We start from the raw sequence: 265289 nt of genomic DNA on the forward strand, positions 1-265289 counted from the left end.
GAACAAATGACATTTTAAAAGTACAAAAAAATAATTATTTTACATTGTTTATTAAGTTATTGTTTATTTGTTTATCGTGTTTTTATGTGATAGTTTAAACCGCACTGTACTAATCCCCCAAATTATATATTGATTACGTGTATACATTCCGAGGCACAAAACTGATTACAATATATACAGAAGCTCTTCACTTTTTCCACATTTTTTTAGGTTACAGCCTTATTCCAAAATGGATTAAATTGATTTATTTTGTCAAACTTCTACATGCAATACCCCATAATTATAATGTGAAAAATACTTTTTTATAAATTTTTGCAAATGATTAAAAATAAAAAACCTGAAAAATCACGTGCATAAGTATTCTGTGAAGCTTTAAATTGAGCTATGGTATATTCTGTTTCCACTGATCATTCTTGAGATGTTCCAGCAGCTTAATTGGAGTTCACCTGTGGTAAATTGATTGAAAATTATTTGCAAAGGCATACACCTGTCTATATAATGTCCAAGAGGTTGACAGTGCATGTGAAAGTACAAACCAAGCATGAAGACAAAGGAATTGTCTGTAGACCTCAGAGACAGGTTAGTTTCGAGGCACAAGGCTGAGGAAAGTTACAGAAAAATTTCTGCTGCTCTGAAAGTTCCACTGAGCACAGTGGCCTCTATCATCTGTAAGTGGAAAATGTGTGGAACCACTGGGACTCTTTCTAGAGCTGGCCGGCCATCTCAATAACCCAATGGTCACTCTGTCTGAGCTCCAGCTTTCTTTTGTGGAGAGAGGAGAACCTTACAGAAGCACAACCATGTGTGCAGCAATCCACCAATCAGGCCTGTATGGTAGAGAAGCCACGGAAGCCACTCCCTGCCTAGAATTTGCCAAAAGGCAAGGCAATTGAGCTCTTTTGAGTGGAGTGAATGCCAGGCGTTACGTCTGGAGAAAATCAGGCACCGCTCATCGCCAGGAAAATGCCATCCCTACAGTGAAGCATGGTGGTGGCAGCATCATACTGTGGGATGTTTTTATCCTAAATGAAAACCTGCTTCAGAGTGCTCTTGACCTCAGACTTGGGCGATGGTTCATCTTTCAGCAGGTCAATGACCCACAGCACACCACCAAAATATTAATGGAGTGGCTTCACAACAGCTCAGTGAATATCCTTGAGTGGCCCAGCCAGAGTCCAGACCTAAATCATATTGAACATCTCTGAAGAGATCTGAAAATGGCTGTACACCGTCACTTCCCATCCAACCTGATAGGGCTTGAGAGGTACTGCAAAGAGGAAGGGGCAAAAATTCCCAAAGACAGGAGTGCCAAGTTTGTGGCATCATATTCAAAAAGACATCAGGCTGTATTTGCTGCCAAAGGTGCATCAACAAAGTATTGGGCAAAGGCTGTGAATACTTATGTGCATGTGATTTTTCAGGTTTTTATTTTTAATAAGTATGCAACAATTTCATTTTCTTCACATTGTCATTATGGTCCATTGTGTGTAGAATATTGAGGAAAAAATTTGTTTAATCCGTTTTGGAATAAGCCTTTAACATAAAAAATGTGAAAAAAGTGAAGGGCTATGAATACTTTCCGGATGCACTGTATATAAACCAAACATAATAAGTAAATTAACTAATTAAAATGTCATTTTAGTCAAGTGGGTGCTCTGGGAAAGACTTCATGAAGACTTCTATAACATTAATATGTGGAATATGACATTATCTACCAATACATTCTTAATATACTAATTACATTGACTCAGTGTTTTGGCGGTGCACATTCTTTCTTTTTTGCATTTTCTTTTCCTTTACCCTCCTCATGTTTATTTAAATAAATAAATAATATTTTAATACATAAAAGAAGCTTAAAAGGGATGCAGAATGAACAGTTTTTCTAACCGAGACCTTATTCCTCACACTGAAGTTAGACAGACACTTCAAATCATCTCCTTTATTTCATCTCTTTCTGTGATTTTTTTTTTAATGCATGCCATTACTTGCCGCTAACTCGCGTTAGAAGCCGCTCCAAACAGAGTTTTGATGTTTACAAAAGGGCGAGAGATTAATGCAGACAAACATCATCTGACTCACTTTAAAACTCAGAAAGAACAAAGAGCAAGAGAGGACTGAGAAGTAATATTAAGATGAAACCCTAGGAAATTTGCAGAAAGCGGACATGGATTGTAGTAGTATGACCCCAGGGATAATAACACCAAATATGATAAATGCAGCAAAACATACATAATGTGTTTTCATAGAGACTTGTCTGACAGGCTGAATGAAAAGGTGAGGGAGTGTTTATCCTCTCAAGCTTTAACACCTCAGTGTCTGACAGGAACATTTACAGTTCTTAAAGGTGCAGTTCACCCATGATTTCACTGTTGTTGTCAATGTGCTCTTTCTCAGGCCATTCAAGATGTACAGTAGGTGATTTCATTAGTAGAACACACTGTAAACGAATATTTTTAACATAAAAATTGTGTTTGGTGGATCATAATATTCAAGGTAACATCTTTTAGCACTTTCCTATGCAGCTAACAGGAAACTTTTTGAGAACATGAACGTCCCTAACCTTAAGTAGTGCAAATGTTAGAATGCAGCATTATGAAAAGAAATGTTTCTGGAACATTCTTGTAATTCTGATTGAAAAAAACATTTACATAATGTGGATGTTCTAAGAGCCTTTAAATAACATTCTGAGAACATTAATATAGCACAAGGCTAACCGAATATATATCACGGGATAAAAAATAAAAATTACAGGCAAAACCAAATGAATACATGTGGCTCGTCATGCTACAAATGCGGACTTATGAAGCAAAACCATTGGCCTAAGCAAGAAACTGAACATTATTTACAAAGTGGCTACCGTTATTCACAGCCACAACAAACATCCTGGAGTGAGTCCAACAGTCTGGAGCATGAGCTTCTTATCGCAAATTAAACATTGGGAACACTTACAAACTCCGCACACAAACACAATATTTTATGGTTGTTCTATTCAGAATAAGCACATGTACATTTTTAAATACAACACACGTCTACCCTCTCCACTGTTAATTTGCTTCAGTATATAAGATCAATCGATTGCCGCCACTCATGCATTATTACACACACCAAATCGACCATTTGACCATTATTTTTGCAGTAAACTCCAAAATCCGTGTCTGAGCAAAGGTTGTTCTCGATGAGTTTTAGCCCTGTCATCCTGGTGCTCAAATCTAAAACAAATGTAAACAAATTTTCAGATTACTTCTATTTTAATAAATAAAAAAAACACATTGGAAGTCTAAACCACATTCTCATATAAAAACTCCTAAAACTACATTCCATGGCACAAATGCACTAGTATTTGAAGATTTCTTGCTCGCAGTAATGATAGTAATGATACTTGTGGTGAGGTATGCTTAAGTTAGAGTGATAAAAAATGTGAAGTAGTTCCTGTGGTGATAATGGTAGAATATCACATGGATACAAAGACTTCTTAGCCAGACAGATTCAAGAACCAAAACAAAATGTTGTGTTATATGACAGGAAGCTGTTTGCTAAAGGCTGATTTATACTTCTGTGTCAAGTACACGTGTATGGTCTGGCGCAGCCTTCGTATGGTTGCATAGCCCTCACCTCGGCTGATGTTGACGTTTGCGCACACCTCTTAAAAATGTAACTACACATCACAACATCGTGTAGCGCAAGCTCTTTGATTGTTCGGCTTAGTAGCGGTGACGAGCACAGGCGGTGCTGAGAACTGCGAGGCCAATGGAGCGAGTGTGGAGTCCCATGAAGGAGCTCCAAACGGAAATATTAGTTTTATGTTTACCTTAGATTAAAGGTGTTGCACATCCACCAGCTCCCACCTCTGAATGAGCGAGTTTTAACTACTTGTATATTAAGGGAGCGTTCAGAAAAAACAAAACACCTGCGAAGAAACACGACACAGAGGAACATGAAGACCTACTGCCAGCTAGCATTACATCGAAAGTGTTATTGCAGAGCAACACAAAAAGCACACAAAAGTATAAATGCACAGCTACATGCAAGGCAGGTGCCGTAGATCACGGTGATCACTCGACGCAGAAGTATAAATCAGCCTTAAGGCTGTTTGTTAAAATTACTAAGTGTATAATGTTTGAACTCTTGCACAGTCTGATAATTTCACCTCATAACTCTTCAATATTTCATAAGTAGTCACAAGTATTTTTTTACTTGCCTCCTATGAATCGCCAAAAAGTAAAACAAAATGGACAGATAGACAGATGTACACTACCTGACAAAAGACTTGTCATCGATCCCAGTTGTAAAAGCACCAAATAATAACTTAACTTACCTGAACATTTGGAAAAGTTTCATAAGGTAGATTTTACAGATGAATCATCTGTTGAACTGCATTCCAATCATCCCAAATACTGCAGAGGACCTAATGAAACCCACATGAACCCAAGATTATCACGGAAATCAGTCAAGTTCGGTGAAGAAAACCCCATGGTTTGGGGTTACATTCAGTATGGGGGTGTGTGAGAGATCTGCAGAGTTAATAGTATCATCAACAGCCTGAGGTATCAAGACATTTGTGCTGCCCATTACATTGCAAACCACAGGAGAGGGCAAATTCTTCAGCAGGATAGCTCTCCTTCTCATACTTCAGCCTCCACATCAAAGTTCCTGAAAGCAGTTTAGGTCAAGGTGCTCCGGGATTGGCCAGCCCAGTCACCAGACATGAACATTATTGAGCATATCTGGAGTAAGATGGAGGAGGCATTGAAGATGAATCCAAAGAATCTTGATGAACTCAGGGAGTCCCACAAGAATGCTTTCTTTTCCATTCCAGATGACTTTATTAATTAATTATTTGAGTCATTGCAGAGATGTATGGATGCAGTCCTCCAAGCTCATGGGAGTCATACACAACATTAAATCTTTTTCCATTGCACCAAGACTTTATATTCTATACTGTACATTATTTCTGTTACGTGACATGACTTTAGTGCCCTAATTAAATAACCAAAAATTAAGCCATGATTATATTTTATTTTGGTAAAATAGAGGCATTTGCCTTTTATGTAAGCCACTTGTGATAACAAATAATCAACTAGAAGTCAAGCTATTATTTGTTGTTCCTAAAACTTGGACAGGCAACAAGACTTATGTCGTAGTGTTAGTGGTGGTAGTGTATTTTAACGACACATTATATTTACATTTTTGGCTAAATTATTCCATAACCGACTTGCAAACCCAATCAAACACGCCAGTTGAATATGTTTTGATATGTGACACTGTAACACTTGCTTTGTAGGTGTTGACCTTTGGACAGGGAAAACATGAGGAGGAGGAATCAGCACAAAATGTAATATTTAATTATAAATAAATAAATGTCAAATGCATATTGCAAAAAGTGAGTCATGCAGAAAAAGAAGTACAAAAATGAAAGGGCACAGATTCTACATGCAGCACGCAAGTCATCATTATTTATTTTTGAGTTGGGAAAGGTGACATGGTTTGAGCTACTTGTTAAAAGCAAGACCAGCTTGTGCCTCAGGTTCTTGTTCCGCAGTGGTTACAACCCCGAGTTTAAAAACGCAGCTATACGTACGATTCTTGAAAGTTAAAGGGGGGAAATGGTAAAAGCAATAGTGGTGTGTTTTGAACTTACCTGTGACAGCAGTGAGTTTTGCAAAGAAAGTTGACGATACGCCTTATTTCTGTCGGAATAAATTTTCCTCCTGGATCCGCACACACACAACTCTCTAAGTAAAACGTCAAAGTGCATCTTTTATACTCTACTACTGATGTTCCTCACATCTCCGAGACTATCAGCAGAGGCTCACGAGAACTACACCGCATATGGCAAGAATGAAACACACACTCACACATAAATGGATGATTGTCTTTTATCGGTCTATTGATTGATAGGTTCTGATAAAAGTTTCTTTTTTTTGCATCATTTTCCTGTGAATGTGAACAGTAACCCAGCAAGCATGAGTTCTTCCATGACTTTGTTCCTATTTAAAACCTCTGAGCCGAGAACAGCAAAATAAAAGGCAGTATGGCATTTGAAATATTGAAGAAGACGACGAAAAAAAAAGTGGTGTTGTCAATAATTCATCAGCTTGATACAAAGGGACTTTGTGTTGGAGAGATTTATGGGCTATGACTAAGGAAAGTACAGATGTATGAAGGCCTTCAGCGTGCTTTACTTGGTATTTCTCACATTATCTGTACAATACACAGCAAGATGTTTCAAAATAATTGGAGCGTCTGAGTAATTTTTATATAGCAGCGGTAGACTAAGTCATTTGCGTTCATGCAGAGTTTACCCCATGTCGACGCTGCAGTTTCATATAGTCCTACATTGCGCTGAAAAGGTCAAGCCGTGAGTCACTGTCCACCAGAAATCCCACATCTAAAACAATGTGCTGTGTATTTTGGTTTTATGTATACAAACATTTCACATGTCGCCCACAACGAACAGCTAATCTCATGCACTGCAGCTCTCAGTCCAGTACTGCGGAGGGAAAGTAACAAAATACACCTACCTAGGGAAAGTTTGAGTGCTTGTGTACACTGATTACCTACATTACTGTGATATAGTGTGTGTGGGGGTGGGGGGGGTATACTTAAATAAACATCTATTTATCTGTCTGTCTGTCTGTCTGTCTGTCTGTCTGTCTGTCTGTTTGTCCGTCTGTCTGTCCAACTGTCAGTCCGTCCATCGGTCCGTCCGTCTGTCTGTCTGTCTGCCTATCCCTCCCTTCCACCCTCGCTCCCTCCCTTGCTCCGTCCATCCATCCATCCAACCATCTATCCATCCATTTTACGTATTGCTACAATTAGTATTTTTTTAAATATCTGTCTGTCCGTCCATCTGTCCGTCTGACTGTCCATTCATCCATCCATCTAGCTAGCTAGCTACCTGTCTGTCTGTTTGCTGTTTATTTTTATGTGTATCAACAAAAAGTATATATCTGAATAAACATCTGTCTGTCTATCTGTCCATCCATCCATCCATCCATCCATCCATCTATCCATCTATCCATCCATCCATCCATCTTTGTCTGTCTCTCTGTGTGTCTGCCTGTTTGTCTCTCTGTGCGTCTGTCTGTCTACTGTTTATATCTATTATATGTAGGTACAGTAAGTATATACTTGATTAAACATCTATCTATCTTTCTATCTATCTATCTATCTATCTATCTATCTATCTATCTATCTATCTATCTATCTATCTATCTATCTATCTATCTATCTATCTATCTATCATCTATCTGTCTGTCTGTCTGTCTGTCTGTCTGTTTACTTTGTATATCTATTATGTGTAGCTACAATAAGTATATACTTGATTAAAATAGGATACTAAACATCCATCTGTCCCTTCGTCCCTTCATCCGTCCGTCTGTTTGACTACTGTGCATATCTTTTCTTCATATTATATATGTATATTTATCTAATATATATGTATACTATCTATTATGTGTAGCTACAGTAAGTATACACCTTCCATCCACCCACCTGTTCGTCAATCTATTATGTGAAGCAAATATATACTTGTATTTACTAGTATATACTAAACATCCATCGATCTGTTTGTCTGTTTACTTTGTATACCAATTTTTGTATCTACAATAAGCATATACTTCATTATACTAGTATACTAAACATTCATCCGACCCTTCATCCGTCTGATAGGACCTAAAGCAGCACATCTATCTATCTATCTATCTATCTATCTATCTATCTATCTATCTATCTATCTATCTATCTATCTATCTATCTATCTATCTATCTATCTATCTATCTATCTATCTATCTATCTATCTATCTATCTATCTATCTATCTATCTATCCAACATTCTGTCTGTCAGTTGATTACTCAGTCGTTGGTTTGGTCAGTGGTGTCAGCATCAAGGTTGTGCAAACATTAGTGTTTTGAACTGCACTAGAGATTACGAGGAACACTCAGATGGTGATTGGTAGCTCTCAAGCACAGCATCTCTGCTAATAGCCACAGAGTGTTTTTATGAGGTTATATAAATTGGATGCTTTTAATGACTTATTTTCCCCTCTCTGTGATCTATTAAATTACTCATTCAAGCCTATTTCTGTCCTCGCCTTAATTGTAACACAATATAAAATTTCTACAATGTCATTTCTGCCCCAGGGGCTTGGTAACAAGCTGTGAAAATAATCATGACTTGTGTAGTTTAAGCTGAAGTGGGGATTGTGTCGGGCAGGCTGGATGTTGGTGACAAAGTCTCATGCTGGGTGAGACTTTCCTCTCTGGTCTTGAGTCTGTTTTTTTTTCTTACCTCTAAACTAAGGGCTTTGTCCTTATTTTTGACTTTTTTATGTGATAGTTAGAGTTTCTGGCAAAAATGATGGTTCCAGACTTGTGTCTATGCATTTAGGCATTGTATTAGTAGTCACTCCACCTGTCCTGCTTAAATTGAGGGGAAAGTGTCTTGTGTTGGTGTTAGTAGAAAGAGCACCCCCTATTGGTAAGAAGGCCATTTTCATATGTTGTATACAAATCTGCCCTTTTACAGATTTTCTCAATTGCTTTGGCTCAATTTTTTATTAAAATTTGTATTTTTTTAAAACAATAACTTTAGATTTTTGAACAATAAGCATTTTGTTCACTTCAGATTGGCATTTCTTATTGATTACAGTTTTTCACAATTGCTTTAGTTCAACTCTCAATTGAAATTCGAATTTTTCAAAACATTAAGTTTAGATATCTGAACAATTAGATTACTTTTCACTTCAGATTGGCAAAACTAAATGCATATGGCTTATTGATCAAAACTGATGAGTTGATTCTCATTTAAACTGTCAAACTCTTCACAACTTCTCAATCATTTTTCATGATGCAAGCCATCACACTCAAAACCATTTATTTAAATATCAATTTGTATGCAGACATTTACACCATAAATTTCTGATATTGACATTGTTTATGATGTATGCTAACCTAGTAAATGGTCTCTATTTGCGATACAATTTGAATAAAAAATGTAACAAATGAATTCTGTAAGCATATACAGTAGTTGTCAATGTTTGGTGGATCCAAACGTTTTACCAAAGACATCCAAAATTATTCAGCAACACCCATTCTTGTCTTACAGTAGGACAACTTTGACTCACTTCATTACTGTATATGTAGACACAATCACAATCACTACCTTTTTTTCTGAACTACAGCATCATGCTTGTGAAAGAGCAGTTGGAAGACTTGTAATCACTGGCAAAGCCAACAAGAGCGACAGGATGTTCAACAATAGTTATTTTTTCATGGATCTTTATTTTGTAGTATTTTTGTGTATTTGTGGTAAGATAATGTGGTGAAAAATTTTGTGTAATTTTTACTAAAACATTGATTTTTATAAAACTTCTCTTTCTTACTAGAAACATCATATGCTAAGAAACATATGCCTTCCTAAAGATGATACAAAAACATAAATATTACAAGAAGGGTCATTCAGAAGGTGGTCATCTGCTTTTAAACATATGCATTCAATACGTGTAAATCCTGGCTGTAAAATCCAATCCTCTGAAGTGGACTGGGTGTCAACTGTGACAAAGTGGGCCTTGAAGCGGGGGAAAGAAGATAAAAACTGGTATCTCTCTAGCCTGTGGGTCGCACTCTGCAGCAACTGGTGTTCCTGTATGACTGTTGGATCTGCTCTTTTGGAAGAATAAAAACTTTTTGGAAGTAAACCGCCTGAGACTTTGTCTCTTGATCAGTAAGAGTCTCATTATTTGAAACTGCAACAACAATTTGGTGTCAGAAGTGAAATGTTTTGATGTGCTTTTCTGGACCAAAGAGTGGAGAGTGACTGTACACCCTAGGCTTAGCAGTCAGCTCTACCTTAACTAGATTGAGGGAGGAGGGACTGACCGCTGGGCCCAGAGAGGAACATCACTGGCATCTACAAAAAAATGAACTGAAGTGGCAACAGGACCCCCTAGTATATAATCTTAATAAATTTTTTTTTTATTTTAATAGGAAAAAAAGTTTAATTTATCATTACAAATTTTGAGAACAAATTTTTAATTTGAAGTAAGGTGGAACCATATTGGCAGATCCATTTTTGTGGGATAGCACTGATTACAGATCTGGGTTGGATATTTGTTGTGGGCACAATTTCCAAGGAAGGAAAGGGAAACGTGGGAGGCCAGGAGGTCACACTTGTCCACAGCTAGAAGATAGACTGAAATCATTGGCTAGCTAATAGGGTAGAGAGGGTTTTACTGGTGGTTTGAACTTTTCAGAATCACAAAGCAGACGTTAAGTGCACTTTGCGTGTAATACGTTCATGATTCATACAAAAATAGACATACTGTATAAACATAAATGTTCATATTTTGTTTACAAATTAAACATATATCATATTTTTAAACCTTAGATTTCACACTTGACTGTCTTAGTAAAAAAAAAAAAACTAATCATTTTGACCAGTGTGGCTCACACGATGACAAATACACTTTATGTTTTGGTGGTCTTAGCCAAATTACTGACACCCTAACTAGTTTCAGAAGCTTGAATTAAAAGTTTTAGATGAGTAACTAGATCTTGCAATGCAATGAAGTTCTGAGTAAACCAGTTTACTGAGAAGTCCCAGTAAACTGCTCTGACATTTGCACTCACAGTTTAGAAAATGTTAAGACTGTTTCGAAAAATGTGCCAAAGCCATCGAGATAAACTGTAAAGTGACTGCTAATTCCCATTTAATATGTACTGTAATGCTGCCTACTGTAAATGTGTTGCTACAAATCCATAACTGAATGTATTTCGCAAAGAAAATGAAGAGAGCATATCAGCCAGATGACCAAAGCAACAAAGCATATCTGCTCAAAAAGCTATTCTTATTTTTATTGAAGCAGGTGCTGAACAGGAAAACCCATATATGGAGTTTTGATTGATCATGTTTAGGGTGGGTGTGCTAATTGTGAGAGACCTCAAGATGGACCCCAGATGTATGTTTAATATGAAATAACGTGGGTCTCCATGTGTTACTTGTGCTCACAGATGTTACTGACAACACCTGTAGGTGCTAAATGAAGCATAACATGTGGCAGCTTCCCCATGCCATTGAACAACATTTCAAGCTTCAGTAATATGTTTAAATGGGATATAAAAAGGCTTATAAAATCCTATATAAAGTGTTCAGTGCTTTGTAACACAGCAGTCTAATTGTGCTAAAATAGTAATGACTCAAAACACCTGTTGTTTTATTACTGTGCAGCTACCCACAGAGGCAGATGTTATTAAAAAATCATGCCAATAATATTGTAATTATTTTTTTTAAACATTATGTTTATTGGCTTATTCCAAGTTAAACACAAAGTACAACAAAGTACAGAATAATCGAAATAGATCTTCCATTCTCACATGTATTGCCCTATTCATGCCCCAAACCTCCAACCCGTAGTGCAACAAATAAACCATGAATAAAATAAAATAAAAAACATGAATAAAACATAAGTCTTGTTCTAAGTATTCTGTCCTGTTATACCCAAGTAAGAAATGAAGCTGCCCCACAACCAAAAAGATAAGTTTTGCCTGTTCAAACTACTTATTTAAAATGTGCTGAAACAACACATTCCTTGAGATTTCACTGGGACAACTTATTTTTTTATGTTTAATCCACATAAATTTGTTAAAAGTGTTAGATTAACTTAATCATTTTGTGTTGGGACAACATGATTGAGTTGTGTGAAACCCTGCATTTTTTGAATATTTAATAATTTGAATATTTGACAAACAAATCTTGTCACTTTTTCAAATGTAACACTTTTTTTTTCCAAAGGCACATACGATGACACTTCTTTAATCCACATGGAAGTAGAAGGTGGATTAGAATATGTCCATCTCGAAGTTATACATTTTATGGCTGCTAGTAGGGCTAGTCTGACTAATTTCAGATTAATGCTTTGTTGATCAAGTGTAGTATCTCCTAAGAGGGCAAGTCTAGGCTCTCTAGGCACATTAGTACCTACAACTATGGCAATAATCTCTTTCCAATATTCCTCTAATTCAGGGCAAGACCACAGCATATGTAGGAGAGTCCCTCTATCTGCTATAGGATAACGCTCTGGGTAGGAACTTTTAAAAGAGTGCAATCTGAGTATAGCAAACTCTTTGTATCACATTAAATTGTATGAGTTTATGATGACTATCGATAGAAAGTCTGAGCTGTGTCACATATTGTTTCCGATTCGTCATCTGTGAATGAGCACTCCAAGTCTTTTTCCCACTTAGATTTTACGTCAAAAATATTACCAGCCATCAGCTGTAACAACTTGACATAAATAAAAAAGACAAGACCCTTAAGACCTTTTTTCTCTGACAAAATAGCCTCAAGAGGTGAAAGAGATTAGATAAACGTCCCCCTTTTTACTTTATTTATGATTTTCACAGTTTGTCTGATGATTTTTTTTTCTTCTGGAGAAAGTCTTGTTTTATTTTGGCTTGAATAGAAGCATTTTTTAAATTATTTTAAAACCATTTAAAGGTCAATGTTATTAGCCTCTTCAAGTTGTATTTCCCCACCAATAAGCTAACAAATTGTCGTTATACAGTAACTTGCCTAATCACCCTAACCTGCCAAGTTAATCTAATTAACCTAGTTACGCCTTTAAATGTCACTTTAAGCTGTAAAGAAGTGTCTTAAAAAATATATAATTTTTTTTACGTTCACTCATTAATGACGCATTGCTGATCATAGTATGATTTAGGTCAAACATGACCTAATTATGTGTAAAATTATGTTTTTTTTTTTACATCCAAACAAAAACTATAAACTCTTAGAAAAAATGTACATGGTGGTACAAATAATGTTCCATATGCAACAGTTTTGTACCTTTTCTAAAAGTTGTACCTTCTACAGTACAGAAAATTGTTACGGTTAAAAAAAATAGTGTTCGACAACTCCTTTATTACAATATCTATGAAAATACATATGACTGGAAAGGCAAAGTGGTTTATGAATAGTTTCCATATAAAAACATGAACCATCATTCAAAAGTACGTTTAAAGAAACTTATAAACATTAGTTAAGTTCTATAATACAAAACAATTGGTAAAACAAAACTATAAGCATTGTACACTAAACATTTAAGGAATTTTTACTAAACATTAGGTAAGCATTTTCTGATAAACTAATCAAACATTGTGCATATCTTGTCTAACAATACTTTTGCACAATTCTATTTCTATTTTAAGATTAAGTAAATGAAATGAACTTTTAAGTGATTACAAAGGTAATGTGTGCAAATTGGAGGGAAAAAACGTTTTATATTGTTCATGGAAGAAGGTATTTCTGTAACATTTATGTGGAAAGTGTTGTGAAATATTTAGCAAAACTAGATATTTTGATTCATGTAAAGTATTTTTTTTATTCTTTATTGTAAATTTAAAATGTGTATTTACACAAAATAAACTTTTTTTTTGTAAACTGAAACATTGTTTAATAAATATTTTTGATGTTTTACTGAAAATTAATTGACATATTTGGGATACAGCAAAATGCCTTTAAATAGTTCTTGAAGGAACACATTTGACACTGTTCAGGTACAAAGTGTCTTGTCACTGTAGTGGTACCTTTATAGATCAGATTTGTACCTTTGATAAAGATACAATACTGTATCTACAGGTTTTAAAAACCAAAGGTACATTTTGGTTTCCCATGGTACAAATCATGTCCTTAACGGTACAAACTGCAATGGTACAATTTTGTTTCTTTGTCTTAAGGTACAATTTTGTTCCATAAAAATGTACTGTGTACAAAAATGTACCCAATGACAAGGGTTTGTACCTTCCTTGGTACAGCATTGTACAATTTTTTTTTTGAGAGTGTACAGTAAACTGTAAACCATTTATTTATACAGAGAAATATAATAGCAGTGCCAGTTTTTATTCAGACATTGAAAAATAATCACAAAAATCCAAGCTCATTGAATGCTACTTTTTTTTTTTCTTATAAAACGCAACACAAATATCTTTCAAATTAATATATGCATTTCAGTGCTGTTTAGCAGCAGATACAGTGCTTTGAGTTATGTACGCTACCGCTCAAAAGTTTGGGGTCAGTAGGATTTTTAAATGTTTTAAAATAAGCTTATACTGTTCATCGAGGCTGCGCTCATTTCATCAAAAATACAGTACAAATTGTAAAATTGTTAAATGTTATTGCACTATAAAATAACTGTTCAAAAGTAGTTTAGAATTAAATTTAATCATTTATTCCAGTGATTTTAAAGATGATTTATCAGCTTCATTACTCCAGTCTTCAGTCACATGATCCTTACAATCCCTACAATATTTTTATTATTATTATTAATTTTAATAATGGTAATAGTAATAAAAGCATTAATGACTGGAGTAATAATTTCATTTGAAACTACATACAATACGTAATAAATAAATAATTGATAAACAAATATTATAACAATTTAACATTTTTTACATTTAATAAATCAGTCTTGTTGAACAGACTGAACAGAACTAACCCCAAACTTTTGACTGGTAGTGTACACATTCAACATGTAACATCATCTGATTACAGTTGTCTGTTTCTAGCATAAACCAGGAGCTTTCAATCACATCTAAACCCATCTCTACCACCTCCATCACCCTGCTGTGTCCTCATATATTCTGATAGTTTAATTAGTAAAGAATGGTATCTCAGTTAGCACTGGGCCAGTGACTGGGGTTAATGTTTATCTTAGCTCACGGCTCCTCTTCTTCCCAGTCACGTTAATGATGCTCTGTACTGATATGATCCAAAGGATAACCCAATTACGCTCGGACCTCTGGGGCAGAGGCCTCTCCAGAAAAATAACCATAACTTCCTCACTAGGAACATAAAAACATCTACAAATTAATTATGTTGTTTGTTCAAAATTTGCCGAAAAGCCTTTATTCTTTGGCATCTCTGAGTTTCAAACATCAAGTCTTTTATCATAACCAATGTTTTTTTTTTGTTACTTCATAAAAGTAATCAATGACTAAGTACTATCATTAAAATTGTACTTAAATTACTTTTATAATTACTTTGTCTAACTTTAATAATAATAATAATTTTAAGAAAATATCAAATATCAAAATACTGGGACTCAAACAGACTGCAGGTTGAACACCCCCTGCTACCTACCTCTCTCATGTGGTCTCCCATCCAACTTTGTAATTTATATATATATAATATAATAAGTTGACTTGAATACTAAAAATCCACATAAATCTCAACGCATAGACGATATAAATGAAATTATAAAATCTCTGAATTATAGTAAAGCAGTAAGGTGACTTTACTTTAAATGGTGAGTAAATTCATTATAACTTGAAACATAATTAATGTATTTCAAAATTTTAAGACAATGGGTTTACTTACTTTACTAGTTTCAAGAGTTCACACATAGCTGATTATTGAGAACATAGCGTGTTGAGAAAGAGCCCTGAGCTCTGAAGATCCTTGAGCCCAGGGCTCCCTCTCTTTTCATTGGGAGAGAGGGGAATCTGAGCTCAGGTAGGTCTCGAGAGCTCCCCTGAATTCATTTTTTGATTATTAGAGGTTTCCATAGTGGAATGAACTGCCAGCTGTACCAGAATATGTTGAAAGCCTAGTACTAGATGCTCATATATTGCGCCAATTTGGTTTATTTAATTCATTTATAGCACATGTCTTTGGACTGTGGGCGGAAACCGGATTACCCTGGGGAAACCCACACTAGCATGTGGAGAACATGTAAACTCCTCACAGAAACGGCAATTGGCCCAGCCGGGACTTGAAACAGAGACATTTTTGCTATGAGGCAACAGTGCTAACTTTTGTCATCCGACTGGTAAATCACGTGGTAGCTAATGTGGGACCAGCCGTGGTCAATCATAAGCAAGTGATCCTCCCAAAATTAGTATATTAATACACTTCACAAAGTCTACAAATCACTATACAAAAGCAATGGGTTTACTCACTTTTTTAAGGGCGTACTCACACTATGTACAGTTGCCTTGAACCAGGCCGAAGCATGCTGGTCCCTCTCCTATCTCCCCCGACAGCCCGCACTCACATTGCATTAGAGCCCGAGCACACTAACGTCATCGATGATGCGCTGTTCAGTTTAGGAAGCGCTCTCGCACAGCACAGTGGAGATTTCTTTAGTTATATTGTTTTAGTCGTTTAGGATGTAGTGACATGCAGCCAAATATTTCATGATCAGATCAGACATTTTTGACGCTCATAAACAATCATAAAGTCCTTGTGCTGCAGGTATTAGGCGGTTTGTTAAAGGTGTGGCTATCATGCAGTGAGGGGTTTGCATCTTTAATAATCTACGACAGTTCACGTTCATTGAACAGTAAGAATAAGTAATAAATCCATCTGAACAGTCTCTTAAAAGTCACGTCTCGCCTTCAGGTTTACTATCTTTTTAAGTGGAGTCAACTCTCTCTAAAAGAAATGAGTTTACTCATTTTTAAGTAAAGTCAACTAGTTACTATTAAATAAATGGCTTTACTCACTTTTTTAAAGTCAACTAATCACAATGAAAGAACTGGGTTTTACTCACTTTTTAGGTCAACTAATTATTATAAAAGTAATAGGTTTACTCCCTTTTTAAGTTAATTCAAAAAAATAGGTTTACTTACTTATTTAAGTACTGTTTACTTTAGTTTAAAAACACTTATGCACATGTAATAATAATAATAATAATAATTCCTTACATTTATATAGCGCTTTTCTGGGCACTCAAAGCGCTTTACACAATGGGGGGATCTCCTCATCCACCACCAGTGTGCAGCATCCACCTGGATGATGCGACGGCAGCCATTTTGCCCCAGACCGCACACCACACACCAGCTGATTGGTGGAGAGGAGACAGTGATGAAGCCAATTGAATAAGGGGATGGTTAAGAGGCCATGATGGACAGAGGCCAGTGGGCAGATTTGGCCAGGATGCCCATGTATAAAAACACAAAATATTTCAAATTAATTTCATGCACACTGGATGATGACATGAACTTATAAAACATTTTATTGTTAATAGGCATCTGCGTTTGTCATATAATTAAAACCTTTAGTAGAAATATGAAATTATTATGCTAAATATATAATTACAAAAAAAAAAAAACATCTAGAATTACTCTTCTCTGCTTTTATATTGTCATGAACTAGTTAGTCAGTTATTTCTTCTTAAGCATATGCAATTGTATTAATAAATTACATGAATTGTCTCTATAGTTAAAAAATAGAACTACTTTGTTTCTCTGAACTGATTTATACAGAGCTGTTGAATTTATGTACGGTATTTAAGGCAAGAATATTGATTAATTGTGTCTAAATTGCCTTAAAATTCTAAGCATTCTCTTATTTACTTTTTAATTGAAAAGTAATTTAATTACAGAACAATCTAACTAATTACACCCAACACTGTTAGTGACATGATTTGAGTTTAAAGCACAGAGCTAACTTTATCCTTGATCAAGAAACGGTTTTCAAAATTGCATTCTGACACCTGCATCTCTACATCCCTTGACAGCTTGAATGGAAAGCAGTCCAGGTGGAATGAAGACATTTCTTGTGTGAACCTTTTGTCCGCAGGGAGCGACTCACTAAAGCCCGTCTCATCTCCCTGTCCTTTGCGCTTAGTTGCTGTGGAAACCCAGAGGTAACTACTCGAAGGCTCGGAAACAGGAGCGCGATATTGACTTGGTGTCAGAATGCTCCACACAAGATCATCAGTCACATCACATTCCTCCAAACACAAACTCAATGGGCTCCATTATTCTTTTGCTCTTCAGAGCGCACAGCTTGCTTGCAAGAAGAAAGGAAAAAAAAGTCACCAACTGGTATTTTCACGTAAAAAGCTCTGGTTTGTGGATCCACAATGTTTAGCGTGACTGAAGGAAAATGGAAACACTGAATGTTCGTCTTTATTCTGTAGAGCTCGAGGGTGGGGAGACGTACATGTTTTATTGATTTAACACAAAAACACACTGAGACTTGTCTTCTATGATGGCAGTGTTTACGAGGCGTCCAGAATCTCTGTCGGTTCCGCTTCAGCGGTGCAGGCGAGGGCAGCTGAACTACTGTAATCGCTGCATCAATTACATGCATCTGCGGAGAGCGCTTGTTACTCAATATGTATGAGATTAGAGGCCCGAGTTCAATTGCCTTATTCATGTTTGTGAGGGAACAATGTCAGGAGAAATTACAGAGTGCACCACTTTTTTTTTCTCCCACTACTTTTGTTCTCCTGCTCGTGTCTGGTTTATACGGACACAATTAGACTTTCTTTTCACCTGCTGGAAATGCTGCACTGAAATGGGCTGTTGTGCTGTTAAATGTTGCTTCATTATGTTGCATGTGCTCATTTGTCATGCAGGGTATTATGCTGATGCCTGCTTTAAGCTTTAAAATATGCATGTGTCTTTGACGTGTATTAATTATGGCATCTTACATTATGTACTCTAGTTCCATATCTGCATATGATATGTCTACTGTTGTCTGCATTCTTTGAGCTTGATCAATAAAAGATAGGATTTTTTGAGTCTTTCTTTACATGGAAGATGTAAAAAATGGTCATGATTTGGCAACAAGGAAAAAAAACAGTAATCTGATTTAGTGTGTTTCCTTAATACAGTTGAAGTCAGAATTATTCGCCTCCTGTAAAGTTTTGTTTTCAAATATTTAAAATATATTTAATATATATTTCCCAAATTATCCCAGCAGGCACACAACATCATAAGACATTAATATTACGTTAGATTTAGGTCATGTCGTCAGGTGACCAAAATTCAATGGCTAGCCAGCATCTAAGGACAACGTTATTTCAACGTCCAATAGGGAAGTCAAATTTCGTTGATATTTGGTTGATTTTAGGTTGTGTTGGAAAGTTACCAAAATCCAACGTCTGATAGATGTCATAATAGTAACGTCCACACAACGTTAAGATGTAACATGATTAGACGTTAATATTTGGTTGATTTTAGTTTGGACGTTAGACATTAGCCCTTTTCACACATACAAATCTTTCTGGAAAAATACCGGCAATTTTTCTGGAAAGGTCTGAATGTGTGAACAAGCCCTTTTTGAAAATACCAGTAAAATTGTTCCGGTAATTTGCCAGAATGCTGCGCTGTGTAAACGTAGAAGGAAGATTGCCGGAAAGAGCGCATGCACGTCTAGAACGTGCTGATGAGAGACATCTACTTTAGCCAATCAGTACAGTCAGACGCATTCACATCTGCACGGTTTTTAAAAATAAAAGCCTTTGAATATTTTTCCTGACACATTTAGCTGCTAGATGTTAGTCAGACAATGTTTATATGTTCCTTTACTTTGTAAATAATTATCGATAAGATGCTTATGATAAGCCGTTCAGGTGCTTGCCGTGTCACATGTGCCCATGAAGGAGTAAGCAGCAGCACACACACATATTATGTACATCTCGACATGCGAAAGTGTTTCTCTATATGTTTTCATTGAAGTTGCTCATAATACTTATCCATCCACAGAGTTTGTAATGTAGTCAAATGTTTACAAATACATGCACAGCCGTTTAGAGCTCATTTCTGGTTGATGATGTTAGAATTTACCGGTATTTTGGAATGTATGCGTGAATGGTCTTTTCCAGAAACATTCAGTAACATCCTCGCCTGTGTAAACAGTGCTTTTTTTTATTTACCAGTAAAGTCATTCCGGAAATTTTTCGCATATTTAGTAGTATAACTAAAAGGGGCTATTGACGTCGGCCTGACGTTAGGTTTTGACCTCAACCCGATTTTCATTTCCAAACTAAATCCAACGTCCCAATGATGTTGGAGTACAATGTTAGTATGACATCATGTTGACATCCTGTGCCTGCAGAGATGTTTAACAGAGCAATACATTTTTCACAGTATTTCCTGTAATATTTTTTCTTCTGGAGAAAGTCTTATTTGTTTTATTGAGGCTAGAATAAAAGCGTTTTTTAATTTTTTAAACAATTTTAAGCTCAATATTATTACCCCCCCTTAAGCAATATTTTTATTTTTCAATTGTCTACAGAACAAATCTCTGTTTATGACTCACCCAATCACTTGCCAATACTTCAATTAGTTGACCTAAGCCTTTAAATTGCACTTGAAGCTGAATACTATAGTATCCTAAAAATATCTAGTAAAACAAAATTCCTTGGACATTTTTGTTGTATATTTGATCTTCATGTTGAATCCAAGTTTGATAAATAGTGTTTATTGTATTACTTTAATTTTATATGTGTTACCATGATGGTGTTTAGTATTTGTGTGAATGACACTGAGCATATTTTATATATTAGTGTGTTTCTTTGATTGTGGGTGAGCATTGGTTAATATTATCCATTTCTACATGCGTAGGGTTGATTTTTTTTGTCTCTGTAACAAAGCTAAGATAATAGAACATTAAAAAAAAATAATGTACAACTCTTAATTTAAGAAAAATGGTGGTAAACTGTAATATTAAGAAATTTTGTTTATGGTTACTACTGTATTTTAACTCTAAAAATCTGGCAACCACACTTGCCTTTTTTATTTAAATTTCATATTAGTGAAAATTGTAGTGGATCAAATAAAAGAGATGTGTTTAGAATTATGTTTACACCTATTAATGTTTTAGTTGGTTGTATGTGGGAAAATTTTACTAGTTTTACTTCACCTGTTTTGTCCACTACTTCTGATTTCTTTGAGGACAGGGTCTATGGGCATGTGTACAGTATGTACAAACATTTGCTGATCTGTCTGTCTTATTCTGCAAAATAAACTTGCAAAATGTACAGGTTTAAGCAAAATGAGATGGAGATGAAGATACAGAGAGCCGGAAAACTTTGTTGTATGCAGGACAGTAAAGAGAACCAAACTTATTGCAACTGTTTTTGTATCCATCGACTAGGAATCAAACCTTTGATTGTCATTGCAAGCACAGGTCTCTACAATTTCAACACAATAAACAATCTTCTATTATATATTTATGTATAACAACATATTCAATAATGCATAAAGAATTGTTCCTATTTATTTATTGAAAATATTTTAAACTTATGTAATGTAAATGTCAATTTCATAAATACAAATTCGAAAAAAAAATGGTACTACCCACATAGCAAAATTTCTCTGGCCCAGCTCTGGCCCACACAATCAGGTTTTGCTTGGCCCACATGCCGCAGTGAATTACGGTACATGACTGGACCAAATCTGGCTTCTAGACAAGGGCCAAACACAGACCATATCTGGGCCAAGTCTCAGCCAAGTTAATAACTCATAACTGGGCCTGAACTGGGCCAGTAAGGTTGGTGTGTCACGATTGCAATGAAATTGATAAACCCATAAAGCATTGCGCTTTAGGCACACTATGGGCCTTGTTTTTTCTCAGTGACCTGATTGGTAGAATTGATTTATTTGATCAAAAAATTATTTTAATGTATTTTAAATTTGGGTCAAGACTGGCCAAACTCACGTGGCCCACAATCAATTTTTTAAATCTGGGCCAAATACTACGTTTTACATCTGGCCCAAATCTTGTGTGCCACATTATAGACGGTGCCACCTCTGCCAAACCCAGGCCATGGTTGGCCCACATGCTGTATGCCAGTGCCGGATGAATGTCTGCTGTCCCAGCTTAATGCCAAATTTGGGCCAGAATTCTTTGCTACTAGGGTATATATTTCTTTGTTAAAATTTAAAACATGCATGAAAATTTACTGTACACTACCTGACAAAAGTCTTGTCATCGATCCCAGTTGTAAGAGCAACAAATAATAACTTGACTTCGAGTTAGTTGTTTGGAAAAGTGACAGAAGGTAGATTTATCAGATGAATTATCTGTTGAACTGCAATCCAATCATCCCAAATACTGCAGAGGATCTATTGGAACCCGCATGGACCCAAGATTCTCTTACAAATCAGTCAAGTTTGTTAAAGAAAAAATCATGGTTTGGGGTTACATTCAGTATTAGGGTATGCGAGAGATCTGCAGAGTGGATGGCAACATCAACAGCCTGAGGTATCAAGACATTTGTGCTGCCCATTACATTACAAACCACAGAAGAAGGCAAAGCCTTCAGCATGATAGCCTTCCTTGTTATATTTCAGCTTCCACATCAAATTTTCTGAAAGCAAAACAAAGGTCAAGGTGCTTTAAGATTGGCCAGTCCAGTCACCAGACATGAACATTACTGAGCGTGTCTGAGATAAGATGAAGGAGGGGGTATTGACGATGAATCCAACAAATCTTGATGAACTCTGGGAGTCCTGCAAGAAGGTTTTCTTTGTCATTTTAGATGACTTTATTATTAAATTATATGATTAATTGCAGAGATGTATGGATGCAGTCTTCCAAACTCATGGGAGTCATACACCATATTAATTTTTTTTCCACTGCACCATGACTCTGTTAAGTGACAAGACGTTTGTCTAAGCAAAGTCAGACCTTACTGCTGTAACAAGATAATTAAAAATCAAGGCATGATCATATTTTATTTTGGTAAAATGAACATAATCTAGAGACCTTGGCCTTTCATATTAGAAACTTCTGATACTAAATGATCTACTAGAAGTCATTATTTGTTGTTCCTAAAACTTATATAGGTGACAAGACTTTTGTCAGGTATTGTACAGCTTTAGGGAAAAAAAAAATCTAAGATCCATTTAAAAAATAACCTGTTTCTCTGGATTTACTGGATTTCTTCCAAATATCAAATATCTTTTTTGGAACATGGGATTTGTTCAGCAAAAAAAAAAAAAAAAAAATTGTGATTTAAAATCATAGATTGAATACAAATACATACTTTTGTAATAAAAATGTGTCTAAAACGGAATAGAAATATATGTCTGAAAACATAACATTATATATATACTGTTTATCTGTTTAGTTGTTTAATGTTTAGTTGGTGGTGCATAAAAAGTTATTGATGGTATTTAAATCATTTTTAGATGAGCTTTATAATTTATGTATTCTTAAAAATCACCATAATTTCAATTAATTTCCATAAAACTGCCGTTCCCCCCCCCCCCCCCCTCTAATTTCTTTTTCTAATTCAAATATCATCGCCAGCTTACAGCTGTCAAAAAGGAACAATATCCAGAGCCCATGTTTCACCTCTTTTACCCCCATCTTCCCCATCTTCTTTAGCAGAACGTCTTCGCTCTTGTTTCTGTTTCAGCAAGCTTTACCTCTTGAGCTGCACATTTTGCGCTTGTTGTCAGGTTGCTGGTTGCACATGGACTCACGGGAGATGCCAGTGAGTGATCTGAGGTGACAGCCCAGCACGGCGGCAAGTGAGCGAGAATTTATGCCCCCCTCCACATATACACACTTTGCTGCGACAGGGCCCTGCCAGTGTCCCATGGGCCTCCAGTCACCGGAGTCATGGGAGATGGTGAGACCCCAGGGTTCATAATTTAATTACGTGAAAGAGAGAAAGAGAGAGCGAGGGTCTGATAGCACAAGACACATTACTTAAAACCAAACACGCAGTCTTGCCCTCATCCCATCACTCACACTTATAAACACACACACATAAATGCGGATAAACACACAGAGCTGTCCATGGAGAGGATTGGTGGAAGGAATTACATTAACATGGCTCTGAGCTGAGGGGGGTTTGATACTCATGCAACCTGATTGCGGCAGGAGGAGCATGAGGGATGGGAATGAGCGCCGGCACTGCTGTCCTCTACCCCGCGGAGATGTTTATCCAAATGAGAGTGGAGAGAACGGCAGCGTGCTCATACTGAGACCGAGACATGCCTTCCTCAGCCGCTGCATCCATTTAGCCTGCTGGGGGAAATCTTTTCTGTCTTTATGCTTTTTAACAATTCTTTTTCACAAGTTTCTACGTTGACTCTGGTTTTCTTGCTGTGTGAGCCATGGCAGTGATGATGAAGATGTTAAAAATGAAGTTGGCGATGGCAGGGAGGATGATAACAGTGAAATCAGTGGTGAGATTTGATTATGTTGATGAATAAAGAATGGGAATCTACGTCATGGCAAGTTGCGTTCCGCCATGTTTTCCATTGCAAACCGATGATAATCACCACAAAAAGCTGATTGTTTTATGGCAATACCTTTTGAAAACCTTCTTACAAACAATCAAATTAAAAAGGGAAGCTGAAAATATGCATGCCTTCATATTGTGTCTTAACCTTTAAAAGGTAATTCGAGAAACCAAGCACGGATGCGGAGAAGCAAATCAAAGACATGAATGAGCTAATGCGTATAAGTGACGCTATTAATAAGTTGCCATCAGAAAACATTTCAGCGCTTACAGTTTATTTGCAAATATGACACAATGAACTAATAGACATCAATAGAAGTCAGGTTCCCATGTCCTAAATTTCCTGAATACATTGCGACATTTTTCCATTCTTTATATGGAGATCATGATAATACAGCCTCAGTCACACTACCAGTTACTTTGTAGTGGCCTTTCACCCTGGGTGATGATTAAATTGCAAATGGGCATTCCTTAAGCACCTTCATCTCCATTTCTAGAGATGGCGAAATACATCCTTAAAAATAAATACTTTTTTTTTGTAGTTTTTGTCGTTACGAATCCACCAGAAGCCGCTGTGTATTCTTTTTCAGATCTCAAATTTTTCTCATGAGTGTCATTCACACCTTTCTGTTCCATTCGCACCTTGCATAAATCCACCAGAGGCAGCTGTCGACTGACTCACTGACCGACCAATTAACCCACCCAACCCCTTCCCCAATCCCAACTGATAGTGTTTTTCAAAAGCATCGATTCACCCAATCGCCTCCTTCCCTAAACACAACCAACAGTAAAGTTTTCAAAAGCAATACAGAAAAAGAAAAGCCCCAGTGCAAACTGGTAACAGCAGACTGGATGACCAACAGGTTAAAGACTGGATGATCAACAATTTTCTCCTCCTAAACTCAGACAAAACAGAATTATTACTTATTGGACCTAAATCCTGTACATAGCAGATCTCACAATCTGAGGGATAAGAGATAAGAGGGATACAAAGTTAGCGTTAGCTCTACTATAAAATATCTGGGTATCATATTAGACAGCAATTTTACTTATAAAAATCACATATCCCATGACACAAAGACTGCCTTCTTTCATTTGAGAAATATCGCTAAGTTACAAAGTATGCTATCCATCTCAGATGCAGAAAAGCTAGTCTATGCTTTTATGACTTCAAGACTGGATTACTGTAATACTCTGTTTGCTGGCTGCCCATCATCCTCTATTAATAAACTTCAGCTAGTACAAAATGCAGCTGCCAGAGATCTTACCAGATCTAGAAAATATGATTAGATTACCACAATACAACAAAAAACTGGCTGCCTCTTAAGTTTCGTATTAAATTTAAAGTATTGATTCTTACCTATAAAGCTTTAAATAATCTAGCTCCTGTTTATCTAACCAACCTTCTGTCTCGCTACAATCCAACCCGCTCTTTAAGATCTCAAAACTCAGGGCTTCTGGTAGTACCTAGAATAGCCAAGTCAAGGAGGTCGAACCTTCTCATTTATGGCTCCTAAACTGTAGCCTTCCTGATAACGTCCGAGGCTCTTGCAATTCAAAACTAGATTAAAGATAAAAATATATTTTTAGTAAAGCATATTAGTGCATCACTGGGGGAACACAGTGCATCACTGGAATTGGGGCGGGGGGGCGGGAGCATTACAAGACATTCCCAGGCCAGCCAAGAGACATTGTCCCTCCAGCATGTCCTGGGTCTTTCCTGAGGCCTCCTCCCGGTAAGACATGCCTGGAACACCTCCCTAGGTTGCCATCAAGGAGGCATCTAAAACAGATGGCTGATGGAAACAGCCACCTCAGCTGACTTGTCTTGATGTGGAGTAGCAGTGGCTCTACTCTGAGCTTCTCCTCGGTTACAGAGCCCCTCACCCTATCTATAAGGGTGTGCCCTGCCACCCTGCAAAGGAAACTTGTTTTAGCTGTTTGTTTCCGAGCTTTTGACCTTTTAGTCATGACCATAGGTGAGAGTAGGTACTTATATTGAACAATAAATCAAGGGCTTTGCCTCTTGGCTCAGTTCCTTCTTTACCTCAACGGACCGGTACACTGACCGCATTACTGCTTCCGTTGCACCGATCCGCCTGTCAATCTCATGTTCCATCCCTCCCTTACTCGTGAACAAAACCTCAAGATACTTGAACTCCTCCACCTGGTGTAATTGATATTGGTGACGATAATGCTGATGACGGTGGTAATGGTTATAGTCGTAGTGAATATGATGGAGATAATGCTGATTATAGGGGTTATAGTGGTAGTGAATAAGATGGCGATAGTTGTTTTTTATAAGTGAAATGTTGGTAACGATGGTGACAGTAATGATGATGTTGGTGATAATGCTATTAACAGTATAACAGTGGTCATGTTGGTGGTGTTAACATTTTGGGAAGTTATGATAATAACATTTTTATTAATGATCAGTAGGGATGTAACGGTATCAGAATTTCACAGTACGGTAATACCTCGGTATGAATGTCATGGTATTTATTGAATAATTTACAGGAAAAACAAAACTACAAAAAATACTCTAAAAAATACTCCAAAAAAGTGCCAAAAGTGTCAATGACATACAAATTAGCCATCTATCTGTAAGCTTTGAAACAGTAACTTCAATTTTAATAACAAAAAATTATTAAACCATGTAAAAAAATAAAGTTTCAATTTAGTATTGTTGAAAACTCATCACATTCAACATTTAATCACTCACTCACTCACTCACTCACTCACCAGAGATGGGTTTTAAGGAAAAGTATCATATAACTATAATCTGGTAAAAGCTGGTATCTCTGGGTATTTACAATGTCCCCTGCAACAGGAAAAACCCTCTCATTTGGGACTGAGGTTTCTGGGACAGAGATATGACTTGGCCCAGGTTGACAGCAGTGGGTAACGTTGTGCATTGTCTTTCCCCCACTTGAGAGGACAAGCCATGAGTGAGATAGAGGTCTCTTTGCGGTACAAGTCAATGTCTGCATCAATCTGAACAGTGTGCTGTGTTTCTGCAGTCCCCATGACTGTTATTAGTCGTATTCCCCAACCTGCAGGCACGTGCACACATAGGGCTCAACCTGTGCAGTGCACATGCCCTTTTTAGTTTTGGATAGAAAATGCCCTTCCAAAATGATCAAAAGTGCCCCCGCGACGCGACACACCCTCCGTCCCGCCCTTCAGTAGGCACGCGACAACACTGCTCTTGAGTATGCGCGCTCAACCCCCCCTCCCCGCTTTACAGTACGCGTGTGACAACACAGCTGATCAAAACGCGCGCGGCGACAACACCCGCTTTAGGTTCGATCATTTCCAGGTCTTTTTCATCCCCGCTACTAGGAGCACACTCCATTTCCGCATTACTGGATCTGTAGCCACAACAGACCGCAAAGGATGATGGCCACGCATGGGCTGATGGGAATTGTAGTTTCCGCTACCTCCCGTTCGCTTCATTCGCCTGAGCAAATTTTCTCATAAGACCTATAGTTTTATCGAGTCATGCGACTACGGTAATATTGAAAAAAAATTCTATTGCGGTATGACGGTATTTACAATACCGTTACATCCCTAATGATCAGGTTGTTATTATATGATTATATGATAGTGTATGATGAGAATGTTAATGATAATGTGGTGATCATGGTTTTGACATTAGCATTGTGATTATTATCGTGAATACGATGTCTGTGATTATAATGTTGACAATGTGATGTTGGTGATTATGATGGTTATAATATTGTTAAACGTTTTTGTGTGAACACATTTTCATTTTTGTCGTATTGAACTTAAATTTGCACAACTATGCTATTTGCACAAGACAGCTGAAGAAAATCAGTCTAGATCCACAAATAAAGCTTAGCTATCACTGGCCATAAGGTGAGAATCGACTGTTCTGCTACAACTGGTTTCACACTACTGAAACTCACATCACCATATCTGTCGCTACAGCCACTTGCTGTGGTTCATTATACATTACACTGCTGTATAATTTATTCCACACAACACATACTGAGTTGTCCATATTAAACATCTTAACAAGGCTTGAAAAAACAGAGATGGCATAATTACCCAGTGCTCATCCAGACACAGAACAATTTTAGGGCTGCATTTCAATAGCCCCATCCACATCTCATCATGTGAAGCCTTGAAAAACCAGACAGCGAAAACTCTCTAACACATCGAACAGTGTCTATTTCTCGAGGACAGCTGGCTGCCTTCAGTCTGTGAAAGTGCTGGACATCTACAGTACAGACAGCAGACCAAGCTGGTACGACGGAGAAACGATATTCCAGCAGCTAATTTTAGTGAAGACATCTCGTCTATGGTTTCAACTAAGCAACAATCTCAAAACTTAGATTTTTGCTACCTATGTTTGTTGTAATTTATAATATAAATATAATGTAGCAGAAATCACAATGTGGAAAGAGAAAATATTAGAGTAAAGCTCAAATGTAGAAATATAGAAAAGGAGAGCCAGAGAGAAGAGAGAAAGAGTGGGAATCTGACATCAAAGAGAGGATACTTTCACTTTCCCAAGGCAAGCCTCCAGCTTAACCTGCTGCTTTTCCTCACTGAGAGAGTTCATTCCTGGTGCAGTGTAAAGAGGAGCGGGAGGGAAGAGAAAGAGAGAAACCAGAGAGGAGAGGCAACATCACAACATATTAAAAGAAAGAGTGAAAGCCTTCGTTGGCACTGCAGAGTTCAGTGTTTATTGTTCAGTGTGATATTGAGAGGAAAAATGAAATGAAAAGCACACATTTAAGATCAGGGTTGCAAGAATAGCCTATAGATGTCAGTTCACAGTGAATGTCAATGCTTATTTGGAGAATGTGAGTTTAGATTTGTCATGGTACAATTTTAATACTAATAGACAATAGTGACAATTAAGGCAAAAAGGATAATAGTGGTGACCTACATAGTTGGGATAGGCACAAAACTATATAAATCATTCAATAGCAATTTATAATAACTGCACACTATGAATAGTTTATTAAGCAGTAGCAATTAGTTAAATGTTTTTTTTTAACCATTAACTTTAAAGGGCACCTATTTTACCCCTTTTTAAGATTTGAGATGTCTTTTGTGTCTCCAGAATGTGTCTGTACACCTATCAGATTATTTATTATACCTTTCAGAATGTTTGGATTTTCTGCTCTGAACACAATGTAGCTGTTTTTGTTACCTGTGGCTGTAATGCTAGCTCCCCCTTTCTCTCCACCTCTGCTGCGTCAGATAAACAGCACAGTGACAGACATGAAGGAAGCAGGGCTTACGTAACGATTATAAGAAATACAACAGTAAGAACTTTACCAATGATTATTTGATGTATTTGTTGTGGAGTTAAAAGGAGTTCAAGCCTTTTTGCAATGATGAGTCACACACAATGTTGTTACAAAGTTCACACGCGCACACACAGCGGACACACACACACACAGCTTGCGCGTTTAACTTTGCACTGTTTTTGCACTGTAAATGTGACAGGATACACTCTAATATCCACTGCTGTCTGGATATCCAATATGTTGATGTACAAATAAACCTGATTTAACGTCCACAAACTGGGATTGTAGCTGTTTTTTTATCTCTTCTCTATAATTGTACTGACACACGGCTCTGGTGAAAAAGACTGTAAAATCGCTGTAATTCATTACAAACATGCACTGTTTTAAAAACCTTTAAACTTGTAAAACTCATTCTTGACCACATTTTATGATGATTGATGATCACAGAGAGCTGAACAGATCTTTTAATCCCAGTTGCTTTGTGCACGTCCTGTCTTGTTATTATGATTATAAGTGTTATTATGGAGACATGTTAATATGCAACTGTCAGTCAAACCGGTGAATGGTAAAACCACAGTCCATGTCACGTTGTGGTAGGCATCAAAATGGCAGAGATTTGGATCCTAATTTTAATGTCAGGAAATTTTAAAAAGTGACTTATTGTCTTTATATCTATTATAATATATTTTAGGTTACCTTAGACATTAGTAAAGCAGCTTATAAATACAGCTGCATTCTTGATTTATAAGCACATGTATAATGTGCTTAATGATTTGTTTCATATAACTTTTGTAGTTTGATACTCCTGTTATTTAGCAATGTTTAAACTGTACAGCAATTTTATTTTTAGATGCAAGGATTTATTTTTCATTCGATACTGAGACTTTACCTGTTAGGTATAAATGTAAGGCATGCATAGTCAAAGCATAAATAGCATACATTTAAAAAATAAATTTACAAAATAAACAAAGCAAAGCATGAATAGTCCTCACTTTAGATTAGGTTGCAGGTTTTTAGTAATCCTTTATGATTGTAGCATGTCAAACTGTACCAACATAATGCCCATGTCACACTGTAAGATCTCAGTTGTCATGATGTCAAACTGATCGACAATAAAGACACGCAAAACACAAACTAACAAAAGACTAATTTTCAGCTTGATGTCATCAATTCATGACATGCTCAGTAACCCACATTCTGAAATAATACCTCACAGCAAACAAAAACAATCTGTAGCCTATTCCTATGGTGGTTTGTAGTTCTCGCGCTGATTGCATCATTAGGTTCAGCTCTCCAATTGATTCTTTGTTTGATGCTTGTTGTAAGAGAGTTAAATCACATTTCAAGAATGTGTCTAAAATCTTTTGACACTGACAGAATTTCATTGCCGAGAACATTTAATCATAACAGCCATCAATTGGTTGTTGGTAAACGTCAAATCAATTATCAAAGACCACAAATTCTACTGTTAGATTATAAGAATTTTTTGGGATTTCCAAATTTTGTCTCAGATGCTCCTGTTGGTAAAAGAATTTTATCCGTTATACTCATGAGTTATGTCATGGACTATGACCAGAAATACAACCCAAACCTGTTCTATTTTATTCACCAACCATTCCTGTTGGCTTTACATCTATTTAATAAAACAGGCTGTTTTATGCTGTAGAGGCTGTAGAGTGACACTACACAAACACAAAATACAAGTAATTTAAAAATATATAATCAGGGACATCTACCTTACATGTCCAATCCACTACCTTAGACTTAAGGTATTTAGCTAGTCCACCATAATGAATGCCTAGCCCCATCGTAGCATAAAAAAGGCATGTTAAAGAAGCCCCTCAACTAGCAACAAAAAGGCATTATATTTAAAAAGGGTGGCTTGTCTTTTTTGTAATTGCTGTGTTGTTCTAGCCTACAATACCATTCAGTGAGGATCCTACAATGTCAAAAAATGCGTAATTTTACAGTCTATTTCCAGCAGCTGGGAAACAACCCGTGAAATAACGTCTGTTAAACTACGGAAATTTACTGTAAAATAACAGAGGTTGAATAACAGAAGTTTACCAGAAATTTAAATTTAAGGAAATTCCTGTAATTTAATGTCTGTTATTTTACAGTACATTTCTCCAGTTTAATGGCCGTTATTTTATGTTTTTTTTTTTCCAGCATCCCAGCTGCCATAAATAAACTGTAAAATTATAGATTTTTTTTACAGTGTACTTTATCTTAAGGCAGTTTCCACTAAACACCAAAACACCTAGTTTTGTTTTATTTTTACTTCTTTTTTTCAGATCACAAGCAGTGCCCTGGATTTAAAATGATGTCACACACTTTATTACTATTCAGCAGTCATATTAAGCCATGTGTATTATAATAACATATTTATTAGCATATAGTATGTTGTATTATTATAATAATAAAATGGCACATTTAAGTATTAATAAATAGTCTCTCAAAATATTGAATTACAAATGACATCATTACACTTCATTGCATACATTTTTGATGCAACAATATACTCCAAAGAAATTAAATATGTACTTTTAATTCAATGTACACTCTGCTGCTGATTCTGATAGTCAACTAAATGTGTTTGATGATGATTACCACACTGGTGGTTATTGTATTGACTGCAGTGGTTATTATGATAACGACCCAGCTAGAAAACTTCATGTGGCTCAAATCCAGCCCACACCAGACACTTACATCCGATTCACCTACCGCATGGTCGGATTGATGGCAATCCACTCCTGTTTGCCAGATCTTGGCCACAATTAAGCCAAAGCAATATCACATATCAGCCAGAATTCAACCAGTAAACCAGAACTGACCCTGTTCTGGGCCACAGTTTACTTTTAATGTGAGCCAGATCTGGCCTTACACTTGCTGGGTGTGGCAAAGCACAAAAATCCCAGCGTGCATTGCAGTATGAATACATTTTAAAGCTTACTGATGCTGCAGTTTTCATTATTTCCTGTTGATTCTGCTGTTTATATTGACGTTGTTGATTTTATAACTTTTAGTCTCCTGTTTGTGATGTTTGTCAGTTTTGATCATTTTATTCATTGTCACCATTGTTGAGGTTCATACACTGATTCTGTGGCATGTGCAAGCATGTTATTACTGTACTTTTAATAATGGATTAAACATTGGTTAACTTCAGTGAATTGTATTATTTCATCACAGGATGTGCCCCACTTAATTTTAATATTTTTTACTTGGGTTGTTTGCTGTAATGGATAAACTTTTTGAGCAAAGTTTTAAAAAGTTACAACAGCCCAAAATAACATTTTTATTAAGAGGTTCAGGGCTAAGAGCCCAACTAAAGCAAACACTTTTCTCCATGATGGGGACTTTAGTCTTTGTGGTCCACATATTTTTTAAGGTAACTGGGCTACATTTGCCATATCTTCTGTGGGCCGCTAACTGTGCCAAATATTTCCAAAAGTGGCTCGAATTTGTTTTAGGATAACTGGGCCACATTTGCCATATCTTCTCTTGGCCACCATAGGACCAAATCCACAGTATCCATAGCTTATTGTGCTAAATATTTGCCAAAAGTGGCACACAAACGTCTTAAGATAACTGGACCACATTTGCACTTACACGTGTGAGCCACTTTAGGTTATTTTATCAGTCACTCATATGTGTGGCCATAAGGATAATCAGATGTAATCACAAGCATGTAAATGCATGGTAATCTATGACTAAATATGTTGTTCAGCTTAATTATGCTGTCTAAATCATGAAAAAAAACCTGTGGACGCTGCTAAATCATATAGAGAATGCCTTGGTAAGCAGGAAAACATGAAATATTTTGACAAACTGGCTATAAAAGGCTTCATTCTGCTCGATTAGTTATACATTTTGGCTTGAGTCTTCAGTACAAAAAAGTTTTTTTTCAGTCCTACCAAGCAGTTCATGCGACAATAAAGGATCATTTTCAGCAACCGTAATCAGCTCTTTCATTTAATTACGTGTCTTTGCTTATATTCTTTCCCAACATGGCCGACTGATGACATGTTATGAAAACACTCTATAAAGATTTTTAACATGACCCTGATTATTATGGTAATGACTTCATGACAGATGATGATGATGATGATGATGATAAGAGTTTCGAGAGTGACAATAAAGTGAGAATCATGGTCATGATACAAAAATAATGTGACCATGCTTGTGATTAAAGTGCTATGATTATGATACTCGATGAAATAGTTTGTATTTTTCAACTCACACAATTACACACAATAAAGGATCATTAGCATTAATGGCTCCATGGAGTACCTTTAAATTCCACAATTTGTTTAAAAATGTTTATCAAAATGTTTATTAAATAATTAAAACGTTATGTTTTTTTTATTATTGATTGCTTGATTTGTTTGATTTATTGATTGATTAAAAGGGCCCCACTTTATATTAAGCGGCTATTACTAATATGTACTTCTATAGAAACTAATAGTTTGTTACAATGTACATATTGTGTAAATACATGTATTTACTGTGTACTTATGCTTGATTAAATACATGTATGTAATTACATCTGTAATTAACTTTTGTAATTACATTTGTAAATACACTGTTGACCATCCCTTACACCTTAACCCACCCTTAAACCTACCCATAACACCAAACCTGTCCATAACCCAACCTCTATCTCAACTCAAAAGCACCACACGTGTTCTCAAATACATTATAAACACAGTAAGTACATTGTATTTATTCTTTATTTTTTGATGTAAGTACATAGTAGTTAAGGAAACTTATGATAAAGTGGGACCATTAAAAGAATCTAAAAAAAGCTTTTCTGTGGCAGCTCTCCATAAACGCTGTACTCAAATAGTAACAAAAATAAGTCAAAAATAAATACAACAGAGCATAAAGGGAGCCTTAATGTAATAAATTGTAAGTTATCTTAATCATAATTTGATACAATTTTGTGTTCTCTGTCTCACCAATTAAAACATTAATAAAACACACTATTATAATAAGACATTTATTTTAGTTGCTTACCTTCATGTCTTAATACTTTGAGGTCAATCTAACTTGATACTTCTATAAAAAAATTGACAAAAACTTCCAATAATTTTATGAAACTGGCTTAATTTGAATCTTTCTCTCCTCTGGCTTGTGCAGTACAGTATATGTGAGTTTGCGGTAGGCATTTCCTCTGCAGTGTAGTGTGAGCTTTACCTGATACACACCATTACTGACACTCAAAGGCAATTACTGTGTGTCCAGCCTGCCTGTGCTACTGTGGGATCTTTCTCTTTTCCACTTCCCCCAGTCTAAACCTGTTGTTTCTTGTGTTGGACCTTGTCTAACAGTTTCCACTCTCCCCACTGACAGGCCTGAAGCATTGAGAGTTTGCAGTTTATGTATAGATGTTTGCATATGTGTTTGCCTGCATGTGTGAGTTTGAGCATGGACGGGGAATGTGGTCCACTGCCGATATATAGGCATCTACTTTTCAAACTGTCAAAGAGTGTTGAATGTTGTATATAAGCAGCAAATTCATGCAACAATTGCATTGGAGATGCACTTTTTTTAGCCAATAATATAAAATAAACAAAAAAAAAAACAAAAAAAAAACTTCTACTATTACTACTAGTACTATTATCCCACTACTACTACTACTACTACTACTAGTACTATTATCCTACTACTACTACTACTACTACTAATAATAATAATAATAATAATAAAAAATCATAATAATAAAATATATCAAGGAAATAAATGAATAAATAAATAAAGGAAAAATATGTAAATAAAATTTAAAAAGGAAATATATTCAATATTTCAAACTAAATTAAAATGTATATAATGTATATATTAAAATGTATGTACTGTGGGGCAATTAGGTAGTCAACACCACTATTTTTCAACATATTTCTCAATGTGCTTTTGACCATAAAATCATGATCAACAATTGGCTGACGGTACAGTAGCGTAATAACATCATCTGATTAATATTCAATTAGCCATGTGAGCTAAATTACATAAAATTCAAGCGGTTTGTTAAATATGATACATATTTAACAAATTTAACAATAACTTTTCAGCTTTGTTGTGAGCTGCATGCTCTCCACTTTCATCTGTCAAAAGTATTTAGCAATTTATTTAGTTTTGCAATTAGAGCAAATTTTCTTTATCCAAGATTCCAGTAGTATTATATTTGGCCGATTTCCTAATCAGTCTAAAGAATAAGTGGATGTTTAAATAATTTTGCATCACAAAAGCATTTTTATATTGGTAAAGGTGTCTGCAACTTTTTTGAAGCATTAAATCACCATCTTATTAGCTGTCAAAACATGTTCATGACTGCATAAATGTTTTATTGCTTTAAAAAAAAAGTTGCATATTGCATGGCATTTGCATGTATTTTAACTTAATTTGAAGGATGATACATATGATACATGAGTATATTTGTATGGAGTGTATCATGTGTATATGTATAAAATGTATCATGTATGTATAGGTTGTATTTGTATAGACTGTATCATGTATGTATAAAGTGTATATGTATAGAATGTATCATGAGTATATATGTGTGTATCATGTGTGGGTATGTGTATAGACTATATCATGCATGTAAAGAATGTATCATGAGTATATATGTATAGACTATACCATGTATGTATATGTATAGGATGTATATGTATCGAGTGTATCGTGTATATGTATAAAATGTATCATGTATATGTTGTATTTATATAGACTGTATCATGTATTGAATGTATCATGAGTATATTTGTATATAGTGTATCATGTGTGGGCACATGGATAGACTGTATCATGTATGTATATGTATAGAATGTATCATGAGTATATATGTATGGAGTGTATCATGTGTGGGCAAATGTATAGACTATATCATTTATATATATGTATCAAGTGTATCATGTATAGATTGTGTGGGCATATGTTTAGAGTGTATAGAATGTGTATCGATTGCCTTTTGGTATTTGGAACCATAACCTTTCAGTAGCTCACCTTTCATGCCAGAGACCCAGGTTCAATCACAGACACTGACAGGAGTGTATTTCTTATGTATATGTATAGACTGTATCGTGTATATGTATAAAATGTATCATGTCTGTATAAGTTGTATTTGTATAGACTGTATCATGTAGGCCCTATGTATAAAGTGTATATGTATAGAATGTATCATGAGTATATATGTGTGTATCATGTGTCGGTATATGTATAGACTATAGCATGTATGTTTATGTATCGAGTGTATCATGTATAGATTGTGTGGGCATATGTATAGAATGTGTATAGATTGCCTTTTGTTGTTCGGAACCATTACCTTCCAGTAGCTCAGTGGATAAATGACTCACCTTTCATGCCAGAGACCCAGGTTCTATCCCAGACCCTGACAGGACTGTATCGTGTATATGTATAAAAATGTATTTATAGAGTGTAAATGTGCCTTCCAGTAGCTCAGTGGGTAAGTGACTCACCTTTCATGCCAGAGACCCAGGTTCTATCCCAGACACTGACAGGAGTATATTTCGTATGTATATGTTTAAAATTTATCATGTATCTTTAGGTTTTATTTGTATAGACTATATCATGTATGTGTATGTATATCTATGTAATGAATCATGAGTATGTTTGTATGGAGTGTATCATGTTTGGGCAAATGTATAGACTACATCATATATGTATAGGATGTATATGTATCAAGTGTATCATGTATAGATTGTGTTGGCATATGTATAGAATGTGTATAGATTGCCTTTTTATTTGGAACTATTACCGTCCAGTAGCTCTGTGGGTAAGTGACTCACCTTTCATGCCAGAGATCCAAGTTCTATCCCAGACCCTGACAGCAGTGTATTTCGTGTGTATATGTATAAAATGTATCATGTATTTATAGAGTGTATATTTATATAATGTATCATGAGTATATGTGTTTATCATGTGTGGGTGTGTATATATATATATATATATATATATATATATATATATATATATGGACTATATCATGTATGTATAGAATGTATCATGAGTATATATGTAATGAGTGTATATGTATAGAATGTATCATGAGTATATATGTATGGAGTGTATCATGTGTGGGCAAATGTATAGACTATATCATGTTTGTATACATATAGGATGTATATGTATCAAGTGTATCATGTATAGATTGTATGGGCATATGTATACTGTGTATATGTATATGCTGTTTGGTACCATTACCTTCCAGTAGCTCAGTGGGTAAGTGACTCACCTTTCATGCCAGAGACCCAGCTTCTATCCCAGACCCTGACAGTAATGTTTTTCGTGTAATATATATGTATAAAATGTATCATGTATGTATAAAGTATATATATATATATATATGACTGTATCATGTGTGGGTATATGTATAAACTATATCATGTATGTATATGGTGTATATGTATAGACTGTATCATTAGTATGTAAGTATGGAGTGTCTCATGTGTGGGCAAATGTTTAGACTATATCATATATGTATCAAGTGTATCATGTATAAAGTGTGTAATCATATGTATAGAGTGTATGTGTATAGAACTTGTAGATTGCCCTTTGTTGTTTGGAACCATTCTCTTTCAGTAGCTCAGTGGGTAAGTGACTCACCTTTCATGCCAGAGACCTAGGTTCTATCCTAGACCTGAACAAGAGTTTTTTTGTGTGTATATGTATAGACTGTATCATGAGTATATACTTATAGACTATAACATGTATGCATATGTATAGGGTGTATTTGTATGTAGTATATCATGTATAGTTTGTGTGGGCATATGTATAGAATGTGTATAGATTGCCTTTTGTTGTTCAGAACCATTACCTGTCCAGTAGCTCAGTGGGTAAGCAACTCACCTTTCATGCCAGAGACCCAGGTTCTATTCCAGACCCTGACAGGAGTGAATTTCGTGTGTGTGTGTTTGTATATGTATTATGTATGTATAGGTTGTATTTGTATAGAATTATTATGTATAGAATGTATCATTCATTCATTTTCTTGTCGGCTTAGTCCCTTTATTAATCCGGGGTCGCCACAGCGGAATGAACCGCCAACTTATCTAACAAGTTTTTACACAGCGGATGCCCTTCCAGCCCCAACCCATCTCTGGAAACATCCACACACACACACACACAACGGACAATTCAGCCTACCCAATTCACCAGAACTGCATGTCTTTGGACTGTGGGGGAAACCAGAGCACCTGGAGGAAACCCACGCGAAGGCAGGGAGAACATGCAAACTCCACACAGAAACACCAACTGAGCCAAGGTTCGAACCAGCGACCCAGCGACCTTCTTGGTGTGGGGCGACAGCACTACCTACTGCTCCACTGCCTTGCCTAATAATATGAATAATAATAATTATTAACGTTAAGAATAATATTAATAATATTAATGATGAAAATTATTATTATTAAGTAGGATATAGATTTTTCTTTTTTCTTTTTTTGAAAAGTCTTTTAAATTTGACACAATCAAACCACTGCAGAAATGTTCTAACCAACAGGCCCATGTCATATACAGTACAGATACTTCATAAATAACCTATAAATTAAAGACATTAAGGTATGCTGAGTTTTTTTTTTTTTTTGTTTTTACAAGCTTTGGAGAAGTAAGGTAAAATCTGCTTTTAAATGTTAGGTCACCTATAGCTTTCGTAATGAAGCTGTGTTCCAAAGGACATTAATGTTTTGAAAGTGCACTACGAAGGGAGCTTCATGTAAACATGAAGATCACTAAAACTGAACTGTAAAAATAGTTTGAAAGCAAATTACTCCTAAGAGAGATGGCTTCAATGCCTTTTTATTTTAAATCATCCCAAATTGAAAAAAAAAAAAAAAAAAATGGGGCATAGGGGAAATAAGTGGATATGGAACACAGCCAGGAACTATGTTTTTTACAGCTCTAGAGGTGTAGTTGCAAGTGCACAAATTTGTGATACAGTTTGTTGAAACGTTCGTTGAAACGATGGTTTTGGGAAATGGCAAATCAATGACTCTGCCGCCATTCCTAACGCTGCCATAGAGGTACCTTCGTATGCCAGCAACTTTTGGCCGCTGAGAAGTGCTTTAACCATAGATTTTTCAGCTTTGCCTTTTCACAATAGGACAGTAATGTGTACTGTAGCCTGCCTTATGTCATGTAATGTGTTCAATTAAAATATAATTTATAATAATATCATGAGTGGTGATAGGAGATATTGCTGTCGCCTCACAGCAAGAAGGTCACTGGTTCGAGTTCAGTTGGCGTTTCTGTGTGGAGTTGGAATTGGAGTGCATGTTCTTTCTGCGTTTGCATGGGTTTCCTACGGGTCCTCCAGTTTCCCCCACAGTCCAAAGACATGTGGTACAGGTAAATTGGGTAGGCTAAATTGTCCGTAGTGTATGAGTGTCAATGAGTGTGTATGGATGTTTCTCAGAGATGGGTTGAGGCTGGAAGGGCATCTGCTGCATAAAACATGTGCTGGACAAGTGGGTGGTTCATTCCGCTGTGGCGACCCCGGATTAATAAAGGGACTAAGCTGAAAGTATATATATATATATATATATATATATATATATAGTTTAAATATATATATATATATATATATATATATATATATATATATATATATATATATATATATATATATATATATATATATATATATAATTTAAATATTGTAGTAAAAAAAACTTAATTTTATTAAATTCCAACTGTTAAAACATTCTCTATTCCTGAAACTTGATGAATACCGAACCATGAATGCAGGCTTTTTAATACACTGACCTTACGCCTCTTTTTTTAACGCCATTCTCCACGTGGCCTTGTCCTCCTTCAAAAGTTCAAGAATGAGAGCAGTTTAACAAACACCTTTCAAAAGAGTCTACATCAGCGCTTTAAATATGTGCACGCTATCTATAAATTCATCCCCTGCCAATTAACTAAACAATATAATTTTAATTACAAATTTGAATGAGCACAAACAGCAAGAGCCAGTGAGTAAGAACTAGCATCGCTTGCAAGATCTTAATTAGGAGCGTGTTTTGATGAATCTATTTCGGGCTAAAGCATTGATCAGACACTAAAATGAAAGAAAAATCCTGATATTCATACATGAAGGATGACGGTTTGTCATTATTTATGCTTCATAGGTTTTAAAGTCAGTTGTTTTAGTGGTTTTTGTGGCAGTTGTGAGGGTACGACGAACAAGTTGCTAAAGCAAACATCACTGTATTATTGCTAATACATACATTAGCTACTGTAATAAACATAATTGCTCTCTGTTACATAATACATGCTCCATTTTTGAGAACTTTCATTAAGAAAAGGGAAAACCTGACATTGAATGAACGATTTTAAAGTTCATCCAATTTCACCCTACTACTCACTATTTACTCACACTCACGTTGTTATAAACCTTTGAGCTTCTTTATTTTGTTTAACACAAAAGAATATATTTTGAAGAAAGCTGAAAACTGACATCCATACTAAAAAAAACCAAATACTTTGGAAGTCAATGGTTACATTTCCAGCTCTCTTCAAAACATCAACTTTTTGTGTTCAACAGAAGAAAGAAACTCACAGATTTGAAACAAGTATAGTGAGAATAAATGATGACAGTCTTTTCTGTTATGCCTGAACTGTCTCTTTAATGTCTGATGTTAAACAAAAATGTGTATTAAATAAATAAATTTGCCATTCCTTCTTATTTATTTTTTGTTTCATGATATTTCCTGAATACTAATAGATTTTTTTAAAATATGTACAATTTTAATGTTTAAAAAGATCAGTGGTGGAAAGAGTAATGAAAAATTAAGTAAAAATACCATTACTTGCCTAGAATGTAGTGCAAATAGAGTAAAAGTATCTTTTGTAAATATCACTCAAAGAATGAGTAAAGAGTAGCCATTTCAAAAGTACTCAAGAGTAGTAAGTAGTGAGTATTACACTTTTAAAACCTGATGCGTCTATATGTAATTTGTGGATGTGTGTGTAAACGTAACATTCTGTAGTGCATCGAGTTATTGCCGAACAGGCACACAACATCATAAGACATTAACATAAGGTTAGATTGTCTAGCCAGCGTCTAAGGACAACGTTATTTGTTCAATAACATCCTCAAATGACGTTGATATTTGGTTGACTTTAGGTTGTGTTGGAAAGTGACCAAAATCCAATGTCGAGCAAATATCCAACGTCATTTTGGCATCACATGCTGACACTTCTATGATTTTCATGGAAAAACAAAATGCAACATCTCCTTGACACTGGAGTAAAACTTCATTCTAACATCATGTTGACATCTTGTGCCTGCTGGATGTTTAAGGCCATTTCGATCATCATACAGTAAACATCTGTCATCTTCTCATTAGTGACATGCATCTTAACAGTCTCTGGGTCAATGCATGTAAAGATTTTGGACATCTTGTACACATTTAATGCTTCCAAACAGTTTGCTGCAATTATAAAGCGCACATGTTTTAAGGTAGGGTTGGGTATGGTTTGGGGTTATTTCAATACCGATGCTAAATCGATATTTTTTAAAACGGTACTGGAGCCAAAACAGTGCCTGAACCGATACTTTTTAGCCACAAAAATATATATTTTAATCATTATAATTGATCAATATAATTATATATTTATAATAAGTTTAAAGTAAACATCAATATAAATAAATATATATATATATATATATATATATATATATATATATATATATATATATATATATATATATATATTAAATTTGAATTGCATGAATATATTTCTTTTGATCAACTCTATTTTGAGGTAGTTCATTATGAGGCGATATACCTTCTATGTGAGATTTGATTGGACAGGAATCATAGGACTGATTTTTCTAATTCCCATAGACAAGAAAAAATAAAGTAGTGACTGCAGGCTGAAGATAAGTAGTAGAGTAAAAGTACAGATTACTGCACTAAAAATGTACTCAAAGGAAAGTAAAAGTTTGTAATTAGTTGCTTTACACCACTAAAAAAGATGCATACATATAAAACACACACATTTTTTATTTCTATATTAATTTATTTATTTATTGAGAACATTAGCCATAAAACTATTGCTAGAATCCCTCACAATAAATGTAATTTTCAGGTTCATAAAGGAAAATGGCAATAAGGGCATGAAATCGTTGCAAAACAATATCAAATTGTGATCTTATATTATCACAGTAACATTACCGCAACTATATTATCAGCAGATTATCATCAGAGTCATGCCCGCATACAATCAAATTCATATAAACGAACGTGCATAATATCACAATAACACAAAGAGTAGCAATCAGCGGCAGGATTTAATCAGGCGAGATAATGGAGCGATCTATTTCTGATTGCTATAGTTTTCCCTTCACAGCAAGAGCTTAGCATTACGCTAAAATTCCCCTACGTCACCGTATTCCCTAGTCATCTGCACAGACCCAGAAATAGAGCGAGGGTTAACTGTGCCATCTGGGAGTAATTAATACTTAATTAGTGTGTGAGGTGTTGAATACTCGTTAGGGGGACATTTGGGAGCACCTTTCGTCTCCTAAAAATATCCTGCGTTCTGGCAAAACCCTCCACAGGCAAACAGACTCTGAGCCGTTTGCTGACATTGAAACACGTGTCCACTAGAACACTGAATCATGAGATGGTAGTTGCAGCAAACAAACATTATTATTATTACAAAGCTGTTTTGTGTGTGTTTGAAGCATCTTCTCAATGTTAATTATTCATTGGCTAAGTAGCTTGGTGCACAATTTTACACACGCCAAGCAGCCGATGAGTCAAAATACTGATTACACACTGTAAAAAATGCAAAGTTCCACACAATTTATTTCTGTTGGGACAACATGAAGAAATTAGGTTAACTTAAAAATGTTTTACAAATTTAAGTGGATTGAAAATAAAACATTTAAGTTGTCGCACAAAATCTCAAGAATTGTGTTCATTTAAAATCATTTTAAATAAGTAGTTTGAACAAATAAGAAACATCATTTTTAAACATAAGCTGCATCCCAAATCGCATACTTATGCACTATTCTACGCCATTTTGTAGTATAAATAGTGTAAGTAGTTAAGTAGTTATGTAGTTCACACTGAAAACTTTAAAAATAATAAGTGCATTTTAATTACCCGGATGATGAACTCATTCAGCCGCTAAAATGAAGTGTGGAATGATGGACACTACACGCACTCAACGACCGCAGGTTTGCTTAAGTAGCAGAAGGGGCGGAGCTATCGGACGCACATGTTGGACAACTTTATTTAATTTGGATGGCGAAAGCAAAATTCTCCTACAAGAGTGATCATAGCGCCTCTTGATGGTGAATGCGGCAATGCTCACGGCAGGTATTATTTGATAATTCCGTCGTTTATTTCACTGATTTGGCAACCGTCAAACATCATTAGGGAAACGGTTTGAATTTCCGCTTAGTAAAAAAAACATTAGTGTGCCATTTGGGATGCCACTATATACATATACTATCCTGTTGAGTGTGTACGTGCATAAGTACTTAGTGCATGAGTGCATAGTGTATAGTGTGCCATTTGGGACACAGGTATAGGCTTATTCTGAAAACATAACCCTATATTTTCTGGATTGCTTTTTAAAACAAAGCCATGCAGTATATAACTAGATTTGCCAATGTGTATGAGTGTGTATTGATGTTTCTCAGTAGTGGGTTGCAGCTGGAAGGGCATCCGCTGTCTTAAACATCAATGCGACCCCTGATGAATAAAGGGACTAAGTCAAAGAAAAATGAAGGAAAACGATATATTGCATAAAAAATAATGTATTTAAAAAATAAATCAGTAAAATAAGCAAAAAAAAGGGGAGGTACCTAGAGGCTATAAAAATGTTTGACTTATACTATAGGGCTAATACTAAACTTATAGAAGTATTCCACTGTATTGCAAAAACAGGTATAACATATTTGAGTACTGAACGAGCCAAATAGTCCTTCAGGTCTTTCTGATCTCACACACACTCTCACACATTGATTTACTGTACAAACACACAATTTTACTGTTTGCATTTCTACATTGAAGTACAAATTCTTTCAATACTCGAGTACATTTTTTCTTTACTTACTAAAAAAAATCTGACCAATGACAAAATGACATAAAAATAAATTGAAAAAGGAACTCTTACTCCAAGTCTAATTCACATATTTTATGATCTGCGTCATTTGCAACATCATTTTAATACAAAACAACATTTGATGTTTCTATCTCTGTCAATCAATTTGATATGGAGATAATATGCAGAGATATGCAGTGTTTCTGTCACTGTCTTTAATCACGTCTGTGCATGACTATAGTTAATGTCGCATGCACTGTAATATGGCTTAATTGTATTTAAAGTTAAATTTTAAAATTAAAACTGTGAATTAGCTAAACCAAAGCACAATAAAATTGACCAGCACATCATCTGATTTTTATACTATTTACAAAATCAACTTAGACACTATATACATATATGTCATGTCCACTACCTGACAAAAATATTGTCGCCTATCCAAGCTTTAGGAACATTAAACAATAACTTGACTTCTAGTTGATCATTTGGTATCAGAAGTGGATTATATGAAAGGCAAAGACCTCTAGATTAGGCCTATTTACCAAAATAAAATATGATCATGCTTTGATTTTTAATTATTTAATTAAGACAGTGATGTCTGACTTTGCTTGGACAAAATCTTGTCACTTAACAAAAATGATTTACAGTATAGAATATAAAGTCATGCTGCAGGGGAAAAAGAATTATTATAGTGCATGACTCCCATGAGCCTGGAGGACTGCATCCATACATCTCTGCAATGACTTAAACAACTTATTAATAAAGTCATCTGAAATGACAAAGAAAGCAGTCTTGCAGGACTCCCAGAGTTCATCAAGATTCATCTTCAATGCCTCCTCCTTCATTCTATCCTAGATATGCTCAATAATGTTCATGTCTGGTCACTGGGCTGGCCAATTCTGGATTGCCTTGACCTTCTTTGCTATCAGGAACTTTGATGTGCGGCTGAAGTATGAGGTAACTCAAAAAACCATTGATCCATTTAGGCAGAAGTGACAAAGCTTCAAAGCTACAAAGCTGTTTTTAGCACATTAGCTTATCCTTGAGACTAGCATACTGTTATTAACATTTAAAAAAACGATATTATGATTTCTATGGGGGTAAAAAATAAATAAATACAAATCCTTAACCCCTAACACACTTCTTACTTGATATTAAAGTTCCTACTTCTGACAGCACAATAACTCAGCAGACTAAAAGGCAGGTCACGCAGTAAACACCATCAACTACACATGCAATTGATGCTTAAATCACTTCATCGGGAAGGCAAAGACTCTGCGTTTCCATCAGTGTCTCAAACCCCAGCATAAGCTCCTCAGATCATCTCGCAGTTCAAAGAGGAGGGGGGAAAAAAAGCAAACGGCTCAAGACAGCTTTTAGCCTCTCCGTTTCAACAGCTGTGTGCCTTTGCATCTGTTTCAGGGTTTTCACACCGCTCTTCTGCTTTGCCTTTCTTTCCCTGCCAAGAGTCAAAATCCCTTTCATAAGAGCCGCAGGCGAGCAACTACCTCCACTGGTGAGAGACACTTAGTAAAACAATACAAGACAACCTTTTATTATCACGGTACCTCATTACTTTTTAACGAGTATAATCCTAACATGCTACTGCTGATGAATAATTTAAGGAGGAGCGCTCAGGCTGGAGTGACAGGAGAACAGGAGGGAAACTTACAAAGAGCGAGTCTGTGCACTTATAATTAAGATCGCTTCATGAAAAGTAGCTTTTAATTGCACCATCATTGATCCGCGCAAAAGGTGAGCCAAAAGCCTTTGATAACTAGTTAATAACACAGTGACATGAACACTGGTATCGTCAGCCGCGGCTCGTGCCCTTTATAGTGCTCTTTGAATCTGCTGTGAAATGGAAATGCACACTGATAACTCTCTCTTTTAGTCGTCTGTCATAAGAGATGGTTACAGTGCACAGAGGTGCCTGGGTTCACCTCACACTCATTAAAATCCAATACAAAACAATTACTGTTTCACCGACTAGATTTGGCTGTAAATTACATTGTAAATGGATGAGATTATGAAGGTGCAGGTCTGGAGGGGAAAATGTTGGTTTATCGACTGCGTTGTCGTCTTGAAAGGAATATGAGGCTTGAAAGTGATTTTGGGATGATTTTAGGGCATTGCGAGACCTTAAATATGGAAGATTTTGTTTTCATAAATCACTTGGAGGCCTGAAAGCACTGAGTCACAAGGTGAGCCGAGATACTGCGGTGAATGTGTTAAAAGAGGACTTGAGGATGAAAAGAAACATTATAGTGTAGTGTTAAGCCTCAGGCTTCATGGATGCTGTGTTTCCAAGAACTGCTTCCCGCTGCTGGTTTGGACACATTTACTGGCGTTCCTGCAGCATCTGAGAACTCTTGCTTTTATTTCTAAAGCTGTCTGCACGCTGAAAAAGAGGCATGGAAGCTGTGTGTGAGAAGTTCTACTTTGTAAAAAAATGTATGTATATATATATATATATATATATATATATATATATATATATATATATATATATATATATATATATATATATATATAGGGGTGGTTAAAATTCTATTTAATGTATTGGCAAAACAGCAGTCATAATAGAACACATGTAACTTGTTATTCTTATGATTAATCTTTTAGATATAAACAGAAATTTAAACAACACATTTCATCCTAAATCTTCTAAATTGTTTTGTTTTACCCTGAATTCAGCCAAGTATCATTGTTTACATAATGCTTTGCATCTGTAAGTACTATGTTTTGAATGATGCTGAAACAAACATTTTGGAGTTACTGAAACCTTTAAAGTATTCAAGAACCAGAAGTTGCTGAGACTTTCAATTCAGTATGTTGATACACTTTAAACTGACAAAATATGAGTAGTAGGGAGGGGGTTTTATTATTGTGCATTCTTCCCTAATAGCAAACTAACGGTAAGAGGGCTGAAAAAATAAAACTGAAGTCAGAGAAGTTCCGCTACACCAAATGAGGAAGCTAATTGTCAGACTTTAATTGAAGATTACCAAAACAATTATTTTTTTCAGTGCACAGAGCCATTGTTCACCTAAAGAATAAAATATTTTTGCTAGCAAAATAAACTGTAAATTTTGATTTCAATTGGACTGAAAACTTGGCTTTCTGATTAATTGATCAATGAAAATTTACGTTGATCAATAATAAAACTAAATATATTCTCTTTTGTTATTCAGATAATTAAAATTACACAACAACCTACACTTTTATAACTTTTGACGTCACTTATTAGTGCTATTCCAAGTTATTATAACAGCAGTAACATGTTATTTGATCAGTTCTAAATAATCTCTATTTAAATTAGAGCATCCTCATATCCTCCATCAGCATATATTGGTAATTTCCCTAATGATTTGACAAATGCTATTTAATAACGCTATTTAGCAAAGCTTTTTAACAGGAGTTTGAACTTTTCAGGTTTCATTGATGTGAAAGATGATGGTGAGTCATTTAAAGTAAAACCCCCTGACAGCAGGTTGTCCAGATGAGGGCCAAATGAATGATTATTTCAACCATAGCAAAATAAGCTGGTCGTCCCAAATTTGTGATTTGTACAATGTATGTTTTTACAATGCCACTTAGTCATTTAAGTTCCTCAAAAAGGCTGGTCATTCATGAACAGGGACACATATTCAACTTCCAACTGAAATGGAATGTTAAGTCAAGGGCTAGGCTTTCTTCATAAGCATTATTCTCTCATAGCAAACTAGAGAGATATGGTTAAGAATATTGTGGCTAAAGCCATCAAATATTAAGTCAATATTAAGTCAAAACAAAACAATTTTTTTTCTCCTGTCTGGAAACTGCTTCTTGATTTAAGAGTTTTTAGGTTTTTGGACTAGAAAAAAAACAAAAACTCTAAGAAAAGCAAGTTTGCAGTGTATGACTTAGCACACTTGCTGCTTGTTAATAGTTATTAAGATAGTAGGTTTGGATATTGGGTCGGATTAGTCATGTAGAATAAGTTCATGCAAAACATGTATTTCTACACTGTAAAACCAAAGAGTCAGCTTTATCAAATGAAATGAGTGTAGTTAACTCTAAATTGGCTGAAAGTTAATTCTACTCATTTGAAAAGAGTTTTAAACTCAGTGTTAAAGGTAATAGGTTAATTAAATACTTCATTACTTCTGCTTAAATTGAGTAAGTTCACAGTACTCATATAGACTAAGTTTTTAACTCAAATGGTGTGTAGCAATCGGTTTCCTCAAACGGTTTAAGTTGCTTTAACTTATTGGGTTTTACAGTATTCAGTTGGTTTGAGTTCTCCTCATTTATTGGGTTTTACTGTGCTCAAATTGCTTCATTTACTCAAATGGATTAAGTTCAAAGTACTCAGTACGATTAGATTTTTGACTTAAATGGTTTGTTGCAATCGGTTTCCTCAAACAGTGAGTTACCTTAACTTTTAGAGTTTTACTGTGTACAACTACTAATAAACAGCCAATATCAGGTTATAAGCCACTAGTGAAATAATGAAATTTAGCACTCAAACTAAAGTGTTCCCATTTTAATATATGCACATTTTAAATCTGCTTCATTTTCTTGTATTTTTACTAATTTAATTATTTTTTGCACATATGGTCTTTGTTTTTTGTTCATAATTAACTAATTGACTTCGAATCATTTGCTGACAAATTGGTCCCCCGGTTTAAAACCCCATCTACAACACTGTACATGAAAGTGGCTGTCGGTAACAGTGTCTCAACATTTAAGAGAATTTGGACTGTGACCAAACCTCTCATCAGCAAAAAGAATCAAATGTCTAGACTAACATTTACTGAGGAGCCTGTTATGTGGACAGAGAACTGATCCAAAGTTAACTTTAGTGATGAAAGGAAGGTTAATTTATTTGGGGTCTGAAGGGAAACATTGTCACCAATCTGGAAAAAAATGAACCCAAAGTGTGTGTAGAAGTCAGTGAAAAGTGAAGGATGAAGTGTTGTGATTCAGAGAAGAAGCTGGGCTTAGATAAATGTCAATGCAATCATACCGGGTAATAAGCCCCAGTCACAGCAAAACTGGTAAAGCGGATCCTTGAAGATGAAAATACACACAAAAATGGCAAAATTAGCAGACACTATGGGTAAACAATGGTCAATTTGTTAAAGTGAAACGTGTTAGTTATTTGAAACAGATTCATTCTCTCACAGCCTCATAACCTCTCTTCAGACTAAATCACACAAGGCAAACTCCTTCTGATTTCATCATTAGTCATGCATTCCCAAATTAGTTTAACTTTTTATTTAGCTCTTATTTAATAAGATGGCATAGGGTCAGGGTAACTGGACAAATTATTGTTTTTATTTTGCCATTGTTACAGTCTGAGGTTATGAAATTAACAGCACCAACTGCCTAATAAGGATAAATTAATTCTCAATTCCAAAGTATACCACAATTGAATGGTTTGGTCACATTTGTTATACACATTTATTTTTCCATAACATTTTGATTTTCCAAAATGCCACTCATACTATCAACTAAGAAGAAGTAGAAGAAGGAAGATGCTTCCTATTAATTATTTTTAAATAATCTATTTTTGTAGATTTTTTGTGTGTGTTTTTATCATTTTCATGCTTGTCAGTAGGCTGAAGATAAATGTGCAATGTTTTAATTATTCAAAATATAATACAATTAAATAGGATTGCTTATTCAATATTTTAATAAATACAGAATAATGTATGCATTTCACAAAAAATCTTTCTGTTATGCTGAATGACAACAGAACATAATTTCACCAATATTTGTCGTTTTTGCAAAGGTTATTTCCATTTTATTAGGTACACCTGTCCAGCTGCTCGTTAACGCAAATTTCTAATCAGCCAATCACATGGCAGCAACTCAATGCATTTAGGCATGTAGACATGGTCAAGGCGATCTGCTGCAGTCCAAACCGAGCATCAGATTGGGGAAGAAAGGTGATTTAAGTGACTTTGAACGTGGAATGGTTGTTGGTGCCAGACGGGCTGGTTTGAGTATTTCAGAAACTCCTAAGCTACCGGGATTTTCACACACATCCATCTCTAGGGTTTGCAGACAATGAAAAAAAGAAAATATCCAGTGAGCAGCAGTTCTGTGGGCGCAAATGCCTTGTTGATGCCAGAGGTCAGAGGAGAATGGCTCAATGGTTTGGGCTGATAGAAAGGCAACAGTAACTCAAATAACCACTTGCTACAACCAAGTTATGCAGAAGAGCATCTCTGAATGCACAACACCTCCAACCTTAAGGCGGATGGGCTACAGCAGTAAATAGACCACACCGGCTGCCTCTCCTGTTGGTTAAGAACAGGAAACAGGATACAATTCGCACAGGCTCACCAAAATTGGACAATAGAAGATTGAAAAAAAGTTGTTTTGTCTGATAAGTCTTGATTTCTGCTGTTATATTCGGTTGGTAGGGTTAGAACAACATGAAAGCATGGATTCATCCTCCCATGTATCAATGGTTCAGGCTGGTGGTGGTGGTGTAATGATGTGGGGGATATATTCTTGGCACACTGTGGGCCCATTAGTACTAATTGAGCAATCATGTCAGCGCCACAGCCTACCTGACTATTGTTACTGACCATCTTCTGATGGCTACTTCCAGCAGGATAACGCACCATGTCATTAAGAGTGAATCATCTCAGACTGGTTTCTTGAACATGACAATGGGTTCACTGTACTCAAATGGCCTCCACAGTCACCAGATCTCAAGAGCACCATTGGGATGTGGTTGAACGGAAGATTCACATCATATATGTGCAGCCGACAAATCTTCAGCAACTGTGTGATGCTATCATATCTTCGCCAAAATCTCTAAGGAATATTTCCAGTACTTTGTTGAATCTGTGCACAAGGGATTAAGGCAGTTCTGAAGGCAAAAGTGGGTCCAACCAAGAACTAGTAAAGTGTACCTAATAAAGTGGCCGGTAAGTGTATTTAAAATCACTTATCAATTTAATTTGATTCAGACACCAAAAAAATGTCTTTGACCCCATAAGTTTTAATAATTTGGGGGCAGTGGCATAGCTGAAAAAAAAAAGTCATTTTTGTTTCAATTAAAGTTTTGCTTATTTTATTACAATTTTAATTTAAAGCTTTAGTTTTAGTTAACTCTAATAACCCTGGTCCATGTATATTATAAACTTAATTGTTTTCCATCTGCTCCAACTCACCCTTCAAATGTCTCAAAACATTAACAAGAAAATCATAGGCATTACTTATATTCGTCTAAACTAATTTTAAAGAATAAGCTTTTTAACAACGTGACAGACACAAATTCATACAACACAAGAAGTTTCCACCCCTTTGGCTCTTCACTTATAAGAAACTGTTAAACAGCTTTGCAAGATGACAAAGTGTTCTCATGCCAATATATTAAATTAACTTAAATGTGTTATTATAAGACACTTTAGGATGGGGTACAATAAGGCGACGTCCACAGAGAGCCACTCATCACCATCCAGAACACAACTATCTCTGGCCTGATAAAACATTTGAGCGACTCATTGGAGCATGACTTTCCCTCGGGGCACCGAGAGTCCCCAGCGTGGAATGAGATCATTAAAATAATCAAATTATGGCCACTACGAAAAAAATCACCAATGCCTAAAGTTGTTTAAGAGTATTATAAATAACGGCACTAATGCAGCAGAGAATGGGAGCGATTTGGAGAGCTTAAACAGACCTTGAGCACTGCATTCTTCATAATAATAGGCACGATTCAGTAGCTATGATATGTAACGTTATATTTCGGCACATGTAGAAAGTCATATTACAAAATTGTACTTGCCAATTTTGTTCACCCCTCTGTTCATGAAGTATATTTAGGATTCTTCAAACATTGTGAACTCCTTGCCTATGCTTTATTAAAACCATTTTGTTCTTCTCTTAAATTTGGTAATGTACCTTCTAACCGCTTATCTAAAACTTTACTTATTTTTGTGTCTGAATTTAACAAACTATTTGGCCGCATATTTTTACATTTTGTGTTTGTTTTCCCTTGTTTCGGTAATAATGTAATTACAGATAATGTAATTAAATAATGTAATTTCTCTCACTAATGCAGGCAAAAGCTCTTAATGATAAACCTCTATTATCATTTCTATAGTAGGAGTTGGCAACGTTTCTTTAAACATCTTAAAAATGTCTATAGGAAGCCTTTTCCTGATTTCATAGACTCAATTGCTTCTTCATTTTCTTGTAAAGTGAAGTCTTCATCTAGTTTGTTGTTTAATTTATATCTGAAGTATATTTACATGTGGACTATCTTAAAATCACACCTGGATATCTAGATTTAGTGAGCACTCTGAACTATACAGCTTTTCATAATAAGTTCTAAATGTTTTATTGATCTCCCCTGGGTAAACTATATTTCCAATTAAACTCTCAATTGTTGTAATTGTACGTTCTGTTTGTTGCTGTCACATTTGCCAAGCTAATAACCGTCCTGTTTTATCTCCATATTCATAGACATTTTTCAACCTTAAAACCTTTGAAACTGCCCTACCTGATAATACTTCATTATATTGGGACCTGAGTAATAAAAGTTTTTCTTTTGCTTCTGCTGTATCTATGGTTTTGTGTAAAGTTTTTTTTTCTAGTTTTTAAATTTAATCTTGAATTTTTTTTGTTTCCAAGTTTCTTTTTTTTATGCTACTGCCTTATTAGGTAAATGTCCTTGAGTGGCCCAGCCAGAGGCCAGAGCTCAGAGCTAAATCCTATTGATCATCTCCCTACACCGTCGCTTCCCATCCAACCTGATAGAGCCTGAGAGGTAATGCAAAGAGGATGGGGCAAAACTTCCCAAAGATAGGTGTACCAAGCTTATAGCATCATATTCAAAAAGACTTGAGGCTGTAATTGCTACCAAAGGTGCATCAACAAGATATTGAGCATTTAAAAAATGCACATGAAAAAATTTGCAACAATTAAAAAAAAAAAAATACATTGTCATTATGGGGTATTTTGTGTCGAATTTTGAGAAAATAAATGTGTTCAATTCATTTTGGAATAAGGCTGTAACATGTGAAGCACTGTGAAAACTTTCCGGATGCATTGTATGTATGATATACAACTGGAATATGACACTGTTGTAGGATTAAGATCTCCAAACATCTAGTAAATTTAGATCTTTCATAAATTCCTGTATCACCTTCCAAGCTTTAGTTTATGTTTTATCAATCCCTGTTGAATAATCTTAATTAGAATTTAGTACACAATGCCTATCCCCTGCAATAAGATTAAAAGTTTATTAACAAAATCGTTAAAAATGTAGGATTGTCATCAGTTGGACCATAAATGTATATTAAATTAGTCTTTTCTGAAATAAATGTACATTGTAAGACAATATATCCTCCTAGTTTATGCTTAATTACTTTCTGAACATGAGTTCGAATTGATTAACAAATTAAAGTCTTTTGCATATGCATTTTTCAATGAACAATGCAAGTTCTTGAAGAAATACAATGTGTGCCTGTAAATATTTGTTCCTATCCATTACCTCCCCCCCCCATGATTTGTTACATTTCTTATTCATGGATACTTGCCAATTTTAACATTCAACATTGATTGCTGATTTAAAAGCATGCCTTTCCGGCCAACGAAATAAATATCAAGCAAATTATAAAGGCAAAGTTTTGTTCATCAAAAATAAACATCTTAAGCCTAATTACGAATCATTTAATTTCCCTTTCCTTCCGTGCCTATAAAAAAAAATCTCCTTTGAGGCGGTGTGTTATGAAAATGCCGTTTAATTTAAAGGAGAATTAAAACAGCAGTAATTACTTTATCCTCTCATCTGATGATCTTTATTGTTGTCTAAAAAAAACAATATTTCATTTCCCAAAGGAGTCTGAAAATAAGAGTGTATTTCCCCTGCCTCCTCATCAACTTTACGGCAGCTTCGTGAAGACGAGCAGAAATTGTTCTCATTTGAACCAATAATCTCCTTGTCAATGGCACTTATCAAAAAGCTTCCAAATTAATTATGGCAAACGCAGTAAGTTTTGCATTGGATCTGTGAAACTGCAAGCGTGCCATCAGTTAGGGATGGCTCTGCAGTGATTACAGTTGATTTTATTTTCTTTAATGAATCTAATGTTGCCTCTTTTTTTCTTCCATCCTTTCGGTTAATTGGATTATAATGTCTGTCTGCTTTAATGTTTGGCAAGAATAAAAAAAACGCAAAGAAGTCTGCACGCTCATATCTATAAAGAAAGTTTTCTCCCGGTCCCCGAAGATTAAACCAACTTCTTATTTGTTCAAAATCTCACTCTTGACACAGAATGATAGGAAATGAAAGGGTGACAAGTGATTACTGAAGCATGCGTGCTTTTGTTCTGCTTTGATAGTGCAAAGTCTGCAGAAATAATGAGGACGGGGAGGGTGGGGGAACAAAAAATATGAAGACATAAAAAAATAAATAAAGACTCAGTTTACAATGACTCATTTTGAGACGTTGTCCAAGAAGATCAGCCTGGCCTAAATATAGAGGGATGTGAGAACAATGCAATAGTATGTAAGTCAACGTGGCAGAAAGGGTGAGAATATGTTGAACACCATCTGCACCAGACAATCAATGTCAAAGTGTTTCAGTGGACAGCCGAACATCTGTGAATTCAAGGCTTGTTAACATTGTTCTGTTGAGTAACTTTTAGAGACTGAATAGTTCCGATCACATTCAAAGTATTCTGCTTTATAGCACAATTATTTGCATGGCCAGCTTGAGTTCACTTTCAAAAATCACCAGTTATATTTCTCGTTAAATGATCATTGTTCTCTTAAGGTAAGAATGACCATTAATATTTATTAAATTCGAACAAGAAAGTGTCTCAGTAAAGTTAAATGGAAAAGAAGCTCAAAGAATCAATATATTGTTTAACATGAATGAGTGGCCAAGGTAACTTTCCACATCATTTTGTATCAAAAACTCAATTCTTTCACAGTCGCCCAACAAATTGGCTAACTAATGATTTGAGTTCAGTATTTCAAGAGTTCACATTTAGATATGACTTGGTACTAATAGCAGGTTTGGCACGATTTCGCTCGTCATGCGTCTATATTTGAAATAACAAACTTCTTGAGCTGATGATAACAACATGCACGTGATTGTTAAAGTGCTTCAAACATCCGTTCCAAACGCGAGACTGACGCGCAAAAAAACAAAGGAGAAGCCAGAAAAAAACAAAGGAGTAAAGGATTCTTTCAGTAACCTAAAACATGAACAAACTCCCACATTGAACTATTATTGTCGCCTTTTAGACTATTAGGAACTCGGAATGATGGAATTACTCTCTAACAGAGGTTACATGTGCTGGTGAAGATTAAAGATACAGATGAGAGGATTGAGCTGACTGTGGCTATATGTTGCATGTTGTTTTTCCTCCCAAAAAACGACTAATTGTATGCTGGGTGTAGTTTTTCTGTAATTGGTAACATATCAGAGACTGTAAGGGGCTATATGTGTTCATATATGTTGCATTTATTTCTTTATTTTATGTAATCGCAGATGTTACAGTAGGATATTTTGCACAATTATTGATCTGCAGTTTTAATCAAATAGAAAGGTTAGTAATGAACGGTCATACAAAGTATAAAAAGGTTAGTAATGAACATTTAGACAAGTATTTATGTCAATAAAGCATATGTTTTGTGAGAAGTGCTTCTCATATGATACATGAATGACCCGTACAGCTTTACTTTGACATTTCCTCGAAAGAGTGACGTCGACTGCAACTTTCTGTCGTACACCACGTCCATCAAAAGAGTACCATTGGTACCGTTTTAGCAGTGGAAATGCAAGCCTGATAAAGGTGTCCAGTACCCACCTGTACCATACTGTACGACTCAGTGGAAACAGGCCATAAGCATATAAGCGGGTCCAAGATCAGGTAGGTCTCGAGAGCTTCCCCTGGTAAGGGAAGGAAAAGGAGGAGATGGGGTGGAAAGGGGAATTCCAAAACGAAGATATGGTAGTAGGGTGAAACCGGTCTATTCATTGTAAGCTTGAATCAATCTGATTGGATGATTGCTAATTAGGGATAAGAGGCCAGCCGTGATCAGACATTTCACATGCTCCTCTTGAAATGACTTTGTAAAACTTCACTTTTTTTTAAAGAAAATTACATTGAAAGAAAATCTTTATTTTGTTGCCTGAAACATTAAAAGCAAGGAACAATGTGTCCCTTGGCCTGCTTTTTAAATTCATTTGAATGAGGCAATTTTTTTTTTTTAAGCCTTTATTTGAATATTAAAAAATCTCTGTCAGAAACTCCTCCCCTATGTTTCAGCCGATCACTATGTACATTGTTAGTAATCATGCTGAAATCATCCACAGCAACCAGGTCAACCTGGTAAAGCCTAGAAGAGACACTTCTGTGGCCACTGAGCATGTGTACATCTACAGTTTACAGCTTAATTGTTGTGACACCGTACAACAATACTTAATGTTTTTACAGTACTGTAAGGGGTGGGTTTAGGGATGGGGTAGTTTATGATGTTAACATGATACAATTTAACGGATAATTTAATAATTAAAATCTCATTCACTTCTAGCTGGAGTTGTGTACAGTCCAGTAACAACCGATCAACCCCACACTTACTTTAAAGCCGCGGTCATACTGCACCTTTCTCCCCTTAGACTTCCATTCCTACTCATGCGAATGGGACAGACCGGAAACACAAGCTTTTGCGACAAAAGTTTGGTAAACACTGACCTGCTAAATCGCATCATGTGACCAATCGAACTTCAAAACATTAGAATTAGTTTCAGCAGCTTTGTGAATATGATGTAAAAGAAAACACTTAGCTAAAAGCTTTTATTTCCATTTAGGAGATGTCTTGGAGAGATGTTTTTTTTAAATATGGGCCCAGATGATTTTTTTTCAACTGAAAATGCACATTAAGAACAGGCGGAAACATGGCCAAAAACTCTACTAATAGACTATTGAGAGTTGTATCATTTCTAGTTGTAAAGTTACTTCTATAGTGATATACAGTATAAAGGGGACCATCAAAAGAAAAAGTAACCCATAGTCTACCCAGCAACAATACTCTTGTGCTCTTAGAATTTCAATATATATGTAAAGAAAAAAAGATAATAATCATTTTCTTGGGACTCTTGAATCACTTGGGCAAAAGTTCCGAAAGACAATGGGTCTTTTATGGACATTCTGTAGGGCAAACATTTATAACAAAAGCAAGGACAGGACAAAAATGTTATAGCAAAAAATAAATAATGATAATTATACCAATTCAATTAAAAAAATGTTGATAAATGTTAAAAAAACAAACAAACAATCATCCCTTTATATCTTTAAATACATGCGTGCTCAACAAATATTACCACTACTATAGAACATCTGCAAAAACAACTAAAATTATTCTTTAACAACTTTCTGAGAAATTCAACCTCCCCTCTTCTAATTTTTTAGGTATCTAAAATAATTAGGTGTCTGACAGTCTTTTTTAGGTTTCTGACAGTCAGAATCTATGTCCGTCTAAATACTCCAGACTTTGAAGTTTTATCTTTAGAAGGCGAGTTATTTAACTTATTTTTAAACTCTTCAAACACATGGAGCGTAATCTCTTCATTTGTTAATGCTTTTAAAAACAAAACAGATTTTTCTTCTCTTCATTTGAAAGTTGCTTGGGAAGAAGACTTATTGATTTCAATATCTGAGACTGATTGGGATCAATGCCTTTTATCTGTTTATTCATGTTCCATAAATTCTAGACACCATCTTATTCAGTACAAAGTATTACACAGACCTCACTATTCTAAAACAAAGCTTAATAAATTGAGTAAAATGTTTTACTCCCTGACCCAATGATAGCAATGTTTGGCTGGTCAGATTTTCTTGAGACTCTCAACCGAAATGTACGGTTACCTGTTCAGTATGGCATGATCATAGCTTAAAAAAATTATCCTTTGTTTTTTGGAAAAAAAAAATGTTAGGCCTCTTTTTTTCTGATTGGCTTCTCGGACTTACCTCCACTTTACATTTGGAAAGAATAAGATATACCACCTCAGGGAGCTCTGCGAAATTTGATAAAATGTGGGATCCAGTCTTTCTTTTTCTGCAACACAATAAAGACTAAGAGTGTCGTTTAATTTCTGAAGATTTGTAAGTTTCTTTTTTCTCTACATCCATTGCTGTCTTTTTGTCTTTTTATAGGTCATATATGTTTTGTTTGTCGCTATTTTCTCTTATTTCTTGCTTTATTTTACATTTTGCACAGATTATTTTCTTAAGATGGGTTTGTCTGTCTGTTCTTTGTTTTTCTGTCTGCAAAAATTATAATAAAAAAATATTTTAAAAAATATTCTTTAACTTTGTTATTTTTTATTTTCTCATTATGGTCGAAGAATTACACTCAAAATACATGTGTATGGATGAAAGAGAGAGAGAGAGATTTCGAATGTAGTATGTCTGAATTACATCCATACTTGTGTGTATATAGAACGTCCTTGAAAAGTAATTGCTTATTCAAAATAAGTACCCTACTTACACAGTATGCGATTTCAGACAAGGACACTACTTTGTTGCTGTCTTTTCTGCATTGTATGATAGCTGGCAAACCTTCCTGTATTATGCTGTAGTGTCACCCAGGATATTTCTGAGGCTCATCTGTGTAGTATTAATATGAAATTTATCCATCACACAATTAATGCCAAAATTAATATATTGCAAAACACGTAGGGTTTTTTTTTTTAATGATCTAGGCGCAAAGTCTAAAGTGTATGGCGCAAAAGCAATAAGGGCATGTCTAAATCCACTTATGCTATTTTAAGGATGGAAAAATACATTCTGCACCCCGGCGCATGGTCAGTTGTGTCACGCCATGGCGCATTTGCTATTTACATGATGGACTTTCTAAATGGAAAAACTGAACGCTTCATTATAGTGAGAAAACAGCTAAACAGACCATTTGCAGCTTGATGACAAAGAATGAGGTTCCTTCATTTGGCCTTTTTTTGTTTTCTCATTACTTTACTTTTACTCTTTACTTTACTCCTTTACTTTTGTGGAAAAAGAAACAATATTGTAGGCACTCTGCTGAAGACATCCATTAGCCTACATATTTAATTTTGTTTGTTAGGCGCAAAGATTTGTTTTGAAACTACTTCTAAATTTAGTTCTAATTTCCAGCAAACGAGTAAATGAACAATAATAACAAAGTGTGGTCAAAAAACCAAACCCACGTCCTATTCTTATGCACTCTATAGTTACACATACGCCTCCAAAACCTTACGGGCAATCAAATCTAAATTTTTGTGATAAAAAAATACAAATATTCATATAATATATAAGACTGCTGATAATAATGACAGTATACAAATGCAAATTGTCATGAATAAACTGAAAAAAGGGCATGGAGGCATGAAGTCATGGAGGCAGTGGTTTTTATATTTATGTAAAATATAATATTTTTGTAACAATTTAATCCTTTAATTATTTCATATGTAAAGATATTGGTGTATCGCTGTATATCCTGTGTGTATTAAGCAGTGTGTAAGCATTGTATAGGTGCATAACTAACACAATCTGTACTGGACTTCAAAATAGCAACGCGCCAACAATGCTACTTAGCACACCTCTGTTTTAGACCAGCCCACACATGAGTCTGTAAAAGTGGTGCAAATGGATTTACTATTTAAACAACGTGGCACAAAATGTGAAAATTAGGGTTGTGCTGGTCTGAAAATAGAAACAAATGGTGTTAAACACGTATTGCGCCTTATTGCGCTGGGTGTGTGATATGGCCCAGTTTAGTACCAGGGTTAAACTTGACTTCCTATTGCCAGTGACTTGAGAAAATATAATAAATATCCCACACAGCCCCCACTAGTGCACTGCATCTTCTACAACAACCTACAGTAGCAAAACATGAACCGGACGTCCTCCCGCTAGTTTAATCAGACTGTGCGGCTGTGCTTCATCAGCGGTCGTTACAGTCTTCAAGTGATTCCTCTTTGTCAACATCCTTAAGTGAGGAAGTGAGTTCTTCTAGTTATTCAAAAGTACTTCAGGCTTCACGTCAGATGTGCTGGAAGTGTCTCACCTGATGAAAGCGAAGCAAAGAAAGGAGATACACGCAGTCTAAAACATGTTTCCTGTCTGAGACAACCCGGGGACAAGAAAGAGAGGAAGTCTGCATTTAGTCTAACCAGACAACGGCACTGAGAGACAAACCTCTTCCATGTTTCACTGTCAAAAAGACCTGATTCAGGCCATATAGACAAAAGCAAGCACGGCGCTGTAAGGATCTAACAGTGTATTGTGTTAAACAGAGAGAATCAGAGAAGTGACAGTGTGTGTGCGTGAAGCTGGTTTGAAGCACCAGGAGGTATTTCATAATGAGCGGGGCGGCTGAGCAAACCGCTGCGTCCTGTGAAGGAATTAGGTGCGCGAGGCATCAGAGCGGCGCAGTACTGTCATTAACGCAGTGCCAAAATCACCATTTTCACTGTATTAGTACCCTTTAGTTACACACACATATTTTCTTTCTTTCCGACACCGCAGACGATATGAACACAAGAGCAAGGAGCGAACGCCTTGTCAGTTGCGCAGCAATTTCACAACCATTTCAAGAGAAATTATGCTAATAGGGTGTAGCCGCTAGCAAACGTATAACTATTCCATCCGAACCCAGTATGAAATAAATGACATCCTCACAAAGGGCCTAGCGAGGAACTAAACACCAAGCTCTGAAAATCAAGGCAGAATCAGCCTGGTTTGAAATAACGAAGCCCATTTGTGTTTCATCTTACCGACCCCTGCTGCTTCCCACCAGGCAAATGTGATCATTTGCTTGGAAATAGCATTAGAATTTATTTATTTTTTCCATGTGCTGACCACTTGTTAACATACAGTAGCTGTGTATTGCTGCTGCTGGCTGTGTGCTCACACATACAGTACGCACACACACACACACAAATAAAACACCTGTTTATAAGTTATGCTTTCAGCTTTAAAGGTGCACTGAGGTACATCCACACACACACTGCTGAGGTGGCTGTGGGAAAAGAGGAGGGAGCCCTTGTGCTCCACTAAGTGGAAAACTCGATCTTCTTACCTCAGCAGCTTCATACAGGGGAGAGCAGAGGACATATGTGCCAGAGAGAGGTCTTGTGTTGTTGATTAGCATTCTGCATGGGAAAATCCAGCAGACTTCTCTTAATAAAATATCAAGCTCTTACTGAAACTGGTGCGCGGCCAGCATTCACTGAGAACGTTTATATGGTCAGCGAGTCCACGGTGAATCACACTTTTTGTCTGGCTGTATGTCACTATAAAGACGTTGCTTTTCATTTATTCTGCCGTTTCAGCTTTTGAGGATGATAAAATTATTCTTCTTGATAGTGTATTCATAAGTAAGAGGTTTAAAAGGAGATTAAAGGGATATTTTATTAAATAAGGAATGAAAGATTAAATGAATCATTTATTCGCCTTGATGTTGCTCTGAATCCATAAGACTAACTGTACAAACTTGGCAGATGTTTCACCCTAAAGCAATTTCTTTTGCATTTATGTTACACACACTGTATCACTTAATGCATTGACTATTAATTGAACCTCTGACCTTACTAGCTCTATTGCTAAGACTTAAGCTGTTTTCAATTTGGCTAATAATCCAAGAATGCTCAAAGAAAATGTACCAGAAATAAAGTCAATACAATACATTTCAAGTCTTCCTAGTCATAAGGCCAAAAAAATTAATTTCTTCATTCATTTACCTTTAACTTAGTCCCTTATTTTTTAGGGATTGCCAGAGTGGAATCAACCACCAACTATTCCAGCTTATGTATTACTAGGTGGATACCCTTCCAGCCACAATACACTCTCGCATTCACACACACACTCCTACACTATGGCTAATTTAGTTCATCCAATTCACCTAGAGCAACCAGTGCGAATTCCACCCAGAAATGCCATTTGGCCCATCCAGGGATTGAACCAGCGACCTTTTTGCTGTGAGGTGACAGTGCTAACCACTGAGCCACTGTGCCGCCCAGGGCCAAAAAATTATACTTTTGTTATTGATAAAAAATTTTTTTTTTCATATTTATGATAGAAATCGTTCGAGGTTACAGAAGTAACCCTTCGTTCAACGAGGAGGGGAACGGAAGTGCCATAGAGTGGATTGATTGAATCCACGAAATGGGAGGATTCGGATCAGAAGCCGCTTGTCTGGAGAGTATTGAACGGGCCAATGAATGAAATTAATTGGCAGCGTAAGCTTGCGCAGGTGTGCGGCATCTGCAATTATCTCAGCATATAAGCACACCTGAAGCCAGCAGACGCCATCCTTTTAAGCTGAAGAGACTTTCAAACAGCTAAGGGACAGTCATTATGGCGACGGAGTATGGCACTTCCGTTCCCCTCCTCGGGGAACGAAGGGTTACTTCTGTAACCTCGAACGTTCCCCTTCGGTTGGGGAACTTCAGTGCCATAGAGTGGATTGATTGAATCCACGAAATGGGAGAAGTATGGAAAGCGCCATAATGACTGCACCTTACCAACACCCCCGATGAGGAGATAGTCAAGCAAGCGTGACGCACCCACATCATAGGGGGCGCGGTCCTCCAACGTGTCCCTGGCCCTAATTTATCCTACTTCAACAGAAGTTTTACGGATTTAGATATATTTTTTGGGAAGTCGTGAGCATCTAGATAATTCTAGGAAATACGACAGTACGTTGGGAAGCGTGCAATCCCGATAGGGAGGACGCTGCGGAGGCCATCCGTTACCCAAGGGGGGGATAGATGGCAGAATTTACATATGGACTAGCCCTAAAAAGGGGGAGTACTCATAGCAAAAGCGTGGTTAGGGGAGAGGGAAGACACGGGTCCGCCCAGGGGGGGGACTTAACCGTGGCGGAATGAGCATATGGGATCGCCTAGTGGGGATCACGCATAGCAGGCACCTATACCCAAAACGCGGGCTGACCAGCAGGCAGACCTACAACGTAGTGGGCCAGCAAGTGACTCCTCCGCTGAGTCAGTGCTGGGGGCCACGGAGGAATCTGCAGGGCTCACCTGACGGGGAACTTTACTGACAGATAAAAAGGCGCACGTACCTCCGTGTTAGGGAGAATGGCGCAGCAAGCTTGTTTCAACACCCTACCGAGTTGTCTCCTCAATCACCAAAGGGTTACCTAATACCCTTGAGGAAACCGGCTCCACTCGCAGATTTAAAAAACCTTGCAAATGTGTTGGGTGTCGCCCAGCCCGCAGCTCTACAGATGTCTGTTAGAGAGGCGCCGCGTGCACGCGCCCAAGAGGATGCAACGCTCCGAGTGGAGTGTGCACGTACTCCCGGGGGACACGGCTGACCTCGACTCGAATAAGCGAGTGAAATGGCATCCACAATCCAGTGGGATAATCTTTGTTTTGATACGGCACTTCCCTGCTGCCGACCGCCATAACAGACAAAGAGCTGCTCAGATGATCTAAAATTCTGAGTACGGTCCACATAAATGCGCAGAGCGCGAACTGGACAAAGTAAAGAAAGGGCTGGGTCTGCCTCCTCCGGGGGCAGCGCTTGCAGGTTCACTACCTGATCTCTAAAGGGGGTGGTAGGAACCTTGGGCACATAACCGGGGCGGGGTCTCAGGATGACGTGAGAGTAATCCGGCCCGAATTCCAGGCGCGAGTCACTGACCGAAAATGCCTCCAGGTCCCCGACCCTCTTGATGGAGGCCAACGCAACCAGCAGAGCTGTCTTCAGGGACAGAAATCTTAGAGATACTGATTCGAGTGGCTCAAAGGGATCGGATCGCAGACTCGTGAGAACGAGGGCGAGATCCCAAGAGGGCATGAGAGGGGGGCGAGATGGATTAATTCGCCTAGCACCCCTAAGGAACTGGATGACCAGGTTATGCTTTCCCACGGTGCCGCCAGCTACCGCGCTATGATAAGCGGAGATGGCGGCCACGTAAACCTTGAGAGTGGAGGGCGACAGCCTGCTGTCCAACTTCTCTTGAAGGAAAGAGAGCACAACACTAATCTGGCAATTTCGGGGGTCTTCTCTGCGAGAGACGCACCATTCAGTGAATAGACTCCACTTCAGGGCGTAGGCGCGCCTCGTGGAGGGGGCTCTAGCCTGAGTGATGGTATTAACCACCGCAGTCGGTAGGTTACCTAAGTCTTCCTCGCGTCTAGGGACCACACGTGGAGGTTCCAAAGATCGGGGCGAGGGTGCCAGATGGTGCCCTGTCCCTGAGAGAGTAGGTCCTCTCTGAAAGGGATCCGCCAGGGGAGGGCCGTCGCGAGGAGTGAGAGCTCTGATATCCAGGTCCGGTTGGGCCAAAGGGGCGCAACTAGCAGAACCTGTTCCTCGTCCTCCCTGACCTTGCACAGAAACTGCGCAAGCAGGCTCACTGGGGGAAACGCATACTTGCGCATGCCCCGAGGCCAGCTGTGGGCCAGTGCATCCGTGCCGAGAGAGCCCTCGGTCAGGGAAAAAAACAACTGGCAGTGAGCGTTCTCGGGGGAAGCAAACAGATCGATCTGGGCCTCCCCGAATCGCGCCCATATCAGCTGAACAGACTCGGGGTGGAGTCTCCATTCTCCAGGGCATAACAGCTGTCGTGAGAGCGCATCGGCTGCACGATTGAGCGTGCCTGGAACGTGAATGGCGCGCAGCGATTTCAGCCGCGGGTGACTACAGTGGAGCAGACGGCGGGCGAGCTGAGACATGCGGCAAGAGCGCATACCCCCCATGCGGTTGATATACGCCGCCGCCGCCATACTGTCCGTCCTGACCAGCACGTGTTGCCGCTCCAGCACCGGTAAAAAGCGGTGGAGAGCGAGGAACACTGCCAACAGCTCTAGGCGATTGATATGCCAATGCAGCTGGGCACCCTTCCACAGGCCCGCAGCCGCATGCCCGCGACACACGGCCCCCCAACCCGTGTTGGAAGCGTCTGTTGAAACAACAATATGGCTGGACGCCTGTCCTAGAGGCACACCGGCCTGTAGGAACGAGGGGTCGTTCCAAGGGCTGAGGGCGCGGCGACACAGCGCAGTAACCGAGACCCGGTGTGTGCCCGCGTGCCATGCGCGTCTGGGGACCCGATCGTGAAGCCAGTGCTGAAGTGGTCTCATATGGAGCAACCCGAGCGGCGTGACGGCGGCTGCGGATGCCATATGCCCCAGGAGCCTCTGAAAGAACTTCAGTGGGACCACTAGTTTGCTGTCGAGCTCCCTCAGACAGTTCAGCAACAGGCGAGCGCGTTCCTCGGAAAGGTGCGCTACCATGGTGATCGAGTCCAGCTCCATCCCGAGAAAAGAAATCCTCTGCATGGGGGCGAGTTTGCTCTTTTCTCGGTTGACCTGAAGCCCCAGTAGGCGGAGATGCCGAAGCACCTTGTCCCTGTGCATAATCAATTGCTCCCGCGAGTGGGCTAAAATCAGCCAGTCGTCGAGATAATTGAGTATGCGAATGCCCGCGAGCCGAAGGGGCGCTAGGGCACCCTCCGCGAGTTTGGTGAAGACCCGCGGAGACAGAGAGAGCCCGAAGGGGAGGACCTTGTACTGCCACGCTCGACCCTCGAACGCAAACCGCAGAAATTGGCGGTGGCTTGGAAGAATGGAGACATGGAAATATGCGTCCTTCAGGTCTATGGCTGCAAACCAATCCTGAGGACGAACGCATTGGAGAATGCGCCTCTGCGTGAGCATTCTGAACGGCAGCCTGTGCAGACAGCGGTTCAAAACGCGCAGATCTAGGATTGGCCGTGACCCACCGCTCTTTTTGGGTACGATGAAGTATGGGCTGTAAAACCCACTCTCCATCTCGGCTGGAGGAACCGGCTCGATTGCACCCTTCGCCAGGAGGGCAGCAATCTCCTCTCGCAAGACAGGGGCGGACAGGGGGTTGACCCTGGAGAAATACACGCCCGTAAACTTGGGGGGCCGTTTCGCGAACTGAATCGCGTAACCGAGTCTGATTGTGCGTATGAGCCACCGCGAGGGGCTGGCCCACGCTAACCAGGCAGGCAGAGCCCTCGCTAATGGAGTCATCGCTACAATCGCTGACGTACCAGCGGTGGGGCAGCGCGGAGTGGGTGTGCTGATCCGGGAAGCACGAGGGTCCCGCAGAAGAGCTGGAGGAGAGCGATTCGCACTGGCTCCGCACCCTGACTCCAGAGAGGGGGCTGGAGGGCTGATGGAAGGGAGACCGTCCCCCCAGCGCTCGTGAGCCACTGGCGAAGCACGTAGAGTCTGCGAGCCGGAAGGCAGCGCGTCCCGGACTGGCAGAACTCGTGCAGTCACATCCGGGGAAGGGAAAAAGTGCTCTTTTACTGATGTTTTGGTGGCACTAAAAAGTACCGTTGTTATCAGGGCCCCGCCCTCCAGCGGGGAAAGAGCAAGTTTCCTCTTCTCCGGATGGCCTGTCTCAGGGACGCTTCGCGGTCCGTTTACCGGACTTAACGGCGCCCTGGGCAGGAGGGGCTGCCTGCTTTCGAGGTGTACGCCACGCCCGCTTGGCCGGAGGCGCAGGCAGGGGCGGGGCAGCACTCGTTGGCGGGCGCCCTCGGCGAGGAACAGCGGAGGTGGATGGCTCGGCGGGCGGAGCGGGCTTACGGCCACGCCGATAGATGACATTGCCCATCGCATCCGACTGCTCTTTCACCGCCTTGAATTCCTGGGTGAATTCACCGACGGTGTCGCCGAACAGGCCAGCCTGGGATATGGGCGAGTCAAGAAAGCGATTTTTGTCAACATCGCGCATATCGGCCAGGTTTAGCCAGAGGTGGCGTTCCTGAACCACAAGTGTGGACATCGTCCTCCCCAGCGCACACGCGGCGGACTTAGTAGTCCGAAGAGCATAGTCGGTCGCGGTGCGCAGCTCATGTAATAAGCTTGGGTTGGACCCGCCCTCGTGCAGCTCGGCCAGCGCCTGCGCTTGGTAGCGCTGGTAGGTGGCCATCGCGTGCAAAGCAGAAGCAGCCTGGCCCGCAGCCTTATAAGCTCTGGCTCCGAGGGAGGCAGACAACCTACAGGCTTTGGACGGGAGGCGGGGCAAACCCCGCCACGTAGAGGCGCCGCGCGGACAAAGATTGACCGCGATAGCGCGCTCCACTGACGGGATCGCCTCATACCCCCTGGCAGCTCCGCCGTCAAGGGCGGTGAGGGCGGAGGCACACGCAGCACGGGCAGAGAAAGGTTCCCTCCAAGACTGCGTGAGCCTACTGTGCACTTCCGGGAAGAAGGGGACGAGAGGCTTCGAAGGCTTCGCCTTCTGGTCCTCTACGTAGCACCCATCTAGTCGGTCCGGCCGCGGAGCTGGGGGATAAACCATCTCCAACCCCACGGCCGAAGCAGCCCGGGAAAGCACGGCTAACATGTCCGCTTCAGGATCCGATTTGACAGCGCTCACCTGCCCGGAGGGGGCGAGCGGGTCCGGATCTTCGTCGGACAGTGAAAGCCCACCCTCCGATGCCGCGGAGGACATCTGATCTCCGGTGTCAGCGAGTGTGAGAGCTACCATCTGGTTAGACGGATCACTCCCACTACCCGAAGCTTGGATGGAGCGCCGTGAGGAGCGAGAGGTCCGCGAGCCCGTGGGCGGCGGATTATCTCCCGCTGAAACCCTCAGATCTGCCCGAGCGCCCGCTGCTTTTTTAGAACAGGAGGCAACTGGGGTGGCTCGCTCTCTTGCGAAAGTTAGCCGCGATCTTAGCTGTGCAACGGTCATGGCATCGCAATGACGACATGAACTGCCCGCGAGCACCGCATTAACATGCTGGACCCCCAAACATGCAATGCAGTGATCGTGTCCATCATCCGGAGCCAGGAAACCCCCGCATCCAGAAACGCACAGTCGGAGCGCCATCCTGAAAAGGACGTGCTGCACGACTGTGTTGCTCTTTTAGGAAAGTTGCAACAATACGCACCGCTCTGGAGGACCGGACCCAAAGAACCGCAGGCAAGGGAGAAACCCAGCTCGACCGTCTGCCACCGCGAAGACCCACTCTGGACCGGGAGACACACTCGTTCGCTCTGAAGTGCTGATCAGCAAGAGGAACCCTCATCGACTCACTCAAAAAGGATCTGAAGCGAAAAGGATGGCGTCTGCTGGCTTCAGGTGTGCTTATATGCTGAGATAATTGCAGATGCCGCACACCTGCGCAAGCTTACGCTGCCAATTAATTTCATTCATTGGCCCGTTCAATACTCTCCAGACAAGCGGCTTCTGATCCGAATCCTCCCCTTTCGTGGATTCAATCTATCCACTCTATGGCACTGAAGTTCCCCAACCGAAGGGGAACTATATAATGTCTTAATGGAGGAGGATCTTTATTCTGTCATAAAATAAATAAATAACGCTGGGTTCTGATGGGGTACAACTTCAATCTGACGTCATGTTAACATGCAGTATTGTGCCTGCTGGGTGTTTAAAGGGCCATGAAACCCTCTTGTTTCAGCAGGGTTTTTTCACACCTCAACTTAGGAAAAAGTCAGTAAAGTGGGCGTGTCCAGCTCTGTTTAGAGGGGAGTGTCGGAGGAGGAGAAAGAGGGAAGGTCCGTAAAAATTTGCATAAAAATGGGAGTGTCAGTTTGGGCACGCGCTGATTTTCACAGAATCACAGAATCCATAATTTCATTCAGGAATTTCATTCATGCCCCTTGTGACAAATGACATATTTGATTCGAGGAATTGCTGTAAGTGTGTATTTTTCATGCAACGTTTTTTACCGCACGGCAAAGGAGAGAAATAATTACCTCTGCATTTCTTGGTAACTTAGATGCATTCGGTAGGTAGCGTCAGAAAGCTGTGTGTGTTATTCCTGTCACAAAATGCAGCAAAAATCCAACACGAAGGTAAGTTTAATTATGGTGCTTGCATGTTTACAGCATTTACAGCTGATTTTTTCAGTCTATAATATTGTAGTGTTATTAACATACTGTAAACTTTATTAACTTAGTAATCATTTGACTAAGTTCTGTCTGAAAGAGGACTGCTGACGATACGAACTAACTTTATCATCTTTATTAAAAGGAGACTAGCGGCAAATTCGGATTTCACCGTTTCCAGATGAGAAAAGCTCTCGGGTAAAAAATGTTCTTTAGACTTGTATTTCTGTTGTGCGCCGCGTGCACTGTAATCCACCCGTGAATCCATTTATGTATTTGTAATTTGTTACTTTACACCACTGATTCTCATGGATGTTTACAAGAAGGATGTGTATCTGAAAAAATGTAGACAGCGCCCTCTAGTGCAATTGTCATCAGAAACTTGCAATGAAATGTACCTGGAGCAATGCATTTTTTGTTTCACTGAGGCATGTATTTTCATTCATTCATTCATTTTGTTGTTGGCTTAGTCCCTTTATTAATCTGGGGTGGCCACAGCGGAATAAACCACCAACTTATCTAGCAAGTTTTCACACAGCGGATGCCCTTCCAGCCGCAACCCATCTCTGGGAAACATCCACACACACACACATTCACACACACACTCATACACTACGGACAATTTAGCCTACCCAATTCCCCTGTACCGCACGTCTTTGGACTGTGGGGGAAATTATAGCTCCCGGAGGAAATCCACGCGAATACAGGGAGAGCATGTATTTTCAATGAGCCTAAATACTTTGAATGGGCTGCAAACTTTGGTAGTTAAGCTTTACATTGACATTGTTGTTTGTGAAACACAACATAAATTAATTAAGGTGTTAATATGAATGCTAAACTCAGTCCAGTTTAGCAAATAATTAAATTATTTATTCCTCATTCAACTTGCACTGTATGAAAATAGCAGCCAGGCCATTCTACAAAATAATCCCTCGGGTTCCATAAAGAAAAGCATAAGGGTTCAGGACCGCATGAGGGCCAGTAAATAATGACAGAGTGGCAGTCACTGGAAAGCCATAGTGATTTTGTCTTGTCCAAGTCCTACCAACACCATTACCACATTCTCTAAAAGTCAAGACCAGACATCACAGACATCAGCCTGCTCTGTCATCTCAGTCTGACCTTTCTGTTCCTCTCTCAGTCCATTTTTCCCTCTTCTTTCTTTTCCACCCTATCTGTCTGGCCAGCTTAAGTTTAGCAGTCTAGGAATCCCTCATAATGATGTCAACTGGTAGTCTTCCTTATGTACATCCACTTTTCTCTGTGTCTCAGCGTTTATGTGACTCATTCAGGGAGTCCGGATGCAGGTATGAAAATGTTTATGCAGCACAATAACTTTCCTCTTAATTGCATTGAGTGTTCTTTAACACCTGAGATCCATAAACCTCCATCGTCATCACTCATTACCCATCACTCTCATAGATTCTGAAAGCTGAAGTGAGGATTTTTTTTTACGATGTTGAAACACCTTGTCCTATACCAGTTTAATATGCTGAGATGACTTTATAAGTGAGCCATACATAAGCCCTATTTGGATGAGGCTAGTTTTTCAAAACAATATTTCAGTTGCAAGTCTTGGGATTTTTGGTGTGTGCGCGTGTTTCAGTTACTAACATCTCAGTGTTTAATACACAGGTGGGAGTGTGTGTTTTCCCTTGTGTAAATGTGGCTAGCCGGATGTTAAAATTAAAACAGACAGTTTTAGAAATGTATGTGATTTCACTTTGCTTAATTAATTACTTTTCTCTTTTTTTACAGCTGATATCACACTGAGCCCTGCACATGATATGCAGGGAGAAAAAATGTATGTCTTGGCTACAAATTCCCTAATTCAATTCAGCGTCTTACTAATTAGGTAGCACATTTACTAATTTGTTCCCTTGTTTAAAGTAAATTGTGAGCATGATGTATTAATTGAAGAACTGGAGAAAAGGCTGAAAGAAGAGATTGAGAGTGGTACAAGCTAACACAAAACATTGTCAAACCCATGGAGAGGTATACAGTGCTCAGCAAAAACAAATACAGCTTTATTGTCTATATTCACTGAGAAATTGATAAAAAAAAATACTCACTTTCAAAAGGGGGCTGGCTGCTGTATGGCCTGGCTGCTGTATGGTGTTCAACATTTATGAAAAAAGTCTTGTCGCCTTTCCAAGTTTTAGGAACAACAAAGCTAGATTACGCTTAGTTTACCAAAATAAAATATGATCATGCCTAGATTTTTTATTATTTAGTTAGGACAGTAAGGTCTGACTTTGCTAAGACAAAAGTCTTGTCACTTAGAGATAATGAACAGTGTAGAATATAAAGTCATGGTGCTGTGCAAAAGGAATTAATATTGTGTTTGACTTTGATGAGCTTGGAGGACTGCATCCACACATCTCTGCACTGACTCAAATCACTTATTAATAAAGTCATCTGGAATGGCAAAAAAAGTGTTCTTGCGGGACTCCCAGAGTTCATCAAGATTCCTTGGATTAATTTTTAATGCCTCCTCCTTCATCTTACCCTATCTTACCCCAGACATGCTCAATAATGCTCATATCTGGTGACTAGGCTGGCCAATCCTGGAACACTTTGACCTTATTTGCTTTCAGGAATTTCGATGTGAAGAGTGTAGTATGAGGAGCGCTATATTGCTGAAGAATTCGCCCTCTTCTGTGGTTTGTAATGTAATAGGCAGCACAAATGTCTTGACCTCGAGCTGTTGATGTTGCTATCCACTTTGCAGATCTCTCGCACGCCCCCATACTGAATGTAACCCTAAACCATGATTTTTACTTCACCAAACTTGACTGTTTGTGCAAGAATCTTGAGTCCATGCGGCTTCAAGTTGGTCTTTTGCAGTATTTGTGATGATTGCGATGCAGTTCTTAAGATTGGTTAGATAAATCTACCATCTACAACTTTTCCAAATGTTCAACTAGAAGTCAAGTTATTATTTGTTGCTCTTACAACTTGGATCAATGGCAAGACTTTTATCAGGTAGCGTATGTGTCTATATCATAGATTTTAAATTTTTGAATGGGATCTATGTGCAATTGTTTCAGATATTTGTTTATTTAATAAATGTATCACGTAGTTAGCGTGAATGCATTAATGTAGAACTCTTTTTTCTGTTTTTTTTTTTTTTGTACGTTCAGGTAATATAATCTGGGCATCAAGAATATTTCATTTTAAAAAAAATGTTAGAGCGGCTGGCAACTTTTTAGTGTGTGAATAATGTGCAAACAGTATTACTCAGATTAGTCAAAAATAAAAAACTACAGTAGACATTCACATTCAGACAGAATGACATTCCTCAGAGGACCATTAAGTTTTCTGAAAAACTGCAACTGATTTGCTCATGAATTTGAACAAAAGTTGTGTAAGAAAAAGTACAGACTTGGCAGAATCACATTCAAATCTCAAATTATGCCTGTTCAACAAAAATATTCTCTAACTTCCTCTGGGAAAACTTTTCATATCCAAATGTAGACTTATTTCCCAAAAACTGCTAATGGTGTCAATAAATTACTAAAATTCTATGTTACTTTAATTTGCCTTAAACGTCAACTTCTATAAAACAAGTACTGTACTGTGTAAAAAACACCAAAGGATAAATATACATTACAGAAAGGACACTTCTTATATCAGATTATGAAGACTAAAGGCCAGCTTACAATAGCTTTGACAGCTATATTAGCCTTCACACCACATTCTGTTTATAATAAGTACCCCCTACGGTTTTATCATCTGCTGCTTTAAATGCTCGAACTCGTTTAAAGTAGGATGGATTCTGATTAGATGCTAGTTTTATCGCTTATCGGCTAGAAAACTAGACAATAATGGTGTTGTTTTGTGATGTTAGCGCTTCAGTTGTTGTTTGGGCTCCACTATTCTACAATTCTTTTATAATGATTTGAATAAAAAAAGGGTCAGATCTTATATCAGCTTGCAGGGACGCAAAACCCCTTTTTGTATTTTCTATAAGATGTGTCCTGAAAAATAGCTATGGCTGATGTGCAGACTGTATGAATTTTCAGCTTCTTTTTTAGGCACTAAATTTATGTCAATGGATCATGCAATGATAATTACTTGATGAGCTAGTTAACCTGTAGATTAATGACCAACTCGGTTGTCTGTCCTTGCAGCTTATTAAGGCCTATAGTTATGTTTTATAGTGCCCTCTGGTTGGTGTGAAAACATGAAATTAAGTATGGTCGGCATTACCAGTATAAATACAAATAGGTTGTGCTGTGCAAGTTGCTTCCAAACTGTAATACATTACAGATTTTCTCTTACTGTTATTTAGAAGTAATTCCTTAATTTACAATATTTCTTAATAATACAATATTAGAATTGTATTGCATTACATAAAAAGATTCTGAATACTACAGCTCATCCATGTACATGACTTGTGTTAAATGTGATTGACAACTCCCATGATTCTACACAGTCAGAGCATCACCAAACTATGCCTTTGTTTGCTTTGTATATGCACCCAGTCTAGTGGCGAATATTTATATTATTCTTTAATATTAAAGCTTATTGAACAATTACAATTTTAGGTGAAAAGTGTATCAAGTAAAACAACCAAGTAAAAGTAAAAATTTACCAAGTAAAATATTACTGAAAATATATTAGTAATGCCACCAATGTGTTACAGCAAAAATTAAACAATTACTGCAATGTGTTCTATTCTATATTCTAATTCTATATTCTATTTTATAATTCTAATGCATTACTCCAACACTGGGTATACAGTATAGGTCATATTTTAGAAAAGTGATAATTAAGCTATTTGGACAAGAAAGTTGGAGGGCAGATAGATTGTTATTATTTTTGGTTTTATCCTTGGTGTGAGCATGTCTTAAGACTTTAATTTAAACCTTTCAAAATTTCATTTTAAATAATCTTACTGAACCCCCTGCAGGAACAAACAATTTTCCATGGGGATGTGTAAATGTTATCACATGATTAACTACAGCCTGATGATATATATATATATATATATATTAACATATTCTATAAATAGTGACAAATGTAAAATTTTATTGTAAAATATCTGATATTCTTAATCATACGTGTGTAATAATATGTAATTCACCATTTAAACAGCTTAATAATGCTCAATAAGGGGCCAATCACACAGAACGCACTTTCTGAGGTGCATCTTTTTAATAATTTACAGTCGCGAGCGTTTTGCGTGCTGCTTACGTGCCCTGCGTTACTCATGTTTTAGCCGTCTGCTGCGCCTCACATTTTTGCCATTGCATGATGTGCGCTCTCAGTTGAAAAACGTCAACTCTGAGCGGGGAAAAATGCGTTACATCAGTCACGTCTTTTTTATTCTTCAATCCAATGAAAGCAGAGGCAGGGTTTCCGTCGAGGTGACTGCAGTTTTTGTGTTGTTAAGACGACTACGGAGACTTTTGAAGATAGAGGAGAGACTTGTGTTTGCTGTTTTGAGTTATCCGGAGCTGTATGACTTTACAAACCTTGAACATCACAATATTATTAAATATTACAGTTATAACAATACCAACAGCAACACTCGTGCACAATATGCAACTGATGCTCAGTGACATGAAAAAAGCACACCGCACTGCTTTTTCTCTTGTCAATAAAAAGGCTGTGCCGTGCGCAACGTAAAAGTATGGTCGGTATCTTGGGGGTCGAAATAGCCCCTAAAGCCCCGGTCAGATTACACGATTTAGGCACGATTTTCTTGACTTAGAGTGTCGCAGGGAATCGTAAACGACAAATGGGCATCGTGACACAAGATTCAATCGTTTCTTCTCGTGTAATGTGGCATAGTTCATGACAACCAATACCATATCTGCGATGCCTCACGACACCGTTGCAACAAATCTGGCATGTTTAATTTTTCCCCAATCTTCACGACGAGTTCCGTCACATGGATGACACTGTGCAATAGGAGCTCATCATTTCTCAATTATATCAGTGAGTGCTGCTGTTAATGCACTAGTCAGGTAATCAAAAATAGGCTGCATGCATATTTATAGCTTACTTATAGGTGGGTCACGGGTGGATAAGATCAATTATTGGTTGAACAAACTTTAACTAGCCTACCTTTTCTAAAATATTAAGTTGTTTATAGCGGAAAGTGTTTATAGCGGACTTGTTTTGAAGTGCATTACATTAAATTTTATTTATTATTCTTGTTTTTGATAACTGATCAACAAAATATACATAAAACTTAAGTAAAAAAATATAGCAAGCAAAATTCGTTTTAAAAGGATATTTTTTCCAAGAAAAATATACGAATTATATTTTTGTTTGTATCTCCACTATCCAACTATACGGGTGGATTATTTATTTTGCTCTGAGGAAAATCAGGATTTAATGATTGCTTCAGTGTAATTGTCTCACAAATCTCAGTTATATATTTGCTATTTTTTTTAAATGTCATTATTTTAAAAATTGTGTATGAGTAGGCTATATGATTTTTCCTTGCTGCTTATGTGCTTTCAATAATCCGTCTCTCTCCTGGCAAGTTTAGGCAAGGGATTGTTAATTAAGAAACCCATGGCAGGAAAATACACATTTAGAGTTCAAAGAAATTATCTTCAGAAAAACTGTGAGAGCCTTATGTATTGTCAAAATAATGTGCAAAAAAAAAAAAACACAGACTCTGCGTAATGTTACAGAACAGACTGGGCTGTAAATCATACCCATTGTTCATTCAGATGATAGCCCTACTTATTTTCTGATAGCACACACAATCTCAAATCTTTCTGTATCCAAGACTTTTTTAACTTATTTAAATGCATCCGTTTACTGGATCCTTGAACTAAAAAGTTTGCAGGGGTTCATTGGTTTGAGAAATGTCTGATCATAAAACCTGCTTTTAATTTGTAAGGTATTGTTTTCGTTATTATGTACTGGTTCAAATTAATAGGGTGTGGGAGATGAAGCGGGCGCATGGTGCAATCATCGAATATATTCAACGCAAGCCGGCGCCACGGTATTCACTGTGACTGCATCATCACTGTGACTTTCACATAAGACTGGATGTGGTGGACTGTCATGATTTTGGCTACTGCAGGACACTACTAAAAGACACGTATCAGAGGGTATTTAGAGGTGGGTAATACTCAAGGCCGTCTGATAAGTGGTATAGGCTATCGTGCATTAATCCGTTTTCACGTAATATCATCATTTTTGATTGCGACCTTAGATCTTGTCCTTTTTTATGAGTAATTTTCTGAAGCTTTGAATGCACCATGCATATATATAAATGAATGCCGCAATAGACACATGACTTTTTATTTAACAAACACTTTATTCGCGATGCAAACTCTGCCAATTTTAAGTTTTTAAAGTAACTTTTGGTTATATGTTTGCATACAACTGACAGAAAAAATATAAAATAAATATTTCAAATGCATTTAGCAGGCCTAAATAAGCTTTTTGCATCAGGCGTTTACACACAAATTAAACAGTTTAAAAGTTTACAAATATTTAATGTTGCTTTGTAACTTATTTGTAAATAATCCTGAATCATTTAGTGTTAAAATATTATTTAAATGTATTTTATAACTATGAAATTTAATTACTAAACAATAAATCATTAACTTGCCAAGCAATGCTACACTTTACCACGGTAAAATAATGCCCACACTTATGCAATACTAGAACCTTGTCTATATAACCATGAAAACATATGTACACACAATAACATCAAAGTTGTGTGCTTGTAAAATAAAGAAAATAAACGAGATGCGCTTTCTCTCATGCAGTCTCTGTGAAAGAGCGCGTCGCAGCAATCAACTGGCTACTTGACGAAAAAAACGTATGCAGAGTCGGCATTCGACAATCATCATATTTTCAGCCACTGACTGAGAATAATGCTGCACTATTTTATTAACAAATTATTCAAATGTTTTCTTTTCCCCCAACACACTTTCAGCGCGAGATTTTTGTGCGCGCTTAAGCACGGAATAGGCTATAAGCATATATATATATATATATACATATATATATATATATATATGTATATATATATATATATATATATATATATATATATATATATATATATATATATATATATATATATATATATATATATATATATAATTTTTATTTATTTACTTTTTGGCACCGGCACACTCGTGGCTACGCCCTAGTTAAAAAGGAATTATAAGTTTGATCCTATCCTAATGAGCCCCCTTAAATAATGTAACCTAGTTATTAGTTGTCTGCAAGCATCAGTGCTTATTGAGATTAAAATAAAATAACAAAAACAAAAAAAACATTAAAAATAAGATAAAAAATATTGTTATAGCAACCTGTGTGACTGCTTTGGGAAATAACACTAGTCGTAGACGTCACAGGATGACTGATCATGCAGGAACGTAATCACATAATTTGACATAGTGACTTTCGGAACCGACAAAAAAATTGTGTAATCTGACCGGGGCTTAAGTCTGTGCTGCAGTGTAGAGATTACAGCTGCTGGATTTACAACATGTTATTTTATCAACTCCTCTCCCTAAATACATGAAATTAAGTGGCTGTTTTAGTAGGAGAGGAATAGAGTAGTAACATAAACGGTAATAAATTTGATGTGAATAACTGACATTGTCTGTTTATGTTTAAAAATAATTACGATTGCATCTCTATGTACTGCAAAGAGTTTGAAATTCCCATGAGCCAACACTCAATAGAACGTTCCATTGCAACAGCAGCATCCAGCAACAGCCCCGCGATTCCACCATTTTGGAGTGAAAGCAATCGGCCGTCCATTGGATCTTATTGCTGTCGCGATGACAAGCAGCTGCTTTGTTTTTTATTTTTTATTTAAAATGCGCATTAAAGGTGAGATACAACCTGAAAGACGACAATACAACACTTACTATCACAATCAACACTTTTAATCGTTTATTTGACAGACAATATGCTGTTGTTCTATTATTTTTCATTCCAAAATGGCCACCGCGTGACACTAGTTGCTACATCTAGGGACACCTACAGGCTGTTTCCCAAATCGCACCAGAATGTCGCCTCTTGGTGATTCTATCCTCTTTTATTTAAAGTATATCAGTGTGCATATTACGAACTATAAATGTTATGTTTTGCTATAACATATGTGTATTTAATTCATTAATAAATGCAGATTTAAATTTAGCAGCTGATCACATGACACACTTAACGTTCTATTCACACTGTAAATGTGATCATGACAAGTGATCATACGCGTTGAAGTGTTATTTATGATAATTTTATTGGTTTTAAACCAAGTAAACATGTAAAAGAGTAAACTAAAAACTACAGCCTATAAAAAACCAAATGACATCCAACATTTAGATTTGGTGCAGCCTAAAAGTTAAAGATCTCATCTAGTATCCAAAGGGTGGCATATTCAAATCTTTTAATGATGATCTATAACCAATGTTCCCTCAGGCCAGGCAATTAACCCAACATTGCCCCTTGTAATAAGTCTAACACACTTGGGATAAAAGCGTCAAGTAAATATACATTGTTCACCACACAAGAGGGCCGATGCTGTGCTCCACAACAAAGTTAAGTCAGTCATCAGCCTTCAACATCTCATGTCAAGTTCATGACCATGACTAATTAACATTTTCTAGAACTTATTAAGCACTCTTCAAATAAGTGTTGCCTTGGAAACAGTGACATCATGGGCCTGTCATGCCTTTATCCGAGCTGAGACTATGTGATTATGAGTGTCAGGCTCCTCTATACAATGGGTGGATCAGTGCCACACTCCGACAATCAGAATTATTACAGCAGAATGACAAGCCGCAGTACTGCCATTCAGCCTTGTCGAAAGTAGTTATTTTGCCTTGAACCCCTTGTGAGCACGTTTATATATAGTACCGCACATATGCAGCATGTTATAGAAAGGGGATGGTAATTAGTGAACAATGAAGTGAATGACTGTCTTGTTCACTGGTCAGATGACAAGCGATGCCGAGAGAGACAGACTGAGGGATGGGACTTCAACGTCATGTAAAGTAGATGAGATACATGGGAATTGACATGGAGGTGGCTGACAGTGGCCATTTTAAGGATGAACTCATTAAACAGCTAAACGGTGATAAATTAGTACTTCAGAGTATTAAATTATATATTGTCAGCATTAAAGTCTGTGTGAACTGGAAGTAGCTGAGACTTTTGTTTTAGTATGTTGATGTACTTCCAACTGAAATTGAATATTGAGTAGGAGAAGAGGATTTCTTTTTGTGCATCATTCCCTTGTAGCAAACTAATAGCAAAAGGGGCGTGGTTAAGAATATTGTGGCTGAAGACAACAAACTGGCATAAACAAAATGGCTTCAACTACAAATTTGGAAATAAATTGTTAGAACATTTCAGTGAATTAATTTGGATTTACTGTTTACCAGAATGAGTCAATCAATAAATTAGAAACCTGTCAGCAAGGACGTCCATAGTATTTGTTTTTCTTATTATGGAAGTCCATGGTTACTGGTTTTCAGCTTCCTTCAGAAGGTCCTATTTTGTGTTTAGCAGAAGAAAGACTCTTTTAAAGGCGAGGAACCATTCGAGGGAGAGTCAACAGTGGCCACTATTGTCCATTTTCAGGTCAACCGTCCTCATATGGGGCGATACGATGGCCTTTAATAGTTCCTTTCGACTGTGTGCAGCCAGCTGTTGTCACAGGTAAACAGGTACGGCAGAGATGGGCAGAAATATACTGAACTGGATTTTAAAATTAATTATACCAAGTACATCCATTTTAAGTGTATCAAAACACAGCAGCCACAGCTGTATCAAAATACTGTCTTTTGTATTTTAGAAATACACGAATTACATTAAAAAAAAAAAATACTTTTGGTCCAACAATTTGCTTCCATGTTTGGAGTAGCAGCTCTTTCAATTTACTATAACTTCTATGTTAAGCTGTTCTTACACAATTTACATAGTAAAAGTGCTATATAAATAAAGATGACTTGAATTAAATTGAATTAATAGGTAGTAGCATGGAATATCTTTGCAAACCTTCGATTGTTGACCTAAATTGACCTTGTAGATTTTTATTTCACATGAACTTTAATGACTACAAAGGAAAAATCTTCCATCCATCCCAAACATGAAGCTGTTGTTCTTATCACTGGTATAAACTACTTCATTTATATAAGGATTCGCCAATATTACAGTTCACTTTGGGTTAAAAACATATAAATGGCTTTTTAGAAAACTTGATATTGCTGTCTTAAAATTGATTCAAATAAAATACTCAAAGCTAATATCAAAGCTTACAGAGGCTTGCGTTTTTAAGCTTATTATAATAGATTTACAGGAGTTATATAACTATAACTGTTTTTGTCAGCACAAACTAAGTAAATTAAGTATGGATTAGCATGTTGTGTTAGTAATTAAACTGTGTAAAATGAGTTTCAAGTCATGTCAGTTCTTAAAAAGACTTCAAATGAAGTTGAATCGTACTTTAAAATAGATGATGATTAATTTAACTTGATTAATATAATTAACATAACAACAGATCAAGTTCTGACTTATTAATCAACATTTTTACAGAGTATACATTGTCATCTTTGTTGTGCTAAAACTGCTGTGAACAGAATAATAATCTAAATATTGTTGCATAATTACCTACATTTTAGTCAGGGTAGAAAACTGATAAATGGTCAATGATAAAATTTGATAGTATTTTCAAAAGTTAATTTCAGTATCACAACCTTAAAAATTTAAGACACATTTGAAAACTTCATTAGCTTCTATAATTTGTATTTCATATAAACATTGTCTCTCGTGTGTGTGTGGTGTGTTTGTGTGTGTGTGTGAGTGTGTGTGTGTGTGAGAAAGAGAGTCATAAATCAGACAGAGTTTTTTGAAAATGTAAAAGCGCCCAATGAGGGTTGAATTTAGAGGTAGGGTAGTGGTATAGAATATAGAGTCTGTACAGGTTTAAAATATTTTATAAAGTCTAGGAGAAGTCCTCTTAAAGATAGCTGTACAAGTGAGTGTGTGCACGTACATGCACTGGATATTTGCAATGCCTCATTATCACCCGCTCATTGTCATGAGTATGTATGTGTGTGTGTGTGCTGGTGAGGTAATTTGAAAGTGCAAGTAGTGTTTGAGGACTGCATCTGTGATTTGTTTCTCTAAACTCAGTTTACTCAGCGCTAATCGATACCATTGTGCTAGAGCTCTCTGCAATCACGAAACACTTCTAAATCTCCACCCTTTAGTGTAAAAATATGAGCATTCATCAAGCTCAAGATGTTTGCCATTTCTCCATCCGCTCGCAGTCGCTGCGTTCAACCTCCCCAACAGCGCGAGAGCCCCCAATCACCAGCCCCGCACTTCTATTCAAACCACACCTGCATAATTGCCACATCTGACCTTTTCCAACCTGTCTCAGGCAAGCGCGAACGCACAATTGAGCCGAGGTATAAATAGCAGCTCATTTCATGCTGCCGAGGCATAAAACAAAGCTTGATTTTCATACCCACTTCATCTCACCAACTCTGAACCGAGCCACTAGGGCCCGTTTTACCGTAATGATACCAACCCGAAGCGAGATCGCACCGACAGCACTAAAGGATGTCAATCTCCTTGTTTGTCGTTATGTTGGCTCTTTTTCTGGAGGAATTGCGGAATCAATTCAATGGCATAATTCGATTCTCGCCACCCCTTGTGAATTGGTAATGGCTCTCTGGATGACTAACTTCGATTACTGACAGCCGCTCTCTAAGTAGGGCAGGGGAGAAAAAAAAAGTTTTGATATGAAAGCGGCTCATGGCGGCTTAATCCATAATTATCCTTAAAGCTCTCCTCTGTCTAGGAGCTGCTGCGCTCCTGTATTGATTTGCCGGAGATTTCTTAAGCGTGTGAGTGAGCATTTGAACTCAGCTTTGCAAACAATGCACACATGCGTAACAACATGCAAAGCCTGCAAAGAGTCGCGCCGTCTTAACTAACATCATGGCTAAATGGCATCCCGGCACATGCAAAAAACATGACCCCGATGCGTTGCGGATTACGCTTTTGTGTTCCTGAGGCACGATTACAGAAGCTTGTGCTTTTGATCTCATTACAACAGATTTACAGGATGTTTTATAAGCTTAATAATTCATCGGATCAGATTTGATCATTCCAAGGAAGATCATTCCTTTGAGGAGGGCTTTCCACATGTGCGACTGCTTGATATAAATCTGCTCGGCTTCTGAGAAACGCAGAAACAAAGGACAGAGACGGCGATGGCCTAACACAAGAGGATCGTTTTTTTAACGCACCACAGACAGCTGCGATAAAATGACACGGAAAGAGTGTCTTTTCATGTGAAGTAGAATATGCAATGAAATCTTACACAATCACTGAACTCTGCAAAGCAGAATAAGAGTATTCTTGAAAGTCGGTGGTGAAGTGGAAGCGAGTGGGTGGATGGGGGTGGTGTTAATAGGGAATTAATGAGAGGAGAGACAGTGGATGAAGGGATGAACGTGGAGCTACAGACGAGAGATGCTGGATTAGTGAGAGTGAGGGTGTTTTATGTGGGTGGGATTCTCCTGTTAGAAAAGTAATGGGACAGGGATCCCCTGGAAACTAGAGCCCACACGCAGATAGCCACACACAAAACCATAGACGTGCAGTTTTTCTGTTGACAAGCAGGAGCGCTACATTGTAAAACTAGATGAAATAAGTTAGTTTAACTTATAATTTTAAAAAGTTACTTTGACTTTATGAAAAACAGTTATGATAACTCATAAAGTGATTATATTTTGCAGAACTCAAACCTAACAAGTTATGAATTAATTAATTATATATTTTGTGTTAACTCTAATACTAGAAGTAATGCCAAACTATTTGAGTAGCTACATAGTTGTTTAGACTTTGTTTTGTTCTATTAACTGAACTCATGCCGGTTTGATTTTGACTTAAAATGTTTAAGTTAGTGCCACTGTAAATATTGTAAACAATATACAATTAGGTCCATAAATATTTGGACATTAACATAATTCTAACATTTTTGGCTACATACACTAACACGATAGATTTGAAATGACACAAACAACACTGTCAGCTTTAATTTGAAGGTATTTACATGAAAATCGGGTGAACAGTGTAGGAATTACAACAGTTTGCATATGCGCCTCCCACTTGTTAAGGGACCAAATGTAATTGGACAGAATAATAATCATAAATCAAACTTTCACTTTTTAAAACTTGGTTGCAAATCCTTTGCAGTCAATGAAAGCCTGAAGTCTGGAATGGATAGACATCACCAGACACTGGGTTTCATTTCTGGTGGTGCTCTGCCAGGCCTCTACTGCAACTATCTTCAGTTCCTGCTTGATCTAGGGGCATTTTCCCTTCAGTTTTGTCCTCAGGAAGTGAAATGCATGCTCAATTGGATTCAGGTTAGGGAATTGACTTGGGCATTACATACCACTTCTTTTCCTTCAAAACCTCTTTGGTTGCTTTTGCAGTTTGCTTTGGGTGATTCTCCATCTCACTGTAAAGCACCGTCCAATGAGTTCTGAAGTATTTGAGAATATTATTGATATTGCCTGAAACACTGAAAGAATTCATCGCCTGGAGAGTGTTCTTGATCTGGCCAATTGTTGTGAAGGGTGTTTTCTTCAACAGGGAAAGAATTCTTCGGTTGTTCGCCACAGTTGTTTTTTTCGTGGTCTTCCGGGTTCTTTGGTGTTGCTGATCTCCCTAATGCTTTCTTGCTTTTTAAGAATATTCCAAACAGTTGTTTGGCCATGCCTAATGTTTTTGCTATCTCTCTGATGGTTTTGTCTTCTTTTTAGACTAATGGTGACTTGCTTCACTGATAGTGACAGCTCTTTGGATCTCATGTTGAGAGTTGACAGCAACAGATTCCAAATGCAAATAGCAAACTTGAAATGAACTCTGTACATCAACACATTTTATCTGCTCATCATAATAGAGATAATGAGGGAATTAGGGTTGCCGATGGCAAATAGACAAAACATTGCTGAGCTGGCATCACCGGTCCTCTGCCCCGCCCCCGTCGCAAACCCACTAGCGAAAAATACACACTTAGGCCCCGTTTACACTGATTCGACTTAGTGTTAAAATGGCATTTTAGAATGAAATGATCCACATCCACACTGTGTTTTACCTAGCATTTCTGAACAGCTCTTCGTCCACTAAAAACACATATCACGTGACCACACACATTGTCATGCAGCATGCACTCGTCTGAGCTTCAGTGAGCAGTGCACATCGGACAGTTTATCAAGGATGTACCGCTGGGCCGCGTCTCACTATAGTTGTTAAATGTGATATTCAGACATCCCAAGTCTCCTGGAAGTTCCGGGAGTCTTCCGCAAATGCAAGCTGGCAAGAAAGGGGCTATATCTAGGAATTAAATGTACTAATTACAATATAAACCACAAAACAGAGAAAATCAGATTGTCTCTGAAAGCACTACATACCCAGGATGGCTTGAAGTAGAGAAATAATCCAGATATTACCACAAGTATTTGTTTATTGTGTTAATGTTTGATCCATTTCCATCATCTTTGCTCTGCAGCAGCGTTAGCTAATGTCTCCTCAGTGATCTACAGATGGATCTGTGCATGGGGGCGCCTTCTATTGTCCAGTATGAATGAACAGAATTACATAACAATGTCTTAAACTCCTGCAAAGTTAATTTTTTAAATAAAAACTTTTTAATTTAATACAAAAAAGAATATGAAAACTAATATTTTTTTCTCTAATGTTACAGGACTTACTTCTCTTAGTGTATATGTATAAATTATCATTATTAATATTGTTATTACAATAAATGGCAGAAAACATTACACTATATCTTTAGTCCATATCGCCCATTCTTACTGAAAAACCATTCTGTGTATTGAAAATAAAAATATTTACACTTTATACTTGTTTTTAGACAATTAAATAAGGAACATTTCGGGAAACTGCAATGGAAGCCATTGTGTTTTTATTTTGAGTGTGTTTTTTTTTACATTTTTCAGTTTTTTCACATTTACAAGTCACGTTTCTTCAATCTGTTGAACACAGAAGAATGCTGCTAGTCAAACAGTCAGTGGTAACCATTGACTTATAGTATGAATAACACTAATGGTCATTATTTGGCTACCAACATTCTTCAAAATAAATAAATAATAATAAGACACTCATATAGGTTTGGAACAGTTGAATAGTAAATAAATGATGACATTATATTCTAGAGAATATCACAGAGAGATTACTTCTTTTCTTTTATTCATTATGCAACTGCCCAGAACATCCAAGAAATGGCATAACACCTGAGCACAGCTTGGTACCATACTGCAACAGCAGCTTTTGTATGGTCAAGCACCACTTGTGCTTTTTTTTCATGTAAAAATCTTATTTTACACTTGAAATTGAATATTTATAATACATTAGTTGAATAAGCCTTTGAACATTATACATACATTATCAACTTACACTGTGTTACCCTGTATAAGCACCAAGACTTGCTAAATGCAAATGCACTTTATTTCCATTTTAAACCCAGCAAGTACACTGAGAATTCATATTAGGGACTAAAGTGTTGTATAATGCAGATACTGATGAAATGAACATGGAACATGGAGCTTTATGTCGAATAATAAGGGATTTTGTCATTTATTTATTTGGCTTTTACTCTCAGCTTAAGTTCAAAACATCTCATTTTCATCCTGGAGTGCATGTGAATTCATGAACATCTTGAGAAGATCTCCACTATTGAATAATTGAAGAAGAATTTTTTGTAACCTTATACACAGTAGATATCAAAATTAGAAAACAATATTCGCAAATTCTGAGAACGCTGCTCTGTCTAATTTGTTATCCTGACAGTCAAAAGAAACATTTTTGAGCATATTCTAAAACAGGGATTCCCGAACTTTTTTTATTCCGGGACCCACCTAGGCAAGTAATTGAATCTCAAGACCTACCATAATATTTTAATATGGAAAAATGGGTAAAAAAAGTTTATCCATTCAAAGCAGTCAAAAATATATGGTGTGCCTTTTTGGATTTTGCGATTTGATATGAACAAAATGAGGCTCAAAGTGCTTTTTGTGGGATGCTGGCCATAACTGTGATCATTTTTTTGTTGAAAAAGATACTCTTCTTTTTTTAGAAGAGAATATGATCAAGCTTTGATCAAGCCCCTTGATTATGATCAAGCCCCGTCACATTGCAGTAAATTCCACTGCTAGTGTATAGTCATAAGAAACTAAATAGCTTTTTGATCGATTACTACAAGCTGGGAAAACATCAGATAAATATGCCAATGCAATTAACATTGTAGCTGAATAGATCTAATATTTACACATTTGGTTGAGGAAGGAATGATGGGGGAAGTTACTATTACTATTTTCCATAACATCTATGCCCTTCCATAACATTAGCATATTGCATAAAATCATTGCATATTGATTAAAGTTACTATAGTTATTTTGTGAAGAAGAGCAAATGAATCTCTCATTGTGTTTTGTTTGATAACGGAGGTGTTAATGTAAGAATGCACAGATCTACAATGAAGCATTCGACTACTTTTGTAACTGTATGTGCTCATTTAAGAGAAAATTAGTAGTGTTTAAAATAAAACACGCAGGACAGAGCAAAAAAAAAAAAAAAAACGAAACAAAGAAGCACTTACTGAGAGCTCTGCTCAGTGCGAGATCTACCGGCTAAACGCAGATTGCGAGGGCTCAAACGGACCCAGGTGAAAAAAAAGTGCACTTAAATACACTTATTTAAGTATACTTAGTACACTTTTCAGTAATATCCTAAAAGTGCTCTATTTTCGCACACTAATTTTGTACCTAATGTACTAAAAGATAGTATTAAGTATATGTTAAGATAAACTTTATACCATCTAAGTGCACTCAACTGTGCTATTTTGAGACACACTGAAATTGAACTAAAATGTGCTTTTAACATACTATATCTGTATTTTAAATATATATATTTAGTTACAACTAGAAATACACTTGAACCCTACTTTAAAACATTTAAATATATTTATGACTAATTTAAAGTATAATAGTAATATATTAAAAGAATATACAAATTGTAAAAAAAAATGTGCTAAATACTGTATTAAGAGTGCTCGATTTTCCCAAACTAATTTTGTATTTAATGTACTAAAAATTTGTATTAAATACATTTTAAGATAAACTTAAGTACATCAAGAACACATCCGGGAACTTTCATGCGTCCTCCGTTCTTGCGGTCTTGAATTTTGGAAAAGAACTTTGGTGGTTAATGATGACTATACATGAGAACATGTGGACACAAGATCACTGAAGAACGCATATTGAGAAACAGCCATGCAGTGTTGGTGGTCCGCCAGGAATGTGGCTGAGAAACATTGGTTTAAGTGACATTTTCTGCAGGAGTTGAGGCTTTTACACACTTGCAGAAAACGTACTAATTAAACTTCTCTTTCATCAGACGAGTTCAGGTAGGGCCCCTGTCCTGCTTCGCATCAGCAAAATTCAGCATCACAAGCAAAATGACGACCTTATTTTATACAACATATCGTCACATTACAATTATAAGGTTCTATCTGACATTTTTGTTAAAAATCAGCTATTCACATATTCTTATTGAATGACAACTTATTTACATTATGTGGTATTTTTTTATGAGTTGTTTACATTTTAAGACTCTTTATTTAAAAAACAAAATAGATTTTATCTACAAAGTCGAACTCTAGCTTGACCCTATTAGGTTCCTTCTGTGAGTCAATCCCCATTTCAAATGCACACATGAGGGCCAATCAGCTTTCATTGTCATTTCGCTTGCTCCATTGATAGCGGGAAAGACCAGATCAGAGTTGACATAATGCCGAACCACACAAAACTGAGAGGAAACCTGAAACTGAAAATATGTTTGTAAATGTGAAGATTTAGAAGCATTTTTTGACATTGAGATGAAATGTTCAATTTGACATTGTTGAAAAATAAACTCTTATATAAGAATTTATTTAAAAATGTAATAAATGAAATGTGAAATATTTTCATTTGTGTATATATTGTCAGTGAAACTTTTTTTTTAGAGTTTATTAAACTTATTTGCTCATAGTCTGTTTTCCTTTAAAGCATTTAAATTTGTCATTAGGCCTTAAAAGCCTCAAATAATTTAATTTATGGAACATATGATACAATAAATATAACTCAATAATTCATATAAAGCATTTAATTCAATAAAGCCATAGTAATACCATATTAATTACATAAAATAAACAGCTGCACTGGACAAAATATTTAGCACAGCTGTGTATGCATAATTTCAGCAAAAAAATTATTCATCAATAAACATTAACAAAATGTTTTAAAGGTAAAATTGTAACTTTCTCAAACCTCACCATATTGTTACAACACCAATTTTATTTATTTTTATAAATTAATAAGAAAATTAATATTTAAATTTTTCATTTAAATATCTGCCAGATAAAACCTTATAATTCAAAGCAGAAAATGACTTTTTAGAATTAGAAGGTTCTATCTGCATTTGTCCTGTTTGTTTTAACCTAATTTGCTAATTTAGGAGAATGTTGATCATTTACATTTAGTGTACTTTTAGGGTCTCTGACATGTAAATGTATGAAAGAGAACTGTTACACACATATGGTTTGCTATATGGAATGCAAAAACTTTGAAGCTTAATATCTCAAAATCATTTACAATCAGATATAACCTTATAAATCCAAGGTGACAATATATCGACCAATCAGCGCGGTTGTTAAGACAAACTTTCAAGTGCAACCAATCATTTTAACAGAGACATGGTGAATTGTTAAAAGAAATTAAAATGTTTAGTTCAGAGAACTTAAAATATTGATTAAAAGTTTTTTGCTGCCTAATGAGTAAGTTAAACACACCTATTTATTTTGGATACCAAAACTTGTTATTTTAAGAAATGTCAAGTTATATTAACCCAATAGCTTTAGTAATGACAACAGTTGGGTTTACAGTGTAGCACCAGAGTACAGTTTTTGGATACAAAGTAAAGCAAGTTTCCAGCCAGTAAAATTAAGTTGCACAACTGGCAACCTGGGAAAGCAACACAGTGCACATCACAGCAACAAGTCCTCTAGTCTCCCACACAGGAGCATAAGCGTGCCGCACTTCTCCAGGTGTCTCCTCTGGGCAGATGGGCTGCGCTACTGCCATTTTTAGAACAGCAATTACTCAACATCTGCCACAGTGATGGAACCTCAAATTATAGTGTGGAACCCAGCAGGGGGCTGTAGGTATGATCACGGGAGGGCGGACAGGGACCAACCTACCAGGTGTTCCCCACACTGAATGTCTCAAGGGGGAGATGGAGAAAAAGTTGGGGAGGTATGCGGTTTAGCTCATTTACGGCCTCGACAAAACATTAACAGCAAGGCACCCAGCCTGGCCAGCACAGTTTGAAGCATTAAGTTATGCGTTTGCATCATAAACGAATACATAAATGATAAACAGGACCACATATCGGCGAGTTTCAGCTTTTAAACTCCTAAATATAGAATAGTCGTATAGCTCCTGTGGTCTGCCTCTCTCTTCTGCTCATCTATATTCATGCTTTTCCATATTGGAAAGGTCTGTGCATCTCAAGCTAAGCTGTGAAAAGCACTCCTGCTGCAATTACTGATTAATTACAGGGAATTAAAGCAATTAAGGCTTTTGAAATATACAATTAACCATCACATTTCCTGTTACAGGCCCGATATTATAATGCATTCATATCTCTGTTGCGCAAGTTTTCAGCGGCTGCCGACTTGAGCTGGTAAAAATAACAATAATGATAAAAACCTCTAAAAACAATATGGATTTGTGCGGTTTGCGAGATGACAAATGCATTCACATGTTCATTATGTAAATATAAGTGCTTTGGCACGCAGAATAACGCTTGTCAAATGTTCTTCGACATCCGATCTACCCCAAAACGGAGTTATTTGTAGGCAGGTTACCAAAAAAAGAAGAAGACAACAAGAATACGAATATGCAAACGCTCGCTTCTTTCACAGGTAAACAAATAAACATAACAATAGTTTGTGTTGTCAAATCACGATTCAGCTTTCCTCAAATCTCAAGGAAAGAGCGATACTTTTTGACAGATGAGGCACCAAAGTACAATAGAAGGTAAGAATGTGGCTCCTCTCCCAGGTACAGCGCTGATGGTGCGTCTGATTGAAAGACAAAGAAAGGAATTTGAAGATTTGAGAAAGTGAGGGAAGGTCTTACGGGGCGCTGTCTCGGCACTGCTCTCCTGCATTACGCCAAACGGGGCATGTTGCCTGGAGTCATGCCTACGGACATCAGCATGGGCACACTCACACACTCTCCTGTTTTGTGCCTTTCTTCAATCTGTTTTATTTACTAGCAGTATGGTGCGCATTTGCATGACAACAACAACAAGATGTCTCCAAAGATTTCTATTAAACTTTTCAATGTGTCATCTGTCTCCACGCGTTCCTCTACACTTAACTTTAGGTGCCAAGTCATTTCGAACTGAATTCTTAATATCGGGAGCGTAGGAGCGATCTGAAAAGTGTGTTTGGGGACAATGAGAGCACAGATAAAGAGGGTAAATATTAGCTGTCCTTGAGTGAGATAAAAAGAGGCTTGGCTTGCAGTCGGAGCTGGGAAATGGGCATAATTGGTGAACTGACATTTGTGTGGCAGCAGTGACAAGAGTGTCCTGCAGAACATGACCTACATAAATACAAAATTGTATATAATGATACAATTTTATGTTTAATTTAAGTGAGCTACAAAAAAAAATTACATTAAAACTGAAAACCTTAATTGAAAATGCAATAATTTGTTAAAGGAATATACTACATATTTTATCAGAAATCATAATTACTGCAAACTAATTATTCACTAAAATTATTAAATAGTATTTATTTTATTCCCAGAGATGGGTTGCAGCTGGAAGGGCATCCGCTGCGTAAAAACTTGCTGGATAAGTTGGCGGTTCATTCCGCTGTGGCGACCCTGGATTAATAAAGGGACTAAGCCGACAAGAAAATCAATAAATGAGTATTTATTTTAAATATCATATTATTAAAAATGCTTTTCTGTCATTTTAACAGGTGAATGCATCCAATTTTGTGTTTATTCAAGGGTAAATTCATTAGTGGGCACATACATCTCTAGAGCGCTTGCATTGAACAGCACAAATTCGGTTTCACGCTTATAAAAATGTGAATAAAGTACTTAATGATATAAAATAAACACTTAATACAAATAACAATCACGTCCCAGGCTGCAAAAGTCAATTTACCAAGCGGGAACCTCTCATTCTTCCTCATGAAGCCAATGTGTAGCCAATACAGAAGTAACTGAAACTGCAATTTATCAACTAGACTTTAGGGACTGGCTCCAGCAAATTGAGATGATTTCTGACTGCATTGGTAAACTGGCCAAGTTTACAGCTGATAAAAACATGTTTACAGCCTGGTACAAAAGATGGTTTTGGTGCATATAACTAATATTACCATTCATGACAACAGTGAGGGGGTGATTTTTTTTATAACTCATCCGTTTTGCTTTTATTAAGTTTTATTAAGTCTGCACAATTAAGGGCGTGGCCACTTGAGTGACAACTCTCGCCGACAGCTGTCACGTCACCTCAGCTGATTCCGGCTGATTAGCTGCTGAGCTCGGCATATACATCGTATTTTGTTTTATTTTAGGTGGCTTTACACAGTCAATTACCTTTTGGAATTATTTCCTACAATTAACAGATTATATGGCATGCTGTGTGCACTTAATTGTGCTCACAAATTATTCAAGTTGAGTCCATTTTCCAGGTGAGTAAAATTATATATATATAATAATATATATATTTATATTATTATATATATATATATATTTGTTTTACTTAAGATAATTTATCATTTATAATTTTCTTTGGACATGTAATACACTCCAGAATCTGACAGATTGATTAGCTTAAGGCTACAAAACTCATCTAAAATGTTGTCATACAGTTTTATGCATGGATATTATACATAGCCTTGGATTTACGAACATAGACTACATTTAGAAGAAGTATTTGAAAGTAATTTGCACTTTTCTTCTGTGGAAAAATATTATAAGAATGATGCTAAGTGGCTCAATGTATTACAACAGTGTTTTTACACAACCGTGAGAGACCCATGATTTTATAGTTTACAAAGTTAAAATGCAAAGAAATAAACAGTAATTTAATGCCCTACTTCATTTGTTATTCGTAATTTCATATAAAGATAACCACAATTTTTATAATTTTAAAGAAAATCGTGTTTATTTAAACACAATGAGGACTTTTCCCTCAATTCCTGGGTCTAAATCATAGGGCTGAATGCAGACTCAATGCAGCAGGTCTCTTTCCCTGTCTATTTTAACCATTAGCCCTGCTGGTAATCTATAGGATTTAGGCAAACACAGCAGCACAGCGATGTGTCTAAATGTGAACGGACTCCTGATAAAAGACAATGTCCGCCATTCTCCAATTCTCATACTGCTCTCCCGACAAAAATGTTTACAGCACACAAATAGCTTTTCTGTATCGGCCCTGACAGCATTGGGGGGGGGGGGGGTATAGCTAAATAGTGGGGGGGGGGGGGGGGGGGGGGGGATAGCTAAATAGTGTGTGCCGTGGGTCTGTGTCTCACAGCTTGGCACTGGCAGGTCTGCCTTGCCTTCAGAAAGCACGTGCAGTCAGGAATAATTAAGAAGCCAGCTTTTCTTATAGAATAAGAAAACTCCGCTATGAATAATAATGAGAAAACTGACGCGTCATCTTTGTACGTGTACAGTTTTGAGGCGATTTCCATCCCGCCCCAAAAATCTTTTTAAACACGGAAGCTAAAATTAGCTGACAAAAGCTCAAATCCGTTTTTTTCCACAATTAAAGCTAACAGGAGCCAACATTGTATTAAGTGATGCTCAACAAATCTGTTAAAATCTCAAAAAAAGTACTTGAGGGTTTCGTGTACCTTTAAAAGACTAAACACTTTATTGATATAGTACACAACTAAGCCCATGTGTTCAGAATACAAACGAATCACAGGCAATGAAGTATTGAGTGTTTCTCCCAAAGAAAAGCCAGTCTAAGCATAATGCTAGCAGGCGTTTGTAGCTCAACTGAAGCTCTGCCTCTTTGCTCTTATTTGGTCACCCCGGTTGGTGCGATGATGCACAAACAAAATGGCGATGGTTGGCCATGCCTACTTGTAGCTTCATTTACGCTCTTCAGAAACCTATGGGTGATGTCTACATTCATATCTTTTACAGTCTATGCAATTTACATGATTTTACTGCATTCTGGATTTGAAGAGGTATGAATGTAAAGAAATTTAGAGAGGTGTGTGACACAATTTAACTGTTTGATCCAGATTATTGTTTTTCATAATCAAGGAGGCCAAACCCGAACTTTGATTAATTGCACAGTCTTGGTTAATAGTATTACAGTGAACTCATAATGATCTTGACTTTGTGCATATGTGGGGTACTAAAGGTTAACAGAGCATTATTTTATTTTGAATTAAATTATTGGTAGGGACATGTCAGTAATTGGTGGTGATTGGTGGAGGCACGTCCCCTCCATCCAATTCTACGCCCTTGTATCTATTTATTAAATTCCTTACATTTATATAGCACTTTTCTGAACACTCAAAGTGCTATACACAGAGAGGGGAATCTCCTCAACCACCACTAGTGTGCAGCTTCCACCTGGATGACGCAACAGCAGCCATATTGCGCCAGACCACACACCACACACCAGCTGATTGGTGGAGTGGAGACAGAGTGATGAAGCCAATTATGATATGGGAATGTTTAACGTCTCATCCGAAAGACGACACTCAATGACAGTATGTCAGAGTCCCCTTCACTATACTGGGGTATTAGGACCCACATAGGCCACAGGTTGAGCTGGCCTTACAAACACCACTTCTAGCAGCAACCTAGTTTTCCCATATGGTCTTCCATCCAGGTACTGAGCTGGCACAGCCCTGCTTAGCTTTAGTGAGTGACCATGTGGGAGTTGCAGAGAACTAGCTGCAGTTATTACATTACTTAAGCTAAAGTGTGTTATTTCTGCACAACAAGCATCACCAAACAGCCCTGCAAAAAATTTTTTTTTACAAATATGCCATCTGTCATTGGTCAGTCAGATAGAATGTGCTTCCTCCACACTTACTTAAACTGGTCAGAGAGAGCAATATTCAAATAGCATAACAATAACAGAATTTGCCATTTTTAACAATCAAGTTACATATTAATCTCGATGTATAATTAGCTTTTTATTTGTACGTTACCATATGCAAACTGCTGAATGTGAGCTTTTAAAGTATTCCTCCATTTGGTAGTATAAATAAGCTGTTCAACATATGTTCAACGTACAGAAAAATACATCCTCTTTCACTATCTGTGCTTTCTCTGTCCAAAGGTTACAATCATTAAGAATGTGTTTACAATCATATAAAGAGTTATTAAGAGATATATTTTATACACACTCCTTAATGTAAATGTCTGCAGTTTTGGCATTCTTCAGTGTTATAGCTCTTTTTTCGTCTCTTTTCTTCTAATTCTGACTGCTAAACAATAGTCCAGTTAAGTGTTAACACACTCCAGACAAACTTAGATGTGAAGAAAACAGCTCAAAGTGATTACTGTGTGTGGGCAGCCCAAATGTTGAGTGTGAGTACAGTGTGCATGTACTAATCTGGTAATGAAAAATGAAACTACATTCTTGGCTTAGATTTAAGCAACTACTCTTTGCCTCAGTCAAAACACGATTTTGACCAAACTGATACAATTTAACTCATACACAAAAAATCCTTAAAGGGATAGTTCACCCAAAAATCAAAATACCCTCCCCATTTATTTACACTCATGTGGTGGACTCAATCGTCAAACTGACATCAGAAGGACAACCACTCCAAACACAGAGGCAAATAGTCGGATTAATTGTTCTAAATAATAACAATGTGCACTAGCAAGATGAGCATTGTAAATTTAGATTTCACATGAACTTAAAGGAGTGCAATTATTTGATTTTACATGATGCATGATTTTAGCCTCGATTTTGAGAAATTGACGACAATTGCCTGAAATCGCAGGCAAATCAGTGCTACTCCACGTGAGTAACAATCACACAGTGTGAACTATCAAAGACACCCTTTGAGAGATGAGTCGCCAACACCCATGAGATATTTGGCATTCTAAATATCTGGACCTGTCTGTGATTTAAAATCATGCCGTGTGAAATGTGTTCTGACTGAAAATAACATCAGCAATCACCTACAGCCAATGAGAGAGCAGCATCCACTAGTATGGGTATCTGCAGGCCAGCGGGAGGTGTGTAAACTAATGTAAATTTGGCAGAAGCACTCATGTCTGTTTGATGTGTCATTTGAGCAATATCACAACAGGGTCGAAATAGAAAAAGCTTTAGCAAGAAGTTACTAATTCCCTTTAAACCCTGGTGAGCAGAGTAAGTACATTTTCTACAACCACTAAAGGCTTCTATTTCACTATGTAGTTAATAACAATAGTACATTACCTCGTAGAAGTAGTTTGCAGAGCGAGACAAAGATCCAATCCATCTTGCATTGTAAACACAGCACAGAAGGAACGCTAGCCCAGATAGTCGTGCAGTGTGAAAACATCAAGTCTGAACTTGGCATAAGGTACCTCCATCCCAGCAGGACCACATGATAAGACATTAATATTAGGCTAAATTTAGGTTGTGACATCAGGTGACCAAAATTCAATGGCTAGCCAGCATACAAAAACGACTTCAAATGACGTTGATATTTGGTTGATTTTAGGTTGTGTTAGAAAATGACTAAACTCCAACGTCAAGCCAACATGTTAAACCAACATCATATTGATGTCAAATACTAACATTTATCCACCAGGTATGGCAAACAAAATTCTACATCTGATAGATGCCATAGTGGTAACGTCCTCACAATGTCAAGGTGTACTGTCACATCATTAGGCATTGATTTGGGGTTGGACTTTTGACATTGACGTCAGCCTGACGTTGTGTCCTGATGTCAACCCGATTTTCAATTCCAAACAAAATGCAACATCCCTACGACGTTGTGGTACAACATCAATCTGACGTCATGTTGACGTCTTATGCCTGATGGGTATTTAAGGCCATTTTGGTCATCAGACGGTAAACATCTGTCATCTTCTCTTCAGTGATATGCATCTAAACAATCTCTGGGTCAATGCATGTAAAGATTTTAAACATCTTTTGGACACTTTCAATGCTTCTAAATAATTTGCTGCAATTATAATTCGCCCATGTCTTGAAGAAGTTCATTAGGATGTGATTTAACTTTGATTTGCGATTTGATTGGACAGGAATCCCAGAAATGATTTTTCAAATTAACATAGACAAGAAATAATAGTGACTGCAGGTTGAAGGAAAGTAGTGGAGTAAAAGTACCCTATACAGCACTAAAAATGTACTGTACTCAAGGGGAAAGTAAAAGTGCACATTTTTAGTAAATTACAATTTCTGGGAAAAACTACGCAATTATAGCAGTTTGAGTATTTGTAATTTGTTACTTTACACCACTGCCTACAACTGTCTAAAAACAAAACATAAGACTTTGGATGAGAAGCATATAAAATTAGTACTACTCACAGAAGTAGTTTGAGAACAAAGACCTGACAATGTAATTGTAATGCAACATCTGAACAACATCTTTTGGTCTGGTAATCATATAGTACAAGCAAAATAATTTACATTAGACTGTTGAATTTTTGGTAAATTATGCAAACCTATGGAGTACTTTAACATCACCTCTGGTGAGCATAGTTTCTTTAAACTGCCTAAGATAGCTCGGTCAATTCAAATGAAACAATTCCATTATTGTAAAGAGGCAAGCAGATGATTTGTGCAGTGTGCTATATTTTTTCTCTGGTAGTAGTTGAGTTCTGCTTGCTGTGGTCTTGTAGAACAAATTCTGCCTTTTCCCAGTGCTGGAGCCTCGGGACTAAAGGCCTGAAAGTGGAGCTTACGCTGTGTTACCGGTGTCATGAATCTTTCATAAAACTGTCACAGGAAAGATGGAGAGCTCGATGTAGCCATAATTCCCAGTGCCGACACAGTCCCAGTGGAAAGTGTGTTATTGAGGCAGGTGAATGCTCCGAGTCTGTTGTGTTAATTGAGATTGGCTGTAATAACATTTTACATCAAATCACTATAAGAGCGTTATGACAATTTCAGTGTCAAGTTAATATTGAAAAACGACTCACTATATCTCTTCTTTGCTCTTAGTTCATCTCTCTGCTCCTGTTCTGAGCTTTTCTCTGTATTTTCTTAAATGTGATGAATTATCCATTCTTCTCTTCGGGAAACCCTGTCTGCCTCGCTAAAATAAGAGAGATTGCCTTCTTTTGCATGCTTAGATAAATGATCAAATATTCATATCCATACATATAGTTAGCTTGTGCTTTTTTCCTTCTATTTCCTTGCTCTGGAACATTTCTCTGCACTTTATTGTTTTTCTTATTCATGAAGAGCACAGCAAGTGTCCTTATATCAGCATTATGAGTCATTTGCAGGCTCTGCTTGGGAATTATCTCTGCAAACCTTAACATTTTCACACACATACACAAACACTCATGCGCATCTGCACGTGACTGATCTCTAAAATGATTGCTGTGACATCTCAGCCGACTCCTCAACATATAGTGAGGGTTCAGTCAGCACTCCTTAGAGATAAGTGTTAATTAATGCATTTAATCCCATCAGTAAAAGCCAGTGACCACCCACCAGTGACCAAAAACTTGTTTTTTGAATTTGAAGGTAACCTTTTAGCCGTGCAAATGGCACATGCTATGTATTGTTATTATTATTAACTGTTCATTAGTAGTTATAAAGTCTTTTTCTGCATCCCTAATCTTACTCAACACAAAAACTAAACTTCTACTTAACTAATAAAAAAACTGCTAATTGGTAGTTTATTAAGCTAGTAGTGTTAGTTATTGGTTGGTTAATATCGTGAATTGTGACCTAAACTAAAGTGTTGCCCAACATTTTTAATTTAATATGTGTTTAATTAAGACGCAATGTGATATGCAATGTTTAGTCTTGTTGTTTTTTTAAGCCAATATCTTAATAAAAGTCAGGTAATGAGTCACTAATTAGTGGGAATTGGATCTTGACATGGCATAATTTCCTAAGTACTTTAAGTTAATACATTTTCATGTAAATCTATATTGATTTAAAAATAACAAATGTGCATATACCAACATAGGCTTATTCTGAAAATGTCCCCCATAAACATTTTTGGTGATCACAAATTATGTAGCCAGAAGTTTGTTTGGCTGCACATCATCTTTAAAATTAACGCTACGGAGCGGTAAAATGGCGTTCCTTTTCGTGCTTACCAGCTGACCATTTACTTCCGTATGGACAGTTTTCCCGCTGTTATCAGTTTGTAGCTCGCAACATCATAAAAGAGGCGCGACAGGGTTCAAGTCTGGTGTAGAACAAACAAACAAGTTAATAACGAGGTGAGAATGTGGTCAAATCTGAAAGTGTGGTAACAATCAGGCTGCCGCAAGGGCTTTTCTTTTACTGGATTGCTTTTGAAAACACTGTCCATTGGATTTAGGGAAGTGGTTGGGCAGATCAATCGGTGCTTTTGAAAACACTATTGGTTGGGTATTAAAAAGAAGAAGGATGGGTCAGTCAGACAGTAGACAGCGACCTCTGGTGGATTTACATGAGAAGAACAGGCACAAATGGCACTAGCGAGAGAAATTTGAGATCTCAAAAAATAATCAAAGCAGTATCTAGTGGATTTGCGAAAACAAAAAATGCAAAAATACGTACCTCTTGAGACGTATTTGGTGCTCTTCAGAAACATATTTAGCGGTATGTTTTTAGAATGAGCCTGGGTTGGTGTATACGATATTTGAGAACCAAATTACAGGACCACATGAGCGCAGAGAGTGTTTCTTTACAAAGTGAGGTCACCAACTATGTACAGGCCTGGCCTGTATAATGCAGCATTTTTAGTTGGTTCTGTTCATGTTGAACATGGACAATAGCTGTGTCTCATTTCAGGAACTGCATCCTCTGAAGGATGCTTTCGAAGGGCGCTGCGTCAGCACACCATGACGAAGACTTTCTCATTTCATAATAATTCAAAGTCTCCTTCAAATGCTCCCTCCAACTGCATACTACGTATTACGGGTAATGAAGAATCTGGTGAATACTTCACAACCCTGAACTTCCTAAGATTCACTGCGCGCTGATAACGGCAGGAAGTTTTTCAAAGAAAACTCCGGATTACAGTTTTATATGTGTGAATTAGTTTTTATTTTACTTGGATATGTCTTACTAAAAAGTGACTTTATAGATATTTTACATATTTATGTGTACATGTATGGATCAAAGGAAAATATATTTCCAGTTTTTGTAAACTTGTTTTGCCTTCAGATCATTAGTATAAGTTTTAAATTCACTGTGAGAAAAAGACATTACACATTTCACTATAGTTACAATAATAAGCAGCTGTTACGGTTGCAAGGTGACAAGATCCATCCTCTGTAGGCTAGATTGTCTCATTTCAAAATGCTCAAAATGCCTCTGAAATGAGACACAGCTAATGTTGTTTTCTGTATGCAAACGTTTTCCATTCTTAGTGCTTCTTTGTTGTGTAAACATACCCTAAGACTAAGCACCTGATATGGGTTTGTAGTTGTTCAGTTGGTTAATTTGAGCATTTAACTAATATAGTTAAGTAATTGAGAGTTTAAAAGCAATATAGCTTTATCTTCATCATTAATTAATAATCATCTTGTTTACAAAGACTCATTAACAGACTTTCAACAATGTGAAACTGCCAATTCCATAATTGTTTGTGCGTTTCCTTCACTTTCCACTTCCCAGTGGAACACTTGAGCAGATAATGACGAAGTGCGGTCTGCTGCAGCTCTAGTAATGACATCTAATGTGTTGAGCTGGGATAATGTGCATTACAAGTTGCATTTGCGTTGAGTTTGGAATATGCATCCATGCTTTAATACCGCGCTGCAGCGAGAATCCATTATGGTAATGCAGCACCTGAGGGAAGCAATGGGAGAGATCAGTCTTCAAGTGCTTATTACCAAAGATGACTGTGTTTAATGAAAGCCTCTGTGTGTGTGAAGGTAAGCCTTTCCCTTTCTCTTTCTTTCTCTCTCTCCCTTTTCCATTTGTCCCTTCAAACTCAGCTTTCCCAAAGTGGATTCTCTCTGCCGTTCATCTGGCTACTTTAAAACTGTGGCTTGGCAAGCAACAAGCTCACAATTTGAAGCCGTTGAACTGCAGTCAAGCTACTTAAAAAAGAAAAAAATAGATTAGCTACACTACAAGCTCTAAGTACAGTAGCTACACTGAAAGGACAGTTTGGTAAATACATTGGCAAATTGTCTGATTTATTGTCTGATGCGAAGAATAAAATAGCATAAAATATGTGAAAAATTTATGAAAACTATTAAAACTGCAACCTGTTTTTTCAAGCCTTTGATTGACCAAAGCATAATAACAGCAAAACAATTGATCTAAGGCTCAACAAAGTTGAAAAGTGAAACTATTCGCTCAGCAGCAATATTGATATAAGTTGCTATTATCAGGACAAAACTGAACAAAACTAAAACAATCATTACATGCTATATATAATTTTATTCATTCATTCATTTTCTTTTCGGCTTAGTCCCTTTATTAATCCGGGGTCGCCACAGTGGAATGAACCGCCAACTTATCCAGCACGTTTTAACGCAGCGGATGCCCTTCCAGCCGCAACCCATATCTGGGAAACATCCACACACACTAATTCAACCTCATACTCTACGGACAATTTAGCCTACCCAATTCACCTGTACCGCATGTCTTTGGACTGTGGGGGAAACTGGAGCAACCGGAGGAAACCCACGAGAACACAGGGAAAACATGCAAACTCTACACAGAAACGTCAACTGAACCAGCCGAGGCTCAAACCAGCAATCTTCTTGCTGTGAAGCGACAGCACTACTTACTGTGCCACTGCATCGCATTATAATTTGAAAGCTTAAAATGTATAGTTTTCCATATCTACTCCTGTCAAAAAAATCTTACTGAAAGCTCATTTTTTGAAATATAAATTTCAAATTTTGAATATAATTTGTTTAGATTTAGCTTTGATTTTTAACATGTTTTGTAAAAATACATATTTTATGTATTATAAGACATAAACATTACATATTCATAAACATAAACTCACATCACTTTTGTTTTATTTAACTTGAACTTTGAACTATGAACTTTTTCACTTCAGCTACAATTTGATATCTGTCTTCTTTAAACCAATTTTTGGATTGTAATTCATTTATGTTCTCATCTTCACGTTCATGTTCAAAAAGTAGGGGCAACAGTTAAGGGTTTAATTTAAGGCCATGCGCTTTTTTTTTTTTCATTTTTTAAAGCATAAAATATATCTAAGAACAGTAAAAGAAATTCTAGATCTAATTCATTTTGCAAATAACATTTTAACATATTCACATATTCAGCCTTACTTACGAAACTGTTACAAACACTAAGAGCTCAATTTTAACAATCTAAGTGCAAAGTCTAAAGCACATGGTGCAAAATAAGTGTCTGAATCAACTTTTGCTATTCGAAAGACAGACAGAAATGCTCTGCACCCAGGCGCATGGTCCAACAGGGTTGTGTTTATTCTCTTAATGATTTATGGGTGTGTTTTGAGCATAAAGTGCATCAAACCAATCAAGCTGAAGTTTCCCACTAGAATTTAAAGCTCACACAAGCTTTGATTTGACTGGTCACCTTAATTGTTTTGTGTTTATATCTGAGTAAGACCAATCAAAAAGTTTTGGATAGGAAAGTTTAACCATTTCTAAAATTTAGACAAGAGGATTTGTCCTTATACTGATTTTTTCTCTGCCTGTCATGTGTCAGACTAAGTACAATTAAGTTAATCCATATTCATGTCCATATTCAACTGACAAATATGTACAGTAGTGTACTGATAATTAGTTTCACCCATCCGTACATGTAAAATTGGCCAATCATCTCACTTTTAACATGTCAGACCACTTTAGTGAAGTATTTTTGGGAGCACTGCAGCCATCACCATTCAGCAGCTTCCTTTGCTCATCTTGTCCTCCTCTCATGTCTCACCATCTTTCTCTTTACCTCCCCTCTCTCATTTGTCTACACCAAGCAGTGACAGCTTATGTAACAGCTCCAAACTTAGCTTCCTATTTGAACGGCACGTTACGCTTCTGTTTTTTTCTTCCATTACATGACTCATTTTAGTTATTACCCTTTGACAAAGAGAACAAGATGAGGGGAGGGCTGATCTGGTAGAGGCAAGAGAGAAAGATGGAGAATAAGAGGAAAGAAAGAGACAAGTGCAAGAGAAAATAAGGGTTTAATTATTTAGTCTCTCTGCAGAGGGAGTCTGACCCAGATGAGGCTTTTGGCTCTATTCATAGGCCAGAGGTACACGATGGGTCCATGTATGAGGGCTGCCCTGGGACTATATGAAAATGACAGCCGAAAACACTAACATTAAGAGTAGCATGAGGGAGGAAATCGTGAGTGAGAGAAATAGGGATGTGGAAAGCAAGCAAAATAGAAATAAATATAAGCTTTGTTTTCTTCTCTGTCCTGGAAATGTTCTGATCTTCTTTCACGAGAGTGATCTGATCATACTTTGAAGTAAGGCTGCATAATATATTGTGAAATTATTAATAATAGTATATGCAATATACATATTGCAGTCATGCGTGATAAATCACTGAATGGTTCTATGCAATGGTAGTTAATCTAAATTTGACTAATCAGTTGGTGTCTTACTATCTTCATCCCCACCTTCCCAGATGCTGCTGTTCTACTATTGGCTGGAGCGACCCCAAGATGAACCCAGAGCTGAGAGAAAATGACAACAGCCAATTAGTCAGAATATCTGCTGAGGTTTCATAGTCCTTTAACTTTTAACTGTTTGCACCTTTTTTTACTCTGAATTAGAATTATATTTACCTGCTTATTTAAACACAATTAAATAAATACATGATGTAAAAACATAGCTAATTAAAATAGCATTTTTTCTAGCAAATTGTTATATCGTAAGAAATAATTGCAATACTCAACAGCAATATCGCATGTATGTCCAGTGACGTGCAGCCTGTTGGGAGATTAAAATACAACCAGTTTTGAACATTAACAGAAACGTTTTATAAGGTCACTTATAATTTATAAGGGCTTAACCCCTTGATTCATAGTATCACACCAGTGTGATCAGTCTACAGAGCATGACTGAACATTAAACTTGTGATTAAACTCTTAAGTGTGTCACGTGATCAGCTGCTAAATTCAAATTTGCTTTCTAATTATATGTATGCTTTGTAAATAATGCCTTGATGTCTATGGGGATGGCGATAGCATTTTTTTAGCAAACATAAACAGACAGTGTGCTTTATTTACATTAGATACACAATGTTTAGGTTACTCTATTCTTCTTCTAGTTAAACAGCCACTTCTTGTATTTTGGGAGAAGTTGATGAGCTAACATGTTGTAAATCCAGCAGCTCAAAATCCCTCACTGTCATGACGACATCCGTCAATTCTCATAAATCAAATAAAATGATCATTATTAAGCTGTTTAAATAACGAAATACATGTTCTTACATATAACTGAGAATCTATATTTTATAAATCTCACAATTTGGTCAAACAAAAAAACAGATATACAAAAATAATTGGATCTGTGAATTTTCATGTGATAAACTTGACGTGTCACCGGGGAAACAAAGCGTTTAATTGCTGTCACATAAAAAAAATAATTGCATTAGTCTTAGTATTTAAAACTTACGGTACATGTGAAAGGGTTAGGAGTCTCAGCTTTTAACTGATATTTCCTATATTTTTCTTTTAAACAAATTCTAACAAATTCATTAAAAGGGTAGCATTGTGAAATATTATAACAATTTAAGGACTACAGTTAATATTGATTCATTCATTCATTTTCCTTTGGCTTAATCACTTAATCACAGGGGTTACCACAGCGGAATGAATATGTTAGTATAAAATAAATGTTTTCCTGTAATGCCAAAGCAAAATGTTTAGCAGTTTTGCTTTATTCTTCAGTGTCACATGATCATTCAGAAATCATTCTGATTTACTGATTTTATGGTGATTTGATAATAGTTTTTTATCTTCATTAATCTTTATATATTTGTTGAGAATTTGCTACATTTTTTAGTATTATTCAATGCAAAGAGAACCCAAAATAGTATAACATTTATTTTGATGTACAGATATTTTTCTTTAGTCCGAATGTCATAACATTCATTAGCAATAAATTTAGGTCATACTTGTGAATAATAATAAACAAAAATATTGACCCTAATAAGGTTTTTATTTTAATATTTATTTATATATTTAAATTTTTCAGAAAAAATATGCACACTGACATTATTATAAAAATATGATTTTTAAAAAAAATGTTATAAAAAAAGAAAAAAATAGGAAAAATCTGCTAAGAAATGTTCAGAAAAAATTATAATAAAGTCTAAATAAATAAAATATACAACATTACTATTCTTAACCACACTTGCTGAAATATATAAAATAAGTAATCATAGTATAATTTTATTTTTACATTTTCAAAAGTTCACATTTAGCTGATGATTGATTACAAAGTGTGTTTGGCAAGCTGTCCAGAGAGAGAGAGAGCCCTGAGCTCATAAAATCTACAAGCCAGGGGCTCCCTCCCATGTTGTAGGGCGAGATCTCAAGAACTCCCCTGCTGTTTATGAGTAAAGACAAATTAGGGACTGCAATGGAGAGATATACTGCTGACAAAGAGCTCGTCTGTGGTGCTAATTTTGGTTTAGTCAATTGTTTATGTCACCTTTAGAAGGTGGTAGGAAACCTAGGAACCCAGGGCAGACCCATACAAGCACATGGAGAATATGTACACTTCACACGAAAATGTCAACTGGCTTGGTAAGGACTAGAACCAGTGAAATTCTTGCTGTGAGGCAACAGTGTTAACCACTGGGCTGCTGTGCCACCCTATTTAGTAAAAGTGGGAGGGGTAGAGGTGAAAGAGGGGATTTTTTTAAGCCGAAGATAACTGAGGTATGAAACTGGTTATTTATAGTGACTTAGGAATGGTCTGATTGGTGAATTTTGTGTTAGCTAATGTGGCACCAGCTGTGGTCAATCATAAGCACATGTTCCTCTTGAAATTAGGCTATAAATAAACTTTGCTTAAATACACTAAAACTGGTTGCTGGCAAAGGGCTAAAATATAGCGCTTACAAAGATAGTGCCAAAGTATCAGTTGATTAAGAATTACAATTATTCTGACGATGGCCTATGATCCAAAAATAGAGCCTTTCGATATGTCATCAGATAACTCCTGCTCTAAATATACCTAGCAAGATTTCCTGGTGTAAAATCCTTTTTTTCATCTTTCATCCACACACAGAACACAGAAAACTGTTTGTTTGACAAAGCTCCACAAAAGCACATTTCTTAAGTGTGTAGGGAGTAGACTGCGCTGTGTAGGGACTACATGAATAGGGCAGTGTTACATTAAGGGAAAGTGGAGGGCATTTCCATATACAGTGAAACTCCCCAGAGAGTCCCCTACTTTTATCTTTCATATCCTGAGGCCCGATAACAACTCCAGAAAGCAAGAGAAGTAAAAAAAAATGAAGAGAAACTTGGAAAGGACAAAAGAGATTGTGCAACAAAGCGAACATATTCTCTTTACTTTTTCATAGCTATATTACACATAAGTCATGGAATTGTGATTAAGTAGGTCAGATTTTCATGTTATTCTCCGCATCCTGAGCTTTACGATGAGAGTAAACAGGGATGAGGCTGTCTTTCTAATAAATGCTTTAAGGCTGGAATTTCTCAATCTAACATATCCAAAAATAAAACTACAGTTTTGCTGGAATGTCAGAAGCCAGAAGAGGAAACACTTTTATTGCTGTCTGACTGAACCGTCAGGAACAAACATTAGAGTGAAAATACTACAACTTGGCCCTCTTCCTCTCCTAATTGCCCCTTTTTTAATGCTGTTCAGCTCGCTCTGCTCATCTCCTCATTCCCCTCATTCCTCCAGCAGATTCGGTCTGCTCCAGCGCACGGGTGAATCAGTGCTCCGCACGGCCACAGCCACTAAACTTCCGATAAAATCAATGTTTAATTCACATCGCTCGAGGCCATTGACAGAAAAAGTGGAAGCCTTTCATCTACAAAGGGATTCACAGAGGCTCCTAGTGCGAAAGGAATCTCGCAGAATTAGTGCAATCGTCACGAGTTGTCCCATTTACTTCACTGAGCGTGTGCTCTCGCTGACACTAAGAAGATCTGAGGGGCCCTGAAATGAGACGCATCCCATCATCATCTTTCCGATCGCTGCAGTGTATGTGGACATGGTGCAAAATGCACCTTTTAGTCATTTGAATGACATGCAATCTTGATTTGTAGTGGACATTGTGGTTCAGGCTGAACTTGCGACTTGAAGGCCAACGGGACTAATAAGGAATGTTGTCCCAGGGACCGTGAGGAGGGAATCCCATTATATTCTTGAACACAGGTATGAGTATTAGGGCTGGAGCTTATATTTATCATTTTCTAATGGGACCCTTGTTGTTGACCCCATCACACAGCAGCTTAGGTAAAGCAAATCCATGAAAATAAAAACAATTAATCAATGAAATGGCTGATCCAAAGTCCTGATCTAAACCTGTAAATCTCTGGAAAGTCCTTGGTGACAATGTTATGAAATAAAAGATGAAAGAAAACCACTCACACAGTTCATCAGGAGTCACCACAGTGGAATGAACCATCCATTTCTCTGGCAATAGTTTTACAAAACGGATGCCCATCCAGTACCAACTCAACACAGAGAGTGCAAACCTACTGCTGGGAAACACACACACACTCCAATTCACACACTACAGCAAAAAGAGTTTATCTAATTTACTTATACTGCATGTCTTTGTACCATGAGGGAAACTAGAGAACACGGGAAGAACATGCAAACATGCAAACGCACTATATAGGCCTCCTGGTCCAGCTGGGACTCAAACAATTGACCTTTTTGCTTTAAGGCCACAATGCTAACCCCTTGGCCACCATGCCCATGTCCTGTGAGAGACTAGTGAAGTCAGGAGAAAGAATGTAGAAGTGATGTCATGTTAGAGACTTGTGATCTTCTGTCCTTACAAATGTAGTAAAATCATTTAAAGCAAGGGCTTTGGACAAACAAATGTGGACAAAACCAGCTGTCGGTTTGCATCATAATAATGCATTTTATTTAAAGGCGCCCTTCTTGACACTCAAGGTCACCGTACAGGACAGCAAGAACAGTCAGTTCAGATAAAAACACAATATGAAAGTCAATAGAATACGATAAAATTTTTAAAAAGTTCAGTTGAGTTAAAGAGAGGAGGCTGTTCTAAACAAATGTGTTTTGAGTTTAGAATTAAATTGTAATAGAGAGTTTAGATTACAAAGATCAAGCAAGTGAATTCCAAATCTGAGGAGCAGAGTGGCAAGCCGGACAGGGGGAACAGTGAGGTGAATGATAGTTGAATGAGATGTGAGAGAAGAACGTAAACAACTTATATTTCATCAATCATCAGTCACGCATGATCAAGCTCTAAATTTCGTTTCAGATTTGTGAATTGAATTGTTATCTGAAGACTTAAATCAGTAAATCATTAACTGACAACTTGCTCTGATCAGATACTTTGAATCAGTGAATCAGTGACTGGAGACTAACTCTGACTGAATAGTTTGAAATCACCCACTGCGAATGTTATCACTCGATTGAACGGGCATTATCAGTGGTTCAGCTGATAGATATGGGCCAGTTGGGGCCTTCTGCGCCTACTGGTAGGCTAAGAAAGCTGTTATCATTCATCCACATGGTTGATCAACTATACTAATAGAGAAGACTCCAGATCCAGATCTGTTTTTACATTACTGTGATGGTTGGGTTTAGGGTTACGGAAGGGGTATTTATTTCTGGCAGTGTATAGTACTGGACTAATGATATAATGTTTTATTTTCAGGCTTTCTACAGGTTTCACTGAGTGAAATTTAAGACTTAAGACATTTTAGGATCATTGTAAATTAAATTTTAGACTCATAAAGGAAATTTTGAATTTGGAAAAGGAATTTTTCAAATGGCCCAGATAGAAAATATTTATATTTGCCTAAACATTGCATATGTGTTTAATAATACAATAATACATTAAAAATACAAATATTTATTTTTTTATTTTTTTAGCAAAATATTTTAAGTATTGTGTAAAAACAAGCAAGCTCTACTTGTATCCATACCCTTTTTCCAACATGAACTTTCTTCAAAATAAAATAAAAACTGAACATATGTTTTAAAAGTTTTAAAAACTATAATAAACTACATCTATGCACAACAATCTGTCCAGGTCAGTGTCCTCAGCAGTAAATACATGGATAACTTTTAAACAATTGTTATTGTAAGGAAAATAATTAAACCATTATGACAAATAGAATTAAAATGACCTTTTTAAATAAAAAGTGAAAAGTTTTATTGAGATGGATTGTTGGTGATTTTATGTGTTTTGGCCAGATTGGGTAGCAATACATGAACAAAGGAAAATTAAGACCTGTTAAAAAGATTTAAGACCTACAACACAATATTTCACTAAATTCAAGACTTTTTAAGGCCTAAAATTTGACTTTTGAGATTTAAGACATTTTCACACTTTTTAAGACCCTGCAGATACCCTGTATGTTACTGTTTTTAAATGAAAGTGTCTCAAAATAAAAAATATTCTGATGAAGTATAAGTATTGAAGAATCAACTGTGTGCACATTTGAAACGTGACTGAAGAAAATCTGTTAATGATCTTCTTATATGACAGATTTCAGAATCATTAATGGTTACATGACCTCTGTATTGTGAGCCCAGATTAAGATTTAAAACCTCCAGTTTTTGTGAACTCAGCTTTAGTTTACTTGATACGGAATGTCTAAAATAATTCTAAAAGTTAGCATTACCAATTAATGTCTGCAAAATGATGAAATGTAATATCCACTTCATAAGTAAACAAAAAAAAAGATGTTTTGAATGTTCAGAAATTTCTGTTCCTAAGGGAGCGTTAGGACTTTGATGGCAGAGAATGGTAATCATTCAGTGCAGTTAATTCACACTGAGTCTTTCAAATTATTCCGACTGTTCATCACCTCTTGACCTGAGACAAACATCTTTTGATGAGCATTCATGAACAACAGCAGCATAATTGAATGTTTCCTGCCATGCTGTGTTATATTTCTCACGGTCAGCTAGCTGAGACACATCACAAACCTCTGCCCACCGTAATGCCACCCGAAAGCTTCTCAACGCAGCCTTCATTACTTCAGATGGACCACCTACAAAGCCCTGTCCACGCCGCAAACTGGCAAGCCTTGCTCGCTCTGGCAAACACTAATTCTAATTCGTCAACCTTTTGGAAATAGCTTATTTATGTAATCCCCCCTCACTCCCTCCCTCCACCATGCAAAAAAATATGCTTGCTTTCGAAAAAGCATAAATAATTAGCATTTTGTTAGTGCAGAGATAGCTTATTAAACAAAGCGAGAGCTTAGCGGCGAAGCGGGCGTTTGAAGTGCTCGTGAATAATCCAGCTGAATATGTACTTGCCCTGCAGCGCTGAAGACACGGCCAGAACCGTCGCACCGTACAGAGACGCTGACACGTGACTCACCGCCAAAGCTTATTGAGACATGATCTGCTGCGGCAACACATGTAAAATCTGCCATGTGCTAAACCCTTTTCTCAATAGTTTCTAAAAATGTTTGTACCAGCAGTCAAGATGCCCAAAGGCGATGACCTATCAGTTGGTGTTTGGGATGGCACTTTCTATGAACACAGATCACTTTGATGTTCAACAATCTTTTTTAAGAATTACAGGCAACAAATCTCATGTTTACTTGTTGTCGCAGTGATTATTAGACGTTAGATGGACTATTATGTAACACAAAATAACTGATTAATCTAAAAACAACAAAAACAATATATTTCTTAATTCTTTTAAAAATATATATATTTTTATATAAACTCTGTTTAATAATAGTTATCAAATTAAATATTTCTGTAAAAAAATACATTATTCGTTATTTACACAGAAGAAATCTGTTGGGTTTGTCCATAATTTGCCCAACATTTGGTTAAAACAACCCAGCATTTGTTTTTTATTTAGCTGCATTTACTAAGCTTTAAATATTGAATCTTGTTTACATTGGTGATTAGTCATAAAATTATCAAAGAAATACATTTTGAGGCCTCATTAGTAAAAGATGCATATGCACAGATTTGATCTAGGAGTATGAATACATTAAAATGCATATTTATTATAAGTCAGAGTGTCTGGAAACCTAAGCAAGGATTTAGACATTTAAAGACAGAGATCTAAACCATTAGGCTGCGTACAAATTAACCATTTCTGATTCCTGTGAAACCATAAGTTAAGGTAACTCAAACTGATTGCAACAAACCATTTAAGGTAAAAAAAAACTAATGCTTATAAGTACTTTGAACTTAATTAATTTGAGTTAATAAAGCAATTTGAGCACAGTAAAACCCGATAAATGCCGAAAACTCAAAAGTTAAGGCAACTCAGACCGTTTGAGGAAACCGATTGCTACAAACCATTTAGGTAAAAAAAATAATAATCTATACGAGTACTGTGAACTTACTCTATTTATGTTGAAGTAGTGAGGTTTAATTAACTAATTTCCTTCAACACTGAGTTCAAAACTCTTTTCAAATGAGTAGAATTAACTTTCAGCTAATTTTGAGTTAGCTACACTCGTTTCATTTCATAAAGTTGGGTTTTACAGTGTATTTCATGTATGCATACACACTTTCCTCAAGATTGCGGATAGATGTTTTCCTTTGAATCATTTATCACAGATTTGAGAAATGATCTATAATCATATATATTGGCCATTATAATTGTGTCATGAATGTTTTTCTACATAATGTAAAACCCAACAGTCAACTTTATCAAATGAAATGAGTGTAGTTAACTCAAACTTTTCTGAAAGTTAATTCTACTCACTTGAAAAGAGTTATTAACTCAGTTTTGAAGGTAATGAGTTAATAAAATACCTCAACTTAAATGGAGTAAGTTCACAGTACTCATATAGATTAGTTTTTTGACTCAAATGATTTGTAGCAATCGGTTTCCTCAAACGGTTTGAGTTGCCTTAACTTATTGGGTTTTACAGTACTCAGTTGGTTTGAGTTACCTTAGCTTTTTGGCTTTTTTACAGTGCAGTAAATGTTTTTTTTAATGGAACAAACTTGCTAATCGTTTTGATACTCTGTCAAATAATTTTATAACAGTGTCATTAATGACATTAAAAGACATTTTAATGACAAATTAAAAATGTTCCACTGCACTTGAGGTCAAAAACACTAACGACGCTGTTATAAAAAACATGACAATAATAATGGCCTTATGACAATCAGGTTCATGATAGATTCCTGACAAGTTATGCTGTCTTGATAATGTTAAGTTGTTGTAACAAATTTCAAACAATGACATCTTTGCATTCAAAATGACATAATTGAGTTGAAAGACACTTATTGACAGCTGTCATGTCATATAAAGGTGTCATTACAGTCTTATGAACAACCCCCTTAAGTTAAGTGTTACCAATTACTCTGTTTTCTGGCCTTATTTCAGTGACTTTATACATCTGTTTTTATCTGTTTTAATCACTTTTATTATTTGTTTTTTATTTTCTTATACTTGTCTCTTATTATTCCTGTTGATGTAAAGCACTTTGAATTGCCACTGTGTATAAAATGTATATATAAATAAACTTGCCTTGCCTTGCAAAACAGGGCCCTAAAAATCTCTCACTCCCAGATGGTTAAACCAATAAACTGCAGTAGCAAAAACAAGTAGCAGTGGATTAGATTAAGGTGATACAAACTGAACAGAAATACCCTCCACCTGGTTTTAAATAGGTGTGTTACAACTGACAAAACACATCTTTAAAGCATCTCTTGAACTTTGCTGGGCTCATGGCATGTGACTCGTTTGAGTCACAACACAGTGAGACTCATTTGCTGATAGTGACGGACAGGGAGAAATGTCAGACCTCTGACCTTTAGATGTGAACCCCAGGCAATGGCTGTGCCTTTCACTGACCCAGCAAACATTCTCCAGAGAGTAATATCAGAATGTCTGCTAAAAATACAATCATGAGTGTGCAATGTTTAAATGTCTAACACTCATTTAGATCTGCTTTAGCTGTTTGATTATTTCAAAAAAAAAAAAAAAAAGACAAAAAAAATAAAAAACATTGAGATTTCTTTCAGACCTATTTATTTGGGTGAAAATGTATACACTGTAGAGCACAGGTGTAAACTGTTCTCATTGTTTATGCATTGAAAAAAACTTAAAAAAAAAAAGAAAAATTAGATAAAAAATGTAAACTGAATGTGAATTAGAGCCATCAGATGATTAATTGTGATTATTAGCACTACAAATTAAAGTTTTCATAATAATAATAATAAATATTATGTGTGAACTGTGCATATTATATATATATATATATATATATATATATATATATATATATATATATATATATATATATATATATATATATATATACGCATAAATACTCTATACATATGAAAAATATATAGCCCTCAACATAAACACACAGTCCTGGGAAGACCTCCCAGCAGACCACCCGAACAGCTCAAGTCTGGTGAAAAAAACATTATATGCGCGTTGGAGGACAAGTGAGTTTGCCAAAAGGTACGAAAAAAACACAGCCAGGAAGCCACCTATCGATGTGACTTCTGTGGCAAAGAATGCCTCTCCCGTATTGGCCCCTTCAGCTACCAACACCACTGTCTCAGACAACCAGTCATGCCTCAAGATAAGAATTAGGATACGTCATCCATGATCAACACTGACCGAGGGAGGCCTGCTTATTTAAAATAAAAAAATATGTTTACATATATATGTTTGTATTTATATTTGATTTGTAAATAAAGAAATATTGTTGATTCACTAGAATGATTCAAACAACAACTAAAATTCCATCTTTTCCAAGATCATCGAACCCTAAACTTCTCCTCCCACCACACCATACGACAACCTCAAAAAATTATGCAACTCAGAGTGTGCCTTGCACAGGTGAGTGGGCTTGACAAACCACCTGTAACGCTCCTTTTTTAAAAAAAAAAACATTACCCCTTCCTAACTCTAGCACTTAATTATCTGAGTACTAACAGTTCGTTTGTATAACTTCTTGTGTGTATTGCCTCTTCTTGTTGAATCACTGAATGCCTTCTCAATTGTAAGTCACTTTAGATAAAACCGTCTGATAAATGACTAAATATAAATGGAAACATTTCCTCAAATATATACATGTACATATGGTTATTGATATGTACAAAATTAATATATACAATGCACACACAATATATCTTTTTTGGATGAAATTAATCAAAAGGATTGATCAGTTGACAAATTTTATGTGAGTTGTTGTAGCAAAGTAATAGCCTAAAACTGTTTTATGACTCTGACGGGCAATATTTGCCATTGAAAATTTTATTAACTGTTATTTTGTGTGTTTTGGTGAAAGAATAATGTCATTAGAGATGTGTTAGAGTTTACATTTTTGTTATACAAGTGAATATTTAATGGGGCGATAGTGTAGTGTTACAATTGTGGTGAAAAGCCTGTATGCAGTTATGTTGAGGATGAGCTGACAAAAATTAAGATTACTTATAATAAATAGTTATGTTTCTATTGACCTATTTGTATGAACATGTTTAAAATATCACATAAAAAACTGCTTAATGAAAATGCCAAGATGCGCATACTTTTGAAAATGCACACTAAAAAAATGATGCGTACAACTAAATAGGATAAATAAAACCTTTTTCATAGATTTTTTTTAACAAACTTTTTCATAGAGTAGTCTCATGCCTCCAATAATCAGCGAAGACTTTATTTATTGCATTTTGTCTGTCTTTTTAGATTAATTTATTAGGAAAAATACCTAACCAAGCAAATTCAATTTTTGTTTTTGATATTTGCCACCAGTTTACCAGCAAGTGAGGATTTTGTTCTCTTTGAGCCATTGGATGAAAACGGTGCTTTATTCATAAATATTTTACGTGATACTGCAGTTTTGCACAAAAGTCTAATTCGCATTTTAGGATGAAAGCATATGTCAGGCATGGGCAGTATTTATGACATGTATTTCAAATACTGTAGGTAATTTAAATACATTTATTCATTCATTTTCTTTTTGGCTTAGTCCCTTTATTAATCTGGGGTTGCCACAGCGTTTTTGTTTTATGCAGCGAATGCCCTTCCAGCTACAACCCATCACTGGGAAAGAATTTTAAATACAAAATAGTATTTTATAAATTTGTATTTGACAGGGCTGATGAAAATGGCTTAATATTTTATATTAAAATACTTTAGTCCCTTGAATTTTTGTATTTTTAAAATACTGCTAAATACTTTTTAAGAAATCTATATCAGCACCCTCTGATTGGTGGTTTGGATGTTATTGACTCTTCCATTTAAAGAAGAATAGAAAAAATCCTAGGAGACAGAGTATACTGTACAAATAATAGTAGTTTAGAAATGCCAGTGGTAGATCAGTAGGTCCACTGTATAGTTAATGAAGAGGAAAGATGTAATCCTTAAGATGTTACAACCAGCCTGATCTTCTGAGGAAACGCAAGTATTTTGTGCTTTGTCAGTTTAGTGGCTAATACGTACAAATTCGTAGGAGTTCAGTCATACGAAAATGTACGATTTTAAAAAGGTGGTGTGGCACTTTTTCCAACCCCTAACCCCAACCGTCATTGGGTTATGAGCAAATCGTACTAAATTGTATGAATTAGATTGTACGAATTCATACGAAATTAGCCACCAAATCAAAAACCTATGAATTGCCGTGAGATTGCGTTGGTTACAACATATGAAACAAATATTGAATCAGTTTTACTGGCCACATTGGCTATCAAACATTGTTTACTTCACTAAGTCAGTTTACTGGGAAAGGGATTGATGGAATAGATCTAAATGCCAGAAGGTTTGCTAAGAAATGTCATGCTCCTTTGTAAAAGTATTTTGTAGTATTTTTAAAATACAAAATACTGTATTTTATTTTTATACATTTTGTGACTGCTGTCTTTTGTCGTTTATTTTGATGCATCTTAAATTAAGATATTTTGTATTTCATTTTAAAATACCTTTCAATGTATTTTTGCCCAACTCCGTGTACAGTGTATTGAAATTAGCACATGCTAGTCAGTGTATAATAAGCCATTAAAGCAAAAGTTCACCCAAAACTGAACAATTTGTTTTCTTTTGATCACCCAACACTTGTTTAAGATTCTTTCTTCTGTTTTCCTACAACATATGTCAATGGTTACAGGTTTTTAGCTTTGTTTCCAAAATATAAAGATTTAAAATATTTTCTTTTCTGTTCAACAGAATAAACAAACTCATAAAGGTTTGAAACCACTTGTGGGTGAGTAAATAGTGAGAAATGTTTGTTTTTGAGTGAACTATCCATTTTTCCATGAAACTTTTAGCTAATTTGATATTTAAACACGCTTGTTGTATGAGTTAATTCAACATCACTACTAACTTAACCTTAACTTCAAAATATTTAGTTTATGTCTACATCTAGCTTAGTTTAACAGATTTTTAAAGTGTTCTTAACTTTTCAGGTTCTGCAGTTTAGTTCACATACGAAATGTCACAGTTTAAGAAGTCACCAAACTATTTAAAAGGAACAACGAGAGGATTTTGTACTTAAAACGGCACTTCAGTTGTGTATACAAAAGTTGTTTGTCTTTGACATCAACAGTCGGTTGAACGAGGTCCTCAAAGCGATGTTTGTGTGTCAAACAAGAGGAATCAACCCACACTCTTCAGCAGAGGTTAAAATCATTTTTCTGTATGTATTTAATTCATATGTTTACGCAAGAGTTTACCGTTTTGACCTGGTGTATTCCAAGAGCTCTTAGAAACAGTTTTCAAACAGGCTCTTCTGACTCACGTCACCTTTCGCTCAGTTTTATGCTTGTGTTTGCACATCAAACATCACCTTGATACCTACTCAAAGGTGACTTACAGCAGAGATGTGGGTGTTGACCTCTGACCGGTGACCTTGACTGACCACTGCTGCTTTCAACACATTACGCTGCTTCAAGAGAGAAAGTTCAGGCTTGTGTACTCTCCAAACATTTCCCTTTATGGCAGAGATGGAAGGGTTTTGCTTATAAATAGAGCAACTAATTCTGATTGAGCTGAGACGACTAGAGTAGGGCTTGTTTTTTTTTTTGGGGGGGGGGGGGGGGGGGGGGGGAATGTTATCGTTTACATCTCTATAAATTACTGTTTATATCATTAACAGAAAAAACATTGATGCTGATCATGATTTGAGAAATAAAATTTTATAATTAAAAGAAAGTGTAAAATTATCTAATATTTTTTAACAATTCATTCAGGAATGTTATGATTTTTTTTTTTATTTAACCTCATTATTTTATTTTACCAACATTACTAGGCAAATAGTTTTAGTCTGTAACAAAAGAATAAACAAAAATATCTTGTCTTATAATAAAATAAACATAAGTGTTAAAGAGACTCTTAAACTCAATAAATAAAATGTTCCAAAGTGTGTGCAATAGTAAAGTGTAAATACTAATTAATCAAAGCAAACTTTAAGGTAGACATCTGTAAGATGTCAATAATAAAGACACAGTAAACCTCAAACTCTGTAAACAACTTTAATAATAAAATCTGAGTTTTCAAGTAAAGGATCTAATCATCATTATTTAAATACAAATTGCAACATTACAAATTGTAAAGTTGAATGACTACATTAACCTCATGCTAAAAAAGAAATTCAGATGAGGAGCTAGTGGCTGGGATGCACAAGAAAAGAAACCAAAAAGACACTCTGGTGACATCCTTAACATCCTTCTTATTTACAATCTCCTCACTACTGCTTGTCATGGCACTAATTTTTGTGTGGGTTATTCTGACCTGATGTGGTGATGACAAAACCCAAAACTCAAATCGCAAATGAAAAGCACAAGTGCGTTGATTCCTTTACCATTTTCAATGTGCTTAGCGCTCATGGTCCCCTGGCATCTTTCATAAGATTAGATTAAATTAGATTCAACTTTAATGCAGTTTAGGTCGAACCAGGAGTGCAACAGCAGCATGGGCAGAATATAAGCAAAAGTTATAAAATGCAATTATAGAAAAACTATGGGTAATCTACAGTTAAAGTCAGAATTATCAGCCCCTCTTTGAATTTTTTTTCTTTTTTAAATATATCCCAGATGATGTTTAACAGAGCAAGGAAATTTTCACAGTATATCTAATAACATTTTTTTCTTCTGGGGAAAGTCTTATTTGTTTTATTTAGGCTAGAATAAAAGCAGTTTTAATTTTTTTTTATCATTTTAAAGTCAAAATTATTAGCCCCTTTTAAGCTATTTTTAATTAATTACCATAACCTGCCTAGTTAACCTAATTAACCTAGTAAACCCTTAAAATGTCACTTTAAGCTGTATAGAAGAGTCTTGAAAAATATCTAGTCAAATATTATTTACTGTCGTCATGGCAAAGATAAAATAAATCACGAACACCTAAAAGTTGTTAGTGTGCAAATTTCATTAGAAAAAGAGTCAATAATCTGACACATTTGTGTATGGCTGTGTGTATTTTAAATAGTTTGTGGTTTTAGTTTGAAAACCAAATTAAATAAAATGCAATGAAGTAAAATCTAAATTGATCCAGATGCTGGGCAAAAAATAAAAAATAAAAAATAAAAATGAGTAAAGAGAAAATATCCACCATTTGAATCATTCAGATTTTAATTAAGCAAAATAATAATTTTATTTGTGTATAAAAGTTATTTGTTGTTGGTTTTGTTTTTTTGCTTTTATTTTGACTAAAAATAAAAGAAAATACTAATATTATTCATTTTCCTTCGACTTAGTCCCTTCAGACTATTCCAACACATTTTTTACACACAGAATGTCAGCTGCAACCCAGTACTGGGAAACACCCATACACTCTCACATTCACACACTAAGGCCAAATTTATTTACCCAATTCACAGCGCACGTCTTTAGACTGTGGGGGAAACCGGAGCACCTGGAAGAAACCCACGCAAACCAGGGAGAACATGCAAACTCCACACAGAAATGCCAGCTGACCCAAGTGGGACTTGACCCAGTGACTTTCTTACTGTGAGGCAACAGTGCTAACCACTGAGCCACTGTGCCACCTTTACTAATATTAATAATACTGCATTTACATAAAATAATAAAGATCCACTTATTTTTAAATATTTACTGAACATTATCTCCATGCCTCCTTAACTCTTTAACATCAACAAGGCCCTGAAGCTTCGCCTACAGCCCTATTCTAAAGAGTCCTCCACCCCTGCAGTGGAGTCTGGGGGTCTTGTGTCAGTGACGGACTCAACAGAGCACATAATCCACATGAAGACACAGACTGAGCACCTGCCTAAAGGACTCATTAACCCACAACACTTCTGAAACACAATGACATTCTCACCAAGGGGTCAGACTTGATGCTAAGCTGAGTTCACATCACCGAGCATAAGCGATGCAGCTTTACATACACCATTACGTACTGATCCAGACCAGCGAGACTTAACCTGAGCTCACCTCCACCAGTCGGGCTTAAAAAACACTGCACTGGGGAGAAGAGAAAGAAGAAATGAGCAACTGAACCTGCTATCAGTGGGACCCTGAGGAAAATGTACACCGACACTACAGTGGGCTCCTTTCCATTAGTCTATAAATTGCAGAAATTGAAACTGCTAATTAAAAATACGCCTAATGGAAATGCGTAATTTTCAGACACACATTAAAAATAATATATGGGTTTCAGACGATTTGAAAAAAGAATATTTCACAAAAGCAGCAATAGGAGGATTGTTTTTCCGCACGTCATACATAAAAGTCCCATGATCGTTCTTTAACCCTGTAAGACCTAAGATAATAAAAATAAGCAGACAATTCGAATTTTCTGGAACTGAGATGTTTTTTAAATCATCTAGCAAGATCAAAAACATTTTTTCCATATATCATTATATCACATTTGATACATCAGACATTTGTGCAACTTTTTGCTCACAACAATGTAATTTTAATTACAAAAAAATGTTTTTCCCTTAACATTGACAACAGAGAACATTTCCGGCAGTTTTTCTCTTAGTTTACACCTGGTACCTGATATATCTGTTTTATCTCAAATCATATAATACTTATTAAACAAAGTATTTATCAGGCTGATATTATATAGGTCTTAGAAACTCGTGTATCAAATATGATATGTGTTAAGTGTTTATTTATAGAAACTTCTTCTTCTTTAGTCATGTGTTATGATGTATGCTTCAATGCTGTGCCTTTTTGTAATGAAAATGCACATACTGACTTGTTCCGTCATCATATTTTATTGCAGACTGATAAAAGATCATCAGACCATCAATTGGCAATCACAACAACACTTTTTATAAAAAGCTACATGTTGTAGCAGTGTAAAATAATAATAATATGGCATCTTTAGTTGTCCTGTAATGAAAAGCAATTTCCAAAAACTGAAAGATTACACCATTTTACTTCAATAAAATATAATATAATATAATATAATATAATATAATATAATATAATATAATATAATATAATATAATATAATATAATATAATATAATATAATATAATATAATATAATATCGGTGATTCTCCGTGTGCTCCAGGATTCACCCACAAGTCCAAAGACATGTGGTACAGGTGAATTGGGTAAGCTAAATTGTCTGTAGTGTATGTGTGTGAATGAATGTAAATGGATGTTTACCAGTGATGGGTTGTAGCTGGAAGGGCAACCGCTGCGTAAAAACGTGCTAGATGGATTGGTTGAGAGACTAAGCCGAATGGAAAATGAATGAATAATATAATAATAATATAATATAATATAATATAATATAATATAATATAATATAATATAATATAATATAATATAATATAATATAATGGAAATTCTGCAGATTTTCACTTGAACACTGTGGATTAATGCAACTCATTCTACATATTCCTTATTCTTTCCTTCATAGTCATTTACACACTGTCATATACTAACAGCATACAGACTGCAAAAAATAAAATCTTTTTGAGTAAAAATAATATATTATTCTGGCAATCATCTGGCAATAATCATTATGCCTAAAAATTGAAAAAAAATGATGGTTGTTTATGATCCATCAGTTGTTTTTTCTGTCATTTCCAAATCTGAGAGCAGCCATTTAGAGAAAAATAGATTATTAAATCTATTTTTGGAGAACTTGACCTAAAACTTTATTAATGTCAATGGAAAATAACAATCTTACATCGACTCTCTTATAAGATCATACGTAGCTGAGGCAGTTTGATGCAGATATTAAATAAAATGCACATTTTGTGACATTTTCAAAGTCAAATGCCCTATTTGACTAAGTGAAAATGCTTTAGTGGAAAAAGTTTTTGATGTTAAAAAGTCACTGTGCACAAACTATGCACTGTGGGAAAAGTCTTATTTCACAGAAGTCTACAGTCACGAATGTCATGTTTCAAGCCCGAGTTGCATAATGCTTTATCATTATAAACTAACATCAACTATTTATCTCTAAGATGTTTTGGCATGCACTGTATGCCAGCTGAACCTCACACTCAGATATCTGCTGGCACTACAGGAAGTTCTCAGAGAGTGAGTCCAGTAGACAGGTCAGTCACTCTCAGACTTCGACAAATCTTTCCCGTCTCCTTGTTTACCTCCTCTGACCTGATTTTAGTATGGCCCTTCCTTCCAAGGAATAGAGGAAACAACTCTAATCCCTCCTCAAAACCTTTTCCAAATCTCACCGAGCAGGAACAACCCCAGCCATCTGTGTGTCTCTCTATTGATCTGGCTTCCCTGAGAAGATTCTGGAAGGCTGGAAAATCCCCCCCATCGGCACCAGACTGCACAGCTCAGTGGACACCATTCATCAGATCGCCCCGCGCTGTTCTGTGGCCTTACTGAACATAAAGGAACGTCTGGGCGTCTGTTTCCCAATGGAAGTTACATACGTTTAGAGATGTGTGACAGGAAGTTGTTGGTTCAGTAACAACTCACACGTTTGGCTTTATCAAAGGTCTAACGCTGTATGTGGCCACCTCTGTGTTTGGCCAAGACATTTCAGAGAAATGCACATTTTGAGTGCTGTATTTTTTATTCGTGTTGCACTGAGAACTGAGAAATCTGATATACAATATATCTTGGACCTGAGGAGTGTTGAATGGATAATCTTGACTAATCGCATACGAAATAAAAGTTGTTTAATAAAGTTTTGTGTGAACTATATGCTTATTATGTGATCTGTGTGCATATTTAACAAGATACTGGAAATATTCCTCAGAGATTTTAGTCCATATTGACATGATAGCATCACACAGTTGCTGACAATTTGTCGGCTGCACATGATGCAAATCTTACATTGCACCGCATCGCAAAGATGCTTTATTGGATTGAAATCCGGTGACTGTGGAGGCCATTTGCATACAGTGAACTCATTGTCATGTTCAAGAACCCAGTCTGAAATGATTCCCGCTTTACGACAAGCCAAGTTATCCTGCTGGAAGTAGCCATTAGAAGATGGGTACACTGTGGTCATAAAGTTATGGACGAGGTTAACAACAATATATCAGCATCCTTAATCCTGGACCAGGTCGTATCCTTAGCTGATGCTGGGGTGGTCATTGTGGAGCAGACAACGTGACACTGATTCCCGGTGACAGACGAGCATTTGTATACTGGCTCCTTGATTCTGTGGGCTGGCCTGAACACCCACCGATGACCTTCTCACACCTGCAGCTTCTCCACAATGGACTTCCAGCGTTCTCCAGCCTCTGGCGCCTAGACTGCAGCTTAGCACAAGAAGTTTGGCCAGAGGAGAAATGATCATGCCCAATGTAGCCTGGTTTCTCTCGAGGTTTTATTCCTTCACTTCGTCAATTGGTGGAGTTTGGTTCTCAATATTGTCACCACTCGCTTGCTTGGTTGGTTGGGACTTGTAGTGCTGTGCATCAATGGATTTGCTCTTCAGTGTTTGGGCGTTCAGCAGTGAAAATTAAACCCCACTGAACTGAACTAAACTGAACTTCAACTCTGAAAACTAGACTGACACATTTTCAATTTACTATAATCTTCTATGTTAAGCTGCTTTGACACAATCTACATTCTAAAAGCGCTATAGAAATTAACAGGAGCTGATTTGAATGTCATGTCATGTCAAAACTGTTATGTCATGTCAACTCATAGGGGGGGTTTCCCATGAGATGGTCAACCCAACACAATCTTACAACAATTTGTAATCTTTCGGTTTAGTGGCTTACTCATATTAATTTGTGCAACCATATATGTACACTTTATTTGCTCATCTGCAAATGAGGGGTAGGTTTAGGCATGTGGCTTGAAGGCACACCTCCCTTAAAAATGATAAGTTTTCATGCAAATTAATATGTACGAGTTCATACACATTAGCTGCTTCTATGACAATGTTTATTCATTCATTTTCTATTCAGCTTAATCCCTTTATTAATCAGGAGTTGCCACAGCAGAATGAAACGCCAACTTATCAGCATATGTTTTATACAGCCGAAAGCTATTCCAGCTGTAATCCATCAGTGGGAAACACCCATACACACTGATTCACATACATACACTATGGACAATTTTAGCTTCCCCAATTCACCCATACTGCATGTCTTTGGCCTTGTGGGGGAAAGCGGAGAATCCGGAGGAAACCCAAGCGAACATGGGGAGAACATGCAAACTCTACACATAAATGCCAACTGACCCAGCCGAGGCTCGAACCAGTGACCTTCTTGCTGTAAGGCAAAAACGCTACCTACTAAGCTAATGCAAAGCCTATGACAATATGTAAAAAATGTATATTTCCACATGAGATCAGGCTGGTCAACCACATGTACTGCAATATAAAATTCCTTTTGTTTGAATACTGATAAGCGTTTAATGTTTGCACAATATTTTTATCAATTTCTGTAAAGCTGAATCATTCTAATAACCGAAGATTCCTTTTAGATCAGTAAAATGTCCTTTTTAGACTTGTTTATGGCCGTGTTTACATATTTTTTAGAGACAAGTGCTGCACGAGAGTGGCTGAGGCATCCCTGACTGCTCGGACAGTTCGACCTTCTGTGGCGGAGGGTGGCCGAGGGGGGAGTCCCCGTTCCCTGCCCTGCCCTACAGAGAGGACCATCTGTGCTAGGGAACCTCACGCCGAGGACCTGGCCATGTATGCCATGCCCAGTGCTTCAAACGCACACACATAAAATAAATGCACTTTAGCTCTCGGGCGCTTCACTCGGAGATCCTGTCAACCCTCACGCCACTCTTCATTTAACCGTGCTGAAAGGATCACAGGAAAATGATACGCCATGCTTTTTTTTTGATGTACGGGTCACCGCTCTTACCTACAAAATTAACATCACATATATTTCTGATGTACAAAAGCAGTTCTGTCATGGTTAGGATGTCAAACACCACCCGAGGGGAAATATTTCAAACTCGTACATGTGTTGCGCGCTGTGAAATGTGATAACGGAATAAGTGGCAACACTTTGTTCGTATGGCTTTTGGCAGTTTTTGTGTTGCACTTAAACCTCCAAAACATCTATGCAAGGGGTACGGGACGGGATGAGCCAGGAATATCTAGAGAATATGTAATGTGGAAAAGCATTTTCAGGTCAGTAAAATAAAAAAAAGACAAACAGAATGAGAAAGTGTGTGTGTGAGGATGCAGTGTTGAATGTAAAGCCATGCACATCGAATTCAACTTAATATGATTTTGTGTTCTGTGTCTATTCAAGTCAGCCTTGATTTGGTTTCCAACACTAATCGCATCATCCAAGAGATTTGCATGGGCTTTTTTTTTCATCTCAGTGTTTTTTTTCTCTCTCTCCTTCTCCTGCCTTATTGAAACTCTCATCAGCCATTGTCACATAAATCCCCCCGATAAATTAAAAATGATTGATTCAGAGGAGGAAACAGCACCATAGGGGTTGGGGGGAGGAATCTATTGGCAACGGAGGACAAAAAGGGAAACACAATTGAGTCCACATTCATTTGAGCGTGAGAGTCAGGGCCTGTAATCACCTCAGGAGTGAGTATACCGCAATCAGTCCACCCCTCGCTTTAACCTGCCTCGCTTTTTTACAGCGCATTGTCAATTAGAATCAGCTTGATGCGAAAACCTTATATTGTATTGAATTTCAGCTTGAAAGGGATCATATTGAGCAAGTGTGATAAAATGAGCCTGGTCACTTTTTGTGCTAATAGGCCATTCTCTGCATGCACTGCCTTTGCAGTCTCTGAGGAAAATGAATTTGTTTTACATTTAAAACATGGATTTTGAACTGCTCCCAGCGGGATTTTGTTCAGAGTTGAAATGCAATTCACAAAATAATTCATGAATTTGAATATTTGTGTTTTTGAACTTGTTTATTACTTTCTTGTCATAGATGTGTGTGTGTCCCCTCATGCTATTTATCACCTTAATAAAAAACAGCCACGAACGAATTAAATATTAGCTTTGACAAAATGTGTATATATAATAGGATTTCTATCGTCTTAAATCATTAATTTTCCATGATGTTTTCTCTCTGTTTTCTTTTAGGCAACAGGTCGACGACAAAAACAAAGTGTTTAAAGCATCTGAAAAAATAGAAGAAGAATAATGCCTGCACATTGGATTGTGCGCTTTACATTTTTTAAATAATCTTGTCATATTAAAAACTCTATTTATAGAATCACAGAAAAGCACTAAAATACTAGTCAATTGTTGTTTTAAATCTTTCAATATTCCATTAGTAGGACCAGACAGAATTTGTGGACATTTTTTGCTATTTCTGCTCAGAAATTTGTAAAAAATCCGCTGATTTGTACGGAATGATTTTGCGAGTATCGTAACTAAAAATGAAATTAAATATTAAATAAAAATAATACCTTTTTTTACTTTTATTTAACATTTACAACACAAAATACATCTAGATCCACGTATTTGGTAAACAAAGCATGTCTTATATAACATATAACATATAGACATATATGCTCTATATTTTAAATTTCTCTACAGAGAGGTCATGTTTTGATCATCTATTGGTCTCACACAGTCACGTGATGCTGTTTTGCAGGTTTGAGTTCACCAAGCTTGATCTTTCAAACGCTTGCGTTTCCAGTTTCCAGTCTGCCGCAGTCATATGCATATGAATGTAAGTGTATGGGGCGAAAAGTGATCAAGGGTGATCAAACTAATCAAGGTGTTTAAGACTACTAGGGACTATTAGACAAATATAAGTTGGAGGTGGATGGAGATAAACTGTGCTGAGCTGTGGCCCTCCAGAAAATGAGTTTGAGACCACTGGGATGAAGGGAAGGAGCGAGGACTCAAGTACAGTCTTGGAGGAGTATTTATTTTGTATACAGTAAAACAAAAGGCAACATAAACAACCCTGAGGGGGAAAGGAGTAGCTAAAAAATGAAACTTCTCTTGACCAAGCTGGCAAGTCACACAAGAAACATTATGATGAACTGGCACAGGACAGCAAAAACTAGTAAGCAACTGTATGAGCAAGCAAAAATCAATGAACAAACAGGTGAACATAATTAACTTATAATGGCATAACAGGATAGGAGGCACTAAACAATAGACAGGAGAGCACATGGCACAAAGTAACAAAAACAATATCCTTGCGCTCACATGAAACAGGACGAGAGCACACAGCCAATGAGAACGCTCATTAACCACATGTCTACATGAAACAAAACATGTAAATGTGAACATAAGCCACATGCTACATACAATGCCAACACAAGACAGAATGGAAGACATGAGGGCACGATAAGTGAAGGAATATTCACACATATGGTAGTTAAAGCCTCGCCACTGATCCAAAACCAAAACACAAGAATGCAAGGGACGAGACCACGCAAAGTCCGAACCAACCCAGGCTTATTCTGAAAATGTAGCCCTATATACATTTCTAGAGATTGCGAAATACGTCCCTGGAGCTATGCTGTTTTTGCAGTTTTTGTGTGTACGCATTGTGACGGTCTCTTTCGACCGCACAATTCAAACAAACGCACCAATGGTGAACACATAAATCAATGACGTTGCGGGGAAAGATGAATTTGTTTTTCAATAAAAACGGAAGTGAGAAGGTGTTTGGAGGTGTTGTGTTTGTTGGAGGAAGTTTTGAGCGGAAGTGAAGGTGAAGGTAGTGTACTGAAGGAAGCGACGTGCAGAATAGCGGGGTGTCCTGAAAAGGTGATCCAAGTGTTTGTTTGGGAGCAACGGACCGATGTGGGTTCTCTTGCTGGATCGTTTGCGGAGGGGTTTTCTACTCTCATCTCCTGGCGGCGACCAGAACTTATGAAGAGTTGTTGACTTAAAATCTTGGGTTGCCTGGACGTTGTCTCCGTGAGTGCTGTTTTTCTTCTTCTTATTCATCTCAACTCCTCGATATCGTTATCCTTCGGAGGTCAAGTTATCTGTCAAGAGCTAAAATCATTCAAACTAGTTCCCACAAACGCCACGTTCAATTGCATAACACACTCAGTTCCCTTGTGTGAGTATTGATTTGATTTCCCCTCTTTGTTTTTTGTTGTTGTTGTTGTTTTCAAATTATACAATTGGTGTAGTTTTTGTTTTGCTTGTTGATGCATAACTATCTATTTTTGTTTGTGCTTTGTTTTTGATCTAGACGTGACTGTTTTAAGTCTTTACTGTTACAGATGCCAATTTAATATTTCTTTTGATTTGTTGTTTTGGTTGAAATATAAACCGAGTTGAATTTGAATCTTGTTTGATCATTTATTCCACTTCATTTTGTGTGTAACGGATGGTTTGTGTCTGATGCTAAATATGTTATCTGGGCATAATTTAATATATATAATTTGACAGGTTTCAATCCTGTCTGGCACCCGAACAATTCTTTACTTTAATCTTTAGTGCAAAGTAATTTGTTTCGTTTTTTTAAGAGTCATGTGGCCGAGTGGGTACGTCGCAATGCCCCAATACAAAGAGACCGGGGTTCGGATCCCGCCTCGGTGAAGAATTGTTTTTTTACTTTATTTTATTTTTCTTTGTTGTTTACAAGAAAATATTGACTTTGTACATTGCCACCGTTACAGCATTTGAGATCTCAAATATCTCTCACGAGTGCTATTTGTGCCTGCTCTTCTCGCGTAAATCTACCAGAGGCTGCTACTGACTAACTGATTGACCGATCAACCGACCGATACCCCCGCCCACCCCCTTCTCTAAACCAGGGGTTCTCAACTGGTTTGGCCATAGGACCCACATTTTTACATAGTTATCAGGCTGCGACCCAAATTTTTAGGAACTACAATACAATTTTAGGAATTATATTTAATTTGTATTTATTTGTTAACATAAACATGAAGTGACAGATAAATCATAAGAAAATCACCAAGACTTACAAATAAACAATATTTCATTGCTGTCATTTAACAAAATGCATCAAAGTATAGAAATATTACAAAGTAAAAACGACAAATACTGTAAACCGTGGTTAGGGTAAGGAAAAGTTCAGTTACCATGAACTAAACTGAACTGTTAATAAAACATGTTGTCTGGTTTCTAAATGTTGTTTTAATTCAGAAGGTTTAATGCTCTCTTGTGAGAGCACCTCACTAAATTTGACTCACTGAGGCTTTAAGCCTTTTTTGTCGTCAAAATATGCAAATTCATACTTTGTATATTCGGGGTCACACTTGCGCTTCAACATATTTGTTGCTATAATTAAATAAAGTTTCACATGTCAAATGGTAGGGTTGTCGTGCATGCATTTCAAAATAAAAGTACAGTATAAGCAAAATAAGTTAAATTAAAATTTTGTTGTTTTTTTGACCACACACTCTGCGACCCAATGAAAATGTTCCCACGACCCACTTTTGGGTCGCGACCCACCAGTTGAAAACACAACCCAACCAATTGTGTTTTAAAAAGCACGGATTGACCCCCTTCACCCACTTCTCTGAACAAAACCGACAGTGTTTTGAAAAGCAATCCAGAAAAAGAAAAGCCCCCTCTCCTCTCTGCATCTCAAGTCTGCAAACGTACATGGCGGGCTAACTGGACAAATTGGAAAGAGCGGGAAAGCCGTCCATACGGAGGTAAGTGGTCAGCTGCTAGCGTAAAAAGAAACAGCGTCATACCGCCCCATAGTTTTAAAGACATCCATACTTACTTCTGGCTACATAATTCGCAATCTCAAGAAATGTACAGTTAAAGTCAGAATTATTAGCCCCCCTGTTTATTTTTTCCCCATTTTCTGTTTAATGAAGAGATGTTTTCAACACATTTCTAAGCATAATAAATTGTTCTGTAGACTATCGAAAAAATATATAGCTTAAAGGGGCTAATAATTTCACCTTCAAATGTTTTTTTTTTATTATTATTAAAAATTGCTTTTATTTATTGCCAAAATAAAAAATAAGACTTTTTCCAGAAGAAAAAATATTATCAGACATACTGTGAAAATTTCCTTGCTTTGTTAAACATCATTTGGGAAATATTTTTTAAAAGAAACAACAAAAATCAAACTGGGGCTAATAATTCTGACTTCAATGTTGGTCTGAACCCACCCGAGACCCCATACTTAAATCATAGACAAAGACACAAACAAAGATGGGAGATAAGTGCACAAGTTAACTAGAGACAAGCATGACATGCAAGGCTGGACAGGACTAGTGGTTTTCTATGCTTTCATTGTGGTGCAAGGACAGAAACTGAGAACCATTGATGTAATAATCACTTAATTACACTAAATGCACTGGCAGTGGCAAATAGGTTTGGCTTTAGATTTAACTTAGGATTTACAATGAATTTTTAACTGTCAATAAGTAAAGGGTAGAATGTTTATAAAAACACCTCAGTTGTTTAGTGTTATATAATTTTTTCCAACATAGGCTCATTTTGAAAACGCAGCCCTATATACATTTTTGGAGATCGCGAATAATGTAGCCAGAACTACGTATGGCTGCATTTCGTCTTTGAAACGAACGCTACGGAGCAGTATGACACCAATCCTTATCAGCTGACCGCTTACCTCCATGTGGACAGTTTTCCCACTGTTACCAGTTTATCCAGTTAGCTCGCCATGTACATCAGCAGACTTGAGAAGCAGAGAGGAGTTGACCACGACAACGGGGTTATAGTCCAGTGAAAAATCTGTGCTTTTTAAAAAACACTTATTAGTTGGGTTTAGAGAAGGAGGAGGGTAGGTCAGTCAATTGGTCAGTCAGTAAGTCACTGAGTCAGTCAGTCAAACGACAGGGGCCTCTGGTGGATTTACGTGAGAACAGCGTGCATGAAAGGTACTCGCGAGAGAAATTTGAGATATCAAAAAAGCGCACACAGCGGCCTCTAGTGGATTGGTAAAAAACGAAAACTGCAAAAAAAAAAAGTAGATGCTGGGACGTATTTGGCACTCTCCAGAAATGTACATTTTCAGAACGAGGCTGGGTTGATTTTTTCACATACACATTTTTTTAAATAAAAGCAATAAACTACTTTTGAATTTATTGTTGAATTTTGCATATACGAATAGGATTAATTGCAAAATAAATCATGTAATTAATTGTGATTCAATAATTTTAAAGTGCTGCCTAGCACAACTAAAAATGTAACTACAATTTATAAGTCCAGAGAAACTGAAAATGTTGAAGTGTCCTTTTTTTCATACTGCACTTTTACATGTAATGTATGCCTAAAGAAATGTATTTTTTTCTGCTCCAGTGTTGTTTTTATCATAATACACATCCAAAGGCAGTGTTGAACCATTTCTTTTCAACATGTCTTGACTTACAAATAAGGCACGACACGCAAATAACAATCTGGATAGAACTGTTTGTGCTTTACATGGCGCTCTAGCATAATAACCCCATATTTAATTAAAGAAATTTGTTGCTCAATCCACTTAGGAAACATAACATGTTTTTCAGCACAAACACAACAGATAAAACCCAAATTGGCCTGTATTTAAAGTCTTGTTTTGATCATTAATGCATTAAGCCGATGACAGTCACACTCGCACACTAATTTAAAGCAACAACCCTACCACAGCAATTTCCTCAAATGCACGCAAATGAGCAGAGAAACTGTGAATGAGAGAGAAAGAAAAGAAAGAAAGAGAGTTTGGTATAGCGAACAATGTCAACCTCAGACGCACCGTCGCGCATCTACAAATAAACCGCGGTCCCAGTCACACTCAAGACTGTATTACCATTGTTATTAACATGTTTCGCACAAAGCGGATCTTATTTCTGCCCAGGTTTCCCTGCACACACCACGCACACATACACACTGCTCCAATTAGGAGGGAGTGTTGTGTAGCGTCAGTGTCGAGGGATTCAGCTTTCTTCTGCGCTGTCAGGTCCCATCAGAAAGGCGGCTCATTAGTGTCAGGTTCAGCACTGCCACCGACTTTCCCTTCTCTCTTGCTCTCTGTCACTCTCACTCGCTCGCTCTCCTTCTCTTTCCTTTTTTCGCACAAACATTTCAAATGAGCCTCCCCGTACGCTTTCATATCTATATCATCAGAGCGCCGGCTTGTATTTCAGACTCTCCTAAATGATCTCCCTTGTCCGTTGGTCTAACATGAAGAGGTGAGCCGCATTAAAATCAAGCTAAAGCGAGTGAACAAGGGTCAGATATGATCGCTTCATGTCTGGCTTAAAAAGGGTATGGCTGAGACTCTGAAAACCTGTCAGGAACTTGTTATAGTCGTTATTTGACCCGAAATCAAACACATAGAGTACTTGATTCTTGATTGTTAATAATGCCGTGTTACTTTATGATTGACTTTATGTTGTTCATGGCAACCAAGCTGTTGCACTCTGTAATGCCAGTAGCACTCTGTGGTTTTAGAGTTATCACAAAATAGAATATCTTAATTGCATGACAAGACAATAATATCCAATCATCTATCCAAGAAAAGCTTCATCATAAGACCATTAAGAAAAAAACATATATGAATAAATTGTGACTAGATAAGGGTGAACATTTCTTATACTGCCGTTTATTTATTTATAAGTAGGATGTTGACAGTGTGTCATGTGTGTGTTTGTGTGTGTCAAGATCCTGATCTCCCTTTCAATAATTTATTACAGCATTAATATTAAAAATAAAAATAATATTATTCCAACTTGTTTTGCTCAAAGAATATAAAGTTTATTTTAGGATTATTAAAATCACTTTTTTATTATATTAAAGTTATTTATATTATTATAATTACTTATATTACGTATAAAAAATAACATAAACTTAAAAAACTAAAAAGCCTAAAACTGCATATTTAAGAAAGAAATATTTTAAGAGTCTTTTATATCCAGTCTAAATAATAACAAATGTCAATAATATGTTGATATGATATGTCTTTTTATTTTTCATTCTAGTAGTACTAATTTAGACATTTATTTTTTAAATTACTTTGGTATTTGTTTTGATGGCTGCTTATGCATATTCTGTTGACCATAAGTTAGACTGCAACTACAAAACAACTAATTCTAAGTAATTTAACTGTCTGTCTACTAAATTATTGACCATGTTTTGACAGTTTTAAATAATGGCTTACTCTACACAGCATTGTTGGTTTACAAATAAAATTAAACAAACATAATCCTGTTGCACTACTACACCTGATTTTGGTTTTATTGTATAAAAACAAACAAGAAGACATGAGTCTGAAATATTTTATGGCATACATAAAAAAATAAAGATGATTTAGTGTTCAAAAACGTTTTTGATTATGTTTTTAAATAAATTGGTCTTACACTTCAAAGTTTTTTCATAGTACTTGTATTTATTTCTGTACTTTTACCATAAACCGACGTATCTACCATTTGATAAAGGTTGATATTTTAGAAATTATGGAATGAGTTGAAAAAAAAATGCATTGAGTGAGTTAACTAGCAACATTAGGAGTTAAGAAATACAATCCAAAAATGTTTTTCTTGCTGGGGCAGGTAAATATTAGCAGACTGTCTGCTTCAAGGGATAGTTCACCTAAAACTTAAATTTGCTCCCCCTTACTTGTTCCAAACCGGTTTGGGTTTTTTATCTTTCTTGGCAATTTTGTAAATACAAGTGGTGTAAATTAACAATTACAGTTGTGATGTAAAAATACAGTACAGTTGTAATTGTTAAATTACAGTGCGCTTGTAAATTTTGCCAGTAATCTTGTAAAAATTGCCAGTAATGCTGTAAATTTTACAAGGCAGCATAAATAAATAAATACAAATGTGCTGTAAAACTAAAGCTATATTCATTCATTCATTTTCCTTCAGCTTAGTCCCTTCATTCACTAGGGGTCACCACAGCATGATAAACCGCCAACTTATCCAGAACAAACAGAACAAAACACAGCGGGTGCCCTTCCAGCTGCAACCCAGTACTGGGAAACATCCATACACTCTCACATTCACTCACATACACTAAAACCAATTTAGTTTATTCAATTCACCAATAGCATATGTCTTTGAACTGTGGGGGAAACCGGAGCACCCGGAGGAAACCCACACAAACACTGGGGGAACATGCAAACTCCACATAGAAATGCCAACTTACCCAATTGGGACTCAAACCAGCGACCTTCTTGCTATGAGGTGACAGTGCTAAACAAACAGAACAAAAAACTTAAACTTGGGTCTGTTCATCGTACGTGGATTACTCAGTTAGCTGGATTTGGTTATTGACGATTTGACATGATTCAGGATCGTTTCGTTCTTCAAAGCTGATCCGAGAGTTGTTGTCATAGCAACAGTTCTGCTAGCTCAAACCTGGTCGGTAGCAGGCTCAATTCATATAAACAGGATTAGATCGGCTCAGTATAAGCAAAGATAACACTGAAAGTATGTACCATATGCTGATATTTTCTTACAGTAGTTATATACACTTCGAAAAATAGTAAATATTTTTAACTAAATATATGTATTAATAAAACTTTTCTTTTAATAAAAAAAGCAAAGAGTGCCACCTAGGGGTGCAAAGAGAAAACTGATATGAACTTTTTAGATCGCTTAAGTACAATTTGTGTTATATAAAAGACATGTACAATATTAAAAGCAATAATACATTTATGCAGTCATATACATGTTTTGACAGTTATAATAATATGGCAGTAATTTGATGCTTCATAAAAGTTGCAGATACCTTTACCAATATCAAAGTGCTTTTGTAAACATCCACTTATTCTTTAAACCGATTAAAAAAAATTGCTACTATAATACTACTATAATAAGGAAAATCTGCTCTAACTGTAAAACTAAATAAATTGGTCTTGACACATGAAAGGGCCAAGCATGCAGCCCACAACAAGGTGTAAAGTTATTGCGTATCATATTTAACAAACTGTTTACTGCAAATTTTATGTAGTTTAGCTCACATGGATAATTGAATATTAATCAGATGATGTCATTACGCTGCTGTGCCGTCAGCCAATCGTTAAATTGCTGATCATGATTTCAAGGATCGATAGATCTGTCCTTCACAACACACGCAGCGATCTCAGATCAGTTCATCCAGACATTTTAATCTGATACACGAACTTGTTTGAAGAACCAAATTAGCCAGAGATCAGAGATGAACAGATCCAGCATCTGCCAAATCATCTTAGATCATTTAAGCGAGGTACGAAGAACGGACCCCTGGTTTGGTTTTGGAAGTTAAGGATGGGTAAATAATGGCAGAATTTTCATTACTGGATGAAATGTCCCTTTAATATCTTTTAATATTTAAAATGCTCTACCAACAGATATTCTCATGATGTCAACTTACATTAACCCTAACAGTATAGTTTAATTAAACTCTAATGATAATTAGCTGGCATGTAGTTGCATTGTAACTTATAACTAGGCCAACATCTGCAGATTTTCCATCATTCCATCTATTTATTTAAGTGCTATGTAAGTGTGTATTTATTTATATTTATACAGTTTTATATTAATTTCAGTATTGTTATTGATTAATATGTAAATGTTTAGAGGATTTAAATATGATCAAACTTGTAAAATATCTATCTGTCTTTTAGATACATTATATGAAAGACTTATTGTACTAGCTTTGTTTACCAAACAAATGGTTCTAATTGGATTTGCTCTGTAAATAAATCAAGAAAAAAGTCAAAAAAGTCAAGAAATTATTTTATTTTTACTTTTTATGTTACGTTTTCAGCTCCTGTACTCACAAAATTATTTTGAAAATGAATATTTTGATCCATTTATCAATGAATATAGGCAATGTATGTTGGTGCATTTAAACAAAACAGATTTATTAAACAGAAATATTTATTAAAATAATATTTTAGTCAGCAAACATATTTATAAATTGAAAGATAATATAATTAAATTCAAGCAAAATATTGCAAAAAAATTACAACCTACAAAATTTCAACTAAATTATTCTTTTTTTTTTTTTTTGCTTCTTTTGATTTTTCATATTTTTAAAATTTGTATTTAATGTTTTTCTTTAACATATTAATTTAATAGTACTCGTTTTTGCACAGTTATTGTAAGTTATTTTCTTAGATAAGCTCCAGATTTGGCTTCAGTACTGACTAATCTAATGTATATGCACAAATATAATATTGTAAATCCACAGATTTTTTTTTACAAAGTTCTGTGTAAAAATATTTATAAAATCTACAGATTCTGATTAATCCTACTTATAATCAACAAAATTTGTTAAATGGACCATCATTAATATCATTAGTTTATTAACCATTTACCAATTAAACAATACAAAGACGCAAATATTAACAGCCTTTTCAATATTATTTTGCAATAACCATTTTTATTACGCAACATATCATCTCCTGTTTTATTTTCTTTCTCTCATTTGTGAGATTCACTCTTATATTTCCATAACTAACCTTACAGAAGCTTACAGATGGGCGAATGGTGGATTTTAAAGCAGAAAGCACTGGCGTTTGGCATTACGGAGTATTTTTACTCTCGTCAGCAGGAGAGGTGGCAGAGGCAGACTGGCAGTGAGAGTAGAAGGAAAACAGCACTAATGGTCTCAATGTGTCAACAGGTTTTCGCCAAGGACTCCATCTGCAGCCACACACACACACATGCACAGCTCTACCCAAAGAAATCTTTGAGATGAATTTATAGTCCACACACTACATAATTAATCCTAATCTGTTTATTTTTGAATCTCTGTTATGCCTACAGTGGATGAAATGAGTCTATTATTGCTGTATACACATCACCGCACGCTTGTCAGTGTTGTGTATAGTGTAAACTACATCCCAATACACAGAACTTGTTCTTCCTCCCCTAAAAAATGTAATGCTGTTTATGTTTTCTTTTTTCATGCTTTTAAAAGGTGGCGATATGAGAGATTATTCTGGTGTTACACTTAAAGCAAAGCTACTTATCTTAATTCCTCCACCATCTGAAGCTGCACTGAAATATAATTTCAATCACATGCCAGAAATAAGTGGAGGACTCGAACATGTAGCACAAATATTCCAAAACTTATCTAAGCGAGACAAAAAAAAATCAGAACTTTTGTTTATCTCAAGTAGCATCTTCCTCATAATCCTCTCTCTGTCTCTGGATCTCTCTTCAGGCAGCCCATCCCCATTCCCATTAAACCCTTTAATTAAGAAAACAGGCTTTGAATTCAAGTGTGCAACCCCGTCTCCGGATGCCATGTTGGGGGAAGATTCAAAACTGCCTCTCTTTCCCATTCCATAGGTTTTCTCTTTCTCTGATGCCCTGAGCCCCCTTCACTCTCTTTCATTCTCTCTCTCTCCATCGGCACGCTTATCAAAGACATGATAATTAGTCACAGAGGTTCATCTGGAATCTATTATACTCCCTTTCTTTAATTAATGGTGCATTATAATTATAGAGGCGCGTTGGGTTGCATGTACGAGTGTGCCTGTACGCATGCATACGCGCAACTTTGAACCGTACTCTGGAAACGCCACGCAGATAAAAGCTGGCAAGTGTCAAAAAAGCAAGCAAACTTTTTCTTCCCTCTTCTCTCCTCCACTTTCCCTCTCCTCTTCCCTTCTCTGCGGCGTGCGTCTTTTCATGCCATTTGTAGCGACCTAATGAGGACATTTCTGTCAAAAAAATCAATCAAAGGCTCGGCTGGGAGCGTGTTATAAGTCACAGGTATCTGAGGTGCCTCTTTTCCGGCGGATGAATAATAATAAAAATAAAATAAAATAAAATAAATAAATAAGGAGTGTGTTTAATTCTGTGACACGGGGGGCTGCTGGCACAGAGGGGGGAGTTGAAAGAGGACATGCTGGGGAACAGAAGCTGGTTGGATTCCCTAATCTCTGAGATGGCATAAAGCGAACACGCCAAACACCTTCAAAATTGTAAAGCGAAAAGTGTGACTCATTTTTTCCCTTTCCTGTTTTATTTTTTTCCTCCATCCAGTGCTGCTTCTTTTTTAGCTCCATTAAAAGGTTTTAAGACAAAGCGTTTGTGCATGAACGTGTAAATAAATATATATATATACAGAAGAGATGCACAGCAATGGGCAGACCTCCCAGAATGCCGCACATTTTAACTTATCTCCCGCAAACAAAGATGGATGTGTCTCGGCGCTTATTAAACCATGCTTTTTAAGCCTTGTTTTGAAAGGCAAATCTCTTTATGCTACAGATTGACAGAGTGAAAAATACATGTGAGGGAGAGAAAAACAAATTCTCATTTAAGTTCAGCATCGTGCTCGTGATTGCTTGTTTTAATGCGGACGCTTTGAGCTGGAGCGGGATCCCGGGATGCTTCTCATGTGGAGCTTAGCACTGTATTCTCTCAAAGGGGTGCTGATCTCTTAATTATTTAGCAGGTTTGTACCTCTCTGATCAAACAATGGTGTGATCGAACGTTTCCACATGAGCTGAAAGTGGCTTATAATCTTGCTTATTCCAAGCCCGAGTGAAAAAGGGATGAAATATGGGCCTGACAGGTGGCCGATTGTTAGCGCATTTCTAATGTGGAAAAAAAACTGTTTGGCTCCAGCACATCCGCATTATGAAAATGATGCAGAGGAAATTGAAAAGACACTTCAGTATGAGAAGTCCCCGAGGACACGGCTAACATCATATCAACATAATGTTGATATTTCATTTGTTAAATTAAAGCAATGAAAAAATGGATATTGCACCAAGTACAAGATCGCACATAGCAATCTCAGCTTGCAAATTAAGAATGCTTAATTATTTATCATGAAAGGCGACTGAGAATATTGAGGTCTAAATGTGCTGCACTGAATAGTTTGAGTAAATTATTCTATAATTACACTAAATTATAGTTTACTACATAAGGGTTTATGTAAAAAAAAAAAAACACTGTTAAACATACTGTGAAGTACTGTAGCTTATGCTGTGAATTAATTTTTTACTCTTAAAGCACAGCTTTCTAGCTAATTAGTTTGAAACATTGGGTAAAAATAGCTGAAATATTCTAGAACATGTTATTCAATTTAAGCTAAATAAATCAAAATAATTACAATGATTACTTTTTTAAAGGTCTTTGCACATTAATAAGCTGATATCTGACTACTGCAAAGGTGCTCTAATTGTAATTTTGCATGTTGCTATGTGGTTGCTAGGTGCTAAGTATAACTCAAAAGATTACTCCCTGATCTCTCATAACATTTTCCTTCCAAGATGTGGCTTTAGTCCCTCTTTCATTTTTAAAAATTTTAAAAAGTTTTCATTTCTAGCCTGTCAGCAAGCTTATTTGACCATATTAAAGATGTATTTGTGAATCTGGCTTTATGAATGTTCTGATTGTTAATACACTGTAATAATAATACTCACGGCATAAAATATATATATAATTGTCTGTACATACTATTTGTGAAAAGTTGGAATTTTTGCTGATGTTGTTGCTATTTATTTGCTTGATCATTCAGTAATGACAGAAATCAACAAAAGTGAAATTTGTTTCCTACTGTGGGTGGCACATTAAAAGGACAATTACTATGGCGCTGCCGCAGCACTAAGGGACTAATGCTGTGTGGAAATAGACGCATGAAAATTTTAAGTTTACTCGTTACATTTGCACATCAAATTCACTTCACAATAAATGTGGATTAGCATCATGGGGCTTCTGTCTGCCCGGTGATTCTAGCTTCGTTGCTAAATGGCTAACATAGATTTTATAGTGAGAATAGCTGTGCTTTATGTGCTTTCATGAAGGCTGAAAAACTGTGTAAATTTGCTTGGAGCCGTGTCTGAGTCCACTAGATCAATTCAGAGGTGCACCCAACTTTGTGAGTTCATTAACTTCTCCAGAAACTATACCTGGATGATGGAAGCTTTCAGCGGTGCTTCAGACTGAGTCAAGCCCAGTTTGATGAACTGTTGTATAGTGTCGGCAAGAGGATTTTTCCCTGGGACACCAACAATAGACGCTACCTCATAATCACGGCCCTTTAAAATCAAGCTCCCAATTGGTTAACACAGGGTAAATGTCTGCTGAAGTTCAGATTTTCAAACTTGTACGATTCATTCATCAAACGCGCAAAATGCTCAGCTCGCACTTCATTCGTGCAAATTGCATCATTCGTGTCACCTCATTTGTGCGTTTCGTGCTGCAGGATGTCTATTCGCATCTTTGCATTGACTAAACATGTAAATCACTCTCACTTGATGCTTCATCCTTGTCTATGTGAACACAGCAAATTAACGTACGTGTAACAGCAGTTTGCGACTATGCCGCCAGGGGGCACAAAGGGACGGGATGCAAATGGACAAAAATATGCAATAGCTGTATTTGTATTTTAATAACGTGCTACTTATAAATGAAGATGAAATAACGAAATCAAGCATTATAATTCTTTCAATAATTATAAAAAACTGTTTAACAAGCTTTATCATCATTGTAAATTTAAGTGCAATGAGGATTCATTTTGGAAAGTAAAATTAATGAAATAAAAGACAACTAAAATGAAAGTACAAACATATTTACACAAATAAATAAATAGATAAATAAATAAATAAAGCAGTGTTTTAGCCTAAATATAGAGAGATGCACAGTGTTTGTTATTTTAAAGTGTTACAGTAGGACTAAAACAGTCAATAAATAAGCTTTTTTATTTACGTTTTCATTTACATTTTCTTTGTTGATTTATTTTTACTTTCTCTCTTTATGTCTTAATTATTGTACATAAATAATAAATAAATTGTTAAATAAGCCTAAATAATTATTTATCTAGCTTCGGGAATAGGTGAACTATTTTCTCCTTTTTAGTAAGTAATAGCAGTTGTGATGACATACGGTGCAGTCAGGCCTTAAACATTAAAACATTTATTACTTTTTTAATTAAATACTTGCTTCATACTTGCATGCACTTATTTTTTTAAATAGTGTTAATCTTACTCTAACAATTTTTTTATTACAACAATGGCTTGAGTTGCTAAATGATTTAGAGTAATTTTTAAAATCGAAAAACTTTTTTTTCACATGAGCATGTCTTGATAACAGTGTTTTCAGCATCTCTTATATGTTATATGCTACACTGCAAGCAAATGTAGTCCAAATCTTTGTTCTTGTTTTTTTATGTGAGTCTTATTTGTTTTTCTCATGTTAGTGTGAACAGCACAAACTGCATGTAATCATACTCTACAGTATCTTTTAATTACATTTTTGTGTTTCTTTCATATAAATTTGACAGAGATCAGATTTTTGGGAATATGACAGCAGTGTCAACAATTTTGTCACATTTCATATAAATTTAACAACTGACATGAATCATTGTTCTACCCTTACATGTACAACAATCATCCTCTTCCTCCTCAATGACTGCTCATTAATCCTTAGACACGTATGACTGTATCAGATTGGCATGATTTGAATCTTCAGCATGATCGGCTGTTAAATTAAAATCTGCTCTACCATGATGGCTCACACTGAGGCAGTGAAAGATGCTTGTCACAACTTGTTGCAACCTTTTAGTGCTTTCAAACACATAAACATTTATTTTCAACACAGGCTCATTCTGAAAATGTAGTCCTATATACTTTTCTGGAGATTGAAAATTATGTACCCAGAAGTCCGCATGGCTGCATTTCATCTTTAAAACAAACGATAAAGGGCGGTTTGACGCCTCATATCAGTGTGACCACTTACCGGCATGTGTACGGTTTTCCTGTTGTTACCAGTTTTTTCGGTGACTCGCAGCATACATTGGCGGACTTCAGATGCAGAAAAGAGTTGACCATGACGACAGGGTTCAAGTCCAGCGAAGAACAGTTCTAGAAAGCAGGTAAGACAAAAAACAAAAGCCAAAAAATAAATGAATAAACAACTAAAAAAACACAGTAAGAATGTGGTAAAGTCTAAAAACATGATAAAAATCAAGGGGCTTTTTTTCTGTATTGTTTTTCAAAACACTGTCAGTTGGGTTTAGGGAAGTGGGTGTTCGCTGGTCAATCTGTGCTTTTTAAAACACTATTGGTTAGATTTAGGGGAGGAGGAGGGTGGGTCATTCATTCAGTCAAGTCAGTCAGTCGACAGCAACCTCTTTTGGATTTATGTGAGAATAGCAGGAGCAAATGGCACATCGGTTTCTAGTGAATTCTCGAAAACAAAAGCTGCAAAAAAACATAGCTCCTGGAACGTATTAGTTGCTCTCCAAAAATGTATATAGCGGTATGTTGTCAGAATAAGCCTGGGTTGTTTATTTTAGGTTTTAGAAACTGAAATGCACAGTAGTGCTAGCAAATCAAATCATTCATAGTTTGTAAAATACACGCTGATGTTTGTGGAAACACCAGCTCTATTTACCTCTCCATCTGTGCATGTTGTTTATATAATGTGGGGAAAAAATGTAAAATGCCCCAAATATCAACCCAAGTTTGTAATGAAAATGTTTTTCAAATTTGTTGTCAAAGAGAAATATTTCAAAAGAAAACATGTTTATATAAAAATTAATTAATATACAATAATATTATATAGAAACTAAAATAACTGTTAAAATTAAATGTTTTAAAATATTATTATATATATATATATATATATATATATATATATATATATATATATATATATATTTTTTTTTTTTTTTTTTTTTTTTTTTTTAAGTTGCAATAATGATAATAATTATTATAATTATAATAAGGTGGCATGGTGGCTTAGTGGGTAGCACTCTCGCCTCACATCTAAAACGCTGGTTCGAGTCCTGGCTGGGCCAGTTGGATTTATTTTTGTGTGAAGTTTGCATGTTTTCCCTGTGTTTGTGTGGGATTCCTCCAGGTGCTCCGGTAAACAAAACTTGCTTTTTACATGGCGGAAATGGCCCCCTTAGCGAGGATAAAGAATAAGCCTCCTGTATTTGGCCTCTTTACTTTTTCTTTACTTTACTTTTACTCTTTACTTTACTCATTTACTTTCATGGATAAGGAAACAGTGTTGTACGTACTCCACTGAAGACATCCATAAGCCTACATATTTAATTTTGTTAGTTAAGTGTAAATATTTGTTTCAAAGCTATTTCTAAATTCAGTTCTAATTTCCAGCAAAAGGATAAATGAACAATAATAACGAAGTATATTAGACTGCGAGAGTATATGAGTGTATCTGCTGTGTAAAACATATGCTGGAATAGTTCATTCCGTTGTGGTGACCCCTGATAAATAAGGGACTAAGCCGAAGGAAAATGAATGAAATAATTATAATAATAATAATTTGATGCATTTCTACATTCTGTTGTTGTTTTCTAAGAAATTATATAAATATGTTTCATGTTTGGTAAAAATGAAATAAAATGAAATATACATATTTTTAAATGTTTATAGCTGCCACTGACACATGAGGCTAAATGTATTAGCATGTAAAAGTTATGCTAAAAGCATTAGCCCTTGGGTGCATTCACATTTTACAATTGTTCTGCAAATTAGTGAAATAAAGTCATTTCAATCAGAACCTAAAATATGTAGCCAATCACATATTTGTCTCTCAAATTCCTTTCTTTAACCAACAGCTTGGTTTGAAAGTGACTTAATCAACGTACAATTACACAAAATAACATCGGGAAAAACACATGTACAAAAATATATGCATATCACAATGCACTCATAAACGGCTTTTGTTTTCCTCTGTCTGTATTCCCTCATTATGGTGAGAGGCTGATGTTTGCTTAAACATATCTCCACAGCAGCACTCTCGAACCCTCTGGGTCAATTACCTAATCTTAATAACCGTAATTGCTGAGCTTGGAAAGTAGCTGAGCTATTAATTCTAGTGTGGACCACTGGAGAATCGAGAGCCGCTGCCAGAAACGACACATTCAAACACACACTCACACACATGTAATCACACTGATGTCAAAGCCGAGGGTTAACAAACACATCACAGTGCCGATGTAGCTACAAGACAGACGGCATTGTCATATATGTTCATTATTCATCAGCGACGATGGGGGGAGGTGGATAATTAGTGAGACATTGCACCCCCTCGGCCTTCTTTACTCTGTTAGCAGGTCCAAACAGAGGAATCCCCAGCACACAGGGGAGAATCAATCGATCCCTGTGCGAAAAAAAGATTGATCCAAGAACCATCCCACTGCCTTTAATGAAGCCGTCTGCCAGGGAATACTGCTCTCACACCATTACCCAGCAGCCCTTTCACCACAGGAGGCCCATATCAGACTGCAGCTACTACGCGAATTACAATGTGCGCGAGGAAGGGGGCATCACATATTAATACGCTTGTGCAATCTTCTCAGTGCGATCAGGACGGGTTCGCATCTGAGCGAAGACATCGAAGGTGACCCCCAATCAATAGTGTCAGACTAAAAATAGGCAGGAGGGAAATGTCAGCTGTCATTCTGGCACTTTGGACCAATTCCTGGTGTAGCGCTGAGAAAACGATCCGCGCTGAGAGATTATTCGTCAAAGCTGCATAGAAACTAACTAAACTCAGGACCTATGACTGGAAAGATTTTTACTTGTGTGAAAATGAGGGATTAGTAACTGCTGCTGTAACTGTCGGATAGATCTCTTACTTTGATATAAGTTTTGATAATTTTACTGATGTTTCTCAAACATATTGCAAGTACTGGTGAAGGAATTAAATTCTATCAAGTTAACATAATTGACATTGGTGTATTAGTTGATTTATTCATTATATTATTGATATTGGTGATATTTTATCTGTGATCTGATGGTTTTTTATTCAGAACATGATGCATGTTATACGTGTTTTTTTTTGTGTTTTTTTACCACAGTTGATACAGTCAAAGTTTGTTGACTACGGCTGCAATTATTTGGGCAAAACATATATAAAAGATATTAAAGTAATTGTTTTTAAAGTAATTGCTTTTTATGTTTAAAATATTTTTTATTCTTGTGTTTAAAGCTTTGGTCATTCTGCTAATTCAGTGTCTCAGAGTCATTTAGAATTTTTTATTAAATGCTGGCTTAACCCACAATAAAGTTTTTATTACCACAGGTTTTTAAACACGTTTTATATAATTTCAAATGTGTGTGTGTGTATATATATATATATATATATATATATATATATATATATATATATATATATATATATATATATATATATATATATATATATTGCATTCTGTATAAGTGCACATACATTGTTTATCCATAGTGTTTACAAGGTCATAATACAGCAATATAACATGCATTTAGTTTGAGCTAGCTTTTGCAGCTGGACATTGCTTTACAATGCCCTTGATGAGTGAACATTAGCCAGTTGGGGAGTGTCTTTTGTCTTTCCAGGTGTGAATTATTCATGATCATTGTCACTCCCACGCATACAGTATTCTGACCCAGACACTAACTTTACAAAATGTAAATCATTGTAATGTTTTCTTTGAATGAGAGAACAGAATAATTTTCACATAATTGTGAAGTAAATATTTAAGCCTATAATACTGGTTACTGAAAAGTCTTGATCAAGCCCATTTAGTGTGGCTTTTTGGACCTTTCTTCAACCAATTTTTTTCTCTAAATACTACTCACCACGCGTAATATATATATATATATATATATATATATATATATATATATATATATATATATATATATATATATATATATATATATATATATGAGACGCAGTGGCACAGTAGGTAGTGCTGTCGCCTAACAGCAAGAAGGTCGCTGGGTTAAACCTTGGCTCAGTTGGCGTTTCTGTGTGGAGTTAGCATGTTCTCCCTGCGTTCGCGTGGGTTTCCTCCGGGTGTTCCGGTTTCCCCCACAGTCCAAAGACATGTGGTACAGGTGAATTGGGTAGGCTAAATTGTCTTTACTGTATAAGTGTGTGTGTGGATGTTACTCCGGATTAATAAAGGGACTAAGCAGACAAGAAAATGAATGAATATATATATATATATATATATATATATATATATATATATATATATATATATATATATATATATATATATATATATATATATATATATATATTTTTTTTTTTTTTTTTTTTTTTTTTTTTTTTTTTTTTTTGCGACGCAGTGGCGCAGTGGGTAGCACGTTCGCCTCACAGCAAGAAGGTCGCTGGGTCGCTGGTTCGATCCTCGGCTCAGTTGCCGTTTGCATGTTCTCCCTGCGTTTGCGTGGGTTTCCTCCGGGTACTCTGGTTTCCCCCACAGTCCAAAGACATGTGGTACAGGTGAATTGGGTAGGCTAAATTGTCCGTAGTGTATGAGTGTGTGTGTGTGTATGTGTGGATGTTTCCCAGAGATGGGTTGCGGCTGGAAGGGCATCCGCTGCGTAAAAAAAACTTGCTGGATAAGTTGTTGGTTCATTCCGCTGTGGCGACCCCAGATTAATAAAGGGACTAAGCCGACAAGAAAATGAATGAATGAATATTTATATATATATATATATTTATTCAAGCATGTACATCTAAATCTTTCACATATTGTTGTAGCACAAGCAAATAAAAAAAAATACATGATGGCCAATACTATGAAATAAGTAGCTGAAATAAGTACAAATATCAGGGCATGTCAAAACATCTCAGGGGCCCCAAAATCACCTTAGACACCAGAGGGTTAAGAATGATTATAGAAAGCATTTTCAGTAATGATATCCAGTGCCTAATATGCCGCAATAAATGTATGGAAGTGCCTTACAACCCTGCAAACAAAGATTTATCAAGACCACACGAAAAACTAAGAGATAAATGAGAAATTTCATTTAATACACAAGCTACAATAGCAACATGGCTGCAAAAGTGAACAAGGAGACCCACAAATGTAAAAAAATGGCCATTAAAAAGGATTTTTATGACAAACAGGCATCTGATTTGTTACCCTCATAATGGCATAAATGTGTTATGGTATCATCATCAAAGAAATGTTTAAAAAATAGCTAGATTTTATTAACGTTAGTCACGTACAATAACTGCTGCAAAATTTGCACAAAATATTGTAAATTCTAGACAAAATAGGCCAGCATGTAGTGGTAGAGGTAGGGCGAATAGTAGTATATTAGTATTTTTGTTAAATTTATAGTTTTTCTGAAGTGATGTTGTGTTGTCTGCCAAATTTTCCTACTCTTTTTGTTTACTTTTCGGAAGTACCATAGGAATATTCACTCAAGTTAATTTTGACAAATCAGAATACATGTAGGTAATAAGTTCAATGGCACATCTGGACAACAAGTGATGTTGATGTTTCACATGACTTTTGGTCCATTTCAACTAGTTAAGACCAAGAGCAATCAGTGTGGTGTGTTAAGAAACCAAAACCACAGAAAAACCCAATGATGTATCATTTGTTGCCCTTGGTCTGGACCAAAAAAACAAAAACAAACCATTGGTGTAAAAGCACCATCTGTGCCGCTGGTTGATGAAGTGTTTTTCCCATACTAATCTCTATGTAATCTTTGTTAAAGTGTCATAAGCCATAAACTATACCACTAGCTAAGAGGAGAAACATATCAATACAAACTTTAATTTGATGAAAAGCAGTAAATGGAAAGGAGAGAAAAAGAAGAAAAAAAATCAAGACATTTGACAATGGATTTAATCCCATGAAGCATTCCATATAATCCAAATAATTGAAAAATTTGAGAGAAATATAAAATTACTCATTCAATGTTGTTGGATGTGTATATATAGAAACAATATATTTGTTTATTATTAATTTTAAAGTAGAATGGAAGATATGCATACTGTATATGAACAAATGTTTATGCATATTTTTAGGGACAAAGACTCAAATGCATAATTGTTTTAATCAAATCTTAAGCAGAATCATGCATTCTTCATTGGAATGGATGGAGGTTTGCATCATGTTGATTGCAAATATACTTATTTTTCAATAAAAAAAAATTATAGAAAACTAATTAATGGAATTAAAATATAATTTTTTTTACCAAGTGTTTTGTGTATGCCATTTTTCATGGTAAGAGTACCATTGCATTAGCTTGGCAACATGCAAATGTCAAATTGAATTGGCATCAATTTAACTAAGCTTAGACTCCCATGAATTGCACTTTAAGCACCCTATGTAATGTGTGGAAATGCTGACAATAAGTTCTCAAAATTAGACACATAGGTTGAAATTGCAGTTAAAATACTGCCTAAGAAATCAGCTAGACTGTAGTCAGTTCTGCAGTTTTTAAACTCGGCTAAAACGTTGTGAATATGTTCCTGTTAGTAAATAATGTTCATATGGTTAATGTGATTCTCTGCACCTGTGGTTTTTGATGGACTCTCCTCGGTCCAGAAGAGAACTGACTTCATAGATCTCAGAAAATCACCTTGAAAGCAGCTGGTTAAAAGTCATTGTGAAAAAGTGAAATTCGGAGAAAATATTTAGTTTGCAACACCTAATAAAACGTTATGTTTAGGGCCAGATGTACTGCTTGCATCTATGCAAACCCTGTACAGGTGTTCAGAAAAGCACTATAAAAGTCTAAGATTTGCAGTACTCTGTTTACCAATATTTGCATACTCTCCAGACTTGAAGCAGAAGAGCAACAGCAGCATATGGTCACAGTAGAGTTTGCGTTTACTCAGGCTAACCAAAACTGGACAACAGAGTTATTAAAAAGGTTGCCTGCTTTAATGGGCTTTGATTTCCGTTGCGACTTTCGGATGGTAGGGTCAGAATTTGGTGTAAACAACATGAAAGCTTTGATCTATCCTGCCTTGTATCAAAGATTCAGGCTGCTGGTGGCATAATGATGTGGGGGAGATTTTCTTGTCACGCTTTGTGCCCCTTTGTACTAATTAAGCATTGGTTAAACACCACATCAAACCTGCATATTTTTGTTGACCATATACATCCCATCATGACCATGTGAACACATCTTGTTTTAGGTACTTACAGGAGGACAAACCACCTCAGCTCAAATCATCTCAAATTTGTTTGTTGAACAGTCATTGGGTTTCCATCCTAGCTTGAAACTAATCATTTCACAGTTTACAATAAAATGAAAGAAATCCAAAGGCAAATTAGGTGCATTGTCACGGTTGCAGGTAGAGACAGGATGATGACTCAAATGCAAAACTAAAATTGGTAACACGAGGGGAAAACATTAACAGGACATGACAGGACAAGGCGATAAATGATGTGTGATGAACTGGCACAGAACAGCACACAAGAGGAGACTATAAAGAGAAAGAATTAACAAACAAACAGGTGAACATAAACTAATTATGGGTTAACAACGAGGGTGGGACTAGACAATAGATAGGAGCACATGATACAAAGACACAACACAAGCCATGTGCTCACGTAAAAAACAGAACTAAAACACGCAGCCAACATGTTCAAATAAAACACAACAATAAAGCCTGTGACGAATGTAAACATAAACCACATGCTAAACACAACACTAACATAAACAGAACATAAGACACGAGCAAATGATAAATGAAAACACTAACCGTGCACTCACATGCGGCATGCATGTTTCCAATCCCAGTGCCAACCAAAACTAACTAGACTGGAGCACTGAGAATGAAAACAACATGCCGCAAACAAAACAAACACACCAGAATGAGAGCGCGCAGCCTGAGCACGCCCGGACCTTGTGCACCTGCATCCAGCGGGAGCCCGCACGGCCCGAACACAGCCAAGACGGCGCTCATATAATGACCAGGACAGACAATGACGAGAAATAAGAGTAAAACTTGAGCCGAGCACAACATTCTAGACAAGACAGGACTAGTGCCCGGACTCTGCCACCAAAGCAAAAATTAAGAAGACCGAAGTAGCAGAATCTGGACATGCATTTTCATCAAGTTGTTAGAGCAGCTGACTGTAGTGCTGATAACATATGACCTGTTTCAACTGAGTGGTACAATACGGTATGGTACGGTACACTTTTATGGTTGTTTCCACGGTCAAAAGGTGGAAACGCAGTGCAAATGTAAGCCTGTTAAAGGTGACTCATACCGACCCGTACCATACTGTACTGTACCACTCAGTGGAGACGGGCCAATAGTAACCAACAGTAAACAAGGCTAGCATAATGGAGACAGCTAATGGGTTACATACACATGGGTGTAATGTTTACTACAAGACCAAAACCACAGCAAGCAAGTGTAAAACCTTTTTTGCACACTTAAATACTTTTATTTAAAATTTTGCCAATCCATCACTGGTTTTTCATGCCATACTTCAAAATGCACATTAACACAGAGTGATGTTAATGAGTTTACTAAACGCAAATATCCTCCACAGTCACCATATCTCAATCCATGTGTGCATCTAGTATGTGCAACCAACAAATATGTGGCAAACGCTTAATGCTGTCATCTCACTGTGGACTAAAATCTCTAACGAATGTTTTCAGCAACTGGGGCAAAGGGGCTCCAACTCAGTACTAGTACTAGCAATGTGTAACAAATGCAGTGAGTAAAAGAGTTTCACTAACAATATATCGGTGAAAATAATTTTTTTAACTTTAAGCAAGCAAGCAAATAACCAAACAAACAAAAAACTTCCCCATGAGTATTTCAGGGCTTCAAATTCTTAAGAGGTCAATATATTGTATATATTTCAGAGTTCAGAACTGCTCTTGATATACTCAGGTACATTATACCCAAATAATACACAATTGAGATAAGTATATCTCTGATTCATTGTGCTATGTAACCCCCAGTCTCTCCGTGAGCCCATTTATTAGACATGTCAGTATATAATGGTGCTCTTTAGTTCTTAAGTATATAGAGTCTGTTCACAGGCTGGGGCATTTGTCATCTTAATGACAGTAATTTCCTCTTCTTTTATCCTGCCTGCTGTAGCTTCAAGTGATCCCGACACCCGATACTGACTTTCGGCCGACTCCGCTAGTGGACATCTGTCGCTCTGACCTGTGTCACATCGCATCTCATCTCATTTTCAAGCCATGTCTGGCACACGGCGGTACAGGCATGTCCATGTTAATGCCAGCATCTCGTTCTGGGCAAGATTTACAAATTTACAGACACATTGACCTATTCCTTTAGCTTTAGCATCAATGTCAGCGTATGCCCGCTTCGCACCATGATGGCACATTGCTGTCAAGAATCATATTGAGCTGACATTGAAACGACGGCCCTCCGTCCGCTTACAGCTGTGGCTTCCGGATATGACGCTTGAGTGCTTGGGGCTGGAAGATTCCCAACATGGCTGGAGGCGGGAAACACGGGTGCAGGAGACAGAAAATGAGAGAGAGCAGAAGCGCGGGCGGCTTAAGCTCGGGCTGCAGTGGTTGCCATAGAGACAGATGAGGAGAGAAAGTGAAGCAAAGGCACTAAAATAAGAAATGGCCACAGGTAATCAGCGGCGAGCTGTCGCAATAATGTTGACATCTTGCTCATAACTAGTGACTGAGGCAAGAGCTGAAAAGTCAGTGTCTTATTTTGTAACGACGGGGATAGGTATAGAATCACAAAATGGGAGGAAATTAAAGTTCGCTGCAGTTCAGGCCTGGGGAGTTTGTTGCATGAGCTGCTTGCAGATTTTAAAAAAAAATTATAAATATTGTACTTTAATGTATTACATTGTTCACTCAAAAAACAATTACAACCCATGATGACATTGTAAACTTGGGATGTTAAGAAACATTTTAGCAAATGTATTTATTTTTTGACAATGCAGTGGTTACTAATATGTCAGTTGTTTTAAAGGAGTTAAATTATCCTTTTTTACACTTTTAACTTTCTTTCATGTTTAAAAGTTTCAAAGCAGGTCAGAGCTTATAGCCTAGTGGTTAGGGCATCAACACATATGTAGCACTGAGGTGTTCATGGTGACCCGAGTTTGCATCCTGGCTCAAGATCCTTTGATGATCACTCCCTTCACTTTTCTGTGATCTCCACTGTCCCCCATATTAAAGGTGATCCCCCCCCCCCCCCCCCCCCCCCCAAATAACTTTAAAAAAGTTTTACTATTTATGGTCACCAGCTTTTAGTTGGTCAATGGCATGGGCTATTTCAGTTCTTCAAAATAGCAATGCGCCAACAATGCATCTTAAAACACCTTCTTTCTAGATTGGCACATTCGTGAGTCCACAAAGCGGCACAAATTTATTTGCTATTCAAACAACGTGGCGCAAAACATGAAAATTAATGTTGCGCTGGTCTGAAAATAGCAACAAATCACACCAGTCTTATGTATGTCTTGCGCCTTTATGCCCAGGGTGTATGATAGAGCCTGGTACCTAATTGTTTCCAACATACACCACACCAATGCTATTAAAAGGACAGTTCAACCAAACATTTAATTTCTGTTTTTATTTTCTGACCTTTTATTGGTTTCAAACCTTTCTTCTGTTGAACACAAAATAATTTATTTTGAAAAGAGCTGGAAACCTGCAACCATTGACATTCAAAGTATTTGTTTATCTTACTGGAATTCAATGGTTACATGTTTCCAGCTTTCTTTAAAATATCTTCTTTAAAGTTCAACAGAAGAAAGAATCTCATGAAGGTTTTGAATAACTTGAGGACAAATAAATAGTGAGTATACACTCACTGGTCACTTTATTAGGTACACCTTACTAGTGCTGGGTTGAACCCCTTTTTGCCTTCAGAACTCCCTTAATACTTTGTGGCATAGATTCAACATTATGGAAATATTCCTAAGAGATTTTGGTCCATATTGACATGATGGCATCCCGCGGTGGCTGCAAATTTATCGGCTGCAGATCCATGATGCGTATCTCCCGTTCCACCACATCCTAAAGGTGCTCTATTGGATTGAGTTCTGGTGACTGTGGAGGCCATTTGAGTAAAGTGAACTCATTGTCATGTTCAAGAAACCAGTCTAAGATGATTCGCGCTTCATGACATGGTGTATTATCCTGCTGAAAGTAGCCATCAGAAGCTGGATACATTGTGGTCATAAAGGGATGGATATGGTCAGAAACAATACTCAGGTGGGCTGTGGCGTTAACACGATGCTAAGTCGGTACTAATTGGCCCAAAGTGTGACAAAAAATTTCCCACACACCATTACACCACCAGCCTAAACCATTTATACAAGGCAGGATGGATCCATGCTTTCATATCATTGACGCCAAATTCTGACCATACAATTTGAATGTTGCAACAGAAATCGAGACTCATCAGACCAGGCAACATTTTTCCAATCTTCTATTGTACAACTTTGGTGAGCCTGAGCAAATTGTTGCCTCAGTTTCCTGTTCTTGGTTGTCAGGAGTGGTATCCGGTGTGGTCTTTTGCTGCTGTAGCCCATCTGCCTCAAGGTTGGACATGTTGTGTGTTTAGAGATGCTCTTCTGCATACCTCAGTTGTAACGAGTGGTTATTTGAGGTACTGTTGCCTTTTTATCAGCTCGAACTAGTCAACTAGTCGTACTAGTGGCCATTCCTTTTTGACCTCTGGCATCAACAAGGCATTTGCTCCCACAGAACTACCACTCACTGGGTGTTTTCTCTTTTTCGGACCATTCTCTGCAAACCCTAAAGATGGTTTTGCGTGAACATCTCAGTATATCAGCAATTTTTGAAATACTCAGACCAACAACCATGCCATGTTCACTTAAATCCCCTTTCTTCCCTATTTTAATGCTCAATATGAACTGCAGCAGATTGTCTTGATCATGTGTCTACATGCCTAAAATGCGCTGAGTTGCTGCCATGTGATTGGCTGATTAGAAATTTGCGTTAATAAACAGTTGTACCTTTTATGTGTGTGTGTACCATATATGTCGTTCACATTCTGTGATATGTATCAAAATCAAACAGTGCCACATTGCCACCAATACAGCACTGTGGTACCTCTGCAGATTTATTTATTTATTTTTTTATTTTTTTTTTGTAAAGGGAAGTGAAAAATGAGAACCCATGCGGTTGCTATGGCAAATAAAACTTTTTCATCATGAACAGCAAAGCTGAAAAGAGAAGGATGAAATTAAGGTAAAGAGAGAGAAGAGAGAGCGAAAGAAAAGAGATGGACATGAGGGAGAAGTATAATATTGAGCGATGCAGTCAGGGGCACAATAAAAACAGCTCTCAGGAGAGAACGCTGCAGTCAACAGCTCTTATGAGCCACTCAAGACATCAGTGTTGTACAGGTATTGTGTGGGCAAAACTTCAATGGAGTGATGGCGCTTTTAATCCAAATCATTTCTGACCTAAACTGCATGCATAAATGGAGCATAATATCAGTTTACAATGCCAGCCAAAGGTTTGAAGATGGCACGTTAAATCAGACGTTAATCCTTGCTGAAGTCTCGGATTAATCCACAAGCCTCATTTACATGGACAAAGCCTAAACTTACAAAGGAGTGTGATTTTGGATCACTTATTTATAGCTTCCACCTTTGAGCTGTGTGTGTTTTACTGGTGAGAGTGTGTTTGTGGGTGTTTGTGTAGATATTTGATCATGTCTGAATGGTAAGAAGTAGGCGGACGCCTGAGGGTTTGCTCTTTCTCTCTCTCTCTTTATTTTCCTCCACTGCTCCTTCATCCCAGAGCAGTGGTTAAGCCCGTATTATCCCGCCTTACCCGGGCTTACATTATCATTATCATCCCTGTGTACCAACACTATTGTTACCACAGGGCAGCACTCCAACGTGTTAAGAGGCAAGCTTAAAATCGCCTAAAGAGCCAGTAGATTACCACCATTCAATATTTCTCAATGATTTCATTCTCCACACTTATATTTCCGGGACTGTGCTCCACTGGTGAATAGCACTTGGGTCATTTTCAGCTTTATTTATAGTTTATTCTTGGATGATTTTACTCTTGCATTGAAAAAAAACAGCTGCATGTCATGTGTTAAACTCTAGTCTGTAAATGAACGTTGCCTCAAATAATGTCCCCATAACTACAGAGCCAAGAAACACAATTACACAATAGAAATAAAACAAAGCCAAGTGGATAAAATGTACAAAGATCATAAACTAATAATCCTGTAGATTTACACTGAAGTGAAGACTTGAGTGGTGCTTTGAAACTAGATTATCATTAGCAATGTGCCCCTTTGACTTGGCCCAGCAACCAACCAGCTTTCACACACAAGCTCCCTGGCAAACATCCAAAATGTCTTGGTAATCATGCTAAAACCCATCCAGAGCACCTTAGTACAGCTACCTTGCAACTAGCCAGCAAACCCTGGAAACACACACAGCTTCTTTGCAATCACATTGAGTAAAATTTCAACTCCATAAAAGATTGAAAAGCACTAAGCGTTCTGGTAACCACGTTTCAGTGTGCTAAAACAACTCAAGACACCCTAGCAAACACTTGGAAAACTCTAACAGCTACTGACTGGAGCAACATTTAAGCAAAAAAACATGCACTGAAGAAGCTCTCTCTAGTAACAACCATGCAAATTTCTGATAAAAAAAACTGTAAACTGTATCACCCAGCATGCCCCCTAAAAACAACATTGTAATTGCAACCAAAATATACCAGCAATCAAAACACTTACAAAAAGACTTTAACTAGTAAAGCACACACAGCTCACTCGCTAGCATTAATTTGAAATCAGGTTACAACTCAACAACTGAATATGTCAGCAAAACCCAAACAAACAGATAACAACCAAGAAAGTATTTAAATTTTAGCAAACACCTCACCACAGCTCACACCCCAACAATATAGCAAAAACATGTGAAAAAAATTAACTAACAAAACCATAACAAATACCTAACCATGGCTTAAACCAGCTAATTTGAATGTTATGACTCGATTGAATGGGCATTATCAGGTGTTATCAGCTGATAGATATGGGCCAGTAGGGGCCTTTTGCGCATACTGGTAGGCTCAGAAGGCTGTTATCATCCATCCACATTAATCAGCAATAGATCACATAAGGCTGCAGCCGGAAGTTAATGAGAATTACCCATTCATTGTATTTTATTAACGTCTACTCCTATTCTAACCCTAAACCCAACCATCACAATAATGTAAAAACAGATCTGGATCTGGAGTCTTCTCTATTAGTATGGTTGAAAAACCATGTGGGTGGATGATAAAAGCCTTCTGAGCCTAAGGCAGAAGGTCCCTACTGGCCCACATCTATCAGCTGATAACCACTAATCAAGGCTATTTAATCGAGTGATAACATTCGAATAAGGTGCTTAAACCCACCAACAACTCAAAATATATTAGCAAAACCTTAGCAATACCTTAGCAACCACATTGAAATGCATCAACACTCTAAGCCACGAAACCATGTGGAGCATTTCAGTCTGCTAGCCTTCTCAACCACATAGCATTAAGCTGTAACCATTAGAAACTCCTTTAACCCAGGCTCATTCTGAATGCGTACCCCTATATATATTTCTGGAGAGAGCAAAATACGTCCCAGTATTTTTTTTGCAGTTTTTGTTTTTGCGAATTCGCCAGAGGCTGCTGTGTACACTTTTTTAGATCTCAGATTTCCCTTGTGAGTGCCATTCGTGCCTTCTGTTTTCACGTAAATTCAGTCAACTGTTGACTGACTTACTGACTGACTGACCAACTGACCGATCCCACCACCTTCCCCCTTCCCTAAACCCAACCAATAGTGTTTTAAAAAGTACAGATTGACCAGCGTCCAACCACTTCCCTAAACCCAACTAACAGTGATTTAAAAAGCAATTTAGAAAAAGAAAAGCCCTAACTGCAGTCAGATTTTTACCATGTTTTCAGGTTTTAGCACATTCCCACCCTGTTATTTACATGTTTATTTTATTTTATGGCTTTTGTTTTTTTCTCACCAGCTTTCTGCAACCATTCTTTGCTGTGTCGAGCTACCGGGTAAACTGGAAACAGCAGAAAAGCTGTCTATACAGAGGTAATCGGTCAGCTGGTAAGCGAGAAAAGGAACAGCATCATAACGCCCTATAGTGAACATTTTAAAGATGAAATGCAGCCATACGTAGCTCTGGCTACATATTTCGCGATTTCCAGATGTATATAGGGCTATATTTTTAGAACAAGCCTACTGTATAATGAACATCTTAGCAACCGAGTAGGAGTAGAATAATAACACTGCAGGAAGCTTGCTATTAGCAACTATTCATAACACCATAGCAAACATACCTAGTAAATACTCAGAATGTACTGCAATTATTCGATATCGAGTCACAATCATGATTTGAAACATTCTTAGATATTTTCCTCAATAAAAATAACAATAAAATGAGATATTTTCCCCAAATCGCACAGACCTAGAATTTACCCTAAAATGTTACTCAGAATGTGAACCCTAGCAAAACCTAGCAACAACTTAAACACTAATAAATACCTAGCAACTGACATTGCAACTGCTTAGAAACCATCTTGAACATCTTGGTAGCTGTGTAGCAAAGTAGTAAAACACTCTGAACAGCCAGCTAGACAAAATGCTGAAACCATTCAGAACACCTTGGCGACCACCTTGCCTATAAACTAGGTCTGGGCGATTTGGCAAAAATGCAGTCTTGACCATTATATTCCATATTAAACAACAACGATATATATTTTGAAATACTGTAAGTTGTTAATGGTTTCAGATTTAAAAGAGTAGCCCAACAATGAGTGAAGCCACAAAAATTAGAGGGTTCATTAAATGGCATAACATTTTCAGCCGATCATTTTTCAGCAGCTGAAGATCTCTAATATCAACACTTTTAGATTCCCATTGTTGCACATTTCTGCTGTGTGAATGGCTCTTAGATAAATATAGAGTAAAAAGGCAGGATCTTATCATTGTTATTGACATCAATTTTATCGTGATTCAATATAATACCGTTTAGCGGCCCAGTCATTAAACAACCCAGAATACCCAAGTAAAGCTCTAGCAACCATCCATCAACATTAAAAACACATCCTGAACATCTCAGCAATCACAGCAATGTCTTAGAATCCATTTCAAATATCTTAGCAAATAGTAATACAATAAAAACACTGAAGACACCTTACTGAAGACCATCCGTGACACCCTAGCAACTGTGCGTTAAAACCCATTTAGAACAGTCAAGCCACTAGGTACACCATAGCAACCGTGAGGCAATAGGCTGAAAACCAGCATCCACATAGCAGAATGCCACCAAGTAACACCCTGTCATTACAGCAGTGAGTTTTACCACTCTCATTTCCTTGATGCAGAAATGTGTTTTTCTATTTACTACTTCTATACTCTGAAGCTTTATGCAACAGACCTTCTGACTCCAAACAGACACGGATCGTGCAGAAACCCAGCGCTCAGTAAATTCTGCTCTTTGTATTTTTGCCTTCTCTGAACTGCATGTTCCGTATCTTGCTAAGGAAAGGGTTTGCAGCTTTGTTCTGAGTGCTCAACTATCCTCATATTAATACAGCCAGTGTGCAGGTGGAGAGAAGAGAGAGACCAACTCTCATGCCATTTACAGCTAATATGATTTTCACCACAGAGCAGAAGGCACAAAGCACAGAGGTTAAAGACTGTGTTTATATATAAAAAGCACATACGCACTTAACTTTGAGCTTTTTACACCCTTTTTCAGCAAGAAAAAAGAAGACTTTTCATTGCAGCCAATGTTTTTTTCTTCTTCTGTAAACTTAAAGCCTGCAACATTATTCTATGTCAGGTCACCAAGGGCAAGAGAAAAATACAAGCTGCGTATAAAGCTGAAAGAAAAACAGAAGAAAAAGCAGAAGAGACATACCCTTAAAATGAAAATCCTGTTTAGACATCATTGGTTCCATGAAGAGCATTTTACATCAGTGGAACCTTTAAAATGGAAAATAATGGTGGGAGGTGGGGGTAGATTTTTTTTATGTTCTTATGAGAGCTAAAAGATTTCTTTACACCATTTGCATCAATAGTTCCATAAAGAACCTTTAACATATAAAGAACTTCCTGTAAAAGTTATTCAGGTTAATAAAATAATGGTAATTTTCAAACCTGTAGACAATTTGCTTTGTTTACAGAGAACTAGCACAGGGCACTAAATAATAATAATAATTCCTTACATTTATATAGTGCTTTTCTTGACACTTAATAAGCTTTACACTATGGGGGTAATCTTCTCATCCACCACCAGTGTGCAGCTTCCACCTGGATAACGCGACGGTGTCAGACCGCACACCACACAGAACACACACAGCTGATTGGTGGAGAAGAGACAGAGTGATGAAGCCAATTATGATATGGGGATGTTTAGGAGGCCATGATGAGCAGAGAACAGTGGAAAAATTTGCCCAGGATACCGGAGTTAAACCCCTACTCTTTTTAACAACCACAGAGAGTCAGGACCTCGGTTTAACAACTTATCTGAAAGACGGCACTTACTGAGTAGTATAGAATCCCCTTCACTCTACTAGGGTGTTAGGACCCACACAGGTTGAGTGCCCCCTGCTGGCCTTACTAACACCACTTCCGGTAGCAACCTAGCTTTCCCATGTGGTCTCCCATCCAGGTACTGAACGGGCGCAAACCTGCTTAGCTTCAGTGGGTGACCATGTGAGAGTTGCAGAGAGCTAATGCCGTAAATATAGTTGACAACAACAAAATTAATTTAAAATTCTGTTTCATGTATGTCAGTTGCTTTGTAAAGAAAAACAACATTGTAATTAAGGTAGCCAGTCATTGAAGAAATTTGCTAGAAATCAAAACATGCCTATTGACCTTATTCTGCAATGCAGAAGCTTTTTTATGGGATTGTTTTAGTTGCATATCGGTAAAATGACTAGGAATAACAAACTGCAGAAAATTATCAGAAAATGATTGTTTGCTATAAAAGCAAGTGTTTATGACTATACCTAAAATACTATTCGGATTAAGTAGCCCTATATACATTTCTGGAACGTGCAAAATACGTCCCAGGAGCTACCTTTTTTTGCAGTTTTTGTTTTCGTGAATCCACCAGAGGGTGCTTTGTACGCATTTGAGATCTCAAATTTCTCTCGCGAGTGCCATTCGTGCCTGCTCTTCTCGCATAAATACACCAGAGGCCACTGTTGACTCACTGACTGACTGACTGACTGTCCAACTGACCAATTTCCCCTTCCACCCGTTCCCTAAACCCAACTGACATGGATTTGAAAAGCAATGTAGAAAACCACATTTTCAGATTTTACCACATTCTCACCCTATTATTTAATGAACTGTTCTTCGTTGGACTCAAACCCAGTCATCACGGGCAGCACTTCTCTATGTCTCAAGTTCACCGACATACTTGGCGAGCTAACTGGACAAACTGGTTACAGCAGGAAAGCTGTAACGTTCATTTTAAAGACAAAATGCTGCCAAAGTTACTTCTAGCTACATAATTTGCGTTCTAAGGAAATGCATATAGGGCTACGTTTTCAGAATGAGTCTATGTGCATTTTAGGGCTAAAAATCAAAGGAACTGAATAAATCCAGAAGTCTAGAGCCAATACGGTTCCAATGGCTGTCTGCTCTCATGTAAAGAATAAGGTCAATAGTCAGGGAAGTCCAATCCTGCTCTTGGAGGGCAAATCTCAAAAACATTTGACTTGAAAGTTTCTAATCCATCCGCAGACCTGAATAAACTTTGCAATGGAATCATTCAGGAACTTGTGTCATCCACAATCATAAATGTTACATTTACTTCTAAATTCAGTTCTCTTTCACAAAGTATTATTTCAAAGTGCATGAAAATAAATATGTCATATGTCTGAGTCCACCTGTTTTATCCTCCTCTGCATCACCCATCACTCTGCAGGTTTTCTGTAGCTTTCTGTAGCTATTACATGCACTCAGGTATAGCTGTCATCATTTCTATTTTCTACAATTACAACTTAAAAATACATTATATGCTGATATATATATATATATATATATATATATATATATATATATATATATATATATATAGCAACTTCACAATGATTAACATAAAGAGGTGCTCCTTGGTTTAAAGTTAATAACTATGTATTTATTCCCGGAATCAGACATTGCTACTATTTTATGTTACAAATTTTTTGGTTCGAACATCGGCTCAGTTGCGTTTCTGTGTGGAGTTTGCATGTTCTCCCTACATTTGTGTGGGTTTACTCTGGGTGCTACTGTTTCCCCCACAGTCCAAAGACATGTGGCACGGGAGAATTGGGAAGTCTAAGTTGTCATGTGTGTGTGAGTGTGTGTGTGTGTGTGTCTGTCCCAGTGTTGCGATTGGAAGGGCATCCGCTGTGTAAAAACGTGCTGGATAAGTCGGTGGTTCCGCTGTGGCAACCCTAGATTAATAAAGGGACTAAGCCGACAAGAAAATGAATGATAGTTTTCAGGCAGACTTGACAAAATCTATGTTCACAATCAAACCAAAACATGCTTCTGCTCCTGAAACAAACACGCCAAAGGAGCCAGTTGTTAAAATCAATTCCTTAAATCTGGTTCAGTCTACACAATATTTTAGTAATTAAGTACTTTAGTAATTTCTATGTGAAAGAAGATGACATGGAGTCCTATATCAGTGCTCAATCCTGGCTGTGCTATTTTAATGCTACATTAAAATGTGTAAGATGGTTAACATTTTCCTTAATATATACACTGAAAAAAAAACATAAATTTACTTTCCCAGAATTCCTTACGTTTTATGCTTTTTATTAACTACTTTTTTCTTTTTTAGTTTTTCTCATCAATAATGTACATAAGAGTTTTATATTACATGTAACTTTGATAAATAATTTTTATTGCATTGCTTTATGTGTGCTACCATGATGGTGTTTAGTAGTTATGTTAAAAGGCCCTATCATACACCCAGAGCAAAAAGGCGCAAGACGTGTTTGGTGTGATTTGTTGCTATTTTTAGACCAACACAACCCTAATTTTCATGTTTTGCACCTCATTGTTTAAATAGCAAATTCAATTCCATCACTTTGTAGACTCATATGTAGGCATGGATACTGAAACTCATTACTTTATCGGTATCAGTGCTAAATTATAAAAAATCGAAGTATCGATAAGCTCTGACGTTAACAGTTCTGCTATCGGTAGTGGAGAATTATTGTTGAATAAACATTATTTACAGTAGCATCATGAAACTGACCAACCTTTTCAATTTGTGATACTCGTCTGCACAGTTGGCAATCTCATATGAGGAATGCTTGTGTCTTTGCACAATAGTACAACGGCGAGCATGTCAAGTATAAAAGCCTTCAGAGTTCTCGGCTGTGCGCGCGCACTCAATGGAGGTTCGCACACACACAGCTCGTAAGCTTACAGAGTGGCAGAGAGAACCAAACGAGTTGTATTTCTTAAATAAACAGCGAAAATGCCTGTTGCAACAAATGCAACAAGTTGTTTTCCTGTATAAGCAGAAACGCAAGCAATCTGGCTAAGTGAAAGTATCTTTCAAAGGTGCATTAACTCCAGAAAGACAAATGAAAAGTTTTGAACTGACTAGCTAAAGGTACATCATTCACATCGTTATGCTAGCAGTCAATCACATAAGGTCCAAATACCGAACCAATAAATGGTCTCAATAAAAGTAGTTATACCGTTAAAATCTTAACGATACCCATCCCTACTTATGGGTATGTAGGTCTAAAAGCAGGTGTGTTAAGGTGCATTGTTGGCGCATTGCTATTTTGAGGAGCTGAAATAGACTGCGCTGTTAACCATCTAAAAGCTGGTCACTGCCTCCATGCCTCATTACTTTTTTCAGTATATTCATGACAATTTGTATAATGTTATTATTATTATTAGTAGTAGTAGTAGTATTATTTATTATATGCATATTTTTTACATTTTAATAAAAAAACAAGTTTAGATTTGTCCACCTGTCGAGCTTTGGAGACATATGCGTCACCATATGGGGCATATGGTCATTAAAAATGTAGTCTAATGGATGTTTTTAGTGGTGAAATCCACAAAACTAAAGGAGTAAAGTAAAAAGTAGAAGTAAAGAGAAAGAGAAAGTAAAGAGGTCGAATGGAGGAGCCTCATTCTTTATCCTAATGCAAATGGTCTGCTAAACTGTTTCTTGCTAGTCAAGCATTCAGTTTGTCCATTCAGTTTTTCCACTTACCAAGCCTGCCATTTTCAGTTGAAGTCAGAATTATTAGCCCCCTAGCCCCCTGATTTTTTTTTTTATTTCCCAAATGATGCTTAACAGAGCAAGAAAACTCTTCTGAAGAAAGTCTTATTTATTTTATTTCGGCTAGAATAAGCAGTTTATATTTAAAAAAAAAAAAAAACATTTTAAGGTCAAAATTATTAGCCCCTTTAAGCTATATATATTTTCGATCTACAGAACAAACCATCATTATTTAATACCTTGCCTAATTACCCTAACCTGCCAAGTTAACCTAATTAACCTAATTAAGCCTTAAAATGTAACTTTAAGCTGTATAGAAGTGTGTTGAAAAATATCTAGTAAAATATTATTTACTGTCATCATGGCCAAGAAAAAAAACAGGGGGGCTAATAATTAGAGGGGCTAATAATTCTGACTTACGTTGCGTGACGCAACTGACTCTTAAAGGGAATTGGAGATGAGACTCTGATTGGTTTAATGCATGTTATGCTCAAAACACACCCACAACTCATTAAGAGCATAAGCACAATCCTGTTAGACCATGCGCCGTGGTTCAGACTGTATTTTTCTATCCATAAAATAGCAAAAATGGATTCAGACACGGCCTTAACGCTTTTGCACCATATGATGTAGACTTTGTGCCTAGATCATTATAATAAAGCCAAATGACCCTGAGCACCCAGTTTGGTATGTGTCTGCTTTTGGGAAACGCCTGCAATAAGTTTTGCTTCATAATATGACTTTCTCATTTCCACATGCTTATGGTTGTGCTTTTATCTGTGTAACAAAGATACGACATGTATTTGTTAGAACATCAAAACATTTGTGTAAAACACTGTAAATTATTAAACTACTGACAATTCTGACAATTCTTCTACAGTTTGTACCCTATTTTTAACTGTAAAATTCTGAAAACCACAGCTGCCATTTCCAACCACAAACAGTGATGGAAGAGGCAGAACAACACAAAAACAAGCCTCAGTGAAACTACAGAGTTGTTGTTCTTGTTTTAAAGCCCAGCACATTTTTCATGCAACAGAACAGTTTGCACAGGCTGTAAAGAAAACTGCACACTACAACTTCAACTTAGTCAGGGGTTGCCAGAGCAGAATGAACCAATAATTACTTATTAAGCCATTTAACTATATGTTTTAGGTGGGGGATGGTGTAGATTGCACAATTATACACTATGGGCAATTTTTTTTTTATCAAATTCACCTATATCACATGTCTTTGGACTGTGAGGGAAACTAGGGTGCCTGGAGGAAACCAACACAAACATGGAAAGAACATGAAAACATGTACACAGAAAGGCTACCTTGTCCGGCCATGACTCAAACCAGCAACTTTCTTGCTGTGAAGTGAAAGTTCTAACCACTGAGCCACCAAATCACCCCTAAATACTATAAATAATAAATAATAAATATAAACATGCCGCACTAACATGCATGTACTCAATAAGGTTTCAACCTGAAGCCAAAGGCTTCTTTGTAAGGTGGAGAGGTTGTCCCCACACTGATATCGGGGGCGGAGGTGGAGGGGACTTTCTCCTGACAACAGGCTGTGGAAATCTCCATGAGCAGCAGTGGCCATCCCAATTCGCCCCCTCAGCAGCGCTCCAGAGCTGTAATGGGAGAGCCAGCAGCCTCCTACGCCAATGACACACACACACACACACAAACTAGCGCTACTCCTTTCAAAGTGAATGCTTTTGGCTCGGCTTTGAAGATCGATACTTTCTAACCTTCTTTTCATTCATTTTAAAAACAGTACGTGCCCTTTTCTTCCTCCGTGTAGGCATATGCAGCAAAAGAAGTCCATTAAAAGTGTTTCCAATAGAATTGTTCCACTCAGGAGGATATAACTCGGATACAAAGCGATGGTTATTATTATCAGGTTAGGTCAGCTTTGACTCAAACTTTCTTTGCTTCTAGATTAAGGCAGTTTATGGTCCCCGGCAGCGTGAATTATGGCTCTTTTTTAATATCAGCTGCTGCTTTCGTTTTTCACAAGTCATTTTCTGCAGCAGGTGTTGACGACACACTCGCAAGCGGCTTCTCAAGGACGCTGCGCTGGACTCGGACAACATCTTCACATATTGAATCCACCACAATAGCGACAGAGCGAGTGTCTGAGAATAACTCTCGGGCGCCATCGCAACACTGAATCTCCCGTGTTTAAAAGTCTCGGTATGGCTGTGCATGGATGATTCACTCCATAATCTCTCCGAGCATAACTGAGATATTGACTGCCGGAGAAAAGCTTTCAGACGTAATGGAGATTCATTTTTCCGATGGCATTAAGAGGAGCATATAGCTCATATTTGCACAGGCCTTCTCCGCTGTGAGCTATGAGATTTCAAAGAGTGAAAGAACAAGTCGAAAGCAGACGGAAATATGACACAGGCATTGATTTAAAAAAAAACCTGAAAAAGAGAAATGTTTGGACAATGCAAGTTGGAGTTGACTGCGTGAACCTTAATGCGTTTTTGTCAGGATCTATGCATTAGAGGCAACATTTACACTACATGGTTATGAAAAAGATGAGGTTCTACAGGCCTGCTTGCTGTAAGTAATGGAAAACTACAGGCATATAAACAGTTCCATGAGGGCTGTAGCTCTGTCGTCCATGACAACGCTGAGTGGGACGAGCTGTAGCCTTCAGGCTCTCCACAGCAACTGGCGGCACAATTTAAAAAAAAAGCAAACAAACACTAAATGAAACACCCACCCTCCATCTCACCAGCACTCGCTAGTCTACTGTGTATGCTATTCTTCTCAAAACAAAGCAAATGATGGAGGCTACATGCATCAGAGGAGGAACATCCATTATTTATACTGAAATTCAACATAATGCATGAAGGTAGTCCTTAAAGCTACAGGAGATGTGTGTTAGGGTTGTTCATAAGTGAACCTGAATTTCCCACTCCTTTGCACGAAAGTTCCTTTAAAAAGACATTTTCGCAACAGTTATGCATTTATAATGCAAATAGGCCAAATATTACAACTTTCATTGGAAGCAATTCTGTGGCTGCTATAACAGGATACATACACATTAATAAAGTGCCAATAATCAAATAAAAATGTGCCAGTTGTTTTACACATGATCATGGTGTTTATGGTGTGCTGAACAATTTTTATATTATGTATGTTTAATTAACTCTATCAAGGATATAAATAATAATAATTAATAATATTGTTGTTATTATTCAATAATCCTAACTATATACTTATATAATGTAGAGATTAACTGAACCTCGAATATTCAGTTAACACGCAGTTTATGATAAATAAATACACTTTTTTTTATTATATTTTATTATATCAGGCACTGTGGTCATATACATTATAATCTAACCATAATTATTTAATATAGTATTTTATATTATATAATGGTTATAATACAATATTTTTGAATGGTCAGGCAAGCAATGATCACAATCAGGAGCAAACGATAACATGTAGGCAAATCCAGAAGAAAGGTAGGTAGGAATTGATAGAAAGGTCAATAAGCAGGCGAGTGGCCAATCCAGGCAGATAACATAAACAAAACAAACAAACAAACAAAGTGAAAGTCACAAACATAAAGACAAGACTTGGAAAACGTGTCATAATGTTAATTTGTCAGATAAACAAGTGTCGTGTGTTCTGTGTATGTAGTCCTTGTAATCAGGTCATAATGATCGTCCGGCTGTGAGTGTGTGCAATCAGCAGAATCTGAAACATGTGCATTTGAGTGGTGCATGACTGGAACTTGTAGTCCATGTAATGGCAGATTTGTAGTTCTTTAAGTGAAGTGTGTTTATCAGCAATCTACAGCTGCTAGATCGCTGGTAATCATAACTATTATAATTATTGTATTATATATTATATTATAATTTATTATATTATAGTACATTATATTATATTACATTATCTTATATTATATTATAGCTATAATATCAATAATTTTTATTTATTCTCTTTTCTGCTGAGTTCGTTTAATAATTAGGATTCGCTACAGCGAAATGAACCGCCAACTTATTTAGCATATGTTTTACATAGCACACAACCTTCCAGCTGCAACCCATCACTGGGAAACACCCATACACACTCATTCAAACACATACACTACGGACAATTTTAGCATACCCAATTCACCTGTTCCGCATGTAAACAAGAACATGCAAACTCCACACAAAAATGCCAACTGACCCAGATGAGGCTTTAACCAATGACCTTCTTGCTGTGAGGCGACAGCACTACCTACTGCGCCACCGCGTCAGCTTATGTTATTTTATTTTATTTAATGTCATGTAACGTAATGTTATTTATTTTATATTACATTTTATTATTTATATTATATTATATTATATTATATTATATTATATTATATTATATTATATTATATTATATTATATTATATTATATTATATTATATATGATCACAGTGTCTTTGCACAATCTATCATTGATATCAATTACTGCTTGAACATAAATTAAAGTTTACTTGCATATTTTCAAACACACATGCCCAGAAAATGAGTTTACAACTTGTGTCAGTGGGCACGTTGGTTCGGCAGCTATGCACATGCCGTTTAGGAAAATATAACTTGGGAAAAACATTAGCGTCAGATTATTGATATAATATTTATGAAGTAATATCAGGAGGCTGTTGTTCCATTATTTAGAGCGATGGAGCAAGCAAGGAGTGGAGGAGGAAACAAACGACTGGTGTTAAAAGACTCATGCGCAAGCGGCAGGTGGGTGGAAAAGGGCTTCCCCAGCATTACTGACGCACAGCTTACATAAACACACACACACACACACTCACACACACACACACATCCTCATTTGTGACCAAGCAATCACGCACACACTTGCTGAGTTTCAAAACAGTTTAAACTAAATATTTAAATTTAGTTTAAATTAAGTTTAAATTAATTTTTTTTCAACTCATGTTCATAATAAACATTATATATACAACTTAGGGATATACAGATTTTTATTTCTGCACACAATAGACAGAATGAAAGTTTCTGAACTGCAACATTTAATATCCGAGTAACACATTTGAGGCATCCAACATGTAAACATAGCAATTATTACACTATAACAGCATAAAGTTCATACTGAAAAAACTTAAAAGGATAGTTCACCCAAAAATAAAAATTTACTCATTATTTACTCAACTTTAAATGGTTCCAAAGCTGTTTGGCTTTTTTCTCTTGTGTGAACACAAAAGAAGATATTTTGAAGAAAGCTGGAAACTTGTAACCTCTCACTTCCATAGTGAGCTACTTCCATAGTTTGATTCTCATTTATTCATTCATTTTCCTTTCATCTTAGTCCCTTTATCCATAAGGGGTAGCCACAGCAGAATGAACCGCCAACTTATCCAGCATGTTTTAGACAGCATATGCCCTTCCAGCTGCAACCCAGTATTGGGAAACATCTATAGACACTCATTCACACACATACACACACTACGGCCAATTTAGTTTATTCAATTCACCCTTAGTGCATGTCTTTGGACTTGTGGGGGAAACCGGAGCACCCGGGGGAAACGCACACCAACACAGGGAAAACATGCAAACTGAGCACAGAAGTGCTAACTGACCCAGCTGAGACTCGAACCAGTGGCCTTCTTGATTTCAGGTGACAGTGCTAACTACTGAGCCACCGTGTTGCCTAATTTACTTTCTTCAAAATGTATTTTGCATTTATGAAAAGAAAGAAGCTCACACAGGTTTGGAACACTTAAAAGGTGACTAAATGATGACAGAATTTTCCAACACAGGCTCATTCTGAAAACATAGCCCTATATACGTGTCTGGAGATTGCAAATTATGTAGCCAGAAGTACATTTGGCTGCATTTTATTTTTAAAATGAATGCTACTGGTTTTGTCTCATTAGCTCATCCTTGTATGTCGGCGGACTTGAGACGCAGAGAGCAGTTGGCCTCAATGACAAGGTTCAAGTCCGGTAAAAATCGGTTCCAGAAACCAGATAAAAGAAAAACAACGAGCCAAAAAATAGGCTGGCTGAGAATGAGGGAAAATCTGAAAACGTGGTAAAAATCAGGCAAGGGCTTTTTTTTTTCTGGATTGCTTTTGACAATTGTTGGTTGGGTTTAGAGAAGTGGGTGGGTCAATCAATACAGTTGGTTGGGTTTAGGGAGGGAGGAGGGTGGGTGTTGATCGGTCACTCAGTCAGTCATTCAGTCAGTCGACAGCGCCCTCTGTGTTTACAAAAGAACAGCGGATGCAAATGGCACTCATGAGAGAAATTTGAGATCTGAAAAAGCATAAACATCAGCCTTTGGTGGATTCGCGAAAACAAAAACTGCAAAAAATATAGCTCCTGTGACGTATTTGGCGATCTACAGATATGTATATGGGGTACGTTTTCAGAATGAGCCTAGTTTGGAATTTTCAGTTTTGGGTGAAATACCCCTTTAACATAGACATCTTTACCTGCTTGCTGATATCCAAAATATAGTCTTTGCATAAAAGAGTATTTCAAAAACTTAAGATATACAGTACAATGCTATACTTGCATTTCTTGTGAATGAAAGAAAGTGGAATGCAGAATATGGTGGAATAAAGCCTTATCATATTTTGTAAGTTGTTTGGACAGAACTATGTGTAGGTATAGTGTGTCCACGGTCATTTTGGAGTGATAAAAAGACAACACGCCTCTTTTTTTAATTACCTTACGCTGAAATAGGATCCAAACCCCACCCATTTTGAGGCTGACCGCAACATGACGTAGGAGTGCGGTTTCCTCGCCCACCAAATTGATTGACAGCCACGTATTAACATGTCTCCATAGTAACACGTTTAATCACATCAACAACATAGGACGTGCACAAAGCAACTGGGATTAAAAGATCTGTTCAGCTCTCTGTGAGCATCAATTGTCATCAAATGTGATCAAGAATGAGTTTTATAAGTTTAAAACGTTTTTAAAACAGTGCATGTTTGTAATGAATTACAGCGATTTTACCTCCTTCACACCACAGCCACGTGTTAATACAATGACACAGCCATTTCACCCTGCAGCCAGTTATTCACTGATGCTAATAATGGCTGAGCCTGGTCAGTACCTGGATAGGAGACCACATAGAAAAGCTAGGTTGCTGTTGGAAGTGGTATTAGTGAGGCCAGCAGGGGGCACTTAACCTGTGGTCTGTGTGAGTCCTAATGCCTCAGTAAAAAGGAAACACTATACTGTCAGTGAGCGCTGTCTTTTGGATGAGACAATAACCTGAGGTTTTAACTCTCTGTGGTCCATGGCACTTCTCGTAAAAAGTGAGAGGGTGCTCGCTGCAGAGCCATTTGAGCAGAGCTGAGCTCCAGCGAGGGGGAGCATGAGCTCTCGTTCTGCCTCCTGTAAGCTGTTTTAATGCGTACACCAACCCCACCCCTAACCCTACCCCCAGTGACATCACTCGTAGAAGAAGTGCAAAAAAGGTGGAGCTCAAGCTCAAGCTCCCCCTCGTTGGAGCTCAGCTCGCCCAAATGGCTCTGCAGTGAGCACCACTAGTAAAAAGTAGGGGTGTAAGCTTGGTGTCCTACCTAAATTCCCTCTCGGCCCTTAACCATCATGTCCTCCCAAACATCCCCATCCACTGAATTGGAACTATCACTGTCTCTCCACTCGACCTATAGCTGGAGTGTGGTGAGCACATTGGCGCCGTTGTCCTGTGCCTGCCATTGCATCATCCAAGTGGATGCTGCACATTGGTAGTGGTGTGGAGAGACCCTCCCTCATGATTGTAAAGCACTTTGGGTGCATACATGATAATTGTGCTATGTAAAATACAGATTACATTTTCATTACATTTTTTACCTGACAATTATAAAAGAAGATGCCTCAATCCCAATTTGTGGACGTTAAATTAGGATTATCTCACAAACGTTACGCGAGATCTGCTTCCTTCATGCGTGTCACTGTGCTGGTTATCTGAAGCAGCCAAGGCACACCGAGGCACAGAGCTAAAAACATTACAAACTTCTAAAAGGTATAATAAATAATCTGCTGGGTGTTTTGAGCTGAAACTTTACAGACTCATTCTGGAGACACAAAAGGCATTTCTTAAACCTTGAAAAAGGGGTAAAATAGGTCCCCTTTAAATTAAAGACCTAATCGCTAATCATCAAAGTCACTTAATGACTGCAGCCCATTAGAAACTCTAGCCAATAAACATTTACTACCCAGACACGAAAGCAACTGCATATGCACATTAGCGAAATAAACAAAATAAACATTATTTGAGCATATAAACTCATTTTATTTGACAGATTTCATCTTTGGAGAATTTGATGTTTCCCAGTTCCAAAAGAAAGGAGCTGTACAATCTGTTGTCAATTCCAAAAGCCATCACATAAATGTGTGAATTGCCACATGAGAACTCATTGGCAAGAAAAGTTAGTTTGCTATAGGAAAAAAAAAAGTGAGAAAAGTCACTTAAGTTTAGCTATGGTTTGCACGTTTGCTAAATTATCTGTGACATGAACTATGCTTGTCAAACTATTTGCAATAAAGTACTTGATGGGATAGAACATTCTGTCATTTACGCAAACTTATAACATTCCACACTTGTATGAATTTCTTTTTCCTGCTGAACAAAAAAGAAAAATATTGTGAAGTATGTGGGTAGACAAACAGTTGCTGTTCTTTGACTTCAACGCTGTGAAAGAAAGCTGCAGAAGTCAATGGGGAACAAAAACTGCTTGATTGCCAACTGTGCCACTATTGTTGGTCTATTGGGGATATAATGATTTTTAAAACTTTATAATTAGTTATTTTTCTTGATATAAATGAACCAAGAAAATATTTTTACAGGGTATAAAAGATTGTGCTGCCAGTCAGATGCACAAAAACTTATATCTTAATCCATGATAGGCCTATTCCATATAAAGTTGTGCAATATGGAAGAGAAACATAAAAAAAGATTAACCATTTCAACAATATGGATGAATTGAAAACATTTTTGCAACCTTGAAGGGCACTTTAGGAAGGGGATACCATTTGTAGAGGTGTGAACATCTGATTCTCCTTACAAACAGCTATGAAAGTGTACAGAAGCATCAATTTAGGTCAAGTGACCAAGGCTGACAATTCAGTGTGATTCATTTTAAAGATACATATGTTAGGAGACTTTGAGTCAACATATAAACAGAATAATTGAAAGTTTTTTTGATGGTGTTATGCACATGTTAGTGATGTGATTCAATTTTAGCGCAAATAAGTTTATAGGTTAAAAAACTTTATCTTTGCACTATTTGAACAAAAAATAGAGACAATAAAGCTTTTTCTTATGTAATTGTTTAACAATCTTCCTCAGTCGACATTATTGTTTTGCTAAATCTCTACACAATTTTAAGTGAAGCTGAAACAATATCTAAATGTAAATGGAGAGTTTTAAATGTGGGTTATATGTGTATGTCCTTGTGATATGTGTGCATGTTTATTTGCTTCTTTTTTCAGTTTGTTAACCATGTATTGTACAAAACGGTGCTGTATAAATAAATAAATATTTTAACCTTTTATCAGGCAAAGAACCATATATATGTATTTCAGAAACTGCTGATTTACTGGGATATTCACACACATCTGTAGAGTTTAAAGAAAATGGTCCAAAAAAGAGAAATATCCAGTGAGTGCAGTCCTGTGGGCACAAATGCCTTGTTGATGCCAAAGGTCAGAGAAGAATAATTAGACTGGTTCAAGCTGATAGAAAGGCAACAGTAACTCAAATAACCACTTGTTACAACTGAAGTATGCAGAAGAGCATCTCTGAACGCACAACATGTCCAATTTTGAGCCAGATGAGCTACAGCAGCAGAAGGCCACACTGGGTGCCACTCCTGTCAGCTCAGAACAGGAAACTGAGGTTACAATTCGCACAGGCTCACAAAAATTGGAAAATATTGAAAAGATTGGAAAACGACATTCGAATGGTAGGGTCAGAACTTGGTGTCAACAACATGAAAGCATGGATTCATCCTGCCTTGTATCAATGGTTCAGGCTGCTGGTGGTGGTGTAATGGTGTGGGGGATTATTTCTTGGCACACTTTGGGCCCATTAGTATCAATTGAGCATCAATTGAGGGCAGAATGAATACCATGAGGGCGGTACGATCATTGTTTGCTTAGACTGCCAGTTAAGCTTGCACCGCCATGTCCATCCCTTTAAGACCACAGTGTACCCATCTTCTGATGGCTACTTCCAGCAGGATAACGCAAACATGACAATGAGTTCATTGTACACAAATGGCCTCCAGATTCACCAGAAATCAATACAATAGAGCACCTTTAGGATGTGGTGAAACGGGAGGTTTGCATCATGGATGTGCAGCCGAAAAATCTGCAGCAACTGCGTGATGCTATCATGTCAATATTGACCAAAATTTCTGAGGACAATTTCCAGTACCTTGTTGAATCAAAGGCAGTTCTGAAGGCAAAAATGGGTCCAAGTATGTCCAGATTCCAGAGTAAGTAAATGATTTTTGGATAACTATTGGCTAAAAAAGTTGAATAACAGAACTGTATTACAAGTTTTCTAACCTAACAAACTTCCTTTAACCAATGGTCCTCACTGCCTTTGGTCAGAAAAATATAAAAATAAAATAAACCAACCCAAGCACCAATATAAATTTAACCTCCTTTAAGTATGTTGCTAAAAATTTTGTTGCCATGCAGAACGTTCTCAGTTTAGCTCACTCACATGTAACTGACCCCTCTCATGTAAAGCAACATGAACAACACAAGCGCAACAACATCCCATAACCTTTCCAAACCCCCCCCCCCCCTTCGTAACATGCCCAGGATGTCGGCGAGGAGCTCCGCATCACTATCAAGCCTGCTTATACAGATGCGGATTTGTATATTTATAAAGTTTGGCTCCATCCAGTTCCAGCTCCATCATGACATCGCTGGAGGGAAGACGAGAATTGCCACTGTATTGTAGTGACACCACAACACGCCACACAACAATGTGCCACAGGGACTTCTCTCTCTCTCTCTCTCTCCTGCTGTCTGCGTTTTTTTTCTGCATTTACTTCTCTCCTCCGCATTGTTTTCTGTTTCTCCCACCATCCCTGCTTTCTTTCTCTCTTTTGTCTTTTTTTCCTAGCTTACCCCTCTCCTCCTTCTTTCCTGTGCTTGCCCACAGACCTGCTGCTGTCAGTTTAGTAAAGCGTGGCCTCAATGAGCCATGGTGACTCACTATGTGCAAGTGTGTGTGTGTGTGTGTTTGCATGCTCATCAATCTAGAATGGAGAAACAAATAGATGTTTTTTTTTTTCTGACTGATCTCCCTCCTGCCCTGTGAGATCTTCCAGGCGACTGTCAGAACACTCCTGTGTCATTCATGCACCCTTAAGCAAACACACGAGCGCATGTGTGTGTGTGTGTGTGTGTGTTTGTGTGTTTGTGTGTTAATGTGTTTCCCAGTGCATGTTCTCATGTGTGAATTGTTCATCCAGGAGAGACGATGGATTTTGTCATGTCTCTTGTATGAATGAATATGTGTGTGTGTGTGTGTGTGTGTGTGTGTGTGTGTGTGTGTGTGTGTGTGTGTGTGTGTGTGTGTGTGTGTGTGTGTGTGTGTGAAAGACTTGGAATTAGAGCTGTAACGAGAAGCGTTATGAGGTGACTGGATGCACAGGGACTGCACAAATGTTTCATCTCTGTTAAGCTAAATAACACAACCTGCTCTGACATTCATTGCCAGCATTGAAAACAACGTTCTCACTTATAATCTATTCAATCAGATCTCACTCTGGCTGTGGCCTTATACATACACACAAGTATGCTTTTGCAAAGCTTTATGCTCTTTATGTAAACAAGGAAATATGCTTTTTAATTACTGCTAAACCTACTGTACATGGCCTTTTTTATTGTTTTTTTTTTTTTTTGCTGTGTCTACTGAGATGTTAATATTGGTCTGAATCTTTTAGTAAATATGAATTGCATATAATATAATATTATATTAAAATAATGCGTCAGGTGGCTCAGTGGTTAGCACTGTCGCCTCACAGCAAAAAGGTCACTAGTTCATGTCCTGGCTGGGCCAGTTGACATTTCTGTGTGGAGTTTGCATGTGCTCCCTGTGTTAAAGTGGGTTTCCTCCGGTTGCTCTGGTCTCCTCCCACAGTCTTAAGACATAGGTGAATTGGGTAAACTAAATTGGTCATAATGTATGAGTGTGCAAGTTTATGGGTGTTTCCCAGAACTGGGTTGTGATTGGAAGGGCATCCGCTGTGTAAATAGCTCTGGATTAGAGTTCATTCCACTTTGGTGACCCCTAATCAATAAGAAACTAAGCCGAAAGAAAATGAGTGAATGATTATATTAAACAAAATATATTATATCAAGTATAATTGTCATTCACTGTGATTGGGTTCCCTGGTGCACTGGCTGAAAAGCACCACCCAAAACATTAGGTTCCCATCACGTTTAACATTGAGGATGGTGTTCTTAGGATTGAAGGATTCTCACCAAATAAAGGCTACGCAATTGTGCTAAACAATTCAAGTTTTGTTTTATCTGACCCAAAAATGGAAGACCAGAAGCCCTCTTTGTCCATATGAGCATTTGCAAGGATCAAGCAGGCTTTTGTGTGTCTTCTCTATACAAATGGTGTCCTCCTTGGTCTGGATTTGTGAAACCCACCAGTGTGCAGCGTCCATTGGAAATTAAGAATTTTCACAGTGCGGAACGTCTTGTATTTTTTAATAATACTTTGCAATGTAGCCACTGGAAATCAAAAACATTTATAAAACCATTATAGCCCTCACTTATAAGCAGCCATATTGTGCAGCCACAGATCCTCACTGAGCTCCTTTGTCTTAGCCAAACCAACTTTGGATTTTGGTCTTTCCCATACACTGTGACCGTTTGTAAAGAGTATGGACATGCCACTTTTTGTTCAAAGATAAGCAAAAGCTGGGAAATATGTTCTTTCACAATTATGTTTGTGCCCGGTGAAAAAATGAATAAAATAAAATAAAAATAAAATAAAAGATTAGAATCAGAATTTGCCAGTTTTAGTTTTATTTTATTTTACTATGTGTGATTAAAGTCAGCAAGTTCGTTTTTTTTATACAAACATAGCTGTATTTCTTAATAAAGGTGAAGATTATTTTAGCATTCTTTGACATAATATATATATAACTTGACAGCCATGGTGTGAATAAACATTAAACTTAATCCACTGACAGAAAGAATTAAAATAAACTAGTGAATGAATGACATTGGGGAATGCGTGAAAATTTTATATTAATTACATCACTGCATAAAATATTTCAGAGGCGTACAAAAAGATGTAATCATACTTCAAAATTAAATTCATATTGTATAAAGTGGATTTGCACTCCTCTAAGTAACCAAAACTTTGGACCTCAATTAGCCTATAAACCAAAACAGATTCAATGTGTAAATCATTTGCAAAACCATTCTTACATAGAGTTTGAAAACAATGGCTGGTAAAGCCATTCTTACATCAACAATTTTATTATATTATTAGTTTTTTTTATGTTGTTTGTTGTTGTTGTTGTTGTTGTTGTTATATAAGAATGATTTTGTAATTTGATTTTACAGGAAAATTAGGAAAGAATCATGTTGATACTCAGCTGATAGTCAGAGGAGGCCTATAGCCAAGGGGGGTTCAGGTGGTTCATAAGACCCACCCCTCACTGACCAAGGTCCAGAATTTGTCCCATACATAAGCTTATTTGTCCTACTTTGACTGCTATGCCAACATAAATTGTAAAAATCAGCTAATCAGTTTTGGCCAGTGCAAACAATTACTTTTAATATAGTCCATCATCAGTCCAAAATCTAGAAGTGCAAGAAAACATACAATCTGACGTAAGTTATCTTTCACTACTGACTAATTTAACCATGTTGTTAAATATTAAAAAAAAAACTGTTTACAAGTAACATTTGTTTTAAATCTTCTTTCTTCTCATTGATTATTAATAAAAAGGTGCAAAGCACCAAATGTGGCCCATACAAAAATTATTTTGAATACTAATTAGGTTATTGTTATTATTTATGATTATGATTATCATTATGATTATTATGATTATTATGATGATGATGATGATTATTATTATTATTATTATTATTATTATGATGCCTTTTTTATTATTCAAATGGCCAAATACTGACTGAGGACAGTTGAATGTGCTAGCTAGTTTGTTATTGCCCTAACAAATGACAATAGACCATAGTTTTAAACTTTCAATCAGTTGAAATTTAAAACTTAACAATATATTATGTAATACATTTGTATTAATAAAAAAAAAAGTTGTTTTATATTTCTTTATTCAAAATTTTTAAGGTATAGTTTTGGTTCATCAAAAAGTGTGGTAATGATGACTTTATGAAAAGCTAATCCAGCTAAAAAAAAAAAATTTAAAATAGTGCTTAAAATGTCACTAAAATGCAGTATTTAGGGAAGTTCACTTTTTGGTTTTGGCCAAATAATGAACTAAGTAATGGGGTTAGACAAATCATATTTTTTTTTACCAGCAACACACAAGCCTCTCTTACAAATGAGCACTGAAAGTATGATTGCCAGACCTATGGTTTTTGTGCAGGATTGCCAAAAGTGCCAGGAGTAAAAATGTTACTATTTACCCCACCTGTGGGGCAAGTTGTAACAGACAAAGGGTTAGTCGCAACACATGCTCATAAAGTCAGATTTCACACAATGATTTTAAATTCTGTTAATTTTAAATAGTATATTTTCTCAGTGCTTAACTACATTTTTTTTTATTCTACATAGCACAGCATGTTAAAAAATGTATCTGTTGGATAAACACATTTGGTTTTATTTGCATTATTATCCATTAATTATACAATGCATTTATTTGCAGTCTTAGCAATACAAAAATATTTTTACTATTAATACATATTTTCTATTAAAAAACAATTTTTAATTTAAAAAGTTCTCAACATTAAACTCAAAATTCAATTATTATTTTGTTCGTTTAATTGGTGTTCAACAGTGTGTGGCTCATTTGTAACACCCTGTTACAACTAACCCCGCTGTGTCATGTTTTCCTCAAAACCGGCTTGCAGTCACTATGTTTTTTACATCTTATAAAATGGTTCCATCGTTTAGCCAAGAAACAGATTTTACTTACATACTTTCACAGATTTTTTTTCTTTAATAAAAATATAGAGAATAATAAAAAGCACTTTAATACTGCAAAAATATAGAGGATAATAAAAAATACTTTTATGCTGCAAAAATAGTTTCCAGCATATGTTTTATGCAGCGGATGCCATTCCAGCTGCAACCCAGTACTGGAGAAAAAACATAATAATAATCATAATAAAAAAATTATTTGAATAAATAAATGATTTTTTAAGTTAAAAAAGGACAAATAGATGAGAGTAATGACAAATAAATAATGAAAAATTCTTACTAATTAATCAAAGTATATAGTTAAATAATAGTAAATAATACTAAATAAGATATGTATATTTATCTGTAAATTAAATATAGTACAGAATGGATCTTCATTCATTCATTTTACTTTCAGCTTAGTCCCTTTATTAATCCTGGGTCACCACAGCAGAATGAACCACCAACTTATCCAACATATGTTTTATGCAGTGAATGCCCTTACAGCTGCAACCTATAACTGGAAAACACCCATACACTTTTATTTGTCAGGGGATATCAGAGCGCCCAGAGGAAACCCACGCGAACACAGGGAGAACATGCAAACTCCACACAGAAACGCCAAGCGACTTTCTTGCTGTGAGGTGACAGTGCTACCCAGTGCCACCCCTCAAATTGAATCTTAATACAGTAAACTATACAGATGCCTCAGTAAGACTGAGGGGCACTCACTAGTCATATTTTGGGGTCCTTCGCACCTAAACGATTGAAACCCACATGTATTCTTTATAAAAAAATTTCTGAATGTCACTATGCTCTACAGTATATGCAAATTCCACAGGTGTTTCCAAGTTACTTTTATAACACGGGCCATATTTCATGTTTAAAGCACAGCCTCAAAAGTGCATTTAATTGTATATATTCAGGGAAAAAATGCAGAATGCCAGACGTGTTACACTGAACAGCACTTCGAATATGTCCAAACAAGCACTTGTTTATAAAGAATGGAGCCTGTTTTAAATATAGCACTTCATTCCTCTCTCTCTCTCTCTCTCTCTTTTCTAACATGCTTGTGGATTTACAGAGAGGTTTCAGCACCATGGAGAGAGGCATCTGATTAGAAGAGGACACGTTTCCAACCATGCCTTTTATCACCTGCTTTTGTATGTGTGTGTGTGTGTGTGTGTGTGTGTGTGTGTGTGTGTGTGTGTGTGTGTGTGTGTGTGTGTGTGTGTGTGCATTCGTGCTCTTATTGTGTGTCAGTATTGAAGCGAGTGTGTGTTCTATAGTTTTTTGCATGTACAAGTGTGTGTTGGATGATGACAGCACACCAGGTGTCCCCTCAGCAGGGGCTCCACGGAAAACATGGGTAAACAGCAAACCTGCTGACGAGCCCTGACCTTATCCACTCCTCCATCCATCCATCCATCCATCCATCCCTCCGTCCTGCTGTATGTGCTCCGCATCTGTCTCTCCTCTGCAGGGCAAGTCTAATATTCATCTGCCCTCATTTGTCAAAGGTAGGATGAATCCTCTTTGCGGGAGGAGTGTGTGTGTGTGTGTGTGTGTGTGTGTGTGTGTGTGTGTGTGTGTGTGTGTGTGTGTGTGTGTGTGTGTGTGTGTGTGTGTGTGTGTGTGTGTGTGCCTAATGGCAGAATGAAAATCAGAAATGATGAGGCAATTGAATGAATGAAAGGTAAAAGATGAAAAAGGGTGAGTAGAAAGGAAGAGAAAATAGAACTAAGCATTAGAGAAGAGATTTTTGAAAATCGTATTGTATTCGAGCTAATTATACAGTTATTTAGTTGATAATTCAAACATGAAATTTTAAATATTACATGATGAAAATGTAAATTCTATTATTGATAATCTATTGATTTCAATGCTTCTTTCATAACAAAGTTTCATCATTAGTATAAAGATATGTAACAGTGAAATCTTCATTAATATTCCCTCATTTTAATAATTAATTATTAAATTTATGTAATAAATAAAAAATACATTATTCTGAATAGAGAAATTACTTTGATTTGATGCTAATTTCTAAGCTTTTGTTTTATTTTAACAAGGATTTGGTGAACTAATAAGCATGACAGTAAAAACATTTGAAAGTTAACAAGTTTTTTACTTTCTATCCTCGGGGGGCACGGTAGCTCAGTGGTTAGCACTGTCACCTCAAAGCAAAAAGGTTGCTGGTTTGAGTCCCCCGGCTAGACGAGGAAGTGTTTCTGTGTGCATGTTCTCCCCATGTTTTGCATGGGTTTCCGGTTACTCCGGTTTTCTCTCACAGTTCAGAGACATGCACTATAGGTGAATTGGGTATACTAAATTGGCTGTAGTGCGGTTGGAAGGGCATTCACTGCATAAAACATGCTGAAATAGTTGGCAGTTCATTCCGCTGTTGCAACCCCTTATAAATAAGGAACTAAACTAAGGAAAATGAATGAATGAATGAATGAATGAGTTTCTATCCTTTAAAATTCATGACATTCAACAAAAACAAACTCTATAATTATATAATTGTTTTTATTATATAATTATATATAATGATGGTAAATACTAATATGCATAATGAAATGTTGGCATACATTTGGTATACGTTTAGTTTTAGAGCAGGGCATCAGTGGAATTTGATACCACAAACTGTTGTTCAATCGAACAAAATGTGCATCTTTTAAATCGATCAAGTATAATTTTAAGAAATGCTTCCTTATAATCAACATTGTAAACACTAGGTTTTTGGATATTGTTGTTGTTTTGTTTTGGTTTTTTGTCATTCATTTGAGTATTGATTATAGCTTGAATTTGTATTTTTATTGGTACATGCTTTTTAATCCAACATAGGCTCATTCTGAAAATGAATAAAATAATAAATAATAGTAAACAATAAAAATAATTTTTTTCCTAAAATTTTCCTATTTATGGAGATTGCAAAATATGTAGCCTTAAGTACGTATGGCTACATTTCATTTTTAAAACGAAAGATCAGGGGTGACGAACGATAATGATGCTATTCCTTTTCGCGCTTAACAGCTGACTGATTACCTATGTATGGATGCCTTTCCTGCGATTACCAGTTTTTCCAGTTAGCTCACCATGTACCTCAGCCAAAAAAATAAAATAAACAAGTAAATAACAGGTTGAGAATATGGTAAAATCTGAAAACCTGATATGAATCACACAAGGTTTTCCTTTTTCTGGACTGCTTTTTTAAACTGTTGGTTGTGTTTAGGGAAGTTGGTGGGCACGTCAATTGGTGCTTTTGAAAAGACTATTGGTTGAGTTTAGGAAAGGAGGAGGGTGAGTCAGTTTATCACTAAAAAGTGTATACAGCGGCCACTGGTGGATTCACAAAAACTGCAAAAAAAATCTAGCTCCTGGGACATATTTGGTGCTCTTCAAAAATGAATATAGGGATATGTTTACAGAATGAGCCTGGGTTGCTTTAACGTCTGGCAAAGGGACCACCAATGAAAAATAGTCTATGGGGTAATTAGTGTACTTTTCTTGGGGAATTTTTTTTTCCCTTATTGTGACAGAAATAAACACTAAACAATTATTTTGACAATCATAAAATCATGACAACATTTTTGGAGGGGGACGTAGTATCATGATTATACCATGGTTCTACATCATGTTTTTGGATAGCATTTTTGAAGCTGCGTGCTACATGGGCTTTTGGCCATTAGATATCATCACTATACCACAGAACAAAAATACTTTTTTAAATAACTTTATAAGAGAACAGAGAAAAAGAGCAGTGAAGGCAAAGGAGAAGTGCCAAAAAAAAAAGAGCATGTGATGATGGAAACATACATGAGACAAAAAACATGCTAAAAAATCTCATGTGCAGAGAAACAGAACTACAGAGAATGAGAAAGAGAGAGAGAGAGCGAGAGAGAGAAGTGTTCTTCCCAGAAGAGACAAGGTAATCTTGGCTGACCAACCTCGACCAAATTAGATAAATTGACCCTCACCTTTGTAGAGATTCATTTGTCTGTTTACTCGGATGCTGAGAGAGCCTGGAGAGCAGGAAGGTCAAACCCTCAACCCCTGTGTGGATGCCAGCTGTCTGATAGAGAGAGGGAGAGAGAGAGAGACGGAGAAAGACAGAGAGACAGCTTCACTCACAGGGACTGATGAACTTTCGGCTGAAGGTAAAGGCAAAGGATGGATGGAGCAATGGATGGATGGACGGATCAGCAGGTCCACTTGACCCCCCGATTAGCTGAGCTCGCTTTAATTAGCGCTGAGCTAAGTGCCAGTAATTAGCCGCATTGTGTCACCTGCCAGAGGCCCTGCACCATCGCAGCACACGTTGCTATGACTACCGGAGGACAAGAATGGAGGGGCGGAGGAGAGAAAACTGAGGAGAGAAAGCGCCAACATTAGACATGATCCAAACATAAACAGCATGCAACAGGGACACGCATGAGGGCTTGTTTCCCACATAGAAAGTCCACTGCCGTGAAATTCTAAAGCTAAAAAAATGACATTAAAAATTTAAAGTCAGCTTGCTCATAAACAAAACATAGGTGAGCATCATAAACTACATTTGCATACAGTGTGACGCTTGATGCTAAAAATGTTTCTGGTGCTTTAAAATTGGTTCAATAAAGTTTTGATGTAATTTATCACCGTGGAATGACGCACTTGGTATAAATTCCGAACAATTTCTTTTGGTGCTTAATCACTTGGCAACAAACTTCCTTGAATAGAACTGTATGCAGCACTGAGTGTTTCAATAATTACTTTTTTAACTGACAAGGTCTAACTAGATTCCTGAAGGATGTATCTGTGTTTGCAAAGCAGAAACCGAACAGCTGAAGTAAGAGGTATAGTTAGGGTTTTAATTTTGTGCAACCAAAATATTTTATTCCAGTCACTCGGAGACTATTTAAAGTGTTAAAGGTTGTTATATACATAAACAATTATCAGTAAGACCTACATAAATTAAAATACAAATACTGTATATGCCTATCACCACTGATGGAGATTATGGAGAGAGTTTTCTGATTTGGTAAACAGTATTTTAAAAGCTATGTAAAAACGTAGGCTAATGTACACCGGTGTTTCTCAACCACATAACTGGAGAACCATCAACACTGCATGTATCCTTTGTCTGTCACATCCATTACAGGTTTTTTAGTCTCTGCTAATGAGCTGATGATCTGAATCAGGTGTGCTTGGTTAAGGAGACATGGATAATATGCAGAGTTGGTGGCCTCCAGAAACGTGGTTGGGAAACGCTGAAAGTTACTATGCTATGCAATCATCCAACTTAAGAACGTACATTAATTAAAAGTAAGAGTACATAGAAAGCAAACAACAGGTTGTTTACGTGTTCGACACAGTAAATCAATCACAGTAAATACTGGTCGATAGTGGTCTTGCTTTCAGTAACATGCTGCATTTGCATATGTGTGCATTGTTTCAAAACTATGTCTCAACGAATTTACCTGTGCTAGTCAAGTCTTGTTTTGCTAGTAGGAAGAGCGAAGTATAAAACAAGTGGGAGGGAAAACGTTTGAATGTATTATTGTTTTTCTCATACCTGACCTCAACGTCGAGTTTTTCTGAGGGATGAAAATGACAGAAGCAGCAAATAAACTGAAAACTTCGCCAACAGGAATGGTCTTGGGAGCTGCAGAGATGCCATCCTTGTGTTTCTTGATCAAACAAGGCCCTCTGCTGGACATACAAACACTGAGGTCTTCAAATAGGTTCATTTATTCATTCGGTCTAAACACTTTCAATAACTCTAAAACTTCACGTAAGTCATTAAAAAAGTGTAATTAATTATATTATATAGTCTGTGGATTTAATTAGTCTACAAACGCCTGACAACCAAAATTTTGCCATTTCACAAATCTTTTTGTGGGAAATGTCAACTCTATTGTACATCTTTTTCTTTTCTTTTTTTTTCTTTTTTTTATGCCGTTATTTTAGCTCGTTAAACAAGGGTAACCAATCAAACAAGCTTTTAATAAGGAAATCAGTGAGCCATAATTGGCCTTAAGACCTGTTTTAGAAAAAGTCTTACTAAGGATGCATTTATTTGATCAAACATGCAGTTTATATATTAATTTCATCTTGTGTAAAATAATTTTAAAATAATTTTTTACCTAATATTTTTTAGTATAGCCTATTATCAACAATTAAAAACAAACCTTTTTGTTTTTAGTTTTTGCCAAATAAAAACCATCTTTTCTTTTCACAATTGTTTTGTAAAATCATTGTCTTTACTGTTGATTTCTTTATCTTTCAAGGGACAGTTGAACAGAAATGAAAATTTACTCACTATTTACTTGGTTATAAACCTCTGAGTTTTACTCTTTTGTTAAACAATGGGGTATATGCCGAATAGGACTTTTAATTTGCCAGTAACCTGGGTTAAACGCTTCCGGTGAATTAAATGCCAATGCAAAATCCGGTGCGTTTAATGTCTGTTTTCTTTAAAAATCAGCGATCTCCACTGGCTGAGTGATATCCGATTTAAAGTGGCTCTCCGATTGTACAAGAAGCACTGCATTAAATTACATTTTCCCCGCCATATCTTTAATATGAGCATGTATTTTACCCCAGTATATTCAATGGAGCTTCTGCGTTAGCCTGCCGATTCTGACGGGCGAGTGCGAGTAAACAGCTTTTTGTCTCGTTTTACACTAGAGCTACTAAATAAATGCTAAAGTTGATTTAACTGAATGTATTTTAATGACATTACAACATCGATGCTATATAACCGTATAAAATGGAAAAAAGTTCAAAATAACAGGTCACCGGAAGTGTATCAGCATGGGAACAGCATTAGCTCGGCATATACCCTATTGAGAAGATATTTCGAAGTTAAAGGAGACACGGTGGCTAAGCACTGCCGCCTCATAGCAAGACGGTCACTGGTTCCTGATGAATAAAGAAACTAAGTCGAGGAAAAATGACTGAATGAATGATATAGTCTGTGGACGAAATTATCAACATTCTACAGATGTTTGACAGCCTGATATATTTTTGGTCAGTGTTGTTTTACCTTTTAAAAACTTCCCAAACCTCCTTGTCGGAAATGTTTACTCTCTTACATATTTTTTTATTTATAACTTTATTTATTTATGCAGTTATTGAAGTTTGTTAAACGAGGGTATCCACAAATCAAACATGCTTTTGTAATAAGGTAATCAATGAGCCATAATATTTGGCTTGTTAAAACTTGAATATTTTTGAACAAGTCTCACTAAGGATTCATTTATTTGATCGAAAATGCTGTAAAAACATTGATTTCGTAACATTTTGTTTAAAATAACTTTGTATTTTTTTTTTCCAAATAAAAACCTCCACAATTTTTTTGTAACATCATCTTTGCTGTCGATTCTCTATCTTTCAAGGGACAGTTCACCAAAAATGAAAATGTACTTACTATTTACTCTACCCTCTAGTGGTTATAAACCTTGTTAAACAATAAAGAAGTTATTTTAAAGAAAGCTGCAATCCCTGACTTCCATATTAGAAAAAAAACAATTACCATGGAGGTCAAAGGTTAAATTTCCAGCTTTTAGTCTTCAACAGAAGAAAGAAACCCAAAGTTTGAAGCAAATTAAGGGTCAGCACACAGTTACAGTCCAGCAGACACACAGCGCCATAAGACGTTAATATTAGGATAGATTAAGGTCACTATCATCTAAGGACAATGCTATTTCGACGTCCAGTAATGATGTGTAATGATGTTGATATGTGGTTGATTTTAGGTTGCGTTGGAAAGTGAACAAAATCCAACAGAGCCAACATTTTAAACCAACGTCATATTGACATCAAATACTGACATTTATTTGTCAGGGCAACCAAAATCCAACATCTGAAAAAGGCGTCTAGTGGTAATGTCCACACAAAATCAAGCTGTAACATCTTTAGATGTTGATATTTAGTTGTTTTTAGGTTGCGTTGGAAAGTGACCGAAATGCAACATCTGTCTGACATTTGACTATTGAGGTCAGCCTGACATTGGATGCTGACGTCAATCCGATTTTCATTTTCAAAAAAGATGCAATGTCCCACAAGGTTAGGGTGCAACGTCAATCTGTGCCTGCTGAGATATTTGTAATTTATTGGGTGAACTATCTCTTTATTGCCTCCTTGCTGAGTTAAAACATTTAAAAAATCAAAAATTAAAAAGATACATATGTATTTAGTAGTTAAGCATTTGGGAATTCAGCTTTAGAGCTATGAAACAGCATTTCTAAAGTTTATAAACAACAGTAAAACATTTTTTGAGCTAAAAGTTAAGCAGAGATGTTGTGCTAGCATTGCACTGCCACACACCTCCTCAAAAACAAATATAAATCTTCAGCAATGAATGAGCAGGATGTATGGGGGAGAGAGACAGGCACTGTGATGCTGCCAGAAATGTGCGTTTTCATTGCAGTAGGAGAGAGCTGTTGTGTGGGCCTTCAGAAACCCAGCTGAGGCGGTGTAACAGGGTTTCTCCTACTGACGTCAAAGCGGTCCGTGCAAACCCCGCAGTCTCTGGGGAAGAATACAGAAAAAGTGCAAAAAATAGCAGGAGAGCAGGCCATCGAGAAAGCCCTCATCCTGCTGACATGGAGAGGTGAACCCGGAGATGAACCTGTGGGGGGAGAGCAGATGATGCAAACACCGGGCAAACGAAGGGATTCCCTCATCTGGGGGTTCATAGCAGCCCACGTCCTAGGAATCACCCCACACACCGCGGGACTGCAGCGGTAATGAGATTCAATTACTGCAGAGTCTTACATAACCAGCTTGGAACACACTTTCACCAGTGTGCCTGAGATCCTCATGCAAACACAAGACAAATAAAACCACTTTTGCAGTGTGAGGTTGATGGATATAAAAGTACTTTACTGTTGTTAAAATACAATAGAATTTGAGGTTATTAGTACAGGCCTGCACTGCAAAAACAAAAACTTACTCAGAATATTTGTCTCGTTTCCAAATATCTAAAAACTCTTAAATCAAGCAACAGGCAAAAATCTTGTCATGTTTTCAGAAATAATACGCCAAAATTAAAGTTGTCAGTTTAAAGTCGGTTCTTAAAAGCAGAAGCTTTGAAACAGAAACAGAAGCTTTCTTTCTTGTAACAGAAACTGTGAAAATCTTTTCTTTTATTGTGATGCATGTCTGAGTTACAGAGGCTATTTATAGAAAACCAAAATGATATGACATTGCATCTCTACTTCTCTTCCATTCTTTGTTACTGTAGGTTATTGCTTTAAAAAAGTATTTTCGATAATGCTGATTTAAATATCCTGTACTCCCAACATCAGTGTGTCATGCAAATTAAATAGTTCTATTCAAATATATTAACATATATGTGTGTGTGAAGAGCAGATGCAAAAACCTCTAGGTGCCAACCAGAATTTTCTTCTGATATCAATATTTTTCTCAGGCTCGATGTCATGATTCAGTAATTTCACTTTTATTGCAATGAATAGGTCACTTTTAATATGAAACAACTGAACATAAACAGAGGCTAAAAAAATGCTTGTTGTAGAAAAAAATTCAAAATGGCACTTTTTTAAAGAAAATTATTCTGTTCATCAAGACAGTGTTTATTAAATTTGAAAAAAAAGTGTTAAATAAAAAAAGTGTTAAATTGTTAAATATGTATTCAAATTGTTGAAGTTGAAGTCAGAATATTTAGCCACCCCCCCCCCCCCCCTTTAATTATTACTATTATTATTATTTAAAATATTTGCCAAGCAAGGAATTTTTCAAAGTATGTCTGATAATATTTTTTCTTCTGGAGAAAGTCTTATTTGTTTTATTTAGAATTTTTTGCTCTGCTCTCCGTTAAATGGGAAAAAAATAAAAAAGGGGGCTAAAAAATCAGGGTGGCTAAAAATTCTGACTTCAACTGTATGTAGTTTTATATGAAATTATTACTTCAGTCATTATTGCTTTTACATAGAATTTCAAGAGTTCACACAGTTGATGATTGATTATAAAGCTTTTTTGGCATGCTGTCCCGGGAGAGAGCCCTTAGCTCATGATCCTCGAGCCCAGGGCTTCCTCCCGTTGCAAGGCGGGAGGGGGATTTGAGCTTAGGTAGATCTCAAGAACTCCCCTGCTGTAGTAACCAATGAACAGTAAGTGATTGCTCTTGGAGATAACTATATACTAGTAGCATGTCTACGGTGCGGAGGGAACCCGGGGAAAACCCACGTGAGCACGGGGAGAAAGTGCAAACTCCACACAGAAATGTCTGCTGGTTTGGTAAAGCCTGAAACCAGAGATATTCTTGCTGTGAGGCAACAGTGCTAAGCACTGGGCCACCGTGTCAACCATCTAGGAAGGAGGAGGAGTAGGGGCGGAGGGGGGAATCTTCAAAACGAAGATAGCAGTGGAATAAAACCCAGGGTATTTATAGTAGTTTAGGAGTCGTCTGATTGGAGCATTGTGAATTGGATAATGCTGATCCAGCCACTAGCAATCATAAGCACGTGATCCTCTCAAAAGTAGTTTATACAAAAACTTCACTTAATTAAAAACAAATGTTTTGCCAGAGCTAGCTATAGCAAATTTGCACATGTGTCCACTACAATTAAATAACATCATACCTCCCAATATAGTATTAATAATATTGTCAATAATTGTAATTTCAAGTCATAAAATAAACAAATGTCAGACAGCAAAACAATTAAAAACTATGACTTTTATCATGCAATATTTTGAGCGTATTTTAGTAATTACTTAAACTGAAAAATAAACAAAAAGTAAATAACTGAAAAATCTAATTGTGAAAAAAAGTTTTCTTAAATTCGCATGAACAATGTCCTGTACTGGATGCCCTACTTTTCCTTACATTGTTCATCCAGAAAGTCCTGCAATGCTTAAAAAAATGATGATGACACAAAATACTGTCATCTTTCGATTATAAGTTTCTATCTGACATTTTTGTCAAAATTGAGTAATTGACATATTCTTATTAACTTATTTACATTATGGGATGTTTTTTAGAAGTTTTATTTAAAAACAAATGTTACACACATACTGAATATTATAAAAAAAAACTTTTAAGCTCAATATCTCAAAATGATTCAGAATGCAGACAGAACCTTATAATTCCAAGGTGACGATACATATCTGAAATAAATGAAGATCTAAACAGTAGTTATAATAGTTTCTATTTCTTTTAAAAAGCGTATAGTTATATTCTCTTGTATATATAAAATAATGTAATGTAATATATAGTTTAGGTGTGGCACAGTGGCGCAGTGGTTAGCACAGTAGCCTCACAGCAAGAAGGCCACTGGTTCAAGCCCCGGCTGGGTCGGTTGGCGTTTCTGTGTGGAGTTTGCATGTTCTCCCAGTTTTGGCATGGGTTTTCTCCGGATGCTCCGGTTTCCCCAACAATCCAAAGAGATGCATTATAGATGAAATGGATTAACTAAATTTGCCGACCTGTATGTGTGTGAATGTCAGTGTATGGGTGTTTCCCAGTACTGGGTTGAAGCTGGAATGAAATCTGCTGCATAAAATGTATGCTGGATAAGTTGGCGATTCATTCCGCTGTAGTGACAGCTGATAAATTATGGATTAAGCCAAAGGAAAATGATAGAGTGAATGTATACAGTTACACGTGTTTAAGACGTGTAATGTACCCTTAACCCATAAATATAACTGTAACACATTTTTGTGTCCTTAATAATAGAATTTATTAATCACAACAAAATGATCAAAATACTCAATATTTTTTTCTTCTTCTTAACTTGTTTATCATGCGTTATTTTAGTAGATAAATAGACTATATTTACATTGAGTAAGAGCAGCTGTAAGTTTGAATGCAGTTTGTTTTTCGTCATTTGAGAAGTAGAAGTACTGTATCATCTGTGTTCATCGTTAATCTTTAGACTAAATTTAATTCAGAATTGATCCTTGTGAGTCTGCAAAAGTGCATCCTAGAAAAGATGAGCATATATCATCAATCCTTCCTTAAATGTATGATTTAATCCATCATCAATCCTTGCTTTTGTGTAAAAAATATATATTCATCAATTTATCTAAAATCACATTAAAATAAACATATTTAATAACTATTATCATCATTATACTGGTAACAACTGAGAATTTTTATAGGCTTTATATATCACTCCCAGTTTTATGACATTATTGTGTGCACTGCCTGCTAATGTGTGCACCTGTGAGACACAAGACACAATTTGAAAAGTGACTGACTGAAAAACTGTTATTCATTACTTCACTTTCATTCTTCTTCATTGTTTATTTGCACAGTTAAACGGGTTTTAATTGGTAAAGATAATTAGCTTTCTCGTTATAGAGATTTGAAACACGCCAATAACATTCATTACTGCCTGCTGTCTGTCGTTATCCACGCACTTAATTCACAAACTGATATTACTGGATTACTTGCTCCACCTAGTGTTTTCTCCAAGTAAGCTTCTTTCGGTGAAGTTATCTTCCAAAATATTACTTTGCCGCAAATATATCAATGGAAAGACGCCATGTCCTCATTATTGTTTATTTAATCTAGTTTAAACCTAATATACAGTTTAAACCTAATATGCTACACCGCGCGGTATATCAACAGGGAACTAACGAGAGACACATCAAGTTAGTGTGACTTTGAATTAAGCAGCAGCCCACCAAAAGTAAGTTTAAAAAGATTCATAATTGTAGGTTGTGTTTATTTTTTCCATAAATTTATACATACTGTATTCGCAGAGCTCTATCCAGCCGTTTAAGTAAGGTAAATAGATGTTATATTTGAATGAGATGCTAAGCAATGTTGGGAGTAGCGCACAAGGCAAGTTACAATAACGACTAGCAATGCATTACTTTTCAAAAGTTAATTTTTTTAAATGTGATGCAAGTAACTTTTTTAGTTTAATTGGCTTTTTAAAAATTAATTGCTGAATTAAAATAAATGCAGCCGTGTCGAGAGAATAAGGAACCGACAGAAACCAAGATGACAGACCAGTGCCTTACATTTCTGCAATGGAAGTATTCTCGTTATTTTGAACACATCGAAGAAAAGGAAATGGGGAATGTCCCAGTGGACAGTGATTTTACTTAACTAATAAGACAAAAGTTGCAAACTACTTGCTGTAAACATTCAAAAATAATACAGCATGTCATAGCTCTGGGGTCAGAATGTTCTCAGAAGATAATCCTAAATTATATTTTTGATGAGTTTTTAGGTAAATAGAGGTTATACAGGGCTATGTGTGTGTGGCTAAGAAAGAAGGAAAGCTCCACTAGTTCTGAAAAAGATTAAGCCTCAGCCAGGTAAGAAAAAAGTAAAGCAAAAGTAACGTAACGTACCATAAAATGTAACTAAGTAATGAAACAAGTAACTTTTTTGGGGAGTGACTGAATATAGTAATTAGTTACTTTTAAAAGTAACTTACCCCAACAGGAAACCCAGATGTGTATTTGAAGATAGTTGTCAAAACATAAACAGCATTACTATCCTCGGGTTTTGTACTGAAAACCCAAGCTTACCAGGTGTCTTCATTTTCCAAAGACAGTTTGATGTCCTGTTCTGTCTTTTTGTCAGAATTGTGCGCATCAGCAGGGGCAGATTTAGTGATTTGGCAGTTCCAGCCATGGAGCCCAACAGTGCTAAAATGTTTTATAATTTTTTTATTTTGCAGTTTGTTTGTTTTTTTAATCACTGAATGTCCTTTTTCATGTTTTACCCTAATGAAATTTCTGCACTTTAAGTAATTTATTTTCTTAAAATCAATTCACAAAAAAAAAAAAAAAAAAAATGGATAAATTGAAAATAATAAATTGTTTTTAAACTAAATATTCACCTGACTTGGACTGCTCCATGATTGGGACAAATGTGCGTAAATGTTAGAATTTTGTCAAAACTTAATTTGTTAGACCCTCACTATACAAAATACGATAGAAAACGATGCCGTGTGTAAAATTTATACCTCTACGTATTTATTGGGGGCCCCCAAATTTCCTGAGGCCCCAAGCGCCTGTTTACTTCACCTATTGGTTAAATCCGCTCCTGCGTCAGTACCTGACTGTTGAACAATAAAGATGAATTAAAGGTGCTGCATGTTGTATCTATACGTTGCAAATTTTTCTGTGACATCTCCCTGTGTACCAACATGGTATTACGATAGTAATAATTTATCGTAAATACTGTAGTGTTTTTGAACCACACTTTAGTAATTGTTGTTGTAATTCTATAGTCAGCTATGGTAATATGACAACTATTATAATATAAACAAATTACCCAATACTGTACTATAGGTTTACAACTATACCAAAAAAACCTTAGTGTACCATAGTAAAAACTAAAGTATAGACCAACTAACAGATGTATTACATAGTTATCAGTTCATTGCTAATAAATGCTAAAGCGTACTGTAGTTTTAACTAAGTGTTGTACATACTACAGTGTCATACACTGAACTATAGTACAAACGCTGAAATTTACAGAAGTAACAGTACTACAAGTAATTTTGTCTGATGTCAACTAATGTCAGTAATGTAAAAAAAAATGGCACTCTAAATAGATCATTTAATTATCATTATTCATGCTACAGGATTACCCTACTAATTGTGTCTTTAATTAGTGAGAAAAAGGGGTTGAGATGGTTGGGGATACAATGCTTATACAATTGCACCGACTGGCTATTAGCTGTGATCACAGTGTCAGTGAATGGTTTGGAAAACAAACAGCATCAATGAATATAAAGGAAGAAATCCTCAATTACAGCCATGTCATAAGACATTCATATTGTCCACTTGGTTATTTTCTCAAATCGTCAAAATATTTTCTCTGGTGGTTGTCCTCTTTTAAGAGTACACTAATACAGATCATCTCAGTGCAGATTTGGGAGTTATCTGTGCTGTGTACGACAGTCTGTTTTGAACTACAGTGTAAACAAATCTATATATCAATTAACAGTGTTGAAATGAGGCATATTCATTAAAATTACTGATAAACACTATTAAAATAAAAGGCTGATATTAAATCTAGATGGCACGGCAAAAGGAAATCATTAATGTGGCCTAATACAACTGTTTATTTTATTTTCTATAGTACTTACAGGATTACAAACGGTTCGAAATAATTAAACAAATAATCCGTTCAGGAAGTAATTGCATTTTTATTGAATAATATTTCAAGGTCAGTTAGTACACATGTAGCAGCAGTCTCTTTTTCATTCTTGTAATATATTAAGAGCATTGAGAATTGGCACAAACAATATATTAAGGTTGACTATTCTCTCAGTTCAAATCTGCAAATGCAATAATACCAATTTCCAACACAATGCAGAAAAACAAAGAAAAAGTGAATGTTCAATTTGTCATGTCTCACTCAGCGCAAGCCTTGGCGAATTAAAAGAAAACAAACGTATTGTCATTTCTGATTATGCAAATAAATACCAAAGAAAAGGGGGGGAAAGGAGCGAAAAAAGAAAAGAACAAAGAACAGACTGAGGAGTGAGACTGACAGTCATTTTTGTGTGGGTTGGTGAGCATCAACCACACACATTTAATTAAAAGAAAAACAATCTCAAAGTTTCTTATTTAAAAAAAAAAAGATGAATTACTCAGGAGACTAAGACACAGAAAAATGTCATGTCGCCAATCAGCAACACTGAATTATTGATCATGATGATTCAAGTCAGCATTGTGTTATGACAGATCTGTCATTTCTAATCCGCGTGTTTCTACAGAAACATCCATCTGCTATAAACTACACGTGTGAGTGTCTAAACAAGGACTGACATATGATTTGCACTGTTTAATTAAACTATAAAATGATCAAAAGTCCTTCTCAAACAAAAGAAAAAAAGGCAGAGAGAAGACAAAACATCGTAAATTAAAACCACACAAATATGCACAAATAACACTTTTTACAACAAAAATTAACATTTCTGTACATCCTATCCTACAAAATGACATATTATATGTAAACATGAACTTAAAAAGCCTATCAGAGTAAGGCAGACTTTGTACAGTCAATAGTATTATACAAATTAACATTTATTCGGGTATATTTCGGCTAATTAACCAACGGATTTAAACCTATTCTCCATCTGCAAGTATTCTTGTACTGTTTTGCTGTACAGCAGCGCCACCTATCGGCTCTTAATAACGCTGCATGTTATAATGCCATAACAGCTGAAGTCAAGATCAGCACCAAATACCAAATCCAAACACATCGGTCCACATGTGGATTTAGGACTACATGCAGTTTCAAGAGAACGAATAGGGGGAGGTCTTAAAAAATACGTTGGCCCGAAAACCGTCTGGTGTATTTTAAAAATAATTTCCACTTCTGAGGGCTGATCATTTTGCCCACAATGAACCATCTGTTAACTCCCAACTGCTCAGTGCATCATTAAAAAAAAATGTTATGGATTGGAGTTCGACAAGCAAAATGCGTCAATAAAATGAATAGTTGGCTGCACTGAAACGATTGACTTTCTATAAAAAAAAAAAAAATAAAAAAAAAAAGAGTGAATCTTCAGAGATCAAACTTGAGTGACAAATTTTGCTTTCATCTTGCACCCTTCCAAAACAACGACCTGGCATTTTTAAAATAATACTTCCAAAATGTGTAACATCCCACTAGACGGGTGTTAAATTAGAACCAGAAAAGCGTACGCACGCCGAACAGCTCTGGACAAACGCACCAATAACAGCAAGAGCATAGAAGATCCTGAAGCTTCTAGTAGACGTCTGACCTCTGAGATCATGAATATTCACGACAAATCTCAGAACGTACAATGACCCAGAATGAGAACAGAACAGCTCAGAGCGACAGCAGACATCTCTACGGACCCTGTACTTGTGTTGTAAATCAAGTCTGTTTCTAATTCATTTAATAGCCCAGCTTTTCTGCTCCCGTTTCTCCCTCATCCCATAGTGTGTGTCCTACATGCTAAAAAAAGTGAACTGGCCTCTATTAGGGAAAACAGGGATGGACTGAAGTGATGATGTATGATTATGTGCAGGCACTGCTTCCAGATCTCAGGCTTTGCACACTAATATTAAGGCCTACAGAGATGTCGCAGAAACACTGCTGTTATTACATGGAAAATGAATGTATGTAGCCTGATGTCTAAACTTACTCACCGCATCAAACCGAAATAAAAACAGCCTCAGGCGATGGATGTCAGTACACATCATTAAAAGCAAACAGCATGAATGGTTGGGTGTTAATAATATGGTAAAGCTTGTGAATGTTTGTGTTGTCCAAGAATTGGTGAGCACCGTGTGGCTCATGGTGATTCAGCAACGTTGTTAGCCGTGGTGGTTTTCTTTTTTGGAGCTTTCTTCACTGTCTTGGTGGTCTGCTGGGGAAGACATCGGGACAAAACACAAGAAGAAAAAAATAAGTGTACAATTAATAGAGCTTTCACTTTTCCAGGATTCTCAGCAGTGGAAGTTGTCTCAGAGTGTCGTGAAGAGTATCATGAACACATTTGCATTTCAGTTTGCTCAAATAACAAAAGAAAACTCCATGATAACTTTCACAACTTTCAGAAACAATTTTTTAAAATTGTCTGAGACTGATAATGGCAGCCAGGAGGGAGAACAAAATTTGACTGTCCCATCAATAGAGCCTGTATAATGTCCTGTTTCCACTAAGTGGTACAGTTTGGGTCGAAACGGGTCACCTTTATCAAGCTTGAATTTCCACTGCCAAAAGGGTACCATTGGGCATAGTGTGCAACAAAGTTTCAGTCAACGTCATTCTAATTCAAGGAAATGTCAAAGTAAAGCTGAACGGGTTGTTCGCATATCATATGAGAAGGACTTCTCACAAAACAGATGCTTTAAACATAAATAATTGTGTATAAATGTTCATTAATAACTTTTCTATGAACATTATTTGATTATAACTGCAAATCAGTGATGTGCGAAATAGCCTACTGCATGGCCTGCAATTGTGTAAAGTAAATAAATGCAGCATGTATGAACACATACAGACACTTACAGTCAACCATATGTAATCAATTACAGATAAACAACACACAGCATACATTTAGTCCTTATTTGAGTGCAAACCTCTCATCTGTATCTTCACCAACACATGTAACCTCTTGTTAGAAAGTAATTCCGTCATTCAGAGTTTATAATGGTCCAGAAGGCGATGATTACAGTTAAACGTGGCAGGTTGGTCATCTTTTAGGTTGCTGAAAGAATCATTTGCTCCTTTGTTTTTTTCAGGATTCTCCTTTGACAAACGCGAGAGTGACGCAAAACAGATTCTGAAAGGATCGCAAACCACACACACTTGTTATCATCAGCTCAATAAGTTTGTTATTTCAAATAAAGATGTGTGACAAAGCGAACCTGTTCGCGCTTTAGACAGGCCTGTAAACAACTACGGGACACAGGGTCAATTCTGTTCTTTTTTTTGGCTTTGTGGCTGTTCATCAAAAAGACGACAATGTTTGTTTAAACTCAGGTCAACCATGGCTTGTTATTATATGTATATATTATTACGGTGTAATGTCTCTGCCATGTATTTAAAAATGACGCTTCATTTGTTTTCAATCTCCTGGCTTTTGGACGCGTTAGTGACGTATCTCTGTAAACAAATAGCTGCACGCCTTGCTCTACCTTTTGGTACCCTTTTGTTATTCTAGGTAGCCTTTCAAAAGGGTACCCAAATAGTGGTATAATACGGTTTGCTTTTTAATACCTTTTGATAGTAGAAAAAGACAAAACCATACCAAACTGTACCGTACCACTCGGTGGAAACGGGCCATTAGAAACACCTTGCATAAGCATTAACTAACGTTTTTGCGATTCAATTTAAAAAGTTGATAATACGAAGTATAGCTTTATAAATAGGCATACTTTTATTTATTTAAATACTAAAAACTTAAGCATGGCATTTAATATGTTGACTGCTGAAACCAGTTGTGAAAGGGTCTAATACCACATTAATTTATGGTTATAATGTTATAAGGTTCAAAGGTTATAACAGACTGCAGTGCATTCAGAAATTAATCAGACACCTTCATTCTGTTTATTTAGAACATTAAAGTGCAACCATGGAAGCAAACATCCATTGCATGTCAAAATATGAAGCACAGACCAAGCATTTTTTTTTTTTTTTGTTTCACTGGGTTTACTTTGGAAATGCAAATTTGCACACTGAGAAATCAGGTGTGGGGAAACTGTTTTGTGGGGACTGTGGGGAAACTGCTATTCATGCAAATTCCAGACAACATGGATTCCTACTAAAGTGACTGGAGTTCACTGAAAAACAGTTAATTTGACCACACCTTTATGTTAATGCAGAATGACAATTCGGACTGTGTGAAACAATGGCCAGGTTCAGTGGGCAAACTAAGTAGTTGCATGTTTGGTTAGAAAAATCAAGCTGCATGCATTTAAAAAACAAAATTACTTTAAGCTTTAACTAGGGCTGGGCGATATTGCAAAAAAAAAAATTTACACAATATCATGTTTCATATGATTCAGTATCGATAATTATTGAATATTTTTTTAGCAGTCCATTTAGGTTTATTAGGATTTTTTTAACCACTTTATTTTAATTTACCAACATCACCAAGGCAAATAGTTTTTATAGTCAAAAACAAAAATATCTGATTTCTTCATTATAAAATAAATATAAGTGTTAAGGAGACTCTTAAATTTGATAAATAAATTATTACAAAGGGGGTGCAATGGTAAAGTGTAATTGCTGAAAAATCAAAGCAAACTTTAAAGGTCTGAATAATAAAAAGATACAGTAAACCTCAAACTCTGTAAAAAAAATTATGATAATCAAAACTGAGCTTTCAAGTAAAGGAACCAATTATCATTATTAAAATACATATTGCATTGCAACATTACAAATTGTAAAGTTGGATGACTACATTAACACTGTGCAAAACAAAAGCCTACAGACGGGGTGCTATTGGCTGGGATGCACAAGAAAAATCTAAAAGCCACTCTGGCGACATCCTTGCATCTTTTTTTATTTACAAGATGCACTGCTGCTTGTCACAGAACAAAAGTAAAAATCACTGTAGTGTTTGGATGCACCATGTTCGTCTAAGGTAATTAGTCTAGTTAAGTATACTCCATAAAAAGTGTAAAGCATATAGTTTTACTTTCATGAAACGCAGAGCACACACAACATTATGAAAAGTTAAAATGTTTTCAACCAGGTGCGCCTAGAAAATGAGAGCGTCATGTATGTGCCACTTGGACAACATGTGCGCGTCGCTCCCATATGCACGTCATGCAAGTGGTGCACCTCCATTGGAAATGACAAATTTACACCTTAAGCTTATTGGCATTGCTTCCAAGGCGCGTGCTCAGCAGCCACATTTTAATAACTATAGCCTTCATATATATATATATATATATATATATATATATATATATATATATATATATATATATATATATATATATATATATATATATATATATATATATATATATATAAATATATATATATTTATTTATTTATATATTTTTTTTTAAATAGACATAGACAATGGTGTTCAGTCATTAAATACGATACCTTTTTTAATTCGCCCAGCCCTAGCTTTAACACACTACTTAGTTGTCGATGTATTCACTATCAAAGGATCTTTTTTTTTTTTTTTTTTCACTACACCTTTTAATACGGTCTGTCATGTTAGATGAGAACTGTCTGTCCATGGAAAATCATTATCAGGTCTCTGGTTTAGAATGGAGTATGATGAGCAGTAACTCTGTGGTTGTCCCAGCAGCTCTTGTATTTTCTTGCCTATGTGCTTAAGTGCATTATCCTGTGAAAAGGAGAGCCTTTGGCACAATATTGGGGTATTAAGGATATTCCTGTAATTAACTGCATTTAGCTTTCCTATTACCCTGACCAGTCCCTTTGGTCCCTGAAGGTGAAAAACAAAGCCACACCATACATCACCACTAAAATAGTACAGCTCTGGTTTCCCTGCAGATTTGATGTTTGTAATGAAGTTTAATCAGACCACATAATCTGAGATTCCTTTAGTTGCTTTTGTTACATATTTCACATGTCTTCACTGAGGAGAAGCAGCTTTCTGGTAATCTGCCATAAAGATCAGATTGGGGAAGTAAATCAATGATGGCTGTCCTTCAGCAAGTTTTTCCACCCATATCCACATATCTCTGGAGCTCAACAACACCCACTGCAGGTTGGTCACTTCTCATACCAAGGGCAGGCAACTGTATTCAAGTGGTGCTCGCTGCAGAGCCATTTGAGGAGAGCTGAGCTCCAGCGAGGGGGAGCTTAAGCTTGAGCTCCACCTTTTTTGCACTTCTTCTACGAGTGATGTCACTGGGGGTAGGGTTAGGGGTGGGGTTGGTGTACGCATTAAAACAGCTTACAGGAGGAGGAGCGACAGCTCATGCTCCCCCTCGCTGGAGCTCAGCTCTCCTCAAATGGCTCTGCAGCGAGCACCCTCTCACTGTATTTAAGTTAAGAATCTGCATTACTCCAATTTTGTATTTTGTGTACAACTTAAAATGACCAAATCAGACACCCAATGGTTAAGTGGACTTAAAAGATGTGTGCACTGTGGCCTTTTTTTTTAAACCACCAAAAATTCACATGAAAAATATCAATTTGTGACAGGACCACTGTAGGATGCAAGTATATAATGATGTGGGGGGAAAAGCTCATTTAAAGCATTTACGGATAAGGCGACACCATAAAAAGTAAAAAAAAAAAAAAAAAAAAAAAAGAAAGAAAGAGGTCTGAAAGCTTTCTGAATGCACTGTCTTTGTCTGCATTATCAGTGTCAAACATCATAAACAACCATATCAAGCTCTTAATCATTTGGCAGATGAGCAATAAACATTTGAGTAATTTTCGATTTTTCATATTTCAGAAACAAAGTGTGTCTATAAGCAAAAGAACTTATAAAAAAAGAAGGCAGTGGACAAACATGAACTAAATCATGTACCTCTGTCTTAGCAGCAGCTGGTTTCTTGGCTGCCCTGGTGATTGCGATGCGTTTGGGGGCTTTATCAGCTGCATCCTCATCTGAATGCTCAGTCCTGCTATCTGACTGATCATCAGAGCGAGAGCTGTGCTGTGACTCAGTGTCCGCTGGTACGGGTGTGGCACGTACTGAGGAAAACAAGAATGATGGATACAGTTTAGACATCAGAATACCCTTCATCCATCCAACAAGTTGATGTTTGGTTTTTAATAGTTGGAGGCAAATTATTTGAAGAGTCAGATTATGAGATGGTCTTTCAAGACATTCCTCCAAAAAAATTAAGCTTTTTTTATGCATTCCCTCTGCATGTAGTTTATATACTCAAACATGTTCATCTTACTGCAAATGCATAGACAATAATAAAAGCTCAGTGGCTTGATAAAGAAACCACAATAATATCCCCTATTCTATTCTATGTATTGTCTACGTCTACTTAATGGCTTGTAGTATGTACCAGTACTGAAGATGGATAAATACACTGATGGCCCAAACTTTACATGTCATAGGTAAAGCAAATTTTGATGATAATGTCCTAGCAAGGAACACTACACTTTTTAAAAATACTCATTTTACCAGTCCCCTAGAGGTAAACTGTTGAGTTTACCATGTTTAATCCATTCAGCCAATCTCTAGTCTTATTGAATTAGATTAAACAATTGGCATTTCACTCACATGACCTGTCAATATTCCCATTTAAAGCTTGACTCTTCTGTTGCTGCATCATGTATGAAGCACGCTACCTGTGCAAGCAGATGCTGCGTAATATCATTGAACTTGCTCCAACCATGGTATGGCAGCAAAGTTCCTTATATATTACTCCAGAATGAGTATAGTTCCTAGTCCTATTGTCTATCGGTCTACAACACAATATATCTACAGTACAGAAAAGTCAAGCTTAAAATAGGACAATTAATCAACTCTTTGGCCCTTTCTAGCGAGATGCTAATTGTTTATGCTCATTTATGCTTAACGAAGCTGAAATTTCTCCCGCAAGACTTGGAAATCGGCTAAATGGATTCAAAAACTCAACTGTTTAACTCTAGAGGACTATAAAATTATAGTTCTTCATAAAGTGGAGTGTTTCTTTTATAAGGCATGGGTAGATTAGGCTGCAAGCCAACCATGAATTCTCATAATAAGTGTGTTGGATATTAGAGAAATGGGCAGGAATAAAGAGGAGTAAACTTGACTATGCCAGTTTGTTATGGCTTAGCAACTAAGTAATGATTAATATTGCCTGTTCATCCTTTGAAAGCAACTTTGACACAATCTGCATTGCATCAAGTGCTTTAAAAGAAAAAGGTATATTGAATCCATACTGCCACAACACACAGGTGTGAGTAACAAGAATTTTGCTGTGTGTTACTATAATATGGCCTTGTTTGTTACGTATACAGTTTAAAGTCAAAATTCGTAGCCATCCTGTATATTTCCCCCCAATTTCTGTTTAACTGAAAGAAGATTTTTTTCAGCACATTTCTAAACATAATAGTTTAAAAAAAAAGTTATTTCTAATAACAGATTTATTTTATCTTTGCCATGATGACATAATATTTTACTACATATCTGAATGTTTGTTCTGTAAACAATGGTAAAAAAAATATATATAATTTGGAATATGTTATAAATAATATATTTTTTATATTTCTATATACAAAAACTAAAAGGGGGCTAATAATGTCCTTAAAATTGTTTTAAAACAAAATTTAAAACTCCTTTTATTCTAGCCAAAATAAAAAAGGCTTTCTTCAGAAGAAAAAATATCATAAGAAATATTGTGAAATTCCTTGGTTAATAATTTCAGCTGCATATTAAAATATACAAAGCATTTTTTTTGTAACCCAAATGACCCATACCATTTGAAAATAATTCACAGCTTCTATTATTTTAAAATGCAAAACCATTACCAATTAACAGAAGTAGACATTTCTTGCAAGTCTTGATTTCAGTACACCTGATTACAGGGCGTTTCAAAGAGAGGGTTAAAAATTGGATAGAAAATAAGTGCAGAGGTCATGTGAGGGAAATGGATCCACTACATCAAACCATAGCATGAAATTTTCCCTGGTAGTGTGAAAAATGGCTCTCGGGTATTTCATTGTGATGAGACTCTCTTTGGCATTTAAAGCTTGCCAGACCTCATTCACAGCCTAAAACACAAAGACTATTTTAGAAAAGCCTTTTGCTTGTCCATTCACAATGCATCTTCAACGCTCCGTAATTCAATGAAGGCTCTCAGTGAGCTAACAGAATCAATATACATCTAATTATTAATATCATCACCTCTGAACCATTCTTCATTCATGTTCACTGTAAAGCCTCACACAAGGGCCATGAACTTCAAGTAGCATGACGTCACTGTGTGTGAAGAGGCTAAACTACTAGAATGAGTGCCGAAATTCATCCAACAACTGAAAAACAATGTGCAGTTGTGCATGAACAAACTCCTGCAGACTGACCTCCTTGCTCTTGTCCAGTAGGCAGCTGAATCACATGCTGGTCACATCAGCATCAGCATTATAAACAGGCTGAGACAAAGGCAGCCTGCAGAGCGGCTTTCAATGAGTCAGCAAATACGCACACTCACACACACACACTCACACTCACAGACTCACACACACACACACACTCACTCACTCACACACACTCACACACACTCACACACACTCACACACACTCACACACACTCACACACACTCACACACACTCACACACACTCACACACACACACACACTGTGTATGTGTGTGTTTGAACCAAGGTTATTTTAAAAAATGAAAACTAAATCTATTGATTAAAAAAAAAAAAACTGTTAACTGAAACTTACTAAAATTACTTTTTTTTTCAAATTCACAAAATATAAACTAAATAAAACTCAAAAGTCACTGAATATCTTTCCTAAAATAATTTTTAGCACAAATAATAAATAGCTTTCAGAATCAATAAATTCATATTCTGTAGCCGAAAATCTGACCATCGGCTGTTTAGAGAAATACCTGTAGATAGCGCTTAAACAGTCACACATTTTTTTAAAATAAAAAAACGTATATATATATATATATATATATATATATATATATATATATATATATATATATATATATATATATATATATATATATATATATATATATATATATATAGGTGTCAAAATTAAATGTTTCAATTATTTCGGTTAATTGACAATTCGGTATCGGTTCAGTAATGGGTCATAATTGGTTATCACATACTAATGTCATTTATCTAATATACACTATATTGCATTAGTGTACTATGGCAAGGGAGACAAGTTTGAGTAATTGAAATGCTCCAACGATTAAAAATAAAAGCAGAAACTCTGCACAATTAACTGTGCATTTGCTGTATAGTTTTTTACTGATACTGGCGCATGCCTGCAGAGTGAGTTTTCTCCTACGCATCCATCATAAATTAGCTGTGATGGCCACTGCCGTTTGTCAGTGTCACTTATCGGTGAACAGCACTAGAGTGTAGAGCCAATCGTGGCCCTTTCTGTTGAACACTTGACCCATCATAGGGGTGCATAGATATATACACTAGATGTCGCCTGGCCTATTGCTGTCTATTGGACGGAATGCGTCAATAGCGCCGCCATCTTGCTACAGGGTAGCGCTCCTTTGAAATGAATGCGGGACCAAGGTAAAGTGGAGGACTGTGGCCTTGCAAAGCCAGAGATATACACATATACACATATATCTATGATCGGGAGTTTTCCTGGATGTTAGTATGTAATTTTATTTTTCTAATTACGAAAATTATAATTTTACATCACTTTTCTACATTGATGGATCAGTGACCGCACGGGCATTACTGACAAAAAGCTTGTGTTTGTGTGTATAGAAATGTACTATTCACCCTCCCTGTTAAATTTAATCTAATCCGTGTCCTGAAACACACCTCCTCTTCTGCTTTCACTTCTCATACTGACGGAGGGAGCGATTCGTTTGTGAATGAATCCCCCGAACGACTCTTTCACTAACGTTAGCCGACAATAATACAAGTTTCTGGCAGCGCAGCATCTCGTTGTCATATTTCTTTTGCATTGTTTGCTGATTTTATTCAACAAAACTAGCATAAGCCGAGTGTTTAGTGCGAGTTGGAGCTGCTTTGCCGTATGGTGAATGCAGTAGGTGACTGTTATCATCAATAACGTTACCTGATTAGCACAAAAGTTCAGAACAGAAAAAAACAGAAAAAAACATAATATTACCTATGAAATGTTCTGCCTTTGTGCTTTGTTTTCTTTGTTTGCACGTTTCTACACCCGTAGACAGCGCTAAAGTCCCGCATCTTCACGTAATAATACTGTCTTGACTAGTGCGGTTGAATGACATTTGTCCTAGGAGCACTGTACCAATGTGGCGGCGCTATTGACGCATGCTCAGGGTCCCTATGCGATATCTAGTGTATATATCTATGATAGGGGTGTAGGAACTCGCTCGACAATGCTGACAAAGCGATATTTACATTTGTTTATTTGCTATAAATGCTCATGTTGTTCTGTGCATGTACTTGAGTTTTTAAAGGTACACTACTTATATCTAACAGCTATAAAAGGACAAATTTATATTACAAATAATAAATAAATATATTTGTACATTTTACTACTAGAATTGTTGTGCTGTGACGTAAAATATAAAATTGTGTATGTAAAGCATTGTCAATGCACTGTATTATCGAATTGAATAGGATTGATGACATGATTATCATAACCGAACCCGTGAGACCAGTGTAGGTTCACACTAAGGTTGGGTTAATAGACGATGCCATTGTCCATCGCCGATACTGGGCCAGCATCACGATCCTCCGCCCTGCCCATCACAGCAGCTACCAGCTCGCGAAAACACACTATTAGGCCGTTTACACGTTTTATAATGGCATTTTAGAATAAAAAAATGATCCACGTCCACGATGGCGTTTCACCTAGCATTTTCTGAACCAATCTCAGTCCACACTATACTGCTGTAAACGCACATCACTTGACCACACACACAGACACTGTTATACGCTGCATTGTATGCACACGTCTGAGCTCCAGGCAGTCAGCAGGTGCGTTAAGCACAAAACCCCAGAGAGCAGTGCACGTCGGACAGTTTATCAAGGATGTACCGCTGGATTGCGTCTCACTATAGTTGTTAAACGTATTATTTAATCTCATCTCTATCTAACGACTCAGTCTTTTGAATCTATCAGGTAACATGTCACAGCATCAGTTCACTACTTCAATCTTTCGCTTTCATGCTTGTACTCAGTCAATTTAGCGAAAACCTCAGATACTGTTTGCTCAGATACAGATTAATGGCTGCTGTTGCACCTTTTTTACCAACCAAGTTTGTGGACGCCATTATAATGACACAGATCACTCTGCTTTTCATGCCCGAGTCCTGCGGAAAAAGTGATTGAGGGGTGGTGACTTGTGTGTAACTTCTCTTTTTTATGTATTTATAACTTGGTTATGGGTAAAGCAAAGACCATGCGGGTCAGGTAGTTGAAACGGTAGGCTACAAATAATTAATTATAATTAATTAAGTTTACACCTCTAATATACATGTAACAGACGAACAATGCTGGAGGCCATGGTCTTTAGCCTCTTTGTTAGAGCAACTGACTCCCATACAAAGAATTGCCAGTTCGATTTTAGCTCAGCACGGGTTGGGTACAGTAGGACCAGTGGGGGTGGGGGCACCTGGATGGGAATGAGGTTTAGGGGGCTGAGTGCAACGAAGGCCAGCTAGCTAAGTACTATGCATATTATATGGCCATTAATATAAGGAATATTTTCTGAATAACTAAATTTTTACTTCTATTCATTAAGCAAAATTTGTAAGGTTTTGCGTTCAGTGTTTGTTCAAACAACTATATTATTACTTGATGTAAGAGGTACAAACACTAAACTTTGCTACACTAGATGTGTTGTTTACTCTGCTAAACTAATGACTAAATCTAAAAGTCACGTTAAATAAACAAAAACTAAATACAAATGTGTTCAGAAGATTAAAGCTAAAAAAAAAGAAATTAAATTTACAGCACCTTCAAATGTTGTATTTAAAAAAAATAATAATAATTTAAAACATTTCCTAACATAACATAAAATAATTAAAAAGAATAACCTTGTGTACTAAGCAAAACTATAATAATCTTGGTTTGAACAGGAAAAGCCGTTATAAAAATGACCTGTATTAAAAAGTAATATTTACTAAAGTTATCTGTCGCTATGGTTACAGGCATTAAAGCAGTGGATTTACTAGTGTTACACGTCAGCATTTTTCAATCCATCTGTCTGCTCTTGTATGTACAGGATTAAATTTAGGGAGTCACACTCGTTACGCCTGTTGAAACCAAACAATGACCAAGTGAACATACTTTACTGACCACACAAACACATTGAGGAGGACAGCAGCACTTTACCTGTGCGAGTTGCTGTTTTAGCACGAGGTAGCGTGGCTGCAGTGTGCGTGTCATCTCCTCCGTCCAGCTGCAGCTCATCTTCATTCTGAATCAGAGTCAGATCCTGCATGCTGAAGCTGCGCAGCTTCTCTGATAACACACCCTGACCCTGTAATTCATTAACACAAGACAGACATTACAAAATCGCATATTCTTATTCAGGATGCACCATTTTACTGCATTTGTACATGTGACACAGTTGTTTGCTCACGAGTTTCAATAAAGGACAATTATTGAAAAGTGGCTCTGCCATACTGACCTAAAAATATTCACAGAAACATCTTACTACTAGCCCCTACAGATCCAAATAATCTATGCTTTAAGTCCTGCCAGATCAGTAGTTCAACATTTTAATCCCCTGGCCTATATTTAATTTTTTTTAAGTATATTAAATTTTCTGGCATTCTTATTTCATAAAATAATGTATAATTACTGTTTAACCTTCAAAATTTTGTCAGGACAGGTTTTCTTTTTATTAATTATTATATCTTAATACTTTTATTTAGCAAAGATGCATTAAATTGACCAAAAAGTGACAACAAAAATCGTTCATAATATTGTCAAGATTTATATTTTAAGCAAACGCTGTTCTTTTAAACTTTTGTAAAGCAATTCTGATATTGGCTTCATTAAAAACATGATAATAATCAGCAATTCAGTTTAAAATCCATCCATGTATTAGAATGATTTCTGAAGGTTTGTGTGACAATGAAAATTGTATTGGATTCTGAAAATTGAGCTTTGCAAACACAAACAAACATTACATTTACAATTACATATACAATTCTAGAAATATTTCACAGTTTTACTCAAATCAAACTAATTCGACATTGTTGAATACAAGAAACTTATTTTAAATAGATTTGTTAAAAACCTTACAAACCCAAAAATAAAAATGTTTTCAGTATATTTCAATAAAATGAAAGGGATAATTCCAAAAATATAAATACATTTAATATTTATATAAAAGTGTTGATCCCTGACTTACAACACAACGAAACAAGCACAAAAACAATGATTTCACCTTTGTGGCAGCTGTGACTGCTGCAGTAGCTGCAATGTTGAGTCCTCTCCTCCCAAACCGCATCATGGTATCATAACTGCGGTCTTTAGCTTGAGTTATGTACTCATCAATTTCCTGCAACAAACATATGCATCATGCAAAACAAATGATTGGTGGAGATTGGTGGAGATTTCAGGAAACCTGTTTGAAAACAAGATGATGTTTACCCTTTCTTTATTTGACAGCGTGGGATGCACAAACTTGCGGTACAGCACGCTGGAACCCTTTGTGTATGGGGACAAGAGCCAGATAACAAAGGCAATCTTCAGCTCAAAATAAAATGGAAACCTGGGGAAAAAAGGAGGTCAACATATAAACATTACAGTAAGTCAAATTAATAATCTAATTACTAACCATAACATCATGTTTTTGCAGTTTTAATCATGTAATGCGTAAAAGGTGCAGTTTGTAGGATTGACACCTAGTGGTTGAACTAGTTATTGAAGTCCAAATCCAAAATATTGGAGAAAGTTTTTTTTTTTTTTAACTCCACCCCTAGTCCTGTCTGACCCTCATGCAGGTTGCCAGACTGACAACACAAAGGGTGCATGCATATCAAGACCGAGCCTTACAATGCAAGCTGCTCAGATCATTTTTACAATATTTGCGGATTAAAAGAAATCTGAATCTGCGTCTCGTTTCAGAGGCTGCTACCATCCTCTGAAGTTCACATTTTTTGGCTGTGCATGCATTCATTAAGGCAGTCTTCATGACTGAAATTAAATAAGCTGTGTAGTCTGCCAAGGCAGCCCAATATGCCGATGTGTAATTGGGTAAGCTGGCAGTGGGAAGAGTTAAAACACAAAACAAAGACAGACATTTAAACAACGAACGAACTCTAAGAATAATAACTTGACTTGAGCATGTCTTTCAGATAAAGTATGTCCACTTAGCATGCTTCTTAAATATCTGCAAACATATTATGGTATTGTTATGCTTTAGAAGAGTGAAAAAAATACATACAACAAGTTTAAAATATATGTCTGTGAATGTAAAATATCTGTAAAGTAGCAAAGATCACAGTCTTTTTGAAGGGCCGCAGGATTATGATAGGGGGTCGCTTGGTGATTTCCAAAAGTCAAATAAATTTTATTAAACTATTAGAATTGCCATTTTTATCCATAAACCAAATAATAAAAAAAATTAAAGTTATTGTTTGCATTAAAAAGCAACAACATCCAAATAAAAGGCCATCAGCCTTTAAATTTATTTTCATAGGACTGTGTGTTTACATAAGGTTAACAACACAGCAATAGCGTAAGCAGCAGCAGACTGATTTTATAGCACCAGGTTAAACTTTGACACCTTTATATCAAACAAATACATTAAAATAAATACAGGCCACTACTGAACACTGAGGATGATCATGGTGATGGTCTCCAAAATTAAACCAAGAATAGACTTTAAAACATTGTGTCCGATTCCACCAGTCTCACTAGGTAAGGTTAATATTAAAAACTAAACAAATTAATAAATTAATCTATAAAATATAGACTGTGGTTGTTAGATTGTTGCACTTTTTGTGTTGTCAATATGCTTGTGTTTATATAGGCCTACTGTTGTGTGTGCAACATTTGCATGTATATACCTTAGAGGTGGGGGTCGCGAGTCACTGGCATTGTTATTTAGGGGTTCGTGGGCTGAAAAGTTTGAGAACCCCTGATTTATTGAGAAAAGATCAACCCATTATGTGTGTGTGTGTGTGTGTGTGTGTGTGTGTGTGTGTGTGTGTGTGTGTGTGTGTGTGTGTAATATTCCAATGTATATGAAAATTAAGAACATTTGTTGTTGTTGTTTTTTACTTTAATGTTAAATGTATTGCGGAGACATCAAAACAAAATTAAAAACCTTTAAAACAGCATAATGCGATACTTTTCTAAAAATAAAAATTCTAAATTAAAAACCAGCCAAATGTTTTAAACCAAAATTATACTCCATTCAATAAAAATGTTAAAAGTGAAGACAAATATATCTTAAACAGTCAAAATGACATTATTAACAAGTGACTGACCAAGAGAGAAGCATGTCTGTGATGGTCTCGGCTGTGGTAAATAAAGCGAACACTATCCAGTACATCATCCACTTCACCTGAGGATGGAAACACACACATGTTATGATCAAGCACGTGCGTGTATGACATCAGTTCACATGCTCATGCTGAATATAGCCTTGTGCTTTACGCATGAGTGCCTCACTTTAAAAAACCATCATTGCTACTACATTGTCAGTGTGTCTTCATATGCACTGCCAATAACAGTAATAACCAACTGAGCAATTATCAAATTACACATTGTTTGATGGGCATCTTTAGCAGCATATGCATTTATAAATCCTGTTTCACAAAAAAATAAATAAATAAATAAAATGTTTTAAAATGTTACACATTTCTAAATGAATGGAAGGCTGATTAATTTGTAATACAGATGACAGAGATGCTAAAAATGGTGTCTGAGGGAGCAAACTGCTGGCCTAGTGGTTTCTATAGCAACCAGCATCCTGACATCCCAAGACTGATGTGGTTTCCAAAAATAAACAGTGCTCAGCATATACAAGTGTACCCCTCCCAACTCTCTTTAAAATCATATTTGTCATAGGAAGCTATACAATGTTATGTTTGCATATACATTAGATTAGTCAGTACTGAAGCCATATCTGGAGCTTACCCAGCAAAATAACTTAAGATAACGATCCAAAAACTAGTACACTCACATTTATGTTATAAAAAAATATTAAATACAAATAAAAAAAATTTAAAAATTTTGTTAAAATTTTGCAGGTTGTCCTTTTTTTTTTTTTTTTTTGCAACATTTTTCTTGAATTTAATTGTATTATCTTTCAGATTCTAAACATGTATAGTGACTATAAATAATAAGATAAAAATATATCCGTTTAATAAATAGGTTTTGTTTAAATGCATCAAAATACATTGCCTATATTCACTGAGGAATGGATAATAATATTAATTTTCAATTACTCAATTATGCTGAGCACTTAATATACAAAAAAGTCTTTCAAACGAGAACCTATGCTATGATTTGCTACGTAGTATAGTTTAGTAATATGCTAAGCAAATATAACTTGGATTTTCATACATTCATAGCATTTCATATCATGCTATGGGTATAGACCATTTTTTAAAATTTATATTACAAAACGAAAACACTGACTGAATCCTTTTTAAGAACCAGCATAGGGTGTTTTTTCCCAAATACATGTTTTTGTCTCCTGTCAAATAAAACAGCAGACTTCCTCAAATTGCTCACTCTACTGAAAATATGCATTTATTTAATACCCCGCTGTTATTATTATATCACAAAACCTTTTTCACACTTTTAATAGAAATCATTATTTTAATGATTATGTCTTGCTATATGTTTCCTCTCTCACTTACGGTTCAAGTGCACACACTGTGTGATGAAAAGACAATGACAACGCGCACATACGTTGACTTCTTGTAAACAGCTTTGTTGTTTAAATATGACATGAAATGCGATTTAGCGCATTTCTGTAGTGAGTATGTCTCCAACATTTATTAGATTTGCTAGGAATATTTATGAATGTGTCCAATTAGACCTACAGAGCGGCATTAATGCGTCCTGAAGTAAAGTAACTGAAGAAACTGTGTTCATCTTGACTGAAAGCTACATCGTATTTGCTAGCTTTACGCATCATGCACCTGTCAGTCAGTCAATCAGTCAGTCTGCACGGAACCTCAAAGGGTTAAACAGATGCACAGCACTACAGCAGTTACAGAAAAGTTTGAGCTGTTAGAATTCACTTACCTTTTATAAACCATATTAAAAGTGCAAAGATAGATTTCAATATTTCATAAAAATTATGAAACAAGAAGTTTAAAAATAAAACTCCTAATATTAAGGCAAAGTGGGAATCTGAGATTCACAAAAAAAATTGAGGATGAGATTTGGGAAAACTTTCAGAATCTCAGTAGGGGGCCATAACTGGAAAACAAAAAATAGTTTTTTTAAAACACCATTGATGGTGTCAAAATATGTTAACAGTCCACAGTCAGAGTAATGCTGGAGGGGTTGCGGGAATGTAGGTAATCACACACATATAGTTTGGAAATGTCCGAAGGTACTGGTATTTTGGCAAGGGGTAAAGATAGAGATAATGAAAATTATGCAACTACAGCTACCTTTTACACCCCTTTTTTTGTTGCTTGAAGGGTTACCCCATATATATATATATATATATATATATATATATAGAGAGAGAGAGAGAGAGAGAGAGAGAGAGAGAGAGAGAGAGAGAGAGAGAGAGAGAGAGAGAGAGAGAGAGAGAGAGAGAGAGAGAGAGAGAGAGAGAGATAGAGATTAGATAGATACTACATATACTTTTACAAAGTGCAATAATAACTTTAACAATAAATTGGATGAGGCCACACCCTTCAACAATTGCACAGTGGCTAGAAGAACTTTTATATATTTATATAAAGAATATAAGACTGCTCAACTTCAATTGAAATTGGATATTCACCTGTTACTGGATGTTACTGTTACTATAATATTCCAAACTGTATCCTTTGAAATTTGAAAATGATGTATGCGTCTTTGTATATTGTTTTTATTTACTGGTAGTGTTACTTCTTCTTATTTTTTTTAAATAACTGCTGCTGTCACTGACTGTTTTGTTCTGTAAAATATTTTAATGTATAAAAATAAAGTTAAAACTCCATAAAATATTCATAAAGTATGAATGAAGACCTCATCTTCATTCTGCATGTAGAATTTTGTAAAAATAAAAACTAGTATTTATTTTGACTGGCAACTATTAAATATATAGAGAATATTAAATTAATATTCTAAAATGTTTCATATTTTAATTACAATTATTTTAATATGTGGTTTAAAACAATCCAGATTCAATCAGATGGGTTGTCATATTCAAATAAAAACAACAATCAAATACTCACATATTCCTTGACATTTTTCGTCTTCACAGCCTTATATGAGGAATAGGCAGGATAGAGAGTCCCGAAAGCAAGGCTACAGAGAGAAAAGATTCCCATTGAGTCTACATTACTCCCAACAGACACACAATCTCACCACAGCATATAAAATTTCACTTGCACCATTACCTCAACTTAAACTCACTATTACAACACTTAAGAGGCTGCCTATTTCCATTGATGCTAAAGTAGAATAAGTATCCACAAACAAAATCAGACTTTGTGATCAAAGTTACTCAGAGCAAACTTTATTAAAACAAATACCAGCCCTACTGTACACAAACCAGCATGTTTCATGATGCCATTGAAAGCAAACAGCCCATTAAGTGAATCATTTATGAAAGGGAGTTAAAGCGCATGGAGACGGATCTACACACAGAGAGACTAGATTAGATAGATGAGCTGCATGTGGAGCACGCATTTAGACACGTGCTGTCCTACAAACATGCTATTTTAGTGCTGATGTGACAAAATCTGAACGCTGTGCAATGGGAGATCAAATAGAAGATGTCAGGATACCGGACAGACCACACCTAGTGCAGTGCAGACAGTAGTTATCATGAGTGTGTCCCAATTCAATGTTCTATGGCTTAAAAGCATGCACTCTAAAAATACTGTGTTGATTTAACTCAAATTTGGGTAAAATATAGACAAACCTAATTGTTGAGTTTAAAAATGTATATATTTTTAGAAAAATCCAGCAGCTGGTTGTAACTGTTTTACCCAAATTTGAGTTGAAACAACCTAATATTTTTAAAGCATAGTTGCACTTATGATGCACTATACCAAATGTGCACTTGTGTGTAATGCATAATGAAGGATAGCGAGGCAGTCTGGCGCATGGCAGACCACATGCCCACTGTCCCATTTCAGCTCCCATAATGCATCTGCTTGCTACAGTTAAAGCCACAGCGAAGAGCATTCCGTGAGATTCAGCAAAACCATGATAATGATGCTTGATCTTTGTTTCTAATGGCCTAGATCCAGACCAACCAAAGTCATAACAATGAATTCAACCTCTCCCATTTGACTTTGGGATAATGTCCAAGTATTTGATCCCTCAGGAAATTTGTAATCGGAGTTGATGGACTCTGATGAGAATCAAAGTCACTTGACTGTAAATCCCACAACCCACCTGAGACCCAAGCATGAGAAATATGTGAGTCATATGGAACAGATTGGCCTCCTTCACATTACGTAACATTACCAGCATAGACAAATCAGCTGGGCAGGTAGGCTTTTAAAGAAAATCCTTAGAAACCCATTCTTTAACATGCATTATCTCTTGCTTTAAATACTGAAATGTTTGTGACATCATATTCTGTAACTGTTATATGAGCTGATGTGATGGATGTACTGCATGCAGAACATATGGGATGTTTGAAACCTGCCCATTTCTTTTAAAATCAAATATTTCTACATTTCATATTTTACATAGAAGTGTTTGGTAAATTACGTCACAATATCACACCACAGGGCATTTTGCTTCAGGTGAACATCTCACAACAAACAACACAAATGGTGAACCCTCGTCTGGATGAAGTCATCGCTTTGTTTAGCTCATTTACCTTTTTAATGCAAGTAATTTGATTATATTATCTTTAAAAAACCCTGAACTCCAAATGTAAATGATTCAACTTTTAAAAAATAAGCATAAAACGCTATTTTCATTCAAAAGGATCATGTATCCGCAGCAACACACAACGCAAACACGCGCGCGCCGCATAAACACTCACACCACCATCCGCGAAATGATCCACGACACCATCTTGAGCTCAGCAGGACTTTTCCTTATTTTAGTCGATTATTCAACATCTCCATTCCGACCCGACAGGAGTGATGCTGAATAACAGGAGGAATCCCGGTTTATCTTGTGTGTCTGTGTCTCTCAGTACAGCAGTGATGATGACGGGGAGCCGCTGCATATGCGCTCAGTCAGCCCGCGTCTCTTAAAGGGACAGTAACCTCTTTACACCTGCTCCGTTTATCAAAGCAACCTTCATTTATCTATTATACCAGTAGTTCTGAAGTGCATTTAAAATCACACTCACACATTACGTGAAAACCAGCGAGTGTGTTCCAAATAGGCACTATTCTATGCCATTTTGTGGTATAAATAGTGTAAGTTGCACTATCTGCTTAATTTTCACTTTGTGCAATATAAAGTATACATGAAATCAAAATATAGTTTTTTAGATGTTATTTTCAGTCTAAAGTTAGTCTATAAGCTTTTTTTCTCCAGAACAGTGACAAAGTTTGCATTAGGAAGGTGTAAAGCTTGCAATTTGTAGAGATTACGTTTTTTTTTTCTCCTCTCATAATTCAGTTTCTCATTAAATCTTCTGACCAATCAAACGCTCCCTTGTTTCTGACATGTTCCGGCCTCTTTAAGATGCTCTTGCACTTGAGCTTAACTACTCCCACTGGCAGTTTGATAAAAACAAAACGTTATTGGCTGTTTTAAAAAGGTGGAGGAGTTACTCTGTGTCCAGCCCAGTCCTCATGGTTCAGTTCAAATTACATCACACATCAAACAAAACTGTACATTTCACCCTTTAATACCCAGGTCAAGTACATATTCAACTGATAAATAGAAGTGTGGAATGTTGAACACACTTTCCTGCACTAAACGCTGACAGTTTTGATCACATTGCAGAAGTGGAGGGGCTAATGGGGGCTGAGCTGTGGTGGAAAGAGTACTGAAAAATAATACTCAAGTAAAAGTACCATTACTTGACCAAAAATGCAAGTAGAGTAAAAGTATCTGTTGTGAATATTACGAGTAAAAAGAAGCTCTTTTATAAGTTAAGAGTATAGTGAGTGTTAAGCTGTTAAAAGTTGATGCATTTGCATTCAGTTTGTGCAGGATGTAACATTCTGTAGTGCATTTAATGATCCTTCCTTCCTTTAATTGTTTGTGTGTTATGTCCTTCATTCATACATTCGTCTGTTTGTTTCTTCCTTCATTTGTTCACTCCTTTATTCATTCCTTCATTCTTTTGTTCCTTCCTTCATTTGGTTCTTTGTTCATGTATTCATTCATTCATTTCTCCTTCGTTCCTTAGTTTGTTCAGTCCTTCATTCATTTGGTCTTTGCTTCCTTCATTAGTTCAGTCCTCATTCATTCATTTTCTTTTCAGCTAATTCCCGTTATTCATCAGGGGTCGCCACAGCGGAATGAACCGCCCAGTTCGGTCCTTCTTTCCTTTATTTGGTCCTTCCTTCCATTCCTTGTTTGGCTCTTCCTTCATTCTGCCCTTTTTTCTAATTCTTCGATCCATTTAGTGATTGTTTAAGGCTGTTTGGTGATTTCAGTCTTCATAAAGTCAATATCCTTTATTTTCTTATCAGTGACGGTCTCTGGGTCATTGCGTGCAATGTTTTGGACATCTTCTTGGACATTTTTAATGGTTTCAAACAGTTTGCTGCATTTATAAAGGGCCTATGTCTTGAGGTTGTTCAGATGCGATTTACTTTCTATGTGTGATTTGATTGGACAGGAATCACAGGACTGATTTTTGTACTTAGCCAATCACCATAGACAAATAAATAAATTAGTGACTGCAGGTTGAAGGAAAACAGTGAAGTAAAAGTACCGATAATGCAATAAAAATGTACTCAAGGAAAAGTAAAAGTACACCATTTTAAAACTAGTAAATTACAATTTGAAAAATGATTACTAGTTACAGTCATAAAAGTATTTGTTATTTGCTACTTTAAACCCCTGGTGCTGAGGTTAGACTTTTTTTATTTTCATGATTTCACAGTATCACGATGACGCAGTGGACCTGGTCCAATATGGTGGGCCTTGTAATGCCCAGAGTTAATGCTCATACGACTGTGATGGTTGGGTTTAGGGTTGGGGAGCTGGAGACGATTGTCAATGGACCCTTTTCACAAGACTGTTATGACGCATTTAACGTTCATCATAATCTTAAATCCTTGAAAGTTTTTAATATTTAGATTTTTAAAAACGTATGAACGTTTATATGTATTTATGTACGTATTACATCACTGTTGCGTCAAATTATTAAAAGCAAATGATCGCTTATGCAAGGTGTTTGTAATGCAGCTTCTATGGGCGGGACAGCAAATTTGACATTATTCTCTCCTCTAGCAGCTGTCATCAGTCTCACTCTATTCTTTATTTTATTTTTTACTCTTTCTGAAAGGCTCGTGGAGTTTTTCTTTTATTATTTCAGACAATAAGATTGTAAAAAATATTTGTTACTCTTCACATTCACTGTGCTCTAAATTTACCCAACTATGATGACATCCGCTACTGAAAAAAACGTGTGAAAAAAATGTGAAAAGGGTTCATTGGGTAGTGGACCTGGTCCAGTTAGTCATTAAGCTATGACTCAAGTGCAAGCAAAATTCTCCAATGGATACAATTATACCTCCTCCCAATTGCTGTGGTACTCATGAAAGGTACTATTTTTAAGTTTGGTGATTTATTTTACTATAATTTAACAAATGTTAAGCATCATCTTCAATAGCATCTGGATGCAGCCTTTATGATGCAAGCTGAGATTGCATCACTCAGCGATTCTATGTCAGACACAATGCACTCAATGAAGTGAGTGACGTCACTGTGATGGTTAGGGTTAGGTGAGCCCATTAAAAAGCATTGGATGCAGCTCAGATTGCTCTGCATCAGGTCTGCATCCAGACCCCTCTCGTCATCTTGGAAACTATGAATTTCTGGTTAGTACAAAAAAAAAAAAAGGGTCAATTTGGCATAACACTAAACACAAACACTGCACTATTGAGTTTATAGTGTAAAAGTGCATGTATAGTGTGTCATTTAGGATACAACTAGTATGTAAATGGAGTAGTGTGTACAAATTCATAGTATATGGAAAAATACTAAAGTGTGCATCTAATGGACCAATTTACTTTCCCATGAGGCCCATGGTTTGTGAAGCAACAACATAGCAGCTGTGGTACATCCAAATTACATTCATACTATTATTATTCATAACACACATTTATAATGGTCATAAAGAAGGTAGTAGTGCTTACTTAGTACATGCCTTTTTATGCACCTCACATCCCCACCATGGTCTCCACCTTCTGAAGGCATAATAATTATTCTCCTTGGGCCCTGTTTCAAAAACCACACTATAAGTGTACTTGCAGTCTAGTAGACTTGCAATGGCTACCTCCACGTGCACTAAGTCCACGTGGTGTCCCATTCATCATTTGAACTTTAAAAGTGTGCTCAGTTCCCTTTGTGGCCACTATGCGCCCTCAGTGTGCACCCTCTGCCAAGCTTATACTGAGAAAAATACTTGACAGTCAAATGGGCATCACTTCATAAAATTATGGACACCCAAGAACGTTAAGGTGACATTTGGGACAAGTTCTTGGAGGTCTCCAGCCTCCCAAAATACCTCAGGGAAACGTACTGTTAGAATTAAGTACAGTCAGGTGGGTGCAAGTGGCCCAATGAGGAATTTTTGGTCAGGAATGTGACTCAGTAATGTGTCTTCTTCCATCATTCACACTGATATAAATGTCTGATCACAGCACCAGAAAACCCTGATATTTTGTGTGTACTAAGCTTTTATCTCATTTCATTTAATAGAATAAGAATGTGGTTGTATTTCAAGAAATTTTAGATCCGTTTTTCGTAGCGCCCTCTATTGGCAAATGATGCATCTCTTCTGGCAAATAACGTCTTATTTCTTAAGATTGACTTTCCAAATGTGGATATTGTGAAGATGCAGGGCAGGTAATCAAAAGGACATTATCATAACATTTAAATTACATTGTATTATATCTAACAGAGTAAAATATGGGGTCCTCTAAATATGGCACACAGTAATGAGAGTTACTAAATAAAATATGTATATTTTTAATATCATCAACGAGTAATTTCTGTTTACCACAGCTTTATCATACAAATAATTTGCAGTAAATACAGTATTTTGGATTTCTATTTAATTGGTTAATTGATTTATAATGGTTGTTAAAAGATACACTGATTTTATGGAAAATTACACGTTTATCTTTATGAAAAAAAAATCTAGAATTGTGATGTGAAAATATATTATGTCATATATATCATAATATATATGATAATATATTATGATATTATGTAGGTTCAATAAAATTAGCATCCACCTGTTAATAATTTAATAAATGCCCAATGGTTTCCTCTTTTTTCCTTTGTAAATTTTAGAAAAGAAAAAAAAGACAAAAGTGTCAAATCGGTGGTAAAAAAAAAATCACTTGTAGAGACTTTAACATTTACCTAAATTGTGAAATTTCATATTGTTTTTTATAAATGTAACCTGATAAGTAACTTGCATAACGCCCATGGCAGTATCTCTGCTTTATATGAAAGATTTCCTGATTATTCTTTGAAAAGAAACATGGTTTAAACCATAGGAGACAATTTGGCTTAAAGGAAAGACAAATCCGCCCCTGGTGGGTTAATTGGCATTTCTGTGAGAAGTTTGCATGTTTGAGTTGGTTTCCTTCGGGTGCTCCGGTTTACACCGTAGGTATAGGTATAGGTGAACTAAATAACTAAATTGGCCGTAGTGTATGAGTGTTTATGGATGTTTCCCAGTACTGGGTTGCAGCTGGAAAGCAGCTGCTGTGTAAAACATATGCTGGATAAGTTGGTGGTTCATTCCACTGTGGTGAACTGTGATGATTAAAGGGACCAAGCCGCAGGAAAATAAATGAATGAAATGCATTAAAAGCTATAAGCAGCACATCTAGATTTCCTCTTTCTCCAAAAAAAAAAAAGCAAACAGGCAATATTTCAAAAGCCTTAGTTTATTGCAGTGTCATCCATGAACCACAAAATGTCTTATAAAATAAAACAGTAAGCATTAAACAAATAGATAGCTAAGAAATTCATTGTCATTTCAAACAACAGGGCCAAATCTTTTCTTGTAAACCTTTATTTTGGAGGGAAAAAAATCATGCACACTGCTAAGATCAATATATATACTGATACACATTAATGACCAGTAGTTCTGCAGAACTGGAACTGTTGATTCATGAATTACCATTCATCAAAGCCAATCTAACGCTTGTTGTCAGTGAAATATTACCTAAAGTTCATATTACAAAAAAAGCAAAAGACGTGTTTTTACCAAAAAAACTAAATAAAATTAAACAAAAAAAAACTTTGGTCTAGTTCCCTTCCATGCTCTTGTCCACCTTTCCTTGAAAAGGTGTTGGGAATCTATCAATGAATTAAATTTCTGTTGAGCCCACATCTGAACTAAAAGCTCTCCTTCATTGAAGAGCACAAAGCAATGTTTTCTAAGAAGGAAACCCAGTGCTCACTTTTCACAGACGTTGGTAATGAAACCTTGTTTGAAGGCCTTTTAAAAGATTCACGTCAGCTATATAACCGGCTCTTTGAACAGTCCAACAAATGCTGAGAAAAGAACAGACTTTTAAAAATGCAGAGAGGAGGATTGTAAAACTAAAAGATGCTTTTGTAACACTGATGAAGCAGCACCTTCATCCTACCAAAACTTTGAGAGACTTTCCATTATAAACAACTTGTTTTGCACAATGGCCTCATCCGAACCCCGAAATCTCATTGTGGCGTCCAACTAAGAACGGCCTAATTTGGGCTCATGGGCTTTTAGTGTTGCCACAGCATCCTTCACAGCATGGTAGATGATGTTCTTCACCTGTAAACAATGGAAATATGACATTAAACCAGTGCTTGACAAGCTTTATTTCCATCAAAGCTTACTGGAAAGATTGAAACAAACTGCTACACAGACAGTGTTGCCAGATATAGCTGACTTTTTATAGCCCAAAAGCTGTCCAAAGCCTGCCCAAACACACACAAAAAAAAACTGTCATAATATTTAAATTTATTTATTTAAATCGAAATTAACTTAGTTATTTTAACAGTCATAATTTTCAACCATACAGCAACCAACACCAGCAGTCACAGAACCACAACAGAACCGGGTCACATTGAAACCCTGCCCCCTCTCACTCAAAAACTGTAGATTACACTACCTATTAGAGTAAGTTTTACTTTCGAAATGGGGTACGAATTCATCCTATTTGGTGTTTTAAATTCTTTTGAACATTTTTAGGTGCTGCTTGTCAATCAGACCATGCTAAATCAATAAGTGTTATGAAAACCAGGAGTGAAAAACCGGGTGTCGGATTTTGATTCAACTTTCCTTCACCTCCTCTTGTGGGTGGGCCCATGCGGTTTGCGCTATGCACTGGGTACACAGCTTTGTTAAACAAGTTGCAATTAAAATTTACATTTTAAAACCAACAAAATTGTCAACCCGCCAATGCAATTTTTTACCAGCACAATCAAATTTAAAACTGCCCAATTAAATGGGAAACCGCCCAATGTGGCAGAAGATCGCGCTAAATGTTTGGAAACAGGGTTCCCGCTCAAAACCAAACATCAATTTCTCTGCCTTTCATTGATGAAACGGCCGAATTAGCTTGACATATCTGTAAAATGAATGATAAAAACATGCCACTGTTGTGCGTTGCATAATATTAAATTGATTTAAGCTTGAATATAATTTTTCATGACTTTATTAAGCACAGTAAAAACAAAAACTAATCATTTAACTCATACTTTGAACACATTCGGAGGTACTTATTGTTTGCTTGGCTGTGAATGCACATGCTTCCATGATTGATAGCTCAATAGCAGTTTTACAAACTTTACATTTAGCTTTTTGTCACCTACTGTTTAACAGCCACTTATCAAAATAGTCATTTTGAAACTGAAGCCCCTATTATGTATAAAATCCTTGAATGCTTGTGTTGGTTAATAGGTAAAGTCCAGTCACTCACTTGACTTAAGTGACACCCAGTAAAACGTAGCTGAAAATTAGACTTGGGATAACAATATGAAGCACCAAAATAAAGCTATATAAGTGTCAAACTATATATATATATTAGGGGTGTCACGATTCTCCAAATTCTCGATTCGATTGGATTTTCGATTCTTAAGTCAAGATTCGATTCGATTTTCGATTATGAATAATTAATTAATTAATAACAAATTAATTATTTGTAGTCTACCGTTTAAACTACCTGACCTATATGGTCTTTGTTTTACCCATAAACAAATCATAAAGTAAATGAATAAAGGCAAGTTACACACATAATTACCACCTGTCAATCACTTTTTTCTTGTGAATAGGCAGTGATCTGTGTCGTTATTATGGCGTCGGTAAAAAAAGGTGCACAACCAACAGGAACCGGCCAACAGTATCTGAGGTTTTCGCTAAAATGACTAAGTACTAGTGTGAAAGTAAAGGATTGAAGCATTCTTAACTAGTTTAATTAGGTTAACCAGGCAGTCTAGGGTAATTAGGCAAGTTATTGTATATTGATGGTTTGTTCTGGAGACAGTCTAAAAAACAATTAGCTTAAGGGGCTAATAAATTTGACCTTAAAATGGTTCATAAAAAATTAAGAACTGCTTTATTCTAGCCAAAATAAAACAAATAAGACTTTGTTCAGAGGTAAAAATATTATCAGACATACTATCAACATTTCCTTGCTCTGTTAAACATCATTTAGGAAATAGTTTAAAAAGAAAAAAACAACAAAGGGGGGCTAATAATTCTTACTTCCACTGTATATATTTACAGTAATTTTTTTAATGTTTTCAAGAAAACTTATTCAGTTCATCAAGGCTACATTTATTAAATGTAAAAAATGTTAAATTGTTAAATATTTATCAAAATTTTAAATAACTACTTTGTTATTGTATGTAGTTTCAAATAAAATTATTACTCCAGACATTATTGCTTTTGTTACTATTACCATTAATAAATATAATAATAATTAATATTAGTGATTTCTGAAGGATCATGTGACTGGAGTAATGAAGCTGAAATTTCATCTTTAAAATCACTGGAATAAATGAATAAATTAAATGATAAACTACTTTTGAACAAATATTTTATAATGCAACATTTCACAATTTGTATTTATGATGAAATAATTGCAGCCTTGGTGAGCAGAAGAAGCTTAGTTTAACATATTTAACAATCATACTGACCCCAAACTTTTGACCAGTTGTGTATAGAATATTTTATAAGTGAAAATGTGCACTTTAATTTTAACAACACACAGACATCGTCACCGAATATAAAGCAGAGGTCAGACTTTCTCATATATACAAAGCCTCATTTCAATTTTCAGGTTTTGTAAAAATCGATCTATTGAATTAATCAATCTATTAAAGAAACGTTGGCTAGAATTCTGCATTATAAGCTTAAATTATAGAGAGACATAGCAGATGAACCGAGACTGCATCAGATCAATGTAAATCTTTCTTTCGAGCTGTCAGTGCGGAAATGAACAAAACAACAGGCCTAATCAGGGCCGGAGCAAGCTGAACTGCCGCTCTAGGCAGAGGACGATCATGGCGCCCTCAACCCCAATATGTGAAAACGAAAGTGACCGGTTATGAAAATGAAGTACGGTGTCGCGGACCTCTATTCTGTTCTATGCGCGGATATAACTGAGGAAGTGCGGGTGCTGAGGGAGCGAGGGAGATGTCGCCAACGCTGCTCTCTCTATTCTGCCGTCCTATGTGCGGAAATAACTGAGGACGCGCGGGTGTCGCAGACCTCTATTCTGTTGCCCTATGCGCGGATATAACTGAGGACATGTAGGTGCTGATGGAGGTGTCGCTGACGCTGCCCTCTCTATTCTGTCGCCTATGCACGAATATATCTGAGGACGCGGATGGTGAGGGAGGTGTCGCAGACATAACTGAGGACGCGGGTGGTAAGGGGGGTGTTGCGGACGCCGCCCTCTCCATACTGCCGTCCTAGGCGGCCGCCTAGGTCGCCTCTATGGATGCGCCGGCCCTGGGCCTAATACAACATATTATACGATTAAAATAAGGAAAAATTAAATTAAGTAATTTCGGTCAATTTTCCTGACGGATAAACCGAGATCAGGCTGGATAAACAGCTCTCGGTAATATTTCAGCATGCTTTCACTTTCGCATTTACCGGTAAGAATGACATCTGGCCCTGCTCATCATTCTCTCTTCATATAGCCGTAAATATGGCTATTACACGATCATAATACACTGTGATATAGCCTGGGTCGTTAGTTCGTTGCATTGTTTTGTTTTCTCACTACAATCGATCCGCTCAATAGGGCAGAGACCGTCTCATTCAGGCGATCTCGGACTGATTGATTTGGCGCGGATGCGAGCGCAACTGCTGGATATATGAACTAAAAGCCAAACCGCCAAACCGCGCTAACGGGGGAAACGAGACAGATTCCTAAACAAACGTCTATGTGTGAAAGCAGCGTAAGATTGTATTTGCACACAATTGACAGACAGTCGCAGCACGCAGCTCTGGCTCAATCTGTCAGTCAACAAGGCAGCAATGTACACTAACCCGAGCGTCTCGCACGCTGGCTCCGGGCTATCGGGCAGTCCTTTTTGTCGAGCCCTGAAGGTTTATGCTCTGACGATGGGTCTCCTGCGTCTGCACAGTTTAACAAGCACTTCAACAAGCGTGTCAGCTGATGTGACATGGGGGCATGGCAGCACCGACGATTCTATTTTTTGATTCGATAATCGAAATAGAGCATAAATTTCGATCAATTTTCGATTAAAATCGAAATCGTGACACCCTAATATATATATATATATATATATATATATATATATATATATATATATATATATATTTCATGACTAGGATCAAATCCACTGACCTTCAGTGTCTGAAATAGACCTTTTAAAGTTGCATGACATTCTAGAAATTCCATGAGGAAAGAAATGTAGAAATACCTGTAGCTTGTCCTCGTGGTTTGTGTGAGTGTTGGAAAGGTGGCGAAACTCTTGCGTCAGTCTAAAACAGTGCTTCACATGCTCTGGAGAAACAAAATCTTCTGCAGCTTTGATACAGCTGTACAGGTTGTGCACCTGAAAAGGCAAAGATCTGAGTGTCAAGAAGTGTTTGCGATAGATGTGGACTCTACAGTAATATATAATTGCTGTTATAGCAATGTGAAAGTTGTTATAGCAATGTGAAGTTGACTGTCATTGACTGTGCGGTTTATACACACACACACACACACGCGCACACACGCGCGCACACACACACGCGCACACACGCGCGCGCGCGCGCGCACACACACACACACACACACACACACACACACTTGAAGCCAGAATTATTAAACCCCCTTTTTATTTTTTCCCCAATTTCTGTTCAATGGAGAGCAGATTTTGTTTCAACACATTTCTAAACATAATAGTTTTAAAAACTCATTTCAAATAACTGATTTATTTTATCTTTGCCATGATGACAGTAAATAATATTTTACTAGATATTCTTCTTGACACTTCTAATCAGCTTAAAGTGACACTTAAAGGCTTAAGTTAATTAGGTTAACTAGGCAGGTTAGGGTAATTAGGCAAATTATTGTATAATAATGGTTTGTTCTGTAGACTATCGATAAAAATATAGCTTAAAAGAGCTAATAATAATGACCTTAAAATGGTTTATTTTGACATTTGATCACTACTGTTTTGACTGAATACTGCTAAACTCCCATAAAAATTCATTTGCATGTGTGTTAATCAATCCTTGTAATCTGATTTATTATATTTTATGCAGATGCATTAAATTACAAAATCATCCCAATCAATTTAAAATGATGAATTCTATCCAAATTGAACCATTCGTTTAATCTGGAGAAAGTTTACTTTACTGTATCTTAGGAGAAAAAGTCCACTTTTGCTAATATTGTTAATTAGAATTCTATGTGATATAGCTAAGCAGTGTCACACAAAAGTGTGAGGAATATTATTTTTACAATTGGCACAAGAACTGCAAATAATTTAAATATAAAAGTTAATGAAGTTATTATTTTAGTGTTATTATAGTTTTTCTGGCTCAGAGCATTAATTAATTTACATTGAAAATAGCAATGTTAAAAGACTACTTATTTTAATTAAAGGTTGTGAATATAATAATAAATATATATAATAAATGAAATTTAAAAAATGAAGACCACCAGTACGGGGCGATAAGTGACTGAATAATTAATTAAATTCATTCCCACAAAAGGCTGATTCATTCATGAACAATGAATAATGCTTTATTTGTTGTTTTAATATGAAAGATGAACTTATCAAGAAGTCACTTTGAAATAAATAAATAAAGAAGTTAGAATTAACCCAAATGCAGATTTTTTTTCTTCAGTTTTTTATGATATACACTCACCAGCCACTTTATTAGATGCACCCTACTAGTACCGGATTGGACCCCCTTTTGCCTTCAGAACTCGACCCAGAGACCCAGACCCGGCAACATTTTTCCAATTTTCTATTGTCCAATTTTGGTGAGCCTGTACGAATTGTAGCCTCAGTTTCCGGATCTTAGCTAACAGGAATGGCACGTGCTGTGGTCTTCGGCTGCTGTAGCCAGTCCACCTTAAGGTTGGATGTGTTGTGTGTTCCGCGATTTATTAATGAGCAGTTGGACAGGTGTAACTTATAAAGTGGCCGGTGAGTGCAGTTTAGTACTATATATCTAAATGTCTAAATTTAAAGACACAACACTGATAGAATTGTCTGCTTACAAAAATAGTCACAATATAAAAACCGTCTCAGAGCAATGAACTGGAATATTGGATCAGCTTTTTTTTTTTTTTAAAAATTCCATGATCCATTTATCTAATTAATATGAAAATTTACTCCTCATTTACATCCCATCAAATTTTTTTTGCAGAAAGTTTTTAAATATTAAGAAAAAAAACTGTAGTACTTTACAAGCATTGGGCAATAGTACCATAGAAGTCAATGGCTGCCTACTGAGGACCAACATTAAAAAATATCTTCTTTTGTGTTCAGCAGAAGAAAAATAAAAAAAAAACTCGATTTTTGTGCGTTTTATTGTTCTGAACTAGGCATCAAATAATGAAATGTAACGAAAACACAATGGCCACTATGTATTGGTGTTCTGGGAGGTTCTGAATGTAGTTTTGAAAATGCAATGTATTGCTACTGCTACAATGTAGCACTAGAGTTTTTCTCACAAAACGAACCTGATGTGGTGCTCCAGCTGGGATGAACACTGCATCTCCCAAAAACTGCACAATGGACCATCCCTGGACTCCATACTCCTCATACAGCCTGCGACGCAACGTCTGGTCCAGGTACCAGCTCTGGTCATGGATAGGATCATGGTCTGGTGGGTTCTCTTGACCTTGTTCCTCTCCAACCTGCAATTAACAGAAATTTCAGAAAAACTTCAGTCAATCACTGTATTAACAAATAAAAAGTGGAACACCAGGAATCTGCAAATGTTAAGATTTATTATTAGGAATCATAAAACCTCATACAGGCAGTAGATATGTTTCCATCCACCTATGTTTATGTCCATTTTGGATTATTGCATAAAAATGCTTAATGGAAACAGCAAGATGTGCATAACTTTAAAAATACACATAATAATAAAAAGTATGCTCAATTGAGTAGGATACATTTTTAATTCGATAAAAAAAATGCACTTAAACTTTGATGGAAACTTTACTGAAGAAATTATAGCATACGCATATAAAATGCATAGGATTTTGTTTAATAGATTATGTGATTATCACATTTTTCATGTGATATTCCAGTTTTACACATAACACCTAATTCAGATTCTAATTTGGATGGAAACCTAGCTAAGGTTATTCTTTACCTTTCGTAAGAGCTCTCGGATCTTCTCAGCATCTTTGGCAGCATAGATGTGCCAGAGAGCCCCAGGTTTCTCCTTGATCTCGTAGACTCTTCTTTTCGTCATGTCATCTACATCACCCTCTTCAATAGTCTGCATCACCTCTGCAGTGAAACCAGGAAGTTCAGCAAACACACACACACACACACACAAACCATAACCATTCATAAGACATTATCCTTTCCATAAATAAAGCTGATCTATTAATTCTGATTGCTAGAACCTCATTTGCTTCTACAAAGGGTTTGGAAAGATTAGTTGGGTGACTACATAACCAGAAACACCATAGATATTTATGACTTAAAATTCAACAACCTATTGCAACTACTAAGCAACAGGGCTGTCAATGTTAAATGTGTTCATACAAAATCTTTAACGCTATGAAAATGACATTATATCCATCTCATGTTGCTATTTTCATGGACTTTCAAAAGTGAAATTTAAACCACACTGAACTAAACTCAACGTCACCTCATAAAACTGGACTTGCAGTTTTAGTTTACTAGAACATCTATGTTAAGCTGCTTTGACACAATCTACATTGTAAAAGTGCTATAGAAACAAACATGAATTGAATTGAACTATTTTCAAGCACACATCCTGTCTCCCTGCTCTCAGAATACGCCCCCAAAACACAAACACACAAAATTACTGACAGGCACAAAGCATTTAGGATTTTTAAGTGAAATCCACCACAATGAACATTTTCTTGCCATTTACAACTGTTGCAGACTAAAGCATCTTAAGTTATTGCAATTACACATAACAGAGCAGAGCTTCAGAACAAAATACACAAGATTAAATAAAGAAAACAGATTTTTTTAACTAAATATGCATGTATCTAAAACTACAGTCTTGAATGTGTACTACAAAAAAGGTTTACATTGAAATATGTTAATCCACTGACAGCCTAAGTAAATCAAGGAAGCAGACCAAGCAAAGAGACAGACTTGGAGGAAAGGATCGACACTCACAAACTGCATAAACACTATACATCAAACATCTACTCATCAAGAATAAACTGCAGTAGAGTCAAAATACAATTGTATGCAATAACAAGAGGAAGCATATTTCTGCTGGAATAAAAACAAATTGCCATTTAAAACACCTTTAAATGAGGTATTAAAACAAAGGAATGGCAGGATATGAAAGTCCATCACCAACCACCGAGAAGCATGGAAATAATGCTTTTGTTCTCTATTTTTCTAAGACTGATCAAAAATATTTAAAGGGGTCATAGGCTGAAAACAAATATCAAAAATAAGAATAATGTTTGTAACAGCTCGAAAGAGCAACCCATTTAATGAACAAGGCCTTGAGAGTCAGTTGACCAATAAAGAGGTCATTTTTGAGCAGCTGTCTGATATATCTTTTGCATTGAATTCTGCACCAGCAGACTCTGTTGTCAGTATTTTGGGTTGACTGTGCATGATAAATCTGAGTCAGACAGATCTGATCGGCAGTTTGGCAAACCATCGAACAAGATGAAAAGCAAAAGTGAAAGCAGCAAGCAAACATTAAAGTCAAGAGGGCACAGACAAAAAGCTGCTCTTATATTTTATCATGATGATTTTCAAAATGTTAAGCATGTGTGGTTGTGTTTAGTTTGTATAGCATTATGGTTTTCTTTGAATGTTGAACAAACTGCCACCGGCTGGTATGGAGGTTTTATGGCTAGTTGGTCTTTCGCAATGTGTTCAAGCTGAACTCTACATCCAGTTGTCACATCAAGTTCTTGTTTTTGATTCTGGTTTGTCACAGACAATTACATGCTATTATATACTAATACTGTAGAACTAAAAAAAACTTCCAACAAGAAGAATGTGGGTTTTTTGGAATACTTGTTTAAATCAAAAACAGGTTTATACCTTTTTTTAATGATATGACCCCTTTAAATGGTAAAGATAACTAATTAACCATGTGATCTGAAGGGACATTGTGAAATGCAACAGCAACACTATGGTCACTATGTTTTGGTATCCTAAACGATTCTGAATGGAGTTTACAATATAGTGCACTATGAGGTACAATGTTCACTAGGGATGCACCGATCTTAATAAGGCAATTTAGTCTATTCTGAAAACATCTAAAGGCCGGTTCACACTGTGCGATTTTTTTTATAATCCTAAACTTTTGTAGCATGTCAGACAGCACGAACATGGCTCCCATGTCACACTGTAAGATCTCAGCCTTCATAACGTCAGACTGAACAACAATGAAGATGCACCAATCACAGAAGAAACTCCCCCAGAGTTTGATGTCATCCACCCGTGACACTTTCACTATCTCACGTTTTGAAATTATTCCTTACAGGAAACGTAAACAATCTGTAGCTGAAATTTTGCACACAACATGCCTTAATAAAAAAAAAACAGTAAGAATAAACTGCTTTGACATTTCCCCGCAATCATTTGGATGCGTCACATGGATTGCGTCATTAGATTCTGTCCTCCTCCTATTGGTTCATAAATTGATACTCATCGCAGCTGTTGTCACACTGCAGGAAAGTGTCTGAAACTTCAGACACTGTCAGAACTCCATCGGAGGGAAAATATGATCACAACAGGCATTAAGCAGCTGTCTGTGAACATGTCAAACCAACAATCAAAGATCACCGATTTTTGCCTAGGATTTCAGGAATCTTTTAGGATTTCCCAAATTTGTCTCAGATGACAAAATTGTGACTGAAATCTCACAGTGTGAGCTGGGCTTTAGATGTTTTAATATTTTTACAATAAATTTACAAAATGTAATATTTAATAATAATAGAAAAAAACTTGACATCTTTCTTTAGGAATTACATGCCTTACTACAACTTATATTCCATACCCAGTCCCTACACCAAAACCTAACCCTTCCTATTTGTAAATTATTGACAAAAAAAAGAGGGGATTAATAGTTTGAGATAATTGATTGCAGAAGCACATAACCCTAACTGTGAGCCTAAGCTAAACTCTAAACCTATGCCTTAAATCTGATTGGAATGTTGTTCCAGGAACATGTCCTACTTAATGAAATTATACTAGCCAATTAAAACAGAAGGAAACCCCTGCACATTTAGTTTAAACTAAATAGTTTAAGCTGATAGTTTAAAACTAAATAGTTTATAGCTTAAGTTCTGTTAAAAAAGGAAACAAAAAAGCAACAAAAAAATTCCTGCATAAAACAAAAGTAGACAGGCCAAATTAAAATGCTAAACCACCAAAGTGGTGCCTATAGAGCAGCAACAACATAAGACTTTCGTTTTTGTAAGGTTATAATCAAAGCAATCCTGCACAGTTAAACACTGCTTTAATATCCATTTTACACACAAGACAACACAAGACAAAAAGAAAACAACATTAAACACTTCAATAGTAAATCCCCTCAAATATTTATATATTCAATATTTAGGATTTTTGTGAAATAAGGCAGAAAAAACAACATCCCATTGCCAACTTAGTGCTAAAACCTGCTAGTTCTTATATATGGTTGCTTAACCGGTGCATCTCTACTGTTTACACCAATTACAAAAATGAACTACCAAAATCGTTTTTTGCTTAAAGAGAATTAATAGATGGGTTAAAACAATGGGAGTGAAGAACAAGAGAGAGCGAGAGAAGTGGGAGGGCATGCCTGAAGTGAGACGAATGAAAAATATGCACAGACCTTTGAATCCAGCGAGGTCTGCTTCTGCAAATGAGAAATGGTGCCACAATCAAAAGTAGTAAGACCCCAAGAGCACAGGCCATTCTTAAAGCCTTGGTTGTGTCCGACTCACTGCTATGTGAGAGTTTTGAACGTTCCAAGGGTTTAGCTGAATGTTAACTAATGCTACACTAGCTCATCATCTACAGATTTGACCATGACAGACCTCATACAGAGCGGAGACCAAATATAAAGAATAATAGTACATTGTCAAAACATTCCATGTGACATTAGTGGATCAAACAGTAATCAAATGAAGCTCTAATAACACAACTGTGATCCAAAAATAAAGAAAGTGATAAAATAAAATTTTGAATAAATTCTGATAAAAAAATATGTAAAAACGCTGCTGACTGACTAAATACGCACCCTGATGACTTAAAGTAAAAGAGAAGATACAGGCAAACAAATATGTTTTAATGTTGCGTTCACACCAGACGCGGATGAAGCATCAAGCACGAGTGATTTACATGCTAGCCAATGCAAAGACGCGAATAGACATCCTGCGGCACAAATGATCTTATTTTGTGTTTCAAAGATTCATGCAAATGAAGCGGTGCGAGTTGAGCATTTAGTGCATTTGACGAATGAATTGCTCGAGTTGGAAAGTCTGAACTCCAGTGGATATTTGCGCTGCGTTAACCAATCAGGAGATTGCTCTTGTAAGAGTGAATAGCGCCTGCGCCTGTAGTTGTTGTTTCGGGGGAAAATCCTCTTGCCGACACCGGACAATAGTTTATCAAACTGGGCTCAGCTCAGTCTGAAGCACTGCTGAAAGCCTGGTATAGTTTCTAAAGGAGTTGATGAACTCACAGTGCTGGGTGCACCTCTGAAAAGATCTAGTAGACTTAGACACAGCGCCGAACGAATAAACGCTGTTTTTTAGCTTCCCTAAAGCACATAAAAAACAGCTACTCTCTTACTACAATCCATGCTAGCCATTAATAAACAATGCTAGAGTCAACAGGCAGACAGAAGCCCTGTCCATGGCACGTCTAATGTGAAGTGAATTTGCTGTGCGAATAAAGCGAATTTGATGCACATTTCAAGCGAGTAAACTCAAAATGTTTTATTTACTTGCCAATAGTGTAATTTATCAGTGTGTGCTGCGTCTGATGTGAACACAGCATTACAGTTACAGTTTTTTTTTGCCAAACCAAAGTGTTCTTGGAGCTTCATATTGGTTACATGAGGACCACTGATGTAACAATGTTTTGGTCCCATTTCTGGACTTTGTACATCTCGGGACCCTTGCTATGGAGGATGACAGAGCTCTCGAATTTCATCTAAAATGTTAATATTAATCATTTGGGTTGCAAAGATGAACAAAGGCGTCAGAAGATTGCAATATATGAGGACGAGCAATTAATAGAATTTTCATTTTTAGTTGAGATAATCCTTAAGTCACCAGTGAAAATGGAGGGAAAGTCGCCCAATAGGTTATGGGGATCATTAATGAAGCTGTAATTCTCATAGAATAAAATATAAAGTAGTTAGTTCTGGAAATTGAATGTGGTTTCTACTCTTACGGAGGTCTATAGGATCTCAGGGTGTAATCTACCGTTAGGGACTACAATTGATTGATAAAAAACTAAATTGTAACAAAATGAGGGGTCTGAATACTTTTGCAAGGCACTCCAGCTATTTTGTTCTAGTTTATCTTTAGCTAGGGGTAGATTTTCTATCGTTCAGACGCTAGAAACTTGAGCATAAAATGCAAGTTCACAAAAAAAGTAATTGGATCTTCATTCACCATCACACATGTAAATCCAAACCTGTATAGCTGACTTTTTTGTGAGGTTAGATAATTTTAAATTGTACAAAGTGGTGAATAGAACTTTTAATGATCTAAAAATTAAGTACATTTTACTGATGTTCATTGTATTACATTACTAGATCACAGTTTTTAACTGTTATTTGTAGTTTTTGCCAAGTTAAATTTCTTTGGAGGTGCAGAACGTTTTGTTGGCTAACAAACTAATTGATAAACTACAATAAAAATCCACAAACACACTGTGCTTTTAATCGCTTACAAACTCATTATCCCCAGTTTAAAAAAAAAACATGAATGTGAAAACATTTTCATTTAGTAAAACTAGCTTTAAGGACAGGGAGAATTTTCAGGGAAAATTATTTATTTGTTTCATTTTTCATTAAAAAAAATATGAAATTGTCCGTGGTGATGTGGAATTTTCAAATAAAAGAAAACCTAAAAATTAAATTACACATCATCTTGTTTTTTTTATTTTATCTTGAGTGACTTTTTGATTAATTTACCTTTTACCTTCAAAATTAACCTTCAAAAAAAGAAATCACTCAAATATTCATGGTTACAAAGTTTTTACTTTATCCTGCTTAACTAAAATATTTGCAGCAATTTTAGTGAACACAAACAACAGCTTAATTAATTGAGCAAGAAATCCTGTAATATTCTAAATGATGCTGCTTTCAAAAATAAAATTGACTCATATTTACCACTTTCTTGGTCATTCTCTCCTTCTGGGATGCCCACATACACCATAACGTTGACGGCATCAGACACGTCCAAATGCAAGTTAGTGGTGCCGACCTTCCTGTCTTCTGTGGAGATCAGACCTGAAAAAAACATGAAAGACACTTTTAACTATAGCGCCACATAATTTTGCATGCTTGTTTACAGTCATTTGCCACATGTGGTCAACAGATTTTATGAAGTTCTGTGTTTTCCTTGTGGTAATAGGCATGTAGGTGCATGTAGACTAGGCATGGAACGATAACCAGTTTCAAGGTGTACTGCGGTTTGGAAAATGGTATATGTTTTTACGTTTTTCACAACTATTTTATTTTGTTTTTTAGGGCGAAAAAAGCTACTGGTTAAAAATATTTTTAATGTTTCATAATATAAAATATATTGTGTTCAATGGGGAAACAAATATGTTGTTTTTTAACCAGACATTTAAAATAACTTATTTTGGAGTAGTAATCAATACCGTGAAATTGTGATATTTTTATCCAAGATTGTCATACCATCAGAATCTTATGCCAGTCTATGCCTAATATAGACACATCTTTTTTGTAAATCAGCCTATTATAGCTATCAAAAGTGGAAAAGTCAACTACTTTTTGATAATTATTGATCTTGGCAGTCCAGAGATTCTAATTCAATTCAATTCACTTTTATTTGTATAGAGCTATTACAATGTAGATTGTGTCAAAACAGCTTCACATAAAAGATCTTAGTAAATTGAAACATTGTCTTTCAGTGTAGTTCTATTCTAACAACACTGGTTTCATGACAAATGATACAAAAAAACAGGGACTAGTTCAAAAAAGTAGGGAAGATATTAAAAACCTAAAGTTAAAATCTTAAAATATAAAGGCTCTCACAGCTCATGCACACAGTGCGATTATTGCTGATATTTAAACCCTTATGACTAAACAAGTATGTGCACACAGTGTGGTTTAAAAAAAATCATGTTTATTTAATTCCCTGCATTAAAAACTGTTTTGTTCATGTGCAATGAGGTGCTGAAGATGACATGACATGGTTAAGCTCAAGCACAAAACAGCCTAAAACAGAAAATTGCAGATCAAACAGAATTTGATGGTGAGTTTCATCACATTTACTATTGTCATTTTTTTCAAGGCATGTAAATTTCTTGCAAACTTTTGACCAGGCATTTGAGCACTGTGTTAAAAAAGGCTAAACAGAAGTGAAAAAGCTTTTGTGATGCATAGGCCCAATCCCAATTTTATTTTTGTACCCCTACCCCTTCCCCTTGGCCCTGGAGAAAGAGCGGGAAGGGGAAGGGCTTCAAAATGTACCCTTGGGAAATATGACACCACTACAACACCGGCACACATCATCATATGTCATCACAATCTTTTACTTCATATGAGATTGGCGATCGCGACTGCTGTAGTTATTCCAGTTGTGTTATTATTTTGGTGTTTATCTTCAGGAAATCACTGAAGGCATATATCATGTTATTATAACGATATAATGTGGCAATAAGATCTTAACTGTACTGTGCATTCACACTGTGGCCATATTCATCTATGTAAACACACAAAAACAACAAATATTATAGCAGACACTGTAAAAAGGTCATTCCCAGCCACTAGACTTTTCTGACAGGGTATTCGTGTGTCATCGAGTGTCAGATAAGAAAGTATGTTGTATGACTACTATACAGGAGTTATTATTATAGATTATAGATAGCGAACATGCTTGTTTGATTTAAAAATTTGTAATAATGACAAAATACTAATTTTTGCATCTCGTTCCGTGTGCAGCCATACTACCGTTGTAGATGGTGTATTCTGGGAAATTTTCATACCCCTTGGTTTCAAGTGGGTCCTGAAAAATTTCTGTTTCAAGGGCTATCTAGTCCTTCCCCTTAACCCTACATCTTAAAGCTAAAAAGAATTGTGACACCTCTTGGTTAAGGGAAAGGGCTAAGAGTAGAATTGGGATAGGGCCTTAACCAAACACAAAAAAGCATGAGAGATGACAAATTCTGAGCAACAAGCGAGTGTCAGAATCGTAAAAGGGCGCAGAGCCACCTTGTGTACTGGTATTTTGGCTTTTCATTAAGCGCTATCTAATGTCAGGGAGTAGTTTGCATGTTCACTTGAGACTCATCACTAGTGAAAAGGTCTCGAAAAATACTTGCCATTGGTGAAAGTGACAAGCATACTGGTATGCGCAAGGCTTCGGGAGTCCCATAAATTTATCAGTAAGGTTTCATCTCAAAACTTCACACATATATGCCATGTGGTAAACTGGTAAAGCACAAACACACTTTTTTTATATTTAAGTCTCTTTATATTGGCTGTGTATTATAATCCCTTACCATACGCATTGTACATTTTAGGGCCCAGATCTGGCCGAACAAAGAAGTTTGGAAGACGAGAGGCCAGGTTGAGACGGCCATCTCTCTTTGTGTACTCGGGCAAAGGAAGATTGTCCATGAGATCATTAAACCTGCAAACGGGGAAAATAGGCTCAGTTACAAAACCTATATGACAAGAAGTGCAAAAGAGATAAAGTACAGCTAAAAATGACAAATAACCTACCGAGTGGGCATCATATCTCGAAAATCTTCTCCAGGAGGCCAGTCTTTAAGTTTTAGTACCATAGGCTGGCCATCGCTACCTTGCAATCGCTCTAAAGAAAGGAGAACACAACCGTTCTAAAGGTTAAAACAGCATAAAATTCAATACTGCTTTACAAACTACTGCTACTACATACACTGATTTTTATTTTTTATTAATTTGTTTTTTTAACATGATATTCAGTTTTGCTCCATTTATGAGTGCTTTACTACTGAGCATCAGTCACAGAAAATTGCTACAGTTGTGGAGAGGCAGGTTTTTTCTGTTATTAATGAAATGGAGCATGTATTTGAACATATATTTGAATATCCTGATTTGAAGACCAAGTTAAAATGACACATTTTGAAATCTTTTTTACTTTAAAACTTTCCTAACATTTGATAACACCTGATTAATTTAAAAAAATATTAGTATTTTGCTGAAAAAATTCTGAATGTGATGGAAAGATTTAATTGATTTTTTATTAGGTCTGGGTACAATTAGAGCTGGGGGGGGTCTAAGATGCAGTGCTATTTAACAGTTACCAATCATTTTAACAGATTTGAAAGTCAATTTTTTTCCTGGGGAGTTTAAAGCATCTGTACTCACTGGAAATGACCTGGAAGCCATCCCAAAATTCCCTGACTTTAACATCAGAGATGATGGCGCAGTTCCTACAGTTGACCAGGTCCACGTCCTGGTCTCCAAACTCCTCGCTGAAGGCCTCAGGCCTCCATAAGTGTTCCTTCAGCTTCCTGTGTATGCCTGAGACCAGCACAGGCTAAAAAAAGGGGAAAAACACTTCATTAGCATTAGCAGAACGCAACTGATCATACAAGAGCATCTCCACTGGCCCTTTACAGCTCACCTGTCCTTGTTTCCAGCACTCTCTGAAGATCTTCCAGTTGTTGGGGTTACTGGGGTCCTGCAGGCAGAGCAAACGGCCGTCACAAAGCCAAGAGTGTGAAGTGTGTGGATCCAGGACACTCAGCCCCATCACCCCCTCTCTGCGAGGAGCAGTGGCAGACTCGATGACTTCTGCTGAACCTGACGCACGACGAACCTCTGACTTCTTAGTCTCCACTACTGATGCAATGATATGATCCAGGAAGTTAGGAAGACCTCCCTTCATTTTATCAGCCTGCTAAAGAAGGAGAGAAAGAAATATATTTATAAAGTTAGATAGTAGTTGGGACAGACTTTTTTTTACTTGAGAAAAAAAAATGACCTAAAATATTTAAAACGGCTCGAAAGCTTAAACTTAGTGGAAAAAATAGCATTAACACATTGCTAATGATTTGATGTTGCTAACATAAATTATCATGACAATAACATGTTTCTAACATAAAAAACATGGATAACTCTTTAACATGTTGCAATTATGCTGTACTATATTGCTAACATGATTTAACAATATGCTTGCATGAATAAGCATGTTGCTAACACATCTCTGACTCGCTGCCTTGCTAATCTGCATGTAGCTAACATGGTAAAATGAACGGGTGTTTAGATTGCATCTTCCTAACATGTTTAACCACATGACTAACATGTTTTAATGTTAGGAAAATTTGGTTTACCACAAAGCTATGTTTAATCACATTCCTATCATGTTTATTATTTTCCTAATCATGGACGAACAAGTTGCTTGGATGAATTAACATGTTACAAAGATGCTAACAAGCATGTTTAACCTCTTGCAAATGTTTCTAACATGATGACCAAAGCTAACATGTTTTCTAAATTTTAACATACAGCTAAAAACATTAGGATGTTTCATTTTATGACAACATTTATTGCTCGCACAGCTCGAAATGGAGACTGTTTTTGTTGTATATGCGCCTGAAATACTATCTATTCGACTTCAAAATATATTTGGGAGCATTTGTGCAAGTGCTTAAAATTATTGCAGTGTGTCGGCGCCAGTGGTGTAGTGGTTGGTGTGTCGACACATGCACTTCAGTGCTCGTGGCGACCCAAGTTCGATTCCTGCCTTGCTGTCCTGTTCCATTTAATCCTTTATTTAATCGTCTCAATGCTGTCAGTCGTGCAACTAGCTGGGCGTCCACTAGGGATGCTCATTTCGGTTAATTTTACTAACCGACAACCGCCACTCGTTAATCTCGTTAATAAATCACTCGTTAATAAATTTTTGTTAAAAATTTTTTTAAACAAATTGACGTGTCTACAGCTGACACATTAAATATTGCATTTTAAAATACTGATTTATTTTAACATGCTAGCATATTAATAACAGAACATTACAACAGAGCATCTTCACACACCTGAAGTGTTTCCAACGCCATAGAAAAACTGAATAAAATAAATAAAATAAATAGGCCTGCCCTAAACTATTTTCACTTAAATAATTCATTTAGAGAACAAAACGAAAACACTGACTGATCCTTTTTAAGAACCGGCATAGGCTGTTTTTTTTTCCAATCACATGTTTTTTTTTCTTCCGTCAAAAAAAAATAGCTGACTTCCTTATTTAATGCCCCGCTGTTATTACTATATTACAAAACCTTTTTACATTTTAATAGAAATCATTACTTTAAAGATTATGTCTTGATATTTCCTCTCTTACTCGTGTTTCAAGTGTGCACCCTGCGTAATGAAAAAACAATGGCAACGCGTGCATATAATGACTTTTTGTAAACAGTTTTGTTGTTTAAATATAATATTGCATTAATTTGCATACATGCTTTATAAGCTGTAAAATGAAAACTAAAGCCCATTTGTTGTGTTCATGACGCAGATCCAGGAGGCCATCAGCATCAGCGCTGGTTTGGTATCGACTCGTCTGTATCAAACAGCAATATTCTTCTTTCATTTTGCTTCTTTGGCAAATATGTCTGTAGGCACGTGTGGCCATACGTTATCGCCCCGCGAGTTAACAAATATGTCTGATCACAGCAAACGTGATTTTCCATTCCAAAAACATGAGGCGCACATCGCTCCTTTTGACAAGGAAAAAAGGCGCGGTCCTCTTTTTTATGTCACCATGAAACAACTGAATCGGCTGGGTATTGAATGTGCAAGAGTGTAACTGTCTATGTTGCTATATTTGTATACAATTGTAATATTTAATACTATTGTGATATTCAAGATTTGCAAATTCATACAGCTCTGGATAACTAGAAACAGCAGCACTAGTCTCTCCTATGTCTTTAAAAGTTCTCTGTAGTTGTCTTGACAACACAAACTGCTGCTCTGGGATGAGCCGCATGCAAAACAGTTGCGGCTTTTGGTAAACAATTCAAAAGATGCCTCTCTTAACGCAAAAATCGCTTTCAATCGGCCCTTTATGCAGCCTAACTAAAAATATATAAAATATTATTTTTAATCGTTTAACTGATACCATTAATCGGTTACAAACGCACCCTTTCGGTTAACGGTTAATCGATTATTTTGAGCATCCCTAGCGTTCACCATCACAAAAGGGCTTGCCTTCACAAAGATTAAACTAATATTGCAGCTCATGAATAGACCGTTACTGCTATTAAGATGACGTGTGCAAATAATAATTTATGTCTATATTATCTGTGCAATATCAGACAACACCTGTGAGAGCAGCAAAGTTGTTATTATTAACTTAGTTCATCTCATTCACGTCATTGCATGCAGGGCCAATGGGTGCATTCTGAATGCATTCAGATTTTTGTTTTTTTGATAGTTTCGATTAGTATTGATTTCAAATGCAATAAATCTGTTGATATAAAACTTGTAGTAACGGTGCACATAATTTTTGGTGGGTGTGCCAAAATTTTGGGTGGTGGGCCTACATTAAGTTAGGAACACAAGTGCTACCAAGCAAACCAAATTACTAACATGTTGTTGCCTTGAATTAGCAAGCTGTTATGCTTTACATGATTTAACACCATGCTAAATATGTTTAGCCAGATCACTGATATCAGTACAAAACCAGTTTCACGTGATTTAAAGGTAAAGCACTGTTACGTACACTAGCAGTGGAGAACACTGGAGGAAATGGGACACCTCCCTCTGTGGGCCCTTGCGGGAGTTTGCCAGAGCCAGAGTTCAGCAGATCTCGGAGGCTGGTACCCTCTGCTTTGGGTTGTGAAGGGCCTGCACCCAGCAGCAGACTGTTGAACAGCTTAGGACTGGACCCTGATGGTTTGGAAAGTGTGCTGAACGAGTCCAGGCCAAATGGAGAACGAGAGTCACGACCCATCATGGAGCGCAGAGACTCTGAAAAATGACAAAACGAGAGGGAAAGCCAGAGCACAGAGAAATTCATTAATTTTATAATGTAACTAGTCCACTACTTTTTGCATCTATCTATCTATCTATCTATCTATCTATCTATCTATCTATCTATCTATCTATCTATCTATCTATCTATCTATCTATCTGTCTGTCTGTCTGTCTGTCAAATAATGAATACAAAAGCTTTTTGCATGACAGTTAATTGAACTAAAAGAATAACATAAAGTAAATTTTTGCATGTAAATTGTTTTTTCTTTGCATTTGACTTGAAGTCTTTGAATAGCCTTTTACTTTGTGTTCAATATACTTTAAGCATTTCTTTTACAAAAATTTAATTTTTAAATGTAAAATTTGTTGCTTAAACAAATTTAATTTAAACGCCATTTTATCTGTTTTTGTGCATACATTGTATATATATATTTTAGTTTATTTTTTGTAAAAGATTCTTGTAGTGATCCCTCTCTATAACACAGTTCATTTTTTTGCGCCACAGTTTCGCTGATTGTTTTGTGTGCAATTTGACGAGGTTTTTTTTATAGCGCATTGTGTTTTGCGTCCAGATTAGCGCATTGTGTTCTGCGTCCTGACTGGCTGTAGACCACTGTCAACCAATCAGTACAGTACAGAATGTGTTCAGCTTGCCAAATGTACATAAATCTTTGATCGCCAGCAGTGGGACTCTGAAGTTCTGTTCTGTATGTTTTTTTCCTACAATGTCTACAAAATGTTATGCACCATCAGAGCCAACTGTGGTAGCACACAAAAGACAAAGGAAGATGCTAACTATCGCACAAATTGTTGAACATCTAGACATGCTAAAGGAAGGTAGATGTAATGTGACAGTAGGGCACCATTATGAAATAAATAAATGAGGATCAAATGGTTTTGAACTTAGGTTTCATTTTATAATACTGGACCTATTTTTCTACGAAGGTATGAACTTTGAGAGTGTCTAAATGAGAGGAAAGTGTGAAAATGTTAAATTCTGTTTGAGAAAAGTGTAGTGAGGGGTTTTACAGCCTTAAAACATCAATAATAATTGTAAAAAATAAATCTGACTACTTTACCGATTTCGCCTATTTCGGGTTATTTCTAGAACGGAACTCCCGCAATTACAGAGGGACCACTGTAATAGCATTTCTTGTATAATAGGTTCAAAACAAATACAGTTATGTGTCTTATAGTTTGTAATAAAAATAATAATATTTTGCTCAAATGTACATAATGTAAATATTTGTGAAAAAAATAAGTGTGTATGTATATATATATATATATATATATATATATATATATATATATATATATATATATATATATATATATATATGTGTGTGTGTGTGTGTGTGTGTGTGTCTGTGTGTGTGTGTGTGTGTGTGTGTGTGTGTGTGTGTGTGTAAAAATTTGTATCGTGAGTTGTGATCTTTTAATGGAGCATGAGGGTGAATTTAGCACTGAAGATTGAAAGCAGGATTGCATTAGAACTGCACATCAAGTGCTTTGCACTAACACCCGACAGGCTGGCCTCGAAGTTGTGGTTCACGCATTTAGAGCAGGTCACTGTTATGTAACCAATTATTTCTTCACCGGAATTGTAGCTTTCAAAAGCAGAAACTACTACAACTGCAGCCACACGCATTAACCATTAACCAACATAGGATGGAATAGCACTTTATATATGCTTAAAGCCATAATCGTCGTAAACACTAATCAAATTAAGACATATGGAGTATTTCTATTTCAGTCGCATTATTAAAGTGCAGTACAGACATGTAAATGACGTAATCAAACTATTACTGTTTTGTAGGACTTTTAGCTGCATTTTGCGACAAGATAAGCCATACACACTCAGCTGTTTGACACTTTTCTGCATTCTTCGAGTCAGTAAAAGACCACAGACACACATCTCCTCCGAGTGCGCACACACACACACACACACACAAATGCAAAGCAAATCACTTTCCATCCACTCACTGTAAAGTGCTCTATATTCGAGTCTCACCTTTGGGCTCCTTTTGTGTGGCCAGATCTGCCAGCCAGTGAAGTGCTGAAGAACTGCTCTTGCTATCCTTTGCAGGAGGTGTAGGTACAAGTGCAGGAGCAGGAGGAAGTGAAGGAGGAGGAAGTGAAGGAGGAGGAAGAGAAGGAGGAAGAAGAGTAGGAGCAGAAGTTGGAGCAGGAGCAGGGCTAGATGTGCTGCTATTTGTCCCACTGGTACTTGATGTGGTATCAGCACTTGTAGGCTCTTCAACGGGTTCAGTTTTGACTACAACACCAGCTGCAGATTCTTCATTTGGACGGGTTGTGGATGAAGTAGACGTGGTTCCATTCCCCGAACTGTGAGCTGCACCCGACTGCACCAAATAAAACACAGGACCAATTAAGAAAATACAAGATGCAAGTTTTTCACATTTAAAACAGTGAAACATCGTTCAATCCAAACTCATAATGTTTCTTTGTTACACTTCACGCTAATTGGGGTTAACAATTAATCCTGTGTATTCCTAACCTTATGTTTGACTGTAGAACCTTAAAGAGTCATGAAACGCCAACACACATTGGGATGTTGACAGCCATATAAAGTTAAATTCAGAATTATTAGCCCCCCTTTGAATTTTTAGTTCTTTAAATATTTCCCAAATGACCTTTAAAAGAGCAAGAAATTTTTTACAGTATGTCTGAAAATATTTTTTCTTCTGGAGAAAGTCTTATTTGTTTTATTTCAGCTAAAATAAAAGCAGTTTTTAATTTTTTTTAAAATCATTTTAAAGTCAAAATTGCCCCTTTAAGCTATTTTTTTTTTATAGTCTACAGGACAAACCATCGTTATACAATAACAGTGTATATATAATATTTGATTATTATATTTACCCATATCTAAAGATATTTAATAACCTTTCGGCTGATTTCTTTACTTATTTAATAACCTACTGCATTTGCATGACGTTTGATCTTGGATAATATTTCAAACCAATGCAAATCACCACACTCTTACAGCTAAATGGGCGCTGACACTGAAATGATTACAAACAAGACTCGATGGAACAGTGCAGCGCAGGACAGGATTTGATGGTGACTTTGGATTCATGCCGTTATCCTCAGCCCGCAGGACTGCTGCAAAATGGATATAATATACATGGATGAAAGCAAATGAAATTATATTTATCTATGCACAGAAGAAACAAGGATGCTCTATTCTTTCAGACGGGAGGCAGATGAAGGACTGCCCGCACATGACTATGCAGTAAAGTTTTCCATGTTTTTGTTCAATTGAGTGCGGCGCAGCTTCAGGTCTAATCATCACAAAAGGAATCATCAACAGTGTCACATTTGTATTTGCTAAGATCTAACACAATTATTGCACTTGGCATAGGCTGTGTGTTTATTGTTTTCTGATAAGTTTCATTTTAGACATGGCTGCGGCGAGTTAGTAGTTGCTCTATAATTAAATAGCCTATTTGACCTAAAACTTTTCACTGAGCTTAGTAAAATGTTCTTTAATAAGTTATTAATAATCTGTTTAATAATTCTTTAATGATAAAACAAATGGTAAATTACAGACTGTAATTTAATTTAATATAGGCTAGTTTAAATAAATAAAATATATTTTAATAGCCTTTATAAATAAATATAGGCCTAACATATTTTTAAATAATAGGTTATTTTCAGAAAAATGCGCATGTCTGTGTTTATCATTCTATCAAATCAAACACAAATAAGACAAGTATGTATTTTCCATGTATTTGAAGGAGCAGTCAATGCATGCACTGAAAATATAGTCTATGGCCCCCCTTAAACACTTAAATAGGCTATTAATAACGAATATAAAAGCAAGAGAGAATCTTGCGGGAGTGCTGTTATAAAGGAGTCTCAAATGATCAACGACTTAATGGCTTGCACTTAAAATGTGTAATAGGTCTATATTAATTGCGAAACAAGCTAAACATAGCCTGTAAAATAGTTATAGGTTTCAGCTCTTGGCGATATCTTTGCCAATCGTCGATACACGATACTATCGTCGATCAGCACAACCCTAGGACCTTAATGTATTTATTTGCTTATTATTATTAGTGTCAGTGTCATTGACTGAATAAATAGCACATAAAATGTTTACAAAAAGGTTCTAGAGTCTGCATCATCCTTCCTCATAATATTTGTCAAACATACGGTGAAATTTATCCTGAATGAAATGATCTCTTTTTTTACTCTTAACTTCTTTTACCAACTAACATTTTTTGCAACAACTGTTTTCATTTAAGAAATACATTTCTCTCAAACTAATTTCACAATGTATATGAAAAAAACATGGCTCAAAATTAAAACAACATTTCATCAGCAGAAAATCTAAATTGACATTACTAAACTTGCTGTCTATACAGTGTTTGAAATCAATTTTAAACAACAGTGTAGGCGCTGAAAAAAAATGTTTGGGAAAGGAATGTGTGCTGAATGTTTGTTATGGTTAGTGTCTGAGAACAGAGAATGTTCACATAAAAGTCACAGGTCGGCAAAGACACTGACAAAAATGTCCTGCTTTTAAGAATTGTAATATTTTACCATGATAGATAGTTTAGGTTTCTGATATTGAACCAAAAATTTTAAATTACTATATTGTAGGGCTGTGCGATTTTTAAAAATACTAATCAAAATCAAAATTTGCACATGCACGATTTTCTCACAGCATGGTATTTGAACCAATCATAACACGACACGCCTAGACGGAGCGAGAGAACAGGAGACTGAATAGCCTGCGTATACAGGGATGATGAGTTCAGCTCAGGAGGACTTGATGCCAAAAAATTCAACATCTGTGGTATGGGATTAAGTTACTTTAGATACAGGAAGGCTGATGTATGGCAGAACCAGGTTATTTGTAAGTCAGTCATATATTGAGTCTAAAAGCATGTGGAAAGTGTGAGCGTGTCGCTTACTTCAGCATTTTTTATGTGCTTTGTGGTCGCTCCTTTGTCGGTGTTTGGTGATCATAAACCGTTTTCCCAAGGGAAGACAACCTATCAAAACATTGCTGCAGTTCCAATACAAGTTTTATGTATAGAGAATTAAAAAGCACTGGTGTGCCGGGTGTCTTGTGTTTGTCTGAGGTAACCGAAATGTGTATATTCCATACAAAGTATGAAGCTGATGGGTCAGTTCTTGCTACATGACTCGTGGTGTGGTATTCTGAAAAGTTACATTTAAAGTTTGTCTAAAAAGAGATGTTTTCAGCTGGGTGCATGTGAAATACGTGCATGCCAATCCCAATTTGTGCATGCAATTCATGCACCTCTGCTGGAAATTATAGACTTGTGTGCGCATAAGACGCAATATGTGAATGTCCTATTTTACGGCAGCGTCACAAAGAGCTCTATACATGACAAAACAAATCTGTGAACAAACACGCAGCTACTTCTGAGATTTGGTCAAGCAAAACATTAGAGCCTTACTTGAGTTTAGGGATGCACCGATCCCGATACTTGGATCGGATATCAGTTCAATACCGCATATTTTTGATGGATCGGGTATCGGCCAGCTAGTACCAATCCAAATCCTATCTTGCGCGTGTGCTATATTTTGTGTCATTTCTAAAGCCAACAAAAGCCATGAAGGAAGCCTATTATAAGGCACTGGAAAGTTGTCATGCAGGCCTACTTTATCCCCAAATGGTCTGAAGTCATTCAATAGTTTAATGTGAAGTACAGATGGATATTCAAGCGCTGTAATTCATGTTCAGTTCAGAGCTTCCCTCCGCTGCGCCTGTCAATCATTCTTCATTCATTCACACTTCAAACTGTGTCGTGCTCATGACAACACGAAAAACTCTCCAAGACTATTTGTTCATTTAGTTCTGCATTAAATAGGTTCATTTTGATCCGTAAAATGGAGTTTATTGCTGTTCCTACATCATGTTGCACTGTGTGATCATCCAGCAGATCGCATTCACAGCACTGGAGTAGAGTGGGTTACCTGTTTCTCCATCTCACTAGCGGCGAGTTTAGGTGAGGGAAAGTGTATTAAGTAAACCAGGCCTCAGACAGTTTAGTCTGCTTCAAACCTGCTGGAAAATATCAGGCTTTGCTAAAATGCTGGTTATTTTACCAACGATTAGGGTCAATGGTGATTGTCTAGTACAGATTTTAAAGAAAAATCCGAATATTAAAAAAAGAAAACATAAGCTGGACCACAACAGATCAGATCAATGTCATAATGAATGCTCAAATAATGTAGCCTATAGTTTATACCAGGCATCATGTTTTAGTTAGATTGTGTCGTGTGTCATATAATGTAGGCCATGGGTCTGTTATTTTTACTAAAGAAGATATATTATTTGAGCACCAGAACTATAGAAACTGTAAAAGTATCGGGAAAGAATTTGTATCGATCGATACTCAGAATTTTGGTATCAGGATCGGATCCAAAAAAATGGTATCGGTGCATCCCTACTTGAGTTTGACGGCCCGCACACACACAGTCACACACACATTTGTTTTGTAATAGGTCTGTTCTAGAGACAATTTTTTACAGTTTTACTAACGTTAGATTATTTTTAGTTCTATTTAGTTTGTTTTGGAGCCATGTTGCAGGTCTTTGATAAAGATCTAATTGTTTTTCTTTTCAAATATGTATCAGATTCATAATGTAAACACAGATTCAGTCTGTCTGTGGCAAAATTATGATTAAAATCGAAAATGCAATATTGTTTAAGAAGATCGTGATAGGTTTCTTTTGCCCATATCGCACAACCCTACTATGTTGGTCAAAAGGCAATTGACCATTTTGCATTCAGCACCATTTGGCACTATTTGCTCTGTGATAACGTAAAATCAGAGCATCAATTCACACCAAACTGTGAAGTGTTCCTTTACTTAGGGTTAAACAGTAACAATAACACAGGTTCAAGCACAGAATAAAAAAAACGTATATGTTCTCTCTTTATTTACCACCTGTAGAAGACACACCCTTTCCTCTCCATATGCACCAGACAGTTTTCTACAAACACTTATTCCTGCTATCTGGTCTTTTGAAGCTTATTTTATCCTCATTTGTTAATCACTTTGATTAAAAGCATCTGTTAAATTAATACATGTAAATGTTCTGCAATTTGCAAGAGGTCATTCTACATTCGGTTCATTAGTTATGGATGCAACTCACCTGTGAAAGACCATTTGGAGCACTGGGCCGCATCAACGTTTTGTGCCGACTAGTGCAGGGACAGTTTGCTTTAATCCCCCATTTACCTCTGGCTGCATGTACCATGTCACCTATGCTGTACAATGCTGCAAAAAACATTACAAATTAGCTTGTTGCTCCAGTTGTTTTGATTTAATATGAGCTTTTTCATAGTAAATAAATGCACTAACCCGTGCCGGGTATAATTTGAGTTGGCATGAGGTTCTGTGGTTCGTGTGGCTGGCCTTTAGCACACTTAAGCCATGAGAACACCTCCTCTTCAGGACCATCTTCCACTAAAAGAGATAGAGAATCAGACACATGCAGACATGAAAGTGGTCCTTGATGGTGATGGATTGAATCATAAGTAATGTGGCAGATTATTGTCTTATCTACCTTCAGGTGGCCTGTTCTTGCGTAGTCGATAGCAGTCAAGACAAACGCCGAAGCCACATTTACGACAAACCCAGTGGATGTTGAACAGGGTTGTTTCACAAACATCACACATTTCTCTCACTCCTCGGACAGCTCGCTTCCAAGCCACTTTTTCTGAAAATAAAAATTATAAAAAATAATTGAAAACAATAATAATAATGAATAATAAATAAATCACAAAGCATTATCAGAAAATCTTTACACAAATAACTATGCGTTTATTCATTTAATGTATTATTTTTAGATTTCATTGTACATTTAATTTCAGTTAACAGAACTTTTTTTAAGGTAAAGTTTTTCTGTAAAAACACAAATAAGCAAACAAGGTTCTGAAAAGTGCTACTTCAAATAAATAAACATTATGATTATCGTTTAAATCTATAGCCCTTTGGATTCTGATTTAGTCATAAAACATGAGAGTGCATAATTTATTGAGGGAAAATGCTTTTATTTAATTTATCTTTATGAATTTAGTATTTTATATTTTTAAATGTCATAATAGTGCAGTGGTTCAACAACAAAATCTTAACTTTTGCTTTGACCAACCAAAGTTAACAAGATCTTGGAAAACCTGTATATGTAAAAGAGCCTAAAGTTGATGTTTGTTCTGTACCTGGAACATTCATACATTTCAAAAAAGGAAAATCCCATTGGCACCTTTTTAAATAAATAAAAATTTTCAAGTAAAAATGTATATTTTACATTTAAAATAAGCACAAACCGTGCTACTCTGATAAATAGTATTATTGTATTCACCTATCCCCACCAATGTCAAGTGCAAACCATGCCCTTGGTATTATATAAAACTTTCTTGGAAATAATTTAGATTATTATTAGGTATAAATACGCCTTAAATGAATTTTAAATAACTGTTAAAATTTTGTAACTTACGATGTGGTTCTACCATCATCATGGCTTCTTTCTCTGACATGACCAATTGGCAAAACTGGTCCCCCACATTTGCTAAAATATATTTGGACGTGTCCAGGTCAAGTCCTTCTTGTATTGTGATGGAAGGAAGCCACAGGCCCATTGCCATGCTGTCACTCTGCTGTGGGCTCAGAAAACCCTCCACACGAAGAACTCCCTTTTTAGTGAAAGCCAACCTGTCATAACACAAGTCAAATTCATCAGTATCACAGTTCAGATATAAGTAAAGCTAAATATACCAGAATCATATTCACCTGCGAAAGTGAAAGAATCGACAGGCTACATTTGGGTCGTCATCATCAGAGTCCTGCTCACGCGATTTCCTGTAGCGCTCCAGACGGCACTCACGACATTTATGCAAGTGGGGAGCCACGTTAATGCAAGAGCCATCTTGTAGAAAGGCCTCTCCAGACTGCTTCAAGCGCCGAACCTTATTCTGGTCCTTCAACACAGACTGTCCAACTACAGAGATGACATATAAACCCAAATTACAACCTGTGAATGTTAATAGATATATCACTATGAAATATTGATTAGTGGTGGCCAATATTGTTTTATTGTTGTAAAGCTTCGTCATTCTAGACTCACAGCAAACTAACTGTTGTAGGGCCATGGCTAACAAAGCCATCAAACAGAAACAAATGGTTAGGTTTTAATAAAAGATCATACCATTTTTTGTGTATTAACTTGCACAGCTTAATTTTTCACCTTAAGTCTAACAATGTAAGCTAGCAAAATAAAAATGGTATATTGTTGAATTCATGCAAAACAATATTAACTATTAACTGCTTTCATATTTACTATAAATTAATTTACATCAGATACAAACCTAAATGGAGTTCCAATAAACTACACCAAAGATCACTATTTTTTTGTCAATCGAACTCAGGTACATTTCAGTTTAGCTCAAAATAAGTGGTACACATTATCCTAACATCTGGAACGACAAATGTATCAAGTGGAAAAAAAAATACAAATTTACCCTCACCCTCTTGAGCAATGACAGAAACTTGCCACTGACTTTAAAAACTGTAGAAAACTATGGCACAAACAGTTTCTAACACTCCCATTTATACTTCATGGCATATGCAGAATCCTAAAGGTAATTTCAATAACTTTTAAGACTTTTTAAAGACCTTCTCAGAATATTTTAAGCCCTCATCGCCACTTCAAGTTCTAATCAGTATCAAACCTTTCCCTTAATAAACAGTTGTAGTAAATAAATCAATGGAGCACAACCATGCAACAGAACACAGATAAGCTTGGAAGAAATAAAGCTTAAAAAAATAAATTACGTGCTTGTTTTCAGGGACAGGCTTCAACCACTGTTTAAACTCATCTTTCTCCAACCATGAGTACGCAAACTTACATTTTCCCATTTTGCTGTCTGTTTCGCTCAATCATTTCACTACATGTGGAGATCACCTTCCCCAGTTTGTCGCAAATTATGTGATATCACCCGGGCGGAGAAGCTTGACTAAATGTTTCGACCAAGCCGTTGTTAATATTAGGAGGAAAATAAATATATTTATGCTTTTTTGGAGTCAAACACTTTGGACAATGCTTGAACAAAATTTAAGACCCCGTGATTAAGACTTTAATACCTTTTAAGGGCCTTAATTTTCTCATATGCGATTTATCAACATTTAATACTTTTTAAGACCCCACGGAATACTTGTATTAACACTTACAATTATTTGGGTTCAATTATTAAAGTCAAAACAATAAAACGTTTGATGGTTAGATTTTATATTCAGCAAGAATCCAAAAGGCAATATAAAAATCCTATTGGGATTTGTTAGGTGAATCAAAGAGTTCTTCTAGACGACTTACTCATGAATTATGTCAATCACTACAAAAATCTGAAATATCAAATGATGTAAAGGTCAACCACTAATATTGATCTTACTACAATGCCATGAAGTGATACAGTCATGAAGCCAAAAGCTAAGCAAAATCAAAAATTATTCAATGCTTCCACTGCTTTCCAAACAATAAAAACTACTGCAGTCCAATACAACACTTCATCCTGAGGACAAACAATGTAAAATTGTGACAAAAATGCTCATTTTTAGCTGTACCGCCTCATGAAGCATGCAATAGTCAAGCCTTACCTTTAAATGGTTTGCTCCGTGGCCGGCTCTTGGCTGCAGCCTGGGCCTTGTTCTTATCCTCATTGCCTGCCGGAAGATCGGGTTTCTGGCTCTGGCCAGCGTTGTCCTCTCCCTCACTCAAATCAGACAAGTCACTGTTACTACTGGACTCTGAATCCTTTTTGATAGACTGAAGACGTTCCTCCAGTGAAAACTTGCTTTGCTCAAAGGGCACAGAGACACCTTCTGCTTCAGTGCTGAGAAGGGTTCCAGAGCTGTCATCTGATCCTTCTCTGTTTGGTTTGGATATTTGCTGTCCATCCTGTGCAACTGATGTGAATGACGGAGTGGTCATGAGAGCAGGAGCTGCAAACTGAGGGGCTAAGATTCCCTTGGGAGGTTCTGCCATAGTGAAGAGATTTGGTTTTGCATCACTACCAGGAGGATCTTGACCGAGCAGACTGGTGCTGCCTGAAGGTGAAACAGCAGATGCGGACTGGGCAGATGAAGACTTTGGAGATGTCAATGCACCAAAAGGGGTTTGCGGAACACCTCTGCCATAGGCAAGAAACGAATTTGTCTCCTTCGAGGGCTGCAAGAACAGGTTCTCGTGTCCATCGGAAACCTTGTTGCCAGCAAGCAGACCAAAGCTACTCACTGGGGTTGAGCTATTTACATTTCTAATTCCACCACTGGCATTTCCAAGTCCACTGGTTCCTAATCCCGAGGGTTTCAGCACCTCTGTAGAGCTTGCAGCTTGAATTATGGCAGAAGAAAAAGTGGCTGGGAGTTTGCTCTGTGCCTCCCCTACAGCACCAAAAGGCTTGTTCATAAGGATCCCATTGCCTGCAGGCTTGATATCAGGCACTTTTGGCTGCTCTTTCAGTGGTGCCAGGCCACTGGCAGGTGCTGAACCAAACAGTCCAGTGGATGCAGAAGCCACAACAGTTTTTTTGAAACCCTCAGAGGGAGCAGCAGACTTGAACAGGCTGGGCGGCTCCTTGTTCAGGCACTCGGACAAAGATGTGAAGGCTTTTGATTGGCCTTGTGTGTTGCTCTGGTTCTGAGAGATGAATTGGAAGAACAGGTTCTGTGACGTATCAGAGTCCTGCCTTTGCGAGTCCTTTGCACCTCTAAATGAAAACCCAAAGGGTTTGTCCCCCTGGGAAGATCCATTAGTCTGTGTTGAGACATTCCCAAACACCCCTCCACAGGACTGTTTACCAAATCCAGCAGGAGCTAGAACAGGGGCTTTAGGGGTCTGAAATACAAAAAAGAGATATAAATAAGCATCAGAGAATAACGCATGATAAATAAATAAAAAATTCTGTTCTTGTAAAAGCCCCACCTGATTTCCTTCTGAGGTTGATCCCCACATACTGGGCTTTTGGTTCGCATCAACAGGAGCAGTGAGAGCCACACTTGAAGTGTTTTCTTGGGAAGGTGATGAAATGGTCACAGGACCTGGAGACACCAGGGCAGCTGTTTTAGGATACCCTGAAAGAACACCTCCCTCCTCCCTCTCTGACGATGGGAGTGTGGGAGATGATTTCGGGGCAGGGGCCCCGGGCACCAAGTTGGGCATTTGACCCAAAGAAGGAAAAGTGTTAGAAAAAGGTGATGGGGCAGGCTTCAAAGGAGGTGGCGTTGGAGTAGAAGCAGGAAGCACTGCAGATACTGAAGAAATCCTTTCTTGGTTTGGGATAAAACTGCCATTCTCCTTCACAAAACCTGTGCTCCTTATATGGGAGTGTTCCTGCTGAGAGGAATTGCTGTTGTTAGAGGAGTCTTGACTTGATAAAGCTACTGGACTACAGGTGCTCGTCACCCTCCCACCCAAACCACCCGCTTCGTCTTTTCCCTCCACTACTCCCTTTCCCGGCATCTCTACGCATGTTACCATAGCCTCTGCGTCCCTGTTGGAGCTATTCCCATTCTGGTTGTCAGAGGCACCTTCCCCGGCTCCTTTGAAACGTTTGAGTGTAATGTCTTCATCTCCTTCAGATGCTGTCCGACGTCTTCGACTGCCCTCACCTTTCCCACCATCACCCTCCTTTTTGCGTCGATCTTGGCTCTGGAAGAAAAAGTAATAGCAGTGACTGTTGGTAAACACTCCAGTCTTAAAATAAACAAGCTATGCTGCAGTTGACAACCAGTGGGAGAAACAAAACATACCTCATTTAACTTGCCTTCAGCAAGCATTACGTGAATAACCCGAGGATCAACCACTTGTGTCTCCTCACCCTGCAACAATAAATGATGATTTACGAAAATGACGTATCAATTGAATTTCCTGTAGCCCATGATTCAGTTAATAGAAGTATTTCTTATGGGCCTGTGAACGCTAAGGTTAAAGGCTGGTTTATACTTCTTCATCAAGCGATCGCCATGACCCAAGGCGCATGCCTTCCGCTTAGTCGTGCATTTATACTTCTGCGTGCTGTTTGTGTTGCTCTGCAATAACACTTCCGAAACGCTACCTGGCAGCAGGTTATGTTATGTTCCTCTGTATTGAGTTTTATCACAGGTGTTTTGTTTTTTCTGAATGCTATCATAATGTGCAAGAGACTAAAACTCTCTCAATCAGAGGTGGGAACTGGCAGACGTGCAACAACTTTAATCATAAGTTAAACACATAACATCTGAAGCTCCTTCATGGGACTCGACACTTGTAAACACACGATCCATCGGGCTCACGGCTCTCAGCACTGCCCACACTCAGCACAGCTACCAAGCCAACGGCAAGGGCTATGCAACCCCATGAAGGGTGCGCTGGACCATTAGCATGTGCTTGACGCAGAAGTATAAATCAGCCTTAACAATGAACTGGGCAATACCAAAAACCTTGGGACCTCAACAAGCAAGGCCAAAATGAAGCAACATTTCCACTGTCAAGCCTGCACTCAAAAAAATTGAGCAAGAAGTCTAGCGTCAACAAATGCAATGGAAAGAGATGAATTAAATATGAAGCCAAATAAATACACAATTACAATCATACATATTTAGTTCAATAATCAAGCCTCTGTTATTTTGAAAAAACATAATATGCATATGCTATGATAATCACGAACAAATCTTTAAGTATTTCTAGGCCACATACATTGGTAAGAATCTCTGTCAGATTAGAGTATCAGTGAGGTATTTAGACCAACTGATTACACATATTAGCTTTTAAACAGGCTGCATACTGACTTTTAAACAACTCTGATCCATGGTAATCTCCATAATGTGTGAAACAGGATCATGCTGAGATACTAGTCCAAAGGCCCAGGGCTGCTCAAACTCTGGCTGGTACACCTTTACTCTCCGACCCTGAATAGTGTAAGATCCTGACCAGAAGAGGAAAGAAGTATAGCTTATATTTTCAGCTTGTAAGTAATATGTTCAGTCTTTGCAGTTACATTTTCTTAGATTAGTGTTTATTCAGTTAAATCCAACTGACCTTTCCGCAAAATCTCCTGCAACTCAGAGTCTGTATGCCAGCTTGAAATGGCATGTTGAAGTGCCGGCTGCTCTTGAAGCAGAGAGTGTGTAAAATCTTTTTCAGTCTGTTGATACAAACAGGTCGATACATTTTGATTATACAGAAGTCCTGCTTTAGCAAATGTAAAAAGATCAGATTGCAGATTTCATGATCTCACTGGCCACCGACCTCAAAAGTGTGCAGCGAATTCCCATTAGGGAGAAACGCCAAATTTCTTGCACCAAAGAACTCAACAGGGACCACGGACCCCAAACCCACACGGTCAATCAGCTGTTTGAACATCTAAAATATAAAAAAATAAATAAGTGGGTTCAGAAAAACAATATTAAATGTACAAAAAGTGAAAATCAAAAATCACAAGTAACCATATATTCACTCAAATCTAAACACAAATTCTAATCAAATCTAACTACAAAAATAGTTAATAAATCTAACAGACAAAATGTAGATGGTGGAATAAATCTGCTGCTCTCAACTAGTATAAGACAATGCATTTACAGAAAAACAGCAAATGCCTGCAGTGTATCTGTACTCACCAAGGCAGGCCACTGTGTAGCAGATGATCCTAGAGCAGTGGAGAGAGAAGGATCGCTGCAGTTTGCCCAAACGATGGCACTCTCCATAAGAACGACACGCACCTCATCCCCATACAACTGCACCCATGCACGCTTACGCCAAGGGCTGTCCTCAAATTCTACAAACACCTACAAAGAACATACAAGGTTGACTACTTTGCATAAAACAAGTATAGTGGTGCCCTCTTCAAACACACCATGTTGAAACAGACTCATCATAATCTTTCATCCCCACCAAATCAGACAAACTTCCCTTTAAATAGAATGATCAGATACAATGAAACTTTGCTTCTAAATCCCTCCTTCTTTCAGTTGAACATTGCAATATTTTAGCTTACAATTTAGCTGGTCCTTGGTTATTCATAAACTGCACATCCATATTTAAATTTGGCTTAACTGCCAGCACTGTATTATATTTCAGAATAGTTGTTATTAATTATTAAGATGGCTGCTTATAGTATAGTAATTTATAGTAATGCACAGCAAATACTAAGTTTCTATTGATTCTATTAGTATATTCTAGTATACTAGAATATTCTATTAGTATATTAGGTACAACTTAGTTTATTAAACATTTTTTTACAAAATGTAATGTATAATCATTCTGCAAAAATTTAAATACAAGCAGAAAAGCAGTTCCTCTCCCAAATTTTGCAAGAACAATAGTCCTTAAGATAAAAAAAATGTGTGCTTTGTGTTACAGCAAAATTATTTAAGCAAGTAATGCAATAAGTTTTGATAAATTGTGACTCAAAATCAGTTATTTTAGGTCATTAATTTGAGAAAAAAATTTGATAAACATACCTAATGTAATTTATTACAGCAACCTTACTTCAGTGTCACGTGATCTTACAGAACTGATTAGGGGCTCAAATTCTTTTTCTAAACCATAGTATACCTTTCACACAAAATGTCAGCCACAAAAAAGTAACATCAGTAAGTCTGGATGATTACTGAACATGTGATCGATGTAACATTACAAGCAAATTAAAGCCTAAATTAACATGCATTACCAAAAACCATTTCGTTGGTTTAATGTTTGTATACTATATACTGAACATTAAATTAAATTTAGTATACTTTTAACCACTACCAAATTATTAATAAAATCTAACTACCAGTACCATATAACATCATAACTACACTGGCAATGGATGTTATTAACTTACTACACTGGCACTGGGTCATGAACAAGGGCCGTTTCCTTTGTATTGTTAGACAGTATTTAATTGCTTTGTTGTATGCGTGTATTGTGTTTGAAAGATTTTAATTACAATAGGTCTTTGATTAAATCTACTGCTGTCAAAAACTAGTTTGCTACATTACCAGAAAGCATTAATAGCTTCCACAAATATAATCTTAACAGTGATTTAAGCTCGTGCAGATCTGCAGCTATAGCTACATGGCTAACTAGCACTCGAACATATTCAGATGTCTATTTAGATATTGCTTCTCCATTTCTCACTCAACCGCAGAGTCAATTGTTATGTTATACATTTTAAAATGGCACGTTTATCAATGTTTATTAGCATGTGCCGTTTTACGGCTGGTTTAGTTTCATGTTTTGACGGTCTGTTGTTGTTGTTGTCATATCGGTCTCACCTCCACCCCCGGGCTCGCCAGCCCGATCACACTGACCGCCCGCACGGTCCCTCGGAGCCAGGCCGCCCGCTCCACCTCTCCGCCCGTCGCTGCAGGCGCCGAGCTCCCGTCATTGAGCAGCAACAGCAGCCGCTTCCCGATCAGACCGAGCGAGTCCCCCATATCACAACCACCATGAAGAGACCGACTTCCTCTGGAGCTCCGCTAAGATTCGCAATCAGTCGAGCCTAAACTAAACGAGTGAACCACTAAAGTCACATATGAATGACTGCGCGGCGTGCATGCGGGATTTGCATCTGCAAACTAAAACGACGGAGAAGCGCTTTGCTGGGAATATGAAGTGTTATTGTTCGAGCTTCAGCCCCTTGTCCTCATCCGCCATTTAGCTGTGCAGTAATCAAACGCACCCCTCGTACTGCTGCGGGACTGCGCTTCACTGGCTGCCGGGAAATAGTGCAGCGCCCCCAGCTGGACACTGTACGCGCCATACAGGGTGAACGCACATCTCTGGAGGTCTGTGTGCAGCGAGAAACTCTCGCGAGATCCATCAGCGCTTTTTTTATGAAGTCGCGCAGCAACGAGATAAAGCGTCCGCCCTTGCGAATCTGTCTTACTATTAGATGACCACACTCTTTTGTTTTACTGTTTAAGAAATCTGTTTTTTTAAATGCAGTAATACATGTTGTCCATGTTTACTCAGAAACGGTGGAAATTGATTCACATTCAATTCATATTGGCCACTAACGCTATGAATGTTTGTTTGTTTGTTTGTTTGTTTGTTTGTTTGTTTGTTTGTTTGTTTGTTTGTTTGTTTGTTTGTTTGTTTGTATGTTTGAAATAAGCAACCCATATAAAAAGACAATATAATTTATAGTAAATAATAGTGTTTTCTAAATTTAGCAACATATATTGTGCTGCATATTAAAGTATGCTTGTTATGCCTAGCACTTTGTTAATGAATGCTAAAGCATCCTATAATATCTGGATGCAGCCTTTATGATGCAAGCTGAAATTGCATCACTCAGCGATGCAATGTCAGACTTTTTTTAAAATTATTATTAACTCAATGCCACAAGAACGAGAGGTATTACATTTCACATAGTTTCTGAAAGAGAAAAAGCAAATATGTATACAAAAAATAAAGTAAAATTACATTTACATGAAATAAAATGTTTTCACGTTTTCTGTGCTTTTTTGTTTTGTGATTGTTCTAAAAGATTTACATATACTTTAAAGTCTTTCACAAAATGGGTAAAGTTTGGTTTACATTGAGCCCACTTTTTCTTTTGTATATGGTATTTTCCTAACAGCATAAACAAATGAAAAATATATTGTCCTTTACAGTTCAAGTTTTCATCATCAGAATAAAACAGTACATCAAATAAACCAATTTCTATCTTATATTCCATTTATTGTTAATAAACAATTCCAAATCTTTCCAAAATATTCTTGAGTAAATACAATGAGAAAAAGATGCAAAATTGTCTCTTTTTCTTGACCACAAAAATTCACAAATATATGAAAAATTAAATTTAAATCTTTCCAAAACATGTTTAGCAGGAAAAATTCTATGGACAATTTTGTATGACACTTCTTTAACCATGTTATTTAAGCAAAACTTATTTGTCAACTTCCAAGCTTTAACCCAAGAAACAATGCAATGTTAGACACAATGCATGCAATGGAGCGAGTGACATCACTGTGATGGGTAGAGTTAGGGGTGGGGTTAGGTGAGCCCATTAAAAAGCATTGGATGCAGCTCCGATTGCAGTGCACCAGGTCCCCATCCAGACCCTTCTCAAAGCGTTAGTAATAATTATGCTGTAGTTAAGTGTGGCATATTGTATTATAGTTAGAGAAAACTAAAGGATTTATTAAATGCTATTATTGTTGTATTACCACATCATCAAATTACCACAACAGATTATTGTCATATTCTAGCGCCGATGGCAAATTGTCCTTAAATGAAATCCTCTAATTAAGGAGTTATTATTGATGCAACCTTATAAAATCCTAAACTACTTGTAAAAATAACTCTTCTTTTATTCTACAAGGAACTCCTGAGTTGAATCCAAGGTCACAGGGGCACAAATATATCAGACGACATCAAACTATATATATAAACTGTCATTTAAATTGCAGTTCTATGAAGACAATCCAATGTATATGATTCTGTCTGGGAAGTTTCACATACAAGGCAAAAGTAATGTCTTTTACGACTATATTTTACGAATATTTTTACAGTTAAGATTTTTTTTTTTTAATTCTTTGAACTATAACTTTTAACTGAAGAAGGCTAAAAAAAACATCTATAAAAAATAATAATAATGGGCACAATCTAATAATTAAATATGATGGATATATGATGGATCTCCCATGCAGTGGGTGACACTTTAAAAGGACCGTTACCGCCACAAGTGGCACTGCTGCCGCATAAGGGAGTAAAGACGTGTTTTTAGGTATAACTGCATGCCGCTAGGGAGCACAAAGGGACAGGAAACGAACGGAAAGAAATATACAGTAGCTGTAAATAATCTGCTACTTGTAAATGAAGATGAAATAATGAAATTATTATGAATAATACATAATTCCTTCATTGATTATTATAACAAGCTTCATTATCATTGTAAATGTGTTAAAGGCAAAGAGGATTCATTAAGGAAAGTAAAATTAAAGAATTAAAAGAAAACTAAAAAGAAAGTACAAACATACATACTCACATAAATGAATAAACAGAAATAAAGCATCGTTTTAGCCTAAATATAGAAAGATGTAGTGTTTGTTATTTTAAAGTGATAGGACTAAGTCAATAAATACGTTTTTTCATTTACGTTTACCATTTTCATTTACATTTTCATTTCATTTCATTTTTTTTTTTTGCTGATTACATTTAATTACATCTTTTTAATGTCTTAATTATTGCACATAAATAAAAAATGTATAATTAAATAGACCTGAATAATTATTTATTTAAAGACTTGTGAAACATATGGAAAAACGATCTGGCCCATGATCTAAAAGGCTCTTTAATTGAATGCTAGGCTACTTTATTAAAAGCATAAAAATAAATTGACCTACCTTAAGTAGATCACTAAATTTATAATTAAAATAATTTTGCTGCAGGAGGTAAATTAAGTTCCGCTAGTTTAGGCCTATTTAATAATTTAGTTTCAGTACAGTTCAGTTTTTTTTTTAAACGTCAATTCTCCTTCAAAGTATGATTATAATTCTAAATATGTTCTGCACTATATTGCTTTTGTATGACTACCCCACTACATCATGCCCGTAACCAGTGGGGGGCAACCCTAATCCTAACCTAAACATAAACCTAATTTGTTATTAGTTTATTAAGCTAGCAGTGTTAGTTTAATTGTTTGTTAATAATGTGAATTGTGACCTAAACTTAAAAAGTGTTGCCAAAATATGTGGTAAAAATATACTACTTATTACGGTTTATCAGTTTACCATAGTTAATACTACAGTATATTATTACATTCATTAACAAAGTGTTGAAATACAATAATATATATAAGGGATTGACTGATACGTTTGTTTGTTTTTTTGATCCAATACTAATTTTAAGAAAATAATCTTTCCAACGATTCCAATATTTACTTAATAAACATAACAAATAACGTCAGTTCTGTTGCTATATGTAAAAAAAAAAATTTTTTTAATGTAATTTGAAGTGCAGTTTTTTTTATTGTCCAAGAGATTTTTAACCCAAAGTAACCAATGGTTTTTTGCCAGATTTTAAGAATTTTCCACCCACATCTGACATTTTGTACAGATTTATATATTTTATTTTGTTGTATGTATTAATTTTAAAGAAAAAAAAGTAAAGTTGGATAATTCAGATGAAGTGCAATTCATTGCCTCCATGCTCTTCTTAACCATAGATATTAGCCTTTTCCACATTATTGCGGAAATGCCAATAGCTCTAAATTAATCCAATATCGACTGGTAAATATTGGCAGCCAATACATTGGTGTATCTCTAAAATATGCATATATATATACTGTTGTAGTCAGAATTATGTTTCTGTTTTTGCAGAAAGAAGATTTTTTGCAACACATTTCTAAACACAATAGTTTTAATAACTCATTTATAACTGATTTCTTTTATCTTTGCCATGATGACAGTAAATAATATTTGATTAGATATTTTTCAAGATACTAGTATTCAGCTTAAAGTGACATTTAAAGGCTTAACTAGGTTAATTAAGTTAGGTTAATGAAACAAGTCATTGTATAATAATTGTTTATTCTGTAAACTATCAAAACAAATGCTTAAAGGTTAGACCTGTACAATATATCGATTTAGCATCGATATCACAATGTGCAAGTCTGCAATATGATCACATTGCAGGGATCTGCAATGTTGTTGGGATTATAGTTGACCAGACATTACAGTTATTTTAACCTTAAAGTGATAGTTTATTATTTACATGTGTTTTTAAGACCTGACTGTTGGAATTTTAAGCAAAATTAAGTCATGTGGGCACAATAAATTAAATGTTTGTTGCTCAAAGATTATTTGTACAATTATATAATTAAAATTATATATCAATTAAAACCAACCCAGGCTCATTCTGAAAATGTACCCACATATATATATATATATATATATATATATATATATATATATATATATATATATATATATATATATATATATATATATATATATACCCTATCTATATATTTTTGAAGACAGCAAAATATGACTCAGGAGCTACATTTTTTGGAGTTCTGAATCCACCGGAGGCCGCTGTGTATACATTTTGAAATCTCAAATTTCTCTCGCGAGTGCCATTCGCGCCTGCTAATCACACGTAAATTCACCAAAGGCCGCTGTCGACTGACTGGTTTACTGACTGACCAACGACCGATTCCCCCACCCTCCCCTTCCCTAAACCCAACCAATAGTTTTTTTAAATTATCGATTACCCAGCAAAAAGGCATCATACCACTCCGTAGCATTCGTTTTAAAGACGAAATGCAGCCAAACATAACTCTAGCTACATAACTCGCGATCTTTAGAAATCTATACAGGGCTTCGTTTTCAGAACGAGCCTGTTGATTAAAATGATATAAAATGTTATTTTTAGAATTATACAGTAATTATTTAATTAACTGACTCACCAGAAAATCATGAATCCTTGCTTATTTGCATATTGGTTGTCATTTTTAAATTATATTTTTTGCAAATACGTTTTCCTACAGAATCATCCCAGTTGATCTAAAATTATGAATTCTTTACAAGTTGTTCAAGTCATCTGCTGTAATTGTATTTATATCACAATATATATCGCAGTAAATAAAAATATTGTGATGCTAGCTTTTTCCTGACCTTAAAATAGTTTTTTAAAAAAGTTTTTATTCTAGCCAAAATAAAACAAATAAGACTTTCTCTAGAAGACAAAATATTATCAGAAATATTGTAAAAAAATACCATGCTCTGTTATACATCATTTGGGAAATATAAAAAAAAATCACAGAAGGGCTGTTGTTTTTGACTTTGACTGTATAGTATGGTATAGTATTTGTATATTCTAAAATGTTTTTAACGCTTTTGGATCAATACAATTGTGAAGCTGATCAGCCTGCTGAATCTGGTGATCCAGAGTGCTTCGCTCATCCTCAGCATCCGCCTTGTGTGGAAATTTTCTGGAGATCATTTTCTAGGCTCGTCAGCTTTTGTGATGGCTGAGATTGTCAAAGTCTTGTTTTGTCTGTTTATCATCATAATGCAGAACTCAAGTGAAACTAGTTTTTATAGTATTGCTTGGGTTGGCAAAACTGTTTAACTGTAAATACTTGTTTGAAAAATGGCTACTGGGAAAGTGTGCTATATTACAATATGCATGAAACAAACAAATCCTTAGCACTTGTTCATGTAAAGCTATGCCCAATCAGGCCAACACCCTTCCAATCACGCATAATCCATCTCAATAAATTTAAAACTCTATTTAGAATCTGATTGTAGTGCAATATTGTGCAACTTTTGTAAAGCTGCTTTGAATACTTATTTGAAATTGCTATAAAGATAAATAATTATATATATATAGAACAATACATATATGATAAGGACATTTACATTTACAAGACATTTAGTTTATTATAGTTTTTTAAAGCTTTTCAAAATGATGTTTAAGAAATGTGTTTGTATACAACTAGGGTTTGCTTGTTTTTGTCACATTGTTTAAAATATGTGGCTAAGAAATAACTAATTTTTTTTTTTTGGTTTGTTTGTTTTTTGTTTTTTGATGGGGCAAGTAATCTATACCTGTGGTTCCCAAAGTGAGAATTGCCGTGCAATGACAGGGGGTCACTTGGTGATTTTTAAAAGTCAAATAAATTTTACTAACTATTAGAATTAGCTTATTTTATCCATAACCCACAGAAGATAAAAATAGTAGGTTACATAAAAAAGCAACAACATGCAAATAAAAAGCCATCAGCCTTATTTTTTGTCATAGGATTGTGTGTTCGATTAGACTGTACATTACATCAACAACACAGACTGATTTTATAGCACCAGGTTAAACTTTCTGACTTCTTTATGGTAATCAAATACATTGAAAATAAATACAGGTGACAACTGAACATTGAGGATGATCTCCAAAATTAAACCAGTAGACTTGTGCTGAAAACATGGTGTCCACTAGTCTCATTAACGTGAGGTTAATATTAAATTAAACAAATGAATGAATAATTATATAAATGATAGCCTATTATTGTTGTTAAGACTGTTGCACTTTTTTGTGTTGGCAATATGCACATGTTTATATCGGCCTATTATTGTGTGTGCAACATTTGTACATTTATAAACACCTCTGAGGAATGTCGGGGTCAAGAGTCACCGGCAATGTTATTTTGGGGCTTGCGGGCTTAAAGGTTTGGGAACCCCTCATCTATACCACTGGCCCACCTGGGCCATTAAAACCATCCTTAGCATGTAGTCCTCTATAAGAATGAAATTTAATTCACAGTGGTTTAAAAATTATTAAAAACTCATACATTTGAAATAGTGACTGACACCTGTAGAAACCATGTTGTGATGTTCCATTCCACTAAATATCTGTTTTACAATACATGTCTTTCTTCTTTTTCTTTTTTTTTTGTACTATTATGATTACATCAAAATGAGTAGACTATAAAGTGTTACATATTAAGCCAAAAATACAAAACCCAAATATGTATACACTATTTTTATAAAAGAATGCTCAAATAAAAATACACACTTTTGTCTTTGCAGACTTTTTTTCGTCTTTGCATTAACTTGTGTTGTATTCCAGTTTTTCTCAGTTGCTTTGGTACGCTTCTCAGATTTTAAATTTGCTGAACAGTAAGTGCATTTTTTTAACAACACATACAAATAGCAAAACAGCATAGATTACCTGCAAAAGCCAGTCTTTTGCTTACAATGCTTAGTTCATCTTTCAGTGAACATGTCAGTGCTATCAGAATGACAAGTCCTTGTGTCATTGTGTACGAATAAGACAGTCCGTCATGTTTTAGGCCAGACCAAATCTGTAGACATTTTATGCTATTTCTGCACAGAAATGTGTTAAAAATCTGCGGATTTATGCTGAATTAATCTTGAAGTATCATAACTAAAACCTTAATATAATACCTTTTTAACTTTTATTTAATGTTTACAATGCAAATCCAATTAGATTCTCTTTATTTGGTAAACAAAGCAAGTCTTTCATATAATATATCTACTAAAAGACAGAAAATCTAACTTTACAAACTGTATTGTAAACAATTCATATGAATATTTTCATATTAGTCAATAATATTACTGTAAATAATTAAAAAACGGAATAAACATAAATGTAGACACATTTACACAAGTAAATAATTTGAATCAATGATGGGCTAAAAGTCTGGGTAAATCTGCATGCATAGATTCTGTGTGGGCCTAGTTATGTTGTCAGTATAACAGTGCACTCTGGAGAGGCTAGTTTATTTATTTATTTTTGCTGTTTGTACTGTAATTTGTTGCCAGATCATGTCATTGTGATACAGAAAGGAAAAGACAGCACTACATAGGACAAAGAATAAAACAAAACAAAAGTAGAAATGTGAACATAGGACAATCTCCTTTCAAATGCACCTCACCTTCATTAGACAAAATCAAGATTGTCCTAGGAGCAATTCACCAATTGTAGATTAAGGAAAAAAAGTCTACTGGAAATGTATAGAAAAATGCATTATGACTAAATATTATGACAACTTGTTTAGCTTCTTTTATATATATATATATATATATATATATATATATATATATATATATATATATATATATATATATATATACTAAAAGTACTTGAGTAAGACACATTTTACTTGATTTGGGTCATTAAAATCTGTGAAAAAAACTCTGACTATACCAATATTATGATATAGGTAGCCAAAACCTTCTGTAGTCAACCTAAAACCTACAGTAGTTTGACATAAAACCAAAACAATACCCATTATTGTCTTAGGACATTTTTATTAAGCAGATTCTTGAATAACAGTAAGTTCATGACATGTTAAATATATAGTATAATCTGCCGGTTTTAAACATACAGAATAATCATAAATACAGTTATGTAACAACCATAACAATACCGTTATGTCTTAGGACATCTTTGATGAACTTTTTATTACCTACACCAAATGTTGACCAATGAAGGTACATTTATAACAACTATTTATTTGTTAGACTACTTTACTGTCAAACCATGTTGCATACAAATGCATTAAACAGACTTATATGACAGTGTATTGCTGTAGAGGACAAATAAAACACGAGACAGGTGTTTAGAAAGAGTATAGTTTATTAGGTTCGACCTGCAAACTTATCTAAACAAGATACACTTTCAGAAAACAGCACGGAAACATTATAATGCACGCGTTCATGAATATAACCCGCGGTTGTCTTCAACGTTTGTCTTCACTTGTCCTTCTTTCCTCAACAACTCTGCTGAAAAACAAAGAAAAACATTACAACAGCCAGACATACATTTAAAACATTACAGTTTTCATGGTTTCTATTTTAAACTATAGTAAACTAAAGTTTGAAACTACAGTTTAAAATAGACGATGAGTGGGCCTACCGGCCTCCCGTGTTTCCCTGAGGGTCCTCACGGCCTAGGGTTCACAAGCCGCCTCGCCCCAGGGAGTGCACGAGTTAACCGGGCGCCAGTCCGTGCCAGTGTTCACCAGAATGTTACTAAGCGGCACATTTCAAGCAACAAACACGTAATATTCTTCGCGATTTTGCATTTATGTGCGCAAACCCCAAGGAACTACAGCACAGATGTGCCCGAGTGAAGCTTCACAAAGTGGACTTGGTAAGATCGCCGTGGCTCCACTCGCACCGTCGGTATTGAACTCACCTTGGTCAAGTACAAACAGCAACACTGAGCGAACTGACAACACTGAGAGAGAATCGACAAGCTTTATAGGAATGCAGATGCAAATGCTTACAATGCGAAGTCACTGCTGTGAGTTTGGCTATCATGGTGAACACTGAAGAGAGCACACCTGATTCGAGCACACAGGCTTGGGAATCTCCGTCACGGCGAGTTGCAGTCCACTATATGGACAAAAACAAATTAATTATATTGAATATATATTTTTACATTTTTGGTGCTTTGTAATATTCTGGGATGCAGTAGAATATGGAGACAGATGAATATAATTAAAGACAGATGCAGGACATTAGAACAGAAAGTGAGCCCGGCTATGACAAAATGCTCTGACCAATGAATGACTGACACTCCTAGTGGTGGAAAGCTTTTTATTATCACATAACCTAATAGCATGGTACTTGCTACTAACCACCCCCGATTTTGTCCTTTTAATCATTTTATATAATTTAA

General features: G+C 36.5%; 3 protein-coding genes across 28 annotated transcripts; all 3 read right to left on the reverse strand.

Annotated features, from left to right (window-relative positions):
- Positions 1-1924: 1924 nt before the first annotated feature.
- LOC147833949 (uncharacterized) lies at positions 1925-183677 on the reverse strand. Of its 13 annotated transcripts, XR_015507409.1 has the most exons (7): positions 182492-183677; positions 181224-181303; positions 180915-181009; positions 140545-140673; positions 21708-21887; positions 20655-20747; positions 16992-17788 (listed from the first exon to the last, which is right to left on the reverse strand). XR_015507409.1 is itself a non-coding variant. In XM_087281486.1 (4 exons), the coding sequence occupies exons 1-4, from the start codon at positions 182664-182666 to the stop codon at positions 46736-46738; spliced, it is 360 nt and encodes a 119-aa protein (XP_087137612.1). In that variant the 5' UTR covers positions 182667-183677; the 3' UTR covers positions 44276-46735. The 13 variants fall into 13 exon arrangements, 1 of the variants encoding a protein (XP_087137612.1); XR_015507410.1 differs by lacking the exons at positions 16992-17788; positions 20655-20747; positions 21708-21887 and adding an exon at positions 1925-3209 and having other exon boundaries at positions 140549-140673; XR_015507417.2 differs by lacking the exons at positions 16992-17788; positions 20655-20747; positions 21708-21887; positions 181224-181303 and adding exons at positions 45006-46752; positions 49363-49405 and having other exon boundaries at positions 140549-140673; positions 182492-182645.
- Positions 183678-192039: 8362 nt separating this feature from the next.
- On the reverse strand, positions 192040-213321 carry reep2 (receptor accessory protein 2). 3 transcript variants are annotated; one of them, XM_087280770.1, is made up of 8 exons: positions 213135-213321; positions 211363-211435; positions 208441-208517; positions 206597-206717; positions 206391-206504; positions 205328-205475; positions 198864-199030; positions 192040-194255 (listed from the first exon to the last, which is right to left on the reverse strand). In XM_087280770.1, the coding sequence occupies exons 1-8, from the start codon at positions 213164-213166 to the stop codon at positions 194184-194186; spliced, it is 804 nt and encodes a 267-aa protein (XP_087136896.1). In that variant the 5' UTR covers positions 213167-213321; the 3' UTR covers positions 192040-194183.
- Positions 213322-218174: 4853 nt separating this feature from the next.
- On the reverse strand, positions 218175-255808 carry kdm3b (lysine (K)-specific demethylase 3B). 12 transcript variants are annotated; one of them, XM_087281411.1, is made up of 26 exons: positions 255410-255808; positions 253769-253936; positions 253401-253514; positions 253191-253296; positions 252941-253077; positions 251924-251992; positions 251649-251822; positions 251097-251504; positions 249770-251009; positions 247910-248117; positions 247617-247831; positions 246687-246839; positions 246482-246586; positions 246273-246397; positions 241126-241477; positions 238861-239108; positions 235768-236040; positions 235509-235680; positions 234882-234972; positions 234659-234789; positions 232299-232418; positions 229785-229808; positions 226101-226240; positions 225460-225636; positions 223196-223330; positions 218175-219065 (listed from the first exon to the last, which is right to left on the reverse strand). In XM_087281411.1, the coding sequence occupies exons 1-26, from the start codon at positions 255569-255571 to the stop codon at positions 218985-218987; spliced, it is 5328 nt and encodes a 1775-aa protein (XP_087137537.1). In that variant the 5' UTR covers positions 255572-255808; the 3' UTR covers positions 218175-218984. The 12 variants fall into 12 exon arrangements, with proteins under 12 accessions (XP_087137537.1, XP_087137535.1, XP_087137536.1 ...); XM_087281409.1 differs by having other exon boundaries at positions 235768-236043; XM_087281410.1 differs by having other exon boundaries at positions 251097-251507.
- Between the last annotated feature and the right edge of the window lie 9481 nt (positions 255809-265289).

This window comes from Danio rerio, chromosome 14 (assembly GCF_052040795.2).
Source record: "Danio rerio strain M-AB ecotype USA chromosome 14, GRCz13ab, whole genome shotgun sequence".
In the NCBI taxonomy this organism is placed as follows: Eukaryota; Metazoa; Chordata; class Actinopteri; order Cypriniformes; family Danionidae; genus Danio; species Danio rerio.

Excerpts from the sequence above, each read along its gene's own strand:
- LOC147833949 (XM_087281486.1), bottom strand. The coding sequence starts at position 182,666 with ATGAACCTATTTGAAGACCTCAGTGTTTGTATGTCCAGCAGAGGGCCT. Across the intron at positions 140,674-182,491 it reads AAACTCGACGTTGAGGTCAG|AACTGTTCTTCGCTGGACTT; the intron begins GTATGAGAAAAA and ends CCTGCTTTCTAG. Across the intron at positions 49,406-140,548 it reads GGAAAACCGTACACATGCCG|GATCCGCTTTACCAGTTTTG; the intron begins GTAAGTGGTCAC and ends TTCATCTTCAAG.
- reep2 (XM_087280770.1), bottom strand. The coding sequence starts at position 213,166 with ATGGTGTCGTGGATCATTTCGCGGATGGTGGT. Across the intron at positions 206,718-208,440 it reads ACAGACATGCTTCTCTCTTG|GTTTCCATTTTATTTTGAGC; the intron begins GTCAGTCACTTG and ends TTTTTTCCCCAG. Across the intron at positions 205,476-206,390 it reads CAGTCACAGCTGCCACAAAG|GGTCAGGGTGTGTTATCAGA; the intron begins GTGAAATCATTG and ends AATGAATTACAG.
- kdm3b (XM_087281404.1), bottom strand. The coding sequence starts at position 255,571 with ATGGGGGACTCGCTCGGTCTGATCGGGAAGCGGCTGCTGTTGCTGCTC. Across the intron at positions 241,478-246,272 it reads CTCCAAATGGTCTTTCACAG|TCGGGTGCAGCTCACAGTTC; the intron begins GTGAGTTGCATC and ends TATTTGGTGCAG. Across the intron at positions 234,790-234,881 it reads CGAGATATGATGCCCACTCG|GTTTAATGATCTCATGGACA; the intron begins GTAGGTTATTTG and ends CCCCGTTTGCAG.